Consider the following 287579-nt stretch of genomic DNA (forward strand, 5'->3'; position numbering starts at 1 on the left):
GATCAACTGCAGGATCAGAGCACACCACCCCAAGAGCTTCATGGTGGAGAAGCCACCCCCAGCAAACAGGTAATTCCCTCATGCTGCCTGTTGCATAGCCATGTGTTTGCATGAGGGGCATGGGAGGGGGATTTCCTCCACTGCCAGAGAGACACAACATCCTCCAAACGCATTAACTGCAGAGGTGTGTGGAGCCAGAACTGAAGCTGGGATACTGTGCTCATCCTCCCCATGAGTGCCATCAGCCCACCAGCACTGCCCGAGATGCACACCCAAGGGTGCTACCCTGTCCCGTGGGACCAGACTTTATTCTTCCTCTCTCTATTTTCACCCAGGCAAAATCATCTTACTTCAGAGTGGCCAGATGACATGTGAAATCCAGACTAATAGCAACTGAATTATCCATTCTATGATCTATTCGCAGAATACTAATAGATAACTGCCACTTTTTCTGCAGTTTACTTGTTTCCCAAGTGACAGTTTACCATATGCAGCCCGGACTGGGAAACAGACTTACTCAGGATGCAATTCATGTCCATAGGAAAGTGGTGTTTGTAATCAGTATTTTTCCTCCAAACCTCACAAAATCCTTTGGCTTTTTGAATTTTCTTGCAAGAAATTCTATTTCTTTCCAGTGTCCCAGCGGATTCAACTACATTTGGCTGTGCAGGAGGTCATCTGAGCAACACCCCAGCAGTATTTCACTTCTGCTGGTAAATCCACTCAGTGCAACAATACCAACCTGCTTGAAGGTCCAAGACCATTGCAACAACAATGCTGTGGGTTTATACAACTTGAAAGGTAGCATGTGAAAGATAAAACGTTTTCAAAAGTGGTGCTGGAGGAAAATGTGTGGTTTTCTTTCCTCTGCAAGATTCTATTACTCCCTGAGGGACTCAAATTCTTGTGCAGAATTGACCGTGGAGTAAATACATGGCCAGTCTTTTTACCACTTTAAAGGTGGCTCCATAGAGCTGTCTGTGCAGCCCTTGGATGCCACAGCAAAAGCCACGGCAAAGCCCAAAATTCCTGTTTCAGAACAGACTGCAGCAAACTAGGATAGATTTTGATTAGATATTAGGAGGAAGTTCTTCTCTGTGAGGGTGGTGAGGCGCTGGCACAGGTTGCCCAGAGAAGCTGTGGCTGCCCCATCCCTGGCAGTGTTCAAGGCCAGGTTGTACACAACTTGGAGAAACCTGGTCTAGTGGAAGGTGTCACAGCCCGTGGCAGGGGGTTGGAACTGGATGAGCTTTAAGGTCCCTTCCAACCCAAACCATTCCATGATTCTGATCTTATGATTGTGAAGTGATAGGATTAAAAACATATACAGATGGGGAAGCCAAAGAAAAGGAAAGGCTTCCCAGCAGTTTGCTGATGTGCTCAGGTCACAGAAGTACACAGTGTACTTCTGAACTGTGTACTTCTTCCACTGTCTGCATATATATTCATCCTCTGTCTCTTGTTTTATATTTCAGAAGTAGTCCTTTGAGGAGAGAGATCATCTCCTTGTTTGACATTTTGTGGAAATTTGTTTGTGCTTGCTGAGTACTAAATCTCCATTCCTCAGCTAGAGAATTCAGAAATGCTTTTGCTGGGGACTATAGTCCTGAGGTTGTATTTTCTCCCAGTAGAAAAAGACTAAAATAAAGAGGAATCTTTCATCTTCTTCTCTCTTTCTCTTCTCCTTTGAGTTATTACTGTTAGAGCTAGATAGCTCTGTATATACAGATATATGTGTGTGTGTGTATATATATAAAGTACCTATCAATCACTTTGACATACTGTTCTTTGAAAGTAGGCTGTAGGAAAATGGGGGAAATTAGGGAAAACTCCCCCCAGTTATATCATAACATTAAGGATATCGTGGGGTAAAATGGGGTTGTTGTTTTGGTTTTTTTTACTGAGGCAAAATTTCCCCTTTACTTGACTGGCCAACAACAATATAATTTTTTCTCATCTACTTAGTAAATAATTCCAAGGGTTGTCAAAATATAGTTGTCAAATATCATACTAATTCCCTGCCAAGAAAGTAAAATTTAATGTTTGAAGTAGCCACATGGGTTCTTACTTCAACAAACACAGGAAAAATGCAAATGTACAGGGATTACTGGGAGCTTTTTGAGGTTTTTTGGATGGTTAGCTTGGTTGGGTTTGGGATTTTTACCTAACATATTTTATAAACACATCTGAAAACAGAATTAGGACTGCATATGGAGTATCATCATTATATATTATGAAGTAAGTCTAGTGTGACATGTCCCTTTCCATGGCAGGGGGGCTGCAACTAGATGATCTTAAGGTCCTTTCCAAACCTAACTATTCCATGATTCTAAGCACTGGGGTTTTGGTCATTATTTTGGATTTCAATTAAACAAGATGAAAACCCATAAGACAAATTGCAAGTCGATCCCTCAAGAAGCTGTACCAACCATTTGAGCAAAAGGGAGAAGATTCCTCGGTACGACACAAACTCTGTTTGCCTGGTGCAACACAGCAGCACTAACAACACAAGAAGAGGAACCAAGCCACATGCATAGGCTCAGGCTCAACAGAAACATCAAAGCAATGTAGGGCCACAGGAGCAACCAGCATGGTGTTCTGTGGGAGAAGGAAGATGTCAATATTTATACTGAAATAAGAATACACACAAACATCTCTTTGCCACTTTAGGCCCTTATTGCATGTGATTTAGGTACTCAGATTTGATCTGTTCCGATGGACTCATTACTCAGAAGACAAAAAACCCTCTGAATTTTCACCTGGAAATCACTTCTGCATTACCCACAGGCATGCTATTTCCAGCAGCTCTGTCTCTAACAAAAACTCCCAAGCATTTCAGCTTTACTGCATTGAAATGGGCTCATCCCAAGGTAGACAATATCCATGGCTGGGTGCACCCATTCCTCTTGGGGACATCTTTCTAACTCCTACACATTTCTGGAAATTTCACCATTAAGACCATTTATTCAGAGCAGCCCTGCAGAGAAGGACTTGGGGGTGTTGGTCAATGAGAAAATGAACATGAGCCGGCTTCAGTGTGCGCTCGCAGCCCAGAAAGCCAACTGTATCCTGGGCTGCATCAAGAGGAGCGTGACTAGCAGGTCGAAGGAGGTGATCCTGCCCCTCTACTCTGCTCTCAGGAGACCTCACTTGGAGTATTGTGTGCAGTTCTGGTGTCCTCAACATAAAAAGGACATGGAACTGTTGGAACAAGTCCAAAGGAGGGCCACGAGGATGATCAGGGGACTGGAGCACCTCCTGTATGAAGACAGGGTGAGAAAGTTGGGGCTGTTCAGCCTGGAGAAGAGAAGGCTGCGTGGAGACCTCATAGCAGCCTTCCAGTATCTGAAGGGGGCCTACAAGGATGCTGGGGAGGGACTCTTCATCAGTGACTGTAGTGATAGGACAAGGGGTAACGGGTTCAAACTTAAACAGGGGAAGTTTAGATTGGATATAAGGAAGAAATTCTTTACTGAGAGGGTGGTGAGGCACTGGAATGGGTTGCCCAGGGAAGTTGTGAATGCTCCATCCCTGGCAGTGTTCAAGGCCCGGTAGGACAGAGCCTTAGGTGGCATGGTTTAGTGTGAGGCGTCCCTGCCCATGGCAGGGGGGTTGCAACTAGATGATCTTAAGGTCCTTTACAACTGTAACTATTCTGTGATTTCCACTGCAGCTGATGTGGCCATCACCTTGGAGTCAGTAAAATTTGCAGCCATTGTTTCTGTGGGCAGCCCAGGATGCAAGTTACCTGAGAACAGATATCAATCTGCTCATTGACACTGGTCTCCATTGGCTTTGTGCTCTCATTTATTCACAGAAGTGGTCTCTGGCATCCAGGCAGTTGCATATATGTAAAACTCCTCAGATATCTGCTTACAGGATGGATGTGTGCTCCTAAACTGTCATCTGGCCCCTATACTATCCACCTTCACAGGAAAAAGTTTCATAAAATCTTAGTCCTATACTCCCAGCTTGCTCCAGTTGCAAGGTCTGGGCTGTGTGAAGAAGCCTGCTTGTAGAAATCAGTGCGTGCCTCCAAGAGGTAACATCTCAGCACAGCAGATGACAAGCTGCCTTGTCTTTCTACTTGTGCCCCTCATCCAGCAGTCTCAGACTGTGGGATGTGGAAGATGGAAAGTGGAAAATGATGAAAAAGAGAAATCTGTGCTCAATTTGTGCTCACCATAAACTGCTATAATTGGATTTGTGAATCCAATTACAACTATAATGTAGAAGGCCACAGCTGAGTTCTGTATTGTATTTGTGAAACGCTGCAAATTGTGTATGAAAAAAAGAGGGCAGATATGAACTAACTGCTTTTATCTTGAAACAGCTTGAGAAAATACCTCCTGACCTAATTCTAACCTCACTGAAGTCAACAAAATCAGGGCCTGAGGCGCATCCATTAGAAAACTCAAAAATGTATTGAGATAGGCTTTAAGTAAGAGCAAGTTCTCAGTCAGAACAATTGCAGATCTCACGTTGTAAAGGAACCAACCCAATGCTAAAAAGACATATATAATGAGAGATAATTAATCTGAGTTGCAAAATGTTACTCACATAGGTAACATAAGTCAAACTATTGGGGGACAGTGGGTAAACTACCTGCAAATAAGGAAGGTGGGAAAAATCAACCAAGAAAAATTAAACTGTTAAAAAAAGAGGCTAAAATGAGTAAGTTCATAGCTAAAGTCATACCTCAAAAGTCTGTTGTAGCCTCTTAATGAAGCCAACATCTCTGTGCATAAAGCTGGGTTGGTCATTGTAACACAAGGGGCACTAAAAACATTTTTCAACAGCTTTGAAGAAAAGAACCTGTTGTAGGACAAGAGGAAAGTCTCTCTCCTGGGTCATTTTTTAGGGAGAAGAGAACGAGCAGCATGCAAACAAGGGGGAAATCACACAGGGCAAGAGTGACAGGAGCTCATGCGCAGGGGAGCAAGCTTGTCATAGAATCACAGAATGGTTTGGGCTGGAAGGGACCTTAAAGTTCATCTAGTTTCAAATCCCTGCCACAGCAGAGACACCTTCCACTAGACCAGGTTGCACCAAGCCCCGTCCAACCTGGCCTTGAACACTGCCAGGGATGGGGCAACCACAGCTTCTCTGGGCAACCTGTGCCAGTGCCTCACCACCCTCACAGGGAACAGCTTTCCTCTAGTATCTGATCTAATTCTCCCCACTTTCAGTTTAAGACCATTCAGGACCATCATTAATGCTTCAGTCAAGATGCTCAAGGGGGGAAAATTTGCTAACGTGGCAAAATTATCAAAATTAGTCACTGTCAACACTGAAGTTCACGAACAAAACATTTCTCAGAGCAGAACAACTTGCCAAGAGGAAAGCTGAGGGCAGTCAGTGTTCATCAGCCTAAACAATGCACATGCGAAAAGCATGGGTCTCCGAACCACTGGCATGTATCTGGTGCCCCAGAGAGGAGGCAGGGGAGGCAAAGATGTATGGAGAGGTACATCAGAGATGCTCAGCTACAGTGCACAGCTTCTGACCAAACAGACCAGTTTTGTTCAGCCTGGGAAATAAATTGCTCTGGTGGTGTGATGTGACAGAGTGGGAAGATAAGCTCTGGGGCTTGGGAGACACAGACAGCAAGAGCAATTTTTCATTACACAGGTTATGGGTTATTTTGTGACATTATTAGGCATTAAGCTGAAAATAAAGCTTAAGGGGGAGTTAATCACATAGTACATAATTAAGTCGTGGAATTCACTCCCCCACAGTCTGTTGCAGAAACCAGATTAAAAGTAGCTTCAAAAGGTCTAGACAAACTCAGGAAAAATAGATCTACTGATGGATATGAAGCATGATATGACTGTCTTTAAAATCCAAGCAGCTGTGAAGAAATTCTAGAGGAAAAATCTCCTTTTTTTTTTTTTTCTTCATAGCTTTTTCCTAAACTTTTTTACTGCTCTTCTCTGAGAATATATCTTTTGAGGGACTTTTGTTACAAATATCCTGCACAGGGTATTTTCTCATGTAGAGTTGTTACCGTGATCAGTCTGCACTGATCCCAGCTGTGCATCATTCTGGCATGCATACTAGTGTGTTAAAAGTACGCGTATTCACTTCCAAGCAAAAGCAAACTTCTCTTTGTCCTCCTTCTTCAAGGGAACAGTAAAGAACACAGCTTTTACACCTACCGCCATCACCCATGAGTGCACAGCTGTTGGCAAAGAACCTGTTAAATTCACACTGCATTCAGGTGCCAATAATCAAGTGTTAATCAATGGATAATTAATTGCTAATCGCCACCTCCCACCTGGTTTCTGAGCTGGCTGGACTGGTGGGTTATGTGGGGAGCAGGTCCTGGAGACAATTTGTTGCTTCAGTACATCAGCTGTGACTTCAGACACCCCATCCCGAGCCACAGCAGGGATCGCCCATTGCAGCACATTGGTGGTTTTGGGGTGGCGACGGTGCATGGTGCACCCACACTGCAGCCCCTGATCTGCCCTGGCCTGGGGTCAGGCTGGCGCTGAAGAAGCACACAATGCTCATGCACTCCTCCATCTATCATGCCGCACTTTTGATGTTCTGTTCACAGGGCTTTAAATTTCTTCAGTTTTGATCTAGTTGCTGTTTTTCTGTTCCACATGTGTTACTTCATGATCCCATCCCAAGGGCACCGGTTTGATTTTCCAGCTGGTGCATTCCCAGCCTGTGTCATGACTGCAGCCTGTGGTCCACAGTGTGGGAATTCCACTCATTTAGGGAGTTATTTATGAGCATTTTCAGCATTATCTCCTGGCGTCTCACAACTAACTCCTTCTTCTTTTCCATCCTTTGTGAAGCCACTAGTTACTTTCAGGTGTTCCCCAATGGCTTCTCAATCATGTCAGTTGTCTCAAGCCCTTTCTTATGAGGAGCTGGGGCTTGGATTCATTCAGTCCCTCCATAAGTAACATGACTGGCCATCCTGCGACTGCGTCAGTTTGTCATGAATGGAGAGAAGCACTTCATTCATAATAGAGAAGTAGCAACATATTTATTGATATAAAATAGCAATTAATTAACAAAGTTGATAGCAAATGTGACAGTGATTTAACATGATTTGATGGTGAGGTGCACTTGAGTATTTATTCCATAGAGTACAGGGTCAGACAGAAATGTCAGAAAGACCCTCCCATTGCGTCATGAGATTCAGGAAGGATGCCCTTGTTCTCTAAACTCCTTCTCAGAGAGGAGCTGAGGTGCGGCTGGATCCAGACTTAGGCAAGACTTGGTCCAACGCTTTATGTCTAAAGGGTTACATGTGCACAATCAATCCTTTATATGACGTAGCTAAGATCTCAAAGTTTCAGCACACATTCCCAATTCACTTACCAAGTATCTAACACCGTAAGGATTCTCTCAGCCTCAATGAGTAATGCTGAGAGACATCCCTGATCCAGGGAAGATCCTGGTGTGTAGCCATGGCCATGCGAGAGAGCTCCATGGACCTGGGCTGCCATTGATGATGGAGTGAGATAATTGACTGGCAGTCATATTTACATACCAATTAGAGATGTTATTTTCTTCCAAACCTGGCTGGAGTCAGACCTTGAGCATTATGGGTAAGGGACTGCGTTGCTCAAATTAGCCCTTAGCTATTGTGTTGTTATCTGTCTCTCCCAAATCTCCTTAAGATCAGATGCAGCCATCACAACCAGACCCATCCATTAGCAGCACCATTGGTGGTTATCACATGAGCAGGGTTAAGGGAAATAAAGATCAGGTTTGGGGAGAGCACATCGTCAGAGGCAGAAATCCCATCTCCTTTAATAATTCCATGGCAAAACATGTAAGATACAACTCCTGCTCCTGTGTTCTTTCAAAACCTGCACCCAGTAGAGTAGCAAATGACCAAAAAATAAATGTGTTTAGAAGAACTCATTTTCATCCTCTGCAGCATCTAACCTTGTCTCCAAAGCCAAGGTTGATGTGTCCCATGCCAAATTAAATTGAAGATGTACGCAGTAATGAAAAGGGTAGTATTCCATGAAAAATCCCTCCTTTTTAGTTGAAGAGGCCATGGTTTATTAGGTATGCAAAAATTAAAATGTCAAGGTAACTTTGTAAGTTAAGTTTTTTTCCTAAACACTCAAGTATCGCACTGGAAGGAAAAAGCTTGCTCAAGATTTTCATAATTTGTTACCTGGATATTCTACTTCAATAAAAAATTGCTCTGGTAAAAGTAAACCATTTGTCTCTAAAAACGAGAGTGAAGCATCCCCTGACAGAAGTGGAGGGAGGCAGGAGGTGAGCAGAGTGGGATCCTCACAGCAGCAACACCAGAGCAAAGAAGCTCACAGTCACATGGTGAAGACATTTCCATAACCTTAAAAAGGTTTTGCTTCCCAACACAGAATAATGTCCCTGCCTTCCAGATCTGCAAGTGATATTTGACCCATTTACAGATCTGCATGTGATATTTGACCTATTTGCATGAATTCCCTCGCTGTTGGCAAGCTACAAATGAGAACAAGAGCTCGTTACCAATCTGCATAGCCAAATGAGTACTCAAGGGAAGGCAGTTCCCTGGATCAGAGGGAAGCAGGAATAAAATGCAGCTACTGAGTTATTAGGGGTGAACTGCACTGGACTCAGCATGGTCCCATGCCCTGGTCCATCCCTGCATAGCCCTGGTCCTTCCCGCTTCAGAGCAGAGGGCAGAAGAAAGGAAAAGGCAAATGATATTTTACTGCATTTGTAAAGTGAAACTGTGCATGAAGAAATAGAAAAAAAAAAAGGAGCAGATTCAAACTCATTGCAAAACCACAATAAGCTGCAGAGGACATTCAATCATGATTTCCCGTCCAAAGGGAAAAGAGTATCAGAAATCTGCAAGGCCTGAGATTTGCATCTGAGGCCAATATGCTTTCCCTTTCTCATTTCCATTCTCCTTGAATCTTTTATAGGAGTCATTAAAAAATGTCGCACACTACCACAGTCATAACAAATAAACTTACGCCCATTAACAACTGCCTGGAGCAGAGCAGGAAATCAGACAGATATATCAGTACCCTCGCATAAAACAAATCTGTGTCCAGTAATAAGCAGGGCTTTTTTGCACAGCCTGTGCCAGGGCAGGAATGCAACCCTGTCTCACCGAAAGAAACAACTTTCTTCCTCCACATGCTCCTTGCTACCGCACAGCCCCCGCTTCCATAGCCCTGGGGCTGCTTCCATAGCCCTGGCTTCTATAACACAGCCTCATCAGCTCTTTCACTCCCCAGTTATTGCATTAAAAAGTGAATTAGAGCATACTGCCCAGCACAGGCAAGTGCAGGTGAGAGGACTCATAGACTCATAGAATGGTTTGGGTTGGAAGGGATTTTAAAAATCTAATTCCAGTCCCCCTGCCACAGGCAGGGACACCTTCCACTAGACCAGGTTACTCCAAGCCCCATCCAGCCTGGCCTTGAACACTTCCAGGGATATGACGTACATTCTCCAGGGAGAAGCCTGCTCACTGCTGATGCTGCACTGAGCAGCAGCATGGTCCTCAGCCATCCCTTCCTGCACAGGGCTCTACAAAGTGTAGGATACACTTGGGGCATGGGGTACTTCCAAGAAGAGCTTCAAGAACAGCTTGAGAGCCATGAAAGGTTGGTATAAGCCATGTTTGCTGTATGCAAAGCCTACCAAAGCAAACAGTGGCTCTGTGTCTTGTGCTGGCTTGGTCTGTGTTACCCTGACAGAGTCAGGGGACACGCTGCTTTGATTTATTCATATCCTAGCAAACAAGTCTTCACTAATTACTAAAACTTGTATGTGGAAAAAGCATGTACTGTCAAGTGCTGGGTGCTGTTTAATGAAGAAAAATGAGGCAGCCACCAAACACATGGCAGTCAGAGATAGATCTGTTATTGACTTTCTTCTCTGTGCAGTTGTTCCCTCCTCCTGCATTGCTTATCAACATTTTAAGCTTCTAAAGTGTCTCCCTCCTGTGAGTCAGGGCCAGGGTCCTCTCAAGATTCTGCCCAAAGCCGGTACAGGCAATGCCGCATCCTCCCCAGGGACTGTACACTATTCCCATACCAGCACAGAATCTGGAGCTTTTCAGATCTCTGGCTCAGCTACTGAAGACAGTTAAACCATGGTTTTTTAGCTAGCTTAACATCCATCATCCAGAATAAAGAAAAAATCATGGCATTATCTTTTCCTTATTTTCGTTGCAGTTGACAAATGCCATTTCTCTGCTTCAGGCCAAGCAAATTACACACGATACAGGATTGCATCTAAAGTATTGGTCTGCATTCTGAATTCACTTTCAATTTTAATGCATTTGAGGCTTTCCTGGTTATTCATGGGTAAAGAAATAATGCAGGTGAGCAGCATGTGCTTAGCACAAAATAGCAGTCTGAAAGGCAAAGAGCTTTAGTTGGTTTCCCCTGCTCCTCCATGGTTTCCATGTAGGTCACTATATGAGCAGCTGGAGTACAAGCACCCCACTCTGACGGAGATGTGGCAAAAAGTAGATTTTTTTTGGTTTAAAATCTTCAGGTTACAGGAGCCCAAGCTAGTTTGGGATGTTTCTTCCTGGATGAGATGATATGGTCCCTCCACATGTGGTGGGACACCCATAGTGAGGCAGCCTCTCCCGCCAGCCCTGTGCACACCCATTTGATTAAGCTTTCCATTTATTTAAATTGAAATGTTTCTGAAACACCTCTTCAAGAGTACTGATATTTATCTAACATATTGAAAACCTGTTTTAATTTTCAGCAATTCTTTTTCTTTTTTTCTCCCTGGCATAGATAACAAAGCAATGAACAATTCTCATTCATTTCATGCATTTCTGAACATTGTGGCAACCACTGTCAGAAAATTTCATCATGTTGCTTTCATAACATTTATTTTGCATATTTCCACAATCACTCCACGGATCATGGCCATGGCAAACATAACTTGCCTAAAGTCACATGCAAAAGATAGTCCGGTACTTCATCAAAATTAGATACTGAAAGACCTGCAGAAATAAAAGCTTAGACTATAAAAGAAACACATTCATGGCACCCTTCTTCTGCTCTTCTCTGCACTTAATTTAAAGCTTGCTTGTGGTAAATATGTTGGAATCTGCATTTCCTGGTTGCATAGAGAAAGGATAAGTGAATCTCAAAAACTGCACTTCATGTGAAATACTTGTCTTTAAACTGATTCCACCAATATGAGATGTGAAGCTGCCTCTGGGTTTGTCTATCTTGGCTTCACTTACCTAGATTCAGCTGATAGTAATAAAGGAAATATTATATGCCCATAGCACCATCTGTGCACTTTCATTGCTCAGCACAACTAATTAATTCTGCCTTGAACAGCCTTCTGGCCCAGCCATGGGGACTTGCAGGTACTGGTCATAAGTCCCAGAACACCTTTCCTTCGAGGCAATTCATTTGCGTTTGACATTTCAGAGTTCTCCAGCTTCATAAAATTTATTTCTGACTTGTTTCATGTAAATCAAATTGCATGAGGCTTCTGCCTTCAGATTATAAATGATCATATTAAACCAGAAGGTGTTCTTGGCCACAGCGAGTCTAAAGATGTGATTTTGTACAGTTGCTGCTCCTTTTCTTTTTCCTGCATTTTTTTTTCCTTTCTGTTGTTGTTTGGTTTTTTTCTCTGTTTGGGATTGGGATTTTTTTTTTTTTTTTTTTGTGAACAGACAACTTTGTATATTCCCAAATCAAGTTATTTGATACAAATATAGCATATTTGTCCAAATACAGATTGCTAACTGGACACACGCTATATTGTGGTGAGATCCCACCGGGAGTACAGCATCTAACTCTGGAGTCCTCGGCACAGGAAGAACGTGGACCTGTTGGAGCGAGTCCAGAGAAGGCCACAAAGACTCCCCAAGGGCTGAAGCACCTCTCCTGTGGAAACAAGCTGAGAGAGCTGGGGTTGTTCAGCCTGGGGAAAAGAAGGCTCTGGAGAGACTTTAGAGCAGCTTCCAGTGCCTAAAGGTGCCAAACAAGGAATCTGAACAGGGGCTTTTGGCAAGGCCTTGTAGGGATAGGACAAGGAGGAATGGCTTTAACCTGACAGAGGGGAGATTTAGATTACATATCAGGAAGAAGTTTTTCCCTGTGAGGGTGGTGAGGCACTGGCACAGGTTGCCCAGAGAAGCTGTGGCTGCCCTATCCCTGGCAGTGTTCAAGGCCAGGTTGAACAGGGCTTAGAGCAACCTGATCTAGCAGAACGTGTCCCTGCCATGGCAGGGGGTTGGACTAGATGGCCTTCAAAAGTCCTTTCCAGGCCAAACCATTCTGTGACTCTATGATTCTATTTTGATGTGGGTCATTGCTATCTGCCTTGTGCTGTGCAGAGGCCTGGGATGTCAATTCTCCAAATGGTCTGACCTTCCTGCCCTTGAACACCATACAGGCAGTCACACCACAGAGGTGCAAGCCCTTGTGTTTCCTGCTCAGCCTCAAACAAGCCATGAACATGCTCTGCTCCTGCCAGCAACTACCGTATCACTTCATTTCCAATAGAAATATAAATCTTATAGTAAAAATAAGTCATAGCAACTTCATGAACAATGACAATAAAGTTTTGCTTCCTCTTTCTTTTTTTTTTCCCTTTTTATCTCCTTCCTACCTGGCTGTTGCCCAAAGCTAAGCTCTGCAAAGCAAAAAGGAAACCAAATGTGTAATTTATCAGAAATGGCCAGGGGACTCTGCTGGGGCATCCATGTAGATGTTAAGCCACTTGTTTATATTAGAAGGTCATTCTTCTAATTATATAATGATGCAATTTGGGAACATATTAGTGTGGTTCAAAGGGCTGGCTAGGAATTTCCTGCAAGGTACCCACAGTTGGAATAGAAAATCCTTAAAGAAAATTGCAGCATCCAGGAAAGGCTTTGGGAGCTTAAGCCATGGATACAAGCCAGTCCTTAGGTCACACTGAGAAAAATCTTAATCCCCTCCCACGAGCATCCTTCAGGCAGGATCACCTTGGTGCCTGGGCCCTGGAGCAGGTTCCCAGACTCCAACGGGCTCTGGTCCAGCCCCTGTAGCCTCCAGGCAGGCAGGAATGGGCAGTGAGTTCGAACTGTCCCATTCCCACTCACACTGCGCCAGTCCAGGCTGCCTCAGGTTGCTTTGTTGTTGTTTCCTTTAATTAAGCAGGAAAATATGCCCCGGAGCTGAAGGTAATTGGCAAAGCAGTCTGGGCACACAGGAACTTCATAAAAATAAATGCAGGAGGCTAAATTAGTTTCAGCATTTTTAAGTTGCAGAAGTGCAAAGGCAGAAACAAACACAGCAACAACAAATATTCCCACTAAGCCCTGTTTGCCTGAGACTGAGGGAGGGAGGAGGGAAGCTGCAGCAAGACCTAAATCCTGAGTGGTCCCAAGCCCACACCTTCCAGCCATGTCAGCCAGAGCCAACACAGCACCTGAGATCAAACACCAATACCACCTATGCCCATGGGCAGCTACAGCCACTGACCCAGTCCCACCTGCCCTTTGGCCAGCTCTGTCTCAGGACTGACCCACATCTGCACATAAAACTAGTTGTTTTGATGAGTTTTGGTGCCTCATCTCTGGGTGCACCCAGGGAAGATGTCAAGCAAATGACACTTTTGTTACGTTGCCATGGAAAACTGGGACTTCCAGAAAAATATTTGAGCATCTCCCCTGGGGCAGCAGGACCAATAGGGCAGCACTGAGGCAATTAATCCTGGGGCTGTGGGATCCACCCTTGGAGGAAAAGAAAGAGTGAGCTGTGACCAGCCTCTGCTCAACGTATGGCAAATCCCACACCATGCCATAAACCCACGAGTGGGAGCAGCTCAAGAGGCCCCAGTCCAGACTGCCTTTAAACCTGTAATGAGCTCCTCCAGTTACACTTGAAATGTATTCCATCTCCCTGTTGACAGTTCAAAGAGAGCCTCTGCTCACAGGGCTGCTTGGCAGGACACCAGATGCTCAAGGGAAATGGTGTCCTAAATAGTAATGCTTTAAACATTCAGAACTGAAGCTCAGTGCACAGGGAGGTATGAAGCCAAAGTCTTTGCTATGTGAAATACATAAATAAGGAAAATGCTAATGCACCCAAGCACACATGTTCTGGAGGCATCCTCTGGCTCTATCTTGATATAAGCACTTTGCCCTGAAAGCCAAAGCACTCCCCCAGCCACCACTTGCTACTGAGACATGGCCCAAAGTACATCAGCGTCTCAAGGAGAGGAAGAGCTTCAGTCCCTGCTTCCCTGCCCATCCTCTTCTCTTTCCTGGGAGGCAGAGGATGCCCTCTCTTATCTACCATCCCTGCCCAGGGAACCTTTCCCTCTCCCCCAGCTCCCCAGTGGGGTTACACCATGTACCCACAACCTTTTTTACCTTTACTTTAGGCCAGTTCTCATGTGCAACCACCCAGTCTAGGGAGTTTACTGCAACACACCAGCAGCTGTGGAGTCCCACAAGGTGATGTTGAAGGGTGCTGTACAAGCAATGTCCCCACCCACCCACTCAACAACCAGCTCCATCATGCACAACTGATACCCATGATAAGATGAAAATGGCACTTTTTACAAGCTCAGGAGTGTTGCATCCCAACAAGAAGGAAGTGCAGCAGGAGGGCCAGGAAACCTCCTTGGATGGATAAGGAGCTGCTGAGGAAAATTAGAGGGAAAAAAGAGGCTTATAAAAGGTGGAAGTAAGGACAGGCAGCCTGGGAAGAATACAGGGATGTTGTCTGGGAAGCTAGGGACCAGGTTAGGAAAGCTAAGGCCCAGTTAGAATTAAACTTGGCTAGGGATGTGAAAGATAACAGGAAGAGATTCTACGGTACATTGCAAATAAAAGACAGACTAGGGAAAGTGTGGGCCCTCTCCGGAAGCTCTCAGGAGAACTGGCTACCTGGGATTTGGAGAAGGCTGAGGTTCTTAATGACTTCTTTGCCTCGCTCTTCACTGGCAAAGTCTCTGATCGCACCACCCAAGTCTTGGAAGGCGAATGCAGGGACTGTGAGAATGAAGACCCTAGGCCTACTGTAGGAAAGGATCTGGTTCAAGACCGTCTTAAGAACCTGAACGTACACAAGTCCATGGGACCTGATGAAATCCATCCGTGGGTCCTGAAGGAGCTGGAGAATGAAGTTGCTAAGCAACTGTCCATCATATTTGAAAAATCATGGCAGTCAGGTGAAGTTCTCAATGACTGGAAAAAGGGAAATATAACCCCCATTTTTAAGAAAGGAAAAATGTATGACCTGGGGAATTACAGAGCAGTCAGTCTCACCTCTGTGCCTGGCAAAATCTTGGAGCAGATTCTCCTGGAAGACATGCTAAGGCACATGAAAAACAAGGAGGTGGTTGGTGACAGCCAGCATGGCTTCACTAAGGGGAAATCCTGCCTGACCAATTTGGTGGCCTTCTATGATGGGGCTACGAAACTGATGGACAGGGGCAGAGCAGTTGACGTCATCGACCTGGACTTGTGCAAAGCGTTTGACACTATCCCACATGACATCCTTGTTTCTAAATTGGAGAGACATCAATTTGATGGGTGGACCACTCAGTGGATAAAGAACTGGCTGGATGGCCGCATGCAAAGAGTTGTGGTCAATGGCTCCATGTCCACCTGGAGACCGGTAACGAGTGGTGTCCCTCAGGGATCGGTGTTGGGACCGATCTTGTCCAACATCTTTGTCGGTGACATGGACAGTGGGATTGAGTGCGCCCTCAGCAAGTTTGCCGATGACACCAAGCTGTGTGGTTCGGTTGATACGCCGGAGGGAAGGGATGCCATCCAGAGGGACCTGGACATGCTTGTGAGGTGGGCTGATGCCAACCTTATGAAGTTTAACCATGCCAAGTGCAAGGTCCTACACCTGGGTTGGAGCAATCCCAGGCATAGCTACAGGCTGGGCAGAGAAGAGATTCAGAGCAGCCCTGCAGAGAAGGACTTGGGGGTGTTGGTCGGTGAGAAAATGAACATGAGCCGGCTTCAGTGTGCGCTCGCAGCCCAGAAAGCCAACTGTATCCTGGGCTGCATCAAGAGGAGCGTGACCAACAGGCCAGAGGAGGTGATCCTGCCCCTCTACTCTGCTCTCAGGAGACCTCACTTGGAGTATTGTGTGCAGTTCTGGTGTCCTCAACATCGGAAGGACATGGAACTGTTGGAACAAGTCCAGAGGAGGGCCACGAGGATGATCAGGGGACTGGAGCACCTCCCGTATGAAGAGAGGCTGAGAAAGTTGAAGCTGTTCAGTCTGGAGAAGAGAAGGCTGCGTGGAGACCTCATAGCAGCCTTCCAGTATCTGAAGGGGGCCTACAAGGATGCTGGGGAGGGACTCTTCATCAGGGACTGTAGTGATAGGACAAGGGGTAACAGGTTCAAACGTAAACAGGGGAAGTTTAGATTGGATATAAGGAAGAAATTCTTTACTGTAAGGGTGGTGAGGCACTGGAATGGGTTACCCAGGGAAGTTGTGAATGCTCCATCCCTTGCAGTGTTCAAGGCCCAGTAGGACAGAGCCCTGGGTGACATGTTTTAGTGTGAGGCGTCCCTGCCCATGGCAGGGGTATTGGAACTAGATGATCTTAAGGTCCTTTCCAACCCTAACTATTCTATGATTCTATGATTCCCACTGGGCAACATCAGCCAGGCACGGAGGCGGTGTGACAAGAGAAAGATGATAAGCAGGAAACATGTGCCATCTTCTGCAAAGTAATAATATAACTGTATAACTAGATGTGTATATAAACGTGTGCCTTGATTATGTAATATTATAATCATATACAAATGATATTTTCACCTTCTGTTACTTATATTTTTCAAGGAAAAAATACATCAACACTCTCCCAAATTACTGACTATTAAATCTCAGTCCTGGGGCAGAGCGTCCCCTCAGGCCTTGGCAATCATGGGGTTTTGGCTGGGCAGAACCCCCAATCCCTTGCACACACAGCTGAGCACCCACAAACAGCGTATACCAAAGCAAGGATGAGCTGCTGGGCTTTCATTTTCACCATCTAATTCTGCTTTAAACAAGTCTGAACCAAAAGAGTCCATATCGAGCATTTTTGTTGAAAGAACAATGGCTTGTCTCTCTTAATCAGGGTTTTCCAGCAATGCTATTAAATTATTTTCTAAGACTGGTTTCCCCAGTAGGCAAATAGCTAATGTGTCACCCGTCTCAGCCCCATGGGATGTATCCACTGCCGTTTCCAGCTTCTCTTCCTACAGAAACCAAACAAGCAATGTAAAAAGCCCTCCACAACCTGTAATCAGCTTCAAAACTTGTGCCAATCAAAACAGTTATCTGAGGAGCCTCTGGAGAGACAGAGACTGGCACTGCAAACAAACTTTGCATGCATAATTTCAAAAGAAGAATATATGTGGTGGGACTTCACTTTGTTATTTTGCTATTTTGCTGTCCTTCATGTTGTTTTCTACAGCCTACCCAAGCCATTATATGGAGATGACAGAGTTGCCAGAGTCCTTCACAACAGCCCTTCACAGCCCATGAAGGTCTGGGGGCTGCAGGGACGCTTGGCATTACTGTCAGTAGTAAATACTAGGGAAAAAAATACTTGCTTTTGTGCTTCAGGGTTGATCAGCCCCTGTGTAGGGATCAGTGGGGACCTTTTAATACTCTCAAGGCAGCAAAACAGAACCTCAGCTTAAACTCTCATTATTTCTAGCTAAACCTCTTATCATTTCTTTCTTGAGGGCAACATTTAGATAACTACTTGGAGGGGGCCAAAATCTCAACCGAGGTCTCATGATGGGGAGGATTCCCCACTAGCAAGCTTGAGTCATGCTCAGGTCAACCACAAGTCTCCCAGGTCCTGCCTGTCCTCCTTTTCACCTGAATAACATCCCTATTTTAAATCATCTATTTAAAACTAAGTTTTGTGTGCCAGCTTATTAAAAAAGCGTGGTTTATGGATTTAATTAAAGAACTGCATATGAGACCTTGCAAATCCTGTTTGTGTGGCGACTGTATTAAAGTGCTAAAAATCAATATATTTGAGTTTAAATATTTTATTATGGCATGTTGTTAAATATTAATGACGTAACAAGTAATCAGTGTCACCACTTTTGCTCTGTAAGAAATCTGCAGGAAACTAGAAAAAAAACCAAATAAATCTCTTCAGTTTGATGGCCAGGCAGCTACTTGTTTCTCAGTTCAGGAAACAAATGCTGGTGATTTAAGTCACAAGAGCATCTTCCCGTGGCTGTTCTCCACCTCATTATACAAGGCTGGGAAGGCACAGGGCTTCAGAGTGGTGCTGCAGCACTGGGAACAAGTTCATGTGCATCAACTTCCACAATGCAAGCCAAGACTTGACCTTGCATCATGTCAGCTGCTGGCACCTCTGAGTGCTGTGTCCTCTACCATGTCCATGGCCCCAGGGACATCCCCAGCTCTCATCCCACCAACTGCTCTTCCAGCAAAAATGCCCATTTTCTGCCCTTTTTGGATTTTTTTCTAGGTTGTTCCCACCAGTGAGAACTGGAGGAGAGTCCCAGGACACTCAGATGTAAAAGGGGCAGGCAGGTGGCTGCAGCCCCGCTGGCTTATGGACACACAAATATAATCTTGAACCTTTGGGGACGGATAAAAAGCTATTATTAGCATGCTACAGTTGGCCATGGCAGCAATCTGTGGCCTGATGGAAATCTGAAGGTCACAGCCAGCTGCCAAAAGACCTGGGAAGTTTTTCATCCAAACCTTGTGTCTGAAATACACAATCCTTAATGATGCTTCTGCTCAGAGAATGTCATACTGCACAAAATGAATTGCAAACACAGGTTTTGTAATCACATTTTGGAGAGATCAGAGTTTATTAATATACATGATCTTGTACACCTGGCTCCTGCAAAAAGGCAGTGAAGGGGCCATTTTGTTAGTGATCAAATCCTAATTCTAGAGCAAGTCAATCTTATTTTCTGTCCTGCCACCTCACACACAGCACACGGCAGGGTGAATTCTACCCATGCCTTGCTCCCAGATAAGGGCAGCGGGTGCAGATGTTCCCAGGGAAGGATGCAGAGTGTCAGGAAAAGGAGCACCCTCTCTCACGGGTTGCGTGAACCAGCCACTTCAGGAGCACTTTCTGTGGCTGATCATTGTTAACCCTGTTTCTAGAAAGTCCGTCCTCACCATACGTGGGGTGGGAGCTATATGACTGCCTGTGGACATTGGCCATGCAGATACCCACTGGAGAAAGCTCAGTCATGTTTCCCTCACCCCTTCATTCAGGGACCTTGCACCCTGGGGTGCTGGTCTGTGCGTGGCTGATGTGCACCCCCAGACAGCCCATCAGCACTCGGTCACAGTCATGGCATGCAGCCAGACACCATATCCAGTTGTCCACCCAAAAGCAGGGCAAAGGCAGGACGCAGAGACCATGAAACTCAGCACATGGCATGAGGATGCTGGGAGCAACATGAGCCTTGGCAGCTTTATCTGAAAATATGGGCTCTCTCTCATTTCAAAGGCTAGATCCGGAAAAGTGTGACTACATTAGACTCTCACTCCTTCTGTGGTATGAAGACACACATCTTCAGTGCCATGTCTGGAGCCCAGGGACATATGGATGCCCCTTTCTCCCATACACTGGTCCTCACATTCAATATGTTTCCTCAATACATTGGTTTTACACCCTCCCAGGTAAACTTATGCACTGAGTCCCTGACACAGACTTGCTCAGCAGCACCATGCATCTGATTTTTAATCTGACTAGTAGGGTTGAAATGTCACACTAATAGAAGCTCCTTTGCCTCATGGTTTTCTCCTATCAATCAGTCCTTTGTTATCAGGTAATTGGAAGTATCTATCTCATCCTGCATCACATGTTTTTTACTGGAACAAAATCTGAGCTGATATTTCCAAGGGGTAAAAAGGTACTGGAGATGGGGCAAGGGCACGGCCCAGCTCTGGCTTCTCACTAGTGCTTCTCCAGAAATGTTATTTCCACATTTTGGTTTGTGTTTTCCTTTTTTTTTTTTTTTTCCTAAGAAAATGAAAGACTGGGAGAAAAGACCTTTTGAAGTTTCAAATTTTCTGGAAAAAAAAAAAAGAAACAAAAGAACAAAAAACCAACAAAACCCAACCTTATTCTGCTTTAAAAGTCATTAAAATGTTCAAATGGAGAAAAATAAAGTATCTGTAATTATTACCACTGGAAGTGGTTATTTTTTCTATTCTTGTTAGAACCTTCTTTGAAACTAATAGCATCCTTCCTCCCAAATGAGATCCTCTTCCATTACCTTAATTTTTTTGCTCTGAGGAAAATCACATCTTTGCAATTCAAACTGAAACCAGTACCCTTGTTCCTGACACACACACATATGCCAGCAGCACTGAGCTGAGCCTTGCATGTAGCTCAGCTCCCATGGGTGCCCCAGTGAGAACAAAGGAGGGAGACAGCTGATGAAACACTCTGCCCACTCTAAGGGGCAGCCCCATAGAATCAACTAGGTTGGAAAAGATCTTTAAGATCATCAAGTCCAACCTTTACCCCAGCACTGCCAAGTCCACCACTAAACCATGTCGCTAAGGGCCTCATCTACACAGCTTTTGACCACTTCCAGGGATGCTGATTCCACCACTTCTCTGGACAGCCTGTTCCAATGCCTGACCACCCTCTCGGTGAAGAAAGTTTTCCTAATAAGTTTTCCTAATATCCAATCTAAACATCCATCTCCCACCAATGCCCCAGTAGGAGGTTTCATGGCCATGCCTGAGCTCCCAGCTTGGCTCTTGTCTTTCCCTCACGGCAGGAGGTTTCTGCTTGAACATCTGCATCACCCTGGGCCTGGCAGCAATGCTCCACATGGGAGTGTTATTGATAAAAACATGGCTAGCTGACTCTGCCAGTGATTTTCATCTGTACATGCTGTCACAAATCCTAATCCCCACAGCAGTTGGCCCTGTTCTGTGTAGCTTCCTGCAAGCGCCATGGCATCAAATAACAAATAACCTCGTACCTCATGTTAGTTTAAATAGGCTGAGTCACGTGCTACTGAAAATGTCTTTTCATGTCACAGCACTTCTTGCTGCAGAAAATACTTCTGTCCTGGATGGAGTGATGCACTTCACTTGTAAGAAAAAAAGTAGCAACATGTTTATTGATATAAAACAATGGTTGACAAACTTTGTTAGTAAATATGACAATGGTTTAACAAGATTCTGTGGTGAGGTCCACTCGAGTGGTTACTGCGCAGAGGGCAGAGACAGACAAAACTGTCAGGGACAGCCTCCCATTGGGTCATGAGGTTCAGAAAGGAACCCTTGTGTTCTAAACTCCTACTCAGAGAGGAGTCAAGGTGCAGCTGGATCCAGACTTAGTCCTAGATTTGGTCAGTGGTTTACGTCTAAAGGGTCACATGTGCACAATCAATTCTTTACATCACTTAGCTAAGATTTCAAAGTCCAGCACATTGTCAGTCACTTACTGAGGACCTGTTGTCGCCAGGAATCTCTCAGCTTTGGGGAGCAACCTCAGGAGACATTCCTCCTCCAGCGAGGATCTTGGAGTGCAGCCACTGCTGTGCAGGAGAATTCCACAGGCCGTAGGCTGCCACCAGTGATGGAGTGAGATCAGTGACCCATGGTCATGTTCCAGCTGTAGGAACTGGGTTTGAGTTGGATCTTGCCCAGCACTGTGGTTGGGCTAATGGTGCGTGGTTTTCAGCTTAGCCCTTAGCTCTTGTGTTATCTGTCTGCCCAAATTAGCCATCCCACCCGGGATGCACCTATTCCCATTCTCACTGGTGGGTATCACTTGGGCAGTGTTGGGGAATAAAGGTCAGGTTGGGAGATAGGGGGAAACACACTTCCACAGCTTGCCAGTGCTCAGCTGTTCAGATGTAAATCTGCTTTGGCTAAGTGTAAGGGAGTTCAGGAGTTGATACTTAACCCCCTGCAGTTTACCTGGAGTGACAGCTCCAGGCAAATCCCAGATGCTCATCAGCAGTCTGTGCCATCAGTCCCAGGGTCCACACCATGGACCTTCTTCCTCAGTCCCACTTGGGCTTGCAGCAAGACTGCAAACATGTTTCTGGGTGAGACAGAGCAAAGGCACCCTTTTCCTTTCTAGAAAGATGTGCAAGAAGCGCCTTTGGAGCAGGTTAGCTCAAGGCACAGAGAGCTGCTCTGCAGGCTGCTGCTGGGCCGATGGGCTGCAGCAGAGCTTTGCTACCATCTGCAGGGCACCTCCAAGCTGCTCTGCATTTCTGAGGCCTGGGAGCCTGAGGCCAGATGAAGGGAAGCTTTACCTGTTCCTTGGCTTAATTCTCAAAGGCAAATCCAAGCCTCACATGACAGCAGGGGTCATATGAATGGCCCACCACCATCACACACCCCTTTGACCTGTTTTTAGTAAGACAGAAGCACTAAGAATTAAAAGAAGTGCTTTACTGATGCCCCATTAAACAAACACCAGTGTCAACACACAACATGCAATAAAGACTTTTCCACTCTGTTGCTTGTCAAGAGACACCCTCCAGCTCCAGGACTGCTGTGGCCCTGGTACCAGCATCCAGCCCCTGTCACAGGGCAAGGGGCCATCTCCAAGGAGATGTCACATTCCAGCAAGCCCACCCAGCAGTCCTTGTTCCCACTGCTGCAAGGACCAGACACATCTGACGGCAGGCAGGTTTCTGACAGCAAGGTGGGAATGCATCCACCCATCCCTGCCCTGTTTTCCTGCTCCTTGAGCACACAGCGCTGCATAGGTACTTACGCTTTCTGTATACTCTGATTTCCTAGAAAAGCATCAGCATTTCTCAGATAAAATGCCACTATGGCAGCCCCACCAACACCTCTCTACGAGACAGACTGTCCCAGCCACATGCATTCTGCTTCATGTCTCTGAGCGGCTGACACCCAGCAAGAGCAAGTGCAGGGGAACAGTGCAGTTTCTGGGAGCCATGGGCAGTCTTCACAAGATTTCCTGCCAAAAGCCAATCTCCTGTTTCCCACTGCAGCACGGGACAGACCTCATTACATGGAGTCACCCAAACCCACACCAGCGCTGCGATGGACCAGACAGTAGGGTGGTGCCACCTGGGCAGCCCCTACATCTCCATCCATCTCCAAATCAACCAGAAGATTTGGGGCACAGGGTGATGTCAAGGGAGGATAGCAAACACCCTGGGCCAGTGTTAGCAACAAGGAGCTTTCCTGGTGCAGAGATGAGGATAACACCACAAAGTGCTGGGTCCTGGCAAGCACCAGCCAGAGGGTCCCTGGCTGCCTCTTGGTACCCCCCTTGTGGCTGTGCAGTGCCCCTCATGTGCCTGATGCCTGCTGCCTGCCTGCACATGGCAATTCCTATGGCAACATGCTGCTGCAGCACGGACACCGAATAAACTGAAATGGAAATGACTAAAAGCAAATTCCATCATCTGCTCCAGTGACAGAGCCAATATCAGGGCCCATCTGCCTGCATTATTCCCCTGGAGTTAGATAGGTAAGTAGAGAGGGAGAGAAAAAGCCACGAAGCAAGTGTGCACTTATTGAATGCAACTGTCCTCAGCTTCAACTGAAAATCACTCGTCCTTTCTGCCCATCTCCTCTCCACTGCACCAGGTTGCTGAGGCCAGTGATGCTGAACTCAAGCAGGATCCCAGCCATGGGCAGTGGGGCTCAGCCTGCTCTCAGCATCCCCGCCACCAGCACCATGAGTGCTCCTCGTGGCAAGCACCCTAACCAGCCCGGTAGGCTCCCGTGCCCCTCGGAGTGGAGACCAATCTTCCCCACATATCATAGCATCACAGGCAGGGAGCTGATCCCGTACACTTCCTGCAGCTTCCTGGAGCTGCTTCAAAATGTCTGGACATAGGAGGCAGGAGGAGCTGCAGCTCCCTGCTAATTCCAGCCCCAACCTTCTCCTGTGAAACTTGTAGTTCACTGCTTGATCATTCAGAGAAATCCTGTGGCTTGCATTATTATTCAGTACAATCTCATCAGCTTTTATCCTTTAGCAATGACCTTATGGTAGTAAGTTAAGCCTACAGAAATAGCATTTGTAATTAATCTATTTCCATAAGATTAGCATGTCAAATGTCACAGGGATACATGTAAGACCCCTTCTGAGCTTAAAATCCTTTTGTCCAAATTGATTTAAAATCATGACAGTCTTATTGGTAAGTAAACAGCCCAGCTGGCGGGTAGGGAGGGCTGTCTGTGTACCCTCACGGGCTAGCCCCCTAGCACTGGTTGGTGCTGCCAGAACCCACTTTCTTCCCCATCCACCCAGTGTGGCCAACCCCAAAGAGCTCACCCTGAGGCAACAGCCCCCTGCGCAGTTGCCATCGCACGGGCTGAGTCCGGACACCCCCACCATCCCCGACCTCTTCCACTTCCACATTGATGCATTGCTTAAAAAACAGCAGAAAAATAATGCCAGAAGATAGCAAGGGATTTATTTTATCTTCCTCTCGCATGAAAACACTGTGTACAAAGTCCTCCTTACCTGTAAGGAAAATCCTTGTTTCATTCCAGCATAAGACATTTTTTGAGTTTAATGCTGTGCATTCTCTCAGGGGTTGCTAGAAAACACCCCAGATCCCTTCAGGTCTCTGCTGTCGCTCCTCACACAGCTCCAGTACCCTCTACTCACACCGGCATTTACATTTCAGCTAAGCCATGTTGCTGGTTCATAGGCTGCCAGGCAGGCTCAGCTGGCCTTGGGGCTCATCAGCCTGCAGAAGACAGTGACCCCCATGCTGTGTGCCCATCACCCTGCCACGGGGTTTTCTATGCCCACCCCAGCCCCTGCCCTTGCTATGGGATCAATGCATCAAACCACTTCAGTTATGCCCAGGTGACTTTGACGTGACACCTGGAGGTGGCATGTCTGAAGGGACACTAGCCAGAAGCCATGGAGCACACAGAGCCTCCACAAACATGCTGGTATCAAAGCAAAGCAAACCCCTGATGAAGGCAAGCAGGGGCCTCCAGCAGTTTCATTGCATGGACTTCCCCTACCAGATCCCTCCCGGTATTTCCCAGCCTCAATTCCTACAAAGCAGTACTACCCCATCTCTGAAACAGGCTGCTCAGGGGCCTGTTGACACTTGGCAGAACCTGGCGCTGGTTCCATGTCTCCCAAATTACCCTCATGTCACAGCTCATCTTACAGCATCTCCAGAGAGTATTAAAGTGATTTTTTCCCATTTTCTCACTCTATTTATCTTTTTCCTCTTGGAAATACAGGATGACAACGTGTGATAAGGTCTGTCACTTTAAATTAAACCAGCTGGGCTGGTTTTTATCCTGCAATAATCTGAATGCAGATAAAATGTGACACCTCTAGGAAAAAAGAAGCCACCAGAAGGAGGAAAGGGACCAAAAGACAGATATCGGGGTGCCTCCTAGGATTAACCATGGGCTTTTCACCTCAATGGCTTCCTGACAGCTTTTTAGTAACATAACACAAATCAGACTTTGATGTCTCCAAATACTCATAGCATGGCCTCCATGGGGTCAGTATTTGGGGGTCCCTGTGCAAAAGAGATGTCATCCAGGAGTGGTGAGGCTGAGCGGCTGGGGGACAGAAGGCATGGAGGTTCTGCCAGCCCAATGCCCACCAACAGAGCAGGTGACAAACACTTCTCCATTGCCATCAGCATGTTTTGCTCTTCAGCAAGCCATTATCAGCCTTCATAAGGACTTGGGACATGAGGATGACCACATTAATAGAAGAGAGCATCTAAACCTTTCCCACTCACCTAATTAGTTGGTTATCCAACAATTTTGGATGGTTTTGGAAAATCCAGCTTTGAGTCATAAGTGAAATTGGTAGTGGCAAACTTAGTGCAAAACCATAAACCTACACTGTGCTGATGTTGCCCCCTTCAGCCTTACACCTGACTAGAGGGTTTAAGGAACATTGGGTAAAGCCATCATGAGTCAACACCATCAGTGAAGACAAACATTCTTCAGGATCCACAGGCCCTGAAGATCACATAAGGCAGAATTAGAGACCCCTCATCTATCTGCTGTACAGATCACATTACTGGAGAGCAGGATCCTTCAGCAGGGAAAGCACAGCAATCAGCTGTAAACTTCCACAGAAGCTGTCAGGAAGGCAAGCAGCTCAAAGGATGAAATGTCACCAGCCTGTTTCATTTTATCCCTGGAATTATTTCCCGTTAATCCCAGTCTCTGCCTCCTGATTTACCACCTCTCTGACATGGTAAATCTGGAATGGAAGGGCTTCAGCAGTGGGAATAAAGCAGCAGATAGCATGTGCTGGCAGCTACGAGGAGCACAGCAAATATTAACCGTGGCAGTAGGAAAGACCGGGAGAATGGCAAATCCCAGGTGTTCCCTCCCCAGCGCCACCTCCCTTCCTTTGTATTCACTGCAGAGCTTCGATCTTCACACAGATCGCAGACACCAGTCCAGGCACCAGTGGGAGGAGCGGGGATCTGTGAAAGGGAATCCCTGGTGCCCGCTAGAGTGGCTTAGGAGCTCGTTGGGAATGTGGGGAGGGAGCCGCGACTCCAGCTGGGAAGAGCCTGGTTCATTAAAGTGTGTTCTACGGATAGGTAGGAGAAGGGGGAGAAAAACCTCCTCGTAATCCCTCTGCCACAGTGGAAGGCTTTGCAGCAGGAGATCGGTGGTTCATTAATACCTTTAATTCCAGCTAAAAGCCAGCAGACAGCATCTCCCTCACCCAGAGTCCACCATCAGCTGCTTTGAGGCACCCAGGAGGGCCCCAGTCTGGGGTGGGCTCTGCGGGAGAGAGGCGCAGTCTGCAGCAGGGTGAACCCCCACGGCGGGAGCACCGCCCCTATCCCAGCACTTCTCCCAGCGGTAGTACTGGGATGCCCGGAGGTGTCAGAACCTCCTGCAGCCTGGAAGAGCAGAGGCACTGGCCCTCACTGCAGCTCTCCAGTGCCCTGTTCTCACAGCAGGACCCAATTCTTCCTCCTCCTCCTCCTTTCACCACAGGTCAAGAAGAGGTGCTTTTCATGTCTCCATCCCCACAGTGGTCTCTGCGTCTGGCGGCTGATGCTGCAGGGTCCTGCTCTGACCCTGCCGTGCTGTTTCAGGCTCCTTTTCAGCCTTCATAGGGCAGTGTCACAGCTGAGCTCTGCAGAGACACATTGTTGTCCAGCCCAGCACTGCCTGACTGCTGCTGCGCCACCCTGCCAGGGCTTGGCTTGCAGCATCCCAGAGGTAAGGAGTCCCAACAGTGCCCAGCTGCTGCACGCACGTTCCCACCTCCCTGAGGCCCAGGAGCACTCGCTGACTGAGGACGGCTGCCAGTACTCCACTCCCCAAATCACTGCCGGCCAGTGGCCCTGCTACTGAGGATTGGCTGCTGAGGACCGGCTTGCCCATCTTCCCCAGGCACACATGGCCTCGCAGCTGCAGGGACAGCAGCTCCCGCATGGGAATGGGTGGCGGGGAAGGCATGGCTGGGGACAAGCAATGCCGTGAGCTGAGGCACTGCTAATGGGGGATGAAACGCACACAAGGCACACCCCTGGACCTCAGGGGAGGCCCCCGGCAAGCCCTAGCAGCATCGCACATCGGTGGTGGGAACAGGAACACCCCAACATCCGTGCCCATGGCCTCCAGCAAGAGTCGCGCAGCGAGTGCAGCGTTGATTGGTTTTATTGGAATCGCCGGTGACCGCTGCCGGGAAGTAGGTCTCGGACTGGGGCGGGAAGGGGGAAGGCCAGGCTTGCCGGGGGGCCCTCCCAAAACTGTGCCTGTCCCTAAGTGAGTCAACACTGACATCCAGTGACCGGACAGCCCCACTGCAGGTCTGTGTTCCCCACCACAGCGCAGAGAAAGAACTCACAATCCAGACACCACCACCCCCCTAGAGAAAGGCTTTTCGTTTTCCTGAAGCCAGCCTTTGAAAGCCGGTTCCTTGGGAAACGCTCACGTTTCCTCCAGTCTTTCTAAGCATAATGAATTACAGCTGTCAGCCAGTTGCAGCACTCTGACACCCACCTCAGCACTGAGATGCCATGTAAATCCCCCCCACTCTGTGTTGTTTCTCATTCCTGGGGTCAGATCCCTGGGCAGGGACAGGGGAGCCTTTCTATGCCTAAAGCCTAGGTGGTCCTTGACTTGTAAAGGCAGGGGAGTAGCATGAGGCTCTGCACAGCATCCTTCACCTGAGGATAAAGGCGATAAACTCCCCTTCTTGCCCCAAAAACACATCCCTGAGCCTGCAGGGCTGTCGCACATTCTGAATCTGATGGCACTGGGGCATTGCCTTTTGAAGTGCCTCTGATGCAGCCACAGCGCTGTTGCAGCAAAGCAGCATTCCTCATAGCATCCTTCATATAACAGATTACAGCCTGAAGCTTGGAGTGTTTTGGCATCTGAGAATATAAGAGTATAAAAAGTATAAACATGAGTATAAAACAGACTCACTCCACCTCCCCTCTCTCTGTGCTGTGCGCAAGCAAGAACCATGCTCCCTGGGCTGAAACAGCAGCGTTTGTAAGCCTGTGTGTGCCTGCTTGCATATGATGGGCAGTTTGGAGCTGACAGATTGGGGCTTGCAGCATCCCCTGGTGACTCAAACATTTGTGTGTGCTGGAGGCAGAGGAAAGCAAACACTTTCATTGTATTTTTCCTGGCAGTGTACATATTAGTAATTTGAAGACATTAACTTTTTATTTAGGGTATTTAGGGAAACACATCCATCTGTTCATTCCTCAGACAGACTGGAAGGGTGCCTGAAGCCTCAGGTGCATATTTTTAACCATACAACTGGGCTCAGCATGCCTGCCTCTCACCAGTTAACCCAGTCTGATGATGCTCAGCACAAACAATGATCCAAGTCAAACAGTCCCGGGTATCACCCTGTGCTGGGATCACCCAGCATGGTGTGCACCCAGAGCAACCACCAGTACCCTGCCATGCCAAACGTCACCATGCTGTGCTCAGCATTGTTTTTAATTGCAATAAGATTTGGAAGGGAATTAGTCTAAAAGTAAATTTAGTTAATCCAAGTCCTTTCCAAGAGCTGGAATTATATGGAAATCCCCCTGGCTTCTGAGGAAGGATATTTCCAGTGCTGCTGCTTCATGGCAAGGTCCAGGCAGGAATCACCACTGTCCTGAGTCAGAATTTTCCAGGGAGTGATGGTCAGATTTTAACCTCATACTTCTTGGTCTTCAAGTTTACCCCTTTTAGAGTAAGAAAACTTGCAAAATACAGGTTTAGTCTGTCCTTGACAAGTATGTACTGTTTCTGTTGTGCTGAAATTATTTCAAGATAGAAATTGCGCATCAGTTTGTTAGCAAAGGCAGCTGGTTGAACAAAGGAATGGAGGTGATTGGATATGTGACCAGTGAGTAAGCAGCAGTCACTGATGGGGGAACCCCGGGCAGATTTCAGCTACTCCTCTCCTGCTCCTCCCTGGCATTATCAGGCATTGCCCTTCAGCAAGGCACACAGGCACCCTCACCCAGTCCAGTTCCCACACCAACTCCATACATCCCACCTGCGCTGACATCCAACAGCATTCTGACATATGAAAAAGACTTGAACTGGCCCACAGGCCAGCATTCAGCAGTCGCTACTGGCCATTTCTGTGTTTTGCGTTGTAATTGCAATGAGTATTATTGTTAAGTTTGTTGATGGTTGAGTGTAAAATCATGCAGTCTCTGTGGCTGCTGCAGTTGTCCATGGAGCAGCAACAGGTTTGCAGCTCTCTGGAAAGCTGAATCCCGGTGAGTGGAGTGTTTCCAAAAAGCCTGGATCTGCCTGGGCATCCTCTGCTATCACTATCTCTCCCAGGGACCCACAGTCTCGCATGGTGTGGGCAGCACATGTGTCCCCCCAATGACGAACAGGCTGAGCTGACTAGCCAGCCCTCATTTCTGATTTGTTTTACCTCCTCGTCTTGCCCTTTCTCTGCTTGTAAAATTAAATCAGCTTGTCTTCCGGGAAACCTCGACCTTTGCGTTTTGAAGCTTGAAGGCTTTTGTCTGTGTGAGCACCGCTGGACCCGGTAGAAAGACCAGCAGCATGGCAGTGGCACGAGCCAATGTGAGCCACCCTGGTGCATGCCACAGGGTGCCATCCTGGTGAGGGCAGCTGGTGAGGGTGAGGGTGGTGAGGGCTGGTGAGGGCAGCCGGTGCCTGAGGCAGCCCAGCAGCAAGGAGGATCATCTCATCAGCGATACAGTAGGAGGCACAGCGGGACTGCAGGGAGCCTGATTTTAAAATTCAGCCGATGATAACACTCGGAAAGGCATAAAACGTGACTGGCATAACATCAAATGTACTTTCCACTGCTCCTGCTACTTTTAGCAGTATCAATATTAAAAAGCCTGCAGGAGAAAGGCTGAGAGTGGCAGGGCAGGAGAGGGAAACTGAGGCTGGGAAGCAGGGATAAGCAGGATGGAGAAACCCGGGCTCTTGGCTCCACCTAGCTGGGTCATATCCAGTCAGGCTGGTTTTGCCATGCTTGGAGGGGTAAGGCTCCCAGGAGAAAAAGCAACCTGACAGAGGAGGTGCAGCTTTAAAGACTAATAAGGGGAAAAAACCCCAAGCTGCAGCTCAGCTGCATCCATGCTTTAAGGCTCCTCCATGGTGGCACGTGGAGTGCAGTGAGGCAGTGGAAGGTTTGCAGCCCTGGCCATACACCCCTTCCCTCTGAGGATGCTGTGGAGTCCCTTTCCCGAGCTGTTCCCCACCTCAAATCAGGGCTCTCACTGGGTGCAGAGGAGAGGCACTCAGCTCCAGTGGGCACAGCTGCTGGGATTTCTTGTCCCCAGGCTTCTCCTACAGGACAGAGCAATGTCAGCTGAGAGGACAGGGACCCACTGCCTGCATGCTCCCTGAGCCCTGCCTGCCGGCGGAGACATTGGTGTAGGCACCAACCATGTCATAACAGATATAGCACTCCCCTACTGTCAGAAGCAGCAATGGGTACATCTTTCTTTGGTCTTTTAATGTTCTGAAACACCTTCACACAGCTCCCCAGGGCATTCAGTACACGTGTGCATGCATTATTCTCACAGGCAGCACAGGCAGTGAGGGGCAGCCAAGTCCTCCAAAGCCAAGACTCAGCTGGAAGCGGCTGCTGCAAGGAGCCTTCCGTTACCTCTCCTTCAAGATGCAGCATCCATTCTGTAGGCAGGACCACGCACAAGTGGTTGCAGGGGTTGGTGTGTTATTACCTGCTCTGGGCCTTTGCTCCCACCCACAGCCTGGCTCTTACCTTCAGCTCGCTGCTGTGGCTCCGGTTCATCGCTGCAGCTGGACACAAGGCAGCAGATCTGCACTTCTGCTGAGGAGGCTGTGTTCTCCTTTGCTCAGCCTTCTCTGCTTGCAGAAGGACTCGTGCCTGATGCTGTATTATTTCCATGCTGTTGCTGACTTTGCAGCAGCATTTGCCTGAGTGATCTGTTCACTATTCGGGCCATTCCCCTTTTTGGCTGAGCCCTGGTATCTGCAACTGAGAGGGAGGCAAGCTTCATCTAAAAAATTACTTGGAGAGCTGCTATATCACAAATGGATCTAAAAAGATGCTGGCTGCATGGGTGTGAAGAAGAGCATGCAGTGTACAGAGACTCTGCTTCAAAATGCTGTTCAGATTAAAGCTTTGGGGGAGGTTTATAACCTGACATGCTGAAGCAGTGACCCTTGGAGCACAAGGTCAGACACATGCAGCCCTGTTAGCAAAACCAAAGCAGCCCCTGCCAGTACTTTACTCACTGGTGCAGGCAGAGGCTGGGGCACTTGGGAAAAGGTTTTCAAACCCTTTTATTCACAGAGTCCCAGGCTGAAAAAGAACTCAAGGATCATCTGGTCCAGCCTTTCTAGGCAAAGCATGACCTACACTCGATGGTCCAACACTCTGTCCAGCTGAACTGTAAGGGTCCGGTGTTTGGGAATCCACCCCTTCCCCAGGGAGATTATTCCCATGGCTGGTTGTTCTCACTGTAAAAAAATTTTCTTCTTGTGTCCAGTCAGAATCTCCCCAGGTCTAACCTGTGCCCATTGCCTCTTGTCTTTTCCATGCGGCTCCTTGTAAAAAGGGAGGTTTTGTCTTCTTTGTAGCCACCCTTTAAATACTGGACCATAGTGATCAGGTCTCCCCTGAGCCTTCTTTTCTGTAGGCTGAACAGATGCAGCTCTCTCAGCCCTTCCTCACACAGCTTCCCGGTCCTTGGATCACCTTTGTGGCCCTCCCCAGCCTGTCCACATCTTTTCTGTACAGCGGGGACCAAAAATGAACACAGCTTGCTTCTTCAAATACTTTTCCTCAAGGAAACAAAACATGTACCTTTAGGGTGCTGGTGCCAGCAGAGGGTGACAGGATGGCTCCATGGGCATCCCCAGAGGTTGGATCGTTGAGGCCCTGAGCACCTTCCATGGCACTGATTGAGATTTGGAATGCCAGCACCCAGGATGAGGGAAGCAGTCATAGCCAAAGTCCTTGCTCTTGGAGGCATGTGCAGGGAGGCCATGTTTCCCCACACCACCCAGGCATGGGGAAGGGCTCGAGGGCTGAGCTATGTGTCCCCATTCTTTTCTCTGCAACAAAACCCCAGAGACATCTCCAAAAGGAATAGTGCATCCAAACATAGCTCCATGTTACTGAAAGCTTTTTACTGAAACCTGTCACAACATGGTTTATGACAATCATACAGGGGAAATAGCCTGGGCTGGCTTTCTTTGCAGGGCTGTGTCATTCCCAGAGGGAGGGCACTCAAGCAGCTCATCCCTTCAGCTTTCCCCCTCTCCAGCAGTCCTGCTCATCCCACAGTGCTGGCAATCCTGGCAGCCATCACAGTAAAGGTCATCAATATACAGCTTTCTTCAAGGAGCAGCCAAGCTGATGCTTCCCATCTACAAGAAACTCAACAATCCAGTTGTGTTTTGCTTGAGGCCAAACTTCCCTGACAGGTTAGGCGGGAAGGTCCCCAACCCCTTACTCACCCCCAGGGATGCTGTCAACATCAGTGGGCTTATTTGGTCCAACAGCAGTAACCTGGGCAGAATTTTCTTTTCCCCTTTTTACCTTCCTCCTAAGCAATACTGAGGGAGGCTGCTCAGGGACACTCACGTCCTTCACACTCTGCTCACCAACAATAAAGAGCTGCAATCGCTCTCATGGGCAGAGATCAGGCTGTTACCCAGGCTTTTTCCTGAATTAGTTTTGTCTTCAGCAGGGGATTTCTTCTGCTTTTGACTGTTACTGTTTCCCACTAAGTACAGACAATTGCATTTAATTATACAAATTAATAGGAATATACCTATTAATAACACAGAATGTGATCTCTCTTCATTGTTCAACAAGCATGGAGGGATTCTGCACAGTAAACCCCAGTTCACATGAGAATGACATACCTGATGAATCACAACACTTATAATGGATCAAACAACCACTGCTCAGCGTTCAGGTTTTAGGACTGAAACATGTACCCAAATTTGCAGCTCAAACCTATTGGTATTTGAATTTCGTCTCCAATTAAATAAAGCACTCAAGCATGCACTCAGCTCTAGCTCTCAAGTAACATCACCAAAAGCAATATAATTTTTCTACTTCAAAATGCACAGGACTTGAATTTTAATAGCACCACCTAAGAACACAACCCGCTGCATGCCTCTGTCAGAGAGGGGAAAAAAAAAAGAAATTGTGGGCTTTTTTCTCTCCTTTAGAGAATCAAAGGGCAAAGGCTATTTCCCTTCAAGTTAATCACTGTTCTACCTATTCTGAAAAACAAGGTTTTGAAACCAAAGCCCTTCCCTTTTCCCCTTCCACCCTCCCCAGCCCTGCTATCCCTTTGCTCACCAGTTGTAAACACATATCTTCACTCGGATGTTTATCAGCTCCAGAGAGGAGGCAGGGGCAGAACCTGCCTCTTGCATGTTAGTCACACGATGACACGTCTCTGTGAGAGCTGGATTCAGGGATGACTTGCTGGTGAGAGCAGCTGCCTGTCAGGCATGTATTCCGTCAGCAGATGCCTGCACTGGATGATGGTGCTATCCCCCTGACTTTTTATTTTCCAACTTTTATTAGAAGGTGCCTTGCTCTTCAATAAGGAAAAGCACTGCACTGCAGCTTCCCAAATTAATGTTTACTGCATGCACCTACACTGGGCTTAGAAATGTCTTTTTTCTATATTATGTTTACTGAAGCAGAAGTTGGGGGTTTTTCTTTCCCATTTCTAGTTAATATTAGACAGCTAAACCCCCCTAAATTTTGTTCCTTTTACCATTATGTTCCTGATCATTCCTAAAATTAAGGTCTGTGTATTAAGTATACTTGAGATTCGAAGAAAGGATGACTACAGCCATTTTATGTTGTACTGCCTATGTGATTTGAAGCCAAATGCCATGCAAGGTGTTGGTATTTTTGACACAATCATATTCTTTCTTTAAATGGGCAACTTTATGGTAAAATAAATTGGAAAAAATCCTCACTTGCCTGGTCTATCTGTCACATGAAGTACCTGCTACATCAATGTCTAATAACAACCTTTAAACTTCGGGAAAGTGGAAGTTCACTCCTGGATGAATATTACCTGAAAGTAAAGTCTTTTATTAATGTAGTAAATTACAGCCCCCCCAAGCAAATAATTTGAGTTTTTTTTTCCTTTTGTGCCAGCTTCAGCATGATTAAGACTATAAAAGGCAGTGTTTTGCAGCCAGAATTCACAGGTTACAGGATTGTGCTTTATGGATGGCATTGTTGAGTACCTGTGAGTAACAGAGGTAAATGGCATCTCCTATAGCAGCAACCACAAGCTGAATTCTCACTTGGGCAAGAAAGTAAGCTCAACATACTAATCTCTGCTCTTAACTATGTAAATAAGTTATTTCTGCCTGTATATATGCCCCCCCCCCAAAAAAAAAAAAAATTTACAATGCAGAATTGCCAAACCTTAAATTCCTATTTCACTAATGGAGGCAGAGAGGGGTGCCTGCTGTTACTCCATGTAATCCACCATGTGAAGTGAAATCCCCACCCAAAACACAGATGTGAAGGGTTGTCTAACAGTAAATTAAAATTATTTAGCTGCAAATCCCTTCTGCAGCATGAGAAGACAAAAAGCTACAGTGTATTCATATTCACCATCCAACAGAAGTGTAAAAATAAGTTTTCCCCCAGGTTTATTTACTAAACTGTTTTACATTCAAAGAAATACAACAAATACTTACAGAGCATTATCACAAGAGCAAACACATTGAGAACACTATTAAAGACCGAGAATGCAGGTTACAGTTATTTTCTTGTTGAACTCAAATGCCACTTCTGTAAACAGTAACAAAACCAGAACATCGCCGCTAGAAAAGATGAGCATGTAAAAACACTCTACATACACAAAACTACATATATCATTTTATACTCTCAACCAAAGCACTCTGGTCAACCCCAAGTACAATTTGGTATTCTCTGTACAATTATTAAATCCTGCTAAAAATAATAGTTATCCTTGGGTTTAAAATACAGCACAGGGCATAAGGCAAAAAAATAGGAATTATCATCCAGTTCTTTGTATTTCAGTTCAATATCAAGAATTTAAGGCAAGATTGGACATTTTGCATTGTTTCATAGAGTGAATGGGGACTTACAGATGGCAAACTGACAAAAGCAACACACTATCTCCCAGAAAAAATAAAAGTTAAGCGTCACGCATACTGGTCACATTTGGCCCTCTAGAGATTCCAACTAGACTTTCTGAAAGAGAAGCACTGGTAGTATGAGAGACTGTCAAGAAGCTTACAAATGAGTAGCTCTAAAAAGGAAAAAAGCAGAAATTCAGGAACTGTATGTACACATATAAACACGTATCCACTTTTAAGTGTTTTACAGATAATTTTGAGTGACTAAGAAATAGAACTGGATGATAATTTGCAGTTGTATGACATCTTATTTGAAGGTCCTTAATTCTTACACTGCAAGACAGACATTACAATGAGAGCATTGTTCTTTAGATGCAGATTGAAACCAGTTGTTGTCTGATCTTTCTACAACCAAGCACTTCAGTGAACAGGACAACAAGTACCCAGAACAGAAAATCAAGATGGCATGATTTTAAGTGACATGATCCCATAACTGATACCCAGTTCAATCCATTTCTAGCTAAACAGATCACCTGATATTCAGTGTATTTCATTAGGCATTTTTCCTGTTCTTCATACCAAGCTTGCATACTAAAAAAATTGTTTATGCTGCTACTTTAAATTTAGCAAACCACATTACACAACCTGGGGTCCATCTCTATGCCCCGATTTAACATTGCCACTGCCTAGGTAAAGCGAATAAAACATTTTGCAGTTTTAAGTGCTTTGAATTCCATCAATGAAAGATGTTTATGTAAATAGTGAGTAACCATCATCCTGACCTATGGATTTTTTGTAGAAGTCAAAACCATTTCTATACCTTTCACCACTTTCTACTAACTGAAAATAGTGTTTACTAGTACTCCTAAATCAGAGCAGGTTTGTGAGCATCTTCATTCATGAAATTCTATCGTTGTTAAACTCTTAAAAAGTACAGTATATACTGAACTGCCTGGAAAGCCTCCTATCAGTAAAAGGCATAAACTTGTCTTTTACGTAAGGAATTTTTCTTATTTTAATATTGGTTTAAGCATCTTTACCTCCAGTGTATATTGGAAAATATGATATGGCATCTCTGTGAAACAGATCAAGAAGTGAAACAGCACACAAAAACATTCAGCTTGTGCATTCACCTGAACAGAATGAGAAGGCAACCTCCGCAATGGTCTGAAATAACTACATTAATTCCCCAATTCCAAACCTGCCTCCCCTTCTTTCTCCTCCCCATACACAAACATGCCATGTACAAGTACGTAGCTACTTGTGTCCTATCAACAGATTCACTGGGATAATTATGATATTATTGCTATAAAACTAGAATCCTTAGTGGGTCAAATAAACTGCATTGAAAATACTAGAATTATTACTTTTATTTATTGTTACCTTTATTACCTTATAAAGTCCTGCTTCATTCTACCAAATATGAAGAATACATGCAGGATTTTATAACCTGTGCAAACACCTGTTATCTATGAATAATGTCTTATGGTGAAAACACCCTCACCTCCTTGACTGTTTAAAATCTGAATGTTAGTGTACGGAAGAACAAGGAACAGCACTGCTTCCCTGGCTGCAATTTGATTTGCAGGAACTCAGAATAAATCAAATACACTCAAACTCCTCCACTATGCATACTTTTAAAGAAATGGCTTTTAAAGCAACTATTTCAAATATTATTGCACCTTCAAAAATAATACTATATGGGCTTGAAAAACAAAGGGAAACAAACATCAATGTAAAACATTAAAACAAGGAGAAAGTAACTCTGGAGAGAGAAAAATTCTTCAGTACCAGGCCTGGCAACACATATATAGACATCAAAACAGAAATTCAAGATAACCGTGCTTCCTAGTTAAAAATCAGAAAACAAACCAGAATATTTTAAATTAGCTACTATTTATTCACTCATCTATTTTAAATAATGGTTATGACCCACAGCATTGCTTTCTAGTTATCTGCCCAAGTTTTCACTAAGTTTAGACCTACCAGAAAGTTCTATCTCTTGAGATTCTAGTTAGTCACCGGAACAGACCTTCAGTGTTCCGTTATACAGGACACATGCTTGGGATGAGCAACCCTATCCACTCACTGCAACCTGTGTTAGAAGCAAGGCTGTCTGAAGAACCAGAGACAGGACCTCACTATTCACCCCTTATTTATGTACTTGTGAGAACAGGAACAATAAACTTAGGACTTCTGTAAAAACAAAATACAAAAACAATGTAACAAACGAGCTCATGCTGTGCATTGTCTTATGCTTGACAGTTTTCGTAGGCATGAATGTATCGAGCAAATAACAAACAAAAACACTAGAACAATCAAAACAATCATGCTTTATGCATACTGCACTAAAATCAGTAACAGCTTTATCATTATGTCCTACATTTAGCACCATTTTTAGGTCTGAACACTCTGAGAAGGCAATCATACATTCTTTTAAAAAAGGAAGTTGTATGGAGTATGAACACAAGTGCGCTTGGGAGAAGGATGGGACGGATTAATTTTTTAGTATTTATCTTATATCATGCTATGAATGCTCCTGTGGCATTACTGTTGTCATTTTCCCTTGCATGACAGTTGAAAACACACAGCAGGCTTGCAAGATTAAGTCATTTAATCTAGCACTCATTTATCCACAAAACGAAAATATAAGGGAAAGTTAAAAATATGATTTCTTTTCATCAGATCAAAAATCTTTGTTAAGAGGCAATAGATTTGCCTTGTAAATCTGTAAGTAGTTACTAATTACCATCTCGGCCCTCCTACCAATACGCAGGTGATAAAGGAGAGTGTACAGGCAACATACTATGGCATTTATTATTTACAAACCTTGAGATACAGAAACAAGGCAGCCCTTTAGTTACTGTTCATAAAAAAAAATTATGATGCACTGGCATTTTCTTAATATGAAGACACAACCAGACAATTATCAGCAAAGTGTCCAGCCGTACAACACATTCACACATCTTTCACCCAAGCACAGTAAACTTCGTATTTCATAGTAGGCAGGAGGAAGAGAGAAGAGCTCTAGAAAGTGAAAGGGTTAGATATACAGTAAGTTTTCTAACCATATCCCAGGCATGTACAGTACTCTCTAAAATTCACTGCCATTAATAGGATGCTATCTAAACCCAGCTGGTAAATAAGCTTTCTACTCCTCCTGCCTGTGTCACTAATGTAACAAAGGCCAATTGTCGGAAGAAAACAAATCCTTCCTCATTTCAATCCCAACATCACATTATTCCAATTTTCCAGCTTCAGAAAATGCAGCTTATGATCTCCACCAACAGGGTTTCTTTTCAAGCAGACTAAGCTCAATCTTTGCATTGGGCCTATAAAGTCCTGCTTTACATCAAAGTGCAGTCAAACCAAAATTGCATCGACAGTACATCATCCCAGCAGAGTCCAGCCAGGTATCTGAGATGGGATCATACTTCTGTACAGTGTTCAGGTAGGATGAGCCTGAATGACCTCCAACTACATAAAGGTAGTTATCGATTACAGCTGCACCAACTCCTGTTGGGAAGAAAATAAAAGAATGCATCACCATCAAGTCACAAAGTGTGGAAATAAGTAGTATTTTTGCTCCTAATTGGAACCAGCCTCCCCCCTTCCCCTGGAGGCTGAACAGACAAATTCCCACAGACTCTCCTTTAAAGAAAATGGGTGTTAAATGAAGAGCCCCTCCCTGTTCAGGTCTTACACTCATTTTTACTGTTCTCACACCCTTCCCTATGGCAAAGCAATGCTCTTCTGTCCCAACGCTCTTTGCCAGAAACACAGAATATGCACTACTGAGTCTCAATGTAAAATACCACAGAACAGCAACCACAGATTTGCTGAAACTCACTCAAATTATCAACAAAAAAAGTAAAAAATAGAGTAGAAATATTATTTCAGATTATTTTTACTACAGCTCAGTATTAATAAACCGGACTGTAATTAAAAACAGAGAAATAAAAGATGAAGACAGGCTGCAGAGGGTCTAGAGAAGGGTGACTAGAAGGATCATCTAGAAGAAAGATGGTCCAAGGACTGGGAAGCCATGTGAGGAGGCTGAGAGAACTGGGTCTGTTCAGCCTACAGAAAAAAAGGCTCAGGGAAGACCTAATCACCATGATCCAGTATTTAAAGGGTGGCTATGACAATGACTTCCTTTTCATAAGCAGTCCCATGGGAAAGCTGAGGGGTGATGCGCACAAGTTAGACTTGGGAGAGTCTTACTGCACACAAGATTTTTTTACAGTGAGAACGATCAGCCATTGGAATAATCTCTCCATGGAAGTGATGGATTCCCCAACACTGGAAACCTAAGATTCAGCTGGACAGGGTGCTGGGGCATCTAGTCTAGGTCATGCTTTGCCTAGAAATGTTGGACCAGATAATCCTTGAGGTCCCTTCCAACCTGGAAACCTAGGATTCTATGAAATATTCTTTCACAGAGCTAATTAAATGATTTTCATTCATAGATGAAGTGTAATGCTCTGCAGACAAGTCAATGCAACTTTATGGCAGCTTCTATCAGTTCAAACGGCAGTTTATTTCTAAAAGAATACCCAAGTTAACTGCTGAGAATTTTTGTATGTCCCTACCTGTTCTGGGTTCCTTCATGGGTCGACATACAGTCCACTGATTTTGATGAGGATCATATCTCTCAATGCTTGATAAGTGAGACACACCATTGTGTCCCCCTACTACAAAAATGAAGCCCAGCATGACACCGACACCAAAGTTTATTCGTTTATCAGCCATTGAAGCTACTGTCTCCCATGAGTTTTTACTCGGATCATAACGCTCCATGCTGCAAATACAAACAAACAACTTGTGAGGCTTGGATTTTAGTGACATTGGAATTTCACTCCACAAGAAATCTGCATTTGTCAGAAGTACATCTAGTTCTGGCAACCACTATTACCACACACAGGAACTTTGCAACGCAACAAAAAATGCTTTACTGATGGAAAATCCTGCTTTGTCCTACCCAGTGACACAAGACACTAAAGTCAGTGTTATCACCTCAGAAGCATCAACTGCATCCTAGGGCCCTTTGGCAACACATGCAGCTGGAGGTTCTTGAAAAGAATGCTGCTAAAAAACAGTTTTAACATATTACATCCTGACGCAGCAACTGCAGTTCAGCCACTTCTCCAATGTGCTCATGCCACTACCCTGATCTGGAGATTACATATGGAAATAACTAAGATTCTTCAAAGTTGGCCTCAGAACTGAAAGCTTCTTCAAGAATGACTGCTGCTATTTATAAAAAAAGGCAACTCATGAACAACTGAACACAATGCAGATCTGAAGTGTATCTATTTGGGTAACATACTGAATCAAAAACTTCCTTTAGACTTGCCTGAAAATAACAGAGAGGAAAAAAAACGTGGAGAGCATATTCCCCAGGAAAAGCAGTAAAGAGGCTTGATCAAAATACTAAGGATAGAACAGATCTTCAGGATAAAATGGAAATTAATTACAATTATCATTAATTCCTTTTTTTTTAATCACTGGAGCTGTACAGATGGTCAGTCATTAACATTCTCATAGCATGTAGCCATTCCCTGTCCAAGTGTAGCTTCAGCAGCACGAGGGGGGCAGAAAAAAGGGGATGACAAAATCAGCAGCACTACAGAGTAGCTGGAGAAAAGGTGCTTAATTACACAGCACTCTTGAATAATTAAACCAAAATTATTCAATAAAAAGTAAACTAATTTTAAAAAGGCAAATAATGAAATATCAGATTCCTCTCCAGGAGCTGCTAGCAGTACTTTCTGACTGAGGCTAGTGCAGAATTTTAAAGTTAAGAGCTTTCCCTCTAAAGGTACCCACTTGATAAAGACATTTCCTATTGCTCTGGTGCTAAATCTTTCATTTCCTGAAAGGCAGTTACTGAGTTTACCTTCCAAAGGCCTGTGTGACCACACTAAGCATTCAAGTTCTGGGGACCACTTTGGGCAAGAGTGAGGTCTTGATTATCTTCCTTTTGTTAGTCTGTGAAACAGGGCTGCAGTTAAATGAGCATCCCACAGGTCCCACAGCAACTCACAGAACCTGCTCTACTCTGCCACCAACTCTGCTTTAAGCTACTCCTAAACCAAATAGTTCTGTATGGTACAAAGGCAGTACAGAGCTAAGAGTGACCACACAGACAACACTGCAGCTTAATTATTCCAGGTCAAATGCCAATGTGAAGAAATCTTAGAACCAACAGAAATCTTTTAGATATGGTCTGCTGGTCTGTTAAGTATTTCAACTACTATTACAACTCATAATCTAAAAATATAAGTAATTAGAATAATGCCACTAAGTTTCATAAAACCCTCCCACAACTGAGTTTAACTTATTGCTGTTTTGTATTTTAGTGATTTAAAAAAATTGTTTGCATTTTCCAGATAAAAATACTTAGCTACACTTTCTTATTTGGAAACCAATCCTTTGCTTCACAAACTGTTTAAGATAAAAACCTATCAAGTATAAAAAGTAAGTACCATTAATGACTAGTGCCATGATGTTACACTACACTGTTAAACAATCAGTGTATCCTTCCTGTAAGCAAGGTTTTAATTTTTATTCTTCACTCAGTTACTTAGACTTGTAGTTTATTAAGTTGCTTCCTGAAGGGACTAATGGCCGATTTGTTCCTATTTTAATAAAGAGAGGACAAATTATTTCTTTCCACAACTAAATGCCCCTGTTCTTCACTATTATCTTTAAGACTACTTTAAGATTCCATCTGAGGTATATATTTATTTTGTGTATATTAAGCCTCTATTTGTTTCCAATCAGTGTTTTCAATTTTAAAGCTAACCAGCATCCTAGTGTTTAGCAGGCTTGAGATACAAGGATTCACACAGCACTGGTACAGTGCTAAGCAAGCCCTCTCCTGAGAGCTCAGTAACCAAGGTGCAGAACCACCACATTGTTACAAATGCACTACCTCGAAGTCTGAGCAAATAAGCTCTCTCAATACCAACGTGCTGAGTTAACCAGCTTGAGTATCTACAAGGTCAGGTGTCTTGAACAACCTTGCTTAGTAATACACATGTCTTCATCTTTAACATTTTCCATTCTTAAGGATTAAAAATACCCTCAGAAAAACAAGCCCGAAACACACACGCTCTGAGCTGGAATGCCTAAAGGTAAATTAAAAGATTTCCCAGTTGAATTATTAGACTAATGCTGCAGAACAAGGATTAACGAGGTCCACTGTGGATTACCGATCTATTTTAGAATAATCTTTAACTTGTTGCCAAACACAAGCTTAAAAGGGAGGTTTTCTGATTTCTAGTTTATAACATTGAGCTACACACAGCAAAAGTACATACCTGTTCATATGGGCAGGACCATAACCACCAATAGCATATATCATTCCATCCAAGACAGCTGCAGCAAAACAACTTCTTGTTTTGTTCATCGGGGCCACTAACTGCCATTCCTTCACTTTGGGGATGTATTTCTCTACAGTTCGTAAATAAGACTGCCCATCATAGCCACCTAAGGCATAGAGCTCTCCTGCCAGAACCACCACTCCCAGAGTACTCCGGCTTTCAAACATCCTCTCAAGAGACGTCCAAGTGTTCGTATCAGGGTCCCAGCACTCCACTGAATTCTCATGCTTTCGATAACTGATGCCTTGACACACATGGGTTGCAATCCCTCCTATAACATATATTTTCTGGTCTAGGACACATATTCCAAATTCATAGCGGGGAATGCTAAGAGGTGCCAGGCCTATCCAGGAGTCATTCTGGGGAAAATACATTTCAACACTGAAATAGAAAAACAAAGATTACATGAGCATACCTAACCTCCCGAAGCTCTGTGAAGGTGAAATGAGTATCAAAGAGCACAGTCTTAAGATTACTCCATAGACTGTATTTTGTAGAATAGTTTGTGTTAGAAGGGACCTTTAAGACCGTCCAGTTCCAACCCCCCACTGCGACAAGCAGGAACACCTTCCACTAGACCAGGCTGCTCCATGCCCCATTCAACCTGGCCTTCTTTGGGTAACCTGTGCCAGTGTCTCACCAGCCTCACACCCTCACTTCTTTCCAATATCTAATCTAAATCTCCCCTCTGCCAGTCCAAAGCCATTTCCTCTTGTCCTATCTCAACATGCCCTTGAAAAAGCCCCTCTCCAGCTTTTTTGTTGGCCCACTTAGGCAGTGGGAGCTGCTCTAAGATGTCCCTCAAACCTTCTCTTCTCCAGGCTGGACAAACCCAGCTCTTCTCAGCCTGTTGGACATGGATACCTACTCAGCAGCAGAGTCTGAAGTCATGATTACTTTATGATCAAGAACATGTCATTTCTAAGAATTATCTCTTCACTCTTCTCTGATTAAGTCTATCTTAATCCCAAGGACTTTCACGTTTTCAAGGAAGCATATTTGTCATATATTAGGTTAAATTTTAAGATTTTATTGTCTGGAAAAATAACAGATCAGGCAAAAAACATGTAAAATGAAAAGACCTGAAACAACAAAGTAGTAACATACAAACTTTTTATTAACCACTTTTATTAACCAAGTTCTTGAATCCACAGAATTAAAATTATAAGATTTTATAGCTATTTCTGTTGGCACAAACAAAACCCTGCAATTTTGAAGATTACTCATGAAATCAAGATCTATTTCAAATTCAATGCAATGACTTTACTATTACTTACCTTTCCAAACAGGCAAACAGTCCAGCTTTTCCTCCTACAGCACAAAGAACTTTAGGAGCACAGCGAGGTCGTGTCATCAGCATGGTCTGGTGGGAAAGTCTGTGTTCAGGCATAAAGTGATATTTTAGGGCTTCATTCAGCAGGTGTTTACAAGTATGGTCATCGCGAATGAGATGGTTTGCTTCGTATAACCTCGTAAGAAACTTCACACTCAGCAGCGGCAACCGAACGCAATGTAGCAGCTGTGCCAAGTATTTCTGCCGCTCCTGCACATCATATTTGATCCAGGACTCTAGTGCATAAAAAACAGTTTCTTCTGTCACAACATTCAAGCAGTCATTGGAAACTATTTCATCCAATTCAGAATGTGTAAGCTCAAAAAATTCTTCTGTCTGACAAACATCTTCGAAGTTTTGACAAATGTACTTGTTAGCAGCCAAGTAGAGGTCATGGCAGCCATAGGTCTCTGCAAAACGAGAAATCCCAATGCAATTACCAGGGTCAAGCTGGCTTTCGAGAAACGCACAGCACTCCTTCACTACCAGCTTGATCTGGAGAAGATTTGCAGCTGGGAGAAGTGACTCTACAGTGTCTTGCGAGATAAACACGGTTCCTGTGTAGGCATACTCCACGATGGCCTGCAGCGCCGCCTCATCGATGCACTGGAACTCTACCTCTGAGTTCTCCTTCTCAGAAAGGTTCCCAGTAAACATGGCTTTGAAGTATGGACTGATGCTGGCAAGCACCACTTTGTGGGCATGGATCTTGACATCGCCAACTCTAAGGATAATGTCACAGAGCTCATGATGCTGACGAAGGAGGTTCAAGCCTTGTAGAAGCTGTTCCGAATGCAAGTGGGTTAAGTTGGCAAGCATGTAGGTTGGAGACGACTGGTCCATCTGTGACAAACAGAATTTTTAAGGCATTACTCACGGCTTCATTTCAACAGTTTCATTAGTCATGTTACTTAGACATGCCACACATAACATTCAAAAAATATTTTCCAGTTTTGCTTTTATCTTAATTGCGTTTATTACTTCCCAGTTTACTTTTCCAATCTTTATGTGCTACATTTTTTCATGCAAGTTAAATCCAGGACAATCAAATGTTTATTAATAGTGCATGTTATACTCATCTATGACTTAAAACCCAACAAAACAAGCACCACTTTTTATTTGTCTGTTCTGGAATAACATGTATATCATATGAAGCTTTGAATACATAACAGGATTGTGTATCAGATATTTGAGAGAACTGATCAGTGACTGAAATAAAAATAGAGATGCATAAAGAATAGAACTGGCTTACTTAAGACAAAGTTTCAAAAGTTCTTTAACTACTTTGTGCTACTTGCCTTGCAGCCTACTCAGTGCTTCTGTGGTGCAGCTAAGCCCTGCTGTGCTTCCCCTCTGACTCGTGCTCTGGGCACAGCCTACCAGTCAGCAGGGCCACATTCCCTATCCAGGAAAGGAGAATCCCTCACTCTGCACAAAGAGGCAAAAAAGACTCACAGAGCCACTGGGGTCCTGTGCTGCAGGGAAAGAGGTGCTGGTACAGAGGTTAATGCACTCTGAACAGTAAAAGGACAGGAGAAAGAGATCCTTGCCTCACCTCATTGAGGGACTTCCACTGTGACAGGAAATCCCTAGTGGACATGCCCTCACTCTCTGGAGAGGTCAGACCTGGGGAAGACTGTGAGGGTGGTGAGGCACTGGCACAGATTGTTCAGAGAAGCTGTGGCTGCCCCATCCCTCACAGTATTCAGGGCCAGGCTGGACAGGGCTTGGAGCAACCTGGTCTAGTGAGAGGTGTCCCTGCCTGTGGCATGACGGGTGGCATAACTACATAATCTGAAGGGTCTCTTCCAACCCAACCACACTATGATTCAATGATAGAATCACAGAATAGTTAGGGTTGGAAAAGACCTTAAGATCATCTAGTTCCAATCCCCCTGCCAGGGGCAGGGACACCTCACACTAAAAACATGTCACCCAAGGCTCTGTCCAGCCTGGCCTAGAACACCCAGGGATGAAGCATTCACAGCTTCCCTGGGCAACACATTCCAGTGCCTCACCACCCTCTCAGTAAAGAACTTCCTTCTTATATCCAATCTAAACTTCCCCTGTTTAAGTTTGAACCCGTTACCTCATGTCCCAACACTACAGTCCCTAATGAAGAGTCCCTCCCCAGCATCCTTGTAGGCCCCCTTCAGATACTGGAAGGCTGCTATGAGGTCTCCATGCAGCCTTCTCTCCTCCAGGCTGAACAGCCCCAACTTTCTCAGCCTGTCTTCCATACGGGAGGTGCTCCAGTCCCCTGATCATCCTCATGGCCCAATGATCATGATGAAGACCAGGAGCCAGGCCTACCTCCACCATCAAGAGACAAGAGGTGGGAGCTGGTGAGGAGGTGCTTCCCAGGGAAAGCAACGACGTGGATCCCTGTTAGACATGCTGAGCTGATAGATATGCCACCACTATTTCCATGTCCGCACAGCATCAGCAGCTACCCATGCTTCCCAACATCACCAGTAAGGGCAGAGAAAAGGATCCTCATTCCCACCTACAGCTCCACAAAACCCACAAACTCTTCTTTCAAAGAGTTTTAGTTTGCATCATGACAGTTAAGGCACTTAGAGCAGGCATTAAGGATATCTGCTCTAATTTCAGCATCATTAAAATTCAAACTATGCTGCCCACCACTACCTGTTGGAGCAGCAGGTCTTTATTCTGACTGAATTATTATAGCAGTAAGAGGGTGGAGGGTATTGGATGTGTCAGCATCCTGGACCACGAGGAAATATAACTATTGTTCTACAGAGAACACTGCAACAATTCAATTTCTGAACTGAAAACCTGATTTAATTTTGATTTGCTAAATGACTACACTTCAAGATCTCACTACTTCTATCTTAATAATGAGTTCATTTTTATAGCTCCTTAACTGACATCCAATTTGCAGTGAGCCTACTTACAAAGTGCTTAATCTGAAAGAATAAAATTTGTTGCCAACATTTAAATACAGAACATAATAGCACAGACAAAGAAGTAAGGGCTTACAGCTAGAGCTAGAAAACCTCTTACCCATTAAAGATAAGTAAGCTCATTCCCCTCCTATTACAACTCTATACTGGAAAAAAAACCCAAATGTATCTAAAAGAAAGTGTTTAAAGGGTATCTGCATAAGGCAAGGTTCCATACAATAACGTTTTCCATATAACAATATAAATGCAACACAAATTATAAGAGAGGGCACAGAGGGGGGAAAGAGGAGCTGTTCAGAAGCTAAACCACTTTGTTTTCCTTTTGTGTTCACGCTCACTTCATAACTTGATTGCACATATTACACAGAAATCACAAAACACAAGGTAACACCACATGGAAGGAAAAAGGAACAGTTACAGTTCAGATGCCAAAGCCTGTAAGAACAGTTACAAATAATGACAGTTAAGTTATTCCACAGAAATAAAACTTTTTTGTACAAACTTGACAGAGATGCCTATTGATGTGCAACTCCTGAATGGCAATGCTCACCCACACCTCATATTTGCATGCATTTATTCTACTGCTGAACAAGAAATCAGAAGCTGGAACATTACCAGTCCCAGAGAACATACGCTAGTCCAACAATGTCTGCTCACCATGCAAATCAAGTGGTTGTCCCTTAACACAGGACTATCAGATCTTGTTCACAATCTGCTGGTAAAACTTGTCTGAATAGCAGGGAAAGAGTTATTGGACATTAAAAGGTTAACCAGAAATGTAAACACCCAAGCCCACTTACTGAAGTGCTTTTATTCCTCTAAAAACTAAGGTATGTAATGATGCCTGGTAAGATGTAGAACACAGCATTTTCTTTATGTGAAAACAGCAGGAAGAGCTCCAGGCACTTTTCTGTTCCAAGGTAGTGTTTAAGTGCTCGCCAGTTCCTTATTTAGACTACAGAATTGCTGGGGCCAGCAAACGACTTGCCTGGGTTTGTTACAGCAGAGCTTAAAACCTCAGGAGCACCCGCCCAAAATACAGAGCTAACTTGGGTTCTAAACACCACACACACTATACAAAACCACTTACTGCATGCCAAAAAAAGGAGCAGAGTATAGCGTGCAAGAAGAAACTGATTTGCTTATGAATTTTCGTGCTCCCTATGCAATTGCGTTTCACCCTCATGCCCAAGCTCTGGCCCGTTTCAAGCGACAGAGGGATGCAGAGCAGCGGCCGGACGAGCACGCGGCTTCAACAGCCAGCGGCACGTCTCCCCCGTCCCTCTAGGAAGCCGGTGGGACGGGGCCATCCGGCGGCTGTGCATCAGCCACCCTCCGACAGCTCCGAGACGGAGCCGTCAACCTCCTGTTGCCGTTCTGCTTGTATAAGCGTTTTCCCAGGTCAGGCGGCGGCCGCTCTCCCCTCCCTATACCTGCAGGTGCTCCCTCCCGCTTGCACTCCACAGACCAACTCGGTAAACAGCACTCCCCGCCGCACTGCGAATAGGTTGCGGGAACGCTATCAACGCCGCGGCGGTCCCGGCCAAGCCGGGCCGGGCCAAGCCGAACCAAGCCGGAGCCGGAGCCGCCGCTCCTCAGGGCCCGCTACCGGAGCGAGGCCGGGCTCACCTGCGGGTGGGAGGGGGCGCAGGCCGCTGTGAGGCCCGGCCCGCGATCACCGCCGCCGCCCCGCTCGCCTCCGCTCGTACGGTAGCACCGGCAGCGGCAGACGTCACTTCCGGGCGCGACCGCCCGGCGTTCTCTGTCAGTCAGAGGCGGGGAAGTTCTGCGCACCCACAACCCCACAGACACGAGCGGTGTCACTCCTGACGTCACAGAAGGGGGGTGTGGCGGCTCTCCTTCACTAGCGCCAGGCGGCGCAGCCGTCACCAGACGCTTCAGTCCGCGTCTCGGCTTGTGCAGCGGCGCGCACGCTCTCCGCAGCGCCGGCGGCGGGATGGGGGTGTGGCCGTGGCGAGGAGTGTGCCAGCCCTCCGCTTTTCCCCCGCCCGCCGCGCCGTGGTCGGTGCCGCGCGAGCGCGTTGCGAGCCGGCTCTTAGCGACGGCAGCGCTGGAGCGTGCGGCGTTGCCGGGATGGCGTAGTCGTGTGCCGCGCATGGCACCGGCCCTTACACTGCCGCCGTGCGCCCGCGCTATGGAGGAGCCCCCAGACCCTGGGATCCCGCCAAGACTCGGCCCCGAGCGCGCCGGGAGGGCGGGTGAGGGGAATGCTGCTGTTGCTGCCTCTGCCGCCGTGGAGCTGCCGTGGGGGCTGCGGCCGGTGCTGTGTGGAAAAGCCCTACGCGAGCGGCGCCGCGGGAGCGGCTGCTTGCCCTGCCCGCCCATCGCCTGCCGCGGGGCCGGTGAGATCTACCCCAGCCTGGCCCCTCAGCTGGGCGGACCCACGTCCCCCGAGAGGCGGGAGGAAGATCCTGGAGCTGAGCCTTTGCCACCCACCGGCAGTCAGCAGCCGGTCGGTGAGGACACGGCGCTGCAGCCCTCCGCTCAGCCCGACGGCACCGGCCTCAAGTTCGGGCTGCTGACGCCGGAGCTGCACGCTCGCCTGCTGGACCAGGAGGACTACAGGAACCGTACGCAAGCTGTGGAGGAGCTGAAGAGGGTGGTTGAAGATGCGAGCCAGGCCACGGTGACCTCCGTGCCTGCCCCCAGCATCCTGGGGTTCATCAGCCTTCTCTGCACTCTCCTCGGTGACTTCAACTTCGGAGTGGTGCTCGGAGCATTGGAGGTGATCTATCTGCTGGCTCTGCGCCTGGACAACCAAGTCAAGGCCTTCTTGACACCTCTGTTCTCTGCTGCTACTAAAGTCCTGGGGGATAGCAAGCTGGCCATCCGACAGGGTTACAGCCGTCTGCTCCGGTGGCTCATGAAGGCAGTGGGTCCTCAGCAGGTGCTGGACTTGCTGCTGCAGCAGGAGTACCGGCAGCACAAGAACTCCAAAGTCCGCGAGGAGGTGGTCAACATGTGCATTGTGGCCCTCCTCACTTACCCAGCTGAGGAGCTGGACCTGGCCAAGCTGGCGTTTGAGCTCGCTCCAGCACTGATGGACAACAAGCACAGGGTCCGGCATGCTGCCATGGAAGCTTTTGCTGTGCTGGCGTCTGCCATGGGCCCAGGCAAAACCACCCTTCTCTTCAAGGCGGTGGATGCTGTGGAACTGAAGGACAATGGGGATGGGTTGATGCATGCAGTGCAAGCTAGGCTGGCCAGGAAGATTTTGCCAAAGCTTGCTGACCAAGGGTGTGTAGAGTATGCTGTGCCCTTGCCATCATCTTGTCATAACAGGGCATCCTGTTTACCCCCAGGAGCAGATACAGACTGGCTCTTGATGTGTGACAGGACTCAGAGCACACACAGCTACTGCGGGTATGAAGCAAGGGTTGATGCTCTGAAGCACTCCAGTTCTCACAGTGCGGCTGCCAATCAAGTAGCATGTTCAAGAAAAGTCTTAAGTGCATATAAAGGAAAAAACAAACTGCCTTGGGAAAATGAGCGTGCTGAAGACAGGGAAGTTGGTTCAGGAGTCAAGATGCCTGTCACAAAGGGTGTGGAGCAGGTATGTACCTATACCTCACTGGACTCGTGTGTCCTAAGGCATGTGCCAAAGGGAGATATGAAATTTGTCAAAGGTTTATTAACTGACAGGTATGGCTCTAATATTTAATGTGTGAAGATCTTTGTACATACATCAATCTGGGAAGGTTTGAGAACTCCTTATGTTGTATTTAAAGCTAGTACAAATCAGATAACTTATCACTTAGGAAAAAAAAAATCTTTTTCTGAAGTTAGCTGGACTTCATGAGGCACTCTTTGCCTCTTACTATAGTGACTTGTTGCTGACAATGGCCAGCTAAAACCCAGGGAATGAGTATAGGAGTGGGGAAGCTATTTTAGAGCTTCTGTCTGTATATTTGCATTTGAAGGTTCCTCACTGCAAAACCTTTCCTAAATACGAAAGCTGGAGGAAAACTGGTAATTCAACTTGGGCTTTGAAGGCGGAGCTCTGGAGTGTGTTGAGGCCAGCGCTTCCTGGCAGCATCCAGACCTGAAACAAAACCAGAGAATTGCCGAATGTCTGTTGTTTCTCAATCTGATTTAACTAGGAAGAATGTAGGTCAGGCTGAAATAGCAGTTCTAACTGACCTGAGCTTGATTTTTATCACTGACCATGTCAGCAGCTGTGAAGGGGCTTTCTGTTCTGTGACATCTGTTTTGAGTACCATCCGTGTGTTGTAAGGTCTGGGAGAGCATCTGTGTGTGGTGGGTTTTCTGTTGTGTGGTTTGTTGTTTTTTGTTATGTTTTGTTTTGTTTTTTAAATTGGATGGGTTTCATTTATCATAACTTGATCTCCAGTGAGTGAGTTTAAGCAAGTAGATCTTTTTATAAGATTGAAAGCTGTGTAGAGTAGAATTCCTCACAGCCACGTTTACATATTTGGAACTTAATTCTTAGTTGCTTAGTAACTTGTTTCTGTGTTGGTTGAGGTCTCAAGCAGTGCTACTTTGTGAAGGCTAGCTGTTAATAAAATTTCTTAATATAAAGAAATGTGAGTTAACACTTGTAGTGTAAAAACCTTGAAGTTCATGTATGCACACATGCTCTTTTCCTCCTTTGGTGTATATATTGCCTTTATTCAAACTCCTAAGGTCGTCTGTATCTCCTTCAGCTGATGAATCAGGCAATTAAGTTCCATTGGGCCATCTACAATGAAAATGGGGTCTGAAAAACAAGTTATATAGAAAACATCTCTAGAGTGAAAAGGTTTTTGTTTTTGAAACAGCTTTTCAGTATTAACTTAATGCAACTTGTAGAAATAATAGTTTATAGAAATAATTGTGGGGAGTGCTGGAAGTTTCCAACTTTGAAAAGAGGGAGAGAAAGCAATTAATTTATGGTTTCTGTTTTGCTGTGTATGTAGAGTGCATTTAGAAATGATATGAACTTAAATTTGATCTGGGGAAGTAACTACATACTCATGGGTTCAAGTCAGTGATGATGAGGTTCTCTGTTTACTAGGGAACATCCTTGATACTAATATGATAAAAGATTTTTGGATTATATCATAGAATCACAGAATGGTTTGGGTTGGAAAGAACCTCACAGCTCATCCAGTTCCAGCCTCCCTGCCATGGGCAGGGACACCTTCCACTAGACCAGGTTGCTTCAAGCCCTGTCCAACCTGGCCTTGAACACTGCCAGGGATGGGGCAGCCACAGCTTCTCTGGTTTTGAGACTTTGAGTCCTAGGGGCTAGTTTCACATTTCCTGTAAAGGAAATTTAAACAATGTGGTTTAAGTAATGAAATATTTGTCCGATTGCTGCAGGTTGACAGCTTTGTTGCCCTGTCTTGACATCCTGATCATCTGTCTTACCTTACTGTTATATCTGTGAACAGATTATAAAGCTCTCCAGGGCAGGGGACGTATTTTTATTTGGCTTTGTGATTTTTGGTACAGTGTTTGCTGGCTTCTTGCTGGTGCTTGTTTTGTTACATCTGTGCCATGAAACTGCTTTTATTGTGTGGCATGTCTGTATCTGCAATGCCAGTAAGTGAGCTGTGTTTCCACTTAAGGCACACTGGGACAAGTAAACTTGTACAGTGTTTCCTGTGCTTGAAGATATTCCTTTTTAACTGGAAGAAGTTGCTGTAAGCTCTAGAAATAAAGCTCTTTTCCTTGGGGCATTTAGCAGTTAAAACGGGGGGGAGAAAGTAAGTTAGCCCTGTATCTCTTCAGAACTATTTTCAGTAAGGTATATCATGCATAAAATTTGGGTGTTCAACTTGTTAATGTAAATGTAAAAAATTAATAATTAATTCAGACATTCCTTTGAAATGAACTTGCTTAAAAATTAACTTTTGGAGTCATTCTGTATCTGAAAGGATTCATGAAATTAGCTTAATGTTTAGAGTTTTTTTTCTACTACTGTTTTCAGGGTCACATTACACAGTGATTGTCCAAGGCCATGTCTAGACTTCCCTGATCAGATAAAATGTGAAGTAGAACATGTGTAAGTTAATGTGTACTAAAAATATACTGTAGTTAAAGCACATTGCCTTCAAAGGTTTGTCTAAATGCAGCTTCTGTCGGAGAAGTTAAATGGAATATTTCTCTCTAATCCTCAAAGTCCTTTGAAAGTGATTTTGTTTCGTGCCCATCTGCAAACTGACAGTTTCCAGCTATGATGCAGGATTCAGAAGGGCAATTTGACACTGACAAACACAACCAAGGGTTGTGAGTCCATCCTGCACCGTGGGTTTTCGCACAGCACAAAGTCAGAGCAGTGGTGGTATCGCCAGCTGTTGGTGGTGAGCTGGACACCAGAGGTGCCAGCGCAGAGTTCCTCTTTATTTGTTAGATCTGCATGAGACTGTAGCTATGTTCAACCTTATAAACACCCTGATGAGAAACCCTGGAGTTGGAGGTGCTTGCTCTGCCACCGCCTCAACTTCCAGGGGCTGCCCTTGTGTGCTCAGAAAGAAATCTTCTCCCTGCTTGTAATACGAGAAGAAAACATGACTGACAGGTAGGGCCTGTAGGGCCTTTCTCAGGAAGCTAGTACCTCCAGCTGTCTCTTTTCAGTGCCAGAGGGCCATCAAAGGCCTGGAGAGGGCTGTTTGGTCACCTGAGGAGCTACCCCACTGCAATGGCTAACTTGTAATAAGTCATGCAGGCATGGAGGTTTGCTGGAAAAGGAGCCAGCAGCAGTGACATAGCTCAGCGGTGCTTTGCCTTGAGGTGCACTTACCAAACTGTGGCACTTGTGGGGTATATAGCATTCATGCCAGTCTTTATTAGATCTGTGGGTCTTATTTCTGACAACTAGTATCCTGTCCCCTGTGAAATATATACACTGTGGGTTCCTGTACCTGCTGTTTAAAATAGTGCATCTTCCCCCCTGCACTCTGGGGGGAAGCAAAAGCTTTTGAACATTCTACTGATATTTTAAGCTATCTTATGAAGCATCCACTAACTATATGCAATTTCCCAAAACTGCCCTGCTTGGCAATATGTGTGGAATTCTTCTCCATTTACATACTGATCTGATAACCAGAAAACTTAATAGCTGGACTTTACGAAGACCTTAGTGAGAGTTCAAATGATCTGTGAGATTAGTTTTAGGAAACAAATGCTCTTTCTTTTCCACAGTGATAACAAGAATTAAAGGGACATGGAGGTTGGCCTGTCTGTCTGATAAAGCTTCCTTTCATTGCAAGCTGAAGTGGGATTTGAGCTGTGTTTTTTCTGGAGGCTGGGAGAGTATTTTGGAGATACATGATTCTATACTGGTTCTATTGTTGCTCTCTTCTTGGTAGTGTGTTTTGATTAGGAGCACCTTTTGTTTCACCAAGTGCCTCTGCTCAGCTGTGAAGGGAATGTAAGAACAGAGTTTGTCAGTGATGGGTCGCTCACAAGGGCTGTGCTTTGGTAACCAAGTTAACAGTTCTTTTGGTGGATAGATTCAAATACTTTGTGACATTGGTGGTACTATTGGGATTTAAATGAACCTGAAACCTTTTAAGAAATCCCTTTGCCAGGTTCTGTCATCTGCATCAGTAAAAGATCTGGCAGTTTGGGTTTGCTTTTATTTGCCACCAGCCTGCATACCTGTGTTTAGCGAATTTATAACCGCTGTAACTAGAATTTGCATACAAGAAAGCAGACAGTTTTTATTCCTGTAGCTAGAATTGGAACAACTGAGCAAAGCTGTGCAATCGTGTCAGCATTGTGTAATTTGCTTCTTCTGCGGGTCTGGTTTTGTCTGTATGGAGAAATGGGGTGTAAGGAATTTGTACAAGTAACATTTATTAGTGGAGTGAGATGATACGTAGATTGAAAATGGCATTTTCTAGCCAGCTGATGGCAGAAGCAGAATGCTGAGTTCTCATCTCCTCTTTTATTCTGACTTGTATTAACCTGGAACCTGCTGTTCTTTTTTTCTCATTTGTAAAGTAAAACTGGTGTCACTCAGGTGATAGAAAGCCGGCACAGTGCCGAGTGTTAACTGATACAGCTGCTGTGATTGAAGCCGTTTTTCTTGCTGTATAGCCATCGGAACTTGTTTCTTACTCTTTGCAGAGCTTCATATTCCCTGTTCCGGTCTTACTAACTCATTCCATACCTGCTGGACTCCTTCTGCCATCTTCCACTAAAAATGGGATTCAGACTGATCAATTTTGTATCAAGGTTCCTTAAATTCTCCTTTACTGCCTTGTACTTTAAGCAGTTGTCTGCAAATACTTTGAGAGTCTAATCCCTGATGCCTGATTAGGAAGTCTGGTCCTGCATTAGCACCGGCTTTCAGGGAGGAAGATTTTATGTAAAGTTTTAAGCTTTTGAGCATTTTGGTGGATTTGCTTGAAATGCTTCGGACTCGAGACTTTGGCTTATTATGAGGATGACTTTAATCCTGTCTGCTGAACTTGGAGCCTGCGAAATGCAGTGTGTAGCAGTAAATTGGGACATGCATTTTTGCAAGCAAAGACAACATTTTTGCCATTTTTGTTAACCACAGAACCCCTCCCAGGAACAGGGAAGCTGTTTCATTCAAGAGCCTGTGTCCACGTAGCTGTGTAACTTGGCACTCAGAACAGTGATGAGCAGCTATCCCTTTGGGAGTTGGTTGGGTTTTTAAAGCACTAAATGGGAATATAGGCATGTTGCTGCTTCACTGATTTATTTACTGCTGATACGTACCATATGCACGTTTTGGGGTTTTTTGTTTTTATGGGGGGACAGTCTTAGAGGGAGGAAAATTAGAAATATGTAGTTTAAAAGCTTGAATTGTGAAGTTCATTTTTTCAAGAGGAGTCTTGTCTGAACAGGGTGGAGATTTCTCTTGGCTTGTATGTGTATCTTGCTAACATGTTGTGAATCTTTCCGCTTGGAAAGGACATAGAGGTTTTGTTGAAATTCTTAGGTTTTTGCCTATTTTCCATAACCATAAACAATTCTATTTTTAAGATACTATACGACAAAGTAAATGTTACAATGATTTAAATATAGTTAGTGTATGCTCCTAATCATGCTACTCATCTCCTGAGTGTGCTGCTTCAAGTTCTAGTCTGTGCTTTATTTTGTGACGCTTTTCTGAAACACTATTACAGTATTAAATCCTATCACGATATTAAATTAGAACATCTAGCTGCTGTTTATCTGACCCTATCATTTAACTTTTAAGACACTGTAATCTGTTAAATGACCATGAGCTTTATCCCGGTGCATATTTCATATTGCAGGAGTTTTTGTGAAGTTCTCAAATTGAGAATCCATCTTTACCATGAACTGAGATCTTCAGTGAAACTAAAAAAAAAAACCAAACATTTTTATAAATGAATGTACTGTGTATGTGTTAGACTACAAATTCTCCATTCACACAACCAGTATATTGAGGAAAGGAGTTTTTTAGACTTCAGGTGATGCTGTTCTTTCCAGTACTGCATAAATATTTCCATTTCTGTTCAGTCTTCTCCTTTGGCCTTCTGTGTGGAGCCCTGTCTGTAAAAGGAGAGACCAGAGTTAACATAGCCTGGAAATGATTTAAATTACTGATTTTTACTAGTCAAATCAGAAAGCAATAAACCTTTATTTAAAACATGAACTTTTCTAAGTTACGTTGTTCAGAGTTCACCTATGACAGGTTCTCATTATAAGGTACTGATATTACCAGATACAGCTTTTAGACTAAATCTGAAGCACGCTGTTTTCATGCCTCAAATAGCTGCTATTTAAGTGCTTACATAGCTAATGTACATAATTCAGAATGTTCATGTTTAATTTTTAAAAGTGACAACTAGTGCAATTCTCTACTAGTTTTTGTTGTTGGATTTTTTTTCCCCTCTGTGTGACTAGTGTCAATGTGTATTAGAGTAAGACATAGAAACCAACTATAAAATGCTTAAAATACATTAACTATTGCATAACTGGGAAAATTTTCATCCAAAAGTTTTGCATTTAAAAATCAACTGCCTTTTATTAACAAAAGAAGTCTCGGCAGTTTGCATTGAAGAACCATGGTGCTCAGTGCTAAATTTTAAGGTTTTAAAAAATTCCAACATGTCTTTTTTGTGTGACAGATCTGAATTTTTGAAATGCTGACCTGGCCACACTGCAGCAAACTTAATGCTTGGTTTCACAGCAGTGAAAGGCTTCACATCTTGTGTTACCAATCTTGCAATAAAGGGTTGGGCCAGACTGTTTTAACGCTGGAAAATAAAATCAGGGTTTTTTTAAACTCAAGTAGTGCTTTGGGTTTAGGCAGTTGCCCACCTAAAAAGTGGCTGTGAGAGGATGAGGTGGAAGGCACACAGCCGTGTCTCAGCCCTTATCAGTGCCCAGGGCAATGGGAACAGCTCTCCTCTGTCTTCTCATGCCATCCCTGCAGCCAGCACCCCAGGGCGCTATGGAATAAGGCTGCTAGAGCATGTGCCTGCGCCCAAGTGGTTTCTGTCCATGGGCTGTCATTTCAGTGCTTTTTGTGGTTCCTGTCCACCTGCATTGCAGTGCACAGGCAATAAATGCACAGGAGGCTTGGGACAGCTGGAGCTGGGAGCTTCTGCTCTGGCCCAGTGGCACCATTCTTGATGTCTGCTTTGGTTTTCTATAGGAACCTTTTTGGCTTTTTGCTCTTTTGCTCATTGTGCTTTCTCTGTGAATATATACATGCATCCTGCTGGCTTCTGTGGGTAACAGATAAGGCTCATGTGCACACTCTCTTGCTTTTCATTGTCTAAGTTATAGGGAATAAAGCCCTTTATTTTCCACCAATTCTGTCTGCCTACACATGTTGACAGCGGTTTGTGTAGCTTTATTGTAAAGAGAGACTGGGCTGTGGTGGGGTCTCAACGACAAAGTTACATGGGTCAATCTGCTGCTCATACAGAAAAGGTTTCTACATTCATTTCACACACATGAATGCCTTTTTTTTTTTTTTTATTTTCCTTTTTCCTGCAGTTCCCTACATCCAGTGATTTACTTCATTTTCCAGGGTTAAGGCCCTCTCAAGAAGTACCAGTCAGTGATGAGTTACATTTTAGTAGAAAAAGAACTTCAGGGAATTTCATTCAGAATAGCATAGATTTTAACTCGGAGCATTCTTCTGTCTGTGCTGGTAAGTATTAACACAGAAATGTGTTCCATCTGCCATTTACAAAACAGATTTAGAAGAAGCTGAGTATAAATTTGTAGCTTCATGAGCATGATTTATCATTTGTTTATTAATTGTTTTGTTATTTATTTTCATTTACTATGAAGAGTTGAGTACGAGGCACAGGGCTATGCCTCCAGATGAAGCAAGCAGCAGTGGTCTCATCTGTGCTGCTGGAGAAGTGTATGTCATCTCAAAAGTTAGACTGTTCTCTTCCAGTCCTGCTGTACACACACACAGATTTCCACTAGTTTAGATAGATCCAAAAGAGTTTATAGATCAGGGTTTTTGCAGATGGCAAGTCCAAAAAGAAATAGTGTGGTTAGGGGAACAAAAGGCCTTCCTTGTTTTTTGCCTCCCTAACTACAAAAGGCCTGAGCTTGCTGCAGCATTTGCAAAATTAGGAAAAAGAAGTACCATGTAGGTCAGCAACAGAGTAATTCAGCCAACGTTCTTTCACACTGTAAAATACAATATGAATTGCAGATAAGGCTGTAAATTAAAAAGAGACCCAGAATTTTTAGAGTGAGCTCTGAAGATTGTTTTAAAGGAAAAATATCATGGTTTTAAAAAACAGGTCTGTAGAAGATTGTCAGTGTAGTGTTCCACTTCATTTACACTAGAAGTGTGGGCTCAGTGATTTGTATTTTAATGGCCAAAAGGCATGTGAAAGGGCTGGGCAAGACCAGGCCTGACTTACTCCCTTCACTTGGCAGGAGGTTGTATTCTTAGCTTTTTCTGAGGGGCACGGACATGTGTGGCATGCCAAGTTTGCTCACTGTTATGCTGTGAGTGATGTCTAAAGAAACTCTTTGTGTTTCGGGATTTTAAGGTGTTGTCTTAAGGGGGGGCATTGTTCAGGGTTTTTCTTTTGACCCCTGCAATTCTCAGTTGGAAAAGTGTCCTGTAAGAATGGCCAGCCATTTTTCCAGTTTGTGCTTATGAGAACAGTATTACGAGGTTGCTTAGAAACTCTTGAATTAAGTACTTTTAAAATAGTTGTATTTTACACTGAAAGTTAGACAAAGAGTCTTAATGCATTATTAAATATTATTGACTATTTTTTTTGTTGAGTACCATATGTTAAGTATTTATCTAGTTACTTGTGTTTTTCTTTTGAAAGGTCCTGTGGGCTCTCGTCAGCCGCAAATATCAGGGAAATGTGGAACACTTGGATACACACAGACACGTGGAAAGAGTGGTAGTGTAGAATCCAATCTACAATTTTTAGGATTAAGTAACTGTCAGCAAGACAAAGGTATATGAGTTCTAACTGTATCATAAGTCAGTGCATGTTACTTTGGAAAAGTCTCTATTTCTATGCTGCCTTAAGGAAATAAAACAACCTATTGCTAAAACGTTCCATCCCTATTCAGACAAATTGTGCCTCCCATGTAGTGCTCTTCATATGTGGTTTTAATTTGCAACTCACACCTCTGGTATCTGCCTGTGTCAAGGCGCTGTACAGAAAGTGGTGCTGTAACAGAATTGGAACTTTTTTTGAAGAATTGATCTTTAGAGTTCTGTTACTGTTATAGGTCAGATCAGTCCCAACTGTTTAACAGCAAGGGTCAGGGCTGAGCCTTGCCCTGGTTAATGTACCCCCTTTGATCCCCTCTGAGGTGTGGGGGCAGGCAGGGTGTCTCAGCAGAAATGTGTGCAGGATGAGGCATAGGCTGAGCACAGCAGGTACTGGAAAATGAGCTTGTAGTGCTGCAGAGACACTGTGTTGGTGCATGCAAAGCTTTTAATTCTTTTAATTCGTAGTCGTCTCTCTATAGTTTTCACTAGACACATAACCAGGGTGCTGCTGTGTTAGGTGGGTTTTGCTGCTAGCTACAAAAGTGAGACTAAGGAATTGATGAAGTGCGTCTTAACCCTAGAGATGGAGGCTGAGAGAAGTCAGGGCCTGTAACACATAGAAACTTGTCCATCAGAAGTAGTAACAACAACAACAACAGAAAAAAAACAACGGACATATGCTCAGGGAAGGAATAAACTTGCTCTCTGGAGGAACAGTGCCAGAACAAGGGTAATTGCTTTAAACTGAGAGAGGGGAGATTTAGATTAGATATTAGGAAGTTCTTTCCTGTGAGGGTCGGGAGGCATGGACACAGGTTGCCCAGAGAAGCTGTGGCTGCCCCATCCCTGGCAGCGTTCAAGGCCAGATTGAATGGGGCTTGGAGCAACCTGGTCTGGTGGAAGGTGTCCCTGCGTATGGCAGGGGGCTGAAACTAGGTGAGCTTTAAGGTCCCTTCCAACCCAAACCACACTGTGATTCTATGAGTCTATGAATAGATGGTAATGATACCAAATCTACGGACAGAGATGCTTTGAGTGGTCCAGATGTACTGTACAAGGGGTAGAGCTGACAGCCTTGGTGGAAGATACGTAGGAACTTTTATTTGCTGCTAGCCACTGATGGGCTGTAGACACTGTGTTTTTCTCTGCCTGTGGGAAGAAAGGAGAAATTTCTTCCTTGGTTTTTGCCTCTCTAACTGTAGTTAATGTTCTCTTCTCTTAGCCTTGGTCTTCAAAAGGCTATCAGGTACTTTGCCCACACTTGCTGATTTATTTCTCTGCAAACAGTTTTTGTGCCAGATATTGCTGTTACCTGAACCTTTCTTCAGTAGTACAACCCACACCTGACTTGGCTGTCTTAGTTTTGCTGCCTTGGGATACCTGGAGAGCACTGGGATGCTGTAGCTTTGGAAAGCATCAGGAGCAGGAGACAGAGACCTTGTAGCGATCAGATTTGTAAAGAAGATTTTTTTTTTTGTGCTGTAACTAAAAGCACAATTGAATGATTTCCTTTGGAGTGACACAGATAACTAACAGGCTCTCTGAGCGCAACTCACATTGTCACTTGTTCTCACTCCCAGGCTATGCTTTTCCGTTCTTCTGGTTGTGCCAGTGGAATTGTTTGCAGGGCTGTTCTCTCAACAAGACTGCTGAGGTGGCCCAGCATAAAATGATCCTTCCAGAGGCCGTTAGGAACTTCATTAAAACTTGTCCTCATTTTCACTTGCATGGTTAAAAAGCTTAAGTGCATGTAGGGAACATGTGTCTGCTTTTTTATGGGAAACAATTAAAATGGTATAGTTCCACATCTACACTCATCTTTCTATTGTTGATCTACTGGTTTTTTGGAATAAAAAAATAAAATTTATGGGTTGGTTTTTTTTTTTAAGGAAGTAGAATTTATAACATTTGTGCTTTGTTTGTACTCTTGTATCACTGAGTTTTGAGAGTGATGATTGCAAATTTTATGCGATTCAGGCTTGGGATATGGAGCAGCAAGCAACAGAACTGTTCAATCCACTTGCATAATTTGTTTTTCAAAATCTAGTTCTTTAAAACATGACTGGGAAGCAGCTTAGTTGTAAACTCATTTGATCAAATGTAAAAAAGGAAATTGATGTTTTGAGGGACAATGCAATTTGCAAAATAAAGTTAGCTGATTTGTTTGCTTGTGTGGGTAAAATGCTGATCTTCAGTTTTTGACTGTGAAGATGGTGTGTTCTTTTATTACAAGAGCTGTCAAAGAGGCTAATTACCACAAATACTATTTTCTTTTTCTTTGCTCAGATTGTACCAGCCTAAATTTTTCCAGCAAGACCAAGAGAAGTTTTTGCAATCAAGCAGAGAATACGATGCCCTTCCAAGGTCCTAATGCAAGCCAGGGCACCTTCACTCTGCCAACTTGCCCTCTGTCATCACCCAGGAACAGCCCAAAGCACGTCTCCTCCCCAGCTGGCTCTTCAAGGAAGTCACAAGGTAATACCATGAGCTTCTCAACTCCTGGCTTCTTAAAAGCTTTGAAGGACTGCCTAGGCCTAGCTCACAGAAACAGCTTCTCCGTCAAAAGTCAGGAGACAATACCGGTAGGAAGGTTGGCAATATAATGGAAACACATCTTAGTTTTGCATATTGAGTGACCTCAAGTGGTCAGAAAACTGACAGTGGCAGGTAAATGGGGAATTATGAAATGCCCCAATTGCAATTAAAAACATGAGAGCTTTATGGGTTCATTAGTCTAGCCACGTCACTGGAGGCTTCTCATAAAAAGTGAACTCTTCAAGCCTTGTCATAAAGCATAATATGCTACAGCTCTATTTTCTTATTGTAATCAGGGAAAAGATTTTCTTCAAAGTAAGATATAAACAAACCCCAAAATCTAGTGCTTTTCAAGAAAGCCAATATAGAAATACCTGTTACTTCCAATATTCTAATACCTGTGCAAGAAGAATATTACTCATTGCATTTGGCCTTCTTGCCTCTTTATTTGCATTTGGAAATGTAAATGTGGAATTCTCCACACTCAGAAGAGCTCTTTAAAACCTGCTTACAAACAACTATGTGTCTAATGAGTAGAATCTGTGCTGATTTCATCCCAATTTATACTGACAGCTAGTGGTAGAGACTGCTGTTTATGGTCTGATTTCCTGTCTTTGAAGACCTCGTGTAGATTTTGGTTAACCTGAAATAGTTTTAAGTTGATTTAATTACAGTTGCGTAACCAATTTAGCTGATTTCTTTCAAATACTTACTAAAGGCAATCTTATTTTGGATTAAAAATAGCTTGTGTGCTCATCACTTGCTGATTTTCTGTATGTTGTCCATGTGCATTTCTTTTTTTTTTTTTTCTTGTTTCTTTGGATTAACTTTATTGTCATTACAGCAGCTTATAGGACAGTTTGTCAGGGCACTATTCTTTTTTCTTAAGTAAGCTAACTACTTTTTAAAGGTACCAAACAAGATGTTGTTGAAATGTATTTATAATTGTAAATTAAATTATGTATGTGTTTTTTTTTTAATGCTCACCTCATTGTAAAGGGCGTTTTCTGGTATAATATAGAAATGACACATCAAGTCTATTCTGGTGTGCTGTAATCCTGCTTGCCCCTGCAAAGGACTGACATCTGTTTGTGTCTCCTCCAGGGGAGAATTTGCAGGAGAAACATGCTCCTCTGCAGCTGAAACCCACCCTGGTGAGGCAACCAGCCCCCTGCCGGGGCCTGAATGGGACAAAACCCATCCCTCCCATTCCCCGCCTGCTGCCAGATAAGATTAAATTAAATGTGACAAAGTGGAGAAATGAAGAGTGCAAGGACATGAGGCTGAATAAAGCAGATGGGAAGCTTGCAGCAGCTGATCTTTCAGAGTTAAATGTGGATAGTGAGGAAGTGGACCAGGAAGAGGTTAGTTTAAATATACAGCATATAAGTTGTGGATTTTTTTTTTTCCAATCAAGAGCCAGAAAATAATGTTTCTGACTTAAGTTTTGTGACACTGTCATCAGTAAGCAGATTTCCATGAGATGCCATTGGGTGTCTGATAGATGCTAAATAAAGCAATAAAAACTGATGTGGAAGCATACTTCCCATGTTCCAGACATCTTAATTTCCCTTGCTTTTCTCAGAGCTGAAGTCATAATGTTTTCAGTTACTGTAATACCAGTGCAAAACCGTGGGCCTTTATAACAGCTTCTGTTCTCACTATTGTGACTTCAGGGACCCCAGTGTAAGGACATGGATCTGTTGGAGTAAGTCCAGATGAGGCCATGAAGATGCTCTCCATAAAGCTGGAGCACCTCTGCTATGGAGACAGGCTGAGAGAGCTGGGGTTCTTTAGCCTGGAGAAGAGAAAGATCTGGGGACACCTTAGAGCAGCTCCCAGTGCCTAAAGTGGCTAGCAAGAAAGTTGACAGGGACCTGTAAGGACAGGACAAGACTTAGATTAGATATGAGGAAGAAGTGCTTTCCTGTAAGGGTGGTGAGGAACTGGCACAGGGAGCCCAGAGAAGCTGTGGCTGCCCCATCCCTGGCAGTGTTCAAGGCCAGGTTGGACTAGAGCTTCTGCTCTAGTGAAAGTGTCCCTGCCTGTGGCTGAGGGGGTGGAACTGGATGAGCTTTAAGGTCCTTTCCAACCCAAACCATTCTGTGATCCTATGATCATTTCCAGGGATGGGGAGGTGGAGCTGTATCCCCAGCATCCACATCAGTACACATCTAAACTATTACAGCATCGATTACACAAGAAGCATAGGTATCATCATGATTGGATTTTGTTGTGGTCTTCCCCACATGCTCCCATGCCACACATCCTTAATTTCTGTCACAGTTCATAGATTGTCTGAATCTCAGGTCCTGTCTTTAGCCCCTGTGGATCAGAGGGCATTTGCAGTAGGATTTAATGTCTTTGCCTTACTGCCTTTATCTTCCATACTCTAGTCACTACTGAAAGTAACTTGAGTTGGTAAACAAACAGGGGAAGAATTTTTTTTTATATCAAATATATTCAGCAGAAAGAGTATAGAATATGCAGTAACATGAATCTCTACTGATTATAGATTTTCCTGCTTATTTGAGTAGGATCTTTGCTTGCTAGGCACCATTTTCAGTATTTACTTCTGTGTGTTTTGCAGCTTTGTGCAGTTCTGTTGTGAAAAGCCTGAGATTCCAGTTGTCTGTACTTGCAGCTATCAAAGGCTTCCTTTAGTCTATTAAAAAAGATAAGAGTTGATGTATTTCTTCAGGAATCTCTTCCTGTGTTTTGCAGAATGAAGCTAGGATACAGTGTCACTGTGAATTTGCATTTGATTGCAGGATAATTACTCTTGTGAAGTAAAACAATGAAAGAGATCGTTATAATATTGCATGGCCTGTGTAAATGGTTGGTCACATTGCCCAACAGGGGCATGTGCACTCATGTGAATTGAACTGAACACTCAGAAACATACTTTCTTCTGTTTACTGAAGCTTTTTTTTTTTTCCTGTGCACTGAATAAACCCTTGTCATTTTGTTTTCAATCCTGTTTAGATGAAGAATTCATTAAGATCTCTACGAAACAGTGCAGCTAAGAAAAGGGCAGAGCTAAGCAGCAACATTTCAGGTCTTGAAAGTCCTGATTCTGCTCTTAAACTTGATCTGTCTGTGGGTTCCCCCTCCCATGTGTCCTGCCCTAGCGTGGATGCCTACAGTGAAAGCGGTGTTTACAGCCAGGAGTCTCTAACTTCATCCATGTCCACAGTCCCCCACAGAAGGAGAATAATGTGAGTTGAACTCGGGTGTTAACTCTGAAATTCTAACACATAGTCTGTGCTGGTGTTAGTTAAATATTAAAGGGAGTGAAACCCGTAATATATTTATATATAAGATTGCTTTGCTTAATGGTTTGATTTTTATAGGTGAATTCTTTTCCTATCTGAAAATACACTGCCGTACATGGCAGCTGCTTAATTATGTTATTCTAGTTTGTGCTTGCTTTTAATTTGCAAGAGTTTCCTGGTGCAGCCATAGTAACACAGTGTGGTGAAGTGCTGCCAGCAGTAGTGAATATTTTATTAAGACTTTAGTCTTCCTTAGAAGGTATGTGAACCGTAGCCTAAACAAATGAGTAAGAAGGAGAGTGAGTTAAAAGGAGGGATATAATTTGCTTATTATAGCCTGGAAATTGAAGAAGGAATGGGTTGGTTTTTTATGATAAGAGGAAGACAATGTAGATGTGTTTCTTATTACTACAAATCGTGAACTGTTTCCATTTTATTCCTGACAGACTATTGTTAATTATTTATTATTTAAAATGCCTTCACAGAGCTCTTCTAAAAAGAAATTGTATGACGACCCATCCTTCTCTGACTTTAAAGAACGATGACCCAGTTGGTTTTGAGCAGTATAAACTATTTTTTAATGAAACAAAAAAGATTTTGAAGAATTTTGCAAATTTTGCAGTATAGAATCTCCTTTTCTGCTCTTGGAGCCCATGATAAAGCTGCTTGTAGCTCTGGCCTGAAGATACTTTTTTTTTTTGGTGTACTAAGTGCATCTTTTTATTGCTGGCATACAACTGTATTAACAAAATAGGAAGGAAGAGAGGGAATATGCAAACAAAAGGGTTTTAAGACAAAGAGACTGGAAGGATTCAGAAACAGAAGGTTTGCGCAGTTGTGTGATCTCAGAACTAATTTATATATATTACTACATGTGTGTAGTAATATGCATTACTGGTGAATCACAGTTTTAAGAATAATCTTTAAAATAATATATTAAAATGCTAGAATACCTAAAAAGCCAAGACTTAAGCTTCTGTGTATAATGTTCTTCCAGGCAGGGTTTTGGCTAAGGACATACTCTAAACAACGTGCCTTTTCCATTATTCAGTGACACACAAACTGAAAGTTTTACAGGATTCACAGACAGAGGAATTCTGAACTAGCAAGGAAAAGAGGGGACATCTGGCAGTAAGACTGGATTTGTAAAAGTGACAAAATATATCCCAGAAGACAAAAATCTGGCAACAATAATGTAGGATTTTTCTGTGCATTTACCGTTAGAAGGATCAGTTTATCTACTGGTAAACTGCCATGAGAAATGGGAACTTGGCACTAGTATTAGTGATGTTTCTGGAGCGTGGGCTTTCCTCAAGATCTTAAAAGCAAGTCTTCTAGTTGTGTATTTCAGTCTTAGCAGGGAGTGGAAGAGCTGCTGTTTCCATGTGACTATTATGTAGCTAGGCACAGTATTTAACAGTGCAGAGCTTTTCCAGTCAGCTTTAACATTCAGTCACATCATTTTAAATAAGAAGTATCAAGATTGTCTGGTAAATAACAGCATTTTCCTGGTGAATGTCTGTCTGCTAGAGAAACAAGCTCATTTCTAGAAGTGAAAGGCTAATGGATTTGGTCACTCTCGTTTGCCATTCTTTGCCAGATAGAACCAGCATTGCCAGCCCCAAGGCCAAACAGTTCTTAGTTTTTTGAATGTACGCTAAATTTAATCCCAGTATAAAGTTTACTATCAAGGGCTGTCTTTATGGTGTTCTTCATAATGGACCTGCTGATCAAATAATCTCTACTGAGTTAGCTTTCTTTTTCTACTCAAGTGAACATTTGTGGAAGCATACTGGAAATATTTGTCCATAGATTACACTGGGGAGGAGAAACTGAAATCTGTTTTTGCTACATAGTGTTGTTTATCTGAACTCTGATGAGTGTGCGGAATTGTACCTATAAAGATTTGTTTTATATTTTAACAGGTCAGACAATTTTCTACTACTTGGCAGAAAATCACAGCCTGCAAGAATACTTTCTGCAAGAAACAGAGACCCTAATGTGGCAGAACATAACACCAGCACAGGTATACTGCTGTGCCATTCAATATATACCTTTCTTCACTGATGTGAAGTAACTTGCTTCCTTCTGCGGAGAAGGACTTGGGGGTGTTGGTCGATGAAAAAATGAACATGAGCTGGCAGTGTGCGCTCACAGCCCAGAAAGCCAACCGTGTCCTGGGCTGCATCAAAAGGAGCGTGACCAGCAGGTCGAAGGAGGTGATCCTGCCCCTCTACTCTGCTCTCGGGAGACCTCACTTGGAGTATTGTGTGCAGTTCTGGTGTCCTCAACATAAAAAGGACATGGAACTGTTGGAACAAGTCCAGAGGAGGGTCACGAGGATGATCAGGGGACTGGAGCACCTCCCGTATGGAGACAGGCTGAGAAAGTTGGGGCTGTTCAGCCTGGAGAAGAGAAGGCTGCGTGGAGACCTCATAGCAGCCTTCCAGTATCTGAAGGGGGCCTCTAAGGGTGCTGGGGAGGGACTCTTCATAAGCAACTGTAGTGATAGGACAAGGGGTAACGGGTTCAAACTTAAACAGGGGAAGTTTAGATTGGATATAAGGAGGAAGTTCTTTACTGAGAGGGTGGTGAGGCACTGGAATGGGTTGCCCAGGACAGTTGTAAATGCTCCATCCCTGGCAAGTGTTCAAGGCCAGGTTGGACAGAGCCTTGGGTGACGTTTTAGTGTGAGGTGTCCCTGCCCATGGCAGGGGGATTGGAACTGGATGATCTCAAGGTCCTTTCCGACCCTAACTATTCTATGATTCTATGTAGGAGAATGTTCACTTGATGTCTGTTCTTATTTATTCAATGAGCTCCTGTCCCTTCATCACCGTCCATAGCACTGCTTGCTGGAAGAGTGTCACCATCTTGTGTATCCCAAAGCAAAATATTCCATAGCAGAACAAAACAACCTGCTCTGATCCAAGTTCTCAGCTGAAGAAGAAAACACAAGAAGTCTTCTTGAAGATTTTAGTATGGCTCTTCATCTCATGTGGATGAGGTGACAGTGACAGCCAACAGTGCAGAACTTCAAGACAGATGGGCATGTGTGGGTGGTGGGAAACATACAAGTGATATGCAGGTAGACTCCACAACTCGTTAAAGTTGTAAAGTAGGTATGCTTTATTCAGCGCTGAGACGCATGGGGGATCGCTCCTCCAAAAGCATGTGCACCTCAGTGTTGTTCTCCTTCATAGTTATCCTCTAAACTATTACATATTCATGAGGTTACGCAATACGCCTATACACGTTCATGTCCTATCCCCTCTTCGTATTATAGTGAGGTAAAAGATCCTTGCTTGTGTAGTGTCTCCTGGTGGTCGTGGGTGAGGGTCTCAAGATGAAGTAAAGAGTCTTCCTTGAACTTTTCACCTCTAGTCATTGTGCATATTCCCTGGTGATTTAGTCACTGTCCAAACTGCAAAGCTGATTTCAGCTGGCTTAGGGGTCCGGAGAGCAGGAACCAAGTTACTGTTCCTTCCTCTTATCAATAGCCTTTGGTCCTCTCACCCTGTTCCGGCAAGCACAATAAGTGTTGAGCACGCATTTGTTGAGTAAACATGAGTAAGCAGTAACAGTGTTAAGCAAGTGGCTTAACCCTAACCCCCCTGTACATTGGCTAACCCTTCACATCACCGGTACCATCACGTCTTCAGCCATGGGAAGTAAAAACACAGTCTGGTACTCTGGTAGCACGCGAGGAAAATGCCTGGGGCACTCTAGTTGTTGGCATTACCAGAGTTAGGTCACCTTGGTTATGCTTACCAATCCCTTCAATTAAATGCAGGGTTAATTCCATGGAATTTGTGGAACATGAAGTTAAAGGAACATGAAAAAACTTAGGCCATTTTAGATATTATAATGATCCTTTAAAGGATTCCTGAAGTAATTAGTGGTGTTTGAGTTTGTTTTTTTGTTGTTTTATTGGTTTTGTGGGTGTTTTTTCTTTCACCGAAACGAAGATGTTTCTATGGTTTATAATTGTAACATAAAAATGTGTTTTCTGACTTCTACAGTACGTGAATGTAAAGATTTCTTGTGTTGTAATTAGTATTTTACTATTTTCACTTAGTTATGACTTTATTTGGCTTTTAATGCTGAATTATTTAGTAATCGGTTGTTCATATTTGAAAGACTTTGGACTAAAAAATAATTTTTCAATGTTTGAGTTATACAACAACCTGGGTCGGTCTGTAGATGAAAGGCTTTGCATATGAAAAATTAATACAGCCTGAGCACCTTTAGAATCATAGAATAGTTAGGGTTGGAAAGGACCTTAAGATCATCTAGTTCCAACCCTCCTGTCATGGGCAGGGACACCTCACGCTAAACCATGTCACCCAAGGCTCTGTCCAACCTGGCCTTGAACACTTGCCAGGGATGGAGCATTCACAACTTCCCTGGGCAGCCCATTCCAGTGCCTCACCACCCTTACAGTAAAGAACTTCCTCCTTATATCCAATCTAAACTTCCCCTGTTTAAGTTTGAACCCGTTACATTTCTTTGTTGAAATACTCAGATTTCTGTAGGCAAAGCTGCTCACACTATATGCATAAACCAGACTGAGGGTGTCCGAAAATGTAACTATTTGCGGATCCTGTAGTACAAAGGAAAAAGTATTTAAGTTTATTTTTTAATTTTTTTAGTATTTGATTTGTTTCCTTTAGCATGGCCAGCATTTGGTGATAATGTTAGCACAGTTGGCGAGCATTTGAGCTGTGGCAACAGGTGTGGAGATTATGAGGACAAGAAGCAAGAAGTGTCACGTACTACTTTTCAAAGTCAAAATATGGAACACCAAAGAAATTATAAGCGTTCAAAAGGTTTGTGAGTTTGCTGTATCACTGTTCATCTGAGCTCTCATGTCAAAAACTGAGGTTATGTATAGTCTTTTGTAAACCAGGTTGTATAGAAAATGCATTTTAAGTGTGGTTTCCTTATTTCTAGTCTTTATATTTATGCTGCCAAGTTGGATTTTTTCCTGACATTAACTGAAATTAGACTGCCAATTAAAATTATAAGTCAAGTGATAGTACATGGCATGAAAAAAAGGACCAAGTTGTTATATATCTCAGTCTGAATAAGTGAACAGCTTTAAAAATAAGTTTGGTTTTAAATTACTCTGTTCATTGGTAAAATTAAGAAACTTAAACTATAACACTAAACATTTCATTTCTAACTATGTCATTTTAATGCATCCTAGGAGCTACTGCCCCCTACCTAAGTCAGTTTAAGGAGCACATAGTTTCACTGTCTCTTGTTCACAGCTCCCTAAAAGTGGTGAAAATAGGTATCAAATAAGTATGTTTTAGTGATAAATAGAAAATTAAACAAACATTGAATAATGAAGATCTTTGTCCCAATAAGACTTTTTGTTTTCTCCATATCTTGTGTCAACATTAAACGTGGGCAGTTTTGTCTGTTTTATAGGAAGGGTGAAGCTGAGCAATGGAAGTAAACTTTATAATCAGATCTGTAAATCCTAAACAAAAAAACCTAGAACACCACCACCTGCTTATCCTGTGATGCCCGTAAAATTCTGTGAAATTGAAGTTTTTAAGTTTTTGGGCTTGAAGCTGAGGTTAGGACAGAAAGTTCTGATCTGGGGGTTTGTCAGTTATGGTCTAAGACAGAATTGCTCATGAAGCTTCAAGTTTATATTCAAGAAAATCCCAAAAGACCAATTCTGACCTTTCTTGGATTTCAAACCTTGGAACATTCAGACACCTATGATCAGGTTTGTGGGAGGATAAAGTAACACTTTCAGGAGAAACCCTTCTTGACTTACCTTTCTTCTCATAAAGCATAGAAAAGAGAGCTCCAAAATTAAAACTATGAAATCAGATAATTTGTAAAGTAAAGAGCTATCTGCCAGACTCTTACCTGTGATTTTTTTTGGCAAACTAAAGCCTGAGATGAGAGCATTAAGTGTAACAGAGTTGTCAAGAGTCCCAAGTTGTCGAGATGCTGTAGCTTGTCTGGTAAAGGGCGTTTTGCAGCAGCTGCAGATGTAGGGCTCTCAGTTTACCAGAATACTTCTCAGCTGAGATGGTTCAGTAGTCCCCTCACTTCATTTCTGCACATTCTGGCAGAAAGTAAGTAATCAGGCTCTGCTAAATCATATTTTCTGTTTAGAAATTTCAGATGAATCAGATTAAATAGCAAAAGTAAATTGTGCCCTTCTTTTGTCACAAACTGTAATTTTTACTTGCAACTAGTGCAGCCAATATAGAAGTACATAATATATGTCATCCACTTAGGTGGACAATTTGAGGGACTGCTAATTTAGATGGGAAACATCATTAAGTGCTGCTTGGGAGAAGATACTTTAGCAAATTCTGTTACGATTCATGTAAGAAACAGTGCTGCTGTCCTTTCAGTAAGTGAGTTAGGAACTTCTGGGGTTTTTTTTCAGTGGAATAAGTTGGCTTAAAAATCCTCTTGCAAACATTGGTTTTCTTTATGATCTTTTAGCAGCAGTTTTGTTTGCTATATGCTTTCCATGGTTTTGGGGATATAAATATTTAATAATTCGTCTTAACTTCAGTAACTTGCAAATATACTGATTCATTAAAGCTATAACTTCAGATGTCAGTGTATAACATTTTAGAAGAATAAAACATGTACCAAAGTGTAAGCGTCATTATTTATATTATGTGATTTTATTTTTTTTAAGGTCTTGCGGAGCCAGCATCTAGTTTTACACAGACAAACAATCTAGATTTCATCTCACAAAGTGTCCCGTCTGAAGATGCAGTTGTAATTGCTGGTAAAGGTATTACAAAACCAAAATTATCTCCTACATCTCATAATGTTGTTAAAATGAGGAAAGATGTACCTTTATAGAGTGGGAAAAGGAAAAATAGATTCTGCATATTTTAGATTGTGAACAATCTCCGGTTTAAATGGAAATACAAAGAGTTACACTTCAAAGTTTTGCAGTTACTGAATATGATGTTCTATTCCAACAACAAGGAATAGCAGCATGTTATGAAGATTAGGTCTTGGTTCCAGTCCAGTGTGCCCTCATGTACATACATCCACCCTACTCGGTAGAATAAAGTAAGAGTAGTTACAGGTGGAGATTGGCACTAATAGTATAATAGCAGTGATTTAATCTTCTTGAATTACTTTTGGTTTTCTTTAGGCTTTACTAAGTTCTGCTGAATAAAATGGTTATTTTGGTGAGGGCACAACATGATATTCCTTTCAGGTGTTTCTGGAAATCCTCCTGCACAAGCATACAGACAGTCTCTAGCATGTATAGCAAATGGAGATGACCAAGCTTTGAATGAGACGAGTGAGCAGTCGTCAGGTCCCTGTGGGAGAAGCATCCAGCAGAACAGAGCTTCTCAGTTCTACATTGAAAATGAACAAGAAGTAAGAATTTCAGAACTTTTTTATTGTCTTGCTTCCTGGATTTATGTGTATGAATACAGCTCAATACAGTTTTGTAGTCTCTATGTTGTGGTAAACAAGAGTTTGATTAAAATACCCTATAGCCAGCAAGCTGCTTCTCCCTGCTTTTTGGTTCCACTTGGATATAACAGCAAATTGCTGTGTCAGAAGCTTCCCACCTAACTTGGACGTCTCTGGGAGAAGAGCTGCAGGAGATAATGAAGCTGGAAAATGTCCTCTTTGACTCCCACAGCATGTGGAAATGTGGAAGGAGGAATTGGCTGGTTTTGATCATGTCTTTTTTTTTTTTTTTTCAATGGACGCATTAATCTGGCTCCATTCACAAGTTTTTTTAAAAACCAGTGTCTGAATATCTGTCCCATAATATGGCTTCCTGAAGAGAGGTGTTGCTTTATGAAATGCTGTTTATATCTGTTATAAAGTGGAACAGGTTTTATCTGAATGAAGTGTGATGCAAATTTCAGAAAATTTGAAATTTAAATCGCAAGTCTTTCTGAAAGCATTTAAAATAATATTTTAAGATGAGTAAAAAGTTAATGGTAAACAGTGTCTTAATTTTCTGCTTTCCACTGAAGATATGAATACTTGGAGGGATCAAATTCAATGGCGTAAATGAAGGAATTTATTAAATGTTGCTAAGTTTTCATGAGGAACCACAAAAGTCTTAAACATATAAAAGAGTAGGGTCAGATCACACTGTTAGAAGACCACTGTTAAAAATAAAACCAACAACCCTGTGTGCTTAAATGTGAGTTAGCCCAGCCTGTGTATTTGTTAGGTAAAACTCCAGGAAACTACACAACGCTGCCAAGGAATAGAATATCTTTTCTCATAGACGTCATAGGCAATAGTTCTCTAACTATTCAGATACTCTAGAGTAAGTGAGTATTTCCCTTAAATGTTTAAGCCTGGAATGTTGCTTCTTTTTGCCTGTAGGACCACTTACTGTGCAGAAAGCAGGCATTCAGCACTTTTTGGTATTTTATTTAATATTTGTGTGAATAATTTCCTTTTGCTCTGTAGAATAATGGTGAAATTAATAATTTTCCATGCTTACCTTAGATAATATAAAGAACTGGGTAAGTTATTGAGTAATTTTGTGCATTATGTTGCATATTATAATGGGTAAATTAATTTTTTGCAGAATAAAGTTACCTTGTCAAAATCTGCCCAGGATAAGATGAAATCGAATAGAAGAAAAGAAAGAGAATACAATCATAAAGAATATCAGGATGTCACAGACCTTGGAGGAAAGGATCAAAAACCTTGGGAAAACCTTGAACCAAATGAACCAGAGATAATGACAGCAGAAAGTGAGAATTAGTGTTTGTCTTGAATAATACACTTTTCAATGCTGCTGAAATGGACATGAAAATTCTGTGATAACTACAAAAAAATTGTGACTGTTCAGTGTGAATAGGGTATTACTAGAATTAATTTTACACTGTAGTTTACTCTTTAGTCATTTGTTGTCAGCCTTATAAAGCAAATGGTGGAGAATAAAGTGCTTATGGGAAATATTTGAAAGACTAGTTAAGAAAAATTGAAAGACTAGTTAAGAAAAATTTCAAAAGACAAATTAGGACTGGAAACACTTGTGGGGTTTTTTGTTTTGTTTGTTTGTTTCTTCTGGTAAGTTGTTGTTGTAGTTCAGACATTTCCTTCTATTTTCTAGAGGTAAATCTCTGTGGGGATATATTAACATCATCAAGAAATGTATCCTTGTCATTAGAAAATGTGGCCTTGAATCCTTCATTAAAAATAACATCCAGCTTCAAGAAGACAAAATGTCCAGCCTTGCTACAATCTGGTAAGCTGTTTAAGTTAACTATTAAAATATTTGGATGTGTGGAGTGGGGCAGTTCCAAAATACATTTAGTTTTATTATGAGTTATTTGTACAACAGACAGTCCTGAGGTGCTCTAGAAGGTTAGTAATTTTGGGGTGGTGGTGAAGGGGATTTGAATTCATCAACATGTGCATCTAGTTTTGCACTAAACAATCCACTATATTTGTGACTCCTTAAAGTGATGACTGTTTGAAAAAAAATTCATTCACGTGAATGAATTAGTGAGTGATCAAGGTTGTAACTGGGAAAGCTGTCCTTTTGAAAACCTGGTCCCTTAGTAGCAGCAGTCTATATCTCAAACTTTTTTATATTTCCTTCCTTGGAATGAATTAGTTTTTTCAGATTATGCTGATTATTTCTTATGCTTCATGACTTCGCAGATGAAATTTCTCTTAGGGCACAAGGATACTGTAAAGACCAGAGCCCATCAGTCACAGGAGTAACGGACACATCAGAACTGCAGCCCGTTTCAAAACCAGAAACGGCACTGACAGAAGCCTTGACACTTCTAGCTGATGATAACTGGTAGGTGTAAACATCTGTCTGCAACCTGGATGTAATGTAGAAGGCATTTATTTTGGTAACTTTAAAACCAAACAAACAAAAAACCCAAAATAAAAAAGCAAAAAGGACATAACATAAAAAGTAGTGAGAAGGATTGCAAGTCATACATGAGAAAAAAAGGGTTTTTTCAGTCTAAACCTAGATTAAACTGTGACTATTGTAAATTGAGGCCTGATAGATAAGCTTTCAGAGGCTTGTGGACCTGTGTAAGTTTAAGCATTGATCTGGAGAGGGCCCCCACCAATGTCTTCCTGTCACATCCTGTAGAAAATAAGGCTTCAGTGGGCTCTGACTGGTGAAATGGGGCTACAGTGCTGCTACCTTTTCAACTCAGGGAAGGAAAGTAATGCTTTAATTGCCCCTAGTGCAAGCTGTGAACAGAACTGTAGGATAGAATTGAGAGATTGGTATGCTAAAATACCCCCACTACTGCATTAAAAGAAAGACTCACATTGAAAGAATTTTGTACATTCTATGCCATTGCTTAATTTTACAATCTAATTTGTTTGCCGTTTGGTTTCTTGGAATTCTAGGTTTTAATATTTTTATAAAAAATTACAAATTGAATTACTTGATTGCATTTGAATTATTTTTTTTTGTTGTTTTTTACATAGGAAGAAAAAAATGGAAGGTCTGAACTTCGTTAGACGTTTGTCTGCCTACCATGCGACTGTTCTGACTGCAAAGCTACATGAAACAAGCATAGCTGTGGCTCAAGAGGTTAAACTTTACTATCAGAGTATTTCACTGACTGTGTGGGTGTATGTATTGTATAGCTCTCAGATAAGCTGAAATCTGGTAAGGATGAGTTTGTGTTCAGCAAAGGAGCTCATGCTTCAGATACCAACACTTGATCTGATTTGCTGAAAGACTGAAAATATTTAGATAACAGTAATGTTTTTCATGTGTATGTATTTTAATTCTCACACGTTGTGCATCAAGTTAGAAATATATTTCTCAGTTGCTTTTAATGTTAGTTTAAAATTACAAAGGGAAACATTAAGTTTTATTTATTTTAAAGTATATTTTATAAACATTATTCATTGTTTGTTTGGGTTTTTCCTGTGTGCAGGTCAAGAATTTACGCTCAGGTGTTTCTCGAGCTGCTGTGGTCTGTTTAGGGGATTTGTTCACCTACCTGAAAAAGAGCATGGATCAAGAACTAGATTATACAGTAAAAATCCTTTTGCACAAAGCTGGTGAATCCAACACATTTATAAGGGAAGAGGTAGACAAAGCACTGAAGGCTATGGTTAATAATGTGACTCCAGCACGTGCACTTTGTTCTCTTATAGATGGAGGGCAAAGGTAATTCTTATAGACTTTATATAGAAATAACTTGTGAATAGGTTAAGTTTACCTAATATAGTCTTTTTAAAAGAAAAATAAAAATAGAGTAGGCAGAAATTTGAAAATATAGTAAGTCAGCTCTGCAAAACTTCTACCCAGGGCAATGTTTGTAGGTGTAGAAGTAAAATGTAGACCCCCAACCTTCTCTTTCTAAACATTATGTTAAAAGTTAGCTGTTGATTTTTGGAGCTTGCTATATTTTCTTGTAATTTTGCAACACTTAAGTAATTTTATTTGCTTTTAGTGTACTGTTCTTAGGAAACTGCTATTTTGCTTTGCGTAGTGAAGCTCACATATAGCATTCTCTTTTTGCATTTGCTCTGCAATAAAATTACTGTCTTTTCAGTTTTCAGCACTAATTTTTATTCAGAAAGATGATTTATAACTTACGGTTCTCTAGCTGCAGCTGTCTTGGTTGATTTCCTGTTCTCTACACTTAACTGGTTAATAGTCTTTTTGTCTGCATTTTAATTTCCTTTACAGTGGTGGTGGCCACTATTTTCTTCAGTACCTGAAACACAACAAGCCCTTATTTCTGGTTGCATGCTTTGATTTTGACCTCTAGCTTGCCTCAGTCTGTAGTAGAAGTTGACTTCCTTTCTTTCACTTTCCCTGTAAAGTATGTTGTTCTTTTTCTTTTATATCCTCATATATCCACTTAATCAAGCATTCCAATATATTAGATATATATATATCTACTTGTACTTGATCTTTTATCTCTCTGTCATCACTTAGATGACATTTAATAGGCTACAGTTCTCATCCCTTCCATTATTTCAGATGCCACATTATGAATCAATCCTAAGATTTGTAGCTGTGCAGAAAATCTAAGACTTACCCTTGATTCAAAATGTTTTGTTTCCTGTTTTGTTTCCTGGGAAGCTGGTTGTTGTGGGGTATGTTGATTCTGTGTCCTGAAAGCCAATGGGAACCATACTGCAATTACCTGAACTTCAAACTGAGAGGCAAATATCAGCCTCAGGACTTAAATTATTTATCAGTCATGCCTGTATGTAGGGTTGGTTTGGTTTTTTTGGTGAATTTAAGAGCATCGGGCAGTTACTGCACACTGCTTTAGTTCAGAAGCCACATAAAGTGGTCTGTTCATGTACTTTCATCTTGTCTTCAGAAATCCTTAGACAAGCAATACTTATGATCATAATTGGCTACATCTGATCTCCCCATTTTCAGTGGCAGATTCAAATACACTGAACTATCCTTAAGAATTTTCTAGACTTATAAAGGTTTGATCCATCCAATTTGTGAACTCAGATATCTAAGGCATCAAAATTATCTGAGCAGTGAGCCCGAATACAGCATTTGAAGCAGGGATTAAGTTCTTCACAGCTAAGAAGACTTCAGTCAAAGCAGTGTCTAAATTATGGAGTACAGTATGTTTTTAATGTGTAACACATCAGTGGATGGCCTAACTAGCACTGTGAGTTACAGCTTTTCTAGTATTGGCCTCACGATACTCTGGCCGTATGAGCAACAAAGCCCATGCAGCACATTCAGAGCTGTTGCCTCTAGAGGCTGTAACAGTGAATGTGAGAATTACCTTTCAAAGTGGAAATCTGGGAGAAAAATTACGTGTCTTCAGTATGAGCTGGAAAGGTTCTGTTGGACACAACTGCAATTACACAAAGGATATATTTTCTAAATTGGGCAATTTTTGCTCTAAAGATACTGGACTGTTGCTGTAAACTCACCTCTATGAGCAGGTGTTTGATCCAAGAGCATGATTCCGAGACTAATCTCAAAATGATTATATTTCAGGAATTTTAAAATCGTGTTTCTTACCTGTATGAACCAAGTTTAATTCTAAGGTCTTACATGCATACAAAAAGATTTCTAACTATTCTGTGTGAGCAGCAGGCATTCATGGGGAATGGGGGCTTGTTTGCCTCTGCGGAGTGAGGGCTTTGCGCCTCATGGTTCTTGTTTTCCATTTGGTGCATGCAGCAGGAGTTAAGTCTGTTACCGCTTCCCTTCTCCTGAGACATGTGGCTGCTATACAGACATAACTGCAAGTACTAAGCATGAGCCAAAACTAGTCTTAAGCTAGTCTTAAACTTGGTAGCGCAGCAGCAGCAGCTGAGAGGATGGCTGCGTTAGCAGGGAGCTCAGCATGGGAGCTGCTACACTACTGGAGAGACTTTGCAGCCTGGGGTGTCTTCTGAATTGCCACAATTTGCAGTTGGAATAGATCCAGTTAGTTGTCTTTGTGCAAACTGAAGCTGCTTTGTGCGGTATAATCCAGTGATAGTTTTATATCCAGTAAGGCCGTGGTAATTTGTGGAACCAGAGAAAATGAAATCTTGGTGAAATGGGAACACAGTTATTCAGGAAGAGCACTGGACATTCATGTCAAACCGAAAAGCTGGGAGCCACTAATGTGGCTTTGAAGTCAATTCTGTACCTTAGCTCTCCTTCAAACCTGTATCTCCTGATGCACTATACAAATGTCTCATTGACTGTGCAATGAAACTGGCCTCAAAGTACAGTTTTTAATCCAAAGATAAAAATAAAATTGGAAAAGTTTGAATTTGCAGAATTGTGTACCCTGAAATGTGGGATCAGTAGGTATAGCAGAACTTATATGAAAGGTTAGTTTGCTGCACAAGTTTGAAACTTAATTCCAGCTGTTCTCTCGTTTTCATCAGCATAGGTGTTTGAGATTTTAAGTGAATGAAATGAAATCTAATCAAATGGATTACCCTTTTTAATAAAGTTGTCTATGCTCCACATCTCTATATGACCAGAATAAGGATCTGCATATCACCAGTATAGTACTTGCAGATTATGCTAAAGATGAAAAAAGAGAAGAAAACTTGTATAATCTATTTGGTAGAGCACATAAATACTGCTGTTTGACTCCTGTGAGGAGTTTTTACTAAGCAGTTGTGTTTTCTTTAGCCACCTGAATTCAGCTGTGAGAAGATGCACAGCTCAGCACCTCTCAGACACTGTAGAATGTATGGGCCTGGACCGGATTCTGTCTGGAACCAAAGTTGTCGCTGATCGGCTTTTCCCTGCAATAGTCAGGTTTGCACAGGATAGTTCACAACAAACAAGGTTAGTAAATTTAACAGTTAAGATAAGCACATTCCAGGTGGCTGAATCATAGAGTCACGGGATCATGGAATGGTTTGGGTTGGAAGGGACCTTAAAGATTATGTAGTTCCACCTCCCTGCCACAGGCAGGGACACCTTCCACTAGACCAGGTTGCTCAAAGCCCCGTCCAACCTGGCCTTGAACACTTCCGGGGGTGGGGCACCCACGGCTTCTCTGGGCAACCTGTGCCAGTGTCTCACCACCCTCACAGGGAAGAACTTCTTCCTAACATCTAATCTAAATCCACAGTCTTTCAATTTAAAGCCATTCTCCCTTGACCTACCCCTACATGCCCATGTCAAAAGCCCCTCTCCAGCTTTCTTACCAGTTACTTTAGGTACTAGAAGCTGCTGTAAGGTCTCCCCTTTTCTCCAAGGTGAACAACTCCAGCTCTCTCAGCCTGTCTCCATAAGAGAGGTGCTTCAGCCCTCAGAGCATCTTCCTTGGCCTCTTCTGGTCTTGCTCTAACAGGTCCATGCCCTCCTTATGTTGGTGGCCCTAGTGCTGGATGCAGTGCTGCAAGTGGGGTCTCATCAGAGTGGAGTAGAGGGGATGAATTCTTTCTCATGACCTGCTGGCCACGCTGCTGGTGATGCACCCCAGCATATGGCTGGCTTTCTGGGCTGCAAGCGCCACATGGCACAGGGGCTCAAAGACATACTCTGTTTGGCACAGATGAGATGCAGGACACAGAGGGATTGCTGGCACTGGGATCCATTCTGTCTGACCTACAAGGCTTGACCATCCTATTTAAAGACATCTGAAATGGAAGATTGTTCTCATTAATTTGCTCAGTTGTTGATTAAATAGTGATACTTGAGCACAGTTTTTCTGTGGGAGAATGAAATGTGTGTCTAGATCTATAGATAGCAATCTATCTGTACTTTAATATTTTGGAATTACACATCTATAATTATCAATAGAGATACAAAGCAAATCCATGTTTACAGCTGTAGATGTTGTGGTCTGTTGCCCTTCAGGTATTATGGTCGAAAGATGCTCTTCAGTATGATGACTCATCCTGATTTTGATAAAACAATTGAGAAGTATGTGTTGACCAAGGATTTGCCTTATATTAGGGAATCTGTTATCAACCTACGTGAAAAGGTATGTGGAAAAGCTCTTGTTTAACAGCTGAGAAATGTAAATGCGTACTAGTGGCAGTTAGGGGTAGACAATGAACCTACAGTGAAGGAGGGCAGAGCATTCAGAGTAAGCCAGGTAACCAGGTAACTGCATCATGGCAAGGTGCTGCTTGTTAGCTGCCCTCTGCATGCTTTTACTGCTTGCAGATACACTGAACGAGATGTACTTCACTGCTTTTTATAGCTTGCTTTCTCTAGCAGATCAGAACTGTACCAGCCATGTTAATTAACAGTTGCACCTCTGCGCAGGGTTTGGGTGATCTGCCATTAGATGCACCCTCAGGGAAAGGAAGACATTCCCATACTAGTAGCATTGGACGTTTGAGAGATACTATCAACATCACTGACAGGTAATCATCTTCACTGTTTTACCTTGCTAGTAACAAAACCTCTAGGATAGTAGCCTCACTGCAAGCAGAGAGCACAAAAACATTCACAACAGGGTTGTGAAAAGAAAACGTACCTTCGGGAAATGGAAGAACTTGACACGTCCCAGATAAGCTCTTTTAAATGGTGTAATTGGTAATATTAAAATAGCTTTTTGCACTTTGAAGTTAATTTGCCTATTGACTGCCTATGAAATATACACACAGTGCACAAACCACTTGGATTTCATAGCAGGTCCATGTTATCATCAGTTAAAGATATTGCTGTTCAGACTCTATAAAAAAGACATGTCTAGTGGTAGCCACAATGCAGATTATCCATGCACTTTCCTGGACAGCAAGTACTTAGATCTTAACTGGGGATGCTGAAGGTTTTAGATGATACTGTGTTGCTTTTTAGTTGTCTAAATGCAGAGAACAAAACGTTAAAATTGTTAAACAGAAAATGAAACAGTCTGGAAATAAACACAATATTCAAAAACATAAATAAGCACCTTACTTATATTCAGAAAACACAGTGATAGATTTAAAGACATAAAACCATAAAAATATAATCTTTTAACAAGCCCTAACTCCTAGAATCTGCTAGAGGATAACATATTCTTTTAGTGAAAACACTGAGATTTTGAGGTTAAAACTCCTATTTCAGCGTGCTTATGTGTTCACTAAGTAACTTCTTCCTTTCCAACAGAAAGACTACAGAAGCCTATGAAGTCATAAGAAAAACAGCTCCTCGTAATTTACTAGAAAATGAAGACTATGTTAAAGACATTATAGGTTTATTGAACGCAAAGGACTTCCGTGATCGCATACGTGGCATTAAGCAGCTGTTATTTGATGCAGAGAATAATCAAGGCTTTGTTGTTGCAAACATCGTGAAGGTAACTGTATGAAAATATTTTATTTCAAGGGTCTTTAAAGCTGTTTTCTGATAAAAATCTTTGCTCCCTTATTCGATAAGAATGTCTGATTAACAGGAAAATAGTGAGGAATAGGTGAGATATGATCCAGGGTGAGCTGTGCAAGCTACAAAGGTATTAAAGGAAGTAAATAGGATGGAGAAGCTGGAAGTTCTCACGTAGAGACAGCACTCTTTATCCCTGGAATACTGCAGGCAAGTTTTCATGCCATGGCTGAGTAGATATCAAAATATTGGAACAGCTTACAGAAAGAGCAGCAAGGATTAATCAAGATCTGAAAAACTGTCTGAAACACAGCTGCAAATTCTGCCTGCTTGCTTTGCCTAGGAGAATGTGAGGAAAGGTCTTTGTTATGATAAAGCTTACAGTAAGTATCCTTTGTAATAGGAAAGGAGGTTCTGTGGGGGAAAAATACTATGATGAGGTCCAAGAGTTGTAAACTAGAGATAGATACAATGAAAGGAAAACCAATTGTCTTCTAACAGTAGTAGTAACACATCTTTGCTGTGGAACTATGAAATACTTCTGTGGAACTTCACAGTATGTTAAATATGAATGGTTTTGAAATCTTTAGAACATACTTTCTACTAAATACAGCTGTGTCTTGCTAAAAATACTTGCTTTCAGAAAATACAAGTCATACTGAAAGTTACAGATGGCTATTTTGCCTTCTTTACATTGTACAGGAATGATGCAAATTCAGATGAGGTGAGGCACAGTTGAATAACACACAGTACAAATATATCAAATGTTGCTTTACTTGCTCAAAAAAGTATCTCAGGTATTTGCATATCGGAGCCGTCTTTTGCTAAGATGGACAATCAAAGTATAACAATAAAGCAGGAAATGTAGTATCTACCTCAAACATGAATTGTTAATTCTGATGAATGCTGTTTGGATGCTTTTTCAGATTTTTGATGCTTTCAAGTGTCGCTTAAATGACTTAAATAGCAAAGTAAATCGGATTGCTTTGGAGACAATGCACCAGATAATTCCATTGCTGAAAGACAATTTATCACCTGTGATCAACATGTTAATTCCCGCCATGGTCGACAACAACCTGAACTCCAGAAACCCAGGGATTTATGCAGCTGCCAAAAATGTTATTCAGGCTCTGTGTCAACACCTAGGTCAGTAATTTACTCACTCTTAATTTTAAAGAATTTTAATTGTATTAAATTCTAAAGTTAAAGAATTACTCTTTCCAAGTTTCCACCCAATCATTACATTGTGTAATGAATAACTGGCTTTATTCTCACACTTTCTACACCATACAGGTCATCTCAATATTTTGCTGATCCAATACAGGAATACAGCTTGCTGTTTTTTTTCTTTTTCCATAGTAAATGGTTTTGGCTGTGAGGGTGACAGAGCACTGGCACAGGTTGCCCAGAGTGGCTGTGGAGTCTCCGTCCTTGGAGATATTTGAAAGCTGCCTGGACACAGTCCTGGGCAACCAGCTGCAGAGGTTCCGCTTGAGCAGGTGGTTGGACCAGATGATCTCCAGAGGTCCTTCACCCACTTCAACCATTTCTTGTGATTGTTTCATTATCCAGAACTTTGTCACACTGCTTAATCTCCAACAGGTTAAAGAACTAGATTCTTGCTGATTTGTGTATGCCATGACCATTTTCCTTCCTCAACCGTTTCAGCTTTGGAGCAGAATCTCAGTGCTTTCACAGTAAAAGAATATGCTATGATCTACCAGATTCTAGGAGTTAGGCCTTGTTAAAAGAGTATGTTTTTATGCTTTTATGCCTTTAAATCTATCACTGTGTTTTTTGAAGTTGATATAAGTAAGGTTATTATTTACATTTTTGAATATTCTGTTTATTTCCAGACTGTTTAGTTTTCTGTTTAACAATTGTAACATATTTTGTTCTCTGCATTTAGACAACTACTTGCTCCTTCAGCCATTCTGCACAAAAGCCCAGTTTCTAAATGGAAAAGCCAAACAAGACATAACAGAAAAGCTTGCTGGTAAAGTGATGTTTTACTTTGGATGTTTGTTTGTGTACTATCCTTATTAGGCAAATTCATTGTGGAATGGTGATGGTTATACATCTTCCCTTCTGTCACAGTAGACTGTGGGCATTAACGATGTAGTGGTTGTCAAATTTCACCCCCTTCCAATGCAAACTGCAGTTACTACTGATCAAACAATGGCTTATTATTATGGAGTCAGATGGAAGATGTGTAAATATCTAGAAGATATTTATAAATACCTTAAGCTTACAATTGAGTATGGAATCAGAGAGAATGAGGTTTGTTTTGTAATTAGTTTCACTGTGTCAGTATCAGAGTGGGATGTTCTGTATCAAGACTTGGGTACCCACACGCAGCCCTCTGCCTGGTCAGCAGGCGCCTGTTTCTGTGTAGGGCAGGAGGCATGGAGCTGACTGAGGAGCAGTACTCACATCCACATAAGGTTACTAGGAATCATAGAATCACTTTGGGTTGGAAGGGACTTCAAAGATCCCCTAGTTTCCACATAACCCACAGGCAGGAACACCTACCACTAGACCAGGTTGCTCAAAGCCCTGTCCAGCCTGGCCTTGACGAATGAGCCATCTGCTTTTTCTGGGGTTTCCCAGCACAGAAAATACACTGTTCTCTAAGGCTGGCTCCTACTAACTCCTGAATTTCACTCCTCTAACTTTTTTGCTTTTCACAGTTGCTCTTGTTCTCATTTTAAGGCTTTTAGTAATACGTACTGGCTTTGAGCCATAAAGGAGACAAGCTGAGCTGCAGTCACCACAAAGATGGCAGACTTCAGAATGGTCATGTTCCTAAAGCTTAAGAACAAATTTACTCAAAAATTGAAGGCAAATTTGGATTAAAATTTATATACATATTTTAATATTGGGGATTATTACTAGCAGAAGTGCTGAATTTCCTTTTGCTGTTTCAAGTGAACAAGAGATATCTCTATGGGAAATAGGCTTGAATCAAACAGAATATTTGGCTTGGTTTCAGAGTAGCTCTGTATGTAGTAGCTGTGAAATTGAACTAAACATAATGGACAGTCTGTTCTTGAAATATTCCTAAATTTCTGCTTTCTATATGTGAAATCAGCTTTTAAACAGTTCATCTCTTGCTGGTATTTTTTGGGAGTAGTTTGTATTGTATATCAGAGGAGTCCATTCTAGCAAAAAGACAAACATTTGCAAATGAAATACGTAATTCCTGATGCAATTGTCTAAGTAGGAAAATGCTTCATCTTGCAGATATTTATAGTATAGGGCTACTTTGTTCCTTAAACTCAAAAATCTACTGAGTATTTCATAGACAGAGGGGAAATCATAAAACATGAGACGCTACATAGCGCTCTGTGAGAAATACAGGTACCTATGATAATCCTAACTTAAAACAAAAAACAACCAACAAACAAAAAAAACCACTGTAAAACCAAAAAAGAACCAAACCTGAAAAAAAGTTCTTGTTTTAATTTTAAGAATGGAAAACTGTAATTATCAGCAGTACAAGTATGACTGTGTGAACTCCTGAGAGAGGCTAAAAGGGGTGTTTGTAGGCAAAGCTGGTATTTTTTATCAGAGTGCTGATGGTGTTGCAGCAGAGAAGCTCTTGTGTATAGCCAGCATTCCTTCGGTAGTGCTTGAGAAGATGATTTGACATAAAGTGATTTTAAGCACTTCTCAAAGCAGGGCATCACTTCTGAGTTGGGTTTTAAAGATAGTCTTCAAACACCGATTGATGACCTGCTGTGTTTCTTGCAGATATTGTGATGGAGTTATACCCACGGAAGCCTAAAAGTGTGGAGCAGAAAGTTCTAGTTGTCCTTTGGCACCTCCTGGGAAACATGACGAACAGTGGCTCTTTGCCTGGAACCGGCGGGAACATTCGGACAGCCACAGCAAAACTATCAAAAGCACTTTTTGCACAGATGGGACCAAGTCTCTTAACTCGCGCTGCAGCTCAGTCACCATACATCAAGAAGACTTTAGAACAACTTTTGGAGACAGAAAGCTAAAGTAACGATCCCTGTGCGTGCATGAAGCTCCATCAGCTGCTAGGACAGATGGACTGCTGTTTATATGGAAACACACCACACCGTCTCCTGTTATTTTGTTGTGCTGGTATCTCTAGTAGAGAAGGGTCGTCACTGGGAGAGCATGGAAGGTGCGGGGATGTGGAAGTCACCCCTGCTCTCCTGTGTGTTTCTCTAGAGGCCACAGCACAGCACCCTAGGTCTAGTAATAGATTGTTACTGAATAAATACATCTGATGCTTTTTGACTTGGTTTAGAACTGAGCTTTGTATCGGTAAGTGGAAGAAAATCCTGGAGACAGTTAAATAGCACAACAGGGTTTGGTGCGGCAGTTGTGAAGAACATGTATTTTTATAACCGCCGTCTGCAGTTGTGCGGTATTAGCGCGCTGTGGCTGCTGGTACGGTACTGTAACGTTGCTTGCTGGCTGTGCATGCTCATCGGGACGGAACGCACGGCTCCGGCAGCTCGCAGGGAAGCACGGCCCCGCTGTGAGGAAGACGAGCTTCTCCCTTTTCCCCTTCCTTTCCCCCGGAAGCACTGGTAGAGCAGAGGCTGTGGTACCCGCCCCATCTCCCACCGCCGTTACTGTCGCGTTTTACACGGGAACCTGATACAAATAAAGGATTTTATTTCTGTAACGCTCCGGGCGCCGTCTCCGTGCTTGCTGTGGGGAGGCGGGAGCGGGATCGGAGAGAGTAACGCCATTTGGCGGAAGGGAGGGGCAGCGTGGGCCCATGCGCTGCGCACGCGTAGTGCGCTCTTCCTGAGGCCCAGCGGCGGCAAGCGTGCGGCGGCCTGGCGGTTACTGGTCTTGTGGCAGGTACCGGGAACGGGGAACCGGGAATGGGGTAGCTGCGGGGAGCGCCAGACTTGTAAGGGGGAAGGGAAGGGGTAGGCCGGGACCCCGCCTTCGGCTCCGGTGGATCGTGCCTCGGCCCAGCCCGACGGGAGGCTGAGTCGGGCGTCGGGGGCCTGGGCTGGGCCGAAGCCGCTATCGGGCGGGCGGGAGGGCCGTGCCTGGGACAGGGCCGCGCCGGGCGTGCGGTTCCTGCTGCCGCCTCAGCCGTTCCCTTGGCCAGCGGCTGCCGAGCACTCGGAGTAAACCATCCCGCAGCTGGCGCGTAACGGAGCGAATGTTGTGATTAAGGAAACCTGTGTAATCTTTATGTGCTGTGACAACCGCGATATCCCTGGACAAACGTTAGATCAGTCCAAAGCCTTTAAGAGCTTCACGATTTGTTACATTGTCATTGTGTTTCTTTACTTTCTTTTTCTTTTTTTTTTTTTCCTATATTTTCCCTGTGAGGGTGGTGAGACGCTGGCACAGGTTGCCCAGAGAAGCTGTGGCTGCCCCATCCCTGGCAGTGTTCAAGGCCAGGCTTGACGGGGCTTGGAGCAACCTGGTCTAGTGGAAGCTGTCCCTGCCCATGGCAGGGGGTTGGAACTGGATGAGCTTTAAAGTCCCTTCCAACCCAAACCGTTCTGTGATTCTATGACTATGATTTTGGCCACCGAAGCGTTAGTGGTTGGGCAGAATGGTCCGGGCCAGCAGTGCCAGTGCAGCGCAGCCCAGCGCCAGCAGGTTCCAGGCGGCTTCTTATCAGGGCTGTGACACTGTTCTGCGCGGAGGGGTGAGCTGAGGCCGGAAACTGCTTGTGGTTGCCAGTTTGTGGGCTTTCCGGGATGTTTTTCTATTAATTCATGTTTATAAATGCCAGCATTGCAAAGAATAAACGTTTGATTGAAACAGGCTAAATTAATATATGTTGGCATAAATGATTTAAAATTAGGGTATGTGGTTATCTGATATACTTATTTAGTTATTTAGCCTGAGTGATGTAAAAACTCCTGGAATTGAGTTACTTTGCTCCATGGTTGTCTGTGTTTGACGTCTGTTGGCTTTGTGCCTGCTGTCTTCGCAGCTTCCTGGAGCAAGGGCGTTCGTCTGGTTCCAGGAGCTAGTTGCTCATGGCAGCTGTAACCCTTAGTAAGTTTGGGGGATGTCTTGGTTTCCAGGGATGGGTTTAGAGCACCTTGAGTTGGAAGTAAACTGCCAAGCAAACTTTAACATTTTGTTTGAAGCCTTATATGTGGAGGTAGTCTGGTACCATCCTCCCTCTTTTTTTTACTCTCCTTTTAATGTGAAGACAGAGTGGATTTGAGGGGATAGGTTTTTAAGCTGGAATGCATCTGAATCGGCTACAGAGAGAAAACGTCTGTCAAATACCAGAATAATTTTAGGTTGTGCATTATTGGATTTTTAAAAACAATTGTGTTTTTCTCAAAAATTCAGAGCTGTAAAGCATCCTTTAAGGTATATTTTTTCAGGAGTTGGGGCTGCTGTTTGTATAGCACATGCCTCTGGCACCCTGATTTTGCCATCTTTACAGATGAGCTCTGAATGGTAGCGGTTGTTTTCAATGATGCAGATGCAGCGATCTGCAGTTACCACATAAAGTTGCAAACTTATGAACTGTTTATGTTAAAGGAAAGAATTTACATGTTTAGGATTGCCAGATGATATATACCATGGAGAACAGAAATAATTACTTTTTAAAAACAGTTATTAGAAAACTTCCAGAGTGGACCATGTGGACTTTTTAACACTACACCAGGGTAACTCGGCTTGGTGAACTAGGGAAGCACAAACTCTATCTCATGCACTGAAGCTGCTAGAGATAGGGTAGAGAGATTTTTCCTTCCTGTCAAGACTTTTGCTCCTGTTATGTTATTGATGACCTATCATTGTACTTGTTGAAGTGAAAGCGAACGTTTTGTTCTCTTTTCAGGCTTTCAGTGAGAAAGATTTGTGGCAATGCAGAGTGGGGTGGGGATTTTTTTAAATGTCAAACTTACCTGCTTCTGCTCTTGAGAACTGAAGGGAAATAGGAGTGGCAGTTTCTACAGTGCATTTGAGGCTGATAATCTCACGCTGTTCTTCATCCAAAATAGACTCACAGCTCAAAGCTATTGTATTCTACGTGGGTGCTGCATTACCTTTAACCCATAGGTCATTATGGTCTGGGTCGAATGTGGAGAAGGTCCAATGGAGTGCCTTGTGGGCAGGCTTTGGGCAGTGAGGCTGGACTGGTGTTTGCGGAGGAGGGGAAGGCTGGGCAGCAGCGTTTGGCAGGAAGATCACAAGGAAGAGTGGGAGGAAGATGGAGTCTGTCCTGAGGGGCAGGAGGAAGCACCTGATGAGTGAGTGTTGTGTGGGGGTGAGTGACTAGTGTCAGGGGCTAGCCTGAACAGTGTGTGTGGCCCTCTGCTGGTTAGCTTATCTAGGCATCATACATATGGACTGAGTGAGGACAGGAATTCTTTTCTTTGCAGTTACCACGTAATCCAGTTCAGCTTGGCTTTGACGGAACAGTTAAACATGTATTTCTTTTGCAAATAAATTATTAATTTGTATTAAGTAGGATAATTGAATAAATTTGAATGTAATTCTTTATATGGAATAAACTGTTCAACTTGCATAGGAAAGCTGGGTTGGTTCACTTTTATAACTCCATAGCAACTTGTGACAGGTTTTTAGAAAACCCACAATGATTTGTACGTGCAGATGTTAAAATGTAGGATTGTTATTAATTGTAAATTATCTTAATTGTGAATAAGGCTCATGTGGGAAGCAGATCCAGTTGCTGGGGGTTTGTGGTGAAATACATGAATGCCTGAAGCACTTGGGAGACTCTTAGGTGATAATTCAAGCCCAAGTTCTACTTGAATCTTTGCTGCAGGAATACTGAATCTTTTTGTTTCTACAGGATCTAGTACTACAAAACAGCAGTAACGTCAGCTATGGAGAACAACACAGAAAATACAGAGGATGAGAAACCGACTGTAAGCAATGAGAACACAGACAATAGCGCTGAAACAGCAACAGAAGAACAGCAGATGGACTTCAGCACAGAAATTATAGGTGTCACTGAGATGGAACAATCACCTGATAGTTCCCCTGACCTGAATGCAGAGAACATGCAGGAGAGTGAAATTCCTGATATTGAAAGTTTACAGACAACAGATATTGAGGCTGGCTTTCCTCCAGATTTTGACAAGTTCTGGAAAGTAGTAGAGGACAATCCCCAGGATTTCACAGGATGGGTGTATCTACTACAGTACGTAGAGCAGGAGGTTAGTACACCACCTCATTCTCCTTAGCCTACGAGAAATAAAGAAAACCCAAACAAGTCACGGATATTCCAGTGACCAGTCTAGAACTGTACATCAGGCTTGCATGAATACTGTTTGAAGAAGTTGCTCTTGTCAGTGTTGTCAGCAGAGATCAAACAATAGAAACTATTGCTTTTAAGAGAATGTTAAAGTAGTAATTGTTTTCAAAATAACTGAAGGGTTTTTAAAGGAAAGGATTCATTGCTTTTATTGTGTATTTCTTGCAGAACCACTTACCAGCTGCCAGGAAAGCATTTGACAGGTTTTTCACACATTATCCATATTGCTATGGATATTGGAAAAAGTATGCAGACCTTGAGAAGCGACATGACAACGTTAAGCAGTCTGACGAGGTATGTAGGTAGCTGGGTGCAGCTATTGCCATTGGTCCTGTTAGCCAAACAATGACTAACCTACCGCAAGTCATTTGGCTGCCAGTACCTGCCATGTGTGGCCAGGTTTGTAGGGATTTTGTTTGCACTTGTCACATCTGTGGCATTTGTAGCTAATGTTTTCTCTCTTTGTTGGCAGGTGCGTTAAACCTCTACAGTTTGTCAAGCTTTGCAGTGCAAGCCTCTGTATTACACTGCAGCTTAACAAGTAGGGCAGGGCTTTTCTGTCACTTACATTTATTATTCATTTTCAAAACAATATAGTTGGTTTGCTGGTCACAATTGCTGCATCTTATTGCATTTTTGGTCAGACGCTGTCAATGATGCTCTAATGGGTCTGTGCCCTATGGTCTGTACCCCAAAGCCTGCCCACACAACCTGGTCAGAATGCAGGGACCGCTGCGCTTTGAAGATCAAGACTCTGCACGTGGAGATCAGAACATTGCCATGTTCTATCCAACCTCCACCCAAATGGTAATGGTAGATTATTTAAACAAAATTCCAGTAATTAGTATTTCTAAGGTTCACCGGATAACACAGTGTTGCCTCTCTATTAGGACACCATTACGTATTTGAAGTACAGTTCATGTTCTCTTCATAGGTTTATCGCAGAGGGCTTCAGGCAATTCCTCTTAGTGTCGATCTTTGGATACATTATATAAACTTTTTAAAGGAGACCTTGGACCCTGCTGATCCTGAAACGAACAGTACAATTCGAGGGTAAGTTGAACTCAGACTAAGTGATACAGGAAGCCTGTATGTACATTATGTAGCAGTATAATCAGATCAATATGTTTAAGGTGAGGGGCAAGCTAGTTACTGTAGTTACTGTAAGGACTTTTAGGAGATGATGGAGCCATATTCCCTAAGGATGGGTGGGCAATGCAATGTGGTACCAGGGTCAGAAGTTGTGACTTGAAAGTTTCAGACTAGTCATTAGGAAATGCTTTGTGCAGTATTCTATGGGGAACTGGAGCAGGTTCTCCATAGAATGTTTGGAATTCAGTTTCTTGGAGGTTTTCAAGGTATGGCTGGAATGTGTGACCTCACCTGTTGCTGGCAGTGGTCCTCGTTAGAATAAGGTGGACTGAAGTTTGATCCCAAACCTTATTTGAGCTTCAATTGAAGCTTCTAGCAGCATGATTGATGTATGACTTTTGTGTGTTAAACTTCTCAAGTAAGGCCTTTAGAATCTTTAGAAGACAAAAGTGGTAAAGGTTGTGTATTTCCCTAATGTCTTGCATTCCTGCAAGTAGGTTTTTGTGTTGCCTTTATTTGTTCTGTTGTGGTAGCGCTGGAGTTAAAAAGCAGTGAGTATGAACTTTCTAGAGATCTTGCTACAGATGTCTAGAAAATACTTCCAAGAATTTAAATAATGAATGTAAGTGTGGTTGCAAGTAAAAGAGGATGCTGCTCATAATCTTTAAGTAAGAGCCAGAAGTTTTCTTCCTTGTTCTGTCTCTGCATCCAGAAAAAACTGTAAAATTATTTTGTTTTTCAGTGCCTATGAACATGCAGTCTTAGCTGCTGGGACAGATTTCCGTTCTGACAGACTGTGGGAAATGTATATAAACTGGGAAAATGAACAGGGAAACCTAAGAGAAGTAACATCCATCTATGACCGCATCCTTGGAATTCCAACGCAGCTGTACAGTCATCACTTCCAGAGGTAAAGAGAAAACAGAGATTTAATGCTGTGCATTTCTTAAGTACACACTAATCTACATCTGTAAATGTGGAAATGCTCACTTGGAACAAGAACTTGAAATAGTTACTTAAGTTTATGTACTTATTTAAGTGCTTCAAAGTACTCACATTGTAGGAATTAGGTTTTAGATAAATTCACAAATTCTGCTGTGGAATAAAGGAAGGCTTTGGAATTGTAAGGAAGAGCAGAGGATGTGTTTGAAAAATCAGAATGAGCAGTTTTGAACTTCAATTCCTTATGCAGTGCTCACATGAAACTACTTGACAAGAGAGAAATACTTGGTTAAGTTTTAGACGGGAATTCTGCATTATTAATGATGTGGTTAAGAGGAAATGAGAAACCTTAGTTATATTACGCACTAGTCTTTCCCATAGTTGCTACAGATCTTTTGTGTTTGGAAGTAAAGTATCCCTCTGGATTGTCCTTAGCCATTAATTTTACATGGCAAGTGATTTGTCTTTGTCACTGCAGTTCATCATCCTTCCATTTCTCTTTGAATTTTGAAGTCTGATAGGTGGTAGAAGTTGCATTTTGTGTATATGTGTTGTCAGAAGTTGCATTCTTGGTGTGGCTCTAGATGATAAAGTAATGCAGAATCCCACTGGGACTTGTTATTGTGCTCTGGTTAAGCAGAATGTTGCAGCATGAAACTTGGCTTGTTTTTAACTGTTTTTAGGTTTAAAGAACACATACAGAACAACTTGCCTCGAGACTTTCTGACTACTGAGCAGTTTGTTCAGCTGCGCAGAGAATTAGCGTCTGTGAATGGCCACAGCGGGGAGGACGCGCAGCCTGATGATGACCTGCCCTCTGGTGCTGAAGACATAACTGACCCTGCCAAGGTATGGGTGCAGGGGGTGTTCATTAGTGTTTTGTTACTTACTCTGTGCCTGAAAGACAAGTTTATTTGCAGAGAATTTAGCATATCTGTAGCCGAAGTGTTCCCATAGTTCTTCGGCTTATCACTGCTCTTTGGCTTGTGTGATAACTACTACTGTCTACAGGATGCACCTTTCCAGTGTTTTCATAGACATTAAAGAAATGGAGTTTAAAAGTGAAATAAGTGATGTGCAAAACGTTAGGAATGAATTAATTGTTCCAGATTAAGAGATTAGAAGCTCTGGTCTAAGAAAGCTCCTCATCAGCAGTGTTCTCTGCAGGTCAGAGCCTTCATGGGCATATGAAAACTTGACTATCCAAAGGAACTGCTGACTGAAAACTAACACGTACTGACACTAAGTTTGACTGGGATCCAAATTAATCTCTGATGTCAGTCATCTGTGGCATAGGAGCAAAACTTCAGATAGAAACCCTGTTCAGCAGGGCTGTGCTGGGGGCAGTGTCCCATCCTGTCCCCTGGCTCTTCAGGGTAGAGTGTAATGTGTCTGTGATAGTTTTAATTTATGCATATTACTGTCATCATGAAATGCATTTACAAAGGTGATATGGTGTCTACCTGAGTTATCTTTTTAAAAATTATGTTTTAGCTGATCACTGAGATAGAAAACATGAGGCACAGGATCATCGAGATTCATCAAGAAATGTTTAACCACAATGAACATGAAGTCAGTAAGAGGTGGACGTTTGAAGAAGCGGTAAGTTTGTTTTTCCTGTGTAAGGCAGCATGCACAAGAGCTCTGAACAGAGGCCTGGGAGCTAGGAATTTTGAGTAACAGGTCACACAATTTAAACTCTTGTGGGCTTTGAACAAAGATCAAGTTTTACTTCTCTGCCATTTTTCTTGTGAAAAGGCAACTTGTGAGGTCAGCTCTGTCACATGATGGCTTAAAAATCTTTAAGTGGTATTTGGAGAGAGACAGGGTGGTGTGCTGATTAGTAAGTGGCCTTTATACATGCATGAAAAACTCTGTTGACTGAGTGCTGCCTTATGCATCTGGGGTGATGCAGATTAAGGGCAAGAAGATGATTCTTATTGAAAAGGTAAGCCTGTCCTAAAAGGAGAATGAAGTTTGTGTGGTTTTCTACTTTAACATTGCAGTCTTAAACCTGAAATCAGTTAGGTTTTGTTTTCCAAAATTAGCAATCATAATGTGCAGCTCCTGTGTGTAAGGTGTTAACAGTAGTTAATTAATTGTTTGATCACTTTACATACATAAATTTTTCTGTGTAGAACGAAGTTTGATTACTTTTGAAAATCAACCTGAGTTTTTAGTTCTCAGTCTTTTTTAATTTTTTTTTCCTGGCAAATATCATGTTGCATGACATGGTTCTTGTTTTAAAGAGTACATTGTACATTGTAAGCCACAGGTGTCATGGAAGGGACCTCAAGGATCATCAGGTCCAGCTTTTCTAGCAAAGCATGACATAGGCTTAAGTGTCTCACCATTCTGTCCAGCCAGATCTTAGCAGTGTCTGATGTAAACTTGAAAGCATGGCATGTGGCCAGTAGTCGTACTGTAGAAGAGGACAAGGTGTGCCTTGGTGGGGATGGTGGCAGTTTGCCCTTCCTGTCCCACAGCAGCCTGAAGGGCTTTTACGGCCCTTTGTGTCACAGGGTTGCTGTTGCACCGGTACCTGTCTCAGGAGGCAGCAGAGTGTGTCCCTAGAGTATGCAAGGCTCAGGTATGCATACGTATGGAAAATGGTTGTGTGAGTAAGGTGTTCTTGACTAAGAGAAACTGTAGCTACAGATGATTGACGTATGGAAGAATGATGAAACTGTGGGCGTGTTGCAGAAAATATGCCAGAAAGAGGGTATCCTCTCTTCTGCTGGCCAGAATCAATACTTTCTCTATCAAGAGAGTGTATCTGCTCTTTAGATACCAGTGTGCTGGATCCGGGAGGAGTTTGAAATATAAAGTTAAAGAAGTCTTTATAACGGACAGAAATGAGGTTATTAAGCAACAGGATATCACATAAGTGATGGAGGTCGGTTACAGTTTTACTGTTATTTTACTGGGAACAACGTGCCTGTGAATCTGCCAAAGTGGAAAAAGAGTATTGGGTTCCCTTACAGAGCTCAGTGAAGAGTGTGGTGGGGGTGACTGGCTTTACATTTCACTTGGCCTTGAAGAATTGAATGTTACTCCTTGATTACCTTAAGTTCTTTATCCATTCTCATTTATTTGTATCGGAAATACTGCAGTACGGGAGAGAAACGATCAGGTAAAATTAAAGGTGAAGAAGAGAAAAAGCACAAGATCTCTGGAAGGATGCTTTGCTGTGGTTACTTCAAAGCAGTGTTTAGATTTGCTATGCTGAACTCTGTCCCACCCAGCTCCTCTTGTGGGCATCAGAAAATGCACAATCTTGGAATAACCAGTTTCATGTACATAATTAATGTGAAGTTCAGTTCAGTGCTCTGTCTTCTCTTTGTCATGATTCTCAACCAAATTTTACATTTAATTTGTAGGCTATGCGCTAGTACAACAGTAAGTACTTCAGTTGTATGTATTTGTGTATGTGACCAGTAGCGATCGTTGTCACCACAGGTTTGCAAGGGCTGAACTGTGGTGAGTTCTTCCTCAGTTCTGTACACATTGGCACTCAAAAATCTTCCTAGAAAAGCCAAGCTACAAGCATAGAGTATAACTGTTGGCAAAATATCTTGATCAGTGCTTAGGTAACCCCAGCAGACTTGTGTGAATAGATGATGATGTCCCTTTTATTTAAATGGCGTTACTTGAATGGTATGTGTCTGTTTGTTTATTTTTAACACAACTCGATGGCGTGCTTATTAGTCACAAGTTGCCATGCTGTGACTCTTGCAGATAAAGAGGCCTTACTTTCATGTAAAACCTCTGGAGAAAATTCAGCTGAAAAACTGGAAAGAGTACTTAGAATTTGAGATAGAAAATGGCACTCATGAGAGAGTTGTGGTCCTCTTTGAAAGATGTGTTATTTCATGTGCCCTCTATGAGGACTTCTGGATTAAGGTAAGGGAAGGGGTTTACCACCCATCTCCTGCCAATGGCATACATTGATCTAGTGACTAACCTTTTGTACTCTTGTGGAATGTTGTTCATATATAACTATATCTGTTGCATTAGGAGATGGTCTGCTTGCAACCAGATTTGACTGCTGCATATGCCAACTTCGTTGCCTCTCTACGTCCTTCCTTACAGAAACTAGTCTAGTGGTTCCATAAAGGTGCTGAATGGGTTTAAACAAAAGAATTTTATCGTTCTGTCATGTTTTTAAGACAACTATAAGCTTTAAATTTTCCAATCTCTGCTCTGTTTTCAACTGTAGTATGCCAAATACATGGAGAATCATAGTATTGAAGGCGTGAGGCATGTCTACAGCAGGGCTTGCACTATACATCTTCCTAAGAAACCAATGGTTCATATGCTGTGGGCTGCCTTTGAGGAACAGCAAGGTAAGAGCAGCAGTCATTTTTCCTGGGAGGGATTCTGTTTTTAAGAGGCTGTGGATGTCTCATATCTTAAAGCATCTTCACTGGTGTTTTAGGCAACATCGATGAAGCAAGAAGAATCTTGAAAACCTTTGAAGAGTGTATTCTAGGGCTAGCAATGATTCGCTTGCGAAGAGTGAGCTTAGAACGCAGACATGGAAACATGGAAGATGCTGAACACCTGCTTGAAGAAGCTGTTAGAAATGCCAAATCAGTTAGTGAATCATCATTTTATGCCATCAAATTAGCTCGACACCTCTTCAAAGTACAGAAGAATCTTCCAAAGGCAAGAAAAGTGCTGTCAGAAGCCATAGAAGTGGACAAAGTATGTGTTTCCTCTTTGCTGTCTTAAAAAACACCCCAAAAAAATAGATCCTGGTATTTTTCTCTCTTTCTGAGCCATGGCAACAATGATGACAGGAGTTTGTACCTGGATGTGGTGTTCCCTTACTACGTGGAGACAACAGTCCCTCTAACCTGATGTTGCCATGCTTGCAGCTTGCAGATCTGGAAGTTTGCAGGTTTTTTTAATCAGAAGCATTATGTGCTTCTTACTTTCAGTTTTCCTTTCCACAGTCTCAAATATAGGCATATTCACATCTTAAGGTGAACTGAATGGATCATGTAGGCAGTACTTGCAGACCGTTTTGTGTAACCACAGAAACATTTGGCACTCTGAATACTATTAGCTTACTCTTAGCAAAGTGTGACATCTGTCTTTGTAGTGTCACCCTGTTTGTGAAACATGTCTTTGAAGTGTCACTTCTGTTTGTGAAACAAACCAGGTCAAAGATGACCAATGTAAAAAGAAAAACTTGTTGACTATTCTAGCTTGTATTTCTAGTTTAAACATTGTGCTCTGCATCTGGTAGGCGTAGATACAGTGTCAAATACCAAATGTGACAGCTCTGCAACTTCTAATACATTTTTTGCGCAGGAAAACACAAAGCTGTACCTCAACTTGCTTGAAATGGAGTACAGCGGCGATCTCAAGCAGAACGAAGAAAACATCCTGAGCTGCTTTGATAAAGCTGTCAATGGCGCCTTGTCTATAAAAATGAGGATTACGTTTTCTCAGCGAAAAGTGGAATTCCTTGAAGATTTTGGTTCCGATGTAAAGAAGTAAGATGTGATCTGTGCAACAGCCGAATTAGGGTCACCCAAAGAGCACTTGTGGGAAGGGGTAGGGACGGGTTGGGTCAGTGGCATCCGTTAGGTGGTTCCTGTGTGCTATCAGCTTTTTGTTGAGGGATAGCTGCTTTTCAAAACCAAATTCCTTTTTTTAAATTGAAATCTCTTCAGAAAATTATCCTTTTTTTTTTTTATAATGCCTGTAACTTCTTAACTGTGGTTTTGCTAAGTCTTAGAGGAGGGTGCTCTTCCAAGGGAACATGTTTTATGACAAAGATGTGATTTGATGTTCTACACTCTGTGAGCTGCTGCTTGAGGTTTCCAAAACCACATTAATGTGATTGGTCTGTGTTCAGAAGTATTAACAATGCTATGTGCTTATGTGGGGCATCAGGTACTAGAACTGCAACTTTTAAAGTAAATACTAGATACACTTTTTTCCTCTTAATTCTCTATTGCAAAACAAGCTCTTGTTTTTATTTACACATTGCTGCTGAATAACTTGGAAGAGCAAACCACGAGTTAGTTTTTCTGTTTTGCGTGCTTTTAACCATAGCTGTCCTTAGTTCCTGCTGACTCTGACCATTCTGACTGGCATGGCAGCCAAGCGCTGCCAGTCTGGGGTCCTGGATAGACCAAACAAAATGAAGTTTTCAGTTCCCAAATAATAGTAGAGCACAGAATAAACACAAAAAACTGTTTCCACCGAGAACAATACTAACAGAAGCAGCAGTTTTCATAAACTGGTGTGCAGCAGATGAAATTATATTTCCTGTTTTGGGAAATGATATTTTGCTATTAGTGGGAATTTTAGCTAGCACTCTTTTGTGCTGCACAGAATTCTCATTCTTCTCATGTTGTTTGGCAAAAGGCTACAGGTGCTGCTTTGGAATTGTAATAATTTTGTGTAATACTAATTTCCAGCATTTAAAGAAATGTTGATTGCTAAGTCTCGGTGCTGCTGTGGATGGCATCAACATGCACCTGAGGGAATGAAGTTTGCTGGAAGGAGCAGCTGTATCACAAATAAGTTTAAGAAAGCTTCATTATAAAGGGGAACTTTATAAAAACCACATGAAGTATGACAAAAGCCGAGCAAGTTGGGGATTCCTGAACTAACAGAAAATACTTCACTATGCACTGGGGAGTCAAATGAAGTTTTTTGGCTTTCCCATTTCTGTGGTGGATCACTGATAAAGAATTGATTATGATTCAGTTTGGTTTAGAATTGTTTTGCATGTTTACAGCTTCAAGTAGATGTTTTAAAATGGTTTAAATGTTTACATGAAAATGGTGAGCAAAGCTCTGCTCTTTTTTTGCCTCATCAGGCTTCTGGATGCCTATGACGAACATCAGGCCCTTCTCAAGGAGCAGGATTCTTTGAAAAGGAGAGCGGAGAACGGGTAGGCAGTCTGCTCACCTGGGGTGTAAGCTGGATCGATAGCTGATGCAGTCCAGGGTAGCTGGGACATGGACTACACTGAGCTGTAGCTGGTACAAAGCACTTTGGAAACGACTGAAAATAGTTCAGAGAACAGTCTTGGAAACTGTATTTTTCTTTAGTCTATGACATATATACACACTTTTTTTTTTTAGCTTTAAAGCTACTGCTTGCAAGAGCAAAACCACTGTGTTTTTTTAATCACTTAAAATAAATAGGGCTGTACTGTTGACTTCAATATTTGGGAATGGATTTATTGGAAAGTAACTTTCTGAATTGTTTCTCAGGAAAGCTAAACAATACTGGGAAAAATAACTCAATCTTTAAGCAGAAACATGCTTCTGCTGTCCCATTTGACTCACCAGAACAGTTAAGAACCCAGACTATTGTTCTGAAGCACAATATACTACTGTCTTTTCTCTAAATCAAATTCTGCTTCCCTGTTTAGACAGGGCACCACATCTGAAAATACTGCTTAACTTCATCCATTACAACATTTCTCATCCAGAAGCTCAGCATTTAATCTAAGGTGCCATTTACAAGTGTGTATTAACTTCACAGGTCAGAGGAGCCAGATGAAAAGAAAATGCTAACAGATGACCCAACACTTTCATCGGCACAGATGATGGATGGAGACATGCAAGTCAATCAGGCAGCATACAACTACAACGCCTGGTACCAGGTGGGTGCACGCTTTGGGTGCTGCACTCAGCATGCATGTTCTGCTTTTCCCTGTGACTCTGTGGCCCAGCGTCAGAAGCTTGGAGTAGAAATTTAGCTTCTGTTTCTATTGATTCCCCTGTAGCCTGTTACACTTGTGTAAGGTATTTCTCCTTGTGCAGCAGGAGCAGCAGCTTGGTGCCAGCTCTTTGCGTGAAGGGGTGTGTTACAGCTGTTAGGGACATTGCTGGCTGAGGGCAAAAGGCTTTGCCCAGGAAACTCACTTTGGGATTCCAGTTTACTGTGTGTTTTGGTAGTTAACTTCTCTAACTAGTAGTTCCCATAATGTCTCGATATGGGTTCCAGTGCACTGGTGCAGTGTCCATACAGAATCAGTCCGTTCAACAGCTTGGCCCGTGGGCCTGCTCTTGCATGACACTCAGTTTTGTCCCCTTGAGGGGCTTAAAGAGGGAATTGGTAATACCACACCTTGACTTCCTCCTCTTGCGGCAGCGGCAATCTCCAGCATGTGCCCTGCTTCCTTCTAGACTGATAGCGTGGTTTTGTCCAAGGGGCAGGCTGTAGAGCTTTGCCTTTCTGTGCAAGGTAAAGGTGGGTGCTGCTGGTGCCCTCTCAGCTGGGATGAGAGCAACGCAGGCTTGTAATGTTAATTCTTTTGAGTTATGAGTAACTGAGTGTCTGGCTGAAGCTCTTCCTCAAGCATTTTAATGAAAACTGTTGTTCAGGCTGTAAGGAGCCTGCCAGGCCGGTGAGAACAGCATTTGCAGGTGGGATGGCAGTAAAAGGTGCCTCACCCCCTCAGCATAGGAAGGCTGCCCAGCACTGGGCTGGGAAAAATGCCGCAAGTTTCCAAATTCAGAATGGTAGGAATGGCAGGCGGATAGTGCTGATGATCTGCGTTCTGTGGTTGAGACAGTAACTCCATCACTGTCTGCCTGCTGTGCATTTTACAGTCTGCTTGAGAATAGCAGACGCATGTGTTCATGCTGCCCCCAGAAGGCTGTGCTGCCTGGGCACAGCTCATGGGAACCGTCTTGGTGACAGTGTCCGCTGGCAGCGGACAGCTGGGTTCAGTGTGAGGGAGTGGTGTTGGGGCACTTCAGTCGCTCCCACCCTGAGAGGAATGCTGTGATGAGGGACGTGGTGCTAGAACACAGGCTGTTCCTGCTCCCCTCACCACCTGCTCCCTCTTTTTCCCTCCCTTTTATGAGGTCTTGTTGAAAGGGAAGTGACAGGGAGCTGCAGAGCAGGTACCAAGGGGGATATCTGAGGAACAAGAGGGAGCCCCTGACTTCCCCTGTGCTGGAAGACTCATCATTTAAGTCTAAAACCATGAGGGACAGCAGTACTCCCTCCATGCTGGCCCTTGGTACAAGTCTGGCCCTGGCCTTGTGACTGCAGCCACTTGTTTTCACAAAGATGCCTTGCAGCAGGGGGCCAGGGTGGTCAGGAGTCGATGTGCCTTGTGCTGCAGGGGAGCACCCCTGGGTGTTCCTTCTGCCTTCCACGCCAGCCTGAGGCACCAGCTGCGTGCAGGACCTCGGTGCAGAGACCTTGCTGTGGTGGCTGTGACATGGTGACCATGCTGGCCGCTATAATATAACATTCCTTTCTGGAATGGCAGCCAGCTGCTCAGTGGGCATTCTGCATGGAGCATGGGCACTCTGACTTACACTATCCTGTTCTTGGGGTTTTTTTCCAGTACAATTACCAGAACGCGTGGAATTACGGACAGTACTATCATGCGACTTGATCCAAAGAGTGAGTGCTGCAGTTTCAACTAAGACGGAATACAAAAAAATTATATTTTTCTAAATTAGGGCTGTGAAAGAACTGTTGTAATACCTGCTTTTTGGTCTTCTGCATGTGAAGTGAGCTGGTGTTCCCAGGGTATGTGTGAAGCAAGATCTGTGTGCTGGTAACCGATAAATGGTATCTCTGTACAACTAGTTTACCATAAATGCATTTGTTTTGTTTTTTTTTTAATTCCCTGCACTAATTTATGGAGGTATCTGAAGAATTTTTTTGGTCTCAGGACGATGCTGTGGATTTAACCAGTATAGCTGTAGGGGTTTTGCTTTGGTTGGGTTTCCCCCAAAGCCATTGTGCCACCCCAGCTGCCGCAGGATGCAGCAGCTCAGGTGCACAGCACTCCTCTCCTGCTCTGCTCTCCAGCCACATGTCATGACCTGCTTCTATCACGACATCTTCTCTGTGCCCATGAGCCAACCCAGACTGCTTTCTTTGTGGTGTTAAGATTGAACCTCCGATGACACTGGCAGCCTTTGCAAGCTGCGGTACATATTTTCTATTCCATGTGGGGGTCAACAATTAAAATGCAGTGCAAAATGATGTTGCATTCTTTTTTAAAAAGCACAAACTGTGTTTGGGATGATTTTTGTATTTAGAGTTTTTCATGTACACAGTGTGAGCAAACTCTTTTTCATTTTGATCAAAGTGATCATTCTCATTTTTATAATAAAAACAAGGAATTCAGTAGTCCTCTGAGCTTTCTTGGATTACCTCATTCAAGCCAGGAGTAAGAACTCTGGAGTCTCAGTTCCACCCCTCTCCTGTTCAAACAAATGCCTGTGACACTGGAACGCCTGGGCTATAAATGTAAATGTTTCCTTCTTATTTAGGTTAACTAAAATTGTTGGCTAAGTGCTTCTGTAAATGCAGCAGCTTCACCAAAGGTGAGGGGAAGTATATGACTGAAGGCCTGAGCAGCGTGTTGAAGCACATTGCTCCTTTGTAACAGACTGCCCAGCCCCAGGAGGGGTAACAAAACCACACCGTGGCAGTTTGAGGTGGGGCTGCTTGTCCTGTAACAACAGTTTGCTGGAGGTCTGTGCAATTCCCCCCCCCCCCAAGGAACAGAAGGAAGTTATGAGGTGAACATACACACAAAAACGTGAAGGCTCATGCATGTACAAACTTATGTTTTCTTTAGTGGTATGTTACTGTACAGCATTGGGGGCAGGGACAACAAACATGATTTCAAGTACAAGGCCACAGCTGTAACTGTATCTGGGAGTTGCAAGAGCATTGACAGAAGCTTCTTGATCGTAAACAGGTTCCCAGCAGCAAAGGAAATGCTTCATTTCATTCAATATCCACCAATTCCACCTCAAAGAAAAGTTTTGCATTTGGTGGAATCCTGTTTGCACACATTAAGGAAGCTTAAAAACAACCTCACACCCTGCCCCCTCTATAGGCATCACTCACTGGTGAATGACATCACCTCATGGTAAGTTCTAACATTGCGGAATCCTTCCAGAACCACAGCTGCTGTCTGATGTGAGCTGTTATGGGACTTGCAGTCCCAGTTCATGAGGCTGTGCTGCTCCTTATTCCTGTTCCTCAGAAGAGGAGCAGCTGAGTCTCACCTATGCTGCTTAAGTGTTGTCTTCATTTCTCCCCTGCAGGGTTCCCTACAGGCTTGTTCCTTCCCTGTCTGTTAAGCCACTGAGTTTCTTTAGGCTGTTAACATTCTAAGCCTGCTACAAGTAACAAGTGAATGCTGCTGATTGTATCTCTCTCTGTAAAGTGCCTGACTCCACCAAGCATTCCCAAGTTAATCTATGGGTAATCGGCTGTGGAAGGATACTTGGCATCAGGCTGGCCTTTCTTGCCGTATGCCCACTCGGGTTCAATCTCCAGCTGAGCCTTCTCTCCTTTACTCATTGTTAAGAGAGCTTCGTCCCACTGAAAAACAAAAACAGAACAAGCTCAGACCAACCACAGAACCACCATATTCCATATGCTCTTCCAATCTGCTCACACACATACTCATGCAGCACCACACTGCTCTCTGCAACCCCCCTAGCCCACCCCAGTGTGCACTGCTGGGCAGTTTCACGTTCCATTTATTCATGCCTTTACATTGTCATGATGATGCTTGCTGCTAGGGAAGTATTCCCAGTTTCAGAACGCATTTCCTAGCAGACCACCACGCACACAATACCAAGGGCTTGTCTCTGTGCCCCATGTTTCCGCACCGTTCTGCTGCATCAACAGCGTTTATTTAAGGCTGATGCATAAAGACTGGTTTCATTTCTGTGCTTGTCCCTCTCTGTGACCCACTTGTGCCGGACAAAGCCCATATTCAAAGTGGCACCATATCAGCATTTCACAACAAACGGTTGCTGCCCATGTCTGATAACAGCTGAAAGAAGGTACCTGGCACCCACAGAGACACAAGCACTATGCCAAAGGACTGAAGCAAAACCCAGACAACTGCTGCTGCAGTGCTGGCCACAAGCCCAGGGACTTTTTCCCCTCCCAGTACACTCCTGTTACCCATAAAGGCCTCTTCCCTGCCCAGCAGCGACATGGAAGACTATGTTGAGTTTGTTTTGTTTTTTAAAGTCAGGTAAGTACAGATCCTTCCTGTGTCCTTACCTTGTGCAGACAGACGCTGACTTCACCACACAGCAGCAGCTGCTGCCAGAGTTAAGCCCCTCATCTGCTTTGCACATAAGCCAGAACCTCCTGAACACACTAAGTTCACACCAGTGTCCATGACTTCAAGCTGTAAGCTAACAGGGTGTGCAAAACACTCTTCCATTTAGTGCTTTTGGTCTACCTAGATACCCCTCCTCATGCAGCTTCTACCTGTGCTGCTTTAGCACTTAGTGCTCACCACGGCAGAGGAGTTGCAGCATCAAAACTGCAACTCATTTCAATGCACGACAGCAACTAGAGTTTGGAGTTTTAGAATCAAGTTCAGAGTTAAGGGATGAACTGAACCAAGTGTGAAGAGGCCCTGAGGCAAATACAAAAAAAACCCGATGAGAATAAACAATGTTCTGACAGACTAAAGCACACAGAATGAGAAAGGTCAAGAGATCTGGGATTGTTCAGCCTGGAAAGGCTCTGGGGAGACACTGGAGCAGCTTCCAGTGTCCAAAGAGGCTGCCAGGAAATCTGGAGAGGGGCTTTTCACAAGGGCTTTTAGGGATAGAACACAGGAGAATGGCTTTAAACTGATGGAGGGGAGATTTAGATCAGATATTAGGAAGAAGTTATTAACTACGGGGGTGGCGAGGCCCTGGCACAGGCTACCCAGAGAAGCTGCCCCATCCCTGGCAGTGTTCAAGGCCACGTTAGATGGGGCTTTGAGCAACCTGCTCTAGTGGAAGGTGTCCCTGCCCATGGCAGGGGGTTGGTGAGCTTTAAGGTATCTTCCAACTCAAACCTTTCTATAATTCTATGACACTATGAATGCATAGTGATCGATGGCACCCAGGAACCTGCAACCTTTTCTGTTGTGCAAAGCACTGCAGGCATGTGCAAGAGACTGTGCTTGTCCTGAGAACATGCATTTGTTACACTGTTCCCCACACACCACTTTGTGCGAGGAGTGACACTGCTGATGGATGAAAGCACCCGTAAACAATAACTATTACATCCTATGGTCAGCAATGCTTTCAACTTGCCTTTTACCTCCACCAGAATCATAAGCAGCAGCTCAAAACATGCAGCCTGATCATAAATCTTGCAGAATTAAAACTTGTGGGATTCTGAGGGAGTCATTAATGTTTTACTTACACCTCTGATTACTTTTCCTACGCCAACCTTGAAACTTAAAGGTTTAGCTGCTTTTTTCTTCTTTGAACCTGAAAGAGAGTTTTACATCCATTTGCTTTAACATCACACCAGCAAACATTCTACTGTCTAAAATTAGTGTTAGGATCATGCTTTATACAAATATCTAATTATAATATTATTTTTAGCCCACTATCAGATATTTAGGGGAAAATGTAGTGCTGTGCACTAAAAACATTATTAAATATTGAAGTTGCACCAAGAGCTGAAGTTGTCGAGCATCTTTCGCTTACTGATCCAGCGAACCTCAAAGACTCATTTGTGAATTACTGAAATTGATGATACAAGTCCTAAACACATTAGTGAAGCAAAAATAACTCTACAGGGAACATACAACATCATACAACATGTGCAATGACTCAGTGTTCCAGTGATAGCCCTGCTGTTCCACTCAGTGTTGCGTATCACTGCTGGAAAAGAACTTCTAGTATTGCAGGATTTCATATCCCTTAATCCTCTGATCTACAAACTGTTACAAAAATACCAGCAGACTTCTCCACAGACTACTTCAAATCACTGTACTGTCTCATATCACTCGTTACAGTGCCTCCATGTTTAAAGGTTTATTACAGGAGTACACCACGATGTGGCTATTTAGAAAAGGTAACTACACTGCTGGTGGTCAAGTTCCATAGGTAAGAAAAGTTCCCCAAGCAGGAACCATCTTTCCTCTGATTATATCTGTGCATTTCATATTATCTGTGGCCTGGAGAATGCCAAGCGTGAGGTCTGGCAAGATGCAGCAGTGTCACTTGACACCAGCCAGTCCCAAAATACTGCCCTGCATTGCCTCATGGAAAATCAGGAGTGGCTGCAGGGACAGCTCCACTCAGCTCAGCAGGATGATGGCAAAAGCAGTTCATCAGGACTCCCACCACACACTAATGGCTAATTTCCTCTGCATGCATTTACAACAAAAGCCAAACAGTATATATATCACCTTACTTGTTTGAATATTGGTATCGAAGACTGTTCCATCCTGTAGCTTTCCAGTATACCAGCAGTGAACAGTGTCTCCTTTCTTTGGAAAGTTGGTCTTATCACCCTTCTTTAAAATTGATTTTGTATACTTTGGAGGCCCCTAAGTTTATAAAAACAGAGTTATGACTGCTGCATTAACTAGGCTCAGACAAGCCACACTCAAGACTGAACCAGCACTTCGCTGAGGCACCAAATGAACACATGCAATATCAGCAAATGGCATGTTCAGGTACTGTTGTGGGGCAGTCATACTCAGGCACGAATACACCAGCACTGATGCAGTTTTCAGCAAAGACTGAAGCTGTGGGAGAAATGCACATCTGGGAGAAGGGCCCACTGCTAATTTAAGCCACAGAAGGTTTACAAGGCTAAGGTTTGATACAAACACCTGACTTGTTGCTGTAACAAGGCTTTTGAAGACCTGGATGATTTGGTTGCCCCATGCAATCCCCAAAGCAACACAAGGCAGAGGTGCTGCACCGACCTCTTCCACGGCCTCTTCAGGCTTCGCTGCTTTCCCCTTGGCCTCCTCCGCCTTAGTGGGCTTTGCCTTCTCCGCCGCCTTCTCCACGCCGTCCGTGCCCTTGAACCGCTAGAGGAGATGAAGAGGAGCGGCAACCGTCACCCACAGCCCGAGTCCCAGCGCCCAGTCCCGCCGCCGCGGCCCCATACCTGAGTGTTGAAAAGCTGCGTGTAGGCCGCGATGAGCTGCTCCTTATTCGCCGTCTTCGCCACGTTCTTCACCTGCCCCAGCAGCTTGTGCTCCGCCAAGAACTGCAAGACACGCTGGTGAGCAGTGGAGGAGTACCCCTCTACACACACACACACATCACCACCAACCCCCTTTCCCGCCCTTACCGCCTGGGCCGCATGCTCCTGAAGGAACTTGATAATATCCTTCTTAGGCAGCGACTCGCTCCGTAGCTCCTCAGTACTCCAGGGCTGCGCCGGGCCCGCCGTCGCCGCCATTTTCCCGCCCGCCACCACCTCCCCCTCAAGCACCGCCCAACCTTCCCGTCACCCCCGCGGGAGCGGCCTCACGGGCGGGAGGCGGGACCGGGAGGAGCCTTAACCCCCGGTACGCTGCCCTCCATTCCGCCCGCTTGTCCCTGTGGTGGCTCCCGCGGGGCTTTCAAGTGGCGGCGCCGAGAAGATGGCGGGTGTTGTACCTCGGCGAGCGTTACCTCAGAGCGGGCGGGAGCCGCTCTGCGCGGCGGCGCCCTGAGGGAGGATGAGCGGAGGGCGGCAGTGCACTTTACCTCGGGCCTGGTGGGCGGCGGGTGGGAAGGCGCCGGATAAGAAGAAGAAGGAAGAGGAGGAAGCAGTAGATGCAGACGATGGTCTGCTGTTGGCGGCGGCGGCGGTGGCGGACCCGGACCCGAGCCCTGTGGCGGGTTTCTGTGCGGCCGCGGGGTCCATTTGGATCTATCCCACTAACTATCCAGTACGCGGCTACCAGGTGCGCATGGCCCGCGCCGCCTTGCTGGGGAACACGCTGGTCTGTTTGCCCACCGGGCTGGGTAAGACCTTCGTGGCCGCTGTCGTCATGTACAACTTCTACCGCTGGTTCCCTTCCGGCAAGGTGCTGTTCCTCGCCCCTACCAAGCCGTTGGTGGCTCAGCAGATGGAGGCCTGCGCCCGCGTTATGGGCATCCCGGCCCGGCACATGGCCGAGATGACAGGTAGGGCAGCAGCAGGGACCGGGACGGGCTTGCTCCGAGGACCTACGTCCTCAGAGAGGCCGCAAACATCGAGGCCTCTTAGCTTAGAGGCAAGGGCAAGAAGCGTGAAAAGCCCCAGTGGAGGAAACCAGGACTTATTTTCGGTTAAGAAATTTTTAAGGCATTAAGTTTAGGTTTTGCAACAGTTAAAGCTCCAGGTTACTATTGCAATCATGATGAAGTGTTGGAACGTGTTTTCTGGAGCTCTGGTGTGCTGCCCTGTGGTTCCCAGTGCCTTGCACAGAGGTGTGAATGCGCAGGAAATACGCTTTCCATGAAGCCAAAGAAGAATGGCTTTTTTTTTTTTTTTTTTTTTGGCTTAAAGTTTATGCAAACACCATGCACTGGAGTTTATTGCTTAGTGAAGTAATCACTTTAATGGCTTAAAATAACCTATTGTTAAGTGCAAACCTTTCTCAAAGGTGGTATAGATCAGGTATACAGCTGCAGGTGGCTGTGGGGCATCTTGAGCTTCCTTGCCTTGCTTTCTGTGGTTCTGAATTTAGTGCTTTAATAAAAAAAAGAAAATCCTAGTCATTATATCCATCTTTTTTTCCCTGAAAATAGCACTAGCATCAAGGCACATGCTATTTTAAAAAGCACTCATTTCCCAAAGCTGACGTGTCTGCCAGCCCTGTCAGCCTTCTGCTGTCCTCTCAGGCCATGGCTTGTTCTGAGCAGAACCGTTGCTAACATTATTTCTTTAATTTCCAGGAGGTACCCAGGCTCTCAGTCGGAGGGATCTATGGACTGCCAAGAGAGTCTTTTTCCTTACGCCTCAAATAATGGTGAATGACCTTTCTCGTGGGACATGTCCTGCTGTAGAGATTAAATGTTTGGTTATTGATGAAGCCCACAAAGCCCTTGGAAATCATGCCTACTGTCAGGTAATGCAGGTTTTTAGTGCTTGTCTAACTTTGCTTGGCAGAAAATGTTGTGTTTGCCAGCATTGCAGTTTTCTTATATAATTTTTCAGATCTATGGCATTTTAATTGTTGAATAATTTAAGTTTATAGGTTATTTTGCTTCAAAATACTATATAAAATCTTTTCTTAAAATACTTTACTGTTATGTGAATCACCTTATAATACAGAGCCAAGACTTTTATTCATTAGCTTTTGTGCTTTCTTGGCTATAGGTGAGAAAAATCTTCTGTTCCCCCTTGTCATTCCCCTTGGCTATGAAGTTGGCAGGCTTTGTTCTCTGCTTTATCTGTGTTTTTGCATGATTTTCAGCAGAACTATCAGCACAAATTGAATTCCTCTTTAGTCTCTTCACTTCTTCTCTGTATGTTTTATGCTGTGTTGCATTACTTGTAACTCTTTGGGTTTTCCACAACCTGTGCCACACAGGGTGGCTGGTCAGGGGGCATGCTGTTCGCTAATGGCACCGGCAGAGTTCAGCTATATGAGAACATGAAGTAGGAAGGAAATACTGTTGTCTTGAATGCTCAGCAGCTATTGTAATTGTCCCAGGTCTGGTCTTTTGGAGGGTTATAGAGCAAAACCATGGGAAGTCTAAGGAATATTTAACAGTTTTCCCAACTGCTAATGCAGCGTTTTCAAGTGAGACTCAACTGATTGCTGGTTGGCATGGTGATTGTCATCCAGTCTCTGTTTGGATTTCCTGGAACTAATCATCCATGATTTACTTTTGGCAGCCTTCTTGAGTCAGCATGCTGTTAATCTTTTTGTGAAATAAGTGAAAAATAATTTTATGACTTACTGAGGTTGTTCTGCTGAATGGGACTAGGGTAACATGCTTCATCAAGGTTAAGTGTTCTTGGATAAAATAGTTATAAACTGAACATTTTCTGCTTCCCATTTGACTTTAGATGTACACTGTTTAGAATATTTTAAGTTTTTTCTACTTTGTGGGTATTTTCATTGATATAGTTTCTATAGGCCGATAATCTCCTCTAAGGATATTGACAGCAACTTTCCCTTTCTTAGGTTGTAAGGGAACTAAGCAAATACACAAATCAGTTTCGGATCTTGGCCCTAAGTGCTACACCAGGCAGTGACACAAAGGTGAGTCAGACCTACTTGCATTGTTGAAATAAAAAAGTTTCAGTAGAAGCCGTGTCTGATACCAGTTTGTTATTAAACTGAGGGATGCAGAAGTCTGTTAGAATTCCACATAAAAACTGAATCTCTTTACAAGCTGTTAGTTGTTAAGGGTTCACCTTTTCATATTATAGGCTTTATTTATTTCCTGACCTTTCTAAAAGGGAATAATACCTTTTTGAGCATACAAACCGACTTGAACCAAAATAACATACTCTCAATGCAAAATGGCTTTTGTATTCTGTTTGGTGAGATATATTGGGTAAAAATAAATGTAAAGGTTGGGTTTTCAGTCAAAGGCAGATGGTCATCCACATTGAGTTTAAGCTTTTAGCTCCAGGTAATTTCTCATCAGGTGTTTTATGACGCACCCGAAGCCAGAGACAGAGGTCTGTCCCTCCAGCCCTCATGCGATAGCATGCTTTTTGCATTTGTGAACTTGCAGTATTGGCTCTTTGTGTTCAAGATCTTTAAGTGGAGAGTCTTTCATACTTCCATCTGTAGATAGTAGCTACCTTTTCCTTACAATTATATTCAAGGCCTATTAAAATATGGCAGTAATTGCTTTCCTGCGATACTAACATGCATTGTTGGAATGTTTAGCAAATATGGTCTTTTTTTTTTTTGTGGCTTTCCAAACAGGCCGTGCAGCAAGTTATTTCCAACTTACTCATTGCTCAGATCGAGCTTTGTGCTGAAGATTCGCCAGAGATTCAGCCTTATTCTTATGAGCGGCAAGTTGAGAAAATTGTTGTTCCGCTTGGTGAAGAGTTGGTAGGAATTCAGAATGCTTACATCCAGGTGAGTTGTTGCACTTCTTTTGTTGTTAAATGGGCAGTGTCTTTAAATATATAATCTCCCTTCCTATTTTAACATCATTGTTTAGACTAGTAATAACTTTTAAAGGTAATACTTTCTTAGGCAATTCACCTTTGACTATAAGGCAAAGAAAAAACCCCATGATTTCAACTACAGCAGCTGCTGTTTCACTTTGTACCAGTGATATATATTACCTTGCAATAACTTAAAAAGCTCTGGTGGAAAACTTAGAGTAGAATTAGCTTTCTCATCCTCTTTTAGGAGTCCTTTCAAAATTAAAATGAGACCTAAACTAGGGGTTTCTCAATTTGGCTGAGTTTAGTAGGATTAAGATGTTGAGAGTAGCCTTGTGAAAACTGTATATTGACTGAAGCATTTTCTCTGGTTAAGAATATTCTTTAGATCCTAAATTCACCTGTAAGGATACCTAGTTCTCTTTGATTTTTTTGTTTGTTTGTTTCGGTCTTGGGTTTTTATTTATTTTTCTCTTGAGATTATTTTTGTTTGTTTGTTTTTTGTTTTTTTACCAGTAGGTAACATCCAACTTTAGGACAGATTAGCAGGGGCTAGAACTGTTGGCTAGTCAATGATGACTTAATGGTCTGTGTCATCTTGGTAAGGTATTGGTAGACAGATGGTGCTACGTAAGATACTACTTTGAAAAGTTCAAAATTTATGGTTGGGATTTTGTTTGGGTTTTTGTTTTTGTTTTTGCAAGAAACAACAAAAAAAAAAAGAAGTAGGATTAGGTTAGTATCAGACAGTGACCTTGGAGTATGCTTTTGGTTAAAGTTAAATGATTTTGGTGTAGTTTGTGAAGACCATTGGAAGGCAAACTTGTTTATTCATTTTCTAGATTGATTTAGGTCAGCTGTTTTCAAACCAGGAATTTAAATGAGGAAGTTCCACTGATAAGATAGCAAAAACTTTAAAGATAATTTCTATCACTATAGGTGCCTCTGAATGCTTGTACTGAGTGCAGGGATTTCATTGGAGGTGTTTTACACTCCATGAGATTTATGCTGAAATAAGCAGGTAGGTTTGGCTAAGCTGGTGTAATTGAGGAGTATAGACAGATGCTGACTAAATTGTCATTGCGGCTTCAGTGGTTTCTATTTCCTTTTTTTGATCTGGTATTTACATTTGTATTGCTACTGCTTTACCTAGAAAATACAACTTGTGGCAGCACAGAGGGTGTCAAAAGATGATGCCCCAGCCTTTTCCAGTTTTTGAAGGTAAGCCAAGCCTTAGTCTTAGAGACCTCAGCAAAGTGGCTTCTGTACTTCAGTTTCTGCAGAGGTGTTTCTGTAGTTGTGCAGTTTCCTGCAACGCAGTGATGGACCTGGGCCATGCCCTGCACTTAAGTTACATATCCATCAAATGCATGTTGCATTATCCTTGTCCCTTGTCAACAGAATCATCTGTGAAGCATGTTCTGAATGAGATCAGGATCTGGGAGGAAACTCAAATACGTACATCACTCTTTCAGTACTGCATTGTTTCTGTGTGATTCTGAAACCGGTCCTACCCCAATCTGTGCTGCAGTAAGGACTTTGGGAGGCTGTGCTTGATGCTTGACAAAAATGGGGTTGCGGATGGCTTCTGCAATGAGGAGTAGCAAGTTTGCTGGCAGACCTGCTGGCTACAGCATGTAAATGCGTAGCTCCAACTGTACATCTTTATTTCAAAAAATGTATGGGGGTTTTAAAGTTAGTTAATCTGGGGGGTGTCTTAGAGTGACCATTTCAAATTTGGGGCTTAAACAGCTTTTGGAAAATCAAAGTAGCAATTTGTGACTGCTGCTATTCAAAGGAAAGACATATACTTGTGTGTCTGTTACAAAAATGAAAGCCAGGTGTACTCTGCACAATAAGATCATTATCTTTAATTTTGACAAACAGTAACAGTAAACAAGATGATATTCCAGTGAAAAAGGAGAACAGTGTAAAACAGCACAATGCAACAATGCCAGAAAAAACACATTTATGTTTGTATACATACAATAAGCAAGGCCCTGAGTATCACAATAGCTGGAATAAACATTTTAGGCACTAAGCATGTTTGAAAAATACACAGTATGCAGGACAACATTTGTCTGTTAAGGCTATATCATTTAGTCTTCAAAAAATATGGGTGATTTCTGTTTTATCTCTTTTGAATGGTGACAGTCTAATAACTTCAAATTAAAAATGACAATCCAGTAACTAATGGCTTACAAAGTAGAGCCACAGGTGATTACAAGACCTATACTGATAACAGGAGTTAGGTAATCGTGCTTGATATGACGTTTTCAAACTTTCTGAAATACTGGGTTTGAGTAATAGTAACTTTTCCTTGGCAGTCACTGGATTAACTGTTAAATAAACTTTATTGTGTGCCAGTTAGAAACTGCAATTCACTGTGCCCATGCTTGTGAGGGCCAGTTACAGATGTTGGTACAATGTTTCATAGCCAGAAAGTGTATCTTCAAACTTGAGATTAATTGGTTCTTTATCAGCAGCAGAAGCCATCTAACATAAGTCAAAATAAATATTATCTTGAAATTCACAGTTGTACATAAAACAACATTGAACACTTTGCTGCAGTTAGGATATCAGCACAGTCAGATAAATACCTTATTTTTATATTTGACTAACAAGAATGTATCTATAACATACCTACAAGTAGCTGAGTCAAAGCATTATTTAGGTGAAGATTGACTATGGAAAGAGACATAAAAGACAGCAAATGCTTTTTGCGGTACATGCTTAAAATGTAAACTAAATACAGCCTAGTACTTTATTTGTGTACTGTATGAGTGTGAGAGGTGATTCAGCTACTTCAATGACTATTTGATATTTGATGTGGCAAAGCATTAAAATGATTTCTCTAACTGGCAAAAACAATCAAATTACAGAAACTCTTTAATTAGCCATAAAATATTGTCAAAGATGAAAATTGTTTTAATTTGCTCTTATAAAAATCCTTGGGGGGAGGGGCCCAAGGGCAAAACAAAACCTGTTATTTGATGGCTCCCTGGGGTCTCTGTGCAAATCAGTTTTAAAAAAACTTCTTGTTGTTTTCCATTAACTTGTTAGCTTTCATGTCAATACTGTCTGGAATTTCCAACAATCTGAGGAAATGTTCAGAATAAATAAAAAGCAAAATAAATAAAAATCAAACAGGAAATAATTCAAGATAGTGAAAAGGAAGTCTGGTTGGTTTTGGTTTGGTTTTTGGAGTTTTTTTTTTGGTTTTTTTAAATACCTTTTCCCCCTCCCCCAGCTATGATCCTGTATCTTGGACAAATTGAGAGGAATAACAGACATGACAGATACCTTCATTGCCTTGTCCTTAAGAAAGAAATACTTTGACGTGCATTTAAGTTGGCACATCAGACAAAGTGATTCCTAGTTGCTGCCACAACCGGCAGAGCCTTTGTGCTATCAGATCAGATTTGAGAGACAGATTTTTAGACAGACCAGATTTGAGAGCTTTCTGTGTGGAATAAGAAAGGTCCCAAACCCACAATTTTTTTTGTGATCCCCTCCCCCCATCAGTTTATCCTCCAATTGATTTGTGGCCATACAAGTGTTTGTGCAGGGCTAGCGCGGGGTATCTGAACAGTCAGGGATAGCAGACCTTCAGAAGAAGGTGGTGATGATTGCTTTTTTAAAATAATTTTCTCTCCCCACAAAGACTTTCAGTTTGTTTGCATTAAAACTAAGGCTCTTCTCTCTCTCCATCCGAGTCCATGCCCTCCCTTCTCGTTGTTGTCTCTCTGAGGACCCTGTGAGCAGCAGCCACTGGAGGGAACCTTTATCAGCCTTAGGGGTGCTCAGCCAGGGCCAGCCAGCACTCTCTGATCCTGCTGCTCTGCCAGTGGGTTTAGGTTAAGCATAAAGCCAGTTTTGTGCAGCAGAGTGCCTTGTGGAACCAGGAGGCTTAAAGTTGTTGAGACCTTCCTCATAATGGACTACATTATCCAGTTTGTTTGCCAATTAACTCTACTGTAGGCTGACAGACACTGGCTCTGGTTGCTGTTTTGTATGTTGTAACTGAAGAACACAAAAGCTCTATTTAAAGCCTAAATCCTGTAATCGGCAAATAATGCTGATACTATGCTTACTTTTTTTTATATAAAAAGATGTTTACTTTTGTGAAGTGTGAAGATTAAACTCTACCATCATACCTGCAAGGGGAGACATTAAGAAAGGTTTTCTGAGAGCAACACTGTTTGCTACCCTGATTCTAAAGTTTAAGAGGTGTTCTGTAACTGTAGTAAACAGCAAAGCACAAATGCTGCTTTCAGACCTTCTGATGTGTATAGGACTTTGTGAGCTTGTCTTTCAATCACAGCATGCTAGACTAGCAGTTGTCTACTTGAAGAATTGCCATATGGATTAAGGGTAAAAGAAACAAGCTATGACACAAAAAATTTAGCTATCAGGAAGAAAAAGAGTCTCACAGTGAGGGTGGTCAAATACTGGAACACAGGACCCAGGGATTATGGGCTCCTTGTTGCTGGAGATACTCAAAATCAAAATTGTGAGGCCCTGGGCAGCCTGCAGTGCCAGTAGAACTGGCCTCTCTTCAGCAGAGGGCTGGATCAGATCAATGCCAGAGATTGGGAATTTCATGTGTAATTCTGTGAAATACTATGTTATTTATAACATTAATAGTGTGAAACAGCCAGAAGAGCACAAAAAGTACTGAACAAATTACTTCAGCTGCAGTGTTTTAACATTCAGCAAAATTGCAAGAAGAAAGTGTTTAGAAAACTGAAGTGTTAGGAATAACCACATTCTATTTAAGAATGCCAGATACAGTAAGGGGATTACTCTGAGTGTGTGATTAAGGTAACCTGTAACCTTTGCTATCAAATCTTTAATGAGCATTAGGTCTATTCTGCTACCTCAGCCTCTTCTCAAGGTTGAAAGTACTTTGGTTGAATGCTTTTTGAGGTAAGCATTAAGAATATCTGCTTCACAGATGAAGACATTCAAAGCAGTCAGCGCTGACCTACTCTTACTCCTTGGTTTAATCCCAGTGGTCTAGACCTGGTAGTTCTCTTCTGAAATGAAGACCTGAATGCTCTTTTTCCAAAGCGGAACCTACACATGTGAGGTGGTTTTCATGTGTGTCCCATGGGCAGCCCCAGCAGGGTTTCTGTGCAGCTGGTGCAGTACCAGGTGCCCACAGCAGGCCAAGGGCTCCCAGGGGCTGTCCTGAGCCGCAGGCAGTCTAGGGATACTAGAAATGGATAAGCAGAGAGGTCTTTGCCTCCCTTATCTTGTAAAAAAAAAAAAAAAATAAGGTGAACTAACTTATAAAGTGCTACAGATCTCCATAAAAATAGTGTAAAAACTGTAAAAGCAGGCATGGGAAAGTGTTTTGGGTGTTTACCTCTGTTGAATTATCAGGTTGGAGTGATTACCTCGCTAACCTGGCTAAAAACCACATTATAAAATCTTTGAGGGTTTGACATTTAGTCTCCTGTAATTCACCTGTAAGATTCTGCCAGTAAATCAGAGCTGAACCTTGTGACTGACAAGCATCAGGAATGTGGAGGCTATGGTCTCTGAAGGAACCATATCTCATTGTGCCGATTGGCAGCAGCTGGATTTGTGTATCCTGCAATGATGAATGTATCCTGCAAGCATAACTCAGGGCTCTCCAGAATTTCCGCCAACAGATTTATTTCTCTCATTATAGAGTCTTCATTGGTGATTCCTCTGAAGCTCCTGTAACAATCAACTGGATATCAAGTTCTTTTTAAAATCCAAAGTTTTTTCCAGAGTATAGGAATGTCTGTTCTAAGTTAGTCATGTTTCACAGATGATACTACTTAACTGTTACTGATCTTGATCAGCAAACAGCTTTTTCTTAAAATTTCAGTGATACCTCAGATGCTTTGCTCCCAGTTATGTAGTCTGTGTTTTGACATGCTGTTATAGCTCACATTTACAGATGCATTGTTTTACCAAGTAAGCTGGTAACCATTAATTCCTGAATATCTCTGTTTCATAAGTCAGGCAGCTTTTAACAATTACTGAAAGCCAAGTTTTACTGTTTGTTAGCTTTTAGAACTTGACTGAGAAGATGTAATGTGCCCAAATTGAAAACTGCATCTCTTTACTGATTTTACTATAACAAAATTAAAATGTTTCTTACCTACTATAAACGATAGTAGAAGGCCATTCTTCAATGATTATGTCAGAGTCAAAAGGATGAGGTGGCTCATCCTGCAGCAGTTCGGGCAGGTAGTATGCTACTGTCACTGACTGTCTCATCTCAGATTGAGATTCGTTTGTATGGACTATGGTCACAATGGGTATTGTTATCCCCAAGTACAGTCCTGAGGAGACAGACAGGAATTCAGTAGGATGTTTTAGAAAATGGAGTTGTGTGTTCTAACTTGAAACAGGCATTTTATTATGCTTTGTAGCTTGTGTGTGTATGTGTGTATATATATGTAAAAAACCTAGGTGTGCAAATATGTGTGCCTGTGTGTATAAAAAGTAGTATTTTGTGAGCTCTCCTGTCTTTGTGTAGGGCAGGGAGTTTGACTTATTTCTCCCTTAAGAGAAGGTTGTGTTTATCTTGTAAACTGACCTTGTGTTGCTTTTGAAATATTTAGGAACAAAGAGCAACATAAGAAGTAAGAGAAGGGGGCTGCATTGTGAATTCATTTAGGATTTGCAATTACCAAAAATGTTGCTGTATTTTTGCAATGCTATAGGAGAAGGTTGACTGTTTTGCCTGTGCAGTAGCAGTGATGACTAGGAGTGGGAACTTTGCTTTTGTATGTAGTTTGAAAACAAAACTGCAATGTTCTGTTGCCAAAATTACTTATAATCCATGTCAAAGTGTTAAAAGAATGGGGAGAGTGGGGGAAATACCTAACTAAGGAAAAGCTTGTGTGATCAGTATTTCTGGTTTCTTGGAAAGAAAATAAAGGGTTGATTTGACTATAGCAGATGCACTACTACAGAACAAACCACTGTGTGTTGCAAAACTTCTGAATCAACTGGAGAATGGGGAAAAAAGTGATGTCTGGAAGCTGAATCCAGATTAAAACAGTTTGGAAACTAGATGCACATTTGTCGTGCAGGCACAAGCTATCAAGGACATGATGGACTTGCTATTGTTTTAAAGTACTTGAGTTAAAACTGGGTTATCTTTCTGGAAAACAGGCTGCAGCCACATGCTTTTTCGGTGTCCACTCAGACACGCACAATTGGAGAATCATAAAGTAAAATGAAGGATGCAAAATATTATTGTCTATTTTGGCTTATGCTCTGAATATATTCTTAGAATAGGGGATTTCAGCACTGCTGGGAAAACTAACTCACTAAAATTCCATAACAAAGACCTAATTTATAGCTGACAGCCTACAGAAATAGCCAGTGACAATTCCCAGATGGTTGTGATGGTGACAATACCCTAGAAACATGGATGGTTTCCCACAGATGTTTGCTTCTTGCCTGTATGCAGAGGGAGCAGCCCTTTGGCTCAGACTCTGCTGCAGAGTCTGTTACAGGGAACTGTCCCAGTAAACAGGATGGGGTATTTAGAAAAAGCAAATCAGAGTCTCCCCGATTAGGAGGAGGTAGTGCATAAACATAACATTTTAACATTAATGTGGAATTGTGGTACTAATTACCTGAGGAGTTCTGCTCACAGATGTATCTCATCAGCTTCATGAATCCGAGGCATATGCTCTGTTCGTACTGTTTCTCTTTCATTTTTATACAAGCCCATTTGGCTTTTCCATACTGACGTTTTTCATAAAGCAGATCTCCAAGCTGCAAACACAGTAAAATAATCATTTTTAATTGAAGTTAATAATCTAAACCCCTGAGCAAATAAAAATCAACCAGTATTTCAGTGCTTTACTTACAGCATCAAGACATCCACTTCTCTAGGTGTATGACCAGCATGAGAATGATTTTAAGTCTATGCCAGCCTCTACCTTAAGTGCATACTTTTTAACACTTAGTTCACATGTGCGTCATTTCAAGCTACAAGCTAGCATAAGTGGGCATCCAAAACCAATGCCATGTGTGTTCTCTTACAAGAGTAACTGCATCTTTTTTTCAGTTGTCAGTGAAATGATCGTGAAAGGAAGATGTGAATTTTAAGCCTTTCTCATACAAATTGAGAGGGGAGATACTGCTGATTTTGGTCCAGAATTTATCTCTACAGGCTTCTAGGCAGTTCTCCTTTAAAATAAGGAACTGTCATCTTTTGGACTTGCAGTGTTGTCGTGAATTTAATTGCAACAGTCAGGAGTCCCAAACTGTTTAGATGAAATACACTCAGTCAAATTGAGATATTTATAAATTTGCATTACATGGATTTATTTAAAATAAATGTGACAAGAAAGCTTGATATATGGTTAGTAAAGGTTTTCTTGATTTGTCATGTATTTAAGGATAGACACTTGTTTGCATACTTCCTGAGCGCTAAAAAATTTGCTGGGCACCAATTTCTGTTTTCATTAGAGGATAAGATTGTTTTGGTAAGATGGGTTGACAGTTTGCTGCTTTGTTTGATTATGACCCGTCATCCAAAAGTACATTCTTGGTTTTAAATTCAGATATTTGTCTTTTTCAAGTACTTTTTGCTAATGTTTTATTAGCATGGATGTGTAAAGAAGCAAATGCATTGATTTAAATGAAGGAAACAGGAATATCAAAGTTGATAAGTGTCTTAAAAACGTCTTAAAATGTCTTAAAAAAGGTGTCTTTTGGTTCAATTATTTATAAAATGTCACTAATACTGTAATTCCTGTCTATCTTCTGACCTTCCTGAGAGCTAGAATGCTTTGCACTTACGATGTTAAACATCCTAAATGGTTAAAGTAACTTTATAAAGAAACATACTTTTGGAAGCTAGATATGCATACTGAAAATGCTGTGAAAACCTCTGCTGGGGAGGGAAGCAGTACCTTTTCTTTGCGCTGGATCAGAGTAAATGGGATAGTCTGTCTCTCCTGGGGATTGTTATTTCTAGTCAGCTGCTGAATTGGCTCTGCCATTTCTGCAACAAAATAACATTTCTGATTTTAGTTATGAGGCTGGAGAAATAAGGATGAAATGCATTCCATTGTTTCTCTTAGCTAAACTTCAGGAGACTTTGTAACAATTTCAGTTTACTCTTCAATATTGATAGAAAAGGTTAACTGACTTCTATCTCTGTGCTGTTAGGAACAGATTCACTCTCCCACTCCTCATTTATTGCAATTATATAGGCATCTGTGGAAAGCTTTTGGAAGTGACTGGTTTTCTGGCTTTATGCAGATGATGCTGCCCATTTCAGCAACTCTTTTCAGTGTTGGATTCATGTGTATCCACATGAGGAAGTAAATTGAGTTTGCTGCTCTCATTCACACATTCAAAGAAATACTACTGTGGAGACTTTGCATTTCCAAATGGTGTTTTATGCCCAGTATTTTACTTCAGCATTTGGTATTATGCACATTTCATTACTAATCATCTGGTGTTACTTCAGTGGAGGGCCACCCAGCTGGTTAGGGCAGGATGAAGAACAGAAGGAGCTGGGAGAACCTGATGTGCTCACACTGGAGGGGAGGAAGTGAAGGTAGGGTGTGGAGGGAGGGGTTGAAGTGCAGAAACTGTAGATGAGGGACGGGAAAAGTGTCCTGTTAAAATTCCTCAATGTATACTTCAATGAAGAACTGTATCTTAAGAAGATACATGAATGCTTAACAAAAAAATTAGAACATAGATTTGCGTTAATTGCTTTTTGTTGCATATTAGTTTTATGTCTGTGTAATGTCTGATTAGACACCAAATACATTAGATGAAAGCTTTTATTTCTGTTTGGAAGGGACAGAAGACTGTTGACTTAGAATGAATATTAACATTCCAGAAAAATTGAAGCATAAATTGTATAAAGGTGAAAGTAGAGCAAAACAAGTTTCAGTGTTCTTTTGCCAGGTTCCATTGCACATAACAGAAGAATATGGAGCGGTTCAAAATTCTCAAATAGTCACAGTCACTGTAAAGCATTGGTAAAGATAAAATGGGATGCAACAACATTATTTGGCTCATAGGGACACTGTTTGGCATGCTGCTTATGCTTGCTGTTGCCTGGTGTCTTGCTCCTTGGAACAAGAAGGGCTCAAGAGCACAGTCTGGCATGTATCGTCACCCGTGGTCTCAGTTTGCACATTTTGGTGGCGGATCATTAGGTAAAGGAGGGTGTTAATAGTTGACTGTTACTGAAGAACTCTAAGCACCTGCATGCTCACTTACCAGTACTGGGATGGAGCTGAAATGTGCAGTGACTTTTTGAAAGATTCTCACGATTTATAAGAAATGAAGGAGCAAACCTCTCCTGTTCCCAGGTGTAGTGACGTTATCAATCCTCCTGTCTTTATTAACAGTTACATTTCCCAGCCAAACTCACATGGATAGAAGGAGCAAGTATATTATACTTGCATAGATAATACTAGCATTTTCTAGTACTTCTAGTTTTGTCATTTAAGTATGATTGGATTAGGTATATTTGCAACTATGATTGCCCTGACATTAGTTCTAGCTGCAGTTCAGAAACAAATTCTGCTTAACAGTTCATCCCTAACAGACAGGCTTTGAAACTCTGAATATAAGGTTAGTCTTAGGAATGGAAATCCTCTCTTCTAGAAGAGTTAGTCCCTTGCTTTTCAAAGTTGAAGTAATACAGACATTTGTGTACTTTGATAGAGGATTAGAAATTTGAATCTTTATGTGCAGTGTTTGAAAGTGTGGATGTGAATTTCTGTGATATATATTGGACATACATGAAGAGTTTCAATGAAATAAGAGCCTTATTCTTGGGTGTTTTAAATGCCTCAGTATTTTCAGTGGAAAAAGCAGGATGTCGGAGGAAGAGAGTTTCAGAGAAGAAGAGAATTAAGATGCAGTAGAATTAACCTGGTTGCTTAGTATATCTGTAGCTGAGCTGGGAATCAAACCTACATCCCCTGGCATCCAGTGCAGGGGTTTTAGCTTTAAGACTATTTGGAGTAGTAAAGATCCTTTTAATAAAGGGGAGAAAGCTGCACTTCAGTTAATTTTAGATTTATTTTTTTTAAGTCATTGGGAAAGTTTTAAAATGTAAGTAATAACTGACTAAAATGTAAGTAATAACTGAGAGAAAATTGAAAGTAGGTTAGACTTCAGCACTGAATTTTCTACAGAGAACTAGTAAACACTTTAGGATTCTAGAACAATTTTTATATTCCTTTACCAATAAATATGGGGAGGTGTTATATTTTTCCTTTTTTCTTCGATATTAATGCATGGGATAGGGGGATTACAACTAATTAAAGTCCTTTTAGGAGTTTTATTTTTCAGTTGGTGAATCCATGTCCGTCAGGCACGACAGTATAACATTTGGATTATACAAAATACTTGAGATTATACTGCCCAAAGGCAAATGAGATGCTTGGTTACATGTCATCTGTCAGTCCCCGCTTGCGAACTTGAATACTTGTGTGACTAAAAAGGCAAGGGGAGTTGTAGCCATGTAGGTAGGTAAAGGCTTGATTTAATTACATTTCAAACTTGTAATGACAGTTGCTACTGTGGGTATTGCGAATGAGGCAAATCATTACAAAGGGATTTATATAGATGAGGCATGCTTGACAAGACACGTTTGTAACAGCAAGACTGAGCAGTATTTAAATTGTGGTATATTTTAACTGGTGTCTAATTGAACCTGCTGGGAGTCTGACTGATGTGGGATGTACTTGTCAGATGTGCCCTTAATAATGTACATAATGTACAAAGTTCACGCAGAACTCTGTGATTCTGGAGGAGGGAGACAGCCTTTGTAATGCAGGGAACCAAAATCTTCATGCTGAAGAGAACTGCTAGAACTGCACCTTGGAGAGAGAGATGTGTGTGCGAGCCCCACCTTGGCAGCAGGCTTGGGGCTGGATTTCAGTGCAGTGATCCAGGGGTGGAGACTCCGCTCCTTCTCTGCACGCTTCCTGCAGCAACTTCCCTGAGCTTGTTTGTTAATGTATGTTCTTGTCTTGAAACTAGAGTTAAGGAATTTAAAAGTAACCACTGTAGTATGTTTTCTGCCTCTACTATAATAGGAGTAGATAAAATGGAGTTTTCAAGCCAAGGAAGTTAGGTTATACTTTTCTGCACCCTTTGTTTTCTTTTACCTTTTTGTTGCGAGGTTTGGCATAGGTTGGTCAGTCAGGCTGTAGGATTAAGATCCTGTTAGCAGTGATAAATTGCAAGGGCACCCATATAGATACCTATTGTTCACATCTCCCAGAGGCTTAGAATTTATTTTTTTTTTTTTTTTTTAGAATGCCTGCAGTGTTGCTGTTACCTGTAAAAGGTGCTGACACGCTACAAAGCAGGCCACCTTTTTGAAAGATATGCTGTTGAATAAAATGAGTGTAAAAGCCTGTGGCAGTGCAGAACTATTGATGAAAGGGTTGGCAGTGTTCCTGTTTTGCAGACTTCACCAGTAGACTACAGGAGATACAGCGCTTGAGACCTTAACAACAGGATGTGTGTCTGCAGTTACCAGGCTGGCAGTCAGTAGCCAGCCAAGTAAATTTCTTGTATTTTCTTATTGTGAGGCCCGCAGCTTCGGTGGGGCACACTAGTCGAGAGTGGCTCTCTGCTCCTGGGTGCCAGGAAGAATTTCTCCCCTGAAAAGTCCTCTCTATTGCCTCTCTGTTCCCTGAGGCTCAAGTACACTACAGCTGACTGGATGCTAAACAGAGATATTAACAGATGAGTTGAACTTTGACTGGACCATGTGAACAGCCTAAGGGTTTGCCAGATTAGTTTCACTTGAGATGTAACCAGCTCCTGACATGCAGCCCTGAGCAGAAGCTGAAAGAAAATATAGATTTTTGCAATGATTGCTTAGCATTACAAAGTAAACCTTTTATAATTCAGTAACTAAAATGTGATAAAATACTACTGATGTGTTTTCTAGACTTGAGAGCTTGTCTAATAGATATTGGGAATTTCAGTCCCTTGTTTCATGTATTGGAATACCAGATCATTCTGTGGGAAGGAATCTGGTTTTCTTATACACAAAGCTCCTCTTGAGGAGCAGCTTAGTGTCTATCTGTGCATTAAATTTGGAGCCCCGCTCCTTTCCTAGAAGGTGAAGCTGTCAGGTTTGATGCACTGGTTACATGCAAACCCACAGCTGCTGGGGTGTGTATTGAACTCCATGGGATGACACCACTGTTGTGGGGCAGCCCAAGACCCCTCCTCACGGGGCAAGGAGAGCAGGGCAAGCCATGGAACTCTGTTCAGACTTTCTTTTAGTACCTGATAGGGTGTTAATTTTCATTGTTAAAACATTAGAAAGATTAAATTAAGATTAATTAAAAAGAAGATAATTAGATAGATTAATTAAAATAGATTTTTTTAGATAGATTAGATAGATTAATTAGATAGATTAATTAAAAAGAAGATAAGGCTTCTAGGCATGACTGAAGAGGAGGCTGTACCCTCCTTGTTTTGTTGGGATATAGAAAATTTTTTTAAGTAACAGTTTTTTCACGGTGGTCATATGCAGTAGTATGTTGCTCAAGGCTTTACGGCTTTGTGGCCTCTGAGAAGGTGAAGAGGGGAGATGCTGAAGACCGACCTCTGCTTCTGTGCAGGACACAAAGTAACTTGCAAATTCACAAGTCTCCCAGTGAGCTAAGTTTGCAGTTACTCTGCTGCTTGTTGTAAGTTACCTGACTGGTTACAGGCTTTCAGATTCTTCAGTTTTTCTTAAATTGAAAGTAAACCATTTCTGAATTAGAGAAGCCTGGGAGGCTTACTGTCAGAAAGCTAGGTCAATCCTTTTACTTGTTTACTCTGCACTGTCTTTCAGTTCAACCATCTTTAAAGAACTTGCTAATCATAAAATCATAGATTGAGGTTGGAAAGGACCTCAAAGATCAACTGATCCAACTAACTTTTGGAACTAACCTTTTGGAGAGGTACAGGAGATACTCTTAAGAATGCTTTTGCATGTAGTCAATTTAATAATTAATGCTTTTTCGGGTAGTAATTAAATATTAAGAAGAATGGTCTTGTAGGTAGTTATTTAAATATTTAATTCAGACTGAAATCTCACATCAGTTCTTTTAAGTATAAATAGGTCAGTCCCCTACTACTACATCTGTTTCTCTCAGAAAAGCCTCTCGAATTGCTCTGCGCAAAGCTTTGCTCTGACTTTATGCCTCTGAAGCGTACAGAGCTGCGGTGGGATCGTCATCTCCCTCAGCCCTGGCCCTCCCCGGGGGGATCGCGCATCCCCCTGTACCAGTCGTTCCGCGCTGCCCCCGGCCCTTCCCTACAGCTCTTCGGGGACACCAGCAGGGTGCCGGCCCCGAGGATACGCTTCCTCTGGTCTGCAGTGATGGGGAAGGCTGGCAGGGGCTCTGCCACTGCCGCCCGGCTCCCGCCGAGGAGCGTCTCGCACGGGGCTGGAGGGGGACACCCAGCGGCTGAAGGTCAGGAATAGCCGGGAAGGTTACGGTATCGGCCGGTAAACTCAGAAATCCCGCCTCTCTAATAACCCTAAAACCCCGCCGGCTGCTGCTGGCGTAAGCGGTTTAGCTTGTCCCGAGCGCGGCGGGGCCCGGACGGCTCTTACCGCGGGGCACGTCCACCTGGTGCCCCCTGCCCACACTCTGCCAGTAGCTCAGCAGCCGCTCCTGCTCCTCGTCCTCCATGCGCTCGGCCGCCTCCTCGTCCGGGCTGCTGCCGTTGCTGTGGTACGCCGAGTCGGCGCTTTCCTCCGCCATCCCGTCCAGGTCCTCCAGCGTGATCATCGCTGGGGCGCCCGGCTCCGCGGTGCCCATGCGGCACCCGCCAGTCTCCATCGCGCCGGGCCAGAAGGGGAGCGGAGCGAGCTGGACTGCTCCGGGCTGGCCTGGGCGCGCTGCCGCCGCCGTGCCGCCTTATGAAGAGCTCTGCCTGCCCCCGGGATTTGAGGGCGGGGGGGAGCGCTGACACACGCCGGGGCGGCCCCCGCCGAGGGAGGGATGGACGGAGGGAGGTGCGCTGTCCCCGCACTGCCCTCCCGCGCGGGCTGGGAGAGCACGGCACTGCCAGCGCTGCTTTGCCAGCCAGCCTGACGCTGTCTGTAGCTTCGCCCTTGGTCTTGTAGGATCCAAGCAGTGTAGACCTCGAAGTTTGTTTCGTATGTTTTTCTTAGCTATTTTCTTCATCATCTCTTTCTTCCTGCTGCTCTTCAGGTCCTGTTAGTCCTTCTTTATTGTGACTTTCTTTTAATGTTTTCAAATAAAGCTTGAAATACAGGTTTTTCACTTTGGGAGTGTCTGCGAGGTCATTCCAAACTGGCTCTAGTCTGGAGTGCAAAAGCCATGGGTCATTTCGTTATTGAAAGTCCAGCTTTGGAAGTTGACAGCTACATGATTTTTCCATTGCTGAGGAAAACCTGCCTTGAGAAAGAGAGGCATGAGCAGACCTGTCCTGTGGATGGCTATGACAGTTAAAGTAGGATCTGAATTTGAATCAGGGCTCTATGTGGAGTCTGTAATTCTATTTGTAGTTGTCTTTCATTGCAACTTTAATGTGAAATAAGTGGGCAGGCAGGAAAGGGGAACCTCTGAGCTTTTAGAATTTTAGGATAATAGGAAAATAGTCCTCTCATGTCCACTACTGAGATGCTTGCAGGAAGACACCAAGGGTTAGGGATGTAACTGTTGACTCTGTGATGTGATGCTTAATCTCCCCTCCCTCCACTTTTATTTTCTTTTCTGACCAGTATCTTTCAGCTGAGGTTCCCCAGAGCCTGATCCTGGTGTGAAAATGAAGTGTTAATTGCCCCAGAAGCCAGAGTTGTGCAAGTCCTGACTGTGCTCTTCTGACAATACAGGTTGAAATCCTGCTGTTCCAATAAAGTGTTTCTTCTGTTAGTCAAAGCTGACCAGCCAAGGACTGTTGTTTCTTTGAGAAATGGAGGAACAACTACCAGTGGTAACATCCTGAGAGAACAGTCTTGACCTAGTGGATTTAGCGTGTGGGTATATTTTGCAGAAAAGTGGGATGAACTGAGTACAGCAAGTGAAGCAGATAATTCTACTGCAAGGATGTTTGGCCTCTTAGTTGTGGGCAGTTTGACAGCATCACAGGCTCTGATCTGAAATTCACTGAGAAGGCAAATCCTTGCCAAATGTTGGCAATAATGCTTTAGGGTTTGGTTGGGTTATGATTTGATTTCAAGATCAACTACCTAGTGTACAGAATTGCAGGATTCATTGAAATCATGTTGAAGCACTGTGTTTTCTGGCAGTTACCTGGTTTTACTCGCAAAGGGAAGTTCCTTGAACTTCCCTTGGGGGGCAGCTACATGGTCATAGGTAGGTACCTTGAACGAAGGTGCAATGGGAATCAGTCCATATCACAGGTAATGTCTAATCACATGCTAGTGCAGTGCAAACAGTGGCTTCACTTTTGTGGGAAAGGTATTTTTCATGCAATTTTGGAAGTCAGATTATTACTACCGAGTGAGGGCACCCTGGCTCTGGGTGATTTCTTCCAGGAAACTGTGATTTTTGAGAAGAGCTGACCTTTTGAGGCCAGCGTGTAGAGACTCTTCTACTGCCTGTCCTGCAGAAATAATTCTGGCACTTTCTCACAGAAAACAGCCTCAACTCATTTGTTCAAGCAGTAGTTATGCAAATGGATAGTTGCTAATTATTTCTGTTGAGAGGATTGCTAAGCATTGTTGTGGAGATTGGGGAAAAAACTCAGGAAAAAGCAACAACCGGAAGAATTGTCAAAAATCACAGCTTCAATTTCTCTATTTGTGAGAAATGCCACTGAGTTTTGACTGGCTACCTGTGAGAAAGAGACTGGTGGAAGCTTCAGATTCTGCTTTAAAGATCTGCCGGCACAGATTACTGTGTGTGTATTTTGTTTGCCTTTGATTTGTGATGTGCTTAGTAATTACAGGCAAAAGGCTGTGTTTGATAGAGTACTGAAGAAGAGGTTGCTCTCAGCTCAGATAACAAAGTAACTGTTACAGGAGTTGAACAAAGCCATTTGCTGTTGTAATTTCATGTGTGACTGTTGGCTAATAGCACTCTGGTTTTGGTAGTTTGGTATTCTTTGTGCTTTCCTGGCAGGTTCTATTGCTGAACATAAAAGAAAAACAAATATTCAGCCTTGCAAATTGAGGATATGAAACATCCTCATTACGATGCTTTCTGTGCTGTGGCAAAGTGATGACATTTCCTGAGTGGCAGATGGATGTAGAAAAAAACACCTCCGTCTTATAACTTTGCAGGCTAAAGAGTAAAAATATTCTCAGTGAAATTAGATGAAAGGTAAAAAGTACAGGCCTGCTTTTTCTGTAACTTCTAAGAAGTGCAAAATGCTGTAATAGGAGAAAGCAGATGCTAGAAGAGGCCACACTATCGTATCTTTTTGATAAGTGCCAGCTTCTATGGAAGAACGATGTATCTTCAGTGTGAGCAGCTCCCTGGGGAGTGGGAAGACTGTGAAGGATGAAGAAATGAATATAAACTTAGCAACAAAACTTTCAAAGGCACCGAGATCATTACTAGGTTGATCAGTATTGGTTTGGGAGAGTTCCAGTATCTGCTTAAAACCGGTGTACCCTACTGTGTCCCTGACACTTTATTTTTGTTGGTGGAAAGGTAAGAAAGTGTCAATAGAATGAATGCTAACACAAAACAGCACTTTCCTCCCTGTTGTTTAGAGTGAGTTTGTTAAGGATGCCAGAGGGGGACTCTTCATCAGGGACTGTAGCGCTAAGGAAAGGGGTAATGGGTTCAAACTTAAACAGGGGAAGTTCAGGTGAGATATAAGGAAGAAGTTCTTCCCTGTGAGGGAAATATTTCCCTACTCCTGGTTTTAGTGGTGCCCTGTTAAGTCAGACCAGTGGGTGCATTGACGTTCCCATACAGCTGTAGGTGTGACATTACCTCACCAACACACAGACCAGTCCCATTTTAGCAGCCTTGTAGTACCTAAAGGGGGCAACAGGAAATCTGGAAAGGGACTTTCTACAAGGACCTGTAGTGACAGGACATGGGGTAATGGCTTTAAGATGAAAGAAGAGAGATTTGCATTAGATACCAGGAAGAATTTCTTCTCTGTGAGGGTGATGAGGCACTGGCACAGGTTGCCCAGAGAAGCTGTGGCTGCTCCATCCCTGGCAGTGTTCAAGGCCAGATTGGACACGGCTTTGGGCATCCTCGTCTAGTGGAAGGTGTCTCTGTCCATGGCAGGGGATTGGCACTAGATGAGTTTTAGGGTCCCTTCCAATTCAAAACAGTCTGTGATTCTATGGTTTTCTTCCACACCAATTCTGCACCTTTTCCAGCTCATTTGAAAGGGGTCTGTGGCCTATTTGGAAACACTGGAGCTGGGTTGGCTGGGAGAGTGGGGGAAGGAGGTGAAGGAAATGGCAGCTCTTTTTATGTACAGTGTGACTGTATGAACCCCTGGTCAGGTCTGCCAGTCAAGGCTGGGAGCGCTCAGAAAGTTTCCTGGCACTTTGCCTTTCCTGTGGACAGAAGTGGACCCTCTGAGTGTTTTGCAAAAGAACAGTCTACGTAGAGGCTGTTTTCTCTCAACCTGCTCCCCCACTCTGAAATAAATGTATTCCAAACAGTTGTTTATGCCTCACAGATTTCTTGTTTGTCTTTGGTACAGAATGCTTGCAAACCTGCAGTGAAATAATTAGTCTGGGTCATTTGTTTAGAGCCTTTGTTTTTTATTGTGCTGAGAAAAAACAGATTAACAGCAGTTTTTGGTGAGGTGTAGCCAAAACAGCAACAGTTCTTTGCCCTGCTAGTTTTGCTTGTAATACACATGGTGCTCCTCAGCTAATGTAGCTCCAAACAGCAGGTCCTAAGCTAATCTCAGGTAGAAGTTTCAAAAAACCAGTGTGATTTGCTATGGAAGATATTCAGCAAACCCCCTTATGTTCTTGCAAGTTTAGTGCAGTATGGGATAACTTTACCAGGTGTCTTTATATATTGGTAATAAATCTGTCAGTTTTTTGAACTCTGTGAACTAGAGATAAGCCTTGAGTCCTACTAAGCAATTAATTTAAATGAATTCTACAGTTCTGTTTTTAAATAGGTAACATAAGACTTGAATGTTTTGGAAAAAGTGAGCAGACTTTCCAGAAGTATTATCTTTTTAATTAAAAATAAAGGTATGGTGGCAAGATAAATGTAATCACTCTGAGCAGCACTTGTTTCTGTATCTCCTCTAAGTAGGTTATGTTTACTGTTCCTTATTAGTTTTGAAGCTCCAGGTGACTGGATCCTGCTGTCTTTCATAATAGTCTTCCTTGGTTTGTTTTGCAGAAAATGATTAAATCAGACAGGGCTGTACACTGAGAGAACAGTGACAATGTAATTTTCTTACATATTATAAACTAGGTCAAGGGATGAAACAGAAAAGTACATGTAATTGAAATTTCTTTTTTAAAAAAGCGATGCAACAAGTACAAGAAATAATAAACCAGGTCTGGAGCATTATACTTATGTAGCTATTACTTTTCAATGAAAACATTTTCTTTTCTAGAGAAACATCTTTGTGTTCAGAGACTGGCTCCATTTCCACTACTTGAGGCATAGTTTAAGCTTCATCTTCAGCATTTCAGTGGTGCTCATGTCCAGCTCTTTAGGGTTTGATGGGAGGTTAGAGAGCTATGTCAGTGGTATCCCATTAAAATAAAGAGCACTGAGTTATCCCTTGCATGGTTAACCTTTTTTTGTTTATATTAAATGACTCTTTTTTTATAAGCTGGCATAGGTATTTCTGTCTCTGCCCTTTTAAAATTACTTATCAGATACAGGTCAGATTTAAAAACAACATTACAATAACAAACTGGTAAAAGATGAACTTTTGAATTTCAAACTCTTAACACTAAACCAAATATGAGAAATTAAGTTATTGTGTGTATTTAGATTTCCAAGTGGCTCAGTGAATGTTTTTGACTCTATTTTAAGAAAAGATATTCTATTCTTTACAATATTGTGGTTTCCAATTGGTGTCTGCTTAGTGGGGGTGGTACAAGTGCTTTATTTGGTCTAATTAATCCATTAGTCTTAATTAGAAGGGGTGCTTGGGGACTGCTTTGCTTTGCCTAGGGAGCTGCCTGAGGCCATCACCAGGCTTCCTGGGGATCAAGGCGGGTGGAAGTGACCTGGGGCTCTTCAGCTGCAGATGGATGTTCAGCCCATGCCACAGGTCTGACATCGACTGTTCCGGGATGCATGGGGTGGGCTGTGATCCTCAGCACCATCCTGCCTTTGGCGTTGCTCCCGTGGGCATCTCCCATCCCTTTCAGCCAGGAGCAGTGAGCCGAGCTGGGCTTCTCTCAGCAAAAATAGGAAGCTGCCAGTCGGAAGGCCGAGAGTAGAGAAGAGGAGCAACCTGAGACGCACCAAAGCATTCATAATTTAGGCTTTGTTTCTGTTATTTCTCATCAGCCTTTATCTGTTATAATCAGCTTAGCCTGCTGACTTCAGCTAGCTGTTTTGCGAAGTCCTGCTGGCATGGAGCTGGGAGCATTGTGGAAATTCCCCAGCACATTGTTTCCCCAGTTTGGCTGGTGTTTTCACAAGTTTTCTTTCACCTTTCCAAAGTTCTCTTTGCTTTTTGGTTCTTTGGGGCATTAATGCTGGGGTAATTGATGATGGCAATTATCCCCTCTCCCCATCCTTTTGACAGTATTTGCCACTTAATGCCACATAGGCACTGGACACAGAGTAAGAAGCTAAAGGAATATCAAGCTATAAAAATAATCAAAGCAAGCAGAGAGAATGTGTTAAATTAAGCTGCCACTGTACTGAGAGGATATGAGTAGAATGTGGTTGTTAGTAATGTCTGTGCATCCTGACAGGCTCTAATAACCCAGCATATGTGGGAAGAGAACAAACGGAGTGTTGTCACTTCCTGTATAAACACATACTGCACTTTCACAGTTGGCTTTATTTTCCTGTTAGGGTGTTTTGTCTCTGCAAGTTGAAGACCTACTTAGATCAGTATTGTTTGAGCCCTGAAAGTTAGACCTGTTTTTATTGCTTCAGTTGGACTTGATTGTCAGTGGGCTGGAAGAACAGCAGTAAAAAGATTAGGCATCTGTTATGCTATAGCCTTTGCACAGTTCAGCTGAACCGGTATTAAAATACCCAGAAAACTTGGGAAACGCATTGGATGTAAGCAGCTATCGGGAGCCATCTGCTGTCAAACTATGTCAGGACTGCCTTTGAAAAAGCTTGTTGTTGTGCACTAAGATGTTTTTGGGGCTACTAGCCAAGTAGGCAAATATATTGTGAGTAATTTTTGTAGAACAAATCTGATTACTCCAATTATTACAGAGTTAGCACTCATGCAAAACTAAGTCTGTGAAAAAAATCTTGACCACCTAAGCCTGAGAAAGAAAAAGGAAAAACAGGATTAAGATGAATTAGTGCAGGTCAGTTTCCTTGTTTCACCCATGTGGAAAGCGGGTACATGTGATGTATAAAAACAAATTGTCTTTTGGTGTGGTTTCCGAAGGAAACAGGGCTTGCTGCTGTTGAGTGCTTATTCCTCTCTGCTCACCTCTCCTGACTCCTCTCCCTTTCCCACACAACTTTCTAACCTGTTGACTAGTCCTTTGCCTGTGATAATTTAAACTTCTCAAAGCTCAGTGCAGGTTTTCTTGACACCCATGCCATTGTAGTTAGGGTTACCAGTCCAAGAGCCACCTGCAGCAGGAGCTCAGTAGCTGGCTGCCCATCCCATTTTGGTGCCTCTCTACTTTGTCGGTACTTCTGTGATTACAAAAGCAGTGTGTGCTTCCACTTCTCAGTTATTTGATTAATGTGGGGTTGTCTTAGGGGCAGGAGCATGTTTATCTGTAGAATAGAGGGCCCAAATCCTTATTTAGGGAACCCAGCTGTAATAGTTCTACGGCTCTTAGAAAAGTTTTGTAAACTATTCTAGAAACCTCCTGATACTGGAGAATGTCACAGTGAGGTACAGGGACACTGGGTGTCATCTGGTACAGTTAACACATTTTTCAGAAACCAGTGCAGTTTATTTTGAAAACCTCTGTGTTTTAAATAAAATAAATGAGCTGCTGCTTGTGTTCTGTTGTGTAAGATCTTTAAAAATAAAACTCCTTCAATGGGCTAAATAGGCATTCCTTCATATCTTTTGTGTTCTTCTGTGTTTTGTTTGCAGGTGCTAGAAACATTTGCTGGACGCCTGATTAGAATAGGAGTTTTAGCAAGGCGGGATATTCCCAGCCTTACAAAGTACCAGATAATTCTAGCAAGAGATCAATACAGAAAAAACCCTTCTTCACAAAGTGCGGTAAATGTCTTTATTTCATGTTACTAAAGTAATGAATAAATAGTAATACTCCATAGTGTACAAATTTTCATTATATGTTTTAAGTTAGATTTTCTTTGTGACATTCTGGTTTTAGCCCTCAAATAAAATATACAACAAAATATACCTACTTTTTCCACATTTCTTGATGCTAATTAAAGGGAGTTAAGGAAAAGGTGAAGAGCTCCATTTCCAAACTGAACTTGTTTTGAGAACTTAAGTAATTACTTTCTTAAGTAATTACTAAGTTTAAACTTTTCCACACAAAACTACATTGCTGTTTCCATTTTTCTGTAAATTGTGTGCTCAAGAGTGTTTAGATTTTTCAAACTTAAAGAGTATTACTTAAAAAATAAATAAAAGTAAAAAAGAAAAGAGGCTGGCTGAGTGCTTTAAAAAGAACATTGGGAAATACACTTTGAAGTAGGCAAGCCAGCTTTTCTGGCTGAAATTCTGTAGCCTGTGTAGTTGTGTAATAAGCTAGTGTTGGAAGATAATACAGGTATTTTGGAGATCATTTTGGAAGTGGGAAAAGATTGCATTCTTTGATTATTAAGAATTGTGTAGTGTGTTTCCTGAAGGTTTTGGAATGTCTTTAAACTGAAAGAGTGTAGATTTAGGTTAAACATTAGGGAAAAACTCTTCCCGTGAGGGTGGTGAGGCACTGGCACAGGTTGCCCAGAGAAGCTGTGGCTGCCCCATCCCTGGCAGTGTTCAAGGCCAGGTTGGACAGGGCTTTGGGCAGCCTGGTCTAGTGGAAGGTGTCCCTGCCTGTGGCAGGGGATTGGAGCTAGGTGATCTTTAAGGTCTCTTCCAACCAAAACCATTCTATGATTCTACAACTGTTCCCTCTGCATTAGTTTGTGCTTTGGCTCTATTTCTCAGATGTCAGTCATTTTTTCAGGAGAATTGTGGTATGATTCCTGCTGCTTATCAACTTCCTAATTTAATGATGAGTCCGTTTTGTTTTCACAGGGAGTACATCAAGGCATAATTGAAGGAGACTTTGCACTTTGTATCAGTTTATATCATGGTTATGAGCTGCTACTACAAATGGGAGTACGGTCATTATTTATCTACCTTTGTGGAATTATGGATGGATCAAAAGGTGAGATGTCTTTAGAAACATCCTTTCTTTGGTTTCCTGTCCTTCTCATTTAATTTACCTCATCTGTGTGGCTAGGTTTGCACAAAACAGCTTATATAACAGATGGGTTGCCAATGTGATTGGTGTTTTGTTCCCCTTCATCCCCATAGGAAATGTGTTAGCACAATGTCAGAGTACATTTGATACATTGAGATAGTAAATGTGTTTTTATGGCAGCAGTTCTGAAAAAAAAAAAAAAGGCACAAACTGAACTTGGAGGAAGTGCCAGTAATATCTCTGGCGAGATAGAGAATAACCATTAAACAATTTAAACTGAGAAATTGTTTGGTCTTGTAAAGCAATTCGTCCCCCTGCAGCAAAACTCATGTGTGCATGAGTTTTAAGCATCTTTGCCAGAAGACTACAGATTTAGTCACATCACACCAGATATTTCTGTCCCAGATGTGCAACATCTTCCATGCTCACTAAGCAAAAAATAAAGTTGTTGTAATCTTTCTCTGTCCCTCTTCTTATTTTCTCAAACGGGAACTGTTTGTACTATTCCAGATGTGGGTACAGCATGAATTCATACAGTGATGCAAAGATACTTTCTGTTCTGGCCTCAGTTGATTTTCCTAATTCTATCACTGCCTATTGTGAATCTTTTGCAACTCTCCACAGTCCTTTTTAAATCTGTTGGGTTGTCACTGCTCCCTGGAAGACCTGGTTTGCTCCTGATACCTTTTTTGAGGGGATAAATTTCAACATGGCAATGTCAGTCCAACTGCAAGTTTCTTTTAAACTCTAAGTGTGGGAGGGGAAGGTTCCAGCTGTTCAGATTAGCTCATGCTGTGGCTATCTGATTTCTTGCTTCATTTTGATTTATACTTCACTGTGTAACTGTGTGGTAACTTAAAAAAGCTAATTTGCCTACAGCAAATTTCCTAGTTTCTGAGATTCCTTAAAATTGCTGTCTGCTACTGAAAGATGACTGATGCAAAATAGTTCTAATAAGTAGGTCTTCTGTACTGGTGTCCTACTAAGTTTGGTTTCTGGCCTGAGCAGGATGAAATTCTTTTTAACATTGACATAAAATCATTCAAGAAACTTCTGAATTTAAGCTTTGGGTAAGCTAAGCTCTTTGGGTATCTGGCAGCATTTCGTAGTCTCAAAAGATGATTTAGGTTGGAAGGGTCTTTGAAGACGATCCAGTTGCAACCTGCCTGTGATGGGCAGGCTCACTTACCATTAGACCAGTTTTCTCCAAGCCCTGTCCAACTTGGCCTTGAACACTGCCAGGGATGGGTCAGACACAGCTCCTTTGGGCAACCTGTGCCAGTGTGTCACTGCCCTCACTGTTTGTGGATTGTATGATATTTCTAGTACTAAATGGTTGATGTAACACTTTTTAGTTTACCTGGTCCCAGTAGTAGGACCAGGCATCTGTCTATACCTACATTTTTCATGCTTAAGTTAATGTTTTCATGTTTAAATTCTGTACTGGTGTCTTCCTTGAAAAAAAAAAAAATTGGTACCAAACAATGTTATTTTCTAAAGCTAACGTGAAAGGAGCTTGCTGCTTCTGAGAAAGCTTCTCTTTTGGATAGAAAAAATATATTCACTCCAGAGATTACATGCTAAATTATTTCAACTTTTTACAAAGGGTTAACCCGCACAAAGAATGAACTTGGTCGCAATGAGGACTTCATGAAGCTTTATCAGCAGCTCAGAGACATGTTTTCAGACACATCTTCAGTGAATGGGAATATTTACAAGAATAAAACAGGTCAGTATTTCCCTTTCAGAGGGAGAATATTTACATTCTGTTTAAATGAAACAGTAGATACCTCTACATAGTTTGTAGATGCAGGAATGCATTTGCTGTGATATTTTCAGCTATATTCTATTTTCTAGGTTGTTTTCCCTAGACTTGTATCCATGTATCCACCTTCTTTTGGCGGTTTTAGCTACCTTCAAACAAGTTTACTATGTTTGAAGTTTTAAATTTGATTTAAGATGAAAGGTTAAAATAGTACTGTTTGACAATGCGTCTTTTACAGTGTGACTGTAACAAGAGTAGCCACACTTTCTCAGAAACTGGGTTTAACAAATGTGCTTCATGGGTAGTTTACTAATATGCTTAGGGAATGCAATAAGAACTAGTGGCAGGAATTTGTATGTCTGACTCGGATAATTATGGGAAGAAATAAAGTTCACTAAACCTTCATACTTCTTGCAGGTTTAGTTACATCCTTAATGGCTTTATTTCTTTTTCAGTGTTTGAAAATAAAAAGGAATTTATCTATAGCCATCCAAAACTGAAGAAATTGGAGGAAATTGTAATAGAACACTTCAAGTCCTGGAATAAGGGATGTTCTGGTAAGTGTCAACAACTCACGGAAAAAGTATCTGAACAGTTGAACCTGTGGATGAAAACTAGTAATTTCCTACTGATTTATTTTCTAATTTTTTCAAGTGCTTCTTTATTGTTTTGTATGTTTGTATATCTTCTGTGTGGAGGAGTTCTCTTGAGAAGAACTATACCATGACATTTCTTTAAGAAAAACATTCTGTAAGTTATCACTAGTCATTTCATATTAACTGTTCTATCAGCTTAGTAAAACAGTGATAGTAAACTCATTCCTAATGCTACTATGTTTCATGATTTTCATAGTCATTTAATTTGTTCTGGAAACATTACTCAGTGCAGTGCTGCCACCGCCTCCTGAAAAGTTATGATCCAACATGTTTGTAGATCTTAAAGATAAAAGTTCTGATATCCATCCTTGTTGCCAAGCATAACAAACTGGGGCACTTGTTTGAAGTTTAAAACCTTCGATTACATTTGTCTGTTTTTCATTTGTGATCATCTTGACTGAAAGGGAGAACAAAAACACGTCGTACCTTAGCATGAGATTATGAAGCAAAGAATTCGAATCATTCAGATGTCTGTGGTTTTAGAAAGTTTCAGCTGTTGCTGAAACTTCTTTTCACCTTCTTGATCCAGCTGTTGCTTGTAGAATGATGACAGCAGTACCTATAAACTTGTTTTGTGACTTCTTCACTTTTCCCCGTGTCTGTCTGGATTGTTGTGCTCTGTGAAGTCCTGATAATTTTTGACCCACCCTTCTGTTTTGTTTTGGGGTTGGGTTTTTGTATTTGTTGGTTTGGTTTTGGTGTTTTGGTTTTGGGGTTTGTTTGTTTGTTTCATGAGGGTTTGTGTGTGTGTTTGTTTTGGTTTTATTTTGGTTTTTTTTCCCCCCATCTCAGATGCTTGATTGTTAGAATACACTTTAAATGACTTCTGCATTCCAGTAGGCAACTTCAAGTTTCTTCATTTCTGCTTTTGTTAGCTTAGAATATGTCCAAATATATTTAATTCAATTACTTTCTTCTTCCCCATCCTCTCTTCCCATTCGTATTTCTTTCTGTCTTCCCTGCCTCCCTCCTACCTCCCTCCACACCTCTGTCTTGTTTCCTCTAACATCTTTCTGAGCTATTGCCTCAAATTTTGTGTTCTGTGCTGGAGTTACTTTAACCGAGTTTCATATTTAATACTCTTCCATCTTCTTTTGGTAGCACGGATTTTGCTGTCATTGAATCCCATCAGACATGTTTTTTCCTTGCATTGTTGTTCAGACATGTCTCTTAGTCTTATTAACAGGTAATAAATTACCAATATTTCAGTTTTGTTTTTTGTGTCTGCGTCCATGAACCTCAGACTTGAGTAGGCATGAACTATAAATATTTACTGTTCTAAATACAAAATTACAGTAACTGCAGGAAGAAATACATCAACATTTATAGCATAATGGGTAAGCTGTGGTAGCATATCGAATCATACCTTGAGCTAGGTATGTCAGGTTTTCCCTCTCCTTCCTTCCTTCCTCCTGATCCCTGTAACCTCCTTTATCCTCATAACTAATACGCAAGGCAAGGCCATAGGGAATATAAGGCAACATTCTGATCACAGTTTTTTAGATGTATGCAGTTAAATTTAAAGCAAGTACAAACAAACAGTCCTGACATCTTTGTGTCTAAAGCAAGGCAAGAAAGCACTTTACAATTCACAGTCTGATCAGAGTTGCAGGCATTTTAGTAACTAAGCTTATGCATCTTCAACCCGAATGCACTGGGCACCAGACAAAAATAGTGAGGCACTGCCAACTTCTCTATTTGCCTTCTTATTCACTGTGTCATAGTGTCTCTGATGATACCCTTTGAGCAAAACCTGTACTTCTGTGCCCAACCCAGGCAAAGCTGCAGGTTGGGTGGAGAAGTGATTCAGAGCAGCCCTGCAGAAAAGGACTTGAGGATGCTGGTCAATGGGAAGCTCAACATGAGCCGGCAGTGTGTGCTCAAAGCCCAGGAAGTCAACCATGTCCTTGGCCACATCACCAGCAGCATGACCAGCAGGTCGAAGGAAGTGATCCTGCCCCTCTACTCTGCTCTCGGGAGACCTCACTTGGAGTATTGTGTGCAGTTCTGGTGTCCTCAACATAAAAAGGACATAGAACTGTTGGAACAAGTCCAGAGGAAGGCCACGAGGATGATCAGAGGGCTCGAGCACCTCCTGTATGAAGACAGGCTGAGAAAGTTGGGGCTGTTCAGCATGGAGAAGAGAAGGCTGCATGGAGACCTCATAACAGCCTTCCAGTATCTGAAGGGGAGGCTACAAGGATACCAGAGAGGGACTCTAGGAACTTTTCATCAGGGACTGTAGTGATAGAACAAGGGTTAATGGGTTCAAACTTAAACACAGGAGATTTAGGTTATATATAAGGACAAAATTCTTTCCTGTGAGGGTGGTGAGGGACTGGGACAGGTTGTCCAGAGAAGCTGTGGCTGCCTCATCCCTGGCAGTGTTCAAGGCCAGGTTGGACAGGGGTTTGAGCAACCCGGTCTAGTGGAAGGTGTCCCTGCCCATGGCAGCGAGGGTGGGGTAGATGATCTTAAGGTCCTTTCCAACCCTAACTGTTCTGTGATTCTGTGTTTCTGTGATTCTACCCTCACTCCCTGTTTCTTGCAGGTAAACTCTAAATTTACACATACACCAATAACTACACCCTAAATGCCAGGTTTAGACTCTGATGGAATAGAGTACAACCCATGTCCTGATTTCTCTCTCCTCCAGACAAGAATTTGTCACAAGTCTGTCAATAAAAACCTTAGTATTTATTAAGATTCCAAACATAACCACATGTATCTTTGCTCCATCAGAAGTCTCTGAAACAAAAGCCCAAATCATTTAGGTGAGCAGTGGAAAATACGTTTGATTCAGGAACTCATGTAAGTGTGTGGTACCTCTAGGGAAAACAAACAAACAAACAAAAGCAAACAAACTCCCTGAACTTAATTGTGCTTTGTTCCAGTTACACATTGTTGAACTACTCTGAATCTTGATTTACTTTGTGAATGCCTGTGGTTTTTCTGTTTGGTTGGTTGGGGATTTTTGTGGTTTTTTTTAATGAATAACTACTCTGCAAAGCATTTTCCTTGAAAAGCCTGACATTTGGGGTGGAAAAGAGAGTATTAGTAACCTAAGTCATTAGCCATATCAGGAACAACAGCAGCTCTTCATTTGAAATGCAGCCTCTCAGATGAGAACATCTGGCTGTAGTGCCAAGTTGCTTGTGCAAACTGAACTGTTTCTAACTAGTGATAAACCAGGTTAAGTCTGAGCTTCCTGACCATGTAGCTATTAACCTTGCTTTGCAAGGTGCACTTACCAGCAATTCAAGTGAACGTTCTGGCCAGACCTTAAGAAACATTGTCTCAGCATAATGAGCTTCTTCCAGCTAATCTTCAATACCTGGATTACTTGTCAGATTGATTATGGGCTGCTAATGTCTTGAATTTTGTAAGTCTGTGTTTGGATAAAGTCAAGGAGGTAATGGCAATAGTGTAACATTTTTTTTTTACAGTACAGGGACAGATACTACTGAGCATTATTGCTATTCATGTCATGAGAATGCGCTAAAAGTACGTATAGAATAAATGTTGTTCAGAACAAATTTAGAAGAGGAGAATCATATGAAGTCATGTAAGATATATCCAGCCTGCACTTATTCTGGAACATTTAGCTTGTTAGTCTGCTCAGGATAGCAAATTATGCAGAATACATTCTATCAGTGTTGCAGTAGAATATCATAGAGTAATTCAGACTTGTTGGAAGGGACCTCTGGAGACCCGTGTGTCTAACGTCCTTGGCTGTCAGCCTCAAGAGTGAAATCTGTTTTGACTGGAGGAAGCCACCTTCATGATCTACCTGTGAATTAAGGGCTCATCTTAGACAGAAATGTGGAAAAATGGTTCTTTTCAGCTTTTCCTTTTTTCGTTGAGATACTGAAAGCATTTCTGCATGTAGATACTCACAGCTGAAAACTATACTGGGATTTCCGATAGTTGGTCAGAAATATATATATACACACACACTTATCTGTTACACTTAATGCTTTAACATCAAGAAACAGCTTGATACTGGAATTAAAGGCATAGTGTACAACTGTTGTCAAGCACCAAGTGCCTGCTCTTTATATTTCAGGGAAACAGCTTACATTCACTCTTGAGAATGTTAATTCCTTATCTAACCTTTCTTTCAATGACATAAAGCTGTTTTGTGAAGAATTGTGTAAAAGAGGAGACCTTTATCCCTAGAAATCTATTTGATTTCATCTGAGGGCTATGTCTAAGTAAGGCATGCAAACTGTGCCAATTTCAGTTGTTCACTGTATCTTTTTGGAGATTCCCCTTTATAAGATACTCTGGTTTGACTTTGCAGCATGCAGTAATATGTGTGTTGTTTTAGCATTTGGATAGGATAAACAGAAGATGACTGCTCAAAACTTGTGTGTTGCTTAACTTTTGTTTGTACTCATGAAGACAGGTCCTTATATGTTTAAAAAGAAGAATAAAAAGCAAGTTGAGTACCCAGAAGACAAAATCCATGATGGTATAACATAAGAATCGTGGTTTTGGTCAAAAACACTTTGCTAAGAAACTGCATATCAATGCAATTATTTCCCTCCTTTCTTTGAAAAGGGAAAGTAATCTTTTCTACTGAAGTGACAGATATAACCAATTGTGATGACAGATCATTCAAAAATAACAGATTATTGTATTAAGAGAAGTTTTTGCGTATTTCTGCTGTCATGAGGATCCTAAGCTGTAAAACTAGAGAAAACTTGCTGTAGTAAATCATACAAAGTTGATGCAGATCTCTTATATTCCACTATGCTGTATCCTAGACTAATGGTAACAGTGGTTTTATTCCTATGTATTGCTGACCTCAGCTGACTATGGGCAGTTAAGTAGCAGATTTAAAAGTGACATTGTAGGCTCTTTGGAAGAAGGTATCTTAAACTTCAACACACTTGCCCTCAAACCTGAGCTTTTCAAAGTGACGTTAGAAATGGTACCTCAGATGTAAGACACTCTCGCCGTAGTTGGTGTAAATTCTCCAAAATTATGATACTGCTTTGATTCCGAAGAGGAATTGTTCGAGCAGGTGTATCTCAGAGCATTTTCTAGGGGTTTGGTCTAAACAGTCTGAGAGGCTCCTAATAGTCAGTTATCTTTACTGGAGTTTTTTATTTATTTATTTTATTTTATTAATTTATTGTATTTTCTATATTTTTTGATGAAATTTCTTTTAAAGTCAATTTATTTAAGAAAATCAGAATGCTGTATAGTTGGTAAAAACCTTCCCAGTAAGCATGGTGAGAGCTCTGAATGTGTAGCTTGTGGGATGACCTGTCCTTAAGGTTTCATTGGTTATTATTTTAAAATTGTGCATAAAAATGCTTTTCTGGCTTTTAAAAATGAACTAGACCAAGTGACAACTGGAAGCCCATCTGGGGACACTGTGAATACCAGAGTGATGATCTTCTCATCATTTCGGGACAGTGTGCAAGAAATTGCAGAAATGCTTTCCCGGCTCTGTCCGGTGGTTCGAGTGATGACATTTGTTGGCCACTCCACAGGCAAGAGCACAAAAGGCTTCACACAGAAGGAACAACTTGAGGTAAAGAAAAGATGAGACTTGTATTAGGAAATAGCAATAAAGAGTATTAAATGTGTAAATTACTACATGAGTATCGATAGAGATAGTATGGCAGAGACTGAACTTTAAAGTGTCATTAGTGACTTTCTGTGTAGTTCAATTGCCTTCAGAGTTTCCAAAATTATACTCACTGAACAGAATGTAGAAACAGAAATACTTTCTATATTACATTGTATTAGCAACTGCTAGCTTTCATGTATTTGAGAAGCTAAAGAAATATTCAAATACTTAGGGATTAATTTTTTTTTTTGTAGGTAGAAAAAATAAGATCTATCCTTAAATTTTGATCCAGAAAAGTAAAAAAAAAAAAAGAAAAAAAAAAAAAAAAACAAACCAAAACCCAAAACCACAAACCAAAAACCCCAATAACCAAAGAAAAAACAATCAACCCAAATATTTAATTGCAAAGTTGGGAAGATCAATTTTAGAAGGATGCCGTGGTTGGAGTCAGATTAAGGTGTGCTTTTTTTTTGCTTTATTTTAGAATTGAAGAATTGACATGTTGATGTTAACATCAGCATGCGACTAATCCAGAAACACCAAGTTTTGCAGTTTTAAAATATAAGTTAATTTTTTAAGCTTCTGTCTCAACCTAGAAATATTGATTCTATGATTGCAAAGTGTGTATAAAGGGCTTTCTGGCTCACCTGCTAAATCTAATTTTAATTGTTTATTCAGGTGGTGAGACGCTTTCGTGAGGGTGGGTATAACACTCTGGTCTCTACCTGTGTTGGGGAAGAAGGCTTAGACATCGGAGAAGTTGATCTCATCATCTGCTTTGATGCTCAGAAAAGCCCAGTTCGCCTTGTGCAGAGGATGGGCCGAACAGGGCGCAGGCGGCAAGGCAGGATTGTGGTCATCCTCGCTGAGGGACGGGAGGAACGGGTGAGTGTGTAGCTTGCTTCTCACTGGGAAAACAAAATAGCCTGTTCCAGGAAAATCTACACTGTGCATTAGGCCCCACAGCAGTCCTGACCACTCCTAGCAATATTTTAACTGTCCTATAGAGAAGTAATACTCCACGCTATTCTAAAAACATATGCACTTTCTCAGTGTGAAGGGCTTCAAGCCTTTGTTCTTAGTAACACTCATTTTGTAAATGATAAAATGAAACTCAGAATATACAGTGGTTTTGTCAAGGGTGCAGCACGACATGTGGAAGAGATAGAGATGAGCTTTGAGCACAGGAGGGCTGGAAGCGTCTCGCCCTGAACTGCTGATAACGCTATGCTTTTAGACAAGTACTTAGTGGTAGCAGACTTGCATCTGAGGTCTGAAGAGATCAGCTTAAGTGGAAATCTACTTTCTCTAAATTCCTGAACCTCAGCACTCAACTCGGAGTATAATTAATCATCTCTGAGTGCAGACTGCCCCTTGGGAAATCAATGTACCAGTGGAAGTCTAAGCCTTGAATTGTGAGCTGTGGGAACCGATCTTCAGCTGCACCAAGCTGCTGCCCAGCTTCATCTTGCAGCCTGACCCAGGGAAGCAGGCTTAGGTAGAAGGAGGCAATCCCTGCTGACATCGCTCTGGGGAGGGTGATTGCAGAGGAATATGAACCTGTATCTTTACAGCTTCATCATGCAATGCCTGTTTGAATGCAAGGCATTTTTAGAGTCTACCTCACTGTTCTGGCTGCAAACTGATTTTGTTCTTTGCTGGTTTTTACTAGTGAGGTTGGTTCTGAGTTGGATCAGGTTTCATGACAGAGAAGTCTGAGGTCTGTATAAGCTAGTTGTAAACCCCAGATTTCAGAGCCTTGCTTTTATTTCATTTATTCCAGTCACTGTTTGCCTGTGGTTTAAATATGTAGGCAGCAGGGATTTAATTCTAAATGAGTGTCCAAAGAATCCTGCCTGAGGGGGAAAAAAAAGTTGCTTTGAAGGGATGTAAAGTCAAAAAAAGTGAATGGTATTTGTGAATAGGTGTTTTCCAATGCTGTTTCTGAAGATAGTTTACTACTGAAAGCTCTGCCCTGTAGTGGGATATTAAAATAGCGCCTTAAATTCCTTGGAGTTTGACTTAAGTTAGTTGGATTATTGGGCTGTCAGAAATCGTCGAAGCAGAACCTTCTCCTAGGTAGAATAGTAATTTTAGCCTTGGTGGAAGTTTTTGTGGTTTGTTTGGGTTTTGGGTTTGTTTTTTTTTTTTTGAGATTGTGAAATAAACATAACTGCTGAACAATATATTGGCTTTGGTTGGTTGCTTGCTTTTGCTTGAGTTTTGCGGGAGGTTGTGATTGGTTTTGTTTTTTTGTTGTTGGTTTTTTGTTTATTTGATGGAGTCATCTTTCAGATCTATCAATGTGGAGATTATTCCCCATCATATAATTTGCAGCTAAGTAATTAATGGTCTCATGTTAAGTCATGAGAATTTGTTTGTTTTAAATCAAACCACTTCAATTATAAAGCTTTTGAAGACATTTTATTGGGAAAATTTGGCAAATGCAGGTCTGGAAGTTTGAGGCTTGACAAGAATTTCTGTTACAGAAGTGTTTTATTACTCTGCTCTGGTCCCTGCATTTCTGCACCCGGTTTAGCCATCCCGCATGGAAGCGCATTGTGTCTCAGCCATGCACTGCACATCACACGGTGGCACCCTGCTTCCCTGAGCCCTCAGCTTATGATCCTTCTACCTCAGCTGAATTCTAAGATGTGCTGCATTTGATTCGGGTGTTTTTACAGCTGTTAGCTGCTGATTTGAACTGGTAGGAAGGGAAGGGCTCAGAGGCATAGGAACCTCACAGCCTCTCAAGCTCCTCTTGGGCCCAGCTGACATTCCCTGAAACAAAGGAAATGGAAACATACTGTCTGTACAGCACAGTAGCAATTCTGTTAAGTAATGCACTGGGTAACACATCCCCCCTCCTCCCCCCAAAAAAAACCAACAAAAACAACTAAAAGACCTTTTTGCCTGTTCTAGGACTAAAAAGACATCTATTGGAATGCCTGAGGGGTGGTTCATTAGAGCTAGCTATTAACCTCTTCTAGTTTTAGTCAGAGAGCATCTTTTTGTGTCCTTCTCCTCTAATTCCAGCTTCCAAAGATCATCTCTCAAAAGAATATAGCTGCCATACTGTCATACTCAGAGCTCTTAGGCAGACTAACTGGGTGTACCGTCCCCACTGGTGACCTGTCACAGAGACTCAGACAAAAGTATTAGGACAAGAAAAACCCAGGGTGCAATTGAAAGGATTTGGAGCACATATGACATTAACAAATAATCTTATGCCTTTTTTTTTTCCTTGACCTCATTTCCTTGTTTCTCAAGTAATCTAATTTACATCATCCCTATATCTGATGCAGAGTGTAGTGTACATTCCCCAAGGCAAGGGATGTGTTTCCTTTCTCTCAGGTGCTGTGGCTTCTTTTGATCTATTTACAGAGTATGAAAAGCTGTATGTTGTTTTATACTTTGTATTATTTGGAACTTAAATAACAATTGCTGTTCTTTGGTACTTCATTGCTTATTTTTGTACATTTGCTGTCATTGTTTTCACAGAAATTATGATATTCACAGAAGAGGCAACTGTACTGTTGGCTCTCAGGGCCTTGCATTGTATTTTTAGTTGTGCTTAGGGAAGAGAATAAAAACAAACAAAAAAACCCCAAGCAAAATCAAAACCAAAAACCATCTTGATGAGGGAACGTAAAGTAATGAGATGCCCCGCAGACACTCAGGTGTTCTTTTACTTTTGCTCAAGTCATGTGAAAAAACAGTCACACAACATATGATTTGTCTTCTGTTTTACAGACTTACAATCAAAGCCAGTCTAACAAAAGGAGCATCGACAAAGCTATTTCAGGGAACAAAATGCTTCATTTTTATCAGCATAACCCACGTATGATTCCAGAAGGTATAAATCCAAAGATGCATAAAATGTTTATTACTGCTGAAAAATACGAACCAAGTAATTCAAGAACGCCTTCCAAAGAGAGAAGATCTAGTTCCCTCCAGCATAAATCTGCTCTTTTTTCCTGTGTCACTGGTAAGAGGATTATGACGCTTTCCTAAGTACTGCGTAAGCTGCTATCTCATGTCATTATTATCAAACCTGTGTGCTCATGTGAGTTTTGGTTCTTTAGCAAAAATGTCATTTGTGTCAGCTGTAGCCTTTCAACTGTGATAGTGTGCTGGCTGCTGCTTCAGTTCCTCATCTTTTAATGCCCTAAAATCACAGTTCAGTCCTTAAATGCCTGTACTTCAAATCAGACAAGTGTTTCATCTTTATTGAGCTTCTCATGGAGTCAGTGACTGAAGGTCAGAAACTCCAGCTACAAACAGAAGAGGCAGATATAAATTATGTCTTCTGAAGACTTCTCCTATATCTATGCCAAGTGGTATCATTGTCACTTAAATGTTTTGTGATAATTATATACCAAACCTGGTTTTCAGCTTTAACAGTTAGGCTTAATGTTTGGGGTTTTTTTAATGCAAGAAATGTATGTCTTATACCTTTGTAAATCATAATAAAGCAGAAATGCTTGAAAACTATAAGATTTTAAGGGGAGGAAAAGGAGAAATCGAGGGTAGGATATTTATGAATTGCACATGTCCTTGGAGGAAAATTAATCTAAAAAGAGAAATGGTTCTTTTGCTGATGCAGTTGCATGGCACTGAAATGCTCAGTAAATGGAACAAAATTACAAGATACGAGGAAAGAGCTAAGTTTTTTAAATGCTTAGAAGTCCACATGCTAGATCTCTTTGGTTAAGTCTTTTCTGTAAAGACCAATAGCAACCTCTTGAAATTCCTGAAAGCCTTGGCAAACTTTGTATTTTGGTACCTGAGTGGTTAGACTTTAGAGTCCCTGGTTTTAACTACTTCTGATCACAACATCGAAAGGAGAAGCAAGCTACAAAATCAGAAATGAGAGGCAGTAAGTACATAAAGAAAATAATATGCTGAGCATGTTTCCTGCTGAGCATTTCCAAGCCTGTAATTACCAGGTTCTTTCTGTGTGAAAGAGGTTGGCAGCTGCCACAGCAGAAGTGCATACTGTGTGTGGAGATCTATCAGCTGCCAAAGGTGAACACTATCAACTGCCCATCTTGCAAACGTGTTACATGAGTGCAGATCATTAAGCACCAGCTTTGTGTTGAAGTCCCCTTCATTTGTGTGTGAAGGAAGTGTCTGTTTCCGATTTTAATGACATCTGAGAAAGCTCTCTATTTTTTTTTTTATTTTTTTTCATTTTCTTCTCTCCTTATTTCAGTGCCTTTTTCCACATTAGAAAATTGAAGCAGTGGTACTGAATAAGCTGTGTGTGTTTTTATTTATGCTGTATTACATTTCACTTGTTCAGCTGAGGTTTAGCTGAGGTTCAGGTTTGTCCTTGAAAGAATACATCTGCACAGATATTGTAGTACCATGGGCAGAAGTATTGTAGCAATCTGAAGTGGTTTTCTTCGTTTCTAGTTAAAACTAAATATCTCCTGTTTTTCTTGATTTGAATTTATTTTCTGTTAATTGTACATTATCCTTCCACTTCAAAACCTCTTTCATAAATTGTATCTGTTTGTCAGTACCAGAAGGACACATTATTCATGTCTTGCCTCATTGCTAACCCAGTGTTATCTCCACTTGTAGGAGCTTTTCTGCGAAGAGTACAGCAACAAGAGCAAAAATCCCATTATTCGGTGGTCCTCTTACATTGTTTCTTCTAAACTGAGATTCTTTACTCTCTGTTTTTCTAAAGAGCTTGCTAAAATTGAGCATATTTAGTAAGTGCAGTAAAATCAAAAAGCACTTGAGAGAATATTTCTGTGCTTAAAATGTCTTGTACTCACTGGAGGAAAAATCTCTGGACAAGTATTTTTGGAGACAGGACATGGTTTTTATGCTTATTTTTTCTTACTTTATAAAATGAGAACAACAATCCCACAATAGAATTGAAAAGGTGAAAGTGCTGGAAGTCTGGATAATCAATTTTAGCATTATTGTAAGTTCTCTGCCAGTCTCTGGTCTCTGTCTCTTTTCTTTTTTGTTAGGTTTCACTTGATGTACAACCTCAGACCTGTTCGACCTTGTAATGTATTTCCTCATCTAAGTTGAGTAGAACAACAATGGCAAGGGTTAAAAATGTTAAAATGTAGAAGTGAGAACTTGCAGAATAGTTTGCTTAAAAGTCATTTTCCTTCAGTGTGTGATCTGCTTCAGTTTCCCTCCCTGTGTAACAGCAACTAGGTTGTGTGACCGAAAAAGAGTTTGAAAGTAGAGTTCAGTCCCTTCTTTCCTCCTTTAGCCAGGTATCTTTGTCTGCACTGCAAGAAATTACTGTTTCTAGTGAAGGGAAAAGTTGAGCAACCTGTAATTTAGGCATTAACCTGCTGGACCACATTGCTTGTCTGCTTTACCAGCCAGGGGTATTTCTTTCCATTTCCCTCAGGGAGATATGTTGTGCTTTCTTCATGTACAGAGTCTTTTTTCTTGACAGCCAGAAATACTTGCTTGGCTCAGAAAAAGAAGCAGAAAGCCTACAGCTTTCGAGAAATACCTGTTACTGAATTTTGCCCACTGCTGGAGGCATTCATGCCTGTATAGTGTTGCACTGTGGCTATCGTAAGATCCCCTTGTTGTCAAAAATTCTTGTCCTCTAGAGCTGTAACACAGGGAACTGAAGCTATCTGTTGTTCTTGGTGTTTCCTTGAGCATATCTGGATGGCAGCTGTTCACCACCTGAGCTGTTTGGGAAAGTTTTGATACACTGTCTGAACTACTGACTAAGAGCAAGACAGAACCCAAATCAGATCTGTTTGTCTCAAAAGTTTTTCCTCTACTCTCTGTTTTTTCCTACCTAAAAACTTGCTGTTTGAAAATACATTGTTGGTTCCTTGGTAGGCCATCTTTTTGCTTCTTGGTTGTGAAGATAAGTCTTAAGTGAGGCAGCAGAAGTCACTTTGAACTGGCCAAGGGTGTTAGTTTTTGTTTACAACTGTGGACTTTTTTTGGCCTTTACTTTCTACCTTGTCCAGGTAATACTGTCCAGATTTCCAGGCTAATCCAAGATTGACATACTCTGTCTTGGTGTGTGGGTGCTGAATATTAACTGCTGGAGCAGACCTAATACTTAACTGTTCTTACAAACAATAGAAAAGGCTATTTTCTGATAAGCATTCTAAATTTTCATTTTCTTCATGTCTCTTTTTTCCTCTACTGGGTCCTTGAACAATGTGTTAGCTATAATGGAGTGTACCATCTCCTAAACTTTAGTCAAAATTATCTTAGTAGCAATATTGATCTTCTGGATTTGTTTGTTTTTTTTAGTGTTTGGTTTTGTTGTTGGGTTTTTTAATGATGGCCTTAATAGAACTTCAGTGTTGGTTAGTTTTTTCCAGCAGTGAAAGACTTTTTCTGAAAAGGACTTAAACCTCGTACTCTGAACTTTAAGGGTTCTGTTTTTGAGTCTCTAACAAACATTGTCATGCCATCCTATGGATACACAGTCACTGGCAATTGTAACTTGAGAGGATTGAGAGGTACAGGCTGATTCCTTTTACGTGGCATTAATTCAGAATTGGGTGTTGGCTTCAGATTGATCCCAAGTCCTGTCTGCAGAGTGATTGTTGAATTAATTTAATTGTTTTACTCCAAGCTTCATACATCTGGGCTGAATGCAGTCACATTCTTAGCATGCTCTTAACACTGATTCTTTGGACGTTCCCTTGTTATTAACACGGATGGCTGTTTTGAGGGATTTGGCATTTTTTGGATAGTGGTGGTATCAAGGCTTGTTGTGAGACTGCCAAAAATGATTTCATTTCCTCATCATCGTTGGAGCGTACTTGCTCAGACCCAGCTGCCATATGATCACTTATCTTGGTTTTACCTGTACTCCCACTTGCACATATGAGTCTAAATAAAACTCATGAGATTTTTTTGCTTTCTCTGCTCCTGGGGAATTTTGGTACTCTTTTTGTTTCTGCCCTACTGACTAACAAATATTTTTGCCGCAACAAATTAATGTTGCTTTCCTGTATAGACACATATTTAGAAATTTGGGCCATGTGTTTTACCTGTTTGCTACACTGTCTTCAGGGCCTATGTATTTGACATATGTATTTAATTCTGGCTGTCTAGATCTTTGCTTATATGATGCCTGCCCCCAAAACAATCATTTAATAGATAAATTTATCCAAATTATAACACATAAAACATGCAACACTGTGTTGATACTTGTTTCTGACATCAGATTCTCTGTATCTGGTTTTGCTTGTGGCACAGAAAAGGTATTTTTTTCTTTTGACTGATATCATACAAAGTTCTTTTTATTCTGTGTACCCTTTTTCTTAAAGCAGGTAACATTTTCCTTTTGTTATTTCCCTCCCCCCATAGGCCAAAAACAAATGCATTGTCATGAGAATTGGTCTCTGTCGTCTGAGGAATTTGAAATATGGGACAGACTTTACAGGATTAAGGAAAGTGATGGAATAAAGGAACCGGTATTACCTCAAGTTCAGTTTGAAACTTTAGAAAACCTGGAAGAAATACCAGTGAGTTTAACTGAAATGTGAAAGGTGACATGAAGCCTAAAGGATACTCTAAGTAACAGAATTAACCCTGAAGCTGAAGGAGGTCTATATTAGAATATAATTTTGAGAATTATATGTAAATTTTTGAGGTTAAGAATTTAGGATTAGATGTTTGAAATGGGGTTTTGAGGTTTGATCTGTAAATTAAAAAAAATACATTAAGAAGTCTTTCAGTATCCATTAAACTTTTGTTCCTGTTTTTATGAATTTCATGCAGGATGCTGTTTTGTGATGGTATTGTATCAACACTTTTTCATTCCCTTGTTTACTGAACTGTAGAAGAGTTACTGAAAGAAAACCTCAAGCTTTACAAGCTCTTTTCTGATTCAGAGAAGTGGAAATAGTTTTGCTAAACAACTTCCTGATTAAAATCTCCTAACCCATCTTAATTTCAAACTGCAGAAGCACAAAGAGGAGGCTACGCGTGAACTTTCCTTATCTGAATGGAGAATTTGGCAGAGTCGTCCTTTTCCTACATGTGTGGTTGATCATTCAGAGCGTTGTTACCATTTTATCAGTGTTATGGAAATGATAGAACTGATGAGACATGAACAGGTAAGGGGTTTACATTTGGATGGCTGTAAACAGGCACAAGTCTTTAATGCACAATTAGAATATTTAAAAAATGAATGCTCTAGTTCTGTCAAGTCAGCTGAAACAAAAAGTGGAGAAGTGTTTGGGGGGGGGCTAAGTTAGTCATTGTGAAGTGAATAATGTGTATTTAATTTTGGCTTGAAATATCTCTTACTGGTATTCTGTTATTCCTAACTTTTTCCACAGAAGTTGTTTCAAAACAGTGTTTCCCTACACAGTAAAAACCCCACATCATTCCTTCTTTAATGGATCCAAGTATCAATTTTTTACAAAAGACATTAAATAAAAAAAACTACATATGTCAAGGAGTGAAGTCACTATTAAAGCTATTCTAGAGTGTAATAGGAAATGGAAATAATTTTGTATCCTGTATGTACATCAAATGCACTCCATAAAAATATTTCAGGAATGTATTGTATGTTTGAACATAGTTGTGGTTTGATGCTTTTTGATTTGTTTTCTTTGAAAGCTTTAGTTAAAAACCTAATTGCTTCTAAGAATTAAAGGATAAGAGGAGGGCAGTCAAGCAAACATGGATCTAAACCATGTGGGAGATGAGAATTTTGTTTACTAACAGTTATAGATAGCAGATATGCCTTTGTGGTGAAAGATACAGACAAGAAAATGTGTGTAGAGGTTGGATCTGTTGACAGTGGCTGAAGACTTCAGTTGTTCACCATGCTCTTTTTTGCCTCCAGTTTGTCTCTTCTATGTGCCACAAATACCGCTTTTTAGTGCGTAGAAGTTTTCTAGGTCATCAGGAGCTGTTGCTAAGCTGCCAGTTTCCTGAATAACGAGACTAATCAAGGAAGAGAATAGCGACATTGTGGTTGTACTCCTCACTAGGGAAGTGTATTAATGGAAGGTTGTAAATAAAACTTTCAGAGCTAAGATAAGCTTCTCTGCTTCATCATAGAACAGTGGCATTCTTGACTTCTTTGAGAATCTGTGTTCCCAAGCTAGGGTCAAGAACATACTGCCAGAGCGAGGACTTTGGGGACAGTTCAGCTATGGAGAACTGAAAAGTCAAGAGGTAAAGAAATCATTACAAAATACAGAATTGCTCTTCTAATTGAGGATTTCCCTCCCCACCACCAAATTAGGCACTTGAAATATTTGTGACTAAAGTTCCTTTTGTGAAACTGCATTAATATCAGAAGTTTGTTCAGGTTCCCAAGCACCTTCAGGGTTATAGACGCTAAACCAACATCCATCGCCCTTAAAATAATTTAAGAGCAAATATGTTAGTCACCAAGCAAGTCTTCAGTCTTCTCCCCCAAACTCTGCCAAAGTAAGTGCCATTAATTATAAGCAAAGCAGAATATCAAATGCTTACTTTCACAAGGAAGCATTTACAGAACTTTTACAGAGGTAGGTCTACCTACTGTCCCTCATGGGAGTGAGATAGCCCAGCTCACCTACCTTTGCTCTCTGCTATGCAGTGAATAGAGAGGTTGTTCCATCCCAAAACTATGGGGAGGCCCAAAACTATGGCTTTTCACACTGTGGTCATCACTTTACGTTTTGCTTAGCTTCGATGATGGCCAGCAAGCACAAGCAGGATGTGTTGGTGCTGTGTTCTCTGTGTAGCTCTTTGCTCAGAATTCCTGCTGATGTGCCACAGTAGCACACATGGTCTCACCCTGAGTACTGCGGGGCAGTCCTGCTTACAGCCTGCTGCAGTGCTGCAGAGAGCTTTCAAACAGCAATGCAAACTGCTCTAAGATCTGTGTCAGAAAAGAAGGGATGCCCTTATTAATTGATAGCAAGTGATAAGCAGTTGCCTTTCACTATTTCTAATGTAACAGCTAAATGTCAATTTAATTGTGATACATTGTAGGTAATGCTCTCGCAATCGAAAGGCTGGGACTGCCTGTTATTTTTGTTCCGCTGCCTCCCAGCTCAGAGTTTCAGGCATTATCTGGATTGATTTCCTGCCAGCTTTCTCTGGGCTGTCTTAACTAGTCATAGGTGGAGATGCTGAACTTTTTTATCAGTTAGAGAAATCATAATTGGATGTCACTGGCGTACCACAATCACCTTGTAATGACTCCACTGAATAGGAGAGGTTGCAACATGACACATCACTCCAGCCTATTGAATCCTTCCAGGGAAAAACAGAGCACTAGCAGTAATCTGACAAGGTTGACAAGATAGAAGCTGTAATCAGCACTGACACCCACTTTTTAAACTTCAGTTGTTGGCTTCTTTCTTACCTAAATAAAATTGTCAAGGTGCAAGGACATCAAAGTTTCACGATAATCATTTCACAAAAAACAAAGGTGCAACATGTCTTCATCTATTTTATCAGCAGTGACAGGGGATTTCTTGTATGCAAATGTTATTAATATTTTCTTAAGTCATCCTTGACTTCTTGGAAATGCACAGACAGCCTTCCCAAGGAAAGATATGTTCTCACTGAAATGCACCAAAGGGAATGAAAGTGAATGCTGTATGTTATTTTTACAGTGTAATTGCCTTGGAGTAGTTGCTGTGCAGTGGCAGTCCTTACTCATCATACAGATCACACAGCAAAAACTTGTTGCCCTGCAATTTGGCAGAGAATAATCTTCCATATGTGTGAGTGTGGGGAGGTGGTTTTGGTTTCCTGTAACCACCAGTCTTCTCTTAATTCAGTCTTCTTACAGCTTCAATTCTGGTGAATCAGAAAAGGCATACAGAGAAAAATGAGTATAATTATAGACTGAATCAGACCATAGAAACTTTCATTATAAAATATCTTCTTTTCTAAAAAAATCTGTTCTAAACCATTTCTGTTAGTCAATGGCAGTTGAGGGCCATCACTATTACCACAGAGCAGTTCAGTTTGGACCTGAGAGCTATGGTCCAGTCCAGGACCTGTGTAGATCAGGCAGCTGGGGCCTTGACAAGTCAAGTCTTTGGGATCTCCAGGGCTGGAATCCCACCATTTCTCTGGACCCCTGGTTCAGCATTTGATCACCCACATGGTGGAAAAATTTCTCCTAATATCTAATGGAAATTTCTCTTGTTTTGTATTGTGTGCATTAACTCAGCATACCTCTGGGAAGTCTGGCTCTAGCTTCACTCTGCTCTTAAACGAGATGAAGCTGGTAGTAAGATCTTCTCTTTATCTTCCTTGGACATCCTCATGCTCCAGCCTTGTGACAGTTTTGGCTACTTCTGCTGGACTTGATCCAGTCCAAGATATTTCATAGAATCATAGAGTAGTTAGGGTTAGAAAGGACCTTAAAATCATCTAGTTCTAATTCCCAGCCATGAGCAGGGACACTTCACCCTATACTGTGTTGCCCAAGGCTCTGTCCAGCCTCGCCTTGAGCACTGTACTGAGAGCTCAAACCTAGACTTAACTTTCCAGGTATGGTCTCAGAGATGATGAAGAGAGGAGAATAATCCCTTCCCTTGCCCGGCTGGCAGCTGTCTTGCTGATGGAGCCTGAGTGTGCTCATCTTTGTTGCCACAAGGGCACACTGCTGTCTCATTTTTCTGTTGTGAGGTTCTGTGTTTCTGCTGAGGACTCTCTGGACCACAGCCCTGCCCTCAACCATGCTTCCTCTCACCTGGTATCATCTGCAGACTTACTGGAGGTGCACTCTGTACTATAATCACTATCAGTAATAAAAAGGTTAAGCACTCAAAACCTCTGAGAAACACTCCTAGCATCCAGCCACTGGCTGGACTTCACACCAGTACTCAGACCACTTTAATCACGGAGGTCCAGCCAGTTGTCGACTTATTTAACCACATCTCACAAGTGTAGCTATGAGATTGTTTACCTTGACTGTTTCTGGCACAACATCTACTGCACTTCTCTTGTCACAAAGCTGGTTACATCTTCATAAAAGTCAGTCTCAAATTCTTGATCCTTATGCGTTCTGCATGCTTGTTGAGATATTCTCATGAAAACTGGAATGTGTTCTTACTAGTTTGATTTGAAGTTTGTACTTTAAACTTAAATTTCAAAGACATTAAACATTCATGTAGCATTCTGATTTCACACATTTAATTTTCCCTGTGATACAGTATTCCCAACACTAATGCATATAAAATTGTTTACGTCAGGATCTTTCTAAAATTAAGCAAGCTTTGCCAAAACCTCATTATGCTCCGTTGCCCATAGCCACACCTATGAGGAGGCATGGATGGTTTACTTTAACTGTAACTACTACACTGATTCTTTTTCATATTGTAGAGTGCTTGTTCTTAGAAGAAAATATTGATTAAAAATGCCAAAGTAGAGCAAAATTAAAGGAACTTAGAGTTTTGTACATAATATTTTGACTTTTACTCGCATACTAAGACATGTTTATGTAGGTGGGTATGTCTCAACTCTGTTCCTGAGTCTGATGCTGTGTATACGTGTGAGTAGCTGTAAGGGTGAAGTTCCCCTGACTGAAAGATCATGGAATCACAGAATCACACACAGAATCACAGAATATTAGGAATTGGAAGGGACCTCAAAAGATCATCTAGTCCAATCCCCCTGCTGGAGCAGGAACACCTAGATGAGGTTACACAGGATAGTTTGGATTCAAAGGGATCTTAGAGATCATTCAGTTTCAACCCCTCTGCCTTGGGCAGGGACACCTTCCACTGGACCAGGGTGCTCCAAGCCCTGTCCAACCTGGCTTTGAACACTGCCAGGGATGGGGCAGCCACAGCTTCTCTGGGCAACCTGTGCCAGTGCTTCACCACCCTCACAGAAAGAACTTCTTCTTATATCTAATCTAAATCTCCCTTCTTTCAGTTTAATCAATTCCCCCTTGTCCTAATCCTACATGTCCTTGTCAAAAGTCCCTCTCCAGCTTTCTCATTGACCTCTTTATGTACTGGAAGGCTGCTCTAAGGTCTCCCTGGAGCCTTCTCATCTCCACGCTGAGCAACCTCAGCTCTCTCTGTAGGAGATGTGCTCCAGCCCTCTGAGTATCTTTATGGACTCCTCTGGTTTCAATCCAACACGTTCACATCCAGATCTGCCTGTATTTGCAACTGCGGGACTGTATAGCACTGGCTCCACAGGCTTTTTGCCACTGTCTTTTCATGAGTAGTTCAGCATAAGACTGGGAAAACCATGAGAGTCATGTTTTTCTGCTGGATTTTAATTTAACTCTGTTTAGTGTCCTGCTCCATTTCCCAGTGAGACCCCGCTGACGGATGCATTGTGCTTGCTCAAAGCACAGGCAGACCAGGGAGAAGGCTGCTTCTGCCTCTGCGCCAGCTTAGTGTGCTTCTGCTGTGCCTTATTAATGTTGCCCCAGGAGAGTTACATGTACTCCATATACACAGATTGGGGTGGTCCTCATTCAGGTTTGATGTTTTACACGCTACTTTGACCTAGGCATTCTTGGTGAAGATTGTTTCTATAGAAATTGAATTCTATAGGAAGTTTAAACTTTCAGAAGCTTTGCTTTACCGTAGTGTTTAGATGTGTTTTGAAATTGTAGAAAGCATTATCATTAAACAGTAGGATAGCGTAAGGGGATATTACTCCAGCCTCTGAAAAATTTACCTTTAGCAGAAATGAAGCCTCTAAAAACTTCCTAAAATGTCATTCTTATATGAAAATAAGTGGGTGCAAGCAGTGATTGGTTTATCAGTGGATCCAGGGGATTGCATAAATGCACTGTGCATCCAGGTTCCTGCTATAAATGTTCTATTGCCAAATATACCCCTGCTAATATCTCCAATGTTAATTTATAGTTCTTAACAACAGAGGGATTTAAGACAAATGCAAGCTATTTCTCTAGATAAATAAGATATTGAACCTCAAACCACAGTTCTATTGCTTATTTTCTTAGTGAGGGATAAAAATATAGAATTAAGCAAATTGTTGTTTTACTAGGAATAACCAAATGATCTGGAAGTTTCTGATGAAACTAATTATTTCTTGGGAAGAATCTTATCTAAATATTCATGATAACTTTATACGAGCCAACTCAGGAGGTATCTGTGTTTTCCTTATGGGTGTTTTCTATTACAAAAGCAAGCTCAAGAATTCACTGATGTGTAGCTTCCCTTTCCTTGTACTCATTTAGTGACACTAAGCAGCATCCTATGCAGTTGTGTTTTGCATAATAGATAAAAGGTAATTTTAAAGGCCTAGATATTTTTAAATAGATAAAGTGAAAATGCTCTTTTTTTTATATATATACATATTGTATTTATATTTTCTTAATAATTTTGGGAAATTGGCACAATCAAAAGAAAATAAAAAAGTACAAGAAATCCCAAACATGAACCCTGTGACAAGCACATCCATGACATAAAAGCCTTTAATGCCTGTGTGGCTTTATTGCTATAGCAACAAGAATTGGGCAGATGGGGTCGGATTTTGTACTAGCTATGAGCAGGGATTTTCTGTGTAACATGGTAACAAATCAAGTTGTCCTTATGCAAAATAATTCAATAGCTTTTAGGCATTTTTGAAAATTAAATGGGACTGTTTGTAAACAAGGTCAGGGCAAAGTAATTGTTGTTATTGAAATGACATTTGTGCAGGCTTCTGTGGATAAGTAAAATGAAATATTAAAAGCAAGTGCATTTTTTCAGGGGTAATTTAAGCCAGCAAATAGCATTTAGGTAAGGTGTTTGTGGCAGGTGGACTAAGTCATCTTGAAACTTTTGGCTCAGACTGTGGGACACTGAATCTGGCTTAAACAGCTGAGAGCAGATAATCAAAGCAAATACTCTCTCTTGGAATTCTCAAAAGAAAGTGATGCAGAGGTGGCCTAGCTTGTTCTTTATTCCAGCAAAACCCAACAGGAACATGCTTTCAAGCATGAAGGATGTTTCTTCTTAGATGGTAAGGCTGTCAGGGAGAACCTGGAAGACCAGAAGTCTCAGCTTTCCAATTAAAATAGTTTCTTTGTGCTGTATTGATCTTCTGATCTTGTTGCCAAGTGATTTGAATTTGAATGCTAATTGAGACCTGCAATTGTTCAGACCTTTAATTGCAGGTGCTTTCTGATTTTAATGATCCTGCAGGGTTTTGTGCTCACAGCAAGAACAGAGAAGTAAGAGTAATTAGGCAAAGTATTTTGGAGTGTCAGCCATGTGCAAGGAACAAGGGTATTGAGCCGATTGTGTGGCACCTGGAAGGGCTTAGCTGTGTTAATTTGAGTATCTGATGTGTTTAAGGGTGACCTGGGGTTCCTGTACAGCACCTCGTGAAAACCTCCAATAGCCCTAGTGCCACAGAGTTCAATCACACCAGCCAGAAATACTCCTTCCTCCGAAGCTGAGTGATCTCAGTTTTCTGGGAAACATGGCATAATATTACATCTTATGGAAACCACAGGAGATATTAAGTATGTGATATAGGGTTGCCAACTTAAATCTATGGACAAGAGTTCATTTTGACATTTTGAAATGTCATCTAATATAATGCACTTGAACTTCCAAAAAAGGTTTTTGACAGTGTTCCTTCCCCTAGAATATCTTCTGGAAACTTAGCTATCATGGAATAGGATTGAGGGATTATTCTGTTCATTAACCCATTCCTGAAAGGTATAAACAGTGACCTGTACTCAGATGGCTGGTAGGTAAGCAGTGAAATCACATAAGCATCAAAATTGTTTAACCTGTTTGTAAGTGGTTTGGAGAAGTAGTAATTTTTACAGGAGTGGAAAATTATTTTGATAGTAAAAGACGGTCATAAAGAATGACAAAATTTTCTAAAGAATTAGCCTGTCAGCAAGATCTAAAAAGCTGATGAATTAAATTCTCTACCAGTAAGTTCAAAGTTGAATGAAGGAGAAAGCTGCCTTAGCCAGGAAAAAGTTGTTCTACATACTTCTGTGCAAACATTAGTGATCTCTATTGCTCAAAAAATTGATTGCAATTTCAGAAATCTGTAAGAAAGGAATATAAAATAAAGCAGAAAGCATTGTATGAGAGCCAAAATATGTTGTATGCCTGTATTTTGTGTATTGTGAAAGCTTATCCATTGCTGTTACGGTTATTGGTGTAGATGAAATGTCTAGCCAGTGTAAGCTCACATGAAGTGGCCTAGATGGGCACAGGGATGTGTTTTGGGGAAGGAGAATTCTGTCTTTTCTTTATTTCTGTGCTTTTCTCAATTCTTGGTCAGATGAAACATGCTGGGTTAAAGCAGCCTTTGTCCAGCAGCTGTTGAGTGTTTGTCATCTTGCATTCTTGTGCCTCAGTCTTATTACTGGGCACTGATAAATACTTTGTAGTACATACTTTTATGTTAAACCATTTCACAGAGGAACACAGTACTTTACTGCCTCCAACCCAGTTTGTAGGCAAGTGAGCAAGATTCCTCCAAAGGCAGAAGCTCTCTTTGTAGGAGTGAGAGGAGCTGGAGAAGGACAGCACGCTTCGATTTCTCTGTCCTCCAGAAGTCTTCCATTGCAGTTGAAGTGCAGCTTAGCTTCTTTAGCGGGTATGGGTTAACGTATCCAGTATATTAAAAGCAATAATTATAGCCTAGGAGATATTTGTAAACATTAAAAAAGCGTTTGTGGGGAGTAGGGGAGAATGATCATGGCTGCGAACATTTGAGGCACAACAGTTTTGCCTCCGTTTCAATCAAGCTTTCAAGTAAAGAAATTCTAATTGTTAAAAATCTATATTGTATGTGTTTATAGACTTAGCTTTTCATTTCTAAATAGCAAAATCACTAGGGTTTTGGCAGACATCTGAATCTCATTAGAAAATGTACATCCAAAGCAGCTTATGAGGATAGAGGTTAATTTTAATTTTGGTAGATGCCTTAATTTTAAATGCTTGAAAACACAGTATGTTTCTGTATGTGTGTATTTATATGTATATTAATATATTCAAAATAAAAATTTCAATATCTTGTTTGCTTTTTCATTTTTATTTTTTGGTACTAAAAAACCCTATTGCTTTTTAAGCTGGACAGTAATTCTAAGCAAGGTCATTGATTTAGTACCATAAGAGATGCCTGTTTTTCTATTCCTGCATGACCTAGTTGCTGAGTAGCTGGTACACACTGGAGCTTACTAGGCTATAGAAGAGCTGATCAGGAAATGTAAGATTCTGCAAGTTGTAACATTCAGGCTAAAATGTGATAATTATAATTCTGACCTTTCACTCTATCAGTATTAACTAAGCTCACTGAGAGAAAGTATTTTGTTTGGGAGAAAATATGTTGCATGACTAAGTTGAACTAGAACAGTTATGTAACTCCATGTAAGCTTGAAATCAGGTTACTGAAGTTTGTCCTAGATGCTAAATTTGTCTTCTGGACTGTTGTCCTGGCACACAGCAGTTCTACTAGACTTTTGTTTTTCGTTCCCCCTGTCAAGTTAGAACATAATCATGGGTATATGCAGTGGCCTAATGAAATTCTTCAGTGGAAGAACTCCTCATTCCTCCTGTGTTCGGTATTGTACTCAGTTGTTCATCCATGCAAGAAATTTTCCTGTTCTCCTCTCTCTCTTTAAGTTTCTTTAAAGGTTTTGGCAGAGACTTTCTGAAGGCCTGTCAGAAAGCTGGAAGATGGTATGCATGAGAGCATCTTAATGGTTTCTTTTCTTGCTGGTCTCTTTAAAGAAATCTGTCTTCTTCCTGATATCTAATGTAAATCTCCCCTCTGTCAATTTAAAGCCATTCCTCCTTGTCCTGTCGCTACATGTCCTTGTCAAAAGCCGCTCTCCAGCTCCTTTAGGCACTGGAAGCTGATCTACGTTCTCCCCAGGGCCTTCTCTTCTCCAGGCTGAACAACCCCAGCTCTCTCAGCCTGTCTCCATGGGAAAGGTGCTCCAGCCATCTTCATGGCCCCCTCAGGACTTGCTCCAACAGGTCCATGTCCTTTTTATGTTGGGAGGCCCAGCATAAGATTTGCTCTAATCTGCTCTACCTCTGGTCCAGTTGTGATTTGAATTTTCCTTTTATGTACTCAAAACCCTCTTCTTTTCCTTCATGTTTGATTAGTTTTGTGTTGATTTGTGTTGGGTTACTTAAAAAAGTACAGAACAGTTTAGGGCCATGAATAATCTGCGCTGCATCTCATAAAAGTATTGGGTGGGCAAGAGCATCACCTACTCTCTTTCAATAAGGTTTAGTGGTTTGGCAGCTAATCAATCTTTAATCCATTTAATATATATTGTGTTCTTACAGTGCTTGCATGCTTTAATTGAAATGTTGCACAACATTGTCCTTACTTACATATTATTAATGCCGTTATCCTGTCAACCAAATGTGTAATCTCCTCAGATTACATTTGTGAAGTTAATTAGACCAAGTTATGTTGGTTATTGTTTGTTACTACTCTTTGATTTCCCTACGAAGCCTTCCTATCTTGATGCTGTATTTTGACTGAGCTTGAGGGAAACTATTTAGAAACCACACGTATGGAACTCATCCTTTAACCTCTCATAACAATTGTTTTCTTTGCTATTTTGGTGTTCAGACTTCTTATAAGTCACCTGGTATACTGTGAGGATCTCCTTGGAGATCTCTCTTTTAAAAATCTTTACTTTTAGTTACTTCGTATGCACTTACAAATGGATAGCCTAAGCATAGGCACTAAGTATGTAGCAGGTGAGTAGCATCTTCTGTAGTGACATACAGAGTAGATGTTTGAGAGCCCTTTAAAGATTAGTCTCTAGCAACTGAACTTCCTTCCCCTCCTGGACAACTCTGGTGCTGACCACACACAGACTGCACATATTGTCACTGAGACACAAGTGTCATTGCTGTAAATGGGATTTGGAACCAGCTGTGTCCTTGACCCTAAAACAACCTATACACACATTCTTCCTTATTTATTCTGCTCATCATCCTCTTGGTGGCGTGTATGAAGTTAGTGATCAAGTCTAAATATCAATTTGTTTAACTATTATTATTATTGAGAGTGAAAAACACTGTTAATACTGAATGGTATGCTTTATCTACTGCATGCCTTTATTTTGAGATCTTAATTTAAATGAGAGAGAAGGACAATAAGTAAATAAATAGCTTTTCAATCCAGACAGTCCTGGTATGGATACCTAACTGGAAATGATGTCAAAGTCTATTGTGCTTTTTTCAAGTGTATTTTGAAAAGAGATAGTTGCCTAGGTCAGTGTCTTTTTGAACAGAAGATTAATAAGCATGCATGGGGAAGAAAAATAAGTTCAGAGTATGTAAGTGAGAAGTTCTTAATGGGCCATCAATGGCAATGGCCAAATTAGAAATGATAGTAGAAAGAGAATGGAGAATTCCAGGCTTACTTGTGCTTGAATAAGGGTTTATTCTGCTCGAAGCACCTTCCTCTGTTTGCTAGTCCTCCCAGAAGTATAGCTGGTAAAGCCTCTCTGAGGACACAATATCTTACACATTTCATTAGTGAAGTTGCTTGCTGTTAATGTTCTGAGAACTGCATCTTAAGTCTGTGCATGGCACAATCGCCCAGTACAGAATATTGTGTGTTGGTGCTCTGTTAAAAAACATCTTTATTTACACTTGGTGTCTTTCAGTCTTTCTAAAACATTTAGGTTTGACGACCCAAGCATGGATTTGCAGTTACTGCCAGCAAATGTTTTATTTGAAAGTTGTGACATTAAATAAAAACCAAAACGCTATTTTTTTTCCTTCCTCCTTTCTAATAACCTTTAGGAGTATGAAAACCTTTGTCATTTGTTTTAAATATCCTTATGACAACTCCTTGTAAGCCTGTATGTGTTTATAGTAAATATTATACTGTGTTTGTCACCAGGGAGATTGCCACTATGAACTGGAGATTCAGCCTCACTTACGTATTGAAGACGTTAATGTTCAAAGGAATAAAAGTCATCCCTTCATGACCAGCTCTACATGTGATCAGAGGGCATGCTCATCTAGAAAAGAGGTGGCACACAGATCAAAAGTAAAACCATTTTTACCTGATACAGATGATAATGAGAGTGAATTCTTCACCACATTTAAAATAACAAAGCCAAAGACTCCAAAAGGAACTTCCAGATCTAATCTGGAAGTGCCTGTGTTAACTACAAATACTAATACTTCCGCTTCTCACTCAGCAGGAAGGCTTGCTGTGGTTGAAAATGCTGACCAGGGCAGTCAAGAGGATAAGGAACTAGAGGTGACATTTGACTTAAATGGATTTATTGACCTATGTGACAACAGTGACAGTACTGTAATTGATGAAAGTGCAGCAATGAAGGAAAACAAAACTGTAGATAAAGCTTGTAGGTCACTGGAGACAAACCACACAGATCTGGGTTATAGTAGCCTCACAGCTGAGAAATCACCTGTGTCCTCTGACTTATTTTATCTTCCTGAATCCTATGTGGATTCATTTGCACTTGTGAGACCACTTGAGGAGCCTTCTTGGTTAAAACAAGTATTTTCCAATGTGAAAAGGCTTTTATCACAATCTCCTCCCTCTTTGAATAAAGTTTATGATTTTGAAAATGTGGTGAGAAGTGAAGAAATAATACATCCTTTTCAAAAAGTTATTTCTGATAGTTATTCAGCGAGACTGCAGGACAAAGTCTTTCCTGCACCCTCAGAAGCTGATTATGCACTGCTGCACCTTGAAAATCCTGAAGGGAGGGTCACCAGTGAATTGTGTGGTTCTTTACGTACCTGTTTTTCAAAAACTGTGTCATCTTCTGAGACTGCTGTTGTTAAAGCCAAAGAGGAGCTTCACTGGGATGACAGCTGTGATAGTCTGTTTGACAACGAAGAGTTCACTGAAATTCAAGAGAATCAATATTTTGCTCAAAAAGAAGATATTGAACTTGACAAGAAAAAAGTGGTAGTGGATGAAGAGAAGAGTATACATTTATTTGAAGATGAACACCAATATGACACAAATAATAGAAGTTTTTCTACAAGCAATAAGCATTTAGTCAGGTCACATTCAGGTACGAGTGCTATTGGGCCAGTTGCAGAGCAGGGCTCTGAGTGGTTTCCTTCCAAGGTGTGCTGCAGGACCACTGATACAACCTGTGAGGAGCAGCCAAGAAGCAGTAAAACCACAGCCATGGAAATGCCAGGTGATGTTAGTGTGAGTGAGCAGTCTCTGAGTAACGATGATCTTTATGACTGTTCTCAAGAACTATTTTCTGTTAATTTTGATTTGGGATTTTCCATTGAAGAGTGTGAGAATGAAATCCTTGAAGAAAATATAGATACCAATAATACCAGGAAATCAAATGGTGCCTTACAGAGTCATGCTGATGTTAAATCCACTGAAGATAAAAAAAAATTACTGAATGATAGCTCCAAACTTGAAACATCACCAGAGTGGGATTGCAAAGGTCTTGAGAAAAGAGATGCTTCCACACCATTGCCATTCCAGAATAGGAGCGTGAATGGCAGAGAAGGAGCTGGGAGTGCTTCTGCTGTGATGCCTTTTCTGGAGTCAGGAGGTGAAAAAAGAAGTGGATCACCCAAAGCTTCGGCTCCTGCACTTTCTACCCCACGTAGAAAGGTTATTAATATTAAAGCTAACAGAAGAATTCCTCTGAATGTCTTCTCTAGTGACAGGGAAGAAATTGCAGAGGAGCCTCTTACAGATAAAGTAAATAAAAGCCTATGTAGGCAGAACTGTGGGAGTTCAGCTGTGGATGCACTTCATTCCCATTTGGGAAGAACTGAAAACCTGGACCACACCAACATTCCTAGTTCACATGTGTCTCCTGCTGAAGGTAGGGATTTCAAGGGTACAGTTAGTTAGTGCCTTCATGTTTAAATTAATAGAATCCAATAGCTTTTAGATCCTCAATTTAGCTTTATGACTAAGGTGGGAAGAATGAAAGGGAATAATGTAAATTGTTCTAAATACTAGAAGTTGGGTCAGTGAGGAGACTTTCCACTTTAGCTGCCTCTAAAGCCGTTTCTTAATATTCCCAGTGTCTGATTTGTAATCACTTGGATCTGTTGTACTCTGATCCCCAAATCCATGCCTTCATATTTTCCTATCATTGTTCCTGAGGAGTTGAAACTACTGATTCCTGTTTTGTTGACAATTGACTTGTATTCAAAATTTTCTGATTAGAGCTTCAGCACAAGCCAGGATTGTCTTAAAGATATTGACTGTTTGTAGGCTCTATTCTATTTTTATTTCCTCCCTTTTCTCCCCCACTTTTGTCTTTCTCTGGTTTAGGACCAACATACCATAAAAAAAAGTATTACATATTCAGATATTGCCAATATATAAGTGTCTGTCATTCTTCACTTGTAGGTCACTTACAGGTCATATTTACACCATTTGTTGTATTTCTGTCTTAACAAACTTGAACTGCTTTCAAAATAATTGAAACATAATAGTGCTTGGTCTGATTCATAAGGCACATTGAGGTGTTTTGAATGGCTTTGTTACTGTCCTTAGAACTGAAACAACGCAGAAACAGTCCTTTTGGTGGTAAAAGCATCTTTTTTTCTTCTCCTTCTCTTTGAATTTGTCTGATAATGTATTTTCTGAAGTTGATTGATTGTTGAATGCCACCTTTCTTCCTGAATCATCATCACACCTTCGAATGGCTATGTTAGTTTGCTGAATTTAAAAATTGTAATTGATTTAATAAGCAAGAATAATAAATTTAAAACAAACAAACCCACACAAACCCCCAAAACTACAAAAAGAAACAAATTGCTGTTTTAGAGTTGCAGGGTTAATAGTGAACCTGGACCAGGTTGTTTCATAAAACCCCAGGATGGAAGGAACCTCAAGGTTGGAATCTGGTCCAACCTTTCTGTCAAAGCGTGACCTAGACTAATGTCCCAACACCCTGTCCAGTCGAATGTTAACAGTGTCCAGTGCTGGGGAATCCACCACTTCCCTAGAGAGATTATTCCAATGGCTGATTGTTCTCAGTGTGAAAAATTTTTCTCTTGTGTCCAGTTGGAATCTCCCCAGGACTAACCTGTGCTCATTATCCCTCATCTTTTCCATGTGGCTCCTTGTAAAAGGAAGTCTCCATCTTCTTTGTAGCCACCGTTTAATACTGGAATGTGGTGATCACATCTCCGCTGAGCCTTCTTTTCTCTAGGATGAACAAGCCCACCTCTCTTGGCCCTTCCTCAAATGGCTTCCCAGTCCTTGGAACATCTTTGTGGCCGTTCTCTGCGCCCTCTCCAGGCTGTCCACATCTTTTTTGTGCAGCAGGGACCAAAACTGAGCATAGTATTCCAGGTGTGGCCTGGCAGGCACTGAGTTGGAGAGCTTGGTGCAGTCGGGTCTTGATAACCTCCCCAGGCAATGTATGTTGTTGAAATGGATAGTTATTGGGTTTTATATATATGTTATTGTAGAAGTGGAAAGTTTGGGAATTTTGTACTTTTCCTTAAAGAAATTAAAACTTTGGGTGATTCAGTTAAAACCAGCTTTCTGTCCCTCCCTATCCTGCTATACGCCTGAAGAAACAGAGCGAAAAATAAGACAGAATGTCATAGGTGCAAGTAGCATCAAGCCTGCTTTGTGGTGGGAAGGATGTTAAACAGGCAGTGTATCTATTGCACCAAATCCAGGGCCTCTCCATCAGAACTGGAGCTTTGTCATGCACAAAGGAAGATCTTATCTTTTATAAAAGCCAAAAACCAAAAAGGTTTCGTTAAACCAAAAAGGCTGCTGTCATTTGAAAAGGAATTGGAAAGAGGACTTTTCTGTGAGCTCTGGTCTCGTTCAGTGGACTCAAAGGGAGATGTGTTACAAAATGCTTCCAGAAGTGCAACTGTTACTCAACTTCAAAGGGCTTTTGCTCTTGTTTTCAAGACACCTTTTTCTGTGTTTTGTACTGCCTGGGATAATCACTTTTACTCAGCAACTCTCCAGGGAAGCAGGATTTATTGTATATCTCAGCTGGAGATTATTTATTTTGATTACCAAGGCTAAAGAGAACAATATTTGCCACATAAATCAATAAGTAATCTCCTTTGTAGGTACTTGTATAAGAGAGATTTTGATTTTGATTGCTCAGTTATAGAAATACTGTGTTCTGAACAATGCATTTTCTTGTGAATGCTGTTTACTATTTTTTTCTGTAGGAACCAGCAGTGAGAGTGAAGAAGAGATAGTTTTCCAGAGAAAAAACAGGAGAAAAAAGAATGTTTTGAAGTCTCCTGATGTGAGTCTTAGCAAAAGAAAAAAAAGAAAATAAAAAGAGAAGCAAGATGCCAAATCAAACACCAAACCCAAAACCCTCGTTGCAATTGTACTTATTTCTGTTTACACAGGTTATGAATGACAGTGACTTTGAATCACCAATTTGTGCCAAGAGAAAACGTCGGCACCCACGTAACATGGTAAGGGCGAGAAGTAAAGCAAGCTCATTTCTGGAGTATATATTTAAACATTTACTTTGTCAGTCACTAGGCAAGTGTTCTTATAAAAATATTTTATGCCATTTGACCTAAGGAGTATTAGAATGTAATTGCTTTCCTTCCTTCAATTCTTTCTCAAGGTCTCCAAAGATGACTTTGTAGGTGGTTTTTGACAGTGAAATACTGTTATAGGCAGGAGAGCTGCACGTCTCCCTTTGTGGAAGGCAGTAAAGTAACCTCTGCTGCAAAGCTTTGAGGAAAAGAAATAATTCATGTCACATTTGACCTGGTTTTTCTTCCAATTAACCTGTTTTTTCTGTTCCTTTTGTGTTTATTAGGGTGATTAGCATGATTGCATTATTTTGCCATAGCAGATCAGCCACATAAAAATTAGGTATTGCTTCAAACCCCCAGTTGTCGAAGGATGATTGTGTAATCAAAGTATTGCTTGCTTTAGTCTTTATTTACTGAGGTGTTTGTGAAATGTTCCTCTAGCCAGACATGTCCAGTGATGACAGCATGGATTTTCACAAGAACTCACGCAGGACCATAAATAACTCCACAGCCTCTAACAAAAACCAGCTGAGAAGTACAAAACGGCCAAAGGTCAAGAGCAGTTTCACAAACAAGGTCTGTGGCATTATGTCTCTCTTAATATGCTGAAGGTTGTATTTGAAGTGGTTTGTGTTTAAATTGCAACGTAGATAATGGCTACGCGTTGTCTTATATATGTGTATGGAGGTATGTGCACATTGGCAAAGTTACAAAGTCTAGGTCAGAAGAATTGGTCTTTGAACACGAGCAGCACATCATGTTACCGAACAAAACAAAAAAAGAGACATAAGGAGGCATAGTGAAATTCTACTTCATGTCCAAACTGCAAGAATGAATTGAAAATATTTTCTCATTTGTCTATATTTAAACTTTAAAAAAAACCCACAACAAAACAAAATATGAAAATGACAGAAATGTTGAGCACTGGTTTTGCATACTTAAGATGAAAATTCACCATGTCATTGGATGACTCATTCTGGAGCTCATATGTATTTTATGGCCTAAAAAGTGGAGCTTCTGTCTATTTTATGGCCTTTGTAGGATCTCATGATAAAACTGTATCATAGTAGGCATGCAGTTGGGCAATTGTTTGGTTTTAAGACATTGTTTAGGGGGGTCAAGTCTCAGAGCTGTTTTACACAAGCTTCTTGCAAACGTTTGATGTGAAATCTTGAAACACTGGATAAAGGGTCTTAACCCTCACATCCATTGCCTGACTTTCAGAAGAATCTGCATAATAATCACAAGCAAAATAACAATCTACATTGCAAGTAGAACTCAAAGATTACTCAAACTCGGGAAGCTCAGGTTCTTGACCAGAACTTAGGCTATTAGGATACTTGATCCTATGAATTTACCACCTACTTTAGTGGTTTTCACTTTTGAATACGTTAAGACAGAGATGGTCCCTCGACCCCAAAGCTTAAATCTTAACTTAATGCTTTACACTTTAATCTGTTACTGCAGCAGGACTGGATGCAGGAGAGGATGTAGGACAGAATCATATAGTAAGTTTAATAGCTCTTAAATATGCATAGATGTGGTTCTGCTGGGCAAAAATTACCATAATCGGGGCTCTGGGGCACATTATGTTGGATATTTTAAAGCTAATCTTCATTATGGAGACTTCCCTATAGCATCAATATTTTATGTTCTGGAATACAAACAAAGATGTAGATGAAAAGTCCGTTTTGCAATTTTATGTAAACATACTTTTTAATGTGAGACCAGAAGGTTCATGGAAAAAGAGCCTTGTATACTTACTAAATTCTACTCTGCCTTCACGTATCATCTTACCTAAGCATACTGATGTTTAGGTAAGATGATATATGAAGGCATATTGTCTTACCTAAACAACGGTGATGAACATGTCAGAATTCCAGATCCACAGAAGGTTCAAGACATCAAAATCATTCTGATCAGTCCACCACCAGTTACAGTGTTCTGTCAGAAGTTCGGGTAATGGAGTTGTAAATGCAGGAGAGATCTGCAGTTAAAATTACCGAGATTATGAGAAGCCCAAGGTGACCAAAATAGTGACTGGCAATGAATTCAGAGGTTCAATAAATAATAGAAGAATGTGGTACCTTGTTTCCCAGGTGTGATCATACTCGTGACTCTCAGTTTCTGGTGTCACAGTGCTTTTCTGGTGTCACAGGGCTTTTCACACTGCAGGGTTTGTCCCCTCTGTAGTCCTTCACAAGTAAGAAGGATTAAGATTAATTGGCAATAGCATTGAGAGTTCTTTCCTGTAAACAGATGACCTCCAGTGTGTTTCAGAATAGTCAAAATTGTTCTAGAAAAGGAACTAGTAATAATGCCTGCCGTTCAGGCTTACTAATTGGTGTAAGCAAATAATTAAAACTTGGAAAACCTGAAAATCAGAGGTGTCACTGTAGCACAATTCACACCAGTCTTCCATGTACTAAACTAAAATTCACAGCTTTGCTTTTTATTCAAAGTATTTTGAAGGCAAAGAATTATTCCTTTGGAGTAATTGGGATATATAATGGTTTGAGGTTTTTTGTTTCATATTTTACTTTAGTATGTTATAGTTGAAATCATAAGAGAAAAAGTTAGCTGAATATAAAGTCTCTCTGGCAAAACATCTTCCTGAACTCGTTTTGTTTCCATGTACATTCTAGTGAATGTTTTGTTGTCTGGTTTTGATGGAATTAGGTACCAAGGTTTGTATCCTGTCTCCTGGGCTGCAGTTCATATGTGAAGTGCCTCATCTTCCCTGAAAGATTAGCATTTTTTCAATAATGAGTTGCATTGTCTTATGAATTTATGAAACAATCCCAAGTCGTAAACAGAAAAGAGCAAACCAGTGTGAAATCTGTATCTGTATTTTTTAGAGGACCTGGGTTCAAAGTAATGCAGCACTTCAAAATCAAATCAGATTCTTGAAAGAAAATAAAATGAGTAAAACTACACTTGTAAGTCACAAAATAAACTAGTATTTTGGAGTAGCTCAGCTGCAATGTGTTAACGTTAGTAAACTGCCTGGGCTGTTAACTAGCAGGCAGTGCTGCACACTGTGGTTACCTTTGGCCAGGGCTTTGAAATGGAAACCAGCTTCACCCTCCTGCCCAGGTAGGCAGATGTTTGTGTGCTGTCCTTTGTTGCACTGAACTTCATGTTCTTTACATCAGCTCTCCCAGTGATGGATTCTCCTTTCAAAGACAGGAGCCTGATATCTGTGAGCATCGAAGCAGCTGATGCTGTGAAGTAATGAGCTGATTTAATCAGAGGTCTCATAGGCATTATTAGTTAATTGGGAGCCAGCTTTTAACTAAAATTTGGTTTCTTTTTTTTTTTTCTTTTTTAGACTGCAGCAAGACAGTTTTTAGATGAAGAAGCTGAGTTGTCCCAGCAGGATGCAGGCTGTGTTTCTTCTGATGAGACTGATGATGCAGAGAACGAGCTGAACTCTTCACTTGTTCAGTTCCTGAACGATGATGTAGAAATCACACAAGTGTTAAATGGTGAATGAGAAAAGCTCTTTATGCTTTTAAGATCAGGGGTGTTGCTTAGCAAGTGGTGTGTGGTAGGCATGGACATTCAGTCAGCTAGTTAGCAGTAACCTCCTCAGCTGTGGTAAATCAGATGCTTTCCATTATATATTTGTACCTTGTCTTCTTTTATTCTCATAGGTTTCTTATGTAGTAAGTTCTTCACTGGAGTCTCTACTATGTGATAGCTTTGGGCAGGCTGGAATCAGTTCTTTGAGGATTGTGGGGAAGAAGATCACCTCACTAAACCTCAACCACCCCCTCCTGTGCCATTGTGACTGAACATAATTTGCCAGTTCACGTAGAAATTTCGGAACCTCTCAGGTGTTCTGTTAAAGAGAAACCTAAAATATGGTATGAAATAACAATAGGTAACTTTACAGTGTTGGTACTGACAGAGCTGAGAAGATAATGCTGCTTTCTGGCTGAGATGCTTTACTTATCCTGTGCTTATGAACCTTGTCTTTGGGATGTTTGCATTATGGAATCATCCTATTACCATTTAAGATTCCCAGATGTTGCTAAGAAATTCCCTCCTCCACTGAAATTGTGAATTGTTCCTTGTAAGACCCTGCGTGGATTTCAAAACACCCATCCCTTTCCCATACAGGCTCTGAAATAAGTTGTGTTTATTTTGGAAGAGACTTGCAATGTGGAAAACGGAATGATTGAGGTTTCCTGTGGCAGATATCACCCTTGTCTCTGCCACGGCCATCCCGCGCTCTGCCTGCTGAGAAAACCTTCTCCATGGCAGTCCTCGTGACAGCACCATGGGTAGACCTAGTCCTTCACTTCAGGATTTTAAGAGTTGTCTGGAGAATTGCAAATTCTCCAGGTTTGTAGGAGACTATAAAGGAATTACTTAATATGGAAAACAGAGTGTAATAATAATGAATTAAAAATGTATCCTTAGTAATACTGTATACTCTTTTATCATCTTGTTCTAATGCAGACTTTGAGATGAAAGGAATTTACCTGAAATCTGTGCGTAGTCCAGCTCTTGGCAATAGATACAAAATGGTTCATCGTGAATTCAACGCCATGGAGATTTTCTCACAGGTATGGAACAAAGTTACATCTGTCCTTGTGAAATTCTTATGGTGTGTGACTCTATTTAGGTTCTAATCCTACTTTAAAGTGTAGTTTCCAGCCTATAGTTGATAAATGATAAGTTCTAACACAAGACTTTGTTTGGTTTTGACTTCATTTTGGTTTTTAAGTTAATGTGTGCAGACACTGATGCTTTGATAGAAGCATACACACCCTGTTCTTCAGCTGGAGGGAGGCTGTCCACCAGTCTGAAGCAAAAGCATCCCAGTCCCTAGTTGTCTTTTGACTGAAGGTGATCATTGTTGATCAATGTAGGACAGCACAGTCCTTCCAGGTTTGGCAATGTATCTCCCCCTCTCCACTGTCTTCTGCTGTCACAAAGGATGCCAACTACCACATCCTAAGGATGAAGCCTCTGACCCAGCATGTGATGTTTCAAAGCTCTCACCCAACTTCTCAGTTTGGTGAAACAAGCAATCCCCAAACGGAGGTGTAAAAGTTTGGATGTTACATGGTTGTATGTCAGGTTGCCCTGTGCTCTTGATGCCACACAGGCAGTAGTGACAAGAGGTAACATTTGTCTAGCAATTAGAAAGTTAGCTGCCAAAATAATAGATCATAGAATAACACAGAATGGTTTGGGTTGGAAGGAGCCATACAGTTCCAAACCCCCTGCCATGGGCAGGGACACCTTCCACCAGACCAGTTTGCTCCAAGCCCCGTCCAGCCTGGCCTTGAACACTGCCAGGGATGGGGCAGCCACAGCTTCTCTGGGCAACCTGTGCCAGTGTCTCACTACCCTCACAAGGAAGAACTTCTTCCTAATGTCTAATCAAAATCTCCCCTCTTTCATCTTAAAGCTATCCCCCCTTGTCCTATTCCTACATGCCCATGTGAAAACCCCCTCTCATCTTTCTTGTCAGCCCCTTTAGGTACTAGGAAGCTGCTGTAAGGTCTCCCCAGAGCCTTCTCTTCTCCAAGCTGAACAACCCCAGGTCTCTCAGCCTCCTTCACAGGAGCAGTGACTCAGTGTCCTTCCCCCTGTGCAGACATGTGCGAAGGAGATACTCCTGCCTGTAATTCAGCTCGTTTGGTGGTAGTGCTAGCGAGCAAGTCTTGCTTCATTGGTGATATTACAATTAATATTTGCATTAAAAGGTTTCCGGTGATGAATCCTTGGCCTGATCAAAATCTGAGTGTATGCTCATTCTGGGCTCAGCTAACGGTATGTTGAGCCCTTCTGGGAAGTAGCTCAGGAACTGCAGAGCAAGGGAGGGTTTGGGAGGTGGGGAAGCACCCAGGCTTCGCAGTACTTGTGTGCATTATGGATTGTATATGCAACGTGCTTTATGGAGAAGAGGAGCAAAATCATTACAGTATTTCAAAACTTACTGGGTTTGGGTTTTTTCTCTTCACAGATTCCTGAACAAGACCAGGCTTATGCAGAAGATAGTTTCTGTGTTATAGAGGAGGAGGAGGAAACCTGCAGAAAAAGTGAATCTAGTGAGGAGGAAGTGTCCATTAATTTTGATCTCCTGAACAATGAGAACTTTACTAATGGAAGAAAACAGTACCTCACTCGACGCAGACAAAAAGTAAACCAGGCCAGGATGGAAGAGAACTATTCAGCCCCAATGCAAAAGAAGAAACTATCCCGAATTATTGTTCTCAGTGATTCTAGTGGGGAAGAAACAAGTGTCAGCAATGAAAAGTCCATGAAAACAGACTGTGTCAGGGCACAACAGGAAAATGCTAAGTTACCCAAGTCATTTCCTTCAGTCTGTTCTGCACAGCACAAAGAAATTGCTGGGGAAAGTACTGTTCATCATTCTGCAGAAGACAAAAGCAAGATGCTTCTTGGCTTGAAAGCTTCAGTATCTGAAATGCTGGATTTTCACCCAGACCATCAAGTCAGGAGCACACGCTTTTCACCAGCCATCACTAGCTGTGCTTTGGGGAAAGAGAATCTCCAGGCTTCCAGTGAGGTTCGTGTTAATTCAATGCAAGGGCCTTCCTCTTACCTCATGTTTTCTAAAGAAGCAACCCTGGCGGGACCCTGGTGTGTTGCACTGTTGTTCTGAGGGCTGTCAGCAGTGTGGTAAAGGAGCAGAACTATTCTGCTTATACTGCTTTGCACCATCTCCCGTTTCTGTGATACAGGAAGCATTTGTACTCACATGGTGACCTGGAGAGTATTTTAGCAGTCAGTAATAAAAATCATGGAGGAATATGGATCTATTTCAAATTGCAGAGAGTGTCCACTAATTATTTGGGTTTTGTAGTTAAAAAATACTTGTTTGCTGTCCTAAGTGAACAACCTTCATAGTCTGATGTTGGATTCCTGACCTCTTACACTTTTCTTCCTGAACTTCTATCATTTACAGGATTCAGGTTTTGTTGAACTGATCTTAAAGGTCTTTTCCAACCTAAATGATTCTATGACTGTGGAGGCTGCATGCTTTTGTCATTCAAGCTGCTAAATAATTGGATTAAAAAGAAAAAAATGGAACTAAGTGTATCTGTTAAGCATCAGTATTTGAAATACATATTTTCTTTATGGGCATGTTCTTTGGTGTTACGCTTCTGTGATTTCTGAGAAATACAGTGTGTTTTGCATCATTTACAGGTGGCAAGTTCTTTGAAGAACACCAGTAGAAGCACTTCAGTTCCATCTTGTTCTGCTTCCAAAACCCCCTCTCCAGCTACAGCTCTGTTTTCACGAGACCCTCTGGAGAAAAAGCCCTCACTCTGTATTCTGGTAGATAGTCGTGAGATCTCCTCTGGAGCAGAGGTGATTTCCTCCTTGAAGGCTGTTCATGCTGTGAAGGTGCAGGTTTGCACTCTGAGCAGCAGTGATTACATTGTGAGCAACCGCATGGCAGTGGAAAGGATGTTTCTGTCAGAATTACTGAACTCTATGAACAGGACTAAAGTCACCCAGAGGATCCAGTGCCTGCAGAGCATGTTTGAGAGAACATGTGTGGTTGTGGAAACGGACAGGATAAAACCAGGTAGGTGTTCCAAGGGTAGGGGGTGCACCGGTGTCTGCTCAGGGCTTGCGCTGGCCACACTGGCTTTGTGTATGGCACAGGCAGAAAGCAGAGTGAAACCCTGTACTGTAGTCTCTGTAGCAGCATTACATTAATAAGGTCACCAGCTGAAAATTAAAATTCATTTTGCTTTTGAGGGCCATTTAATAGAGGCACGCTGGATCCAGCTGGATATGTTGCTTACCAGTTGCTGAGGCAGGGAAAAGCAAGTTGATTCAGACATTATTAACTGACCATATTAATAAGTCCAAAAACCCCCAACTTCAAGACAGATTTCAGAAAAGATGAGAACAGCAGAATAAAGGAACAAGCACAGTTTTTTCCATGCTTTGTCCTAAAATAATAGTGGACTCAAGAAAAAGTGAGTTCTCTGTCACACTGAAAAGGAACATCCTCACAGTCCAGACTCAGTGAGAATGACAACTGGTCTGGGCACACCACCTACACACCGTGTAGTAACTCTGCCTCCAAATTGGAGACACCAAACCACATGCTGGCTGCTGCTTGGACAAGTGAAAGGCAATCAGCTGAATGAAATCAGTTTTTAAAAGAAAAGAGCAGCACTCCTACAAGGAGTTACTTTGGGAAGGCTGCAGCTGAGCTATCACCTTGCATCACAAGGCACAGAACAGAGTTACAAAGACACTTCCTGACTTGGTTAAACATTTGTGGAAAATTCTAGACTGTTTCTTGAATTTGTATAGTTTGGACAAGCCCTTTGTTTTAATCCTAACATCCAAATTATGAATCAAACCATTTTACTAATGCCTCTGTTCTACAGTGCCGTGTAGAAGATAACTGAGGTGCCTTGCTTGCACCTGCTTTGCAGAAGAGGGAACTAGAGCTCACAGCGCCAATTAAATTACAGATGTTCTAGTGGAGTAAAACTCCACAACTTGAAATCAAAATGTTGTGGATGCAGCTCTGGTTTAGTGACATAAATCCAATTTATCACTAGTTCACATATGAGAACGATGATAGAATTGGTCACTGGCAGTGTAACTTCTCAGAGGGGTTGCAGATGAGCCCTTATCTGCTTTATTTCGCCATTGCTGGGGGTCTTACCCATTTTCATTGATTGTGCCCAGATTTTATCATGACAGCTTCCAGAGCACTGCCAGTTTTATTGAATCATAGAATCATAGAATAGTTAGGGTTGGAAAGGACCTTAAGATTATCAAGTTCTAACCCCCCTGCCATGGGCAGGGACACCCCACACTAAACCATGTCACCCAAGGCCTCATCCAACCTGGCCTTGAACACCGCCAGGGATGGAGCATTCACAACTTCCCTGGGCAACCCATTCCAGTGCCTCACCACCCTAACAGTAAAGAATTTCTTCCTTATATCCAATCTAAACTTCCCCTGTTGAAGTTTGAACCCGTTACCCCTTGTCCTGTCACTACAGTCCCTGATGAATAGTCCCTCCCCAGCATCCTTAGAGGCCCCCTTCAGATACTGGAAGGCTGCTATGAGGTCTCCATGCAGCCTTCTCTTCTCCAGGCTGAACAGCCCCAACTTTCTCAGCCTCTCTTCATACGGGAGGTGCTCCAGTCCCCTGATCATCCTCGTGGCCCTCCTCTGGACTTGTTCCAACAGTTCCATGTCCTTTTTATGATGAGGACACCAGAACTGCACACAATACTCCAAGTGAGGTCTCCCGAGAGTAGAGGGGCAGGATCACCTCCTTCGACCTGCTGGTCACGCTCCTCTTGATGCAGCCCAGGATACGGTTGGCTTTCTGGGCTGCGAGCGCACACTGAAGCCGGCTCATGTTCATTTTCTCATTGACCAACACCCCCAAGTCCTTCTCCGCAGGGCTGCTCTGAATCTCTTCTCTGCCCAACCTGTAGCTCTGCCTGAGATTGCTCCGACCCAGGTGTAGGACCTTGCACTTGGCATGGTTAAACTTCATAAGGTTGGCATCAGACCACCTCACAAGCGTGTCGAGGTCCCTCTGGATGGCATCCCTTCCCTCCAGCGTGTCAACCGAACCACACAGCTTGGTGTCATCAGCAAACTTGCTGAGGGCGCACTCAATCCCACTGTCCATGTCATTGACAAAGATGTTGAACAAGACCGGTCCCAACACCGATCCCTGAGGGACACCACTCATTACTGGCCTCCAGCCGGACATGGAGCCATTGACCACAACTCTTTACGTGAGGCCATCCAGCCAGTTCTTTATCCACCGAGTGGCCCACCCATCAAACTGATGTCTCTCCAATTTAGAGACAAGGATGTCATGTGGGACACTGTGGAACGCTTTGCACAAGTCCAGGTAGATGACATCAACTGCTCTGCCCCTGTCCATCAGTTTCGTAGCCCCATCATAGAAGGCCACCAAATTGGTCAGGCAGGATTTCCCCTTAGTGAAGCCATGCTGGCTGTCACCAACCACCTCCTTGTTTTTCATGTGCCTTAGCATGCCTTCCAGGAGAATCTGCTCCAAGATTTTGCCAGGCACAGAGGTGAGACTGACTGCTCTGTAATTCCCTGGGTCATTCACTTTCCCCTTCTTGAAAATGGGGGATATATTATCCTTTTTCCAGTCGTCAAGAACTTCACCTGACTGCCATGATTTGTCAAATATGATGAACAGTGGCTTAGCAACTTCATTCCCCAGCTCCTTCAGGACCCGTGGATGGATTTCATCAGGTCCCATGGACTTGTGTACATTCAGGTTCTTTAGATGGTCTCGAATCAGATTTTCTCCTACAGTGGGCCTAGGGTCTTCATTCTCACAGTCCCTGCATCCGCCTTCCAAGACTTGGGTGGTGCGGTCAGAGCCTTTGCCATTGAAAACCGAGGCAAAGAAGTCATTAAGAACCTCAGCCTTCTCCAAATCCAGGGTAGCCAGTTCTCCCGATATCTTCCAGAGGGGGCCTACGTTGTCCCTAGTCTGTCTTTTACTCGCTACGTACCTGTAGAATCCCTTCCTGTTATCTTTCACATCCCTAGCCAAGTTTAATTCTAACTGAGCCTCAGCTTTCCTCACCTGGTCCCTAGCTTCCCAGACAGCATCCCTGTATTCTTCCCAGGCCGCCTGTCCTTGTTTCCACCTTCTATAAGCCTCTTTTTTCCTTTGAATTTTCCTCAGCAGCTCTTTATCCATCCAAGGAGGTCTCCTGGCCCTCCTGCTGCACTTCTTTTAGTTGGGATGCAACACTCCTGAGCTTGTAGCAGGTGATCTTTGAATAACATCCAGCAGTCTTGGGCTGTATCCCATGGAACCTTACTAAGCAGGTTCCTGAAGAGGCCAAAGTCTGCTCTCTTGAAGTCCAGAGCAGTGAGCTTGCTGCACGCTCTTCTCACTGCCCTGAGGATCTCCAATTCGACCATCTCATGATCGCTGCAACCAAGGCTGCCCTGAAGCATCACATTTCCAACCAGCCCTTCCCTGTTGGTGAGCACGAGGTCAAGCATGGCACCTCTCCTTTTCGGCTCCTCTATTACTTGAAGAAGGAAGTTGTCTTCCACACAATCGAGGAACCTCCTGGATTGCTTGTGCCGGGCTGTACCTTCACTCCAACAGATGTCAGGGTGGTTGACGTCCCCCATGAGAATAAGGTCCTGCGATCGTGAGGCTATTCCTATCTGTCTGTAGAGCACTTCATCCACAGGTTCCTCTTGATCAGGCAGTCTGTAACAGATCCCCACAGTAATGTCTCCCATCACTGTTCTCCCTAAACAGTGTTCAAATGCATTCTTATGTTTGTAGCTTTACCAAACCTCTCCTGACTTGGTCTGTCACCTATCATGTGTTTCTCCTAACAGCATTTAATTTGCAATTTCAGTATTACTTCCTAAACTTGACCTTTAGAGTACCTTTACCTACTCCATTCAGGTAGAACTGAACAAATTCTGCTCCTTGCCCCCTCCTGCCTCCTTGAGATGTTTTCCCTCATTTTGTTTTTGGTTGTGAGTTCTCAAGGCAGGGGATCTTTGAGCCATTTTGCTTTTCAAGTAATTCATGTTCTTTTTTTCCACAGTAATTTAGCCCTTAAATCTCACTGAGGTTTTTTGTGTTTTCACTGTGCAGGAGAAACCTCCCGATTTTTCCAGAGGACGCAGTACTATGACAGCATGCTCTCAGCCTTTGTCCAGGCTGGCATCCGAATTCTATTTAGCTCTTGCCAAGAGGAAACTGCCAGTTTGTTGAAAGACCTGGCTTTGGTAGAGCAAAGGAAAAACGCTACCATTCGTGTGCCAGTGGAACTGGAGGGTCACAAACAGGAAATGCTCAACTTCTACTTGAGCATTCCCAACCTCAGCTACCCTGCTGCTCTCAATATGTGCCATTACTTTGACTCCGTGAAGAAGATGGCCAACAGGTAACAGCTGCCATGTACAGCAGGTGCTCTGAGGCCTCACTTCCCTTTCAGTCCTCTCTCCTCCAGGGCCTCCTGCTGGTGTAGTTGCTCAGGCAGATTCTTTCCACATGTTTCTGCTGCTACCAGAGCTCCCAGTTTTCCTGTCCCTGCATCAGTCCTGCTCTTTATGCATTTTTCTATCTCTTCAAGCCAAGCGGATTGGGGCTGTGCTTACACTGTACCTCCCTACTGCTGTACCTTTTCCCCTTTCCTGACATTCCCTGTTTCCACTGCAGCTTTCTTTGCCTTCCTTAGCCTGGTGTGCTCACAGCCCTCGGAAATGCAGGGAGAGGTGACTGCCAGCAGCACATAGCATTCCTGCTGCTCTCTTCACACTGAGTGCTTCTTGCCCACTGGCAGTTTCCCATTTTGTCCAGGCATCCCCTGCTGCTCTCCAGAGCCACAGTGAGATGTCCTGCTGTGGTGTCTTACAGCTCTCCCATCGACATCGCCATTGCTGCCCAGGTCAGCCCGCAGAAGGCTGAGGAGATCTACCGCTACCTTCACTGTGGTTTTGACATGCAGATGCTACCAGAGAACCTCTGCGCTAAAGGGAAAAGTGATGCAGCTGCCAGGAGCTGAGGGGAATGAAACTTGGCTTCTACAGCCCCAGGCCATTCTTTAATTGCACTTTACTGAGTTCTGATTTACTGTAAAATACGTAAATAAACCCTTGCAGAACAACGAGGGGCTTCTGGCATGCTACCTCCCCTTCTGGTTGTCACCTCATGGAGGGCTATGTCCCTTCTGCCTTTCACCCTTGCCTGCTGTGCCACACACATGGCTCTGAGCAGATCAGAGTCTGATCACTCCAAAACTCCTTTTAAAATAACTATGGTGATGGAAGTAACACCCCAGATGAAGCCTGACTGCTGTGGGACAGACAGTGCTTTGTTGCCACACTGTGGCTTCCTAGCAAAGGAACAGTTTTGTGTCTTCATATCACCTTTGGGAGCATGTACAGAGTGAGGAAAATGAACCAAGATAAATAACCTAATAGCAGATGACTTGTGTGGGTCTAACAGACCAGTAGCAGGCTGTTTATCAGCCATTCATGCCTATTTAAAAACAAAAGAGGGGATGAAAACTTGCAGACTGGAGTAACAAGATAAACAAGGCTGACAGGCAGCTTGTAAAGATTCCAAGAAGTGCAAAGGAGTTCAGGTCATATGTCAGTAAAATCAGCTTGTCCATTTTTATTACATTAAGGAAATGTAAAAATTCAGACTTTCAGCAGAGGAAATTAAAAAGCAATTCCAGTTGGTTACCATTATACCTTTAATTGTACAACTGTATTTCAGGAACATACTTTATCTTACAACTAACCAAAACTTGCCAGAAATTGGTATCCATGTACATTTCTTCCTCCCCCAGGAGGAACAGGGCAACAGCAACTAGGAACCTGGGCAAAGAAGAGCCACTGTGTACACCTGGGAAATGACACATGATGCCAGAGAGGCAGCAAAGCAAGCCTGGTGCTAAAATACATAAAACCACTGCAGGCCAACTTGCAACATCACAGGAATGCTGCTGCAGAGGGGTGGCCAAACCCTTTGCTGCATATGAAATGGACAGTAAGTGTTGAGCTAATGAAATCCACAAAGTTCATCAAAAAGAAAAAGAGGAATCATTCTGTTGTTCTTCATCTGATGAGTCTGTTGCCTCTGTCACAAAGAGCTTCCCTACCACAGAGGGCTGTGTCACTTCTGCAAGAAAAACAGGGTTATTAGTGTGTGTGCCCAAGTTCGATAAGCAGTTACAGAAGGTCCAAAAAGCAAAGGTGCTTATAACAAACAGACTACAGAAAAATTATTAAACACAGATTGGGGAAACCCAACAAGCCAGTGGCAATGTAGAAGTTACGTGAAGGAGCCTGAAATAGAATCATAGAATAGTTAAGGTTGGAAAGGACCTTAAGATCATCTAGTTCCAACCCCCCTGCCATGGGCAGGGACACCTCACACTAAACCATGTCACCCAAGGCCTCATCCAACCTGGCCTTGAACACCACCAAGGATGGAGCATTCACAACTTCCCTGGGCAACCCATTCCTGTGCCTCACCACCCTCTCAGTAAAGAATTTCTTCCTTATATCCAATCTAAACTTCCCCTGTTTAAGTTTGAACCCGTTACCCCTTGTCCTGTCACTACAGTCCCTGATGAAGAGTCCCTCCCCAGCACCCTTAGAGGCCCCCTTCAGATACTGGAAGGCTGCTATGAGGTCTCCACGCAGCCTTCTCTTCTCCAGGCTGAACAGCCCCAACTTTCTCAGCCTCTCTTCATACAGGAAGTGCTCCAGTCCCCTGATCATCCTCGTGGCCCTCCTCTGGACTTGTTCCAACAGTTCCATGTCCTTTTTATGTTGAGGACACCAGAACTGCACACAATACTCCAAGTGAGGTCTCACGAGAGCAGAGTAGAGGGGCAGGATCACCTCCTTCGACCTGCTGGTCACGCTCCTCTTGATGCAGCTCAGGATATGGTTGGCTTTCTGGGCTGCGAGCGCACACTGCAGCTGGCTCATGTTCATTTTTTCATCGACCAACACCCCCAAGTCCTTCTCTGCAGGGCTGCTCTGAATCTCTTCTCTGCCCAACCTGTAGCTCTGCCTGGGATTGCTCCGACCCAGGTGTAGGACCTTGCACTTGTCATGGTTAAACTTCATGAGGTTGGCATCAGCCCACCTCACAAGCGTGTTGAGGTCCCTCTGGATGGCATCCCTTCCATCCAGCATATCAACCGAACCACACAGCTTGGTGTCATCGGCAAACTTGCTGAGGGCATGATGGAGACTACTTACTTGCAGGGAATGGGGAGGTCCTGCGGGATGCTGGCGTACCAAGCACACCTCCAGCCTGACAGAAGGACAGAGAGGACCCAGTGAGACCACAATGCAGCATGGGATGGGCAGCACAGCCCCAGGGGCTGACGCAGGCTCTGAACTGCGCTGGAATTCAGTTGCCCTCTTACTGTGCTACATTTTCACTAAAGGTTTGAACTGTTCAGCTGCTATAAATGCTGTCACTGACGCTTCTTGGCTTCTGGGATCTCAGCTTTTCATGGAAAAGTCAGAAATAACAAAATCTAGGATACTGAAGGAATAAATACATAAATTGAGGAACTGATACAAAGTGAGAATTATTGTTTCCTACAGTACAGAAAAACAGTAAAAAAAAATAACAGGAACTTCATATGTACCTATAGATCACCATTACAAATCCTGAAAAGCATTTTTAATCCTGATAGATAGCTCTTTTCTAACAAAAAGAACTTTTCTCCAGATACAAAAAAAGGAAAGCAGATACAAAACCCAGCAGTTTGGGAAGAAAGTAAGGGAAGTTTCCTATTTTCCATCTTGAATATATACACTAGTCTGTGGTCCCGAGATTCTCCTGCCTATTGCTTAGCTAAACCTTGCATTGTTAGGGTGAAACTAGGTGGCATTCAAGGAAACCAGGCTTATCACCTTCTTCTTGACATTGTCCCAGGTGCCTCTGCTGCCCTGCGTGTTCTTCTGCATTCTGAACACGTACTTGTCGTAATCATTCCTGCAGGTGTAATTGAGCAAGTTAGTGTCACCAGTGTGCTGACCACAGAATCCACTGGACACAGTTAAAGGTGTTACACATACAACTCTAATTCAGCACTACCATTAAAAATAGTCATTGGGCAATTAAATATCACAGCACCTCTGGGAGTGTAACACCACAGCAGCATTGGGTCAGATCACATGCTAGATCTCTAACTGCAAGTACCAGGCAAAGCTTCACCAGCTCCCCAGGTGAGGTTCATTTCTTGTCCATTAGATAAAACACCACTCACACAGCAAGTTTCAAGATGATTCAGTTTGTTTCAGAAAAGCCTGAAGCACCTGGGTTAACAGGGTCAGACTCAAAATGAGCAGAGAACTGCTGCTGAGGCTGAAGCCCAAATCACTGCCTTCTCCAAGAGTAAAAAGACACATTGTTGACATGGGTTTTGCTGTGCATGCTTACTTGAGTAGTTTAAGGGGCACACACTGCCAAAGGAAAGGGCTTTCACTAAACAAATCCCTCAAGGACCAGAGGATTTGCTATGTGTGCTCCAAGTCTGAAAGTGAACTGGTGTCCCAGCTTCAAGAATGATCTTCTTGGGTGACAAAAAACAATCTTGGGGAAAATGACAAAGGAAGAGATTAGCAGAGGGATATAGCCAGCTGTAGAAGCTCCTACCTGTTGATGGGTACCAGCATACCAGGGCTGATATGCTCACACTGAGGGGTTTTCACCGTAGGGAGGACAGCTGAGGAAGGTGTGACTGGGTTGTCCGTAAGTGCAAAAGCATCATCATCATCATCATCTTGGCTTCCCCGGAATGTTGGCAACTACAAAGTCACAGCAGAGCAATCAATGACCTGCCCTTGGTAGCAGAAGTCTGCTGAAAAGGCTCCTCACAGGTCTGGCTCAGCAGCCATAGGCCACAGGCCCTGCACAACACTATGGACCATGATGGTGTCCCTCTTCCCCACAGAGAGCCCCAGACTCTATTCTCTCAACAGGGAGTTGCTCTGTTCCCTTGCTTACTTCAACTGCTTTTTTGACATCTGGAGATGCAGAAACCAGCAATGCGCAGAGCAGACAGAACACAGGTATGCAAGGACTCCACAGAGTGCCTTGTCCACCACTTAATACTCCTCTCATTGATGCCCAACATTTTCCTGGCCTTTTAGGCTGTGACTACACATTCAAAAATAATTTTTGATTAAAATTACAAGCTCAAAGCTGACCATTACTACTTGGGAGAAGGATTTCAGGTTAACTCAGTGAACTTCTTTAATTTTGAAGAGAGAGAACTGGAAAGGCTCAGAGAGAAGCAGACATGACGATAAAAAACACAGCTCCCCCACCCAGGAGCTGCTGGAATTAGCACCAGAAATTGCAGGTGCAAAGAGGCTGTACTGGTTCAAGGAGGAGGTGGTCTTGTGCATGAAGAGGAATCCATCCACAAATGACTCCTAAATTTACGCATGGCACAAGCCAGGAAAAATGAAATCTGGAGGGAAAAGATTAAAAAAAAAAAAGAAAAAAAAAAGGGGGGGGAACTCTTTTGAACAACTGGCTGAAGTTGTATTCTGCCACAAGAGGAATCTCTTGTAGAATCCCTCTGCAGAACCAGGGTGTCTTAGACAAGGATGCATCACTTTTTTCGTGGCCAACCCACTCATACTCATCATGGGGATTTCTCCACAGTGCTGCTTATGGAAAGTAATGTAATTACCACTGCTTAAATTCTAACTTCCCCATGAGTGTTACTCCACTTATGGATGTGTTCCAGAATAAGAAATGCACTGCTGCTAAGAAGAAAACCCACCAACAAACAACTATATGAGGCGATACAGAGGTGCCGTTGCATCCGTCTGGAGCTCAGGCACTAGCTTTAATAGGCGGAGCTAGTCTGGGCAGAGAACAGCAAAGATGCATCATGGACTATACATAAAGAATTCCCTACAGAGGAAAAAAAAAAAAACCAAACTATTCTCTTGCTAATTAAGTGGCTTTCTCTTTACAAATGAAAACAGGCTTAATTGACGTTGAGAGATGGGCAATGAAGCTGGTGAAGGGCCTGGAGTACAAGTCTTATGAGGAATGGCTGAGGGAACACGGGTTGTTTAGTCTGGAGAAGGCTCAGGGGGAGGGAACCTTATCACTCTCTACAACTGCCTGAAAGGAGGTTATAGTGAAGTGGGGATTGGTCTTTTCTCCCAAGTAACAAGTGACAGGACAAGAGGTAACAGCCTCAAGCTGTGCCAGGGGAGGTTTAGACTGGGTATTAGAAAAAATTCTTCACAGAGAGTGTGGTCAGGCATCGGAACAGGCTGCCCAGGGAAGTGGGCAAATCACCATCCCTGGAAGTGCCCAGAAACCGTGTAGATGAGGCCCTCAGCGATACGGTTAGTAGTGGTCAATGCAGTCCTCGGGCAATGGTTGGACTTAATGATCTTAAAAGTCTTTTCCAACCTAGCTGATTCTACTCTATGACTCTGTGAAAGCACATACTCGTGCTTCACCACAGCAGAGGCTTATCACAAAGAAACGGTAGCACTCGCCAGCTGTGGCACCAGGTGCTTGGTGCAGTTGGGGGCTGCACATGGAGTGGGTGGAAGCACACCCAGCCTGCACTGGATGCTAAAACTGAACCCAACCAAGGAAACATGGCAGCTCTTCAGCCCAAACAGGAGAGAGGAAGTAAACAACAGGCAAGGACCAGGACAACAGCATAACACAACTCCCACAGAGAAACCCACCCCCAGGCAGCATCAAGAGTTTTTGAATGTAAGATGTGCTGAGAAGAGGAAGAAAGAAGCTCTTATCTTCACGCTGAGTATCAGCCTGACTTTATAAAGTCCCTGGTTCTGCAGCACAAGGATGCATCCACTGTCCCCAGGACAGCAGTATCACTGCACAGCCAACCCTTCCAGCAGCACAAGTTCCTCCCGCACAGAGGCAGAAGGGATGCCCCCCCAAGACCACAGACCTGTTTAAACATCCATTCAGCAGCAATGCTTGTCTGCAGGAGCCACACATTCCCACTGCCAGCAATTCAAATATTACAATAACAAACTAAGCAAATAAGCTTCTTTCCCCGAATTCACAAGATTTTATTGATGGAGCTGAACCAGCAGACTTGTAACACACCCTTGAAACACCAACCAAAAAAGCACACTCATGTATACACTCTTTTCCCAGATTTACCTTTACTTTTCTATTCTGAAAGGGTGTTGCAGTGAAAACATCATCGTGGTTGTCCTTTGGCAAATGCTCCAGGAAATCTCTCATCTGCTGCTTTCTTTTCAACGTTCCCACTTTGGCAGTTATTGTAACCGGCTCTTTCTTATCTACACAAATCAAAATAGTAATTGTCCTAAAGACATCACTTTAAAATTCACTAAATACAATCAGTGCTAGTGATAAAGAGTCCAGTCTGTCCCTGTGGCAATGTCTCGGCTTCTTTATGATCCTTTGAGTTCTTAAACAATTTATGCTTTGAAAAAGAACTTCTCTACTATATTTTAAGTGGAAGCTTACTCCAGAGGCTTACATAGGTGTTGCAAGTGTCATACCTCAGCCATTTTGTTGTGATTTTAACAGAACTATCCATGCATTGGCATTTCAAAGAAAAAGATCCTAAGGCTTGTCACCTGTTTCAAGAGGCATAAAGTGCTCAGACAAAGGCTCTGCTGCACAGAGATCAATTTAGTGTTCTCAGCACGAGGTTTATGGAAGGCTCATCTCAGGCATGCACACTTACATCCTGTCAGTGAGAGGAGCTGCTATCAAACAGCTTTCCTTCCCTAGGCACTTATTCCCTGCATTAAAGAACTGGATTGAAGATCTTATGCCTTTCACTTTGGAGTGTACTTGCTGTCTGCAAACATGAACTACTAACTTCAGAACTGGACACAAAACAGCAACAGGCATGTCAGTGCCAGACACCCCAGCACGCAACCTCGCTGTTCTTACCTCTGCATTGCCGCTAGTGCATCCAAGTGCCCCTTATCTTTTTTTGAGAGACAGCTCTACAAGTAGTTCATTATCTACTAGGCCTCCAAGAACCTCTTAAGGTACAAACACCTGTTTTCCCATAGGTGACAAGGCCAGTTTAAGACTTCCCATCATGCAAAAATTGAAAAAACTCTAAAAATATCCTTTGTCTTCTCGTTACTTCGCAGTCATTTCTGCTGTCCTCCAAGCTCTGCAACAAAGCTTTACACTGCAGAAGGTAAGTCTTCACTGTCAGACCCTGATGAGCATTTATGTCTGTATCTGTCATTCCATAATAAATACTGAATTTTAGATTATATTAAAAGGACAAAATACCCAAAAACAAGGTCAGTACCTTTCTGATCTGATTTTCCTGAAGCCGTGGCCTTCCTGACATGTGTTTTGGAACCTGTTGCCTGTTGATCTGCATATTTCTGCTGGCACTCTTCAGCAGAACGAGACCCCACCGCCATGGCAACCTCCACCCAGAAGCCATTCCTGTGCTTTGGAAATGATGCAATGGCCCTGCCAAGAGAACACGGCCACAGCCTTCAGCACACCGCAAGACCTGCACAGCACTGCCAGGGAAAGCATCTGGAAACCAGCTGCCCTCCCTGGAAAGGACACTGATGTCTCTGGTATCTTCTTCAGATGCTTTAAAGCATGCAAATTTATGGGGACCATTTAAGGCAACGGCACTATTACCTATTATTCTCCTGTATTTGCAGCCTCCCCCCCAACAAGACAGGAGCTCATGCCTTTTCAGGTTTCTAATCTAAAAGAAACAAGCCCAAACTGGTCATTTTACTACTTGGTGTATGTATTAAATACTGCCCAAGAGTTTAAGGAATTGGACGATGTTTTAATTAAACATTCTGGCAGCTAATCTCTCCTTTACAAAGCTTAAATACATAAACACATCATGTTTAACATTTTATTCCATTAGGGGAGAGAATACACTCCCTCTGACATGCAGTCTAAATCATAAATATGAACACTTTCACTGCATTATTCGCCTACTTGTTTTTTTCAATTTTACTCCTAGGAATGCTTATCACTTTTAACAAGTATGATTTTTGAAAAACAGGTAGAGGAACAGATTCACAAAATTTCACCTAATATCTGTGTTCCTCTCACTTCACACTGATCACTGTGGAAGGAGCTGGTTTAGGCTCACACATCTACAGTGTGAATCCTAAAAACCCAAATGCAGATCACTCAACCCCCCCCAGCATATGCCTCCCAATGCCCAAGAGAACCTTTGCCCTGTGAGGACAGCACAACCACTTGCCTGTAGAGCTTCTGTAATTCCTTTTCAGACCAAGCATCACCTGCCCTTGGAAAAAGCTGTAGAGGTTTCTGCACCTTTTCCCTCTCAGATTCTCTTGATTTTAATGCTGAAGGCTTGGCAGTGTTAGAAATTTTGTAGTTTGTTTTTCTATCAGATAATTTTAAATCCTTTTCTTTTACATGAAACTCCTCTTCACTGCTTTCAGACTCAGTGTCAGGTTCAATAAGCCTTGGCAGGTTAATTCTGTTTGTTGTCCTCACTGCCTTATCAGGCAGGTGGGAAGTTCGAGACCTAGTAGAAGGTGTTTTTTCTTCAAGTAAATCAGAACCGTCCTTGGATTTGGGTACACTTTGCCTCAACAGTACATTATAGGTGGCAGTCATGTGTTTTACTGTCCTTTGCTCACAGGACACCTTGTTTCCATCATCCTGTGACCTTCTACAGTCAGAGGAAGGTTTAGAGTTGTGAATCTCTGGTTTCAATGAAGGTTTAGTTTTCCTTTTGACAAACAGTGGGGTACCTTCACTGGATTCCTCTTCCTCATCTTTGCTTGACGGTTCTTCTGTTAAGTGCTTATCTTGCTGATGACGTTGTTGGGCTGACCTTAAAGAGTACTTACAAGCCTCCTGATACGTAGTCAATTCTCCATGGTCCGCTCCTCTATTTTCCTTTGATGTTGCTGGGGTTCTGCTACATTTGTTTAGTGCTCCAGTATTTAAAGGAGTCAGCTTAGCAGAAAGCTGTTGTTTAGTTTTTGCACTGTTGACTGCACTATCACTCGCATCATCATCTGAAACAAAGTACCTGGCCTTATTGCTCCCAGTGGATTTGGCTTCTCTTTTGGAACTTGCCCCTTTCTCATTGTTTTTCCCTGCAAGAGATGATGTCAGTATAACACCACACATTGTAACATAAATCATTACTGTGTTCTCAGGCCAGCAAAGACTAGCCTGTTGCAGGATACCAGGCAACCCCGCTCATTATTATCTGCCAACTGCTTTCTGTTATAACAGGCTGTAGGCCCTAACATTACCAAACATGACTGAGTAAAACCAGCACCTAGTGAAGCTTCCTGAGATCACCACACCTCTTTTCCCATACACACATCTTGGAAGGATTGAGTAGAGGCCTCTGCCCTCACACATACACTCCAATGTATTTGGGATTCAGTTTTTCAGGAACAAGAGGGTACACAATACCGACATGACAGCATGTCCCTGCAGGCAGGCTGATCCGCTGCACAGCAGTCAAGAAGTGAAAATCCATTTACACAACTTTTGTAAGGAGCACATCACAGAAAACTGGTTATAAGCATTGGATTTGCACTGAGCAAGTGTCCCTCTGCTCAGAGGGAGCGCAACTAGCAGCGGGAGGGTTCCTTGCCAACAGGAGACATCCTCTACCTGCCCAGTTCATTTCCATGACAGATTGCCCCCAGATGACTGAAAGGATTATAAAGGCTTCAAAAGGGAATCATGGAACAGTTAGGGTTGGAAAGGACCTTAAGATAATCTATAATTCCAACCCCCCTGCCATGGGCAGGGACACTGCACACTAAACCATGTTAAATTATTGAAGAGATAGAGAATAAAATAGTAAACAGAAAATGTTGCTAGAATGCAGTGGTGGGGGTTGAGCAAACACTGACATCCCAAAAGCTTTACTTGTGCCACACAGAACTTTTCTGCAGGGAACATGACAGTTGCTTTACAAGAGAAACTTCTGCTTTATATTTTACAATGTTTTCAGGATTCTGTTACTTCCCAAATTCTATTAAAAGTAAATGTTTTAAAGCTCTGTTAATACACTTTTTTTGCCTACATAGGCATTTCATTTATTTTAATTTATCCAACTTAAAAAGTAAAGCCAGAGCAGCAGTTCCCTGGACTGGTGAACTCTGCTTCTCTTCAGGTTCTCTCCAGCTACATGTAACAGTTACACTGAGAGATCCAAACTACAGGAGCAGGAACTTCAGAACACTCATAATCCTTTCATTCCAGTTTCCGGTAAGAAGTCTGTTCCCATTAGTAAATAATGTGATTTACAAATATGGTTTATATTTGGAGCTGTAAAACTGGGCATTTACACTACTTTGGTAATTGGTTGACTGCTGATTCTATGAACATTAAAAGACTAAAATAATTTCTTTGCATTAACAGGACATCACCATACCACTCCAGCACCCAACTCATAATCCCACTGATTCTAGTCAATAACTTTAGAAGAAAAACAAACAAACAAACAAACAAGCTTTTTTTACCTTTACTTCGTCTTTCTGACATTTCTTCTGTGGCCTTCGTTAGTTTCTTTCTTTTATTCTTCTTTGAGATGGAGCTCGACTGTCTTTGGGTGTTTTTACTACTATATAGCTTCAAAATAAAACAAGTTAATCTAAACTTCTGCAAGAGTTTACATATCAAGCCTACTGATGCCAGATCTGAAAACACCAAATGTTTACAAGGACTGGTAGATTTAACAGTCACCTACATTGACTGTTATCTACTAAATACTATGTGAAGGACACAAGTGCTTATGCAAATGCATACAACCAAAGCAACTTAGCCAGGATTCCTCTAAGTTTAAATATCCTAAACCCCAAATTAAGATCTCAAGACCCAGAACTGCTTGAGTTGGTGGTTAATGAGCTGAGGAAATATCTGGTCCTAACAGATGCAAAACCCCACATGGGGAGGGGTGCATCATGGCAGCACTGACAACCCTGTGGCAGGGAGTCTGTGTTATGGTACTACTGGAAACATTTTACCTGTGAACCCTGATGATGCAAACCAGTCCATCTGCAGCTTCCTCTCAGACAAATTTATCTTTCAAAAAAAGAACACTTTTGCCAGAAGTAATTCCCAATGATTCCCATTCTACAGACAACAATTACCTGATAGTACAGAGATTAAGACTATTTTTTGTTTTAAAATATTTCTATAATGCTTTCACAATTTCCTGCCTCTTCAGGTACTTGTAAGAGCTGGACTCTTTCTGTGAGATACTTAGCCAAGTACATTCATTATATTTAAGATACGTTTAAGTAAACAATAAACAAAAGAATCTTACCATGCTCAAATAATCGATTCCACCACATTGTATAGTAACATTTAGTTCCTGATCAACAAACTCACGTTGCCCACACCAAAAACTCAGTGGTGGTTTAACAAGACGGCCACTCCGAGTGTACACTTGGTCACTCAATATGGAATTGTGGTTTGATGGTGTAACTGCAAGGAAAAACAAGGAATCTAGTTTTGTCCCCAGTATTGTATTGAAAATTCAGCTTTGCAGACTTCACAAGCGCAGCAGCAATGTTGCATTTAAACCAACCCATTTGCACTGACTACATAGAAAATATAAAACTTAGTACAGTGTTCTGTTGTCCTTTTAAAAGTGCTCAGGTTAGCACTGAGCACAGTTTAACATGACTGAAGTTATAATCCTCACAAATTATAGAATTTACTCTTGGTGAACTTTTTATTTTGTTTAGAAGGTTATAAATACTGTAGAAGTCATATAGAGACGTAGAATGATAAAGTTATCACACTGAACATATCCTAACTGCAACGAGAGAAAAAAATATAAGAAAAATGCTTTCATAGTGTTAGCAAGAAAACTTGATTACAGCATTAACAAATAGTACCAGAAAGTTTGGCAAAAGCCTTGCTGGAACTATGACAAGACATTAAAAACAAGTCAAAGTTAAACCCAAAAGCTATTTGTGTACAGAACAAAGCTGAGACTGCATTACAAGGCAAAGGCAAAAACAGGAGGATCAATAGTTATGGCTTTACACCCATTTCCCTTGAAAACAAAGCCAATGCTATGAATTCTTCCACAATCCATTCCATCCATCCCCAACTGCTTATGCCTCCACTGTGGCAAAAACATTAAGATGCCATGAAATGAACCTGCTCAAGGACTTGACATGATTTAAAATTAAACCAGATGAAAAGGGCACTGCAGGGAGGAGTCCAAGGATGGAGCTCTGATAGAGATATTAAATCCCACAGGCATAGCCAGAGGGACTAAGAAGAGAGTACATTATGCAAAATAGCAACTAGAAAAAAAAACTCAGTCAAGTTTGCTGTCAGGATAAATGGCTCTGAAGTCATTGCTTTCAGCTACTACAGACCAACCAGGCTGCTGCTCCTTTCCCAGGGTCAACCCTGAGGGCAGCCCTCACTTGGTGTACGGCTCACAGACTCACTTGATGTATGGCAGCATGCCAGAAGTAAGAAGACAAGTCAGTGCTTTTGATCATTGTGGTCTAAGGGAACACAAAAAACTCCACCCAACTAGTCTGTTACACTTCCATACAGCCTGATTAACAAGATAATCTTCTGACAGGGACAACAGCCTCAAAAGCACCCCAACTTTTTTTCCGAAAAAAGGATTATTAAATACTCACACGCATTTTCACTGTTCTTTGGTAATACTTCATAGGTGGTGTTCCTGGCTTCAGGTGTCCTTACACCTCCTGCTGAGTCTTTTCCATTTTTCAACACATCAGCACCTACCACTGAGTCACTTCGTTCATGTTCATTCTCAGCACTATTTTGTTTTTGTTCTTTCCTAACGATTTGGAGGAAAGAAATAATAAAACATCTGAAAGGTAAAAGGGTATCCTTCCAAAGAAGCAACAAGTATGTGCCTGGAACATAGTCTTCATGCCCACATCTACAATCTTTTATACTCCTCTAGTACAGTGTTCTTAAAAAGCAAAATCTCAATGAATACTAAAGAGAACATTGCAATGAAACAGAATCTCCAAAGAAATACCTTCTTCTTTCCTCAAGAAATTCCTCCATGTATTCCTTCCACTTTTGGGAAAAACCATATGTAAATCTTTTGATGAAATGGTAGGGAAATCCTGTTTGAAAGAAAATCAGCATTAAAAATAGCTGAGCAATACTTTTAATCACAAAGGGTAGCAATAATATCCAGTACAATCACAGTTTTGTAAGTACCTCAGAAGCAAATTGAGTCTTTGAACACACTAGAGGCACAGGCTGCAGAGAATAGCATAGAAAAGTTAACTGAGGATTGACTAATTACACTAGCTACAAGTGTCAGTCTCTGGAGACAAGCACTCGAGTTTCCAGGAACCAGGAGCATACACTTTCCTGTTCATCTCACTGTACTGACACAGGGCTTCTTGGCAGAGTACCGCAAGTCCCACAGAAAGCCTGAGGCTTTCAGGCTCCAGTTACGTCTTAACTATTTTGACTTGCACAGGGTTTGGACTAAATTGATCTTTAAAGTTCCCTCCCATATCTAACTACAAAACCATTCTGTGACAGATGTAAAAATATCCTTTCCCCATCAACTCGTGCAACATTTTACATTTACCAAGACTGAATGTCATAATTTGAATGGCCTCTCAAAAGCTCTTACAACATGCTTTGTGGCCAGCACTCACCCCTACCACCCAGAGAAACTTAGCAGCATGAGGCGACAGCTGCTGCTTCCCAGCTCATGTTCTTTTCTGCTCCACAGCCCACATGCTTATGAGATTCATTTTATTCCTCCCACTTTATATTGTTATTTAAACCCACAGAAGCTCCTCCTTCTCATCACATCAATACTTTTTATCCTTACTAATCTTCCCAGAAGTCTTTCTAGATGCTCAAAGTGTAGAGGCCCTGCCAAAGTAGTCTTTCACCATTGTGAGTTATTACTCCATCCATACGATCTGTGTAGATGTCTGCCTCAATATCTCACTATACATCCATCAATCCCACACAATACTAGTTTCTGTTGGTTTACCCTATATGAAAGCCAAATGCCACATTCCTTAATTTCAAGGGACTTGAGAAACAACTTTCTTAAAAAGCTTTGTATCAGCCACCTTTCAGGCCTACAGGTATCAAAGCAGGTTTCCTGCGAGGTGTTACATGCTAGTTTTTTCATCCTTCAGACCCTTTAAAATGCTTTAAGAGCAGCACATCAGTTTGGTCTTAACATAGACTGGATAAAACATTTCCTGAAGATCAGGACAGGCTCTAGGCAAAGCACAGCAAGTGCCATTGCAGAAGTACAGCCTGGAACAGAGCGAGTACCACAGAGGTTGCGTACCTCAACCCTGCTGTGGGGCAAACTGTGGGACATCAGCCACAGACAACATCTTTCCTGGAGCAGAGCATGGACAGATAATAGCCTGTGCTGCCCCTCGGACGTTTTCATCAACAGTGACCAGCGGACGGATTTGGGAGCACATCTGGAACACCAGATTATGAACAGCACTTTGGATAATGAGGCAGAAGTAGGTAAGTGCCTAGCCAGTACTGTTACTGCAACATGTTTCATTAATGATTTCAGTGCTTTGAAGAGTCACCTGCAATCTCAGCATACATCAGTCAAATGTTTTCCACAGGGAAGAAGCTCTGTATCAGTGCAGCTTTGTTCACAGACTGATGGTGCCACTGCTGCCCTCTCCAGCCTCTCCTGGTTGCCAGCACTGCCCATTTAGGGAAATCCGCACGTTAGGCTTTAGTTGCAACATTTCTCCTCCTCTCTACCCATGTTAGCTTGTCTTTAACTTCTCTTTTGATTCATATATCCATACTGAATCTGTTCAGAGTATTTCCACAGTATTTTCCACACAAACCCCATGATAGGGTTTTATGTGTTGGGGATGTTAGGAGACAAAGGGGAAGCTGAGAAGGAAGGGCAATTTGCACGAAGTCCAAAGATCAGAGAATTGACCCAGCAGTCAATTACCACTTAGGCTTAGGAAATCTCTGCGGTACTTGAGCACTCTGCTCAGAATTTTCTTGCTTTCACTTTTCCTTCCCAAAATATTGAAATAAAACCAAATACAAGTATTTAGCAGAAGAACTAATAAAAAAGATCAAGACAGAGAGCAGCCAAGTCAGGTATTTATCAGAATGCATCCCAGTAAGACAAGTGAGAAGAAAAATATTAAAGCCACAGACACATCTCTGGATGGCCTTGTGCTTGGACCAAAAGACCAAAGAGGGCATATGCACTCCTTTAATGCGTGTGATTGCACACACAAGGCACACCTTTACTCTGTCTGTGAGATGGACAATCTTTACATTCACAGAGCTGCCTGTAAGCACTAACATGGCAGCTCATTCGCTAGTGAACGTGACAGACGATGCATGTGAAGCAAGAAGAATAAAGCCTGACCTAACTTTATGTATAGATTAAGCTTCCTTTAAAATCCCACAGGCTTCAAAACAATCTAGAACAGGACACTTAGCTGGATTTGGTGTAACATACCACTTAGACCCTAAAGGTGGATCAGTTTACTAAACTATAAAGCACTGACATCAGAACTGTCTGCAAACAGAAATACCATGTATCATTGCAGAACTAGTCATTATTTACGGACTAGTAAGTCACAGATAGAATGCAAGCACCAGAGTAATCTCACTAGTGTATAAACAACCCTATTTGAATGTCTTAGCACTATTTAAATGCCAAAATATTAACTAAAATTACATAAAGTCTATCTTAGCAAAAACAGCTTCTTTAGAAGAATGTGCCTATTAGCCAACTTCATGCCCCGAGAGCTCTGCCTGTAACTGCAGTACCCTAAAACTGCCAGGTACCATTAACAATAGATAGCATTCAGAACTCTGTTGCTGAAGTTGCTTCCCAGCATGTGCTGAATTCCCACTGAGCCCAATTAGCAGGGTAAGACAAAACGTTCGCTGCAGTAGTATGTTCAGTCATAAATCTAAAGCCCTTCCCAGTTTGTAACATTACAATCATCTTCTTACCTTCTTTTCTCATCAAAGCTGAATTCATTTTTCCCTGTAGCAAGTAGATACTGCCAGTTGATGTTTTAACTTGGTTGCGTGCTACGCGTTCAATAATGGCACCGCTATGCCAAATCACATCTTTCATATCTCTAAGAAAAGACAGATAACATGAAGAACAGAAATAAAACATTGTTTTTATAGAAGAAAGAATTTAAAACTAGACTATTGATATTCCACGTAAGACTGGCAGTGTAACATATGTTATGAGCAATACAGACACTGTGCTAGGTTTTCTTTTGTTAGCTCAGAAGGGAAACATTTCTAGCCTTGTTTGATACTTGGACAGGAGACAGAACAAATGTGTCCACTACTGCAAATGTTAGTCACAGAACATGGGCTTAGGGTTAGGCTGCAGAAGCAGAATGAACTAAAGGGCTCCCTCCATCCAGCTCATTGTTGCAGTGGTACCATTATGCAAGTTACAGAACAGCTCAAATGCATATTTTCCCCAGCAATATTGTATTTATTTCTGACCTTCTTATTTAAAGACAAGAACAGCTGAAGAAGGAGCCATAATATGTACAAAAATTAGAGCTGTTTAGAAACTATTAAGGAACTTCTCCATGAGAAATAAAAATCAGACTCAAACATAAAGTAGAAAAATCTGTATTTTGGGGGTCTGAGGTATTTTTGGGGGGTATTTTTAAACATACTTTTGCAACAGTAACCAACAGATCAAACTACAGAACAATATTAAACACTGAAACCCAAGATGACAGTGAAAACATGCAATTGTATAACCTGTCACAAGCCAATTCAGGGAGTCTACGAAGTAAGTAAAAGAAATGTGTAAGCAACATGCATCGGATACACACCAACACAGATGAAAAGAGAACATGTTGCTAGTAGTCAAGGGTGCAGAGTGAGAGGATCCATTGTTTTCATACAGTCATGAAACAAATGTCAATTCCTACTGCAAACCCCTACCATAGGGCATGCAGCCTCCCAACATCCTCAGTAAGCCCACAGAATTGCTTCCTTTGACAGTGCTACTGCTGTCAAGATAAGTTCTGAGTTTTCAGTAGGTAAGTGTTAAATAGTTGCTAACTACAGAAGGAGTAGAATGCTCTTTCCTCAAGGTTTATTTTCAGTGTCTTCAAACAACCTTATTGCAAGCTAAAACTCTCTGTTGTTGACACTTGTTTTCCAGCTGTTTGAATACAATCTGACCAAAACCATAACAAAAACCCCCAGAGAGCCAGTTTTCAGATGGAACAGGTGCTGCTGTAGGAGTAATGGTGCCATCACAAATGATATGGACAGATATGGCTGATGGCAGTCTGCACCAAGTTTGACTTAAAGCAGCCACAAAACACAATTTTTGTGAAATGAAATAGAAGCTCATAAGACCCCAAATAAACACCAGTCTGGGGGATCTCCCAAACACATTTATTCCTCTTAAGCTCTTTGACTGACTTGGGACTGGACTTTGAAATAATTATTTAACCCAGTTTCCTGAATATAGGCACTCTACCTCTGGCACCCATAAATGAAATCAGTCTCTTCCTTGATAAAGAAGTTTAAGCAATAACATCACTTTGTATTTACCAAAGCATAAGTTCCATGAAGGCACAGCTCCAGGACAACCACAGCTCCTTCTCCCAGCACTCCTCAGCCTCCAGCTGCACAGCCACTCATCCCCCATGCACAGCATTGTGATCCTGCAGGCTCTGAGCAAACAGGTTCAGTGTGCTTAACCAGAAGCTAGACAGCTATGGTTAAAAGTAAGAGCTGCCAGCACTGCCACAAGGGTTCAGATGCAGCAAAGGGCCGTGTTCCTTGTGGCTGGGGGGAAAGCAGCAAAAGCATGTGGAAGTGCTCCCAACAGTTAGCGAGATACTCCAAGAATACAAGTCTCAAACCAGCAGCTATTCAAGCCAGGGAAAGGTGGCACAACCTTTCTAGCCCAGATGCTGAAAGCACATCAGCGTGTTTTACCTTTCATTTAAATTAAAAAACTATTCCTTACTTCCGTTTTCCTTCAACACATATTGCAGTGTTACCATCCATCACTTTAATTCTCCAGCTGGTTAGGCAGATGTTTTTCTGTTTCAAAAAAAAAAAAAAAAATGATAATTACATCACTGTTTAATTAGACTGAGCTATGTAACATCCCTAAGGCTTTAGCAAAATAGAAATTAACTCATGCATAACCCAATATATTAGGCATCATCCTCCAGACCAGAGAAACTGCACAGTTATACACGTAAGTATTGAAGCATAATCAAGCCGAAGTCTAATGCACAAGCGAAGACAGGAATTTAAATTGTATAAACTTTGAGTAATTTAACATTGACTTTCAGAAGACAAAGTCATTAGCCAAGACCTCTAGCAAATCCAGAAAGCTCCTCACAAAAGATACCAACACTATGCCACACCTCTTACATTTTGGCATCTGTCCTCCATTATTGTCCAAAATTATCCATGGAAAAATGAAATTGTATTTGTTAGTTTTATTGTTAAACTTCAGACAGTACTGAAATGGCTATATCCAATCCTGCAAACACCTGACACAGGTACAGCTGCAAAGCCTTCATTTTGCACTAAAAAGCCAGCTGTGCTCAAGTCAGTTTGGAAAACTGTGAAGCATACTCCTTTGTTTTAAAAAAAGCTCCCTGGAAATTTTTAACATCTGAAACCATCAGTATTTCTCCTCACAACTTCAGTTAATCGACTCCCGATCTTGACTTGAATGATGTTGGCCCTTGTACCATCAACCTTGGCCTCACTGAAGATGTTACCAATGATTTAACCCTACAGACAGCACCTTCTGATGCTCAGACCCATCATGTCCAATAACAACATCTTTTCCAACATCTACTTAGCTACAAATCATAGAATGGTTTGGGTTGGAAAGGACTTCACGATCATCTAGTTCCAATCCCCTTGCCATGGGCAGGGACACCTTCCAGTACACCTGGTTGCACAAAGCCCCATTCACAACCCCCGTACTTGTAGAGGTGGAGCATTTATCACTTCTTCGGACAACCTGTTCCAGTGTCTTATCTAAACCAAAGCTCTTTTAAAAAATAAAAATACGGGGAAACATATCAAACATCCTTGGCAAAGATGAGGAAGAACAAAGCAATTAACCTGCTTAACTTTACTAGGACTGCAATTTCACAGATTTCTCCAGGGAAGAAAGGAAACTCAGCCCTTGGGAAGGTATGCTTCCACCAGCCTCCTAGGGTAGTCACTGAGGGATGCAGCATGATTCAAAATCCACTGCTTTCCTTGAGACTTAGTCAGCAAGATGTAAATACTGCCAAGCATGTCTTGAATTGAAAATAAGATCTGCAGACTAGTGTCGTAGAAAATTCTTGTCCTCCTTCATTCAATGAAAGTTTGGATATCCTATAGGAAAGCCAAGACTTCTACCTCCTCACCAGCTGTACAGGTTCAATTAACTAAGAACCATCCCCAGCCTACAGCCAGGAATGATCTCTCCTTGGCTTTGCATTGACAGCCAAGAGCTGGATTGGCCAGTGATCTGTTTTTATGTCCATCACACCAGCACACAGCAGTTCACATGTTAAAGAGATTATGTAGGAGGATCCTTCAGCTGGAAAACTCTTTCAGCCCATACTGTGGCTTGTGAACACTAAAACAAAAAGGCTTCTTTTACACAAAAAAGGAAGGGAAAAAAATAATCCACAACCAGTAAGATCTAATACAATAACATACATTAGAATCATAGAATAGTTAGGGTTGGAAAGGACCTTAAGATCATCTAGTTCCAACCCCCCTGCCATGGGCAGGGACACCTCACACTAAACCATATCACCCAAGGCCTCATCCAACCTGGATGAGGTTGAACACCGCCAAGGATGGAGCATTCACAACCTCCCTGGGCAACCCATTCCAGTGCCTCACCACCCTCTCAGTAAAGAATTTCTTCCTTATATCCAAACTTCCCCTGTTTAAGTTTGAACCCGTTACCCCTTGTCCTTTATTCTCAAGATTAAGAAGAGAATATTCTCTTCTTAATCTTGAGTGCTCATTATTCTTGACATTGAAAAAAAATTAAATCAATAAATCACAACTCTGAGCTACAGGCAGCCCACAGGAATAGATCAGTTGCCCTGGAGTATAAAGTTCTCCCACCTCTTTGTCTGTTTTGCCAGCAACTTGGTCTGTGTGAGGTTTATCCAAAGAGACTTTAGAGCCTTCTTTCGCCTTTTGCTTCTGTGGAACGTGGACTTCGGGAGAACAGCATGTAATATTGCATAAGCACTGAGACGGCTTTTGAGAATTAGTCTCCAGCATCTTTTCTATTCTATGAGCAGCCTGCTTATTACTTGCCTGCAACCCTCTTCTGTCTTGGTGAGGTTCAGTTCGTTTTGCTCCTGTATTTCCCCACCTTTTTTCCAACTCATCCCCATTTTTTAAAGGGGTAGAGTTTAAATTCACATAATTAATCATTGTATCTTGAGACATTTCATCATCAGCATCCACTGCTTCCATAATGAAATTATCCTGACCACCCTTATCAGTGGGCAGGTACTCTGAAGGATCACTCCCAAGCTGCTCAGGAACAGCAGATTTGACTAATGGCTTTTCTGTAGTTGTGGAAGGAGGAATGTTCTGCTTGGTTGGGTTTGAAGGTGTTGAATCTGCCCATTAAAAAAAAAGGAACAAAGAAGTTAGTGATATTTGAGAACTAATAAACATGGTCATAAATTAACTCCATTTTTAATAAGAGGATGCTGTATTGATTAGCATGGCAACAGCTGTGAAAGCACTGCCTGTGTCAATTGAAGGCTTCTCTGAAGTTGTTGAAACTACCTTTTCCTCACCACCACATCAATACCCCTGCTGTTAAAGACTTACAGATGTTCATGTCAAAGCAAATGCACACCGTATGCATTAGTAGTATCTCTTTACCATTCTTAGTATCTCTTCTTTAATAAAACCTCCTGACAGGACAAAAAAATCATTTCACAAAACCCCAAATCTCAAATATTTCCATCTTTCCAGAATACAAGATCTAGGCTTGCAACCCTGCTTCTGCTAGGCTGGGAGCCACAAGCATCAGGTTTGAGTTTTCAGATAAATTCAGTTTTGAACACTACTAAGACTTAGACAGGCATCATTTTCTTTATCTGCATTTTCAAAACTGGATTACCAGACAGAAGCATATACAAGGCTGTTATGAAGTAACAACATGGGGGGAAAAAAAAAACCCCAAAACCCAGGAGAAATTCTTGCAGAGCCAACAAACAAGAGGTTTAGGATTTTTTTGACCAAGTTTCTCATTTAAATGGCAAGGTATCATACCTAGTTACTACAGAACTCTTAACCACATCATGGGCCTGAAGGTAGATGGCTTTTTTTGTCAGAGGAGTCAGTACACTCAAATAGACTAATGATGTCAAGCTTTAAGGTCAGAAGTCCACAGCCCTAAACCATAGCTAAACCAAGCCCAATGCCATATGCAGGTTTCTTCATCCATTTTCACTCCGCCCAAACTACAAAGAAAGAGTGATGCTCTGCCAAAGTGCACAAGAGATTATAAGCAAGAAGGGAAACCCTGAAGGGAGTTTTGAAGTGTTTTCAGAGCGATACCAACTACCTTTTTGCTGCTGCAATTTCTTCTTTATACGCAAGAAGAATTTCTGAGGGGTTTCCAGTACAAGAGGGTCTACAGCTTTTGTGATCTGGTGCTCAGGAATGTGAGTGCAAAGTAATTCTGGAAAACAGTATCAAAAAAAGTATTTCTGAATTTGGGGAACAAAAACTTCTTGTGGGGGGCAGTGGAAGCAACATAAATACTTCATGAAATACAAATCTCCACTATACAACACGTTTTCTTTCCTAAGATGGATGATCAATGCCACCTTTCCCCTTTTTCAGGGAGTTATAGCTGTTACGCTGCCTCAGCTGCATGCTGGAAACACCCTCAGATGTGTCTGATGTAACCCAACCCACATGGATCAGCAGGAGTTTGGAGGCCCATAAAGGCGGGATATGTTTCACATTAATAAAGTCTTAACAAGTAGCAGAAGTAACTGCTTATTTTGACTTTTTTACTTACAAAGTGTAATTCTCTGTTTTTCAAGATATTGCAACGAGTCGACCCCTTTCATGCACAAACACAGCAGAGGAAGCAGTTAAAGCCAAGCTAAAAGAGGGAGAAGATACCATGAAAGGGATTCTTCAAAGCTAAAGAAAGGGGAAGCGAAATCAAATACGCCACAGGCACATTTTAGCATTAAGAAGCCCATAATCTAAACTTTTTTTTTTTACCAGCTCTCTGAGGGAAAGCCAGTACTGGTAACGATATTTTCTACACCTGCAAACGTGCACTGGGTGCTTCTCCCAGCTCCCTGAAGGGTCGTAAGCTAAATGCAAAGGAGGTCATACCGAACTCAAGGTTAAACAGGAGACAGCTTTCTCAGAATAGCAATGAGACGCACCTTTTCCTGGCTGGATGCCCGCACCGCGCACCTCGGGTGGCCTCTGCCAGCCTTCTGCAGCGGCGTGTCCCTTTTGCCTCCGGCCCTCCTGCGCCTGGACAGGAGTAAGGATCAGGTCGCTGCCGCAGCTCCTCTGCGGCGCCTTTCCCGCGGGCAGCGCAAAGTCCCGGTTCTGCTGCCGGGTCGCAGCTTTCATCCGCTGGAAAATTTTGGCCGGGGACTCGCTGACAAGCGGTTCGCACGCCGGTCGCTTCAGCCACCGACCAGGGCCGGGGCGGATCTCGCTGACATCCAGAATCTGCCCGCCGCCGGGGCTGCCCGCCAGCAGTGTGGAATGTAAGACGCTGCCAGCCGCCGGCCCCCTCGAGCAGCTCTCCCCGTAGCCCGCCGGCTCCGCGGCGGCTCTATGGGCGCCCTGGGCCCGCAGGAGCTCCTTCAAGGGGGTCAGCGTACCGGGGACGCTGCTAAGAGGCACTGAGCGGAACGGCAGCTCTCCCCGGCTGCGGGCTGAGGCGCCGCCGGTGCTGCGGGTTGGGGTCACGATCATCCCGCCGCAGGAGTCCCGCCAATGTCCCTCACGGTGGCCTCAGCCCCAGGGCCCAGCCGGTCTTCTCGCTCCCCGGCCTCAAACGTTCCTGCGTCTCCTCAGACGCCGGCGGCGCCAAGCGCGCGCGCGCGGCGCAGCCTGCCTTAACCGTTAGAGAATTTGAGTGCAGCCGCCGCGCACTGATTGGCGGTGAGGACCCGCAACGTCACTGCCTGCTGGGCGGTGAGAACGGGGCGGCGGGGACACGCTGCCTCCCGGATGTTGTGCGGATGTATTTAGGGAGGTGGCGGCGGCGCCGCCACCCGTGATAGCTTTCCCGATGCAGCGGGCTCTGCACTCCGCCTGATGGGTGCGGCCTGTGAGGCGGGCCCTGGGTGGAGTTGCTGCGCCTCAGGGCCGGGGTCCGCGTGTGGAGGAGGTGGCAGCTGGCTTGAGGTGCTGGCGGGAAGAGGGAGACTTGAGCGGGCCTCTGTCTGCCGCGCACACATGGAGAGTGTGCGGCACCTCCGTGTCGGGAGGATGAGCCCGCCTGGGAAAGGCGGTGGGCTGGCGGCAGAGCGGCGGGCAGCCCAAGCGGCTCGGGCCCCAGTTCTTCGGGCCTGGCGGGATGGGGTAACGGGCAGAGCGCAGCCAGGGCTAGGGTGAAATGCAGCAGGGAGAGTAACGGCGAGAGCGCGGTAGAGCGCAATCGGGGCTCGCTGCTGGGATCTGGTCTGCGGAGGGACCCGAGCTGTAACTACGTGCAGGTGCTCTGAAAGACAGCAATGATTCCGGTCTACAGCTGTTAGCTTCAGTGTGCTCTAAAAGGCAGCAATGATTCTGGTCTATAGCTGTTAGTTTCAGTGTAATCAGAGCTCTGAAAACAAGCTGTTTTCTGTCTTGGCAGAAAAAGTAAGTGGTAGAGTTAGATACTTCAAGTGGGAAAGGAGGGAAGTTACTTGCATAATACATAAAATATATGTATTAATGAATAATGCACATCTTCACCCAGCAGCCTGGCTGTTCCAGCTAATAAGAAGGCATGGTGAATAGCTTGTGGAATCAGGTGTGCCTGGTTAAAGATTAGCCCCAGTAGGTAGGCTTCGAATCACAATGGTTTGGGTTGGAAAGGACCTTAAAGCTCATCCAGTTCCAGGCCCCTCCCATGGGCAGGGACACCTTCCTGTAGACCAGGTTGTTTCAAGCCTCATCCAACCTGGCCTTGAACACTGCCAGGGATGGGGCAGCCACAGCTTCTCTGGGAAACCTGTGCCACAGCCTCACCAGAAGTTCCATTTTGAGTAAGAAATTACCTCAGTATTTACTGTAATTGACAAAATGCCTGTTAATAAAAAGTAACTACATCAGAAAACCCAGTAATGCTGGTTGGTTTGGAGTTCTCTTTGGTATTTTGTGACTTTTTTTTTTTTTTTTTTTTGATAATTCAAGTGTTTGGGCTTCTTACAGAAAATGGAGTTGCTTATTAGTAGCCAAGATTATATATCAGACAATGATCATGTGCTTGCTGCTACCGAAATCTTAAGAATTCATATGTGGAAGAGAAGCACCTGGGGGCACAGTTGTCAGCACTAAGAGCCAAAGGTAAGTGTGCCTCTAGGGAGCAGCAGGGTCCTGAGCTGTAAAGAAAGTAGCTCAGTTAGCAGAATGTTTTGTAAGAGTTGGTTATGTGGCCTTGAAGCCTTTTTGTGAGGGCTTTGTGTTCTTCTGAGATGCTCCCCAACAAAAGAAAGGAAAGAGCATCTGCTATCATAGAATCATAGAACAGTTAGGGTTGGAAAGGACCTTAAGATTATCTAGTTCCAATCCCCCTGCCATGGGCAGGGACACCTCACACTAAACCATGCCACCCAAGGCCTCATCCAACCTGGCCTTGAACACCACCAGGGATGGAGCATTCACAACCTCCCTGGGCAACCCATTCCTGTGCCTCACCACCCTCTCAGTAAAGAATTTCTTCCTTAGATCCAATCTAAACTTCCCCTGTTGAAGTTTGAACCCGTTACCCCTTGTCCTGTCACTACAGTCCCTGATGAAGAGTCCCTCCCCAGCACCCTTAGAGGCCCCCTTCAGATACTGGAAGGCTGCTATGAGGTCTCCATGCAGCCTTCTCCAGGCTGAACAGTCCCAACTTTCTCACCCTGTCTTCACACGGGAGGTGCTCCAGTCCCCTGATCATCCTCGTGGCCCTCCTCTGGACTTGTTCCAACAGTTCCATGTCCTTTTGATGTTGAGGACACCAGAACTGCACACAATACTCCCAAGTGAGGTCTCACGAGAGCAGAGTAGAGGGGCAGGATCACCTCCTTCGACCTGCTGGTCACGCTCCTCTTGATGCGGCCCAGGATACAGTTGGCTTTCTGGGCTGCGAGCGCACACTGAAGCCGGCTCCTGTTCGTTTTCTCATTGACCAACACCCCCAAGTCCTTCTCTGCAGGGCTGCTCTGAATCTCTTCTCTGCCCAGCCTGTAGCTATGCCTGGGATTGCTCCGCCCCAGGTGTAGGACCTTGCACTTGTCATGGTTAAACTTCATGAGGTTGGCATCACCCCACCTCACAAGCGTGTCGAGGTCCCTCTGGATGGCACATGGAGACTGAAATCTGTGAGTGAATGAGCTGGACAAGTATTGCCTGTTACACAGTGGCGTCTGGACGCGTGGAGGCCAAGAGCAAGCGTTCCACAAGATGTTCAGTCACAGAGGGATTCTCTTCAAGCTGGACAAGCTCTTGTGGTATCTGCTGCTGGCCTTGGCTTCCTGTGCTGGTCCTTCCATGGCAGTTTGTGGAGCCAGGCTCTCTGAGGGGTGTAATCATGCTGGAGGTGGCAGTAGGGAAAATGAAAGAAGAGTGGGGGAAAAAGTAAGAATGGAAATGCCAAGAAAAGGCTGTGTTTTATGTTCTGCATTAGTTGTGTTTCTGATGGTGGTTGGTATAAAACTGACTGTCCTTACAGCCAGCATGGTCTCAGCCTGGCAAACACAGTGCTGGTAGGCCAAAGGGCAATTGATTTGATGCCCTGTAGTGCTGTCAGCTTGTAATGGTGTGCATTGCAGTGTAATGGTTCAGTTCTTCTTAAGAAGCAACCCACATTTATTCCATATCTCTAATGATATCCTATTGCTACAATAATATATTAAATACTTATCAACTTTCACCAGAGTAATCAAAAGCAAAGAAAATTTGTTTTGTTCCAGCTACTTGCACAAGCATCCTTTTGGGGGAAGGGCACAGGGGGTGGAAAATGGGATCCTCAAGAGATTTTGTAAGTGGTAGTTCCCTCTTTCTGGTATGAGAGGTTTGTGAGATTTGGGGGTGTAGTTTAGAGAGTTGTCAATGCCCATACTTCTTATAATCTTTCTTAATGGGGCAAAGCAAGTCCCCTTTTGTGCATGGTACCAGAAACAATGGAGCTTCCTAAACAGCATTTCTTGGATAATTTTTAAGCAGCTTTGGTGATTCGTGCATCGATAAAGGAAAGAACAGGTCGATTATATAGAGATTAAAGAATAATCCAGACTAAGTGCAGAAAGGTGTTAAAATAAAAAGAACTACTTTGGTGTTTGTTGGGTAGCATGATATCGAGTACTTGGAGCAGCAGCTGTGTATGCAGGAGAGCTTGTTCTGCTGAAGGCAGAAAGTGCGTGTTCTGTAGCTTAAAGCCACACCTGTAAGTGCAGGCTACCTGGTAGCCTTCTAAGATGTTTGTGCTGTGGCATTAAATGCAGACCCTGGTATTTTGCCAATTAGAACGCATCTATTTTAATCTCAGCAATTATGAGAAAGGACCTGAAAACTGGCATTCTGATGGTTGATTCTCTTGGAGACTGCTAATGCCAGTCTCCGTGGAGAAAAGGATTCACCACTGGACAGATCATGATTGCATTCTAAAGGGATTTCCAAGGTATTTTTTCAGACTTTCTGCCTCTGTTTAATTTCCAGTGAAGATCTAAAGGATCATTCTCCTGATGGGTCTCATATAAGCTATATTTGGCAGTAGTTGCAAAAGTACAAGTCAAGTGTGTTGTAGATTCCAGGTAAAGTCCAGTAATCTCAGAGCCAGACCTGTAGGGTAGGTTTAAACTGGAAAGAACCCTAAACGCACACCTTGCATGCTGTTTGGCTGAGGGATGTATGTTTCTTCGCTTTTGTTTTTACAGGAAATACTTGAGAATTTCTCTTTTTGGGGGGGGTCATTTTAACAGATGCTGTCAATGAAACAATCCTGCAAATTATATATACATATCAGTATAGAGCTGTGAAAATAAATGTCTGGAATCCTCTGAATGGTTTTACCTCAGTGCAGTCCGGCAATCACTCTTCTGTGTCATGATTTTGCTCTGGAGAGATACCAAGTAAATGGAAGACAAACAGATTCTGTTAGGCGTTTGTCATCTGTAGCACCTATGAGAGAATGCCAAGTGTTCTGTGATCCCAAAACAAGGCTCCAAATGGGAGAAATAGAGCAAACGGAGGGAATGTGTTTGAAATTTATATCTTCTGCTGTATCCTATTTAGTCAAGGTAGGATACAGTTGATAATTAAAGAAAAGTCATCTTGCCCTTAGGGTTTTTGCTCTGTTCCTGTAGTTATTATGAATCTCTCTGACGGTCCTTAGCCTTTTATTGCTCCTTTCCTTTCTGGAGCTATTTTTCTGGCAGCTTAGCAATTATGTTGGTCATATCTACCCATCTGCCTGGGGAAGTAGTGTGGACCTTCTGGCAATGTCCTTACTGTGCTTTACTCGTTGTCTTATGAAAAGTGTACTCTCATTTCTGGGAGAAAAACAGTGCTTGTTTTAATTTTCCACAGTTTTTTTACCATTCAGTTTATCCTTCATTCAGATTTTTGTGATCTTAAATCAATAATTTTTATGGGTGAAAGAAACCCCTACTGCTCCCTTTGGGGGAGGGAGGAGTGGTTTCAGAAGAAAGTACTTGTATATTTCATGTATGTTTACATATATGTATATACAGGGTGATTTCTTACTGGCTTTAAAATGCAAAAATACAGAATAATCTTCATTAAACCTAATTAAACCTTTTCCTGCTGCAAATGACTGACATTTCATTGTAACTCTGATCTCTAGCCTTTGTTTTACTTTCTTGTTTCCTTTATAGGGTGCTCTTGAGGCAGTTGAGTGAACCATAAAGCTGTTAGCTGTGGAATCCTTATCTAAGCTTTTTGGTTTCCAGAGGGTTGGAAGGCATTCAGTGCATTAAGAGAGACCTCAAGGCAAAACCAATCTTGTTGTTAGGCAGGGAAGTATTCCCTGTGAGAACTTAGTGTGTCTGCTTCTGACAGCTCAGCGTGTTAAAGCAACCTTTTCATGAGCAGTCTTACAGAGGATATTCAGTTTCCTGAGAGCCTGATTATTACAAGTCCCATATTGAGACCTGCTATAGGAGTGAATAGATGTGGCCGAGCTGTGAGGATGGAGTGTTGGGGGAGTGTGGCTGTCTCCGCTCAGGCTGGCTGCTCGTTTGTTCAACTTTGCATCACTCTGGTCTTGGCCATAGCAGTTTAATCTTCTCTCCTTGAACTGGGGATGGCTTTTGGTGACCTTAATGGAAATTTTGGAGTAATAGTTTAATTACATTAGAGAGGTGAAAGCCCATGCAAGTAACTTGTTGCAATTATCAGAATAAATTCTGATCATTGGATTCCATCTTCCTGTAGGAAAAGCATGTGCCACCTGCTGTGTTGGAAAATGCATGGCCGACCTACCCCTTCTGTGGCAAAGAAGCACCGAGTCCTGCAGTGGCCAAGTCCTGCAGGGGCTGAGCTGGGAAAGGCCATTGCTTCTACAAACATAGGAGTTGCCTCAATTGGTGGAGGCAGCCTGCTGTGACTGAGGATTCCCTTCAGCCTGAGGGTTTGCCTGAAGCCTTTCAATGCTCAAAGAACTCCAGGAGCAACACTTGAAAACATGCGTACTCTGTCTGAAAGAAGCATAGTGGAGTGAGTTCTGCATTTCCCTGCGCTTGCTGCTGTGATTCTTGAGAAGTCTGATTGATCCAAAGGCATTCATATCTGTCTGTGTATGGGTCTCTGCTGGGAGAAATCTCTGTAGTATTTTGTACTTCATTTTCCAAAGACAGGGAACTTCCTCTTCCTTCTTTCCCAGGTAGAAACACCTTTGTGTTCTGAGCTGACTTTCCACAAAACTCATTTACCAGCTGCTCTTCTCAGCACCACCCAAAATTAATGAATTCATGGGACTATCTGAGGTAGTTAAGTGTAAGTTTAACCACTCAAACCATTAGAAGGAAAGGTGGAAAGCTGTGGAGTACTCTAAATACAACTTGTGCCCACACATTGTCTCTCAGGCTGAGGCTTTCTTCAGTCAGACTTTGCTGGCATCAAAACAAAGCAGCATGAAACTCTGTATTTCAGACAGAGCAATGGTTGTCCAAGACTTGTGAAAACATTGGATAATTTTTAGTTGTTTCTGTCCTTGGATGTGAGAACTATTTCAGGTTTTGGTTGTCAGAGAGATGTGTGTCTGTCCTGTAGAGAGCACGACATTGGTAAAGTGTCCCAGGTTGGATCTTGGAACCCATGCAAAGCCTGCAACTGGAGATAGTATTCTGAGGATATTATTCTAACATTTATCTCTTATTTTTGACTTAAAGGTCACATTTAACAAATATTTATAAGAACATTTGATTCTCTAACCCCTGGCTCTACCTGTATCCTCTCTTTCGTGTGCTAATGGTCACTTAGTTTGAATATTGCTCAGACTTCCCAGATAAAGGCCTTACTATAACCAGACTAAATTAGACCAGATTTGATGTTTGACTTAAAAGATGGTGATTAATTGAAGTGCACTCACGTATCGGCTTCTTTACTTGCCCTTGCTCTAAATGTAACACACAGATTTAAACATCCACCCTGAGAACTCTGGTCTTGGTAAATACCTTCCTTCTACTTTTTATACTATAGTGATATTTAGCTGTCTGACAGGGCAGCTTCTCTAGCATTTCTTCTTCAGCATTGTTCTCTGTGGATGATTTTCTGGCAAAGAACAGCCACATACCCAGATCAGCAAGTGCCTACATGGAGTTCGACATGAACCAGGGAACAACAAAAGGTGAAGGAGGATGGGAGCGAGGCACTGGGAGTGAGAATCCCAGCAAGATAAGAAGGAGCTGGAATTTACTGAGTTGCTAAATTGAGGACTGTTGGAAAACTTTGAAGGTCAGGTTCTCACACCTGTGCTTAACCAATTGTATGTTAGTTGTTAAGGGCCTCACAGATACGTATCCAATCACAAGGTGCCAAGTTAGTGAAACCAACTTTAAGAAATAGCATATAAAGAGTTAGTTTTCTAGAATAAATGGCTTTGTCTGATCACATTGATCTCCGACTGAGTCCATTCCGCGACAAATGGCGCCCGAACAGGCTTTTTCACATTGAAAACAAAGAACAGGGTGCCGCGGGGAAGTCGATCTGGCAGGACCGGGATTCATCCAGCAGGACTTGAACGCTACGGAGCCTTTGAGCCCGGGAGGCAAAAGCCTCGGAACGCCACGGAGCCTTTGAGCCCGGAACACACTACAGTGGAATTCAGGTGAGCAGCCGAGTGTTCGGAAGAGGATTAAAATGGGGACTCAATTGAGTAAAAAAAAGGCAGCAATATTTAAGCTCTTCCAGCATATCCCCTTTACGAGAGGGATAGAGTATGATGACTCTATGTTAAAATAGTTGTTGCTCTGGAGTACAGAGAAAAACTTAATCCAGGGGGTCGGCGAAGCCTTTGAGCTTGGGACTTGGGAAAATATCGGGGCACACTTGTGGGACGAAATTACCCTTGGGTCTAAAGAAGCAAAATCTCTAGCTACCCTGTGGCGGTTACTCAAAGAAACTATATCCAAGATGAAGGTTGAGCAACAAGTAGTAAAGTCAGCTTTTGCGGCTTTTTCTGACTCGCCGTCACAAAACCATGTGGGACCGTTTGCTGTGAGTCCGACACCTGACACCGTACTTAAGGGGGAACTGCCTGCCGCGTCAAGCGCAAAACATCTGGTTCGAAAGCTTGTGCACCCTAGAGTGCGAATGTTTGAGGATCCAGCGCATCCTCCCTATCCTGTGCCGACAACGCCTTCACCGGCAGCAGCAATAACTAGTGATCGGGATGTTGAAAACGATGATGGACCGCCAAAACGGCCAAACTCGAATCCTTTTTGTGCCGCTACCGCCCCTGAGCCCAGCCCCCAAATTCCCCCGCCCGCCCCTCACGTCGACGCCGGCCCGCCCGCCCCTCACGTCGACGCCGGCCCGCCCGCCCCTCACGTCGACGCCGGCCCGCCCGCCCCTCACGTCGACGCCGGCCCGCCCGCCCCTCACGTTGACGCCGGCCCGCCCGCCCCTCACGTCGACGACGGCCCGCCCGCTCCTCACGCCGCCCTCACAGCCCCCCCCGCTCCTGACGGCCGCTTTTACGCCGCCGCCGCCCTTCCACCGCCTGATGCAGGAGAATGGGAACATCCAGAGGAGGACACTGAGACTCCGAATTTATACCCACCCGTACCATGTACACCATCGTTAGCGCTGCCCCAACCGGAGCCAAAAACTGACCAGGATTGGGGGCAGTGGACTAAGCTTTTAGATAAAAAATTACGGGACCTACGAGACCGATTGGAGCGAATTGAAGCAAAGAGAGAGGGGCACGAATCAGAAAAGTTAAACAAGGTTAATCCTTTTGCTACGCCCTTGCCACCGCCCTCGAAGCCCCCTCTGCAAGCTAACCCTAGTGCCTTGAGATGGCGAGGTCTTATTCAAGACGCAGTCATAGACGGCACTGTTCTACCAATTGACATCCCTGCTGCATTTCCAGTCATTACAAATGCTCAGGGACAAACCCAATGGACTCCTATGGAGTGGAATATCATAAAGGAACTTAAGGGAGCAATTTCTCAATATGGGTTGTCTTCTCCATATACACAACAAATGTTAACTGCCTTGTCTTGTAGTATGGTCTTAACTCCCAATGATTGTCTTAAGGTAGCTTCAGTCCTGTTAACTCCTTCGCAGCTATTACATTTTAAAAGTGGGTTTAAGGAGCTTGCTGAAAGAGCTGCTGATGATAATTTGGGTCGCAACCCTAATGATCCCTTACATGGTGTTACATATGAAATGTTAATAGGGAAGGGACAATTTCACCCTGATGCAGTACAGGCTCGTATGAGAACCAAGGTGTTACAGCAAGCGCAGCAATTGGCCTTAGCTGCTTTAAAAGCTGTGCCAGAAGCAGGAAAACCTAATCCCTCCTATACATCGATAAAACAGGGAATTACTGAGCCATATATGCAATTTATTGATAGATTGACAGCAGCTATTGAAAATAATATTGATTTAGCACCTAATGCTAAAGAATCTGTGCTTATGTCCTTGGCCGTGGAAAATGCTAACCCAGCTTGTAAGCGTATTTTACAGGTTTTACCGAAATCTGCTGGCTTGCAGGAAATGATGGACGCTTGTTCTAAGGTGGGCACGGCCGAAGAAAAGGCAGAATACATGGCTACTGCCTTTGCTGCTGCTGTCAAACCTTTGTTACAGCAAGGTCGAGGTGATCGAGTGAGTATGAAGGGCGTGAGATGTTTTAATTGTGGGCAAATGGGGCATCATAGAAAACGATGCAGAGTAAAGAAAACTAACTCAGCAGGTGGTGCTTCAGGTTTTACAGGTGATTGTACTAGATGAGACAAACATGGCCATAGGGCAACTGAATGTCACTCGAAGTATAAGAAAGATGGAACTCCGTTGGGAAACTTGAATGTGAGCGCGATGCCACCCCACGCGATGACACAAAATCAGAGTGTTTGGACCGCGTCCCCTCGCTACAGCAGGGAGTGCCGGAGTGGACATGGCAACAGCAATAGATTTTACCATAACTGATACCTCTCCAAACTGGCAAAAGTAGGTTTAGTGATTGCACCTGAAAAGGTACAGCGTAATGCCTCATGGAGATACCTGGGGTGGATTATTTCCAGAACTGAAGTTAGGCCTCAGAAGATGAAGATTACTACGGAGATAAGAACCTTGTCAGACATGCAGAAATCGATAGGTGATATTCAGTGGATCTGTTCCTTATGTGGAATTACTAATGATTTGGCAGAACTAATGCCTCTTTTGAAGAGCAAACCACAGACAGAGGAAAAGAGAACTCTGTCAAAAATCCAGCATGAGGCCCTAGCCCATATTATGGCTAAAATATCTACTTCTTATGCTTCCCAATGGAACCCAGGTTTATCTATAACTTTGTTTGTTGTAAACAATCAGTATCATCCATTTAGTCTGTTGGCACAATGGAATCTGCAGAAAAAGGATCCTTTGTGTATATTGGAATGGATCTTCTTACCTTACTGGTTGCGCAAAACTGTTACTACACGATTGGAAGCCTTTGCCCTTTTAATTAAGCAAGGTTGTGAACGTTGTCAAGAAATTCTAGGTAGTGATCCATCACAAATTTGTTTACCCCTTACCAAAATATGGATGGAGTGGGCACAGTAGTCCAGCACTGTTTTTCACTGTCTTAGTAGATTTTGTTGGCCAAGTTAGCATACATTTTCCGCCACATAACTTGTTTACCGTGCTAAAAAACAACCAGTATGAAGATGTTACCTTTTACTCTGACAGACCTGTTTCAGGTATAACTGTTTTTACAGATGCTAGCAGAAATAATCACATAGCTGGATACGTTTGGAAAACAGAAGATGGTTGAAAGAAACAAAATACCTGGTCACTCTACAGATTTCTTACAAACGTTTGAACTAAGTGTTATTGTTGTATTTCAGCGATGGCCTGATACTCTGCTTAACATTGTGATTCTTTGTATGTCATAGGAATTGTTCAACGTCTAGAGAGGGCAGTTTTACAGGAGGTTGTTAATTGCAGGTTATGGACTTTGTTGAAAACTCTGTTACATCTTGTAAATAATCGTAACTGTAAATATTTCATTATGCATATTTGCAGTCATTCGGGCCTCCCAGGGAGCCTTAGTGATGGTAATGACAAAGCAGATAAATCAGTTGCTCCAGCTTGGGCAGGACCACCGGTAGATATTTCTCAACGAGCCCGAGCATTTCATGCCTTCTTTCACCAATCAGCAAAAATGTTAGTTCACCAGTTTGGCTTGTCCCTGACAGGCATTGTACAGCCTTGTCCTGATTGTCAGGGCCAGACAATAGGCATAGGCCTTGGAGTCAATCCTTGAGGTCTCCAGCCTCTCCAACTTTGGCGGATGGATGTAACCCATGTATCATCTTTTGGAAAACTGAAGTATGTCCATGTTATTATCGACACCTTTTTGCACTTTGTTTGGGCTACCCCTCTGGCTGGCGAAACCACACACCATGTAATCACGCATTTGCGTGGTTGTTTCGCAGTTATGGGAGTACCTTTACAGCTTAAAACGGATAATGCACCTAGCTACACTTCTTCAATGCTGTCTAAATTTTTAAATAACTGGGGCATTGCTCATATCACTGGTATTCCTCATTCTGTCAGGCTATTATTGAATGTACACACCAGACCTTGAAACAGTTGTTAGAAAAACAAAAAACGGGGGAAGAAGGGCTTACCCCGGCAGCAAGAATACAGAAAGCTGTGTATGTTATGAACTTTTTGCGATTGGTAGGAGACTCTAGTGACCCTCCTGCTGTAATACATGTCAAGCGTTAGGGTCAGGTTACGTGAATAAGACTCAGGGTATACTGGTCCAGTATAGGGATCTGGAAACTGGTACCTGGAAGGGGCCTGTGGAAGTAAAACTAACTGGTAGAGGATATATGTGTGTAATCACAGACTCTGGTCCACGTTGGGTACCAGCTCGATGGGTGAAACCTTGGAAGGAGCCAGCGTTGCCAAAAGAAGACAGAACACCCTCATTGCCGGCGAATGAATAGGCTGGATGAAAAGGCACGAGCCAGGTTTCACGCCTAGAATTTCTGAAGGACAGTTTGAGCTGCAGAGACGGGTATTGAAGCAGAAGAAGCAGATACGCGTTATTCAGTTTGAATGTTCAAAGCCCTTACTGGTGCCATACAAATGGCAGATTCCTCCTGAGCATTGGGAGGGGACTAAGCGAAGGTGTGCCAAGCAATCTGCTTAGAAGCATGAAGATAGACATAGTCATGAGTGTAAATAGAGTATTCTTTCTTTCAATATTCATGCTTATGTTTCAGATAGCTAATACTGCTTTTAAGGCTAATGCTTATGTAGATCTGTTAGAAAAGGTAGTTAATTATACGCAAGTGAAAAACTGTTGGATGTGTGAAAATGTAGAGCAATTTAATGCACCATTGTTAGGAATCCCTTTAAATAATTGAACAAGTCTTAACCCTTGTAGGCTTTTGAACATGTTATATGAGTACTGTGGCGGACTGTGGACTTGGGACCCCCTATACAACTCATTTGATAGTCTCTCTGTGATCCACATGTACTAGAAGTTGGCAAATATATATCCATGTATATCCATGTTTCTGTCAACCCTTGGAGATTTTTATGGATATTGCTGACCACTTCTTCCGATGTAGGCTGGCCACCTGCATCGGAATGAGTGTGCATTTTGGTCAGTGTAAAAGCCCAAGGCTCATGCGATGTGGGGGAGGCAGAGCCTCTGCAGGGACGCCCGCTAAAGCTCAGCCTGCCACCTCACACTGTGATGATGCTGCTTGGAGCTGATTTTTGATTGTCTTCACAGGGTCCTTATGCCACGTTCTGTATGAGGGACCGTGTAGTGGGAATAATGATTGTCTAGTTTTTGTATTTCAAATATTGTAATTGTATGGAGTTTGCTTGTGGGATCCCATGCATGCATGTGTGTGTGTGTTGAGGGCAGACAGTGTTCTGTGTATTTTTTGTTGTTGGGTTTGTGTAAAAGTTTTTAATGGGTAGCAGATTAACATTTTGGACAAGAAAGGGTTAACGCAAAGTGCTGTTGCTGGCAGGTATTTATGGCTGCTGCTAAGCAGGCAGGCAGCTGTAGCTTCACATTCCTTTTCCATCAGAATGCCTTTGAATCACTTTAACCCAACTCCTTCTCAAGAGCTGATAGCTGGGAAAGGGGGTATGTTTGTGTCCTCCTACCTACAGGTCTGTGGCAGCTGCCTGCAAAGTTTGCAAAGCCTTGCCATGAGCTGGACAGACAAGTGGAGGAACTCGATGCCTCAGCTACAGGAGCTGGCAGTGAATACCCCGAGCAGAATGAGATAGAGGAAGAAAAAAAAAAATAAATGATTACAGGACATCACTTGGGGGCAGCTGAAAAGTAACAACTTGAATATGTGTGCTTGTAACGTAGCTATTATTAGAGGCTGTGATTTTGTGTATAAAACCACCTGTATTTACTAGCCAGTTGCTAATGAGAAACTATACCTTGTATTGTGTGGATTTGTTACTTGTAAAAGAGATGTTAGAGCATGCAAATTTGCAGCAGCTGCTAGAAAATGCTAAGGCAAAAGCTAGAAAGATTCTAATACAATGGTAGTGTTATAAAGCAGGTAATGGAACAAATTATGAGGGTGGGAGAGCTCCACTGGTAAGAAAATTCTTTGGCTGGTTTCTTGCTGCCATCAGCATCTTCAACATGCTGCTGTAACCTGTAATAGTTACTCTGGTAATGTAAATCTGTGTATGCTTTGCCACAATACCAACTTGTTACTGGATGAAGCAGGTGAAACTCTGCATTGACAACGAGGTACAAGAACTGAGGTTGACCAAATGCCTGCTGCCACAGTCAAGGGCAAGACTGGGTTGGCCTCTGTGTTTGCCACCAAGAAGAACCTTTAGCTCTGCTGTTGGCTGCAACCCAGCAGGCGTGGAGCGATGGGGACACATGCCATGCCAGAGCTTGATGTGAGGGGATGGCCTCCCCTGTTATCAGAGAGACATCCAGGAGAAAAAGGGCAGACCCAGCAGCCTGTGATTGACCTATGTTGAAGTAATATGGAAACATGCGAAGATCTTACACATGGTGTATGAGGATGGGCAAGCCTTTTGGCTGGACAATTTATTAGGTGAATGGGGACTGACAGGTTGGCTGGTTGCTTTAGTAAAAGGTGGACTAATGGTGTTTATTGTCATTTTAATGATTTTGATTTTGTTGCTGTGTATTTTTAATGTATCCAACGAATGATTATGAGTGCTACAAAGTGTGTTTGGCTTGTATAAAAAGAAAAAGGGGGAAATGTGGATGATTTTCTGGCAAAGAACAGCCACATACCCAGATCAGCAAGTGCCTACGTGGAGTTCGACATGAATCCCAGCAAGATAAGAAGGAGCTGGAATTTACTGAGTTGATAAATTGAGGACTGTTGGAAAACTTTGAAGGTCAGGTTCTCACACCTGTGCTTAACCAATTATATGTTAGTTGTTAAGGGCCTCACAGATACGTATCCAATCACAAGGTGCCAAGTTAGTGAAACCAACTTTAAGAAATAGTATATAAAGAGTTAGTTTTCTAGAATAAATGGCTTTGTCTGATCACATTGATCTCTGACTGAGTCCATTCCGCGACAGTTCTCCACCTGCCAGGCTCAGGATGTCTTTGGATAAATTCTGAAGAACCTTCCAAAACTGAGAATTAAATCTTCTATGTGAGTAGGCTCTGTGCTCGAGAGGACTCTCTCATACCAGTTTGAGTATCTTAAATGCTCTTCAAAACAGTGAATTTGTCTGTATGGATGTGTATAACACTACTGTTCCCTTGAAGGAAGATCAGAAGGAAACCCAACAGCTTCAGGAGTGTGCTACACCTTGTACAGCATGTGGCAGGGTGGCTACCTTCGGCAGGGTCACATTCAGCTTGGCTAAAATAGGGCTTCTGGGAGGGCTTGCTCGTCAGTACTAGGAGCATGAACCAGAGTGAAGAAGCTGTTTCAGATTTTGTTACCAGAACAATCCAATTTGTTTTTTAAGTTCCAGTGCTTGCAAAATGTCTAACAATTTTGGTTTGACTTTTCTTTTCTTGTTAGTTCAATCTAGCACAGTTTGGAATTATCCAAGTGTCAAATACATGTATTGATTTGTCTGAAAACTTCAATGGATACTCCATCAGGATGAAGGTGGTGTGGAAACAAATGGTAACTGTGTTAGCTGCTCGCAGCAGCAGGTGCTTTATCAACTGAAAAAGCTGAAATGTCTTTTGTGAGTCTGTATGTCTGCCAGCTTGAGCAGTAACAAATACTGATTTTTCTGTACAAACACTTCTGAGTGAAAGCACTACTTGTCACTGACGGAACACCACCACGCTAGTCTTCAGGTGACAATGGGCTGCTGCCATCAGGTTTAATTTCTTTGTTATTCTTATTTTTATATTTTATTCTTTTGCCTCTTCTGAACAGTGTAACGTTACTTCTGTTCTCAGCCAGCACCTCAAAGGGAGTGGAAAAGGTGGCTGTGGTTTAGGGATATCAGAAGAATAATTAAATTGATGAAGAAATGAAATGTCACTCTTCAAGCATCTGACATCATGAAAACTGACCAATGTGTTTTGAGTCTGGATATACTTTTTGATACCATGTAGTGATTTCTACCTGTGGTAACTGTGGTTCCTGAATTGCTTGTTGTAAGGAGTTTTTCAGAAGCCTGTAGGAATTGGAATAAAACTTTTGAACCAGTGTTGTCTCTTTCTCATTTTGATATTGACTGAAGGATGATTTTGCTGGCAGATAAGAGATTTATGCTGGCATGAAAGAGATTGTTCTGTGATTTCCAGTGTAGCTTTGTGATTTTTCCTTAGTCAGGAGTGCACTTGTGAGGTTTGAGAGATCTGGATTTCATTTGTTTGAAAAAGCACTGGATTTATGAGCAGGTGCTAACATTTTTTTAAAAAACTGATGCAACAAATCAGTGTGAGCAATTTGCTTCTCAAAATCATGTTCATACCCAGTGGAAAAATTATAGTTCCTTCTGTGTTGAGGGAGTGGGGTCAGGATAGGCAGAGGCAGCAATGCAGGGCAGCTGATGTGTGTAAAATCAGTTGTGCTTGCCCTGGGGTAACTTGGGTGTGCGCAAGTGTATGCAGTGTAGTAAGCCTCTATAAGGCTGTGTGTGCAGGAAAGTCCTTGGCTGAAGGTTCCTGCAAGGAACATGAGGTTTTTCTTATCTGGAAGTTTTCCAATTCCCCTCTGTCCCCTCCTCACCATGAAAAATCAGCTATAACATTCCTTAATATTTGCTCTAAGTCCTCACTCTGGTTTTGTCCTAAATGAAACTTGATGTATATTCCAATGTGTTCTGGTCTTCAGTTCTCTACCACTTTTCCACACGTAAAAAATATTCCATCATTAAAATTCAAAGTTTTCAGTAAACCCTTATTTCTTAATGTTGTTGTATTTTCCCAATTGTTTGCTCTTCTAATGGACTTTATGGATAGTAAATGAGAGCTACATGAAATAGTGGTTCTACTCCATGCTGTGCTGGCTCCTGGAAATGGGCTCTAAGCGAAGGAATCAAAACCTGTGATCTCACATTGATGTCACAGCCAGAGCTGTACAACAGCCCATCAGAGTTCCTCCTCAGTGTAGTTACTCATTATTTCAGTTAAACACAGTATATATGGCTATGTCAAATTGTACAGAACTCTAAAATGGTGAGAAGAGGAGCTGACGTGAAGAAAATCTTTTGAAAAGACTTTCTTTGGTCACATATTTATTTGGAAAATGTCATAGATTTACTTTGAAATTAAATTTGATTGTTGTTCTTTGCAGGCGGATCTGGGATAGATGAGTGCTATAACAAGTAGTGTCTTTATGTCGGGATCAGTAACACCCTGTGGGTTTGATGTGGTGAAGTTTCCCATGAGACCCTGAATATCTCTGCCAGTGCTTTCCACACTGGTTCCTGGGGCTCCCAGTCCGCCACTGGAATCAGGCTCTTCATGAAACAGAATCTTTCGACGATTAGAGACCACACTGAAGCCAGCCTTGTTCTGTTCGTTACTGGTGTGTTGTCCTGCTGCAGCATGTCACTGTGTGTATTGTAGCCTTTTTTCTGTTCCATGTAAAATATTAAGCAAGATTACTGTGAGCACCATTTGAATGGAGCAGTTGCAGTCATTTAAGAGCAGTGCCTTATGGTAAGTAAAACTTGATGTGAGATTTTGACAACTGCAAATCACTAGGCAGACACCATAAGAGAGCTTTGCAGGCAGTACTGTTCAGCAGTGAATATATGGAATTTATTATTTGGTGCATAAATCTTGCTCTTATTTTATTAACAGTGAATTCATTTGCATTCATCTTGTTCATGCTTAGTAATTTTGGTTTGAATGTGTGTGAACTAATTTGTTTTGCTCTGAAAGGTTTTCTGTATATTCAAGCTTTATTCATGATTGAAGGGATATTCAGGCAAATAATGGACTGAAAGCTTGAATCACATGGACTGCATTCACCAAGTGCTAACATGTTGTTCTTTGGAGTATTCTGCAGTAGGTGCATGTCATGAAATAATAAGAGAAGTAGGAAGTGGGTCTGGTTCTATATTGCCTTATCAGAAGACTTCCTGGATGGAATGCTTGCAATGTTTATGATCTTTTCACCATACCATCCCACCACTTGGATTTACATTTAAACATAAAATGACTTTCAGAAATATGTTTCTGTTCTGAACCCTTCAGGAGAGATGGATGGAGCTGTTGGACTAGTGATTGAAGTGGTGCTTGGCTCTATTTGTCAAAATCAGCAACCAGATTTAAAGCTATTAGACCACTTCTGGAGCTGCTGGAAAGGATGTCAACATCAGCAGAGAAGGTGATATTAATTGGTGCCCATCGGGAATCTGTCTTACTGTGCTGTTAGCAAAGGTCTGCTCTTTTGTGAAGAGAGTTGTTTTGATGGTGGTGCTGCTCTTGTGAGAAAGGATCTGGCCTAGGAGGGGTGGGGGTCATTTTGCAACCCTGACTTTGATTAAAAGAATTGCTTTCTGGAGGAAAGGTGTGTGGAAGCAATGCGATTGGTTAGCTAATATGTGAGATAAATCTAGGTCTTCTGGCACATGTGGGAGAAGCCTGTAGGAGTATGAGGATGGCATAGGATTATCTGCTGTGAGAGCTTGGAGAGGCCAGGACGGATGAAAGACTTGGAACAGGCCAAGCTTCTTCAGTCAAGGGGTGACTGTCAGGAGCTCTGAGGAATGTTCTTGGACTGCACAAGAATTAGTTTGCTGCTAAAGTTATCCCAAGACCTTTGTTTAAGTCTGTGCAATTGTCATGGGTTAGACTGTGGTTAGTGTGATAAGTGCTTTGTACTGCTCTTACTGCTATGCCCCTGCTGCTGTATTCCTTCTTTCATTTCAAGCATTTCAGAGCATTTTTTCCTCTTCAGGAATAGCCAGCCATTTCTGTTCTTACTACACATGCTTTCCTTTTGTTTGCCTATACTTCACATTGCAGTCGGACGTGTTTATTACATTCTATCTTCATACTCGCTGTTTCACGTGCTGATTGACATTCTGTCCTGCTCTTCCTGGTTCTGGCCTTGTTAATGTGGGTTCTGTGAACTCTCCTCCTGCTGACTTAGAAATGGTGCTCAGAAATGTGTGCAGTGTGCTTTTCTCTAGGGCTTTTATTTTTGTTCCTGTTCATTCTTCTGCTTGGAATATCAGTATCACCTGTTGCAGTGCTGGGTCCATCTTCCTTAGTTACCATTCACATCCTTTTCATTGTTATTTCACTGAGCAATCTGCTTTTTAATGAGAGTCTCTTAATAGCTCCTGTTAATTTTTTAAGTTCCTCTACTGTGTCTCTGTCATTTGGTGATGTATTTGTTATCCTTTTCAGGAAACTGAAAAGAAACCTAGAAACATAACTAATACTTTCCTGGAAGACATCATGGAGGATTGGCTGGGATTTGCTTACTGAAGCCAGTGAGATACTCTGCAACCCTGGGGAGGAAGCGTAAGGCTTAATAGGGAATCCCAGCTGAACTGAGGGCAATTGGGATCAAAGATTAGAGGCTGAGAAGAAAGATAGCCAAAGGCAAAATTAAGACCTGAGGTCTAAGCAAGAAGCCAGAGGAGCCAAAGGTGTGTTGAGTCAAACACAGAAGCATGATCAGGGTTCTGCGTTGAATGTCAGGAGGCTGAAGGACCTATATTTTAAGGTAAATGCCAAGACAAGGAGCCAGAAGGACTGATGCGAAGTGAGTGGGCTGACCAGGAACAAAACCCACAGTGCTGAGCAGAAAGGAAAGAGGCAAAGTGCAGGCACTGAAGGGGGTGACTAAGTGGCACACTGAGCCCTTTGATTGTCTCATACATCCACAAGTTATGCATCAGACTCTCAGGCTCTGGATTTTGAGATGCTGCCATCATTGGTCAATAGATCAAAGACCTGAAAAAGTGAAGAAGAGCTGTGATACAACTGAGATACAGAAAAGAAAAACTGGACCAGATAGAGTACCTTGCAGATAGATTGGAACGGACATGCAGTCAGTGTTCAGATATACCAAATTACTCCTCATTCCTCTGAGCAAGGGTATTTGTAGAAAATGTTTCATCTATTAAGCCAACTCTTAGCAGGGAAGATGGGGTTGGCTCTGTTTAAGTCTCCAGTGATAATTACCTTTCAGGGCTTTGATGAAACAAGCACTTACAAAGGAGTAAAAAGAGAGGATAAAAAGAATTACAGCTTTCTGGTGATACTGTCAGGAAGTGTGGCAACAGAACTGAATGCTCTGGGCCTGCAGATAACAGCCATGACAGCCAGTGCTTGAGACTCATTTCCTCGATTTGGGACATGCCTTTATCCCGTGGTTAGCTGCTTCTCTAGGACAAGAAATTCCAAGCTGCCCAGATTGTGCTCTTTTGCTGTGTTCTGCTAATGCTGCATAGTGTAGCTGGTCTCAGGATGAGAAAAGCTGGAAGAGCAGGAAGAAGTAATGGGGTGTGTGGGAGTGCAGCATGCAGAAGGGAAGATGGAAGAGGAGCTTCCTCTCCTTGAGTGGTCCCTCTGTGGTGCACAGCAAGGGCCAGAGAGCTATATCTGTATGTCCTCTGATGATACAGACCTTGCTCCTCTTCTCAGTTCCTTTCAGCTGTGTTCTCTATCATTTTCCCTTCCTAATTCGGAGCTCATGGTGCGTGGAATGGCCTGTACTTCCCTGTTTTGCGAAGCACTGGGATCGAACTTGTAACAGCAGTTTTCACTGTGGTATCAGGATTATATTTCTGTGTTTGGTATGATGGTCATTGACTGATACGATAATTTGTGTTTGAATTGCTTCCCTGTTTCACCCTTTCACATCTTTCCCATCATCAATGCCTACTTTAGAAAACTAAAAGTTCCGTTTTGCAAGCCTGCACAGCTCCAGTCAAAGAGTGTTCCTCCCTCTTCCTTTTCCCTACCCATGAACAGATCACGGGTATCTTTTATCTCCTGAAGGCACGAGTTTTCTAAGGCTGTGGCTCTCCCTGCAGGTAGGAGTTGTCAATGAGACACCCACAGGGCCTGTTTCCCTAGGTTTCCTCTCAAGTCAAAGGAGAGGTAACTGAAGTAGCCTGTGAAGCCGTGTGAAAGTAGGTGTCTGAATACCTGTTTCCACTGGGTATGCAGAGATGGCCAATGTAGATGTGAAAGTCTGCTGCAGACGGCTGAAGTTAGGTGAAGTGAATTCCTCCCTGCCTGTGCCCAACAGAGAGCCTGCACTGGCTGGAGTATTTACAGCACATCACTGGCCTTGGCTTGCTCCAACAGGAAAGCTGTTTCATGAATCTTGAAGCCAAGCAGTAGCACAGACTGACTTGACGGCAGGGTCAAACTGAGATGATAAACATATTTCCCCCTTAGCCTTGGAACTGCTTTTACCAGGTGGTTGTACTTGGTGTTACTTGTGGGGTATCACTTCACTAGTTTTCTCTGGTGAATCATCACAGGAATACTGACAGGAACAAATGTGATCTCCAGAGGAGTGCTTGGGATAGCTTGATTACGTGACTGATAAGCTGAAGAACTACAAAATCTGTAAATACTTTTGTTTCAGAGCATCCGCTCAGCAAATCAAGGCTAAGAGAAAATGCCTCCTCAGGAATCTAAGGCAGACTTGGTTTATTATTAGAATTCTGTTTATAACTTACAGTCATGGTCAGGGCTGCTTATGCCAGGCGCTTGTCTGAAAGTGCTCTAGAGGCATGTAAGCCACGTGTAAGATGGAAGACAGTAGGCGGATGGGATGGAACTGAGGAAAGCAATGAGGCAGCATTGGTCAGGGTGGTGAGCAGTGCTTTCAGCTTCCCCACAGTCTAGATATAAAGGGGTTTGGCTGGTTTCATAAGGAAGCAGGATGAGCTGGTGTGCTGCGTCTCTACAGCCATGCTGCTCTTCCATCCATCGCTCTCTTATACTCCTGGTCAAAGACTTTTGGTTTCATTTGCTCATGTCAGTCACAGCTGATGGAGAAACTCAAGTTTGGAGGGAAAATAGTAGTGACCAGATAGGAGGGAAAAAACCTCTATCTGATCCGTTTGTCATAGTATTAGGCAGATGCCCATCTACTGCCCGATCTGCAAACCAGCACAGAGAAATGGTGGCTGAATTCGGGCATCTGAATGAAACCAATCTTGCGTAGAAGGGAATTTAGGACCAAGGGCAGAACCAGTGGAGTGCCAACAGGTGACTGCTGCAGACAGCAAAAAGTGCTGGAGAACAAGTGGGTTTTAGCTCAGGTGATGTTGAGAACCATGCAGGGAAGGCAGAAAGGAGAAGGAAGTAGGAACAAGGGAATGTCTACTTAACTGAAGATGTACATGCTGTGATTCCACAGCTTGAGAGCTCTGGGTGTTACTGGCTTAGGAGTGGACTCCGGAGGGGATAGTGCGTAGTGTGGCAATTTGTAACTTACAGATGAAGCAAAAACACTTAAAATTGCTTTTGTTAAGTGTGCTAATTAAAATTTCCAAGGCCGGTTCATTGCCATGATGGAAAAGTATCCAGTATGGACTCTGATCTAGTTTCGTTTGGTGCATTGAAATCCCATTAACAAGCTTAACATCTTCAGCTACTGTATTAAGCTGCTAATGTGCTAATTTGGCTAAACATATTTTTTTTAAAAAAACAAAACAACAAACTAAATTAGTGCTGTTACTCAAACATTATCAAGATTTTAGTTGTATACTCCTAAAAGGAGCTACTTCATAATTTGCTTTATGAAGGTACATTTGAATGATGTACAAAAAATGACCGTTTGTTTGACCTTTGAAACGTTTTGCATAAGTAAAGTATAAGAAAAGTCTTTAAAACATTTTAAGGCTTAAAGATTATCTACTTCATAAAACCTTTCAGGACTGGATTTTGTCATAACAGTTACACTGTCTTAGGTTTAGAGGCAAAAATAGCTGAGCTCTTGGGATCAGCTGCTAGATGCCAGGTATTTCCCAAAATCCATAAGCAGAGCGTGTGTTTCTCCTTGGTGCCGTACATGGAAGATGCACTGGTAGGGGCGTTCCTCAGGTGAGAGAACCTTTCTTTCTGCCTTCAGGTGGAAAGGCCCGACTGCCAAGCGTATCCCAGCGGCGGCACTGAAGGAGAAGCCCTTGGTTTTGTTCTGGCTGATGTGTGATGCTGGAGCAGCGCAGCCGAGGGCTCTTGCCCACAAGATGGCAGGAGCTGCCTTCTCTGCATCGCCCGGCTCTGTCCCTGGCCAGCACACAGCTCTGCCTGTTCTGCTGAAAACATAGCTACTCATAACGCTTACGATGTTGAGCATTTAAATCTGCTCCTGCCTGTGATTCTTAGAAATACAAACGTGAGTGAGAGTTCAGGGAAATGCGTTGCGTGGGGCACAGCGAAGTTTGTCTTGAATTTGGAAATCTGTGCCTCCTCTCCCCACTCCATTCTGCTCTTGATCCCAAGACAAGAGAGGAGTGTTTTGGCTATGCACTCTGAGTTTTGCTGTCAGGTAGCCATAGAAATTACTTTCCTGGTTAATTTGTTGGAGCTATTGGCTTGTAGGAGAACTCAGCACCTTCTGTGGAAGGATTTCTGATCCGATTAAGAAACTAGCCATAATCCTTACAGAAGTTGTTCTGATGGCTGTCACCACAGTGTCAAGATTGTGTACTTCACCTCCTATCTGAAATGGTTTCACTCTAGTTTCCAGGCACTGCCTTTGTTAGCCAGAATGAAGAGTAGTCTAATGACAGAAATTTTCAGCCATGCAGGTGAGCTTATTCATTCTGATAAGCAAAGTATGAAAAGCTTCTCTCATCTCCCTATGCAAAACAGGCTTCCCATATCTCAGATCTTCCTGTTCCTTTTACGGAGGCTACTTAGAGATTAAATCCTGGGTCTTCAGCCCTTTCATAAAAGATGGTCTCTAGTGGTGTACACACCAGCAGTGCCTGTCCCACCCCCTAGTCTCAGTTCATCCAGGGTTTACTTCTTAAACATCTGAGCTAATCCTTCAGCATCTTCCCTTGGGCTCAGCCATAACTTTTCCTTAGGAACATGCACTGTAAAGGACTCCTGAGTAGTTGCTTTCAGTTCTATCCCACTACTGTCATAAGCTGAGCACATTTTTTAACTAGCTGCTTATTTTTCCTGTTGCCATACTGCTATAGGGGTGTATTCCTCAGTATTTCTTCTGTAGTGATTAGATGCTGTCATCTTGTTTCCAGTTGAAGTGTATTCATAGCTAACTTATAATTTCTGGTTCTTGTGCTGGCTTTGCTTACTGAATTCTTGCCTTTCACTGTTGTTTTCTCCGTTGTGTATCTCTAGGGAGCAGTCATAGTGTGTTTCAGCCTTTGTCTCAGCTTGAAGCACTAAGTCATGTCCCTTTGCTGCTGTTTCTGGACCAGTTTGTCTCTTGAGTTTGTGTTTTTGCAGCAGAAGATCACAGCTGTACTTGGTACTTCTCTAATGAAAGCAGCGTTTTGCTTGCACAGAAGTAGGAATTTCGTGTCCTTACTGGGAGCATCTTTCTCTGCCTGTCCTCAGAAGTTCAACGGGAGAATTTCCAGTTTGGTTAATATTGCAGTTCTGGTGTAAGATGTTTTTGAAACATCTTACACCAGAATTTGGCTTATTCATGGCTAGTTTTTATAAAACACAATCAATTTGCCACATCCTGGTAATTAATCCTACCCCCCAAACTCCATCACTATCAGGCTTACTCATTTTACCTGTCCAGTCTGTCACATTAATCATGTTGGAGTTTTTGGGGGCATCCAACTTGCCCCTTTCAATGCTGTGGCTATAGCCCTCTGCTGTCCTGAGGGAGCCAAGGTTTGATAAACGTTTGTCATTAGCGAGGAACTGCTTTTAAAAAACGCTCACAAAAATGGCTTTAAAGTTGCTTTAAAATTGGCTGTGATTAGCTTTGGTTGTGGCTGGTTAATAATCTGCTCCGCTAAACAGTCACTGTTGAATAGGAAATATTTTGTAATTACTGTAAAAAGGGAATGCCACACTCAGTGTCTTTACAAGCACAAAAGATAAATATTTGTTGAAGGCTTTCTCTAACAGTAATATTTACTGTATTCATTCCCTATAATGGATGTAAACTATTACAGTAATTTCTCCTGTTATTGTTTAAAACATCTTTTTTGCCCTTTACCTTATTGGTAAGAGTTTATTTTTACTTATGTCTGTAACTTTCCTTACCTGTTGTGTGAATTTCATATGTAATTGTTTTAAGTGATCTCCATGGATTGCAAGGACGTATGTCTGGTTTGTATTTAGGAGAGACGTATTTATTATGCCTGTTATTAGGAAACAGCACATTGTGATTGTAGCGTGTCCTGGTTTTGGCTGGGATAGAGTTGATTCTTTTCCTAGTAGCTGGTCCAATGCTGTGTTTTGGCTTTAGTCTGAGCATGATGTTGATAACACACTGGTATTTTAGGTGTTGCTGGCAGTGCTTACACAGCATCAGGACCTTTCCAGCTTCTCACCCCACCAGCAAGGAGGCTGGGGGCACACAAGGAGTTGAGGGACGCACAGCTGAGACAGCTGATCCCAACTGACTCAAGGGATATTCCAGACTGTATGGCATCATGCTCTGTGTGAACTTGGGGGCAGGAAAACTGGCCCTGAGCCGCTGCTTGAGAACAGGCTGGGCATTGGTTGATGTGTGCTGAGCAATGGTTTATCATCTGTATGACTAGTTTTTCTTGGCTTTTGTTTCTCTCTTTTTGTTACTTTCATTACAGTTTATGATTATTATTACATTATTTATTTCCGTTATTAAATTGTCTCTGCCTGAACCCACGACTGTTCTCAATTTCCCCCTTCCAATTCTCTCTCCTGTCCCACTGCGGGGAGTGAGAGAGCTGCTGTGGGGAGCTTCGATGCTGGCTGGGGTTAAGCCATGACATAGATTTGACATTATTTCCCCTAGAGGTAAGATGGCTTCACAGGGTCGTATCCTGTCCCAGAATTTTGCAAGAAGTTATTGCAGAGCTAACATAGGAATTGAAAAATTCTTGTGGCTCATAATTAGTGCTGTCTTACAGAAACTGTGTTTTGCTGCAATAGTAATTTCCTAGCAATTATTTTTGTTGCAGTATTTCCATTCATGGAAGGGAAGTAGCAAGTATATAAAAACTTATGTGTCTGTGAAGAAGTCCCTGGCCTAAAAGGCTGCAAACTAGGGCAGGGCAGAACACCTGGTGTTTTTGCTGGGTTTGTATTTTTTTTCCATGATACCTGCTTAGGCCAGCGTCAGAGCCAGGCACTGAGCTACACAAACCTTTGATTCTTGTATTGTAGTAAAGGTGATTTGTCCTAAATGCTGGACAAAGACCAGTAAGTGAATTCCTGGTCCAAAGGTTTTCCAGCCTTGTTGAATTGAAGAGAAGAAAGGTACTGATGACCCCATCTCACAGGTCAGTTTGAGTGACTGATGTGAGACTGACAGCTGGCGGCCTCAGGCCAGTGTTTAAGAGGGACACAATGGCCTCTCTGTGGGTTGATGCTGAGGTCCTTGTAGGGCAGTGCCCTTATTCTGACTATAGCTGTTAACACATGCTCAGTTGATGAATAAGCACCAAGGGGAGCATGCAGGGTTGCTTCTTTGCTATGGTCTCAGGGCACAAACCCATCTACCTGTCCAGAACCATTCTTGAAGTGCGTTTTTGTTTGCATTAGTGTCATAGGGCAGGGCATGAGGTAGACGGCAGAAATCTCAGAGAAAATTATGGTTATGGCATGGCTTTGTGTTTTTAAATCTGTTCTTTTCACTTGAGAAATACTTACTCAGAAGAGGTTTTTGGTGTGAGGTGCTCTTATGTGTGAGCTGTGTAACAACATTGCTGTGTTTGCTCTGCTTTGGCCCTGGAGCCGCTTGGAATTGCTTTGCAGTGTCCCTGAGAAGCACTTACTGCAGAGCTGTATTTTCACTGCTGATGAGGGCAGAGGGAGGTGACTGTGATCACACAGTCCAGTCTCTCATGTGATGAAGTCTGTTCCTCCGTTCCACTTTGATCAGATGTGTTTCTGAATGGATGATCTCAAATCACTGCTGACAGAGACCAATCCAAACTGGAACTGTCAGGGCCAACCTGCTGACATCCCTGGTTCAGTGGTGGTGGGTGCTGGGTCAGGGGGAGAGGATAGGCAACAAAGAGAGGCCCAGTTTGCTGCCCCACCAGACATTTCCCCTGTTGCTATAAGTAGAGATGGGTCAAGGGTGGCCAAGGTTCAACCTGCAAGACACTGCTCACGTTCTTGACGCCATCACATCCATGCTTTCGCTGCTCCACCAGCCACCCGCTTTCCCTAGTAAAATTTTCCAGTTACTGACATCCTAAAGTTGTATAATTTCAACCTTGAGGCTTTGAATCTTAAGGAGCATAAGAAAAATAGGCTGTATTTTTAAAAGGATTGTGAGGGCAGAAGGGGACAGGTCAGGATCAGGGAACTTGTTTGTTCAGCGCAGGTTATGATCCTCACCTGCCCTGTTATGTGGGAGGGTTTCACATGCTGATTTGTATAGATTGTGGTCATGTCTTTCCTTAATCTTCTTCTATAAGCTAAATAGATCAACTCCTGAAGTCTCATAATCTAAGGCAAACTTCAACATTCCTTACTGGTTCTTCTGGCTTTTTGATGAACCCTTTCTAATTGATTAGCCTTTTCCTACAACTGAGAAAGCCCTATGGGACTTGGCATTGCATCTGCTGTTGCCTTAAAGCCACATCAACCCTCTATATCTGCATCTCTCTGTGTGATGTGGCAATGATATGTCCAGGGGAGGCAGGGAGGGTTAGGAAAAGGGCTGAGAGTAAGGGCCGCTCACAGCGGGAGCAGGTGAGACCAAGGTGGGAGCAGAGGAAGTGGCCCAGTCTGGGAGGTGTGGAGGAGCACAGCTCCCATGATGGCCTGACAGGCAGTGCTGAAAAGAGAGAAATCCAAAAGCATGTTTGCATGACTGTGAATAAGCTAGCAGGGTCCACAAAATTAACAGCATGTAATGCTAATTGCTGGAGTACACGGGCTTGGTGTTGCTGGTGGGGCAGTGAGCCCACTAGTGGGCATGGGTTGTGGGGTGGAAGCTGTGGGCACACAAAAAGCTTCTTGACATTGGCATGGGAAGAAGATATAGAACCTCCATGACTCTGCACTCCATGAAGCAGCTTTCATCTCGGCACTGGACAAATTGGAGTGGGTATTCCCTTCCCCTATGAAAAGCAACTGAGCCCCTCTTAGCTGGGGAGTAATCATAGCTTCTCACCAGTGATCCTAGCATGGCCTGGAGTGGGTTAATTCAGCCTATTCACCCCGTGTGCTCTCCTGTGCCTGTGGCTGACGCTCACAGGAGCTCCCTGAACCACGGGTCTTGGTCATCTTGCTGCACAGGAAGGATGGAGGTGTTCCCCCTCCTCACACAGTGTTCCAGACTGACCCCTTGGCAAAGGCACGTGCTAAAAAGTTTAAACAATTTAAAAACAAAGTGCCTGTGAAGTATATTCAGCTGCTTTTCAGTAATAGCAAATTGCAATAGCATTGATACTTATGGATGTTAATCGTCATTAAAATACATGTGCACTGTGTGTTAGAGAAGGGAAAGCGATGTCTTTTTGTCTGAGGGATGAGTTCTTCAGTGCTGCTTTCTGGTTTTGTCATTTAGGAGACATTTTGATCAGGTAGAATGCAGGAATCTTTTGGCATGCTAATGCTTGTACTTAACACAAATTATAAAGCCATTTTTAAAGTGGATGTTTTCTACCTGCAGATTATTCATTGGTGAGCACTTAAAACAGTTTAAAATTGGTGTTGCCAAATTTTTAGTGCATCATTTTACAAGTCATTTGGATGTTTGCCAAATGCACTGCCTTGCTCAGGCATCTGCCTGGGAAAGAGCCTCTTTCGGGTCTGAGAGCTCGTACAATGCAGTTTCTCCATGCAGGAAGATGGACTTCTCCGAGCAACAGCAGTGTGTTCTTGGGCTGCTTTGCTCAGGCAGTCCAGCCTGGTGCAATTTCTATGGTGCGTTAGAGCCGTGACCTGAATAAATCACAGAGGAGCTTTGGCTGGAATGATGTCTGCAGATACTCCCTGCTCAAAGCAGGGTCAGTTTGAGCAGGTTACCCGGGGTTGTGTCCAGGTCGATTTTCACTATCTCTGAGGGTGGACATTCCAAAGCCTGTCTGGGCAACCTTGTTGCAGTGTTCAATCACCATGGCTCAAAACCAGGGTTGTTTTGTGTGTGTGTTTAGCTAACATTGTGTGTATTTCAGTTTATGGCCGTTATCTCTTGTCCTTTCTTTGGGTGCCCCTGAGAAGAGCCTGCCTCTGTCTCCTTTACAGCCTCCATCAGGTATTCATACACATTGATGAGATCCCTCCTGAGCCTTCTCCTCTCCAGGCTGAGCAGTCCCAGTTCTCTCAGCCTCTCTGCATATGAAAGATGCTGCACTCCCTTCATCATCTCAGTGGGCTTTTGCTAGGCTTCCTCCATGGAAGCCCCCTTCTTTGACCTGTTGGCACCCTCTGCCTGACACAGCCCAAGAGGCTGGCGGCTATCTTTGCCATGTTGATGATGGGTCATGTTCAAGTTGTTGTAGATGAGGACCTCCAGGTCCTTCCCTGCCAAGTGCTTTCCAGCCAGTCGGCCACCAGCATGTATTGGTGCATGGGGTTAATTCCTCCCCAGTTATGAGACTTTGCTTTTCTTTGTTGAATTCCATGACGCTCTTCTCAGCCTTCTCTCCAGCCTCTCCTTCTCTCCAGCCTGCCTATCTCCATCTGAATGGCAGCATGCCCATCTCTATGCCCCAGTTTTGTATCATCTGCAAGCTTGCTGAGGTGTGCCCTGCACCACCATCCAGGTCGCTCATGAAGATGGTGAACAGTATTAGCCCAAGTATTGACCCCTGAGCTGTGGTGTGCTCCCTTAAGAGCTCAGTCTGAGAGGGCAGGGGAGCAGCAGAAGCATATGCTGTCAGGCTGACAGTAGGGCCAAGATCACAAGGTGTCTCTCCTGCCTCTCTTCTCCCCATGTAACTGCTTCTCAACAGACCTTTAGTTTTTTCATGCCTTTTCTAGAATAAAATTGGTGATTAATGTCTGGGGTTGCTTGGTGTGAAAGTGGGAGGCAGTGAAGAAACCTTTCCAATCAGTAACTCCATTCAGACCATAAAACTGAAGTAGAAGTGTAGAGAGCTGTTTGGTGATCCAGAAAATAGCCAAACTCCTGGCCTCAAACTCCTGGCAGTGAGCTTGAATTGCCAGCTGAGTTATGTGTGGTGGCATAAATGTGACTTTAGCAAATGCCTGACTTTAACTGTGTGAGCAATTTCGCTACACTGAGACTGCCTGTAAACATACAGGTAACCATGTACTGACCTGGCATCCCGATGGGACCTCTCTAATACTAGCATTGATGTAAGATAGTTCTGGTTTGCACGTCCTTGTCAACCTTTTTAACAAGCTCCTCTTGGGTAATTATCCCTGTGCGCTGAGCAAAATGCATCTTAAACCACAGCAGAGAGTTTTTTACCTCTACCATTACTGCTGAGAGGCTGTCTCACAATTTCACTGCCATTGGTGTTATATCTTCAGGTTTCCACCCTGGATTTATGACTATTTTATACCATTTGGTATTGTGTAAGCAGTTTTGCCTTTAGTCTTAACATCACTTCTACTTCCCTGATGTTTGTATTCCTGAGTGCACTGAGGAAAAATGCCCTCTTACAGCCTTTTTTTCTTTTTTTCTGACTGAAACGAGGCAAGCTCTTTGAGGGTCTGCCTGGGTCGTGTTGTGATTGTGGTGCAGGAATCTCTCATCCAGCGGGCGACGGCTCTGGCTGGCCTGGTGACATATGCAAAATGGACCTGTTCCCAAAGCTAATAAATCCTGCTAAAATGTTCCGTTTAAAAGATCAAGCTTGGCCTCAATATGGTAGTATTAATATTAATATATGGCCAGAGCTGGCTGGGACAATTTCCCCAACTCAGGTTAGTTCCATGCTTCATCTGATGTGTTTGCTGGTGGCTTTCTGCCATTTCTGAGGTCTGAACTCACTTTATTTTGACAGTTCTGACCTTCCCGTGTATTTCCCTGTGCGTTCATTAAGATATAACATGGTCCATATATTTTTCCACCAATTTTCAAAGCAGCAATTGTAGATGCTGTATTCCCAGTACCCTTTCTGAAAAGGGTATAAAATATATATAAATAATATAAATAAAAATATATAAATACTGTTGCTGGGTTTTCAACTTGCTCTGGCATCTTCAGATTTTTCATTTCACCAATGGGTACAAACTCCTCAGTCCAGATTTCTAAAGTTTGCTGCTTTAACAAGAAACTTGTGAAATCACGAGCTGTATTTACAAACCTTTTAATTGAATGAAGCCCATGATTCTTCACTTGTTTCAAGCATGTCTCTGACACGCTCTTGTTTTTATCAATACCAAGGTTTAAATATTATTGCTAATTTTTGTTTTGGTGATTCGTTGGTGAAGGTACATGGTGAGTGCACTGTCTGGGCCCTACTGTTACTAAGAAGATCTGGGTTTTCTTCTAAAAAAGGCATTTAAAGTGATCTGTAATATCTTTCACTTCCAATAGAATAGAATAGACTACTTCAGCTGGAAGGGACCTGCAAGGATCCTTACTTCTGCCTGGCCACTTCAGGGCTGGCCAAAATTTAAAGCATGTTGTTAAGGGCATTGTCCAAATTTCTCTTCAACACTGGCATGCTTGGGGCATCAAAAACCACTCTAGGAAGCCTGTTCCAGGGTTTGAATTTCACTCCCTTGCAACATAGGAGAAACTCTACAGTTCAGTTGTATGGGTCTAGAGTCAGTTTTGCTGTCAGTCAGAAGAGAGCTCCTAAATACTGTACAGAGACTTAATAAAGTTAGATGGAGGAATCAAGTTACCTGCTCACATAACTGCTGTTAGGGGTTCAGCGTAGCTTTATTTAAATAAAGTCCCACAGGCATGAGGTGTATGCTTCACTTCCAGGGATGGAGCAGCCACAACTTCTCTGAGCATAATTCTCTGCCATCTAAGCAAGCTCTGCTAATTGGAAATGAGGAAAAAAATTGCTTCTCTCAGTTTTTTAAATTAAGAGCTAGTAATTTCACTCTCTCTTGGACTGTTACCCTAGTAGTTATGAAACTTAGCTTAATCTGCATTAACACTGCCTTTTAGCATTGGTTTAGGAAAGAGACCAAAAACCCACATCGAGCTCCAAAGAGCTATTACAGAACAGTTGCAGGCAGAGTGCTGGGCATCATTCCTTTATAGAGAATAATAAATGTTAATGCAGTCCTTAGCATTTCAATGTCATGATTAAATATTCCAGAGTCTTATTAATTGAATATTTTATATTTGTGCAAATGGCCTTGATCCGCACAATGGCATACTAATTCCAAAGTGCCATTTAAAGGGAAAGGAGAAAGAACATTTTCAAATTCCTTTAGGGAAGCAGTGCAAACAAGCCTTTTTAAAATGAATGCATTTTTATGCTCTTTGGCAATTTATTTTCATGCAGCAGCTATGCAAAGGAGATGTAAATAGGTTTGTATTTTTGTTTCTGGGGGGTCCCAGAGTGACATAGATGGCTTGCCATTGGTACTGCACAGGAAAACTATCAGTAATAAGTATCTAAGGGAATTAAACTTCAGTAGTTGTCAGTCATGCATCCTTTCAGCGACGCCAAAGTTGTGGTTCTGTAGTGGTAGATAGTAACCCTTTCCCTCATGTCACCCCAGGTTACAATTTAAGGAAGTTTCAGGCTTCCACTCCCTTAAAGTCATAAAGAGTTAGAAGGTAGTTACAGACTCCCAAACCTAATTTACAGCCTCTTTCAGGAGATGAGTTTAGCTAATTTTGTCCTCTATAAAATGTTACCCAGTGCCATTCTAGGCAGTACATGGTAAAATGGTTGTCTCATATATCTTACTTAGAGGTTTTGCTTGACAAAGGTCTTGAAACACTTTGTCTCTCTGACATGCCTGAGCCATGGCCTCACACATGGTGCTGGGTCCCTTCCAACCCAAACCACTCCATGATTCTATGTGTGATTTGGACATGTTCTCACAGGTTGCAAGGGATCATCACGCCTGCGTGTCCCATTCATCAATGAGCACTGCTGTTTTTCTTCCAGTGAAATTTTCCTTTCTGTAGTGGAAAAGTTATAATTTCTTTGCCAAAACCTAAGTAGCCCAAATCTACTCTGAAGGAGGAAGGTTTCCTTTCTAGTTAAAATCTTATCTAGAAAAAGTGGGGTTACTTTCATGTTACAATGGTAACATGCAGTTAAGTTCCGCTATGGGGAGGTGGTAGCTATTGCTGCTGCAGTGTCACATGTGGACTCACTGCAATATCAGGGCACAGCTGGTGTTAAATACATGTGCTGACAGCAGACCATTTGCTGCAGTAAGTGTTCCAGCTCCTTAGGTATCAAAAAATGTCACATTAGTTTCTTCACATTTAGTTAACCCTTGTAGAACAACCCAATTTAGTGCTTGCCTGGCAGAACTTTAATGCAGTGTAGCACAGATACACATTATTATAAATTTCAAATGCTTTTCATGTTTTTCTTCACTCCTTTCCTCTTCCTCACATACTAACAAGAATAGTAAATAAATAAGTCATTAAGATGCTGTGGCTAATTCTTACAACAGTGACTGGCCTCTTATGTAAGGGTGAGGTTCATCAGTCCATTTTTTATGAACTTTAGTGTCAGTTGCATAGTTTTCCTCTTGTCCTGATTTTGCACTAAGTTAATCTGTTTGGGCCACAGACCAAAGCTGACCTTTATGCAAGCCCTTTGTATTGTAGAAGTGAAATAGGAGGAAAAAGTCAGCAAGTGCAATGGGTGAAGCTTTGAAAGAGCTGGCTGCCTCCGTTGCTCCAGTGAGATGCAGAGGCTGAGTCCTGCATTTCCTGTGTGACTTGCCCAAAGGAGCTCCTGTGCCCTGTTGGCCCACGACCAACTGCAGTCTTTCCACCATTATTCCTGCTGTCTCCAAGAGGGCCAGTAGCTGGTCATAGGGCAGAGGCACAGCGTGTGGCTGCCTGGGGTCGGGGCACTGTGCACATACATAAATGGTTTTACCAGTTTTCTCTCTGGTGAGCTAAGCACTGGTTGCATTGTTTTACCTTTGTTTCTCTTTTTTAGATAAAATTCAAGTTCACTGCAACACTTTTATGATGACAGGAAGATAATGTTAATAAAATCATTTTCAAAGAACATTAGCATCACAGCTGGCTGGAGATCAGTTGGGCCTCTGGCTTATACAGTGTGATAGAAAATCAGTAGCGTAAGAGAAAAGCACTAATACAGAAAGAAGGAAGATAGATAGCCACTGTGGGTTGCTATGGCTACTTGGTACATCTTGCTCCAGTGTCCCTTTGGATGTCTTCATTCCATTTTGTTGTATTACTTCAAAGCACGGGTCACTGGTAACAGTGTTGTGATCATGAGATGACCAGATCTGGGTACAGCTTGATGCCCCGAGTAACACATGTAGTAATGGGTGTAGTAAGGGTCTAGTAAGGTTCTAGCAGGTGAGCTGGAGCTGGTGGTGTTATCCACAAGGGCAGTGCCCTTTGTTGCTTGGTATAGATTCTCATGGAGATGAAGAGAGCAGCTTACCGGTGGGCAGGGAGGTTCAGCAGGGTGCATGGTGGGTTTCTGAGTCAGGGCTGCTACTGATCAGTGCCCTGATCGGGGCAGGAGGGGTAAAACTGGTCAGGTCTTTATAACCCTCCTGTTTCAGGGAACTAAGTCCTTTTAGCCGCAATTGTCAAAGACTGCTGTTGTGGCCAGCTGCTGGTGTTTGCTCCTGATGATGGAAAACATCCTTGGTTGGTTAGAGGTCAACAATGTGCACAGGGCAAGTGCTGTGCTTCTGGCCAACTCTGGAACCTCCCCAGTGACATTTCTGCTGTGTGAGACCTTATTCTTATTCCTGCAGCACTACTCTTTCCCCTGTCTCCCCCATCTCAGTTCGTAGTCTTCATTTAGCAGAGCACTTTCAGCAGGGTTGGAGCTCTAGTTACTCTAGTGACACTGATGTCACCAGCCATATCATGCCAACCAGCATCAGACCCTGGATTTTCAAGGAACCATTCAACTTTGGATGTCTATGTTGGAGTGCAGTACAAAAGGATATGATATGATTTCCCTCTGGTGAGAGATTTCCTTAGGTTATACCCTCAGAGTCCTTCTGGGTAAGTCACTGTGTTCCTTGGGCCTGTTACTCATGAATACTGTTAGCCACTGTGCCAGGACACTCTGCTTAAATAATGGGCTGAACAAAGTCTTTTGGGTTCTTTGACTCAAGTTTTGGTATCCCATGCTGTCCTGCCTATGGGAAAGGTCATTTGGGGCATTGAATAATTCTGACTTGCTCCTTAGCACTTTCCCTTCTACGATATTTTACAGTCATTCTGTCTTCTATTCCAAGTCCGTGAGTTTTGAAAGTGCTAAGTTTAGCTTTCTGTACTGCTTTTATACCTGATGCTTCTGGATATCCTTTTACTTTTATTATGAACATTTTCCCACTCCAGTATTTTGTGCTGGACTGCTTCTCCGTGTTAGAGGAGAGAGCTCTGCACTGCTGCAGCTACTGCAGTTTATGTAGAGAATGTCTTGTGCCTTAATCTGTAGTTTCAGTGGTGTCTGTCACTGATCCTTCTTCACCATTAGTGTGTGGAAGTCACTGTATGGAGGAGGTCATTCAGGGACCTACAATAGGGTCAATAGCTGTTGCTAAAATAAATCCACAGTCCGTCTGTGTTCCATCATTCATTTGGCAGTATTTCTCTTCTCTGCTGATTAACCGGTACTTTGCTCCCCAAGGTACCAGGACCAGTGTTCCCTTTCACCTGCTGGCCTGGTGTGGGCAACTTGGTTTTCCTTTACTGCAGCTGCGGTGAACTTTGTATCCAGTGCACTGGGGCTCAGGAGGCATTCAGCATGCTGCTGGCACAGTGCTTGGCCTGAGGAAGAGATGCTCCTAGGAGCTGAGCGATGACTTTTGGGGCTGTGTTTCCACTGCTAAAATGCACAGCTGATGATCTGAACTTTCTATACTGGTAATAGCAATGTGATACTGTCTTTATTAAAAACAGGTACAGAAAAAGTATCCACCTGTCCTGAGGGGATGCTAATCTATAAGCTAATTGTGAGGAAATGTCAGATTTCTGGACTTTATTTCTTTGCTCAGCAAAGTCTAATTAATTCTTGTTATTCCCTTCTCTTTCGTAACTCATTTTTATTAAAGCCAACATCTGTTGTGTGACTGAAGTTGATTAAAACACTCTTTAATCTTTTTCTAAAATTGTTATTCAGTTTCCAGAAGAAGCAGTAGCACCACAAAAACACCCCTCCTTTGTTCCTGCTCCCAGCCAGGTGGAGCTCAGATGACATACATGTTCAGGGGAGATAGGCAGGAATAAGTGTTGCTGTAGGAATGCAGATCCATGTCTGGCTCGTACCCTCTTTCTGTGCATGGGAGAACTCAGTTGCCACTAGAAGATACCTGTGTTAGCACTCAGGCCTTTAGTGGCTAATTTGCTCTGCAGAGAAGTTTGCTCAGAACCAGTCTGGATTTTTATACATATCTTAGAATTATTTTTACACCTTCTAGACAAGTCCCATGTTCCCCAAATGCTAGGAAGGGCTTTGGTAATACGGTGCTGTATTAAAACTGGGATGGGTAGACAGAAAATGCACCCTGTCAAAAAAGATGTCATTAACACAGATCTCTACTTACAGAGTCCAACTTACAGAGATTTTGGGGACAGTATCATACCATGAATGTCATATGTTCTGTTTAGGGCTGGACTGTACAGTGAGCTACTGCATAACAGGTTATTTCAATACAAATATTGTGTTTAATGACATTAGGTCCCTTTCTATATCACCTAGAGGAGGAGGCTGTTGTGCAAGATTGAGCCATGTAAAAAGGACGGTACATCAGGTCTGCTGCAGTCCTCAAAGCGTGGGCATTCAGCTCTGTGCTGGAGGGACTCTTGCAGGCAGAGTAAGGCTTGAACCCTAATTCCGGGGCCACTGATTACCAGAAAGCAGTCAAGCTGTGGTTATCCTGGCTAGTCTGAGAATAGTGTCAATGTTGTCGCAGCCAGGGTTTCTGGCAGGAATCCACAGCAATCTGCTCTCCTGTTCCTGGTCTCTTGTGTTCTCTGTTTCTTGTCTCACTTGTTGAAAACTCGTCCGTATTTTTGATGTTTTCATCTGTTTGTGCACCTGAAATACCCAGTTAGAAGGTATCAAGCAGGATGCCTGGTCTGCCTCAGCTTGCACAGGCACTACATGTCTGAGAAGCTCAGTGGTAGCTTATTTTCAAACTTCATAGTGTGGATCTAAATAACACAGTGCTCCTGGAGCAGACACAGGAATACAAACCATCCGTGAGGCAATGATTGCTTTCAAACAGATGAGCTGGCTGGGCAGATAAGGCTCACATCTCAGCAACAGAGATGACACATCTTCGTTACCATCCTGCATTATTTTTGTTGGTTTCAAGACAACTGGCAAAAAAACCTGGAAGGAGTCAGGAATTATTGATGGCTCACAGTTTACCAGTCAGTGGGCTTGGTACTCCAAATTGGCTAAGGGTGCCAATTTTCTACCTTAATAATGACAGAAATAATGACTTGGCAGTGCATCTTTGTGCCTTAGTCATGTTTTATTGTTTACTGAATTGAAGCCCAAGTTGTTTGCAAAATGGGCAGAGATGAAAGATATTTGGGGACAAGAAAACCTTTGTGTAGTGCTCTTAATTCTATGATGAATAGGATTAATACAAAATAAAATTTTTTGTTGTATTGTTTACTGTGGAGCTGTTGTGTAGAAATTAGTTTTTTGTAACATTAGGTCTTTCTGTGTAAATGCAGAAAAATACATTCTGAATACTTTTTAATTGTGAAAACATTGCTAGAGCCAGATAGATTACAGATCTTCAGGGTTTCTTGTACTTTTCAGAACAACATAGTAATGGTTATTAGTTAATTTGGGGTTTACTCTGTGAGATAGTGATGTGGTTTAAACCCAGCAGGTAATTCAGCACCATGCAGCCATTCGCTTACCTCCCCTTCCCCTCTCCCTGGGCAGATGGGGAGGAGAATCAAAAGGATGTAAACCCCATGGGTTGAGATAGGAACAGTTTAATAACTAAAGCACAATATATTGCTACTAATAACGATAATAACGCTCAGGGAAATAAAAAGGGGGGAGAATATAAAACTAAAAGGCAAAAGGAAAACCAAACAATAAACACAAGTGATGCACAGTACAGTTGCTCACCATCCACCAATCAGTACCCAAGCCTGGCCTGGTGAGCCCCCCAGTTATATACTGGCATGATGTGCTATGCTATGGAATATGCTTCGGCTACTTTGAGTCAGGTGTCCTGTCTCTGCTTCCTCCTGGCTTTTGTGCTCCTCCTCACTGGCAGAGCATGAGAGACTGAAAAGTCCTTGACCAGTGTAAGTACTGCTGAGCAGCAACTAAAACACTGGTGTGTTATCAGCATTGTTCTCAGACTAAAGCCAAAACACAGCACTGCACCAGTTACTGGGAAGAAAATATCCCAGCCCAAACCAGGACAGATAGGTAGAACAAAGCAGCAATTACCTTAACAACACATTGAGCAGTCTGAGGCAGGCAAAATGCGATATATAATGTGAGAGTCTGGGGCACAGTGCTCAAATGCAGGTAAGGGTGCGTGTGCAGAAGACACACTTTGGGTCCTGGGTATATCCTGTGCTGAGCAGCCTGGAATGGTGTTTCCAAACTTTAGATCCCATGAAGTAATCTGTGGTGGGGTTGATTTATATTTCTTTTGAGTATTCCTAATTCTCACCCTTTCACTACACAAAATCAGCTCTGCCTATGAGAAAGTAATAAAAAAACAAAAAGAAAAGGCATCTAATTCAAATATTAGACTGGCTGTAGAAAGTTATTGAATATTTCTCTGGCTCCTTTTTAAAGAATTAGCAAAAGGTATAAAAAGGGATTCTGAAATTTTAGGCTTTTAGATGCTGCAGAACCGAAGGGTTCTATTTTAGGAAGTGATGAATGATCCTTTTTCTGATAGTGGTTTTATTCTTTGGAGGTGTCTTTTGCAATAAGCAGGAGGTCTTCATTTTCACAAAGGCTTAAAACTTGCCTGGTGGTGCCCTTTCAGTTACTCAGAGTGATCCCTTCTGGCAAAATAAAGGCATGCACTATCATTTGATTGATACAGATGCTGACAGATCAAATCTATGTTTTTCTACTGAGAGGAGAGCATCCCTTGCAAGATCTCTTTCCTCAGGGTTGATGAGTTAAATTGGGCAAACAGCTGCCTTCCTTCATAGCTGTGAAGGATTTCAGAACACTGCAACTTCATGGTACATGCTTTTCTCTGAAATTATTGCTTTGTAAACCACTGAAATCTCAATATAGCTCAGCTTTCACTTGCAGTATTCCTCTTAAACATGAAGAGCAGTAGAAGCAGATCTGAGGAAGCAGAAATATGCCATCTTGTTCTTTTACCAGCCTCAGCATGTGGGATGCAGGCAGGACTGCTTCATGCAGGCAGTGCTGGCTGCCACCAGATCCAGTCTATTTTTATCTTGTTTCACAGCACACTGGCAGCAAGATTTAATGCTGTGGTGAATGTGGCTGATCCTCCTAAGGGATATCTTCATGGCTCCCTCACATTAATTTTGCTATAAGCTAAAGTTTGCTTTGCTAAATGACATTGCCATTTTAGACCCCTCATAGATGGGGAGCTGCCAGGGACTGTCCAACCCATGACGTATTCATGAGATCCAGCTGCTGGAAGATGAGGTGACAAACCCTGTTTTGTGCCAGTGGCTGGTGGCTGCTTGGGACCCGTGCCCTCACTTGTCATCTGGCACAAGTCTCCACAGGGAACTGTGGAGAGGGATACTGCAGCTACCTGGCCTCCCCAGCATGGCCAGGGCAGGTCCCCATTCATCCAGCTGCGGCAGCTCTTCTCTCCTGGGTGCCATCACACATGGATTGACTGGCTTTTGAAGAGACACTTCTCTGCCCCGGCAGAATTCCTGGGTCCATAGGGAATGCGTTCTGACTTGTTCTTTTAGATAAGAAATTCAGAACAGCCCCTTCATAATTTTTCATACGTGGCACTGTGTCCTCAGAAGCAGTGTAGCCCAGAGCAATGGGAGATTGGGACTAGTGTCAGGGTAGTTGTGGGACATCTGAATCTTGGACTGGGCTCTCTGCACTGGCAGGACTTTATGTGAGAGTAGACAGACAGCTTGGTACACACACTGTGCATGTCAGCAGCCCTGTAAGGCAGGAGCAGGAACCTAATGCATAAAAGCAAATATATTTTGGATGATTCCTTGCTTCCCGTATTAGTCCTGCCTGTAAAGTGAATGCAAGAATCATTTTCCTTACTCCTGTCCATTAAAATTGTCAATGTGTATTTAAAGCCTTCAGTGCCACAGACCTCAGAGCTGAATCATCACTCCGGTGACAATAAACATCCTTTGGAGTGAAATAATGATGATGGGATAAGTTCCTTCTGTTTTTTGTTTATCCACTTATGCTGCCAGGAGTTATGCCTTGTTTGAACTGTGCATTTGAACCGTAGCAGACTGTCTAGCACTCCTGAGGACACAGAGCCATTTTGAAACAAAATGAGAAGGATCTGATTGGAATTTCCACAAGATCTCTTGTCAACTCTTTCTATTCTTTCCTCAGCAGAGAAAACCAGCCTTCATTGTAGTGTATGCCCCTGATGCTGGCACACCTGCAAAAGCAACATCACCTAAGCTGCATTAATGATAGTTTTTCTTCCAAGGTCTTTATTCATAGTGACATTTGGCACAATAAGGAGATCATTTCCTCCCTGTGTTCTCCTCATCTCAGTGTACTCTCTCTCCTCAAATAGTTTGGGATACCTGTAAGAAATCATCAGAGTATCACAAGTAGGTTTATCAGTTAAGACTGGGAAACAGTTGTAAAAACAGTTATTATGAAAGAATAGACATACGTGTACTTAAGGTACGGAGAGAGAAGAGTGAAGGGAGAGCAATGCGGAAGCTGTTCCACCTGGAAGCATCATTGGTGCTCTTCCAGACACAGACTCCCTGTTCCTAGCCATGCATTCTTCAGCCTTTCTACAGCCTTGGTTATAGCAAAGGTTAAAGGAAGAGTCCAGCACTCCACCTCAGTAATAAGGAACATTACTGAGGATTTCTTACAGCAGCTCATGCTGTGTGTAATGAAATTACAATAAGGTAAGCAAAGTTTTGTTTGCCCACTACATAGGAGACAGTAAATTTCACCTGATAATCAATTTCTACCTCCCACATATAAGGAATGTAATTAACAATTACATTAAGAAATGTAACTAACATTTATTTATTTATTTATTTATAATTTATTTATATAATATTTATTTATTTATTTATTATTATATCTTAATTTACATTAAGAAATGTAATTAACAGACAGTAGTGTGAAAAATGACAGATTGGAAGTGCCAAAATGCTGATGAGTTTTGTGTGGAATCAGTATGTGAAAAAATACATCCTTGTGCAAGCTGGGGTGCTGCCCTTGCTGCCTGCTCTCCCTGAGAAAAGAAAGGCAAAGCACCCATTTTGTTGCCATAAAGAAAAAATAGTGGTGCTGTTGAGAGTGTCTGGTCAGTTTCCAAATTGTTCTATTAAGGAGCAGGAAAATGAATACATATTGTAAAATGAGTTTCATTTGGGCTGGCACTAAAACTCATGATAGCGCAAGGATTGGGAAGCAGCACAGTGGTCATAAAAAGCCGTGGTAACTCTAAACTGCAAATGGACAGTCATTTCTGTCTCTGTGAGATCCATGTTGCCTAGAAAAAGAGGAGTGACTTTGGTAACAGCACAGTGTAATGATCAGTTCATTGTTGGAAGCACCCTGCATTAGAGATACCTGAGCCTGCTCAGTGCTCAACATCTGCAGGTCCCCCAGCATGCTGCGAGTCCGGTATCACTGATCCTTTTCTCCAGTATCTTCTGGAAGAGGAGCCCATCCCAAAACCATCTAACTAACCAGTGGCAGCATGTATTGATGCCTGTCCCACCATGCTGCACTGACCATCTGCATGTTGACTGTCAGTATTTGGGGATGACTTTGTTTCCCACACATCTGCAAAACTGAAGATTACATCCAGAAGTATTTAAATGCTTCTTTTCCTTGCTCTTGCACAGTATTCTGAACATTCTAGGTTCACTCCAAGTTAAAGGGATAAGACTCATCAAAAGGTTAACATTCGTCTTGCATAAAGGTTGACATTAGTTAACCAAGGGTTAACATTTGTCTTGCTGGTTTTGAGAGATAATTGTTGGATTGCAGCTGACATTCCAAAATTAGACAGTGCCCTGAGAGAGCAGCAGATTACCAGATCTTGCAGAAGCTGGAGTTATTGCTGTGACTAATTCAGGGAGCCTGCAGGCAGTGCTGCAGTCAGCAGTAGGCTTCGGGGGAAAGCAGCTTTATCTTTCTGGATGTCCACAGAGGGCCATTTCCCTGCTGATGTGTAACGTTCCCATTGTAGGAACAGCAGAAAGTGTTTGTGGTTACTGTTTTCTAAGACACGGTTGGGCAGAAGGCAGATGGAAATAGCATTTCTGAAGCAAACAATGGAGATTAGGTGCTGTGTCAGCTTCCTCTGGGGTCTCAAAGGCTACTGAGAATCTGCTAGTGAAACAGAGCAGAATTTCACTTGCAGTCATGGTTCCCTGCAGATACATGAGTCAGTAGATACATACAGGCAGAATGGAGTGCAGATAGATATAGGCGAAGTTTGGGGAGCCAGTGGAGAGAAAGTGCAATTTATAACTTTATCTCTGGGTTCCACAAGACCATGGCATTTTACAGTCTGCAACTCCTTCAGCTCTGGTTTGTGTTCCTGTGATTTTCAGCTTCGTGTTTTAGCAACACTGAATCCCTAGGTTTTGCAATGGGCACAACATAACAGCATTCATTTGTTGATCTTTACCACTGCACAGTCTCAACCCTATGCAAAAGAAAAAAAAAAAAAGACTATTTCTCTATGAACATTAAAGCTGTTAGTGAATGCAGTTCCAGTCTGGTCGAGAATATGGTCAAGGTCTTACAGAGCTCAACTACTGCTAATGTGAATGTAGTTATCAGTGTCAGCCTTGTCTGAACCAACCAGGAAGTATTCAAGATCATGAAAGAAGCAATGACAGAGTATCAGAATACAGAACCTGGACTAAAAGAGAGCAGATTTTTTGTATTTTGGGTAACTGATAGGTGAGATCCCATGGGAGGCAGCTCTGAAGGACAAAGGAGTTTAAGGAAGCTGGCAGGACTGTGAGGAGGGCACCCTTCAAGCACAAGAACTGGAAGCTCAGGAACTCAATCTCAAGAAAAGGAGGAGATGCATCAGGAGACAAGACCAGCTTGGGTAAGCAGAGGAGTCAGAAAGACAGAACACAGGAGGTGGGGGCAGAGCCAGGCTACGAAGGAGGAATTTACAAGTACTGCCATAGGGGTGGTATCACAAAAGACAAATGCCACCTGGAGTTGAGACTTGCAAGAGTTGACAAAAGCAACAAGAAAAGCTTCTACCACTAGATTAGCAATAATAAGCCGAATAAGGAATATGTGAGCCAATTCCTGGATGGGATTGGTGATTTAGTTATAGCAGATGAGATGAGACTTCTCTCTGCTTGCCTTCATCCTTTCACAGTGTTCCAGTTCCTGCACTTTTCTATAAATAAGTTTGGTCCATCCAGGTTTCTGAACCCCCTTCCCTCCTTTCTATTCTAGTTCCCATCCTCAGTCTCCCAGCTCCTCAGTCTGCTCTTGGGCCTTCACCCTTCCTCATGTTTTTCTCTACTGTCATTCTTAGAAATAGCCTACTTGCTGCAGTGGAAATGTTCCAGAAAAATCAGCTTGGGACTGACCAAGCACAGAAATTGTGAACTGACATGCCAAAAACTTATCTAAGGTATAAGCAATGAAAAGGTACACTACAAGGTACTGTAGTGGGAAGTAGCAAGTAACTTCCTTGGATGTAATGGTATCCTCCTTTTATCACATATTTTCTCTGCTGGAGAGCAGGGTCAGACATGGGCACTGTGGGGCTGTGTCAGGAAACACCCAGGCAAGAAGAGAAATATAACCCCCATTTTTAAGAAAGGAAAAATGGATGACCCGGGGAATTACAGAGCAGTCAGTCTCACCTCTGTGCCTGGCAAAATCTTGGAGCAGATTCTCCTGGAAGGCATGCTAAGGCACATGAAAAACAAGGAGGTGGTTGGTGACAGCCAGCATGGCTTCACTAAGGGGAAATCCTGCCTGACCAATTTGGCGGCCTTCTATGATGGGGCTACGAGACTGATGGACAGGGGCAGAGCAGTTGATGTCATCTACCTGGACTTGTGCAAAGTGTTCGACACTGTCCCGCATGACATCCTTGTCTCTAAATTGGAGAGACATCAGTTTGATGGGTGGACCACTCAGTGGATAAAGAACTGGCTGGATGGCCGCACGCAAAGAGTTGTGGTCAATGGCTCAATGTCCGGCTGGAGACCGGTAATGAGTGGTGTCCCTCAGGGATCGGTGTTGGGACCGGTCTTGTTCAACATCTTTGTCGGTGACATGAACAGTGGGATTGAGTGCGCCCTCAGCAAGTTTGCCGATGACACCAAGCTGTGTGGTTCGGTTGATACGCCGGAGGGAAGGGATGCCATCCAGAGGGACCTTGACACGCTTGTGAGGTGGGCTGATGCCAACCTCATGAGGTTTAACCATGCCAAGTGCAAGGTCCTCCACCTGGGTTGGAGCAATCCCAGGCATAGCTACAGGTTGGGCAGAGAAGAGATTCAGAGCAGCCCTGCGGAGAAGGACTTGGGGGTGTTGGTCGGTGAGAAAATGAACATGAGCCGGCTTCAGTGTGCGCTCACAGCCCAGAAAGCCAACTGTATCCTGGGCTGCATCAAGGGGAGCGTGACCAGCAGGTCGAAGGAGGTGATCCTGCCCCTCTACCCTGCTCTCGTGAGACCTCACTTGGAGTACTGTGTGCAGTTCTGGTGTCCTCAACATAAAAAGGACATGGAACTGTTGGAACAAGTCCAGAGGAGGGCCACGAGGATGATCAGGGGACTGGAGCACCTCCTGTATGAAGATAGGCTGAGAAAGTTGGGGCTGTTCAGCCTGGAGAAGAGAAGGCTGCGTGGAGACCTCATAGCAGCCTTCCAGTATCTGAAGGGGGCCTACAAGGATGCTGGGGAGGGACTATTCATCAGGGACTGTAGTGACAGGACAAGGGGTAACGGGCTCAAACTTAAACAGGCGAAGTTTAGATTGAACATAAGGAAGAAATTCTTTACTGTAAGGGTGGTGAGGCACTGGAATGGGTTGCCCAGGACAGTTGTGAATGCTCCATCCCTGGCGGTGTTCAAGGCCAGGTTGGACAGAGCCTTGGGTGACATGGTTTAGTGTGGGGTGTCCCTGCCCATGGCAGGGGGGTTGGAAATAGATGATCTTAAGGTCCTTTCCAACCCTAACTATTCTATGATTCTATGATTCTAAGGATCATGAATTCAACCTCAAGCTCTTCTCCCAAATGTGTTGGGATTTCTGCTTGCTTTTCATGTGTGGGCATAGTGGGAAAGTCCAAAAAGTGCCCAAATCAGTGAAGCACTGCTACAAAGATGAGCTGTTGCCTGCATGTTAACCAAAGCTATATGCCCTATGCCTTAGTCAGCAGGGATTCATTTAGTAGATTAGAGACATTTAGTGGAAAATGGTACAAATAACTGAGTGCACAAATGGGTGCTCAATGAAGTTCAGTAGTTGTTTCCACAGAACAAGTTTTTGTGTTTTGCTCTGAGAATACAAACTCTATTGATCCCCGAAGCACTTTCATTTTCTATATAAATATAAGTAAAAATAATAATCCAATCCATGTGCAATTCCATTCAGTTCATATGAGCTACATTCTGACTTTCTGTAACACAAATGAGAAAATTGCAGCTCTGCTGTACATTTGCTGTGACAGTCTCGCTCAGAAGCCCACCTCAGGAGAGCACCATCAGCCCGTGTGCATTGTCTTCACATCAGCTTTCAAGGTCACTGGCTGCCTGGGAAACTCCTTTATGCAATTTCCTGCCACTAAGTACAGTAGAAGTAAGTCAGCCTTGGTAGTTTATTTATAGATCCTATAGATGCAGTTCTCATTCTATTAACGAGGGCAGAAACAGGATAAATTTTTTATCTACTATGGACCGTGTGCTGCATAAGATACTGTGCATTTTTACCGGAGGCCCTACTGGTTTAACCTCTGACAAGTGATTAATGATTCAGCTACCAGTGTTTTACTGATATATTGTATAAAGCCTGTGTGGTGCATGTGTACTTAACAACTTCATACTTATTCAATATATTCATTGATCTTTCTTATAATAATAAGTCCAAACGTTCAACATCACTAGATTTACCATGAACTGTGAAACAGGCGTTATTCATTTGGAGAACACATGCTGATGTGGCAAGTCATAGGAGGTGATGAGGCCAATGCTTCTTTCTTTTCATATTCTCTTCCTTGTATTTTAGCTGCTACTTTAGGCCACAAGGCTGAAACATACTGCCAGAGCTTCCTCTCACTCCTGACTGTTTGGAAGCATCCACTAGTGATCGCTTAAGAGAATGAAATTGGTTTTGACCATTATTGCACACAAGGACAGCAGCTGTAATCAGCAGGGTTTTGCTAACTCTTCAGTAGAGTTTTGATAATTCTTAAGGTTTCTTTCCAATATTTATTCTGCTCTGTGTCACGGATCTCTTGTACAGGTGTTACAGGTGACACAAAAGCTTCATGTATGGTTCTAAAGATCAATGTGAGCAGAATTGGAGTGGCAGCACAATAGTCTGCCTACCAGGGTCGCTGAGGAACCTGATGATTCTCAGACCTACATGGAAATACAGACATACTCTGAACACTCTCGTGGCAAGATCGGTGCTGAGGTAGCCATTTGTACTGGCTGAGTTGATCCTGGCAAAAAGAGATGTTCCTATTGTCCAGGTTTGGAGGCAAACAGCTCTTCTCAGATCATGTGAACTGTGATCTCTGTCTGCATTCCCCCTGTGTGTGAAGTGGGTGGGACAGCAGAAGAAAAGCTTCAATAAGGAAGGCACACAGTTGTGTGGTCTGTCGGAGGCACTGGTGACTGTGGCTTTTGAGCAGCTCATAGGGGTCTTTGGAGAAAGGCCTTTTTGAAGACACTCCAGCCATATGATGTATACAGAGACTCAGGTCTCCTGAGATTCGAAAGCCATTAATCATAGGGAATTAAGGCAGTTAATCAAGTCTCAGAAACTGACAATAGATTGTCCCTGAGGCTTTTTACCTTGAATATCTTTGGAAAATGATAGTTTCAGCTTTCCACTTGACCACCTCTGTAAGCTAATTCATTTTCTTCAGAACCAGCCCAAGGTCAGCTGTTACGCGGCTGTGTCAGCTCAAGCTGACGCTTTCCTCGCATTGAGCTTAGAGCTCTGCAGTGACTGGCACTGACAGTCTTGGTGTCACAGAGGTGCCATCAGGTACTTGGCAGGAGCTTAACTAGGGGGAAAGAGCAAATGCTGCAGACCTCAATTTATCTTTGTCTGAAACTTGAAATATTTCAGTCACCAAAGACGCCAAATGAGATACTGTGTGCAATAGTGGGAGAGTGTTAATGCGGAGCAGGAGTGCGCTCAAGGCACAGGCTGTGGTCATGCTATCTGCATTCTGAGTTCACCCAGAAACACTAATTTAGCTAATCTTTTCTCATTAAATAATTCATGTAATTAATTGCAAATAGAATTGCTCCAGATGCTGATTCTGCCCTCTTGGTTGTCTGCTGCTTTCTTTCCTGTCAAATCCAGTGGTGTTAATAGCAGGGGGCCAAAGTCCACTCTCTGGTCTGCTCCCTGCACTGATTTTTGGCTGGCCTGCTTGCTGGTGGACACTTTGGCTCCAGAGTCCCCAGTGACGAAGAGAGTTAGTAGATGTGGTGCAACCCTGAGACCACCCTTGTCTGCAGCCTTCACACCTCATGGGCCTTCTGCAGGTGGTCTGAACTGTGTATGATGGTAGCCCTGGGATCCTTTCCCAGCTCTGTGGTCAGGGCGCAGAGTGCACAGTCACTGGAATGAAGAAATTAAGAACACTGGAAGTCAGAGAATCCATGAAATCCTTAGGATGTCACTGTCACCCCGAAGTCACATAGGGATGATGCCGAGAGGTCTCAGTGTAAAAGTTTCCATGCAAATCACACTCTGGGATTTCTTTGTTGCAGTTTGAAGGGGCCATTTAAACAGCGAGGGCATGAAAGTGCTGTGGTGGAGAGGAGACGTGAGGATGTCAGGTGAAAGGGCTGTGTGGTCCTTTGCCATGAGGCAGCAGCGCTTCACTCCTTTATGCTGTATGCAAGCAGGAGGAGAGTGGCTACTTAAATACAAATAATCATGTCTCTGTATGCTAGAGTTTCTCCTGCTTTGGTGGTAGACTTGCAAACAGTCCAGTGTGTATCACAGTGCCAGTTCCTGTGCTGAGCCTGTGTCATGCAGGAGTACTGGAATGTTTTTTCTTGTGTAGCAGAGGGAGACAGGAGTTCTAGATGTGGGCTGGCCTGTGGTCCCATAGCGATTCAGAGTCAAACTACTGGAGCCTTGATGCAGAGCCAGTTCGTATTAGTGGGAGGTGTTCTGCTAGCTTCAAGGGCCTTGAAATTATTTCTTCTCAATAATGGGTATGGGAATGTACATGGAGGGCACACAGACACACACAAGGTGCCAGCAAAAGCACTCTGTAACCATAGGAAGGTATTTAGCATATCAGAATCTAGAAGATGGTCCATTCCTGCAGATGCAGAGCTCCTTTCACACGAGCAGATTTGCCTGGGAATATAAATCAGATACCCAGCCTGGGGAATGCCTCTGCGCCAAACCACATATCCCAGGCCATCTGCTTTGCAATGCTGATGCAAATGGAAGAAACAGCAACTGTTTGTTTTCCTCTCAAAAGACTGTCATAGGCATTGTCGCTTTGTGGCACTGAACAGGGCTCCAATACCATTCTTTCCATCTAGCTCTACTGATGGCACTTACAATAGACCAGTCCCGTGTGCAACTTCCCTGGGAAGGCAGATGAAGCATCAGAGTAGGGCATTCCGTAACTGCTCTCTTGTAATTACCATCAGTTGCACCAGGTGGCGAGAACAGCCTTCATTTCGCGTCCCGCTTAGCGCCAAGCGCCAGTTGCAGGAGCAGCGCTGATAGCAGCAATGAGGCAACTTGGAGAGGACAGAAAATAGTTGTTTCTTCCACTTGTTTTAGCACCACGAGGCAGGTGGGACGAGGTGTCTTAGCTCCTCGTGTGGATCCTAATGTAAACGCTTTCCCTGGGCAGGGTATGCCATGAAGTTGACCTCCCACCCTTTTCCACCCTGGGGAAGAAACATAACAGTGTTCACCCCACAGAGGATCGGGCTTTAAAATCAACACAAGCGGTCAGCGTTCACCTCAGCTGCAGTGTCCTAAGTGCAGTGTGGTAGGTTGTGATGGATTCTCTGCTCCACTTACTTCACCTCATGCACTTAAAGGCTTTGAAATTGTCTGAAAGTGCTTGGAGGACTCCTGGGGAGGTGAGTTCTCAGCTGGTGAAATCTAGTTTGGTGCCAGCAACTCCCACCTCTGCATCTAGAGCAGGATGCGCTGGAGTGGGGGGTTGGACCAGGTGCCTTCCAAGCTTCACCGCTGCGGGACTCTGGGGTTGGGTGGGCACAGCAGGCTGCAGGGCATCAGCACAGTGCTCAACCGCAGCAGCGCCCACATCGCTGGCACAGAAGCACAAAACATGCAATTCAGAGAACATTCAGGGCTGTCTTTTGTACTGTCTTACCTCTGCAAATGCCTTCCTGTCAGGGAGTCAAAATGGCATGCAAAGAGACAAGGACAGCAAGGTGCAATTAGTGGGAGCGTGCAGAGCGGTTTTCAACTATGTGAAGCCTCTCCAGCAGTTTGACTTGCTCTTTTTAATATTTTTTTCTTATCCCTCTGTGGAGAATAAATTTGATGAGGTCAGAGATGTTGCTGGAGTAAAGATAAGGAGGTCAGAGAGCATCCCTGCAAGTCTGTGTTACTCTGCTCACCATCCCTGTTCGGACTCACGGAAGGAAATAAGTTGGCAAGAGTTATAAAGTTATTAATACTGTTTACCTAGAGAATGGCACTGAATAAAATAACCAGAACACAGTGAAGCCGCAAACCTCACTTTCCTGAGAAATTAACTTGAAATAGGTTTCAAAAATAAATTTCGAAAAAGTACTTTTTCTGTGATTATTTCAGAGGGGAAATTGAAAAGTTTCTTGCAAGAGGTGTCGAGGGATGACCTCGACTTCCTGGCAAAACCTGAAAACCAGAAACATTTGGCTAAGGCTGGAAAAGCTGACAGGGTGTTGTGTCATGCTGACTCTTGAAAACAGGGTTTGGGTTGGATTAATATTCCATTTTGCTCTGTGAGTCCCTCTTGTTAGGATTTCATGGCATCTCTCCCTATGTGAGGCCTTATAGTGCATGGGGGATTGATGTGTAGGTGAGGTGGCATTAGCACGTATTTGGATGGCTGTACTAAGATACAAGAGCAACATTTGTGATGGAAAGTATTTTGTTTGACATGCTGTAGCTGGCGTGCTTTGGCTTTGGAATGCTGTGGGAATAAGGGCTTTCAGCATAAAACAATCATTTTTTCTGAATACTATCTTTGAAAAGAGGCTTTCATTAAAAAAGAGCAGTCAGGACAGAGATGAGTTTGTCTTGGCTCCCCTGCTCACATCACGGAGTCTCTCCTTATGGATGGCCCCATGGCACATGGTGTGACAGCAGCAGCCCTGGGCAGATGAGAATTTGCCAGGAGAATTGCAGATGCATGCCCAGCTCTTCCTGCGCTGCTCTGCACCACGGCTGCTGCTCTGCAGTAACTAGAGTGGATTTCTGTATGCTGTTGTTAAATAAGAGCTGCTATGTCCTGTAAAGTTAACTTGAAATTAGTATTTTCTGTGGCGAAGGTGAAGTTCACAATACAGATAATCCAGCTGTTGCTCTTAGCATTAGTACATCCTCTTCCTCCTAACAGAGGGATAGAAGCAGAATGAGTAGCTTTCCATTGCATTTCCAACTGTACAGCTGAACAATACCAAATGAGCTGTGGTTTGGATCTGGACCTGTGAAGACACTTTGCCAAAGAGTGGTTGTCTTTCCCAAGTCTCATGTCACCTTCCTGTGTCCCTGACTAACGCTGCCCAGTGACGGGAACAGTTCCCCTGCTCCCAGTAGAAATGTGTGGGTATCTGCTCAGTGCATAAAATATCTGATGTCCTCTGGGAGACCACTTGTGCTTCTGAACAGAAGGCAGTGACCTAAAATTGGTCCACAGAATCATCCCCCTTATTGTTAGTGTGTCCTGTAGAGCTCTGATTTCCTGATGGTGTCACAGATGGAACAACACACTTCACTGGTAAGAGAGAAGTAGCAACATGTTTATTAACATAAAACAGCAATTTAACAGAGTTTGTTAGTAAATGCAACAGTGGTTTAACAAGATTTGATGGTGAGATGCACTTGAGTATTTACTGCATAGAGGATGGAGTCAGACTAAACAGTCATGAGTTTTTGTTGAGTCATGAGATTCAGAAAGGACACCTTTGTGTTCTAAACTCCTCAGAGAGCAGTCAAGATGCAGCTGGATCCAGCCGTAGTCCCAGATGTGGTCAACAGTTTATGTCTAAAAGATTATAGGTGCACAACCAATCCTTTATATCACTTAGCCAAGATTTCAAAGCCTAGCACATTGTCAGTCACTTAACTGAGGATCTGTTGTGGTTAGGAATCTCTCAGCTTCCAGGAGTAACCTTGAGAGACATCACTCCTCCAGGGGGGATCCTGATGTGCAGTTGCTGCTGTGCAGGAGAGCTCCACGGGCCCTGGGGTGCCCATAAGATACAGAGATCAGTGACCCAGTCATATTTGCCTACCAATTAGAGATGTTAATTTCTTCCAAACTTGGCTGAGCTGGACCTTGACCATCCCTTTGGTTAGGTAGGTGCATTGATTAGATTAGCTCTTGGCTATAGTGCTGTCTCCCCAGAATCTGCTTTGTTTGAATCGGATGCAGCCATCATGACCAGACCATTACCATCACATGTGGAGGTGGGCACACCATGGCCCAGCCCATCAGGGGCTGCTCAGAAGGTGAGTGTGCAAGGGCTTGTGCAAGGGCTGACCACAGGTTTGCTACCGGCAGAATATGTCTTGACTCCCTGTGGCAGATGTTCTCATCTCCAGCTACTCGGCTGGAGCCTAAAGCCTAAGCAAGTGCAGGATCAGTCCTGGAGGTCAAAACCATGTTGCTTGTAGATTAATTCTGTATGTGTGGCTCTTTGAAGAAGGCACATGCAGCAGAGAGGAGATACAGACTGCACTGCGTCTCAATGGGCTGCATATAGTATGTGGCTGCCTTCCTCCTCCTGTTCTCAGGCTTGACAGCAGAGCAGCACAGCATCAGAAATAATAGACTAAGAAACCATTTGGAAGGATTTTAAACTCTTGTTGTGCATCATTCTGTAATGTCCTCACTCCATTAATATTCTGGAGAGAGTAATGTAACACAGCCATTTCATGATTACTCTGCTGATTATGGGGCATCATTATATGTCCCTTTTGGAGCTTTCAACCACTGTATGCTTTGAAGCTGAAGACAAATAACGAAGGTGCAGAGCAGAGAGTACCTTCTCTCTCTGTATCTTCAGGTAAAATACCTGCTTTGATTTATTACCTACCCCTGGAAAAAGCAGGACATAAATTACTAAATGTTACCAAATCTTTCAGCTCTCATAGGCAAGGCTATTTGCTAAAGGTCTTCTTGATGCTGCTAAACATCCTAGCAACAGTTTACTTGAAAACATGAGTTCTTGATGAGTTTCACTATTAAAATATACAGGAGTTTCTTTACTTACTCAAAACATGTGTCTGAAATGGAAAACAATTTAGGCTTTTCTTCTGTAACCATGATATCATTTTCTGTGGATACAGTCTGAAATAGTTTTATTAAAAACATTGGTTCTTCTCAGTTGCCTTCATTTATGGAGAGACATGACTACGGGTTCAGAGCATCAGTCTACAGGACAGAAAGGCAAACAAATAAGTGAGATAACTAGAAATAAACTTGGTGTACATGTTGTAGGGCAGCAGGTATGTCTATTCTTTTTGTACAAGAGCGCCCAAAGCTGGACACAGGACTCCAGTCGTGCTGCTCCAAGTGCTGCAGAGGATCACTTCCCTGGGTCTGCTGGCTATACTAGCTGCTGCAGCCCTAGAGAGTCCCATGGACCATGTGTATTCAAGTGGGCTACATGATTGGCTACTCTTTCTTCCTCTGCTTTGGGTACTGCTTCTCCGCCACAGCCTACTAGAAGGCACAGCGACCTTGGAGGCTTGAGGAAAAGCCTTTCCTGTGAAAACTGAGGCAAAGAAGGCAGTGAGTCCTCAGCCTTTCCCTATCACTTGTCCCTAGCTCCCCTGCCCTGCTGAACAGTAGGACCACGTTCTCCTTCACCTTCCCTTTGCTAGTGCTATACTTACAGAAACCTGTCTGGCTGCCTGTGTCCTGCCCTGCCCATTTCAACCCCAGCTGAGTTTTGGCTTTCCTGAGTTCATTCCTGTGCCTTCAGTTTTCCTTCCAACCAGCCTGTCCCCACTTCCACATTCTGTGTATTTCTTTGTGTCTGAGCTCAGTCAGGAGCTTCACATTTATCCATGCTGGCTTTTTGCCACACTTGCTTGACTTTTGGTGCTTTGGAATGAACCATTCTCATGCTTTAAGGAGGCTGCCATGAACATTAGCCAGCTTTCCTCAGCCCCTTTGTTGTTTTCCCTCCTGCCCCCTTGGGGCATATTCTCATCAGAACCTGCCAAGCTCTGATGCCAAGGTCCATGAAGAGGCTAAAATGATTTTTCCTTGAAGCCCACAGTTCTATTGCCACTGTTTATCTTCCTCATTCTTCTTAGAATCTTGAACTCCACATTCTCTCACGGTCACTGTCTAAGATTGCATCATCAGACAGTTCTCTTCCTTGTTTGAGTAGCAGGTCCAACAGAGCATTTACCCTGGTCATTTAATCAATCACTTGCATCAAAGAATTATCTTTAATACACTCTAGAAGTGACATGGATTGCTTTCACCAAGCCATAGTGCCCATCAGGCAGATAGTGTTTGAAGTGATCTATGAGGTTCAGGGCCTGTCTCTGTATGGTGTTCTCCAGCTGCCTGGAGAAGCCAGAGAGGCAGGGCTTGATCCACTGGGTACATGGGCACTAGATTGGGGCTCAGCTGGCTCTGTGGAGCCCCCTTGTTCTTCTCCCCAAACTGCCACCTAAAGAGCACACCCACATCAAGCAGGAACTGTGCCCAGACCCAGGGCTCCCCAGCCTGGTCCCAGCACATCCCATTTGTCCCACCTCCCATGAGCCCCCTCACCATGGCTGCGGATCACTGCATGGAGGCTGCACCCAGGCAGCTATAGGTGGGTAGAGCTGGCTTTGCCAGGCCAGAACTGAAAAATAAATCAAGGCAAGGATGATAGCAGAGGATTGGAAACTGAGAGCGAACGTGATGCCATTGGGTGGGGGAATGACTTGTCAGCTTGGGCTCAAGGGTCAGCGGAGTGATTTATTTTTAATTTGGATGGTTGACAGCTGTGATTTCATTTGTTAGCCTCTGCAAGTGAGAGTATGACATACCAAATAAAATGTGTCAGATAATATGTCACATCACATAAGACCGTAATAGCATGTCTCTGCTGCAGCCAGGCACACCTTTTACTGACTCCCTGCAAACTTGCAGCCGTAAGGCTGGAGCCCCCTGCAAATGTAGCCCTGGAAATACAGATCCTGCCTATTACACTGAGTTGTCCCTTCGGTCTCTCTATGCAACATTCACCACAGGAGCAGCAGATGCTGCATGCCCCCACTGGACCTTTACCCTCCAACACTTTACAGTCAACAGAGCAGCACTTTCAATTCCCGAGTGAGAGTGCTTTTTCATGCCTCATGCATCACTGTTCAGGGCAGACAGTCTGAAACAGGCAGCAAACCAAACTTGGTTGCAGTGAAGGACAGAGACAAGTTACACTCCTCATGCTCTAGAGGAAACACTAAATCCAGTGACAACTGCTTTAACCTGGATGTTGTGCTGTCAGGTGTGGTTGAACCTCTTGGGTTTGCTCAGGGGCTCATAGCATGGTGTTGAATAGGAGGAAGAGACTCAGTTCTTCCTGTGTCTTTTCTTGGTGGTCTGTGTGATGCTTTTAGACCTATTTGCATCAGGTTTTGCCTCAGCCTATTGCAAGTTCAAACCTGGAGGTGACAGGCAATGGCATCATTCCCAGCATGATGGAAAAGATGAGTTTAGTGTTCAAGAATTTTATATTAGCCATTGGCTTTCAGCAAACATGGCCTCTGTGTGTATCATCTACAGCCTGAGCGAGTCATGACTCCTGGAAATAGTCTGATAATATATATGTAGGTTTAAAGCCTAAAGTGAAACTATGGAATGACTATTTTGAGTGATTGAATATGAATCCAGATATTTTCTGCATATTTTTCAGCAATACCTGAAGGAACTATGCTATAAGTAGTCTATCTGTCTATTGCTGAGGTGAGTAGCTCAAGAGAGGACGCCTTCAGTACTGGAGCCGAGGGAAGCTCAGAGTCCAGGAGCCTCAACTCAGAGCGGCCAGAGCCACCGGGGGAGCCTCAAGTCCTCGGCAGGCCTTGCCCAGGAGCCGGCAGCTCAGCTGACGCGAGCAGGGACTCACAGGGGGCGGAGCCAGGAGGAGCGGCACCAGCTCTGACTGGGTAAAAACCTGCCCAGGGAGCGCAGCGAACAGGAGCACAGCGAGGCCGTTTGTGCGGGCCAGCGAGCGGGATGGTGACCGCTCACCTCGTGACCAGGGCCCGGTCTGGGAGCTCTGCTCTGGCTGCCCCGGCGGTGGCCAGCGTAGGCACCCAGACAGAGCCGATGAGAGGGGAGGCTGCAGGGCAGAGCTCGGAGTGTAGAGAGTGCCTGCACTGGTCTTGTGAGGGAACGGTGCCCAATGGGCAGGGCTGCACTCGGTGCTCCCTGGTGGAGGTCCTCCTGCAGCAGGTGGCTGAGCTGAGGGATGCTATTGATATTGATCATTTGCAAGATGTCAGGGAAGCTGAGAGGAAGCAGAGCCTCAGGCGTCCCCTGTGGCTCATGGAGGAAAGAAGGAGGCCACTAAATCCGGAAGCTGGGAAACAGCAACAAAAACCAACCAACCAAACAACAACAACAAAAAACAACAACAAAGGAAAAAAAAAACTAACAAAAAGAAGGAGGAAGAGGGCAATTAAAAGCAAGGGGCTTCCTCCTAAATCTGTTGTCCCCACCCAGAACCGCTTTGCAGTTCTGCAGGAGGCTAATAAGGAAACACCTTCGCACCAGAAACAACCGGCTGGTGCACTGGTAAAGAAGATCTCTACTGGTGCTGCCAGGAAAAACCGGTGGGTCGCAGTACTAGGGGACTCTACTTTGAAAGGGACAGAAGCACTCATCTGTCGTCCTGATCCAGTCTCAAGAGAGGTGTGTTGCCTGCCAGGGGCACGGATCAGGGATGTTGCAGAGAGGCTGCCTGCTCTAGTGAGACCCACAGACTGTTACCCACCCCTAGTGATCCATGTGGGTGTTAGTGATATAGACAGCAGTAGCCTGGAGAACATAAAGGACTACAGAGTCCTGGGAGAGGTGGTTAGGGGCTCTGGAGCTGATTGTCTTTTCTTCGATTCTCCAGGATACAGGGGAGGACCTTAAAAAGGCTAGAAGGATTGGCCAGGTTAATAAATGGTTAGAAGGGTGGTGCCATAGTCAGGGGTTTAGTTATTTAGAACACATGACCCAAGTTAGTAGGCCAGGTCTACTGAGGGCTGGTGGAGCTGGTCTGACAATGAAGGGGAAGAGCGGTTTTGGTAGGAAGCTTGCCAGACTGGTCAAGGATGCTTTAAATTAGATGTGTTAGGGGAGGGGAGCATCATTCCATCGCAACACTCCTGGTCAGTTGCCAGCACCTATAATAAGTGCTTGGAGCAATGTTCCATCCACTCCAGCCAATAAGCTGGCCTCATTTGAAGCTCAGCTCAGATGCCTCTATACAAACGCCCATAGTATAGGGAACAAACAAGAGGAATTAGAGCAGTGTGCACATCTAAAGGGATGTGATATCATTGGTATCACAGAAACATGGAGGGATGGCTCCTATGACTGAAGTGTTGGAGTGGAAGGTTACAGGCTCTTTAGAAAAGACAGGCCTGACAGACAGGGAGGGGGAGTTGCTATTTATGTTAGGGATAGGCTGGAGAGTATGGAACTCTGTCTGAGGACAGGCGAGCAATTAAAAGAGAGTCTGTATTTCAGAGTTAAAGGGAGAACAGCTATGGGGGACATTATTGTGGGGATCTCAACAGGGAAGGGCTGACTGGAAATGTGACGCTCCAGGGCAGCCTTGGTTGCAGCAATCATGAGATGGTCGAGTTTGAGATCCTCAGGACAGTGAGAAGAGTGTGCAGCAAGCTCACTGCCCTGGACTTCAATAGAGCAGACTTTGGCCTCTTCAGGAACCTGCTTAGTAAGGTTCCATGGGATACAGCCCTAGAGGGCAGGGGGGCCCAAGACTGTTGGTTGATATTCAAGGATCACCTGCTCCAAGCTCAGGAGTGCTGCATCCCAACTAGAAGGAAGTGCAGCAGGGGAGCCAGGAGACCTCCTTGAATGGATAAGGAGCTGCTGAGGAAACGTAAAGGGAAAAGAAGAGGTTTATAAAAGGTGGAAGCAAGGACAGGCAGCCTGGGAAGAATACAAGGATGTTGTCTGAGAAGCTAGGGACCAGGTAAGGAAAGCTAAGGCCCAGTTAGAACTGAACTTGGCTAGGGATGTTAAGGATAACAAGAAGGGATTCTATAGGTACATAGTGAATAAAAGACAGACTAGGGACAATGTAGGCCCCCTTCGGAAGATATTAGGAGAACTGGCTACCCTGGATTTGGAGAAGGCTGAGGTTCGTAATGACTTCTTTGCCTCGGTCTTCACTGCTAAAGGCTCTGACCACACCACCCAAGTCTTGGAAGGCAGATGCAGGGACTGTGAGAATGAAGACCCTAGGCCTACTGTAGGAGAGGATCTGGTTCGAGACTATCTTAAGAACCTGAATGTGCACAAGTCCATGGGACCTGACGAAATCCATCCGCGGGTCCTGAAGGAGCGGGCAAATGAAGTTGCTAAGCCACTGGCCATCATATTTGAAAGATCATGGCAGTCAGGTGAAGTTCTTGATGACTGTAAAAAGGATAATATATCCCCCATTTTCAAGAAGGGGAAAATGAATGACTCGGGGAATTACAGAGCAGTCAGTCTCACCTCTGTGCCTGGCAAAATTTTGGAGCAGATTCTCCTGGAAGAAATGCTAAGGCACATGAAAAACAAGGAGGTGGTTGGTGACAGCCAGCATGGCTTCACTAAGAGGAAATCCTGCCTGAACAGTAATGAGTGGTGTCCCTCAAGGATCGGTGTTGGGACTGGTCTTGTTCAACATCTTTGTCGGTGACATGGTGTCCTGGGTTCAGCAGTAGCAGTCAGTTTTTCTCCTTCTTAGTAGCTGTTGCAGCACTGTGTTTTTGACTTTCAGCCTCGAAACAGAGCTGATAACACTGATGTTTAGACTGACCAAGGACTTTGTGAGTCTCATGCTCTGCCAGGGAGGAGGAGAAGCCGGGAGGAAGCAGGGACAGGACACCTGACCCAAACTAGCCAAAGAGGTATTCCATACCATAGCACGTCATGCCCAGGATGTAGAACTGAGAGTCCCCGGAAGGGCTGGATCATGGCAGGGTGGGGGTGAGGTACCGGTTGGTGAGCGGTTGTATTCTCTTTTTTGTTATTTTCCTTTATCATTATTATTATTGGTGGTAGCAGTAGTGATTTGTGTTATACCTTAGTTATTAAACTGTTCTTATCTCAACCTATGGGAGTTGCATTCTTTTGATTCTCCTCCCTGTCCCTCCAGAAGCGGAGGGAAGAAAGGTGGGGGGGGGAAGTGGACTGCGTGGTTCTGATTTACGGCCTGGGCTTAAACCACGACAGTTCTTTTTGGCGCCCAACGTGGGGCAGGAAGGGTTGAGATAACAACAGATCTGACCGAGGCACAATGCTGATTTATGGGCTCTCAAAGTTGTTCTTTTTGATACCACAGTTTCTGTATGTCGTAGATTGCTTGGAGCCGGTATTTGCTGTGTTAGTGTTTATCAAGTGTGGGCCTTGGGCTAAGGTTCTTGTTTCATTGTATTTTATGGTAATGGCTTGCGATACGGGGGGGCTCCGGCAGCAGGGCGGGATGGACGTGGCCGTGGACTTGTACCTGGCCGTCCCGCTGCTCTTCACCGTCCTGGCCCTCGTCTTCGCCTCACTCTTTGTGAGGCTGCGGGGAGCCGAGGGGGAGCGGCCCCGGGAGCCGGTGACGGCCGAAGCGGCCCGGGAGAGGGGCCCCGGGGACCAAGCGGCGGCGGGAGCGGGGCCGGAGGCCGGGAAGGAGGCGGCTGCCGAGCAGCGGGAGGAGGCGGTGGAGGAGCCGAGCCCCACAGCCGAGCCCAGCCCCGCGGCGGCCAAGAGCATTCCCCAGCAGCAGCCTGCTGAGCTTCGTGAGCCCGAGCCGCAGGAGGATGCAGGAGACCACGCAGCATTTCCCAGCAAGGCAGAGGAGGAAGATCTGGACTCGGAAAAAGTGGAGCTGGTGGTGAGAGAGCCAGCAAGCACAGCAGCTGCTCCAGCCCCAGTGACAAGTACAGCAGCATCATTTGAGAGTTCTGAAGGTTTTGAATGGCCTTTGGGTACCCTTGGGGCGTGCCTGCTGATTGTGATGGGGATCACCATGTTGGCACACACACAGAGTGTGTTCTACCCACGGCCATTTTGTCTGATCCCGAGAGTTAAGCAGAGTCAGGTTTGGGTCTTGTCTGGGTTTAGACAATACAGGGGGACCGAGAGGTTTTCCCCAAGGCTGGACAGTCATGAGTGTCACGGTGTGTGGGACAGTATGGGCGAGTATCTAATCCACTGGGCCCCTCCAGTGCTTTGGAAGCGTCGGAGATGGAAAGCAGCTGTGTGGAGTCCCCAACGACAAGTTGCAGAGACTGCTGCAGGGGAGGGTGAATTATTTTAAGCCTGATGGGCCCATCCATCAGGGCAGAGATGCAACATAGAGATGGACTCATGATCGAGGGGTGGACTTTGCAATGGGCCTCTCCTGCTCTAAAAGACTGTTACAAGAGATAGAGCCCAACATCATGAACCGAACGGACTCAGTAGCTTTATAGGAATTGGTCCGTGCACTAAGATAACAGTGCACCGAGATGAGAGTGAGGGTATATGGAAAATGTGGGATCTGAGCATGACGTGAATGGTATGGAATAAGGGGTGGATACTGTCCTGGGTTCAGCAGTAGCAGTCAGTTTTTCTCCTTCTTAGTAGCTGTTGCAGCACTGTGTTTTTGACTTTCAGCCTCGAAACAGAGCTGATAACACTGATGTTTAGACTGACCAAGGACTTTGTGAGTCTCATGCTCTGCCAGGGAGGAGGAGAAGCCGGGAGGAAGCAGGGACAGGACACCTGACCCAAACTAGCCAAAGAGGTATTCCATACCATAGCACGTCATGCCCAGGATGTAGAACTGAGAGTCCCCGGAAGGGCTGGATCATGGCAGGGTGGGGGTGAGGTACCGGTTGGTGAGCGGTTGTATTCTCTTTTTTGTTATTTTCCTTTATCATTATTATTATTGGTGGTAGCAGTAGTGATTTGTGTTATACCTTAGTTATTAAACTGTTCTTATCTCAACCTATGGGAGTTGCATTCTTTTGATTCTCCTCCCTGTCCCTCCAGAAGCGGAGGGAAGAAAGGTGGGGGGGGGGAAGTGGACTGCGTGGTTCTGATTTACGGCCTGGGCTTAAACCACGACACATGGACAGTGGGATTGAGTGCACCCTCAGCAAGTTTGCCGATGACACCAAGCTGTGTGGTTCTGTTGATATGCCGGAGGGAAACGATGCCATCTAGAGGGACCTCGACACGCTTGTGAGGTGGGCTGATGCCAACCTTATGAAGTTTAACCATGCCAAGTGCAAGGTCCTACACCTGGGTTGGAGCAATCCCAGGCACAGCTACAGGTTGGGCAGAGAAGAAATTCAGAGCAGCCCTGTGGAGAAGGACTTGGGGGTGTTGGTCAATGAGAAAATGAAAATGAGCCGGCTTCAGTGTGTGCTTGCAGCCCAGAAAGCCAACTGTATCCTGGGCTGCATCAAGAAGAGCATGACCAGCAGGTCAAAGGAGGTGATCTTGCCCCTCTACTCTGCTCTCGTGAGACCTCACTTGGAGTATTGTGTGCAGTTCTGGTGTCCTCAACATAAAAAGGACATGGAACTGTTGGAACAAGTCCAGAGGAGGGACACAAGGATGATCAGGGGACTGGAGCACCTCCCGTATGAAGAGAGGCTGAGAAAGTTGGGGCTGTTTAGCCTGGAGAAGAGAAGGCTGCGTGGAGACCTCATAGCAGCCTTCCAGTATCTGAAGGGGTCTCTAAGGATGCTGGGGAGGGACTCTTCATTAGGGACTGTAGTGATAGGACAAGGGTCAATGGGTTCAAACTTAAACAGAGGGTGTTTAGATTGGATCTAAGGAAGAAATTCTTCACTGTAAGGGTGGTGAAGCCCTGGTTGTCCAAGGAAACTGTGAATGCTCCATCCCTGGCGGTGTTCAAGGCCAGGTTGGATGAGGCCTTGGGTGGCATGGTTTAGTGTGCGGTGTCCCTGCCTATGGAAGGGGGTTGGAACTAGATGATCTTAAGGTCCTTCCCAACCCTAACTATACTATGATTCTATGATTCTATCTGGCAGCAAAAATGTGGTAAGTAGAAAAATACAGAGAACATTTCACATCTATCATATTAAAATGATGTTTTACCACTGCAAGGAGAGAAAAGGATTTCATTTGTAAGTGATAAAACCAAAATTCTTTGGGATTAAAGTGCTGTAATATATTAATGCTAAAAATAATGTATTTATTATTAGTGCTGCTTTTGATGACTCTCAACTGATTATTAAAACAGCTTTTGTGTGGATCATGGGCATATTATGTCTATCAGACCATAGCATGAAATGCAACATCATTAGATATTTCAAGCTGTTATTAATCTAAAAGTGGTTGTTAATCTTCCAGCAATGTACACCAGTTACTGCTCTATCCTTGTAGCCTAGCTAGCAGACTTGCAGGAGATACCGTGACATTTCTATTCCCTGGATCTGTACCACCAGTATGTCCAGGCTGCTGCTGCAGCCTAAGCAGCACTGTGCCTGCTTCTTTTACCTCCAAAGAGTTCTGGAGCGGCTTCACTGTGCCAGGACAAATGTCCGTACAGCCCATCATCCCACCTCTGGCAATGGAGAATATTAGGAGCTGCTTTAGAAAAGGTAAAACCATGGGAGGGGGTCTATAATGATGATTTTGCAGTGTATTCCCTTAGCCTTCAGCACACTATGGCTTAGAGCCACTCTTTGTGCTCAGGTTGGCATTGAGCGGATTGAACTGTGCCTGTGCTGGGATGCCTTCCAAATACCCTGGAATACACCTCTCACCGGAGCCCTGCCATGAGTGGCATTTCATCATGCAAAGCCATAATAAACATGTCTCATGTGGGCCTGCCACAAACTGTATTCACTGTGAGAGGAAGGGTGCTAAGGAGTTATCCAGGGGCTGAAGGATACCAGTTTTAGTTCCCAGCTCTTGTGGAGCAATGGTCAAATCCCGTCTAGATATGCATCAGCTGTGAGATGTCTGGGTGCTGCCCATGAAGGCACCCAGCTTGAGGGTTGGCACACACAGAAACTCCATCCTTACTGACTGAGGAAACAGGAATTACCACTGTGCTTTTGCTATTCTACTTCCATGCAGTTAGATGTTCCCATTCAGATTACACTCTGTTTGAAACACATTTGCAAATGGCTTCCTGATCAATTATTTTCTCCTTTGAAGAGAAATTACTGTCAAAATTGAAAATGTGCTTGATTTGCTAAGGGCAAAGGGAGAAGAAGGTGAAATCTAAGAACTCAAGATTTGAATCTAAAAGAGAAAAGGAACAGCCGTTTTATTTCCCAGACAGCATTTTCTCTGAGGAAATTTATGTAAAGCCCATAAAATGAAAGAAAAACCCAAATTACTATAAAGGCAATCAGAGTCCATCATCAACATGTGTTAAAAATGTAGTGACTCAACTGTGCTGTGCTGCTGATGTCTTCCTGAAAACAGAATCAGGGACAGAAGTCACCTGCATACAGCAGTTATAACTGGATTACATCTATTGGATAGAAGCCTTTTAGACAAGTTGATAAGATTTTCTGGTGGAAAATCAGGTGTTTGCAGGCACAGATTGCAAGGCAGTGCCAAAGAAAGTGAGACTTCTGTGGGGCCATACCACGCAGAGAGGGAAGATGCTGAAGAAACAAATATGGCTCCACAGCCCTCTGTGAGCACACTGCTGTTCTTGCACCACAGACTGAGATTTGCCTTTTTCCCTAATGACTGGGAATTGCTGACTGATATTGTAGCTCTCTTGCAATCCACTGTAAACCCAGCCCCTTTCTGAGAAGCTTCGGGCTAGCTCGTTTTCTCCCCAAGCTGTACTTCTGCAGCTTATACTGCTTCGCACAATATTGCCCACTTCCCGTTCTTCAATTTAAGTGTTTTTACAAGTCTGTTTTCCAGTTGTCATGATTCTTTTGAATCCTCAGTCTGGCTGACCAAGCTACTTACAGATTGCCCCTGGTCAGTCTCAGCTGTGCCTATGACACATGTGCTGTTTTCCCTCACGCCAGCCGTTAGCAAAATGTCAAATAGTATCAGACCGACAGAAATGCAGAAGCACACTCAGCATGTCCCCTGGGTCATGGATAACTGCTCTCTCAGTGTGATGTTCTGGCTTCCTCCCTTTTCTTTGTTTCATCCAGACCATGTTTCCCTAGCTTGCTTGGAAATGTCACAGAAAAAGCCTCAGAAGCATTATTAAAGTAAAAATAAATGACATTTACTGTCTTCTGTTTCTGAAAGCCTGTTAGCCAGTCACAGAAGAAAATTAGGTTTTTGTAAAACCTGCCTGCCAATTATTTTCCTTTTTCTACCATCTTTTCTTCCAAGAATAAATCCCCTTGGAGTTTTGCTGTAATAAATAATTACTAAGTTAATGCAATAGTTACCTGCAATGCCTGGCATGGTGCCCTGGGGGCATGTAGTACTGGACTCACCACAGTAAGTTCTGATATCTGGTATAAAACCTTGTCACCAAGAAGTCAGGGTTGAAAGGGACCTGAAAAACCATCTAGTCCCAAATCCCCTGCCACAGGCAGGGCTACCTTCCACTGGACCAGGTTGCTCAAAGCCATGTGTAGAATGGTGAGTACTGGGACCCCTCAGAACTCCCACAGATCAGAGGTCAGAGTGCTCTGCATGCACAGTCTTGTCTTCATGATCAGTATCATGTCAAAAAAGCCTTTAGGCCATCTTCTTGCTGGTTATCTTAAGCTTTACAATCAATAAAACAAGTCAGAACTTTAACCAACAACTGGCAGGTTGGGGTTTATTCAGAGTATGAATTTTATGTGTTGGGGATTGCACTTGGGCAGTGCAGGTGGCCTAGTTAAGGGGCTCTCCTCTTTCAGAACCACTTCCCACTGGAGCAAATGCTTGTCTTCTGAGGAATAAATAGTTTGGGGTTCTTTTTTTAAACTGCATGGCAATTTATAAATAGTGGTGCCAATACAAAATTTTGCAGAACTTCAGTTCTCATCACTGTTGAATTTTGCCATCCTGCACAGTGCCATAGCAGATGACAGATTGTCCTTTAACAGTGGCTAATGACAAGGACCCTGCTTCTTCACAGCATTTGCTGCAGTTGCTAAGAGCAGCCCAAGGATTACTGTAGTTATGGTAAATGTTTCCTTGAATATAATTTCCCAAATGCTTTTAGCTTTACTGTGGCAGTTTGTCTCTAATTGCAGAAATAACAAAATGCCTTGAGCATATTTATTCACTTGAGTTTTATTTTAGTTACTCATTATAAAAGTGTTAATAACAGCCTGAAAGGAAGCAACAGAATTGCATTTGAGCAATGGAGAGCTAAAGACAAGTTGGTTTAAAATTTTGCTTAATAGACCATTATGTCCACAGAAGACTTAATGGCCATTTTCATTTCCTATTCTACCATGTGATGGTTCAAAACCAGAAATAAAAGGCAACTGAGTTATCCAATACTATGAGTTCTGGATTTAATAACCTGGTAAAAATCTGTCCTTTGGTTAAATTGACTTCATTGCCAATGAAAGATGAATGCTCTTGAAGGCAAGCCTTGATTTTTTAGCACATTCTGGACTTCTTCCTCACTGAAACTAAAGGTTAATTTTAGCTCTTCAGTAGGTGTTCAGAGATGGAAGAGAGAGAAAGGTCTGGTGTTGATACCATGGCCAGGAAAAACTGATGTTGAAAACTGCTGGTTTCTACTAGAAACAATTATTTGACCTGGCCAGCCCTCATAAGCGTGACTGCATCGTGCACATTACTGAGTGTCTTCAGTTGTATGGTTATTGGTCTTATTTAGGAAGCAGTGATTTTTTACAGCAATGAGCAGTAGCTTCTCCCTTACAGCTCTGGAGATCCCAAGTTTACTTGGCAGCACAATTGGAAAGACCTGCTCCTTCCTGGCAAAATAGCAGTGGGCCATGCTTCCAAAAGTTGTTTTGTGTGACTCATTAGTTTGCAACGTGGGGACAGCTCACCCTGCCTGAAGAGCACTACTGCAATGGTGTAATCACCTGCAAACCAGGAGCTGGATAATGCCTTTCTCTGTCAAACAAATGCTTTGTGGTGTGCAGCAAGGCCCTGCACTCCATGGACATGGAGGCTGTAGGTGAAAGGAAAGGAGGAGCAGCCTGCAGCCCCAGTCTCCCTGTTGAATATCAGTACCTCTTGAAAGCCTTGTGCATCTGCCCACACCTTGGCCTTAGTGTCTTTGAAAGATGAATTAAATGTATTTCATAGAGACGAAGAATGGTTTGGGTGGAAGGGAAATTAAAGTTCCACCCATCTAGTTCCACCCTTCCTGCCACAGGCAGGGACACCTTCCAACTTTGAATGCTGCCAGGGATGGGGCAGCCACAGCTTCTCTGAGCAACCTGTGCCAGTGCCTCACCACCCTCAGGGTAAATGGTGAGGTCTGTTTTGATCTTACCTTCAAGTGTAAAACTAGGAAAGAGTTATTGTGAGGAAGCTGGGGAAGGAATAAAGAACTTTGTATGTAGATTACTTTGCAGCATGTTCTCCTCTTCAGCTAGTAGATGGTACTCAATCTAGGAGAGCCGTCATTGCTGCAGGATTGGTTTGTGAGGGACTCTCCCTTGCTCATCAAGATGGTCTTGTTTTAGGACCCTTGTTCCTTATTCAGCCAGCATACGGGTGAAATATAGGATTATTCCAGTAGGCACACTACTTTACATCTTCTTATGCAGGAAAGTAATGAACCTTTGGAGCAATTTGTCCTTAATTACCTTTCCATACACAAAGGAGGGCTGGACACCAAGCGGAGAGTTGCTATATCTGCTTTTCTGTTTCATGATAGAGACAATGAGATAAAGACAGAGTGGTCACTTTTGGGGGGGGATGTATTTCCCAAAAGAGATGCCTTATGAGTTAGTCCTTCCTGTCATGTTAGTGAGAAGTTAGTTTTTGGCAAGCTGGCTCTGATATGAGGTTGTGCAATCCATCCCACAGTGCTCTGCCCCTTGAGCTGCAATGCAGAGGCTTTGGCATGAAGGGGAGCTCCCCAGAAATCTTCTTCTGGGACCCGTAAATTATATCCAGGCATGTCAGGGTACATCCTGCACACTCTAGTACTCATCTGAACCTGATGTGCTTAGGATACTGTCATACTCCTTCTTCCCCTCTTTTGGCAGAACGATGCTGTATTCTGATTTAAAGCCAAGCATTGTTTGCTTTGTGAATTTATGATTATTAAAGCATGACTGTTTATCTTCCTGCAAGACTTCTGAGATTATTTATGCCTTTAGAATTTTTCGGAGGGAAATTTCAAAGTCACTAAAACAAACATGTAATTTATTTGTGGTAGTACAGATAGTCTGAAGTTTTTAATTCCCCTGCAGATTAGAAGTAGAAGGAGACTCATTTATCAGGTGAGACAGGAAATGTGATGCCATACTGGATTAAATATCTTCAGTGCATCATCCTAAAATGACACTGTTTTAAGGCCTGTGGTTTGTTCTCTTGATAGAGGCACCATTTCACTTTCTTCCAAACAATATCTTAATTATCCTTTAACCTGTAATCTCAAATTCATGTCTGAATAAGCACAGGATACTTCAGGAACCAATACCTATAGATGTTATCCTCAGAACAGCCTCACTTCATAAAACAGAGGGTAGTTTTGATGTAGATCAATTTATGTGCTTACTGCAGGAAGAAACTATAGGGTGCTCTCAGGCAGGCTTTCTAAGGCTTCTGCATGCCGCAAGAAGGTAGCAAGCAGCTTTGGCTGCCTTGTTGTTCACATTGTCCTGAAGCATTTGAAATGGAATGTTTTTTCCATGGAGTGAAGTTACTTTGCAAAATGGACAGATGAATAAAGATTCTAACTTGAAACTGTCTAAAGTTATAAGTGCCTTTCTGAAGTGTATTGGTTTTCCAACTGTGAGGGTAATAAACCTTTTTCTGCAGTTTAATACTTGTTTTCATTCTTTCTGCTCAATAATAATTCACCCCAGGACATATATGGAGAGGTGATGGGAATAAGTGAACTAGGAGGCTGTTGCTCAAGCCACCCTATGTTTACAGTTAGCACAAATCATTTGCACTTCTGGTGTCTCTTGCCGTGTTGTTATTCAGAAACATTCGCTTTCCTTTTAAGTTTGGCAGCTCTCCCTCCATTCCCAAATTAAAACATAACCGTGGCTTTATTTTTATTTGAGCTTTCACAATCCTAGAAAGGATGAACTAGCACATACTCAAGCAAAGCTCTCCCATCCCAAAGACTTGAGTGGACCTTACATCCACCATGGAATGTTATGTTTGGAAGCCTTGGTTGTAGGGAAGGGGCTGGACTAACAGTTAAGTCCACTGCTTAAACAATTCCCTTTGGGAAACGTCCTACAGTACGTGCTCCATCAAGAAGAGTGGCTGTTTGAGCATCAGAGTCACAAGAGTCAAAATCAACATGAGTCTCCAGCTTTTTATTTTAGCTATGGTCTTTTTTTTAGATTTGAATCTGCAAATTCTGTGTGTGAAACTCAATATTCTATTATTTTGGTTTGAGTAGGAAGCCACATTTAGTATGTTCCTCCTCCAGGGAGAGACAACAAAGTGAAGCGTGGCTATTTGTATGTCTGGCCTCAAGGAGGATATGGCAAATACGAAGTTGCAAATTAGCTCTCAGGTCCTCGAAACATTTCTTCTTGTATCATTGCCTAGCTTCTGCTTCAGGGAACAAAGTGCCCAGCAGAGAAATGCAGAATCTAGTGACAGCTGTGCACTATCATTCCTTTAATTTTCCATCAACCTTCATGGAAAATGGTGTAGTGCAAAATTTTTAGAAGCCTAAAGTTGATTTATTGCTGCTATGTCAGAATCCACAAGCAATAATGAACAGTGTTATCCCAACAAGGTTCTCTTGTTGTTAATGTTATTAATGCCAGTATGCCCACACAAGTTAGTGTGGATTTGCATGCTCACAGGCTGCAGAAGAATTTACTTCTTTGCTAATCCATTAATGAACTGACCTTTACTGCTGAGAAGGAAGAAGCTCTGTTTCTGGGAGTAAGATCTACTCAAAGAAGCCTCCTCTGTCCCCTCCAAGTCTTGATGCTTTAGCGGTAAGATTAAAAAAACAGCTTTTATGTGCCCTTTAAAAGTGGTCTTGAAGTGGTTCCGGATGTGAGTCAGTCTTAGCAAAAGTCTACAGGCCTTTTAGGGCTGACATTGTTGCTATTAATTTCATAAGAGACTTGGTGGCATCCTCCTCTTCTTATAGGGTCAAACTGGGATAGCATTCTATCACCATTGATAAATCACTGTGCGTTAGGATGGCTAATACTTTTGAAACATAATTACCTGGTTACATGGAGAAGCAGTTGTTTTTTTTTTTAAAGCAGGGGGAAAGATAGCAGTGCAGAAGATTAAGTGCCTGCCAATTTTTTGTCTTTAAAGTGGTCATTTTTTACTTTGGGTGAAGCAAAACTGGGCCTGAGTGACAGTTCTCTAATGCAATTAATTATTATGTTTTACTGCAAGCAGTAATCAAGAGTATCTGAACTGAAATGAAATTTATAACTCAATTGATTTGTGAAAAAACCCAACCTGCTTGTGACTGCAGAGGTTGTGCTAAGCACAGACTGTATCTGCCTGAGCAGTAGGCACCTGGTGAAGCTGGGGAGTAGCTGTGGAGCTCCAATGATCCTTCCCCTGCCAGTGCAGAGGGAAGATGCTGGGATGAACCTGCACAGGACAAGCTGGTCTCTTGCCACTGCTGATTCTGTAAGCCCAAACAGCCAATATCTGAGAGGACCTCAGCCAATATCTGAGGGAGTGCACTTACCCTGGAGCCAGGGTGACCTCTGCACAGGCAGTGCAGAGGCACCTGTACAGGGTGAGGAGGCTGTGTGTATGTAATGATTTCCAAATGTCTTGAACTTCACCTTGGATTGCCCCACTGTTGACCTACCTCATAGCTGCCTGGAACCAAGCTTCCTAACAGCACTTGGCCACACTTGGTGTGGGGAATACTTTAAGTTCAATGTAGATGTGTCCTGGTTTCTTCACACCTTTATGTCTTGAAGAATAAATCCCATGTATTTGGGTCACCATGCTGAGAGGAGAAAAGGAAGACAGTACAGTGATGAGGAAACAGAAACCTCTGAAGATGGCACAAACCCTGCTCTTGCAAACCTTGTATCCTACTTTAATGTAAATGCCAGGTTGTCTAGAGTGAAACAAACTGCCAGCTTCAAACTCCTGCTTCACAGTCCTAGCAGCTGCCTCTGCTCTCCTAAATGGCACATTTCTTTTCTGAGGGGATTTTGTTGTTCCCTGTATTCATGCAGGATGCAATGATGAATACATTCTGCCTCCCTTAGTGTCACTTACTCTAGTAAGTGTTCACTGTAATTTTCACTGTTTGTGAGAGTCAGGCTGCTGGCTGCATCACCAAGCTCTCCATTAACTGCATCTCCCATTATTTCAATTGCCCTGTTTTTGTTCACTGCCTTTACAGCTGTACCACTGGCATGCATGGGAAGGGAGAAAAGCTCTGCCAGTATAGTTTTGGTGCAGGTACAGCAGGGATAGGGCCCAGGTATTCGCTGTGCCTCCCACCCCAGCGCTTCTAGTAGAATACTCCATAGCTGCAGCACCCTAGGGCATGTTCCCCACTATGCTGTGTGGGTATGAGACTACACTGGGCTGAGAATTTATGAAATACGTGTTTTGCAAAATTATTATCAGAATAGGCCTTTGATCCAAACCCCTCTCACCTTATTTTTTTCGTATAACTTTGAACGGACAGAGCAAGGACAGAAGAGACGGTAAGTTCATTATAAAATAATCAAGGCCTCTGCCAGGGTAAATTTTCATTCCAGGAGCAAGGTTTGATGGGCCACTTGTCATCTCGTGTATCTGGAGTTTAGAAAATAAAATTCCTCCTTGTATAAAACATTTCCTGCTCCCTTGCTGCTCTTCTTAACTGCTTTTTCAGCAAGAACTTATCTTGCTGAGGGAACGTTGCCCGGATTGCAAAGCTAACAAAATGGAGCAAACCAATAATTTTTGCCAGCCTTTTATTCTTAATGTTCTTAGTTTCCATTTGTAATTACAGTGGTGCACAGTTTTCAGATGCATATGGGATTTTTCATTTGATAGTATTCAATTATAATGATTATGTTGTGTCTCATATAATAAAATGTTTTCCATATGTTAGATATAATAAAAGCATAATATCCCTTGTGCTTTCCACAGTGATCTCCATATTAATACAACTTTCAGATGGTATAAATGCTTGTGTGCTTGGGCTCCACAGGCACAAACACAAACATTTAATTTTATATCCACAAAAAGCGCTATTGATTGCAGCGGGACTAATAGTTAAACACATGCACGTTTGTGGAAGGAGAGACCTCTTTATTCAGCAATTCTCTCCACTATAGGTTTCACAAGAGAAGCTGTTCTTGCTGTCTGTGCAGTGGGTTTCTCTCCTGCTCTGTAGGTGATAGCATTCACATTTTTCCTGAAGCACCCCCTGTAGATAGATGACAGAGGTGCTTTCACTCACAAGTAGCACAGGGGGCACTAATTGGATCCAAGCCTTGGTGAGGAGGTCCCCTCCAGCTTGACAGGGATGAAACCAGCTGACATTTGAAAACTGACAGCAGATTTTGAGAGTGATTCCTCTTCCCATGCTTTCAAATCAACACATAGAAATTATTGGATGAGGGTTACTTCCCTGTGAGGGTGGTGAGCCACTGGCACAGGTTGCCCAGAGAAGCTGTGGCTGCTCCATCCCTGGCAGTGCTCAAGGCCAGGTTGGACACGGCTTGGAGCAACCTGGTCTAGTGGAAGGTGTCTCTGGCCATGGCAGGGGATTGGAACTGGATGAGCTTCCAACCCAAACTATTCTGTAATTCTGTGACTCATTATTATGTATTCACTATTCTGTAATTCTCTGATTATGTAGCAGCTTTGCGGTTTTACTGGAGGAGAAGGATAACATAGAGCGAGGTTGTAGTTCTGATGATGGTCTCTGCAACTGTAGACAGTACTACATTAAGATTATGCTTCAAACAGAGGCAATAGAAAAGGAAAATTTAAAAAAACCCCTAAAATATAAAAAAAAAACCACCAACAAAATTAAATTCGTTTTGATGCAAAACCAACAGAGCAGGTTAAGTACTTGTAAAATTCCTTTATTTATGGTGCTTCCTAATGCCTTACACTATATACTGCTTCTTTGTTCTACCAGCAAGTTTAGTTATCATACCATTACATTATCTGCTGCTTGCTGGGATTTTAGAACTTTGAGGAATACCTTACTGCTTCCCATTTTTTTGGGGAGGGAAAGAAATTCAGACATAGTGCCATTCTGGTTTTTATTAGCTGCGTTGCTCTAAATCAGGGTGATGACTTCCCTGTTTAATTGTTCCCTAGAACAGGCACACCTCATTTCTGTTCTTCTCTGTACACAGTTAATAGCCTGGTGCTGTAACATAAACCACAACCAAAGGAATTTGGAGGGGATAATTTCCTTTATTCCTCTGAAAACCCCATGAGTCACAATCAAAACATGCATCCTCCTGCTACCTTTGTGCTTTTCTTTTTGTGTCCATCCCGTCCTCCATCCTGTCCCGTCCCGTCCCCCCCCCCCCCGCTAGCATAATAACTAGATCCATTCCAATAGAAACTGCTGAGTTTCTGGGGTTTTTCTACCTGAAATTGGTGTTGGCAGGATTAGGAGCAGGAAGAGTAGGGGTTCTTTACTTACAGCTTGATGCTATCTGTGTAGACTTCTCTACTAGAGATGGAAAACTTCAAGTCTCATAATCTGAAGGCCGTGAGTTCAATCCTCACACAGGGCAAAGGCAGGCAGCTGCTCAATTTCCTCTGTCTCCAAAGCAGCAATACCAAAAGCCCATTGGTACCCTTCTGGGTCTGTGAAGTACCCTCTGCTGAGGTAGTCTATGCCAAGGATAGCATGCAAGGAAGCATGGAGCCTCTGGACCAGTCACAATGGGGTGCTTTTGCCATTTCCTCCCAGTCAGGCTGATCTCAGCCTCCAGTACAGTCAACTTTTGGGATCCTCCTGTCACTCCAGAAGTATAGATGGGTTCCACCCCTTGACAGCTTGATGGCATCAGGGTACACTGTGCACCGGTATCTACTAGAGCCTTATACTTCTGTGGGACTGATGTGCCAGGCCATCTGATCCACACAGTCCAGTAAATCCAATTGTCCTCTACCTCCATCTGGCTGGAGGCAGGGCCCCTCTAATAGTCATCACAGCGTTGGTCACTTATGTCTTGTTGACAGGGATTAGTCTTTATCACAGGAGCTGGAGTAAAATCAGCTCTTCCACACCATCTGGGAACCTGCTCACTAGAGACTGAAGCTGCAGCTTTCATGGGAAGATCATCCTTGACCTTTGTTCTCCTCTTCAATTCACACATCTGTTCCTCCAGAGCTGAGGTAGTTTTTCCATCCCACTTTCTCATGTCTTCTCTGTGATCCCACAGGTAGAACCATAGGGTGGCCCGTGGCATATACCTCCTAGATCTTCTCTCTCAAGCAGTAGGATGCCTTTTGTTAATAGCTGAGACGTGGGTTGGTACACGTGGGGAGCTGGATAGATCAGATAGATCATCTCTACAATGGCTGATTCCCTCAGAGACTGGATGCCTTTCTCTAGCGTAGTCCACTTGGCTGAACAACTCATAACATCATCCTTGTATGGAAACCTTTCTTTCACAGCTGCCAAGAGCCACCTCCAAAGGCTGAGGGACTGTTTCTCTTTTGCAATTGCTTTGTCAATTCCCCCTTCCCTGGCAAGTGATCCCAGCTGCTTGGCTTCCCTACCTTTTAGTTCGTGACTGTCGGCCCCATTGTCCCAGCATCAGAGCAACCAGGTGATGATGTGCTCCCCTGGTTGATGGGTAAAATCTTTTCACATAGTCCATAGCTCTGTTGAGGTCCGGGGTCGAGAAGTCACCTCTTCTTCTTCTTCTTCCTCTGATTCTACACCTGGGTCGGCGCAATCCTAGGCATAGCTACAGGTTGGGCAGAGAAGAGATTCAGAGCAGCCCTGCAGAGAAGGACTTGGGGGTGTTGGTTGATGAGAAAATGAACATGAGCCGGCTTCAGTGTGTGCTCACAGCCCAGAAAGCCAACCAAAAGGAGCATGACCAGCAGGTCAAAGGAGGTGATCCTGCCCCTCTACTCTGCTCTCGTGAGACCTCACTTGGAGTATTGTGTGCAGTTCTGGTGTCCTCAACATAAAAAGGACATGGAACTGTTGGAACAAGTCCAGAGGAGGGCCACGAGGATGATCAGGGGACTGGAGCACCTCCCGTATGAAGACAGGTTGAGAAAGTTGGGGCTGTTCAGCCTGGAGAAGAGAAGGCTGCGTGGAGACCTCATAGCAGCCTTCCAGTATCTGAAGGGGTCTCTAAGGATGCTGGGGATGGACTCTTCATCAGGGACTGTAGTGATAGGACAAGGGGTAACGGGTTAAAACTTAAACAGGTGAAGTTTAGATTGAACATAAGGAAGAAATTCTTTACTGTGAGGGTGGTGAGGCACTGGAATGGGTTGCCCAGGGCAGTTGTGAATGCTCCATCCTTGGCGGTGTTCAAGGCCAGGTTGGATGATGCCTTGGGTGACATGGTTTAGTGTGGGGTGTCCCTGCCCATGGCAGGGGGATTGGAACTAGATGATCTTAAGGTCCTTTCCAACCCCAACTATTCTATGATTCTATGATTCATGTAATAACTCCTGATCAGATGCTGTCCCGGGTAGTAAGTGCATTGGTTCTTCATCTTGCTTCATCTTTCTTGCCTCTTTTTTGCCTTTCCCCTTGCATACAGGGGCAACCGATATTGGCACGAATTGGTCCTCTAGTTTAGCTGCAGTGATTATCACTGTGGTTGGAGTGGCTGCAATATCTGTTGTTGGGGTTTGGGTAGCTGCTGTACATTCGCTGGGGTTGGTGTAGCTGCAGTGCTTGCAATTGGATTAGCTGCGTTGTCTGTTGCTTTGACATCAGATCCAGGGACATTTTTTTCCCTTTGAAGGTGCTGGATAGTGTTGAATAGGGCTCTGTAAGCATAGGCCAAGCCCCAGCATGTTGTGTAATTAGTGCAGCCCACTTACTCCATGTAGCATCGGTTGCATGATGTGTAGAGGAGACCCTGCCTTTGAACATCCAGCCCAGCACAGGCAACCGGGGTGCCAGGAGGAGCTGTGCTTCAGTGCCAATCACTTCCAAAGGAGCTCAAACCCCTTCATAGGCTGCCATCTCCACAGCAGCCACACCACACAGCACTGCACCAGCTACTAAGAAGGAGAAAAATGACTGCTACTGCTGAATCCAGGACAGACCTCTATGGCATAACAAGAGGAACAGAGAAGGTATCAGGGACCCAAACAACCTCTCCCCTTTAGAAACCTGGTGCTTGTTTTTCAGATACTCTTCTTCATGTGAGTGCTGATTTTTCACGTGTAGAAACCAAGGAGAAGTGAGTACATGCATATAGATATCACAGCCTGTAGGAGTGTGCCTCAGCACTCTGGTGGAAAGCCCTTTAAAATTATTGGATTCATACTGGAGAAGGTTCATGTGAATACCAAACAGTACATGATATACTGAATGTATGCCTTATTCCACTGTAATCTATCAAGATCACTCAGTTACTTGCTCTCAGCTTCAATGGGGTGATACCAGTTCAGAACAGGCGTTGGATGTGGTGACATGAAGGCAGCTTCTGTATTTCATATTGTTTTCAAGTGCTCTGTCCAAAAGTGTTATGTGTTCAGAAGTAGAGCAGAAGTATTATATTTGTGTTCCTTACCACCAAAAATCCAGTGACAAGACTATTTAACTCCATTATTTTCTGTTAGTGTCATGGTAACATTAATAGGAAGGAAGGATATGCACTGAAGACATGAGGCTGTATATACTGCTTAATTAGTCATTCTCAGTGTTGGTACTCTTAAACCTACTTTTCTGAACACTTTTTATCAAGGATGGTGCTACAGATTGATTGCACATAGCAAGGAAATAAATAATTAAGCCACTTGTGCTGTATATGTTCTGAAGAGCAACCTGGAGCAGACGGGCAGGAGGCAGAGCTTGTTGATCCTAGGTTCTTGCAAAGTTATGAGGGGCTCTAGTTCTTTCTCTTGTATAACACCCTGATAAAATGGACTTTGGGTGTTCAGATTACCTCCTTGTGAAAACCCTACGTATTCCCATATCCTCTGAGCTTGCAACAGCCCAGTTTTGGAGTCACTGCAACTGCAGATGGCTCTAGCTCCTCTGACTACCACTGCAGTACTCATACGGAGGCCTCCAAATGAAACCAGCTACTGGTATCTGGTAGAAAGGCGTTGGTGGAAGGTGAGATCAAGAAACTGGAGATCTCATGCCTGGTCTACCTGTCAGCTGGGACTGGGGTCCATCTACTTCTGCCAGACCACTTTATACTCCTCCCATCTAACAATTTATATTAGCTTTTTTTTCATCAGCCATAATGCACGTGTCTCATTATGTCTTTAGAAGTTTCTAAACAGTCGTTTTAAGATGTTAAATTGGCAAAGGAACAGTAATCTCTCCTTGGGTTTTGATGTTTAATGTGCCCCGTTGTGGATCAATCTGGAACGCTGCATATGGCAATCCCCATGTTAGGTAATTGTGGTTATTATTGTAAGTGTCCCCCGGAGAATCTTAACAACTGAAGTGGGCAATTACCTTATTTTAAATTTAATTTAAAAATGATCCACACAGGGAGAAAAGTTTTACTGTGATCAAAGGATTCATTTCAATAAAAGCTACTGGCAGTTTGCTGTAAGAAGTGATTGATGTTTGCAGCCTCCAATGTCTATCAGAACTGAGGGTGCATCTGGTATTGACAGCACATGACATTAAGAAATGGATCAACAGCTGTCAGATTTCTCCTAGAATTTTACAGGGTATCTGTAGCTATGGTTTTACTGAAAGAGTTTCCCATGAATAGTGACTGGAGCATTGCTTATATGAAGGATCATTTCAAAGGTCTGCTGTTCAGAGGAAGCAGAAGCATTAGAGAAGGATTTTGTCTTCACACTGGATGACGAGGGAGAAAAAGGATGCATCAAGGTTGGCCAGGTTGCAGGGGAAGTGCCTCAAGTTTACTTTCTTCTGCAGCCAGAGTTGGAGACAACCAGCTCTTCTTGCACACCTTCCCAGTGGTCAAGGCCTCGAACCTATAACATAAAACAAAATTCTGGTCTTGGCTGAAAGAAATGCTTTAGCATGAAGGCAGGTGGGGAAGGATTTGTTTTTCCCCTGGGAAGAGACCAAGGTGCTCTGCAGTAATTCTTTGTATTTTTGGCTCGTGATTTTCTCACCTGAGATTGCATCCTGCTGAAGTTCCCTGTAGCTGAGATGTGGATAATTCAGCTCCACCTTTAAGGCATCTTATTTGATCCAAAAGGCTCTCTAGAAGTGGCCCTTCATGCACTGGTGTATGGATGAGTTGTATGACCAGGAGTCGTAACTATTGGAGGGCTATGGAGAACAACAGGAGCACGAGCCCAGCTCCCAGAGCTCATGGTGGGGTGGTGTAAACCCTGAACACCTTTGAGCATATTTCAGGGAAGGCAGTGGGCGATTCCCTGGCCTGGCATTGCAGACAGGGCAGCAAGGAGGGTGCTTCTGCTCCCTCAGGGTCAGTGCCATGGCATGGCTGTTCCAGTGGTAAAACTGACTTCAACCTTTTACCATTATTTTGTTAAAGAGAAATGCTATTTTCAGAATTTATTTTGCATCACATAGAGCAAGATAATGCTATGAGATTGAGTTTAATTATCACTCTGTGACATTACAGCAAAGTTAAGGGGTGCCTGGTCTAGTATCCTTTTAGCACTGGTTCTGCAGTGCATTTGTGTGATAACACAGAGGGAAGCCTGGGAATTATTTCTTTTATGTACACGTAGCTTAAATGAACCAAAATTAAAATGATGGGCATATCATGGCTTCAAATTAATGGTCTTAGCAGCTTAAATGACAAATTTGTAAGTGAGTTAAATATAATCTGGGTTCCTTTTGCCTGTGTCCTTAGCAGCATGGCATTTTCGATCTTCTCAAAGACAGTGATTTCACCAGCATTTAATGGAGCTGGAAGCAAAAGCACAATAAAACTCTACATACGAGCGAACATGATAAGTGAGAAAATGGATAATGGGGTGGTTAATGCTGTTAAATACCTTGTGCTTAATGTTGGCAGGTCGATTTGTTTCGCCAGTAAAAAGTTTTAAGTGGTTGCAGGTCTTGACTGCTGGAAGCTTTCTCCAAAAATAATCCACCCACTGTGCTGAAGTGTAAATCAGACTTTTAACAAACTGGTGTCATGATTCATTGCCCTTTTTTGTTTCTTTTTTGGAAGCCTATATTTTAAAATGTCATGTGCTTTCTCAGGACTAATCTGTTCTGCCGTGGTTAGGGCTGAAAGTACAGAAGCAGAAAGAGCAGCAGAGTGCACAAAGCCTTGGAGCAGACTGCCTGCGGGCAGCATGGTCATCACCATTGCAGACTGCTGAAAAACCTGTGTTAGGAGACATTGGCTTCTGGCTGGTTCTGCCTTAGGCAGGGGGACAGACGAGGTAACCTCCTGCAGTCCATCCCCCAGCATTACTTTCTGTTATGATTGTACATTTACATGTACAAACATTTCTCTAACTCAGCCAATGCGAGTATGCTTTTCAAGAGATAGTGGAAGGCATTTGTCTCAGACTGCAGGTCGTTTGCTCAACTGATTACCCACAGAATCACAGGAGCATTTAGATTGGAAAAGACCTTCAAGAGCACTGAGTCCAACCCAAGACCCTTTCATCAAACCTATATCCCCACTGCAGCCTGACAGGAATGTGGAGATTGTTTCAAGATCTGGGGAGGTTAGCTGCATGAAAATGCATCCAGCAAAGTGTATCTAAAGGCTCTAGAGTTCTTCATGTGTGACTTCCTTCATGAATATAACACTATGAGCTGTTTTTCTGAAATCCTGATGTTCTAGTCATGGGATAATTGAAGACTCTTTTCCAAATACAAATTTGAATTCATATAGGTGGCAGTTCAAAGCTTTATTCTGCTCAGGGGTTGTACAGATAAAAGGCTGAGAAACCAAAATGGAACTAAAAAAAAAATAATTTTGACTATTCAAATGGTTTATAAATCTTTTTTTTAGTCACTATTATGAATTTGGTTTGGCAGTACTGTGATATCTGACATGCTTCCCAGTGTATCATACTGATCTGATTGCTGGTTGCACTGGGCTGTCTGCTTTCCCTAGCCAACAGCTAAGCAACTTCTATTACTACCCTCCTGCTGTGGGTTGCTGGCAGCAGAACAAGAAAAGAGAGACTGGATTTGGGTTTATAAAGTCTGTTACCATAACTGAGCCCTACACAAGTCCTAAGAAATACTTTGGTAACACATTTATAGACCTTGTATTCCCCTGCAAGCCACAATGAACTGGGGGCCAGGCAAGGGCAACTCAGGCCATCCAAGATCTGAATCATGCTCTAGCAGTCCCTGCTGTTCTCTGATGGTTCTCTAGGGGCTTGGAGATGAATGGGCTCCAACTTTGTCTCTAGAGTTTGTATGGAAAGTTCAGAAGAGAGCCTTTACAGAACAGGTCATACCTCATGCTCCTGTTGTGTTGCTGTGTATGTCAAGTGGGCAAATTTTTGTCTAGCTACAAAAATTTTTGTCTAGCTTTCCCTTTCATTTCCTGCATCTGTGCTTTGGGCATTAACTCCTCCAGACCACTGAGTAGAAGGAAGTGCTTGGCCTCTCAGTTGTTTGCCCTTGTTGGTGCTTTGTTGGCTTTGACCTTGGTGCTGTATATGGCTTCAGCCCCATCCACCTGCCCTCTCAGCTCTTCAGTCCCATGTGGCTTGCTGCTTTGCTGAACTGCTCACTTGTGGAGATGCACTTCTCCACTCCTTCCTTTTCTCCCATGGAGGGACGACATCACTAGAAGTGTCTGGGCAGCTTTGTTTTTCTCCCTTTCCAATCCTTCACAGGGGCAGTGATCCCTACAAAAATACTTGATAGAAGACTGATGATGAGTGCCCCAAGACTCTGATCAGTAAACCTCCTGTGCTTTCTTTGCTTCTGTCCATGCTCAGGCATTATCTCCCAGGCCATATGTTACTATGAACTCTCTGAGGATGGAAACTGCCTTTCTGCAGTCTATTTATGGAGTGTCTAGCATTGAGGTTCTCCTCTCTAGTGAAGCCACCCGTTACTTTCTAATCCTTTCTCTCTGCTTCACTGGGAGATACGTGGCTGTCATCTGCTGTCTGGGCTGTAGCTCTGCTGATGCTCCAGGCTGGGTCCCACTGGCAGATGGGATGTGCTGTCAATGGCAAGGCTGCAATACCATGCTGGGCTGGGCTGAGCTGTGTAGGGTTGGAAACAGTTGTTGTTGCTGCAGCAACCAGCAGCCCTTGAGTGTGGACTTCCCTGTCACTCATACAGAACCCTGGCTGAATCCAGAGTTGTTCCCTTTGTAGGCTAGGCCAGTACCCTTCATGTCTCTGCTCTGAGTATTGCAGGATATCTCTGCCCTAGATGAGGATTTCCCCTCTGTAGTTCTCTAGGGGTTTCACCTGAGGATAGGTTTTACTAGCTTTTGTGGGGTTTATTCCCTAAGCATAGTCTGCAATGAGTCTTGAATTCTTTCTTTGCATTGTTTGTGCAAGTTATATATGTGAAGTTTCTGGAGCTTTTAATGAAGATAAAGGCAGGCTTTCTGAAGATTTTTCTCTTTAACCATTAGTGTGTCTCTAGGAAATACAGATGGAGAAGATGTGCAGTTTTCCTATGTTGAGGGCAGGGTGTTTATGAAGCCAGTGTGGTAGCGAATTAGGATTGTAAAACAAGTTTACAGCATCTTCAGATTCCTTGGAGGGAGCCTGGGGAGCTCTGCATGTTAGCAGATGGCGTGCACCTCAGGGGTGGCAGTGTGGGAGCTTCCAGTGCTGGCAGGACCAGGCTCCTCATACCTCCTTGTGATGGCTTACAAACACCCTATCTCCCACCTGAGTACTGCCTAGGCCTTTCTGTTGCATCTGCTACTCTGATTAATAAGATGTTCACTTAATTTTTATGTTGCCATAATGAGACAGCTACAGAAATGGAAAAAAAAAAAAAAAAGCTTAAAGAAAGATTCCCTTGTTTTTTGTGTTTGATTTTGGGCATTAATAACAAGGGAAATTTAAACAAAGTCTTACTGATGGCAATGAAACACTTAGAAGGAACATACCTTGAGCTGTCTGCAGCGTGTTTTCTGATATACTGATGCTATAGAGAGACATTTACTCTCAGGGATGTTGCAGCAGATGGTGGAGTACTGAGCAGCTACTTCTCTTCAGGAGAACTTTTTGGTAAAAGAATGAGGGATGAGGATTAGGACAGGATAGCTTTGGTTAATGGAGAATACAAAAGGTATGTGGGAGAATAACAGTCTCTATGGAAAAGACATGAATTCGTGCTTTGTGTGATGCACTGCACTCTTACCTGAGGCCTGGTACAAGTAGGGGACTCCTCTGAGAGAGCTTTGCAAGCCCCAGATGAAACAAGGTGCTTCCTAGCAGGGCCTGGACCACGTCTCTGTTAGTTCAAGACAGGTATCTCCCCTCAGCGGCTGCTTTCTGAGCACTGTGGGTCAACATGCACTGGGGCTTCTCCTGCAACAACCGCCACATGAGGAAACCTGGAGAAAGCTGCAGGCACGTTCCAAGGTTAGACATGTTTTAATGATTAATCACACTATCTTTAAGACCTTTGCCTCCACCAGCTCACTGAAGTGGTAGTTAACCTGAGCCTCCAGCATCATAAAAAGCTCTTGACCCAGGTAACAACTTTCCTCAGTGCAGAGGCAGGGCCTCAGTAAAGGCTTTCTCCTACTTCTCTGCTCTCTGGGCTGGTTAGCCTGGGGCAAGACACAGGGATGTATATGCACAGGGAGATATCAGCTACGGTTTCTGTGGGGTGTGGGGGAAACCTGCATTCCTGATGCAAGTCTGCTGAATGTAGAGGAGTGGGGCTTGTGGCATGACTGACACCTGTGATGGAGGAAATCTGTCTGCCTGCAGGCAAGGCAGATTCTGAGGGAATCTCTCTGTTTCTGGTGATGGCATAGCCATCGGGCTCATACTGACCCCATTGACCACACCTGCAGTACTGTGACCAGCTCTGGGGCCCCAGATGTAAGAAGGATGTGGAACTGTTGGATTGCATCTAAAGGAGGCCACGAAGGTGCTCCAAGGCCTGGAGCACCTTTGCTATGGAGACAGGCTGAAAGAGCTGGGCTTGTTCAGCATGGAGAAGGCTCTGGGGAGAACTTAGAGCAGTTTCCAGTAACAAAAGGGGCTGACAAGAAAGCTGGAGAAGGACTTCTGACAAAGGTCTGTAGGGATAGGACAAGAGAAATGGCTTTAACCTGATAAAGGGGAGATTTAGATTAGATGTTAGAAATAAGTTCTTCCCTGTGAGGGTGGTGAGACCCTGGCACAGGTTGCCCAGAGAAGCTGTGACTGCCCCATCCCTGGCAGTGTTCAAGGCCAGGTTGAACATTGGTTTGACCAGCCTGGTCTAGTGGAAGGTGTCCCTGCCCATAGCAGGGGATTGGAACTGGATGAGCTTTAAGGTCCCTTCCAACTGAAACCATTTTGTGATTCTATGATTCCATGATATGGGCATCTACCCCGAGGTGGTTTTTAACTGGAATACTACTTGTTAAGGTGCTTCATCTTGGTGTAATGTATATGGCAAGGTGCTGTGCTATCCATTTATGTTATTAACTGTAGCATATATATATGTGTATATATATAGTAGTGACTACATATGTATATATATATGTAGTGGCTTCTGGCTTGAACCTAGAGGGAAATAAGACAAAGAAATCAAAATGCTGTTCTAAAGTATAAGGGATAGGAAAAGAACTCACTATGTTTATTTCTGTAAAACTGCATGAAGTTGTAGCTCAGGCATGTGGCATACCTTTGCATTAACATTGTCAACATTTTCAATGTGAGATTTGGTTTTCCTTGCAAATTTTTAACTCTCTGAATTGAATTTTTTCTGTGCCAGTTGTTTCCTTCAATCATTTCTTTTTTTCTAAGTTCAGCCAAAGCATTCAACATTTTATATGAAAGTCTTAGGGAAAGAAATATTTCCAAGGTAATCTCCAAGATTGTTTACATATTGTCCCATATCCGAATATATATTCAGTTATCCAAACCCCATTATGCCACCTGGTATCACCATATTCATCTTGCTGCGTTTGCTGGAAGTTAGTTGCAGGATAAAGTTTTTTAGACCAACTAAGTCTAGATATCAACTAATTCATAGAATCACAGAAGGGTTTGGGTTGGAAGGGAACTTAAAGACCACCTAGTTCCATCCCCTTGCTATGGGCAGGACACTTTCCACTAGACCAGATTTCCTGTGCAGGGAGTTCAGGAAAGCAGGTAGTAAAAAATGAAATACCTTATTTCTTTAGTTTAATATTTTTTACCTTTTGCTCAGATGTCTTTCATTGTCCCATGATCCATTCCCAGCACACCTAAAGCTTGTAACTGACAGTATTGAGTAATCCTTTTTAATACAGGACACAGCCAGTAATCAACGCTAGCGTATTTTATGGAGAAGAATATCCTGTTCTTTACTCTTTGGTTTTGTTTTGGGTTCATAAATAAGTACAATATTCCTGAAATGATGGAGAAGGGCAGACTGCTCTTTCAGGTTGATCTGGTGGCTGCTGTTTCAACATAGAAAGACATTAAAATTGTTAGGTTGGAGCAGATAAAGAATCATTCCGGTAAGGCAGCAGGAGCAGAAAGGCAGCATACTCTTTGTGCTCGTATTTAATGGTCTGGTGGATGCTCTCAGCCTCCCTATCAGTGGCGTTGCTTGACCTACAGCCAGAGACATGACAGCTGGTGGGAACCTGCACTGTGAGAGCGTGGGAAAAAGGTCCCCTTAGTGTGCCATCCCAGTGCTCATGATGCTCATGGGGGGACCCACGGGTAAACTTCTCACAGAAGCATACTAAAATATTTAATTAATGCCTCTTTTCACTCTATCCTCAGTGGGCATCACTGCAAATCAGTGGGAAAAGGTGTCAACTTAGTGGGCTTTGTCTCAAGCTCATAAAATTGGTAAATGGACATACTAGTTGGCTTTTATTCTCTTTCTCTCTGGCATGGCTCATCTCTTGAGCGCTTGCCAGCTTTGGTCAAGTGTTACCAGGCTTGTTTAGTTATCATTATTGTCATTAACACATGCTGTTGTGTATAAATCTACTTATTACTGGCAGCATGAAAAGAGCCA

General features: G+C 43.0%; 7 protein-coding genes across 18 annotated transcripts; 3 read left to right on the forward strand and 4 right to left on the reverse strand.

Annotated features, from left to right (window-relative positions):
• Nucleotides 1–34607: 34607 nt before the first annotated feature.
• Nucleotides 34608–48964, reverse strand: KLHL28 (kelch like family member 28). 2 transcript variants are annotated; one of them, XM_080617247.1, is made up of 5 exons: nucleotides 48812–48964; nucleotides 44200–45098; nucleotides 42860–43303; nucleotides 40127–40335; nucleotides 34608–39050 (listed from the first exon to the last, which is right to left on the reverse strand). In XM_080617247.1, the coding sequence occupies exons 2-5, from the start codon at nucleotides 45096–45098 to the stop codon at nucleotides 38887–38889; spliced, it is 1716 nt and encodes a 571-aa protein (XP_080473373.1). In that variant the 5' UTR covers nucleotides 48812–48964; the 3' UTR covers nucleotides 34608–38886. The 2 variants fall into 2 exon arrangements, with proteins under 2 accessions (XP_080473373.1, XP_080473374.1); XM_080617248.1 differs by lacking the exon at nucleotides 48812–48964 and adding an exon at nucleotides 48616–48763.
• Nucleotides 48965–49116: 152 nt separating this feature from the next.
• Nucleotides 49117–86862, forward strand: TOGARAM1 (TOG array regulator of axonemal microtubules 1). Of its 5 annotated transcripts, none has more exons than XM_080619992.1 (22): nucleotides 49117–50756; nucleotides 58154–58310; nucleotides 59470–59604; nucleotides 61935–62123; nucleotides 63288–63547; nucleotides 65169–65401; nucleotides 67384–67484; nucleotides 70111–70287; nucleotides 72141–72239; nucleotides 72678–72844; nucleotides 74028–74196; nucleotides 74559–74693; nucleotides 75113–75257; nucleotides 75911–76016; nucleotides 76369–76604; nucleotides 79563–79721; nucleotides 80742–80868; nucleotides 81156–81256; nucleotides 81984–82173; nucleotides 83123–83342; nucleotides 84106–84192; nucleotides 85950–86862. In XM_080619992.1, exons 1-22 carry the CDS (start codon nucleotides 49140–49142, stop codon nucleotides 86201–86203), a joined length of 5064 nt encoding a protein of 1687 aa, XP_080476118.1. In that variant the 5' UTR covers nucleotides 49117–49139; the 3' UTR covers nucleotides 86204–86862. The 5 variants fall into 5 exon arrangements, with proteins under 5 accessions (XP_080476118.1, XP_080476119.1, XP_080476120.1 ...); XM_080619993.1 differs by having other exon boundaries at nucleotides 70132–70287; XM_080619994.1 differs by lacking the exon at nucleotides 84106–84192.
• A 120-nt stretch (nucleotides 86863–86982) lies between these two features.
• On the forward strand, nucleotides 86983–102624 carry PRPF39 (pre-mRNA processing factor 39). 7 transcript variants are annotated; one of them, XM_080620207.1, is made up of 15 exons: nucleotides 87054–87855; nucleotides 89235–89425; nucleotides 89992–90358; nucleotides 90625–90750; nucleotides 91391–91509; nucleotides 92291–92458; nucleotides 93174–93339; nucleotides 93985–94092; nucleotides 96229–96393; nucleotides 96710–96836; nucleotides 96929–97197; nucleotides 97810–97994; nucleotides 99332–99406; nucleotides 100006–100126; nucleotides 101828–102624. In XM_080620207.1, exons 3-15 carry the CDS (start codon nucleotides 90026–90028, stop codon nucleotides 101876–101878), a joined length of 2013 nt encoding a protein of 670 aa, XP_080476333.1. In that variant the 5' UTR covers nucleotides 87054–87855; nucleotides 89235–89425; nucleotides 89992–90025; the 3' UTR covers nucleotides 101879–102624. The 7 variants fall into 7 exon arrangements, with proteins under 7 accessions (XP_080476331.1, XP_080476333.1, XP_080476332.1 ...); XM_080620205.1 differs by lacking the exons at nucleotides 87054–87855; nucleotides 89235–89425 and adding an exon at nucleotides 86983–87044; XM_080620206.1 differs by lacking the exon at nucleotides 87054–87855 and having other exon boundaries at nucleotides 88265–89442.
• A 355-nt stretch (nucleotides 102625–102979) lies between these two features.
• On the reverse strand, nucleotides 102980–107727 carry FKBP3 (FKBP prolyl isomerase 3). The gene is made up of 7 exons (XM_080619027.1): nucleotides 107575–107727; nucleotides 107389–107490; nucleotides 107201–107308; nucleotides 106681–106816; nucleotides 105679–105746; nucleotides 103736–103833; nucleotides 102980–103285 (listed from the first exon to the last, which is right to left on the reverse strand). Exons 1-7 carry the CDS (start codon nucleotides 107683–107685, stop codon nucleotides 103231–103233), a joined length of 678 nt encoding a protein of 225 aa, XP_080475153.1. The 5' UTR covers nucleotides 107686–107727; the 3' UTR covers nucleotides 102980–103230.
• A 69-nt stretch (nucleotides 107728–107796) lies between these two features.
• Nucleotides 107797–180862, forward strand: FANCM (FA complementation group M). Its single transcript, XM_080619028.1, has 23 exons — nucleotides 107797–108398; nucleotides 109152–109324; nucleotides 110390–110467; nucleotides 111146–111304; nucleotides 133540–133671; nucleotides 134665–134797; nucleotides 136440–136562; nucleotides 137054–137155; nucleotides 142606–142799; nucleotides 143517–143723; nucleotides 146592–146826; nucleotides 151173–151330; nucleotides 151772–151924; nucleotides 163653–165591; nucleotides 167930–168009; nucleotides 168119–168187; nucleotides 168701–168835; nucleotides 171591–171747; nucleotides 172727–172833; nucleotides 174243–174809; nucleotides 175451–175835; nucleotides 179917–180208; nucleotides 180682–180862. Exons 1-23 carry the CDS (start codon nucleotides 107948–107950, stop codon nucleotides 180827–180829), a joined length of 6177 nt encoding a protein of 2058 aa, XP_080475154.1. The 5' UTR covers nucleotides 107797–107947; the 3' UTR covers nucleotides 180830–180862.
• Nucleotides 116430–126179, reverse strand: LOC308221514 (heme-binding protein 2-like; the record flags this gene model as incomplete). The annotated part of the gene is made up of 5 exons (XM_080618532.1): nucleotides 116430–117045; nucleotides 117476–117659; nucleotides 118968–119109; nucleotides 120255–120346; nucleotides 125951–126179. 5 exons carry the CDS (start codon nucleotides 126177–126179, stop codon nucleotides 116874–116876), a joined length of 819 nt encoding a protein of 272 aa, XP_080474658.1. The 3' UTR covers nucleotides 116430–116873.
• Nucleotides 180863–181635: 773 nt separating the features above from the next.
• Nucleotides 181636–203814, reverse strand: MIS18BP1 (MIS18 binding protein 1; the record flags this gene model as incomplete). Its single annotated transcript, XM_080618257.1, has 16 exons — nucleotides 181636–181953; nucleotides 183048–183102; nucleotides 183714–183795; nucleotides 184459–184610; nucleotides 186979–187121; nucleotides 188123–188292; nucleotides 189059–189929; nucleotides 191319–191427; nucleotides 192125–192285; nucleotides 193470–193633; nucleotides 193841–193931; nucleotides 196810–196940; nucleotides 198821–198897; nucleotides 200956–201464; nucleotides 202424–202540; nucleotides 203268–203814. The coding sequence occupies 16 exons, from the start codon at nucleotides 203812–203814 to the stop codon at nucleotides 181856–181858; spliced, it is 3477 nt and encodes a 1158-aa protein (XP_080474383.1). The 3' UTR covers nucleotides 181636–181855.
• Between the last annotated feature and the right edge of the window lie 83765 nt (nucleotides 203815–287579).

The sequence above is a fragment of the Psittacula echo genome, assembly GCF_963264785.1.
Source record: "Psittacula echo genome assembly, chromosome: 5".
Lineage (NCBI taxonomy): Eukaryota > Metazoa > Chordata > Aves > Psittaciformes > Psittacidae > Psittacula > Psittacula echo.

Bases quoted from the DNA above. Each gene is read 5' to 3' on its own strand.
- PRPF39 (XM_080620205.1), top strand. From the start codon at position 90,026: ATGGAGAACAACACAGAAAATACAGAGGATGAGAAACCGACTGTAAGC. The intron at 91,510-92,290 runs GTAAGTTGAACT...TTTGTTTTTCAG, and splicing joins ACGAACAGTACAATTCGAGG to TGCCTATGAACATGCAGTCT. The intron at 97,995-99,331 runs GTAAGATGTGAT...TTGCCTCATCAG, and splicing joins TTTGGTTCCGATGTAAAGAA to GCTTCTGGATGCCTATGACG.
- FANCM (XM_080619028.1), top strand. From the start codon at position 107,948: ATGAGCGGAGGGCGGCAGTGCACTTTACCTCGGGCCTGGTGGGCGGCG. The intron at 110,468-111,145 runs GTGAGTCAGACC...CTTTCCAAACAG, and splicing joins CACCAGGCAGTGACACAAAG to GCCGTGCAGCAAGTTATTTC. The intron at 168,010-168,118 runs GTGAGTCTTAGC...CTGTTTACACAG, and splicing joins ATGTTTTGAAGTCTCCTGAT to GTTATGAATGACAGTGACTT.
- TOGARAM1 (XM_080619992.1), top strand. From the start codon at position 49,140: ATGGGGGTGTGGCCGTGGCGAGGAGTGTGCCAGCCCTCCGCTTTTCCC. The intron at 75,258-75,910 runs GTAGGTGTAAAC...TTTTTTACATAG, and splicing joins CTTCTAGCTGATGATAACTG to GAAGAAAAAAATGGAAGGTC. The intron at 82,174-83,122 runs GTAACTGTATGA...ATGCTTTTTCAG, and splicing joins TTGTTGCAAACATCGTGAAG to ATTTTTGATGCTTTCAAGTG.
- FKBP3 (XM_080619027.1), bottom strand. From the start codon at position 107,685: ATGGCGGCGACGGCGGGCCCGGCGCAGCCCTGGAGTACTGAGGAGCTA. The intron at 105,747-106,680 runs GTAAGGTGATAT...ACTCTCTTTCAG, and splicing joins CGATACCAATATTCAAACAA to GTTCAAAGAAGAAAAAAGCA. The intron at 103,286-103,735 runs GTATCCTTCCAC...GTGTGCAAACAG, and splicing joins AAAGGCCAGCCTGATGCCAA to GATTCCACCAAATGCAAAAC.
- KLHL28 (XM_080617247.1), bottom strand. From the start codon at position 45,098: ATGGACCAGTCGTCTCCAACCTACATGCTTGCCAACTTAACCCACTTG. The intron at 43,304-44,199 runs GTAAGTAATAGT...TTTCTATTTCAG, and splicing joins CTGTTTGCCTGTTTGGAAAG to TGTTGAAATGTATTTTCCCC. The intron at 39,051-40,126 runs GTAGGGACATAC...TCTTCCCAACAG, and splicing joins CATGAAGGAACCCAGAACAG to GAGTTGGTGCAGCTGTAATC.